This window comes from Ochlerotatus camptorhynchus, unplaced genomic scaffold (assembly GCF_037179485.1).
Source record: "Ochlerotatus camptorhynchus isolate MF236.1 unplaced genomic scaffold, CSIRO-AGI_Acam_v1.1 ptg000182l, whole genome shotgun sequence".
Taxonomy (NCBI): Eukaryota; Metazoa; Arthropoda; class Insecta; order Diptera; family Culicidae; genus Ochlerotatus; species Ochlerotatus camptorhynchus.
Window position 1 is genome coordinate 2,540,127 of NW_027040672.1, and position 288,358 is coordinate 2,828,484.

General features: G+C 37.2%; 17 protein-coding genes across 17 annotated transcripts; 7 read left to right on the forward strand and 10 right to left on the reverse strand.

Annotated features, from left to right (window-relative positions):
* The first annotated feature begins 5,776 nt into the window (after window positions 1-5,776).
* Window positions 5,777-28,503, forward strand: Swip-1 (EF-hand domain-containing protein D2 homolog Swip-1). Its single transcript, XM_065222960.1, has 4 exons — window positions 5,777-6,518; window positions 27,049-27,213; window positions 27,282-27,443; window positions 27,528-28,503. The coding sequence occupies exons 1-4, from the start codon at window positions 6,349-6,351 to the stop codon at window positions 27,613-27,615; spliced, it is 585 nt and encodes a 194-aa protein (XP_065079032.1). The 5' UTR covers window positions 5,777-6,348; the 3' UTR covers window positions 27,616-28,503.
* Window positions 28,504-32,191: 3,688 nt separating this feature from the next.
* LOC135702028 (zinc finger protein 724) lies at window positions 32,192-110,323 on the reverse strand. The gene is made up of 6 exons (XM_065222996.1): window positions 110,313-110,323; window positions 34,580-34,674; window positions 34,383-34,520; window positions 32,598-34,327; window positions 32,419-32,537; window positions 32,192-32,356 (listed from the first exon to the last, which is right to left on the reverse strand). The coding sequence occupies exons 2-6, from the start codon at window positions 34,648-34,650 to the stop codon at window positions 32,207-32,209; spliced, it is 2,208 nt and encodes a 735-aa protein (XP_065079068.1). The 5' UTR covers window positions 34,651-34,674; window positions 110,313-110,323; the 3' UTR covers window positions 32,192-32,206.
* On the forward strand, window positions 36,125-37,334 carry LOC135701993 (histidine protein methyltransferase 1 homolog). Its single transcript, XM_065222937.1, has 4 exons — window positions 36,125-36,277; window positions 36,342-36,736; window positions 36,800-37,050; window positions 37,121-37,334. The coding sequence occupies exons 1-4, from the start codon at window positions 36,223-36,225 to the stop codon at window positions 37,281-37,283; spliced, it is 864 nt and encodes a 287-aa protein (XP_065079009.1). The 5' UTR covers window positions 36,125-36,222; the 3' UTR covers window positions 37,284-37,334.
* Window positions 43,174-45,238, forward strand: LOC135702037 (3-oxoacyl-[acyl-carrier-protein] reductase FabG-like). The gene is made up of 2 exons (XM_065223008.1): window positions 43,174-43,750; window positions 43,806-45,238. The coding sequence occupies exons 1-2, from the start codon at window positions 43,198-43,200 to the stop codon at window positions 44,021-44,023; spliced, it is 771 nt and encodes a 256-aa protein (XP_065079080.1). The 5' UTR covers window positions 43,174-43,197; the 3' UTR covers window positions 44,024-45,238.
* On the reverse strand, window positions 45,000-47,559 carry LOC135702039 (acidic leucine-rich nuclear phosphoprotein 32 family member B-like). The gene is made up of 3 exons (XM_065223011.1): window positions 47,295-47,559; window positions 46,115-46,265; window positions 45,000-46,017 (listed from the first exon to the last, which is right to left on the reverse strand). The coding sequence occupies exons 1-3, from the start codon at window positions 47,397-47,399 to the stop codon at window positions 45,959-45,961; spliced, it is 315 nt and encodes a 104-aa protein (XP_065079083.1). The 5' UTR covers window positions 47,400-47,559; the 3' UTR covers window positions 45,000-45,958.
* Window positions 64,021-75,105, forward strand: spz4 (Spaetzle domain-containing protein 4). The gene is made up of 3 exons (XM_065222938.1): window positions 64,021-64,664; window positions 71,543-72,621; window positions 74,673-75,105. The coding sequence occupies exons 1-3, from the start codon at window positions 64,626-64,628 to the stop codon at window positions 75,094-75,096; spliced, it is 1,542 nt and encodes a 513-aa protein (XP_065079010.1). The 5' UTR covers window positions 64,021-64,625; the 3' UTR covers window positions 75,097-75,105.
* On the reverse strand, window positions 81,439-90,328 carry Dlg5 (Discs large 5). The gene is made up of 9 exons (XM_065222961.1): window positions 90,190-90,328; window positions 89,690-89,733; window positions 89,533-89,635; window positions 82,871-86,760; window positions 82,590-82,809; window positions 82,293-82,528; window positions 82,009-82,229; window positions 81,665-81,884; window positions 81,439-81,596 (listed from the first exon to the last, which is right to left on the reverse strand). The coding sequence occupies exons 2-9, from the start codon at window positions 89,721-89,723 to the stop codon at window positions 81,490-81,492; spliced, it is 5,031 nt and encodes a 1,676-aa protein (XP_065079033.1). The 5' UTR covers window positions 89,724-89,733; window positions 90,190-90,328; the 3' UTR covers window positions 81,439-81,489.
* cpb (F-actin-capping protein subunit beta) lies at window positions 94,892-98,103 on the reverse strand. The gene is made up of 4 exons (XM_065223005.1): window positions 97,932-98,103; window positions 97,251-97,835; window positions 95,148-95,418; window positions 94,892-95,079 (listed from the first exon to the last, which is right to left on the reverse strand). The coding sequence occupies exons 1-3, from the start codon at window positions 97,932-97,934 to the stop codon at window positions 95,179-95,181; spliced, it is 828 nt and encodes a 275-aa protein (XP_065079077.1). The 5' UTR covers window positions 97,935-98,103; the 3' UTR covers window positions 94,892-95,079; window positions 95,148-95,178.
* A 1,528-nt stretch (window positions 110,324-111,851) lies between the features above and the next one.
* LOC135701995 (serine/threonine-protein kinase NIM1) lies at window positions 111,852-120,474 on the reverse strand. The gene is made up of 8 exons (XM_065222940.1): window positions 120,339-120,474; window positions 117,119-117,219; window positions 116,747-116,846; window positions 114,760-114,871; window positions 114,552-114,708; window positions 114,296-114,493; window positions 113,393-113,546; window positions 111,852-112,798 (listed from the first exon to the last, which is right to left on the reverse strand). Coding segments are annotated over exons 1-8 (1,734 nt in total). The 5' UTR covers window positions 120,340-120,474; the 3' UTR covers window positions 111,852-111,887.
* Window positions 120,475-123,070: 2,596 nt separating this feature from the next.
* Window positions 123,071-124,855, reverse strand: LOC135701996 (uncharacterized). Its single transcript, XM_065222941.1, has 3 exons — window positions 124,769-124,855; window positions 123,341-123,668; window positions 123,071-123,286 (listed from the first exon to the last, which is right to left on the reverse strand). Exons 2-3 carry the CDS (start codon window positions 123,659-123,661, stop codon window positions 123,131-123,133), a joined length of 477 nt encoding a protein of 158 aa, XP_065079013.1. The 5' UTR covers window positions 123,662-123,668; window positions 124,769-124,855; the 3' UTR covers window positions 123,071-123,130.
* A 5,044-nt stretch (window positions 124,856-129,899) lies between these two features.
* On the forward strand, window positions 129,900-173,009 carry LOC135702015 (muscle-specific protein 300 kDa-like). The gene is made up of 8 exons (XM_065222963.1): window positions 129,900-129,941; window positions 131,087-131,889; window positions 145,698-145,759; window positions 155,693-156,165; window positions 156,226-156,502; window positions 156,566-159,136; window positions 159,551-172,696; window positions 172,848-173,009. Exons 2-8 carry the CDS (start codon window positions 131,151-131,153, stop codon window positions 173,007-173,009), a joined length of 17,430 nt encoding a protein of 5,809 aa, XP_065079035.1. The 5' UTR covers window positions 129,900-129,941; window positions 131,087-131,150.
* A 9,232-nt stretch (window positions 173,010-182,241) lies between these two features.
* LOC135702010 (uncharacterized) lies at window positions 182,242-222,297 on the forward strand. The gene is made up of 17 exons (XM_065222957.1): window positions 182,242-182,547; window positions 183,031-183,179; window positions 183,745-184,555; window positions 184,634-184,792; window positions 184,856-185,068; window positions 185,129-185,386; window positions 186,544-202,659; window positions 206,170-206,277; window positions 206,336-206,497; window positions 206,775-212,852; window positions 213,025-213,585; window positions 214,980-217,912; window positions 218,058-218,093; window positions 218,283-218,915; window positions 218,980-219,115; window positions 221,847-221,896; window positions 222,018-222,297. Exons 3-17 carry the CDS (start codon window positions 184,076-184,078, stop codon window positions 222,250-222,252), a joined length of 28,158 nt encoding a protein of 9,385 aa, XP_065079029.1. The 5' UTR covers window positions 182,242-182,547; window positions 183,031-183,179; window positions 183,745-184,075; the 3' UTR covers window positions 222,253-222,297.
* A 92-nt stretch (window positions 222,298-222,389) lies between these two features.
* On the reverse strand, window positions 222,390-223,658 carry LOC135702033 (sulfotransferase 1B1-like). The gene is made up of 3 exons (XM_065223003.1): window positions 223,468-223,658; window positions 223,221-223,400; window positions 222,390-223,157 (listed from the first exon to the last, which is right to left on the reverse strand). The coding sequence occupies exons 1-3, from the start codon at window positions 223,617-223,619 to the stop codon at window positions 222,509-222,511; spliced, it is 981 nt and encodes a 326-aa protein (XP_065079075.1). The 5' UTR covers window positions 223,620-223,658; the 3' UTR covers window positions 222,390-222,508.
* Window positions 223,659-224,878: 1,220 nt separating this feature from the next.
* LOC135702011 (dynein axonemal heavy chain 2-like) lies at window positions 224,879-246,352 on the forward strand. Its single transcript, XM_065222958.1, has 27 exons — window positions 224,879-224,957; window positions 225,024-225,731; window positions 225,785-226,242; window positions 226,308-226,438; window positions 226,505-228,402; window positions 228,468-228,629; window positions 228,697-228,919; window positions 228,994-229,117; window positions 229,184-229,335; window positions 229,389-229,559; window positions 232,006-233,110; window positions 233,173-234,120; window positions 234,479-234,628; window positions 234,683-235,638; window positions 235,702-236,667; window positions 236,726-237,211; window positions 237,682-237,835; window positions 237,892-238,064; window positions 238,532-239,191; window positions 239,343-240,238; window positions 240,350-240,806; window positions 240,875-241,721; window positions 241,928-242,128; window positions 242,224-242,404; window positions 244,857-245,191; window positions 245,377-245,796; window positions 245,969-246,352. The coding sequence occupies exons 1-27, from the start codon at window positions 224,879-224,881 to the stop codon at window positions 246,350-246,352; spliced, it is 13,425 nt and encodes a 4,474-aa protein (XP_065079030.1).
* A 455-nt stretch (window positions 246,353-246,807) lies between these two features.
* On the reverse strand, window positions 246,808-269,538 carry LOC135702014 (uncharacterized protein DDB_G0283357-like). Its single transcript, XM_065222962.1, has 6 exons — window positions 268,196-269,538; window positions 255,812-256,376; window positions 247,862-247,922; window positions 247,588-247,805; window positions 247,239-247,513; window positions 246,808-247,108 (listed from the first exon to the last, which is right to left on the reverse strand). The coding sequence occupies exons 1-6, from the start codon at window positions 268,765-268,767 to the stop codon at window positions 246,991-246,993; spliced, it is 1,809 nt and encodes a 602-aa protein (XP_065079034.1). The 5' UTR covers window positions 268,768-269,538; the 3' UTR covers window positions 246,808-246,990.
* Window positions 269,539-280,754: 11,216 nt separating this feature from the next.
* On the reverse strand, window positions 280,755-283,252 carry LOC135701997 (ATPase family gene 2 protein homolog A-like). Its single transcript, XM_065222942.1, has 2 exons — window positions 282,823-283,252; window positions 280,755-282,764 (listed from the first exon to the last, which is right to left on the reverse strand). The coding sequence occupies exons 1-2, from the start codon at window positions 283,223-283,225 to the stop codon at window positions 280,807-280,809; spliced, it is 2,361 nt and encodes a 786-aa protein (XP_065079014.1). The 5' UTR covers window positions 283,226-283,252; the 3' UTR covers window positions 280,755-280,806.
* A 1,405-nt stretch (window positions 283,253-284,657) lies between these two features.
* LOC135701998 (zinc finger protein 813-like) lies at window positions 284,658-286,844 on the reverse strand. The gene is made up of 3 exons (XM_065222943.1): window positions 286,636-286,844; window positions 286,412-286,530; window positions 284,658-286,352 (listed from the first exon to the last, which is right to left on the reverse strand). Exons 1-3 carry the CDS (start codon window positions 286,765-286,767, stop codon window positions 284,858-284,860), a joined length of 1,746 nt encoding a protein of 581 aa, XP_065079015.1. The 5' UTR covers window positions 286,768-286,844; the 3' UTR covers window positions 284,658-284,857.
* Between the last annotated feature and the right edge of the window lie 1,514 nt (window positions 286,845-288,358).

A 288,358-nucleotide genomic window follows, 5' to 3' on the forward strand; every position in this document is an offset into this window, starting at 1 on the left:
GACTCTGCGGATTCATGGGTGCTTATGTGGCTTATTTGGTTCGATATCTTGCTTATAATCGATTAGATAAGATGCCCGAGGTAGGTAAGTTTCCTTGGTTGTGTGCGAGTTCATCAGTAGCTGGTTAACAGAGAGAGAGAAGAGCATTTGTATATTAGAAATCATTATCAATCCATGACCTTCTCTCGGACCCTCTGTTAAGTAAGCAGAAGCGGAAGCCACCAGTCTATCAAGCCTCGTCTGTCGGACACTTGACGTTACTTGAGTTAACTTTATAAACAAAAAATCGAAGCCTATAATACCGTGTAGTGTCCGTCCATCGCACATTTTTCGAGTGAATTCTTGCATCGTTAGTAAAATTAGTTTTCATCAATATATTTAGTATTATCTCGAGCAAATACTGATTTGATTTGAGAGATGTGCTCATGAACCTTTCTTCAGCTCAGCTGGCTGGCATTGCTAGTTCGCGGATCGTCTCTCCACTTACGTTACAGCTCCACCAGTATTTGAGCGACTGCCCTGCTGACGGCATCCCAGGAACCCTTCCTCTCGACATATTTTCTCGATGACATTCTCTGTGCTAAAGTGGACCTTACACGGTTGCTTTTATTGACAATAATTGTATTGTCAATACATTCTATATTGACGTCAATACATCGATATTGACAATATTTCTGTATTCACATCTGCTCTTGCGCTTTTAGAGCTGTTTTTTTTTTTATTTAATTACTGCTGTACGATCAATTTTGAGATACACTGTACATATCACAACGATCACAACTTTCCACAAAGATCAAACAATTTAGCAGTCTTCAACAAAATTGTTTTGTATAGTGTTCTCAATCTATACACTAAGTTTTTTCGACAAATCTCGGAAAAACAATTGCCGAGATAGGCAACCATCTTAGCAAACAGAAAGTTTGCCGGGGATCTCGGAAATCATATAATTAACGGTTGTCATATGTTGTCGACAATCTCAGTAAAAAAATAGATGATTGCTCGGCAAAAGAACCCCTACGGTAAAAATAATGAATCTCGAATTTTTTTTTTAATTGCTTGGGTAAGAAAAAGAAGAAGAAGAAGAAAATATTGTCTGGTGAAAAATATTTGCACAATAAGAAACACTGCAATGAGATTATCATTCTGAATATCTATTAAAAATCATAAAAATACATCACAGGAATATGAACAGGATTTGCATTTGGGGATCAAGCAGTCATAAAATACGATGTTCAAATTAAAATGCTTATACCGTATAGACTATTCCGTTTATTATAAATACACTTTGTTAGTAAATTAAATAAAACTAGGGTAAAGTTTTAGGCCATTTTATTTTCAAATTTTGTTTATTATCATGTTTTCTTTCACTCATTAATTCAATTTGCAGGATTTTATTGAGAGTTGCCGAGTTTTCTAACTTTTCCATTGACACTGCTCATTAGCGTTTGCACAGTACCTTCGCCTACAATTTTTACCACTTTAGACTAATATTTCTTGAATTTTTAAACTCTATCCGCTGGTTTAACATGTTTCCTAAGCTTTACCTTTGTCAAAGCCCGGAAATTTTTCTTTGGAGTGAGCTTAAGGGCAATTTGGCGGATTCATCTCTTTTGGCACATATGTGACTTTATGATTCGGTACCATTCTAGCGAATCCTTTGAATAGTGGCAGGAAGCAAGATCAGGCCAAAAGATTACAGGTTTGTCATGCTACCTGATGAAGGGTAGTAATCTGTTTTGCAGACATTCCTTCACGTAGACTTTGCCATTCATTGTGTCTGTCGTTATAAATGGTCGAGAAATATTTCCACGCTGGCATATCGCCTGCCAAACCATGACCTGCTTGCCGAATTTTTCGGTGTAAGTGGCTTTGACCGATTCAGGAACATCCTTTCCTTTGGGCGAAGTGTAGAACTGCTGTCCTGGCAGTTTTTCCCCATCATTGAGTCATACAGCTTCCGAGCTTTCGTCTTCACAAATGCTTTTTGCTTCGTTTTGGTTGCTTCTGCTTCCGTTGTGTTTCCAATCCCAATCTTTTCTTGGCCCGCATGACATTTGTTGCCGAATTACCGATCTTCTTCGTCACATCTCGCACTGATGCTGATGGATTCTGCTTAAAACGATCTCTTATCTTCCGGTCGGTTGCAGGGTCAACGGGGTCACGTTTTCTTCCACGCCTCAGAGAATCTTCAAAAGTGCACGATTCTTCATACTTCCGTAATGTGGTTTGTACTGCTCCAATGCTCACACCCTGCTCCTTAGCCAGTTTTCTTAACGAAAGTCCACTCACGGTACACCATTTGTGCACAATCCGTTATCTTTGTTCAGGAGTAAGGCCGACGGTTTTTCGTTAGTGTATTTATAATTATCGAAACCGTCTTTATGTCGCTGAAACTCTTCGACTCTAGCTCAGTAAATTCTCCAACAGCCAGTTACCTCGGCATTTACTTTTGCTGCTATCTCTGCAACATATATGTTTGATAGCTAAGATCTCAGCCAAATTCTAATTTGTTAGCTAAATCTCGGCAATTGTTTTACTGAATCTCAGCAAAATAAATTGCAGAACTACTCGGCTGGCTGTTGGAATTTCGGAATAAAAAAATTAAGTGTCTAAGTTCGAGATTTGGTGAAATTTTAACAATATGTATTTGTAATTTTGGTAAGCAAATGGATTTGATCGTTCCGTTTCCCATACACAAATTAAAATTCTCACGCAAATCTAGATTATAACCAAATTCATTAAAATTTTGCACAGTTGTTGGGAACCTCAATATGCATTGAAAGAGCAGTGTGGAACAGGGGGTTGTGTCCCATTCCTGGGCCACTTGGCCATCGACTCTCTGTTACCATTTCCCGTATTCCTCTGGTTATGGCACTCGCTATCATCCGCCAGGTGATGCCGATAAGGATCGTTTCGGCGATAACGACAGCATTAATCAGGTCTAATTTGGTGTGAAATCTGAAATAAGCCGTCTTTAATTTAGCGAAGCTAACTGATTCCCTAAAGAGCCACGCAACGATCCGTTGCAGCAAAGTGACAGCTAAATTGTTTTCTAACTGTCAGATTTGCCGCAACCGATCTAATCCGGATGCATTGTGCGTGGCTCTTAAAAGTTTAAAAATTTAACTGAAATCTAGATTTGCTTATTAGCAAATATGTGTCCACCACTGGATCATTGTAGGAGAAATATGCGTCCTCGGCAGATAAGCAATCAGGTAGTTTAATAAAATATAAAATTTCAACTCACGTACGAATAATGGATCCGCATTTTTTTCCGTCCAACTACAAGAGAATACAATAGAGAACAAGTACAGTAGTCCTTCCATTTATGCGGTGGGTGGTACCGTCCACACACCACTCTTTAGCCAACTGAGCTGATTTTCTGAGCTAGTTTATGGTTGACACTAATCACATACAAGAAATAAGCGTAATTGGTTGAAAGACAGCCGAGAATCCGTGGTGAGTGGTACCGTCGTGGTCATAACTAGAGGGATTACTGAATATGAAAAAAAAATTCCTAGAGCAAAAATTGTATTTATCATTGTCAACAATCCTACCCTTGCAAATATCGTCATGACTCTGTCATGGACCATGATGGTATCATATCATACCTAGTTAACATAACCACCCAATCTTCTGTCAAGTGGGTGGAGAAAGCTCTTTGTTTTAGGATGAATAGCTACGCCTGAACTGGCTAACGACCTCTCACAAGGTCGTATCTTAGCGTGATATGCATCTATACACGTGACACCGAATGACCTTGAGTGAGCTTCTGGAGTGTGCAGTCTTCCGCAGCATCTGTTGACATTTTCATCTCTATTATTATTATTATTATTATTTTCACTGTATACCTATACACGAAACAAGTAAAGTTGCCTGCTCATGATGGAGTCCATGTATGTTTTTGGAGCCTTTACAAGATCGAGAATATGTAATAATAACAAAGCAGCAAAAGAACAGTCGGCAGGTGCAGAAGAATGGTTTCAAAATGACGTCGAACTGCCAGCTACAGAAAAAAGAGTATGAGCGAATCAAAAAATATGAGCGAGAGAAATAATTATTCTCTTTCCCTGTATAAAAAAAATGATGAAAACAAGAGAGAATGGAGGATATTTGCTGCTGCTGAGAAAGAGAATCAACTTCAACCCAAACTGTGAAAGAGCGAATGTCAATGAGCAAAGGACGCAACATGAACATAACCTTTTATAGAATAATGCACCTTCAAGTCATGTTTCAATTGAAGTTGCAGTTGCTTGCATTCAGCATATGCGCACGAGAAATCTGAACGATGACTAAAAATGCACTTGGTTTGAATGGCTACTTCAAAGAAAATAGAGTTTATATTAAATTTGAAAAATATTTAGATATCGAGACAATTTATTGAATTGGAAGTTTCTCAAATAAAGCTAATCTTAAACAGTAATGACTCGATTTTAAAAATTTTAACATAAGCGTCCTGATGAATGTGGGCGTCTTAGTGGAATACCTGTATAATGAGAGAAAGAGAGAGAAATAAGTATTAGTATTTTCCATTTATTCGTTACTCGTTTTGTTTTGCGTTATTCTAAATCTTTCTTATTTATCTTCAAGATATAATGAAAAAGCGCATGGACTTCGTAGAGAATTAAAAAAGATTTTCAAAAAGGGGGTTGAATCGGGTCATTACAGTATAACGCAAAGAATAAAAAATTCACGAAGATATTGCATAACATTAGCATTACGGAAACATTTAAAATTACGTCACATAATGGCAAACTCCAATAAAATTATACTGATACAGTTCGATCTCGATTTTGACATGCTTCCATTTTCACGTGCTAAAAGCAACAGTTCTCGTTTTTGACAACATAAAAACATGAATTTCTGAAAGTATTTCAAAATTACTTTTTTTAATAGCTATTCCTAATAAAATTTGTATGGTTATTTTGCTTAACGACGTGTTCAGCGTATCATCCAAACCAGTTGTGGAATGGTTCAATCACTTGGGCTATCGTTCGAGTATAGTATTATTATTGGGATGCTACTTTGATTAAATGGCTCATTTGGGGAGTACATGTCATAAATCATAATATCAAATACGTAATTTTTCCTCTCAATTTGGATCTTTAATTTTGAAAGATTTATCGATTTTTATACATCATCTGAAAGAGCTTCGTTTTCTGAGCACAACGATATTTTTTTGAAACCATAGATTTTCATCTCGATTCATAAATCAAGATTTAAAGCAAAATATTAACTTCACTGTTGACAGCTCGTTACCATACGAAGTCCTATCGAGGGGAGCAAAGATAGTGATTTTTGCTAATGTAACCGCACTTATTTAAAATAGTTTCAGTGTACCAAAATTTATGAAATTTTGGATTTCCGATCCATTTTTAATGCAAATTACGAATATGCAATTACCTTAATACCCAATGACAGATGAAGCTCTGTTGTGTTGTCAAAATCTCACTGAAATCTGAAATAAAAAAAATATTCTAATGTTTTTAATATCGCAATCAAAAAAAAAAAAATTTACCACGATCTTCAGTTAGAAATTAAGTCACGATTAAGTAGTAAGCTGGCTAAAATAAAAATAAATTTTACCATTTTGTCCATTGAAGAAGACCTTTACTGTGGTTCTCTCTCCATCCACTTCAAAGGCAACGCATGATATTTATAACTACTCTCTTCTCTGCTCAACAGTGCAGGAAACCTTCAAGTTCGGAGAGCACGCATGCATATCCGTCGAGTCGCGGAGAAGCCGTTAAAGAGACGGTGTCGTTTGAATTTTCAGTTTTACTTCTACTTTCAACAGAGACGGTAGCTCGGAACTGGTTCTCTTGTTTTTTTGCACCTTTATCATCTTAAAAACAGTGCTCATACTACCGCTCTTTACTAATTCTCACAAAAGCTCACGGGTCAGGCAATCAATAGTAGGCTAGAAAAAAAACACAGCCTCCCTTGTTCAAACGGTACAAGCTCAATAGTAATACGGCGTAGTAGTATTTAAATTTGCATACACGAGCGTGCAATCTCCCGGTGCTTACAAACAGGGGAAACAAGATAAAAAGTGCAACAATAATAAGTCAGCAAGGTTCATCCTCATCATCGTATGTGTCGAATGCAATTTAATTAAACTGCATTCATCTCCCCATAAGAGCGAAGAAGAACCGATTTGAATAAAATAATTGGGAAAATCCGAACAATAAGTGAGTGAAACCGTGATTGTGTTTACTGTGGGTATCGCAGTAGGCGTGTTTATCGTGTACTATCGGTTTCCATTCGGCTAGTGAAAAGGAGCCATAGAGTGGTTATTGATCTTCTAACAAAAGCGTAAAACAGAGCCCAGGGTAGCAACATTAAAAAATGTCAGCTGACGCAGAGCTCTTCTCGGTCCTGAACCGTCGTCAGCAAATCAACACCGCTCTGGAAAATGGAGAAGAGGTGAAACACACTTATCGTGTCGTCAACGTCTACACCGAGTTCCACGAGTTCTCGCGGAAGGAAATTAAGGACTATCAGGCGACGTTCTCCAAGTGAGTGCCTATAATTTTCCGTTTCATCTTTTCAGTTGCTTCACTTCCTGTCTCACCTCAACAGCCGTAGCCATACTTTTGTGAGAAATGACAGGATACGAGACACAGCTGGTCATGGTAGCTAGAAATGCTTTGGTTGTATCTTCTAGTGGACTGCTAAGGAAAGGCCAAATAATAGAGTATTGTGTTAATTTTTGGCCCTACCCAAGTAACGATGAAGCCCGCTAATTCACCAAATGAAATACAGCCTAAGTTGACAGCAGACAAAACTTTCGTACAAGAAGCCACGAAAAATGTAAAATTAATTAATATGGGGACCTTGCGTAATGGTTAGCGCTCAAGGCCACGAGTTCAAATCTCATCCCGGAGAAAATGACCAAAAATGTGTTGAGGTGACTGTAATAAAAACAAAACAATCATCATCATCATCATCATCATCAATCGTAAACGTTGAATTTTTTTTTCCATTTACACAATTGAATCTTGCTGAACTTCAAAGAAAAAATATAAAAACTGACAATGCGAATGTTCGGTCGCACCATCGCACCATGTCTTTATTTTTAAATAACTGAAACTTAAGGTAATTTCCTGTGTCTCTATAAACATAATTTTACTAATTAAATTCCGTGAAATGTTGAGATTATGTTCATCCCTGATGGTAAATTTATTGTGCATCGAACCAGTTGCATCTATTTCAGTAAGGGATACCTTATATTTCAGATTCCCTCACATCTCAAGACTGTTGAATTAAATTTTTATAATACTTTGGATTGCAAAAAAATGATTCCCTAATAGATCATAACAAATATTTAGAATCAATATATTTCATCGGTTTTAGTTATTGTACACACTTAATTTTTTTGCCGAATCTCGGCAATTTTTAACGAGATTTGCACACCCGAGTGGTCAGTAATCTGATTTATTGAGATCTCAGCAAAAGTGACGTTTGGTTGCTGAGTCTCGGAAAATGTTTTGCTGAATCTCAGCAAACAAACGACATGTTTGCTGAGATCTCAGTAAAACTGATTGTCGAACGCTCGGCTGTGCAAATCTGGCTGGCTGGCGAAAAAAAAACTAAGTTTGTAACATGGCAGCTGGTTCTATTGTTTTGACACGCAGTTTATACCCTATCAATCCACAAATCTGCTAATTGCCATTTATGCATTAATATTACATTCAGACTATACTAAACTAGACTAATAAATTTTACATACAGCATATGATATACAGATTTTGTCAGCCCCCTTTTTGAAAATCTTGTTCTACGAAATCCATGCACCTTTTCAGTGGAATTGTTGCACCAAAGTATACCCTAAGCGTCCATCTTGAAGCTGATGGAGGACGATTCGGAATTCCGGTTATGTGAAATTATTGAAAGATAAAAGTCTGATCAAAATCGGGTAATTACTGTATTACGTAATATCAGTCTGATCGTATAAGGTTGGATGCTTATATTAAGTTTGGAAATTCTATACGGCCGCTATTCGTACAACCCATGTAAAAAGGAATTCCACAGGACATGAGACTGTTGTGCGAATGAAGGCAGTTTATTAACCTTACATTGCGAAAAGGGCGATTAGCGGGCTTGTTGGTAACATGAGTAAATCAAATTTTTAAAGAGGAAGTGAAAAGTTAAAAGGATAAAAGGATTAACATTCTAATCTACACATTTATAAAGTGTACTGATTTGCAATTACTTATGCAGATAATACACATAAATATGAGCATCAAAATCCAACGTATTCAAATTTGAAAGCAACACTGACCCTAGTGGTTTTGGTTTAATTTGAACATCTCCTATTGTAATTGCACACTTAGAAAATATCATGCAAATGTAGGTATCCTGAGACTTGCATATATACACTCAATCTAGCTCGGTAAACTCTCCAAGAGCCTATTATCTCGGCATTTAGGTTAGCTGATATCTCTGCAAAATGGCTTTTTGTTAGCTGAGATCTCAAGAAAAAATCTAATGTATTAGCTGAGTGTTGGCAATCGTTTTACTGAATCTCAGCAAAATAAATTGCAGAATTACTTGGCTGTTCGAATCTTGTCAAAACAAATTAAGTGTGTACGAGCGTCAATTTTGACATAAAATTAAGCCATAACAGATGCGAAATTCAGCTCATTGAAACGAACATTTTTCGAATAACGAACTTTTCAGTCTCGCAGCACTTAATTCTCGCGCAACACGAGAAAAGGGCCTATCATTGTTGATTGATTCTCTTCATCGATTTTCTCTTTTGCGAATAACCCGACTGCAAATGAATTTTCCATTGAGTGTGTTGTTTCAGGCGCATGCTAACATCATCTTCTGTCGAACTGTCCTGCGAGCTTAGCGAGAAATTCGGTTATGTTGCCGTCGTAAACCAAAGAGAAAATCGATGAAGAGAATCGATCAACGAGGATAGGCAATTTTCAAATGTTACGCGAGAATTGTATATGACAAGTTTGTTTACGTCTCTTCCTTTATGTCAAAAAGAGAATCCGTCACGTGCATGGTGGGTATATAAATGGTGATACAGTTTTGTCACTAAATAGGCGAGGAGGTCGCGGGGGGGAAAAGTGCGGTTTTAAAGCAAATTGTAAACAAACTCGGTCGCTGTCCCATACAAAAATTCAACATGGCTGAATAATGAATTTGACACATTAGAACACCTATATGTAGTCACCTTGGTCACGTGTAATATTAATTATTTCTAAGTGTGTGGTCATTGCAAAGTGGTTAAGTATTTATTAAATTATCAATTAGGCATTCAATTGGTGACATACTTAACTAACACACATAAATTATTTATTTAGAATTAATAGCAATCTAATTTTAGAAGAACAAACAAACCATTAATCTCTGTACACCGTATTATGAAAAGTATTATGAAAATATAAGTGATTAGTTACCATTTCCACTAAAATTTTTTCACAAAAACGTAACTGGGACCGACTTACGGTGAGCGGCAGTTCATCTCTATGCCATTCATGTTTTTCATTACCCATCTTGATGAATCCAAGTAGGGTAGGTGTATCAGTTATCGTTATATATTCCTGTTATGGTATGTTTCAATTATGACCTATAGGAATTCCATTGGAACACACCATAATAGGAACGTATAGCCATAGCTGGTGCACCTACCCTATAGCCGCAGGATAAAATCAATCGACTTTGCCAAAGGTCACGTTTCTACGTACTATAGTCGTCGTCTGCGTCGGTCGGGAGGAGATTCGATGTGCCTCTTGCTTCCAGATCCTTCTTCACCTCTCTGCACCGTGTTTCGTTTCACAGTTGCGCTTACCATACAATCACATCAGGATCACATGCTAGCCATGTTTGTTTTGTACGAATGTGTTGGTGTGTAGGTGAGTAGGAAGAACAATAAAGTCTGAAAGATCGTGGTTTGCAGATTTGCAACGCTGGAAAACCTGTTTGCAGTGATTAATTTTCGAATCACTTCAGTACTGAGCCATCAATGCAGCCATGTGTCCCTACACAGCAGTGCAATCTGACTGAAGAGAATTTTTGAACCAACAATGCAAAGGAACCGGAAGTCGAAAAGATTGAGTGAAAAATATATTGTACCAATCGAATACCAAATTTGCCACAGTATATTCCATACAGAAGCTATGTGCATTCCCTTTTCTGAACAGGAAATGGAAAACAAAGCATAATTGATTACAATTCAAATTGTTTTTACATTGAGCAATCACTGGCCTGCTGCGACTTTTGCAACGCTTTGGCCTTAGCGTACTGCAATTCTCTACTGCGCTCACCGCAAGAGTTGATTCTATCGATTACGCCCTGCAGGGTTTCCCTTATGTGGTGTGGTTTATTGTGTCACGTTTTGGTCTCCTACCCGTCCAACGTCTAACGCATGCACATAGGCACATCGCTTCGCTTCTAATTCGATCGATACATAAAAACTGACCTTTCACCCAGCCATCGCGAGCCAGCTGATTTCATACCAAGAGCGCATCACAACCCACACGCCTACCCATGTCATGAATGAGCGTGAAGAAGGTCAACTAATCCGCTTCTCGTTGACCCAGAACAATGCAGAGCAAATCGATTTCGTATCCGGCGAATAACGCAATAACCGAAATGAAAACATAGGTATTCGAATTTGTATCGGAATGACGAGCAAATTCGTGCAATGGTTTCTTTTCGTTGTTTATGTTTGTTTATCGTTTAGAACGACCTTCGGATTGCGTGCTAAACTGGAATCACTCCACCATAAGAGTGCTTTGCTAGATTCCAAACTCGCGTACGTTCGCTCGGTTATGTGTGAGAAATCTAGGGTGAAGGTGAACCAATCCGACTGGCTTAGTTAAACCAAATCAGTCAATTGAGACGTAGCTACTGCTGGTGCTTATATCTAGTTGCCTTGCACTGGTAAGCTCGAAGCAATAATCTTAATCTGACTCGATTAATTTAATGAGCATCAAGGTTCTGAAAACAAGCAGGCAGCTGTTATCTTATGAAATCCAGAAATGATGAAGTGAGTTTGCTATGTTTATGCTGTTTTCATACTCCTACTTCATACTTGGGAAGGTGGATTAAATTTCATTTTCAATAATGTATAAAAGCATTCGCTTTAATTACTAGGTCACACTTGATTCGTACAAATACCATCGATACACTTCACGTTTTCATTTGTGTGCCATCGATGTTCCATTGACATTAACTAAAGCGTTCGCACAAATAAACAATCTCGATCCGTCAGCAGTGCATACATTTTTATACATAAGTGGCGCATTTGTTTTGCAGTCCATACGTTGGTAGTCACGAAGCCACCAAATGCTCACACGCAAAACAAAAAAAATTCTCACACCAAAACAGACTCACCTGTTCAATAGTTTTCCCACGTACCCACTCGAATGGCGATGATGGCTCCGATGATCGTCGCTTACTGCGATGAGCAGGAATTTTATGCAATCAATCGTCGACCGACTAACCCGCATGGCATCTCCTGCCTACCAGACCTTCTCGTTTGAACAGCCTTTTGCCTTTCTTTCACCAATCGACTGGCATCAACTGGAGCCGCTAAATATGAAGTGATTATGTATCAATTTGGCTCCATACCAAAATTGGCTGGCACCGTAGTTTAAGCGCGTAATCTATCAATTTCAGTAGCTCGTGGAGAGGACCTTATCGAACCTTAAGCATTTTTCGTGCTGTGAAGGTTTGAAGTGTTTCGTAATTAAGCATGTTTTCCATACAGAGACACAGCGAACGCAACAACGTAACATTCATAACCTCTCTCGATTGAAACCTAACCCCTCGAATGACAGGCCACCACAGAAAGCCGAGTTTGACGGTTGAATAATTGGAAAACAAAAACTATCTCCATCTTGGCTACTGATTAGGGAACAATGCGTGACACTTTTTGGAAGCAACAAAGCGGCTCCATACGGTTGCAACACAATGACCGTGCACAGCAGGCTGGGCATCGGACAAAGCAAGCGAAACAGGAAGAAAAACGTAGTTCACATATGGTACCAGCACGCATATGGTATCTAATCAACAATGCGGTTGGTCACCACGTCCGCAGCTTGTACTTAAGAGACCCAGAACTTGGTAATGCAGATGTAGATTTCCTGTATGCATTCAAAATTTTATTTTCTTGCTGCTTACATCAGCATGTTTACTGCATTTCGATTACCTACTGCGTATTAGAGTCAATGGACCTGTCACTGATACATGAAGAGAATACCAATATCATTGACATGTGCTTTCGAAGCAATATTTTTTGTTGCCAATAGATGCATCTCTTGGCACATCGAGTATGTCATGAATTTAAACATAAACACACAGACTGAAATTGTTGCAGTATGTAAGTATGTTCCCTTACTTGCTTTTCTGCACCATATTAATTTCTTACAGACTTACAGAAAGCTGCAGTAACCTACACCAAAAGTTAAAAAAAAGCAAGTACGGGAACGTACCTAGTGTGGTTGTAGATTTGCCGAGCGATAATTAGTGTTAAAACGATGCATTTGACTAGTTTAGTCAACTGAAAACAGGTGGTGGCTGGTTGAAACAGGGTTAGGTTCGCACGTAATCTCTCACGCGGTCATAGATGATTCCAGATAGACAGACGTAGCTTAAAATTGGAATATTCAGACACGCTGCTCTCTCGCACTGGAGATTGCATAAGGGCCCGTACGTTGCTGATGGCAACGGTTGTGGGGAAGTAACCCTGATACGTGCAGCGTCATGTATTACGACGAGGTTGACGAATGGATGATATATGAGCAAAACCTTGCAGGTTTTTCTGTCTCCCTGTAAGTCACGCGGTTTTAATAGCCCTTGACTGTGCCGGCCCGTAGTATCAGTTACCACTGCTAATTGGGCGACCCATTAGAAAAATATTGTTTTCCCTGCAGTCTATTTTTCAACCAACCACTTAACGTGATGTTGTGCGAATTGGAATTTATATGTGGCCACTAGTCGGACAAAAAAGAATCGACATACATCGGTTGCTTTTAATTAATTTGCGATCGGTTTTACGGCCGATGCTTGCTTGGTTAAATATGAAAATCACAAATTAACATTCAATCGCGCAGCAAACACGACGAGCACATTTGATGTGTCATTAATTCAGCTGACCTTGAAACAGTGTGTTATTTTTCGATGACGGGTATAAAGTGTGAAACGTACCGCCTTTGTACTAGTAATATTTACAATCTCAATGAACATTTCAAATGTTCCTTTCTGCTTTGATCGATTCTCTTCATCAATTTTCTCTTTCTATAATAACTCAGCCTGTCAGATTTTGTCAGCTCCTCCGCGCATCAGACTTTTATTTTTCGATAATTTCACATAACTATAATTTAAATCTTTCTCATTTATCTTCAAGATGGTTGTTAAAGGTATACTTTGGTGCAATAGAACCGCTGAAAAAGCGCAAGGAATGCGTAGAACATATGAAAAGATTAAAAAAGGGGCTGACAAAATCGGATAATTACTGTAGAACTATAGTATTTCCAGGGGGCGATCCACCTAGGCTGAATATTAGGGAGGGTCATCATAATTATTTAATCAAATGGAAAAAAAACAATATTTTTTTGACGTAGGACTACGTCTGTGATTTCTATATGGGCGTACACTTTGTGAAAACCGAAAATGGAACATGTAACAAAATTATGAAAGATTTTGAACGTTAATAACTCAGCTGCCCCTGGACGAATTTCAATAATTTTATCACCAATCGACTAGATATATTTCTACGCATCTGTTAAATTTAAGACTTTATCATTTTTCCAAAATATCATTATTGAAAATTGCACGAATGTGCATCTGTTGCTTTGATAATTAAAATTTCACAGATACACAGATTTCAAAGTTAAATTCCATCCGGTCTCACCAAACGGTGTTTATTCAATGGAGTGGTGGTGTTCTCCAGTACACAACAAAAGGCTCCCCGCAAGCAGCTAGCTACCAAGGCTGGCCTTAACCGCTGATCGGATTTTGGAACTCACCGTATGTGGTGTTGTCCGGTGGGCGCGACCACCATAAATTTGTAAAAGAGTATTTTTTTTTTGGATAATTGTCAAGGACATCAATCGGATGTCAGTTCCCATATCAAGATAGAGCTGGAATTAGGGCGTAACAACTTTTGTAAACAATAACTTCTTTCGATGATGTCTTGAAAGTCAAGGCTCGCTTACGCAAATCAACATCACCATCAGGTAGGGTAAGACTTCCTCTAGCCGACGGTAATGTTGGTTGGCGTAAGCATGCATTGAACTTCTAAAAATCATCGAGAGAAGTCATTGTTTACAAAAGCTGTTACGCCTAATTCCAACTCTATCTAGGTATGTTTAAATTTAATATACCATGTACTTTAAGGCAACATTGGGGGTGTGATTTCAAAAACCAAAGTCGGTCGCGGCATGAAAGTGAACTGATTTTGATCCAGAGATGATGAATTTTACTTCTTTATACGCCAATCGATAGGAATTTTGTCTACGAATCTGTTACAATTAAAACTTTATCATTTTTCAAAATGTCACTATCGAAAATTGCACGAATGTGCAACTGTTGCTATGATAATTAAAATTATCACCGATTGCCTGCGAAAAGCAATTTGCCTAACACAGATTTTAAAGTTTAATTCCATTCGATCTTACCAAAGGGTGTTTATTCAATCACCGCGTGGTGAGTGGTGGTGTTCTCCAGTACACAACGAAAGGCTACCTGCAATCAGCGAGCTGTAGCCTACACGAGCATCCATAGAAAGAGGAAGAAGCTGCACCACTATTGATCGGAATCAGTAGCTCTTCGTAAGTTGGTGTGGGCCATCTATATCAAGTGCGTCATACTAAAGAGTATAAACAGAGAGAACCCCGCTCAAATTCCTATTCCTACACAAAACACAAGCTCCTGCTGCAGTTAACAAATAAAATTTATTTGGGGACGATTCGTTGTAACCCGGCTTTCCGCATGCGTTTGAAATTTGTATAGAAAGTAGTATGGGAAAACTTGCTTTTTTTCATTTTCATGCCTAGGGAGCACAACTTTGCTTGAACCATGTAACTAAAGTATAGCCCAGGAAGTGCCTAACAACTTTGCCGAAGGATGTACGGTGCTATAATGTCTCTAAAAAAAGATATCGGTGTTTCAAATTAAATGCCAAAAATCACTTTTCCTGCCAACACCTGCCGCTGTACCAATGGAAGTCAGATTAAAAATTGCAATAATTTCGGAGTTTGCGGCAGTGTTGGCAGAAATCGTGATTTCGCGACATTTAATTCAAACCATAAATATTTGAAGTTATAAGTTTTTTTAGAGACAATCTAGCATCGTACATCCTTGTTTATGGTTAGTTGCATGGTTCTAGCGAAATTGTGGTCTCTAGGAATGAAAATGCAAAAAAGCAGGTTCTCCCATACTGATTTCCATACAAATTTCAAATGCATGCGGAAAGCCGAGCTACAACGAATTGTCCTCAAATTGTGCACAGTTGTTTGGGACCCCAAATTTAACCAAACAAAGGTTGTTGTCGCTTGATGAGGTCATGTTTGTGTTTTTCCATATAACGGTTAACGATGAACTACTGAATATATCCACTTTTTTTTTAATTTAAATTTTCTTGATTTGGATTTGAAAACAAAAGTATCCGTTCCGTAAAACAAACAATTTTGAGCGCAAAAAACACTATCTTTTACATGTATTAGTTTATCAGAATACTAAATGTTGGTATTTAGAAATATTTGATGATATTTTAAAACATATGTTGTCTTGCTTCTTCTTTTTCTTCGCATTTCAAGCACAAATCACATAACCAGTGGAAAATATCCATGTGAATTCCATATAACTTTCATGTGATCCCATAATTGGAAATTGCACTACTAAATCACATATATCACAAATCACAACATATCTATATGTTTTCTCATGTAGAGTTTCTTATGCTATGTGATATTCAGATAACAATCATTATTTTTGTTATTGGAAAAATATTATGTGAATAGAAACTAAGTGAAAACTTTTTTTAGTGTAGATGCACAAAACTATACGTGAGACCAGGGTTGCTTCCACTCACTTGCTATAAAAACTTTTTTTCGGAATTGTGCGGTCGTTGGATGTTGTAGTGATGATTGGTACTTGTGAGTTGCAGGAAGGGGTTGTAAACTAGGTGTTTGACACATGAGGCCTGTCATTATTTCTTTCAGTTCATCACAGTCGGCGATTTTACGATTCGTAAGCGCTCACTCTGAGTGAACGCTCACGAGTCGTGAATTCGCTGATTGTGACGCACTGAATGCGAGATTGACAGGTTTTATGTATCAAATACATGCTATCCTAGCCCTTCTTGTGTCTGGCAAGTACACAGTATTATTGTAGCATCCGGTGGTTCCATAATTTCGAGAAGCATTTTTTATAGCGAAGTGAGTGGAAGTAACCCTGCGTGAGACCTCGCGATGCCTTTTTAAGTAGTTGTGTTGTGATATCGCGATGCCTTTTTGTTTCTTCTTCTTCTTCATGTTTTTATAAATGGACGTTGGACTTAAGTGTTCGTGAGATTGTGCTTGGAGATCTTTTTGTCCAAGTTGGTGTGGCACAATTCTTTATGTTCTTATTATTATGTTTTGAGATTGGAATTGAGGATTTTGGCTTCATGTTTAATGCAGATACGAATATACAAATACCTCAATGATGAACCCAATTTTCGTCCGTTAAGTGTCTCTAAAAATGTAATTCTGCCAACAGTTTTTTTGATCCGTTATTCAAAACTATCAACGCCAACCAGGAAGAACAGTTTATATATAACGGCTAACAGCTCCAATGAACATTCAACTCATAAAACAATTTCTTCAAATCAGTATCATTTTCAATTCCACTGTCCAACGGCCATGTATGAATAAAATATTATCAAACGGTCATTCTGTTTCTATTATTTTATTGTTCACATGAAAACCATTCAACCATCCCAGCAGCTCCTGTTTACGCGGACAATACGATACAGCCGCCGCCGCCTTTGATTGCCGGAGTGATTGAAAGCAATTTGCTATGCTCAACCTGTTAGCGTTACGCGCGAGTGGAGGGCAATTCCTGTGTACGTATTTAATATGTGTGAATCATATCGGTACCTAAACGATGATGGTCAGAACACGACAAGAAGAGCACTACGAGGAGGAACTCGATAGCCTTTTGTGTGTTTTGTATGGTGGGTGACAAGGTTTGAAAAAGTGAAACACCTGAAAAACAATACATACTAGCGTGTGACGATTCTAAAACATCATCAAGAAAAAAAAGAAACAATAAATTCCGACAACAATCCGCCACGGATATGTGTGACCGTCAGGTAGACAGGGGCGGAAATGCTAACACTTTATACGCATTTTAATGGGAACGGCAAACGAACGACGAGACATGCCTGAGTGCCAAAATTGGTCACTGGTTTATTCGGTTCATTGCATAAGAGTAGACAAACTGGCTGACAAGTCGGTGGTGGCTAGCGGAAGAACACGTTAAACTTTGATCGTAAATACCTGCACAATATCATGCGGTAAACGACCATAGCAAGACTTTGAATGGGTCAGAAAAGTGAGCGGTTGAAATCGGTCATTAATGACTAATAATTGTACGATTTCATTTTGGAGTGCGATCCAATTTACTTCCACACTGATAAACCAGTCGATACCGAGAAATACGTGCCTACTATTCAAATATTTTGCAGGAAATTGAATTGAAAACTTCAAACACTACCAAAATGTTTGCTAAGCTGGCTGACTTTATCGATTTCATTTTTCCTCATTGCGCATGGAGCAATCTAAAAATAAAGATCCGTCCATCTGCGGGAGGGCAGTTTCGGACGGAATAGCATAAATCCAAACACAGCAAGCTTCCGCGTTGGGAGGTGTGTTGGGGGTGATTCAAATATGACGTCTATATGTTTATAGAGTGTTTTACTCCTCCCTCTTGTGCCACTCATGTTCACATACTTATTACAGGTAGTGACACAAATTACAACCCCCCCCCCCCCTCAAGAGTGGACGTCACTTTTGAATTACCCCTGGGCAGGCAAAGTTTCTACTTTGTTCACTCAAATGTTTGCGATATTATGCTATCGTTTTTTTAAGTAAGCTGATCATGTTTATGTTTCACTTTCGCCATCATTTCTTCAGTAAGCAGCCGTAGTCACACACGTCGCGCGGTTCACGATCACGGCATGCTTTACAATCCACGCAGTAGGCGGCATTCTGCTATCTTTGTACGCTACGCCACGCATGTAAACATAGCTGCTGCTGCGGTTCTTAGAAGAGCATGTCGGAGCTTCTGCGGCATGCGGTAATAATTCAGAGTTATTCGTATTATCGCACTGGATATGTTCACGGGTTATTGGCAAATCAAAGTTGGCTCCCGTGAAGAATAGAAGAACTATGAAAGTGCAACTTTGATTTGTCAATTCCGTGGTGGATTTTCCAGTTGGTTCATGACATCTTAAAAAAACGTTAAAAACGGGGATGATTAACATATTCGCACCACACAGTGCTCACACAATTTCTAATCGGGTCGTAATGATCTTTCTAAAATATTAAGTCATTCTGTTTGTTGGAAACTAGTGACGCATAGACATAAGACTGAAGCAAAATTTGAAATTTTCGCTCCACATTGCTTAAACGGTTACAAATTGGGTCCTGCTTAGCCTCCCAAAATTATAACTACTTTAGTAAGAAACTGATTTGGCACAAACCATTTAAACTTTATATACTAAAGGGTGATACGGTCAAAATTTGGTCAATATCAACTTGACGTATTTCTTTCAATTTTGCATTTAAAAAACCTGAACACCCCTCATTTTGAAGGTGTGTGTGTGTAGAATGTTGCTCCTATTTTGATTTTGGAATTCACTCTTCAGTTGTCAAAATGCCGTCCAAGCAAGAAGAGCAGCGTATCAAAATTTTGCTCGCGCATCGCGAAAATCCGAGCTACTCGCACGCAAAGTTGGCAAAATCGCTAAAAGTTGCCAAATCAACCGTTACAAATGTAATTAAAGTGTTTGGGGAACGTTTGTCGACAGCCAGGAAGTCTGGATCGGGGGGAAATCGAAAACCGGAAGCCGCTGAGACGACAAAGAGAGTTGCCGGTAGTTTCAAGCGAAACCCTAACCTCTCTCTCCGAGATGCCGCAAATAAGCTGGGTGTATCGTCTACAACCGTGCATCGAGCCAAAAAACGAGCCGGACTATTGACTTACAAGAAGGTAGTGACTCCAAATCGCGATGATAAACAAAATACGACGGCCAAAGCGCGATCCCGGAGGCTGTACACGACGATGCTGACGAAGTTTGACTGCGTGGTAATGGACGACGAAACCTACGTCAAAGCCGACTACAAGCAGCTTCCGGGACAGGAGTTTTATACGGCCAAAGGAAGGGGAAAGGTAGCAGATGTTTTCAAGCACTGTCAAAGTTCGCAAAGAAATATCTGGTTTGGCAAGCCATCTGTACCAAGAAATTTACGTGAAAGAGTGTTTGAATAAACGTCTGCTGCCTTTCCTGAAGAAACACGGTTGTTCCGTACTGTTTTGGCCGGATTTGGCATCTTGCCATTACGGTAAAAAGGCCATGGAGTGGTACGCCGCCAACAACGTGCAGGTGGTTCCCAAGGACAAGAACCCTCCCAACACGCCAGAGCTCCGCCCAATTGAGAAATACTGGGCTATTGTCAAGCGGAACCTAAAGAAGACCAAAAAAACTGCTAAGGGCGAGCAGCAGTTCAAGGCAAACTGGCTTTCTGCGGCGAAGAAGGTGGACAAGGTGGCTGTACAAAATCTGATGGCAGGGGTCAAGCGTAAGGCCCGGCAATTCGGATTTGGAAAAGCGGAAGCCTAACTGAATATTTTTGCTGAATTTTATACTAATTGAACTTGAAAAAGAAATTTAATTTGATTTTTTAAATAAACGATTTCACCGATTTACACGCGTTTTCCCTTGACCAAATTTTGACCGTATCACCCTTTATGTGAAAACTTATGTTTTTGTTCATATGCATCTACCAATTCTCCACAGCACTATGCTTTTAAAAATGATAGCAGTAATTGTAGAAAATTTTCCCAGCTACAACTCTGTTGAAAACCACTTTTCAATCAAATGTAAGGATCAAAAGTTATGAATGATTCAAGTCACTGATGTCTAATGATTATGCTCATTCAACTGTACAGCAGGCAAAATTTGTGTTTCTGGTGCGAAGAATAGAGCACAAATATCATGGCTACTATGTCACACTGCAGAATACAGTGTTGCCTACAGAACAGCTGCTCGATCATGCCATAAGATAATCATTCTCTTAAACAATTAATAACAATTTAATTTGATATTTGGCTGAAAAACGATATTCCCTAAAGTTGTAGCTTAGAAAATTTCCCGTAATAATAGTTAGAGAAATTTCCGAAAAAGAAATATGGAATATGGGTAGAAGACAATGAACAAAAAGTTTGGTTTTCCCATAGGAATTCTCTTTGAATTTATTGAAATTTGCTATGAACTCTTTTCTAAACTCTAAGCAGAGATCCCTAGGAATTTCCTCAGAAAATTCCAGATTTGACCAGGGCCCCTATTATCTATCACCTGACTGTCTAGAACACTAAATAAGTTGAGAGCACGCAAAAAGCTAATCATGCGATATGCAATAAGCTTGAAATGCGAAGAAGAAGAAGAAGAAGAAGAAGAAGACTGACAAGTGACTGCAGTGTTTTTAGCAATTTGAATGACGAGTTTTGTCAATGGTGCTGTTTGGTAAGAATATTTTAAAAACTGCCCATAAGTACAAATATTACTTACGTTCACTGCGATTTTTCCAATACAAAATTTTACTGAAAATTTGTTGACGGAGATCTCGAAAAAAAAAAATCTTCCTGTTTTGTGCTTTTTTAACTCTCCTTTGATAGGTGTAAATTATTAAAATTGAGAAAATACTGTACTAAAGTACAATTTGCTTTTTGATCGGATTTTCATAAAAATTGTTATTTTTTACCTTTTAGTCTTAACCAGCGAATAGAAAATGTCACAAGACGACAAAATGGCAAGCGATCAACGAGTCAAATGATAACGTATTGTAAGTAATGGTAAGGAATAATGCCATCTAAAATTTCACTCTCAATTCCTTCCACCTTGGACGATGTACTAATCTTAATTTCAATCCTTCTTCTTTTTAATTTCTGCCTGTGTTGAAATCAAAAGCAGAAAATAATAATTCCAACTGTAAATAATGAGCAGTATAAAAAGGTTGATTATCCGAAAGTGAAGATGGAGATTTTTGTAATCCATTGAAAATATCGACTGAAATGTAACTTGAGCGTTTATTCAAAATATTGGATCAGGTTAGGTTTTTTTTAGACTAGGGCTGGTTCACCATCGCATAATATTGGAATAGCTACTTGATTGTAATATTCCAGATTTGTGCAGAATTTATAAATATTTTTTTCGAATATGGGCTCTAAACGTTATTTAATTATTTTATATTAGCTCCAGTGCAAAGGAATTATTTTAAATAAGACATTAGCAAAAATCACCATCATAACACCCCTCGGTGGGACTTTGTATGGGAGCAATTTGTCAGTTTAGTGTCAAAAAACGAAGTTGATATATTGCTTTAAATCCTGATTTATAAATCGAGATGAAAGTCTATGGGATCGGTAAGCTATCATTGTGCTCAGAAAACGAAGCTCTTTCAGATTATGTATAATAAACGATTTATATTATTTCAAATTAATTTACGAGTAAATTATTAAATAGCCGTATTTGCTTTTGTAAGCAAAGATCCAAACATAATTTTAGCTCGCCCACACAAATTAACACCTACCCTACTTTTTTTCCTTGATTTGTTTTCCGTGCTGAGCACCAATGCTACCGACGCCAGAAAAGCAGCTCCCACACCTGGACCCTACCTATCGACCCATCAACTCATGAACCGGGGACCAACGGCTTTACTTCCCTTCCGAAGGAAAGCGTGATCAGAGATTTTTTTTTTTTTTTTTTTTAATTCTTTATTAAAGAGATTTTTAGCCTTAGGCTAGTTCATCTCTACGTGATCAGAGATGTTATGTCTTGGAACATCCCGGCGGCGCCGAATGGGATTGAACCCAAGCCTGCTGGGGTGAAAGTTAATCACGCTTACCACTACACCATCGGCGCTGCTACACCTACCCAACATGATGGTGGTATTAATTTTCGTTTATAATAGCAGATACGGCTATTTGAAAATTAACTCTTGAATTAATAAAAGTGTCCATGTTAATTTTCATTAATTAATTCAAATAACTATGACTATTCTTCTAGAATATTACGCCCCAACTGTCACTCAATACCTATCTTTGAGCACTTCCACAAATTGAGTTTTCTTATCATGAGGTTCGTTCAAATATCACGTAACGCAAAGTATTGGGTTTATGAATACCCCCCCCCCCCCCCCCACTACGTAGTATTTGAACAGACCCTTGTCATTTTTGCATTTATATATTATGTAGCAGATATAATGCACATCGTTGTACCTCTACGCTAAAAAAAGACAATAAATATTTCAACTCGATAAATACCTTAACCGAATCAGAAATAGAGTCATGCTATAGCGAACATTTACGCACAAGGCTAAATAAATAAAAAGAGGAGGAAGAAACATGCGCAATCCCAAATTTACAGCCTGTAGAATAATCAAAACATTAAACGTTTATAAGCAAACGTTTAGAATCATTGAAAAAATCCCTATGGCGAGTCACGTCACTTTTTTGTCACTTATCTAGCACTGGAGCGATTCAGGACGTCACTTTTTTATCACTTTTCTGGCACGATGAAAAAAAAAATGAAGTGACGTGACGGTGATAATAGACTTCCTGATTTCGAAGCGTTTGAGATCTGTGCATTTAAAATGTAATTAACTTCAGTAATACACACTGGATGCTATGTTTATCGGTGTACAAACGTCTTGACTTCCTTCATCAGCTGCTTCGTCATTCTCCGGGTGAGATAAAGCAAATGAAAATAAATGGCGTAATTTTATCTCCGAGTGCGCCTAAGTCACAATAAGATAGATTGTATTTCAGTTTTACTCTCATTATCATTGAATCGTAGCAAATATTTACTCACTGGCTTGGTAACATATTACGCGGGTGCTTGAACGCACCAAAAGTTCAAGAACTTGTATCCAATTTCGAAAAGATGGAAATTGTTTTGCGTTGCTTAGTAATAGAATACTCATTACATTACATCTGTACATGAAACCGAAATATGTATTTACAATACTCAAGTTACCGGTCGAGGTAAAACAACAAATCAAAACAACATGTTGCAGCTATAATCGGATACTCGTGCTCGTGCTGCAATAAATACGCTTAACCGTATTGGTAAATAAAATAATGTGCGAGATCGTACAGAACGTATACCGGGTAATCGAAGCAATCATTGCTGCTGCTTTTTACCACTGCCTTGGGCAAGCGCCTCTTAAGTAGGCCTTGCCGTGGAAGTGGCGGACAAACATTTTTGCACTTGCCTCGAGTTGCGTTTCAAGGGCTCCTAAGGTGAATTTGAGCCGAGAAAAGTTTCTACACCACCAAGAAGATGCTCAGCATTGCTCATTCAAAATCATGTTCTTATTAATTCTCGCGGCGGCAGAATGCACTTCAGGTTTTTGTATGCATGCAAATGAAGTCGACCCGAATATCAAAAGCAAAAGCCAACAAAGAGCAACATTTCGGCAATGATTAGAGCCTACGCCGTCTCTAATTAATAGACCAATAAAGCCAATGTGAGTTTTCATCTCTCACTTTTCCTTTCATTTTCGATGTTTCTCGCTTTCGTTTCACGATGCGGCATGTTATTAGACTTCTTTTTTCACATCATCACATTTGCTCCAGTCAGTCATCAGGTACCTACTACCGTATGAGCCAATGTCGATCGATGTTTTTTGCTACTACCGTCAGCCACTTTGTTACATCTTACATGTTTGAAACATTTGTTCAGTAGCTTTCATTTCTGTTAATTGAACTTACTAAGCCCAAATGACGCACGCTAATTGAGTATTCACTCACTCACTTGTATAAGAGCATCGTCCGCCTCATCCCCATAGAAGAACAGTGGAAAGAGTCTTCATAAGTAATGACTCCTCACCTTGAAAAGCCGATAGAAACGAAAGAAGAAAAAAATCCGCTCGCAGAGACCATCAGTTTTTTTTTTCGAAATTGAAGAATTGCCCGGTATCGGCGATTGGTGATAATAATCGCTTTACAACATTGACCGTGACTTTTCCCTCAAATAATCATGCCTTGTAATCGTGCGAAAGGAAAAGATATTTCCAATGGAAAATCGATCAAGAAGATACAAACAATTCCGAGAGCAGTTCTATTATGCAATGCATCATAATTATCGATTTCTTTCATTTCATCCATACCGGATTGATCATTTCATAACCATTGGGCAAACAAGCGTACCAAATGTCTAAATACAGAGCACCAGAATAACCCCGTTTCGAAGGAAGGAAAAGAGTGAGTAAAACCACTTATGTTGTAGCTTTCGATTTCATAAGCATGCCGATCGATTGCCACTGAAATTTATCAATTAGTATTTTACAACTTGCAATTACCACCTATTCATTGTTTACAAAAGCGAAGAGAGTGTAAAATTTGAATGTTGTTGTATTTATGTTGATTGTGATTGGTTCAATCAGAGTGAATTCGAAGTGATCAATGATCGATTTTAATTGATCACCCATAGGGAATTGATAATTGTTGATTCACAGACAAACAGACATAACTCTTGCGTGTTTTTCATCGAACATGTATTTAACGGACAGCCTAAATTTATCTTAGTTGGCAGTACCACCGCATATGACGTTTACACACTACCGCCATCTGTTAACCGTACTGCCCATGAAAGTGTGCTCAACAGTTTTTTTTTTCGTTGGTTTGTTTTCCGTCGATCTTGTTTTCCGTACTGAGTGCCAATGCTACCGACGCCAGGGTGGTAGCTCCCACACCTGGACCCTACCTATCAACCCATCAACTCTTGGACCGGGGACGAAGGAAGACGCCTCAGAAAATCCCGGCGGCGCACGGGGATTGAACCCAAGACCTTTGCGGTTGCTCAACAGATGGCTGTAGTGTTTTAGTAACGATGTTTTACAGTGGAAAATATTAAATGTGTTATGTCTGTTTGTCTGTGGTTGAGAGATTACGATCTGATTTCTCTCGCCTACTTCGTTCGGTTGATGTTTTTTTTTGACTGAGTTGTCAAAACAGCATATTGGAATTGAAATAAATTGCATAGAATGGTTTAAGATGGATCTAAAAACATTTAGATACCTTTTATCAAAATGATTAATTATTATTCGTAATCGCAATAATTGAATTAATCTGGAGCTAAATTACATGCCACACGTGCGTATCACTCGTGGAAAGCAGAAACATTGAATAACGTTTATTTTATCTGCTTCCAATAACACCGATCCGAGCTTGCGATTGATTTCCACATTCACGTTTGCGGTGGCTGAATCGTCTAGACTGAGTCACCGATTTGCGGTGTCTTGCAGAATGATGGAATAAGCAAATCCCCTCTCAAGCACAAACAACACACTGGCACCGGCACGAAAGTGAGATGACGCCTATTGCTATTACTCGAGAAAGCCCAACGCCATATCGCAATCAACTGCTTACTTCCCTGTAACAGCTTTGATAGGTGTCTGTTTGTCGTTTCTGCTGAATCTACTTTATGAGTCATACCCCACCTCAGTACAATATGCGTAATTGAACACAGTGCCATGCCTTCCCCCATTTGAATCATTATTATTCGTTCGTGTTGATAACAAAACTAGTTACTTCCTTTGTTATTATCCTCATTACAAGTTTAAATTTTAGTGCAAGTGCCTTTTGGGTGTAACGTCCTCACGCCCTACTATGGATAGGTATGTAGTCAGGAGAACGTTCCATTCGTCAATCGCATAATAGCTCTTTGTTCCCGGATGGTGGGATATATGCGTACCTACTGTGATCAGTAAAGTACACTTGAGCAAAAGGGGAGAGACTGGTTAACCGGTGGTTGTTTAAATTTGTAATTATGTTCGCGACACTGGTGGACAAGTAAATACTTACCCAGTCGTGGACAGGATGATTCATTCATCACACAGAAGCGATAGACGCTATCAGGAGAATAGCCGTCCATGAAATTCATCGGTGTCTGCGACCCTGTCGTGGAGACATTATGTTGATTGATGAGATGCAGTTCACATAATAGAGATGAGAGGGATATTATTCGAAGGGATGGTTGGTTTGTTTTATTTATTTAAGAGACTTTCAGCCGTAGGCTGGTTCATCTCTGTTTTCGAAAAAATGTTGTATTTTTTGTATTTTTCGAAGGGATCGTTTCTTTGTCAGAATTGTTTCCATCGTTTCTTGGTTGTCTTGCAATTAATTTTAAAAAGTATAATATTTATAAGGATGGTTGTTCACGCAGGTGGATGGGCGGTCTAAAATCTCCCAAAAACTGTCCACGTGGTTTCTGGAGCCCTGCATTCTATGGGAGGAAACTATAATTGTTTGCGCCTAAATCATTAATTTCAGGTAAACTGTGTCTCCGGGAAAGTTTTTCCATTTGGTTCACCGGCTCCGTCAAAACCAGGCACTTATTTTTTTCAATTTGGAAAGCGGCGTCATTTCAAAAGATTGCCAAGAGTGAAATTAACCCTCACTACGCCATTTATTTTTAGTATGGCATTTGATATCAAGCTAGTGTATATAACATGATAGGCGTCTGGGCAGACTTACTTTCGTGATTCATACAGTTTTGCATTATAATAGGAATGAACTAATATTCATAGAAGCCTTTTGCAAGCATTTAATATGCTGATGATAAAACAAGTAGCAGCAAAGATTATATCCAACCTTCCATTTACGGAAGTTTCACATCACTTAGCAGGCGACAAACACAAACGAATCCTCGTGTCACATCATCTAACCATGACTCAGACCCGCCTCCTTTGACTGTGTGATTAACTACCTACTATTTAATCCGTTGCCGTTCTTCTCTCTACCCGTTACCTTTAGATATGACGTCGGCAATGATGGCTACCTGGATCTAACCGAGCTGAAGATGATGATGGAGAAACTGGGTGCCCCACAGACCCACCTTGGCCTGAAGGGAATGATCGCAGAAGTCGATGAAGATAACGACGGCAAGATTTCCTTCCGAGAGTTCCTCCTCATTTACAGGTGAGTGCTAAACAGACGTGACTCATTCGTTATCCGATGAATGCAAAGGAAAAATATTACCCTTACAGAAAAGCACGTGCCGGCGAGCTGGAGTCCGACTCCGGGCTTGGCCAGTTGGCTCGCCTCACCGAGATCAACGTCGACGAGGTCGGCGTGAATGGGGCGAAGAACTTCTTCGAGGCCAAAATCGAGCAGCAATTGATGACGAATAAATTCCACGACGAAATCAGGTTAGCACCGAATGGGAATTAAATTTTCAATCACGTTTTGTAATATTGATTGTTTTTTTTCCCTTATGCTGTATTTGTTGACAGGCAAGAGCAAGAGGAAAAACGCCAAATGGAGGAGGAACGGGTTATCCGACGGCAGCAGTTCCAACAGCGAGCTGCCGTTTTCCAGTAGAAGGGGAACCACAAAATGCCAAAGTGTGTGCGTTCATATTGCTTCTTTCGCTAATTAGGAATTCATCCAACGTGAAATAACGTGGACGCTTGTTTCAGTATAAATATTTGTAAATCTGTAAATGTCATAGTTTTTAACGCCCTAGATTACGATGTCTTTTAGATGGAAAGATGTGTCATTTTATTTTAATGATGTTTTAATCAACACTTCGGTTCAAACAGTTTGCTACAAAGAAGAAATAATCAAAAAACGGTTATCATGTTCTCAAAGAAAATCAATGTGATAGAGAAGGAATCAAAGGAAATGGAAGTGAAAGAAGCCTTACGCAAAGAAAAGTAGTTAGTTAGAGGAAGGGAACAAAAATGGCCATATGAGCGCTTCTGCTCGATAGAACCGCTGTTACAAAACACAAAGTATCTCTTTGGAATTCCACTATTTTATCTTACTTTTAAGTTTAAAATTATTTGATTTCACTTGCTTGCAACCACTCAAAAACTTGCTTCGTCCATTTTAAAAACGAGTTTAAAAAAAACTAGCATATCTAATCTTACAGTTGCACGTATTACAAGAGAGGACAAGTGAGCAACATACTCAACCTAAAAAAGGGATATATTTTTGATATCGAAGGATTTGCAATGCAAGAGAGTGGAATAGGACTATTAACAGTTGTAGGTGTGCCAGCGATGTAGATGTGAGCGTGTTTTGCTAGTGAACCGAAGGGAACCATTTATAGGTGTGAGTAAGGTAAATGTGTATTAAGCTTAGGAAACAGAAAAAAATCTGTAGCGTTTAAGTTGTTTTATCGAAAAGTATGTAGCCGTGGCATAATTGTACCGCAAAGTTACAAATAAATGTTCGTTTCATAAATTGCACTTATAATGGAAATGAGCACTAATTTGAAGCGTGGTAGTAGAAAGAAGGCATGGGTTTGGGAAATCGATGGAACTTTACACTGCACATAAATGCATAACAGTCCGCGGTGACTGTTTTTGGCAAAAATTAATCGATTATTAACTACCTGACTTTTATCCGAAACAAAATACCACAACGTCCACAAGTTGATTGTTCCAGCCATAAGATACCATGATAGAAATAATAAATAAAATGCGTTTTTCTCGGCTTGCTATTTTTCTACATGGGACTAAGTTATACGTTTATGGGCAGCACATGACATGCTAAGACTAATCAGAGAGAGGGTCGCAATTTTTTTCTCACTTGTATGAAACATTTTTAAAAACGTACTCAGCAGCACAGAGTAATCGTGGCTTAAACAAATATATACAACTGAGACTCTAACATCAAAATATGTCAGTTAATGTGTTTATTTTTACAATGATCCCTTCCCCAAGAGATCCACACCTCAAAAAAAAAGTCTGATAATTTTAACTTAAAGTACAATAAATTGACTTTACTTTTTACTAACATTTGAAATTTCAAAAATACGTTGAACTTTCGCTGAGATATGACTATTTGAATTTGGGGTCAAATTAACCCCAAGATTAAGACAAGGGGACTTTAATTTCAAAATCATTAACGAATTTGTTGTTGTTGCTTGGTGTGCATTATGCTGGCCTCGTTTTTATTACTTTATTATCGTTATTTTTAGCCGTCGACTAGTTCATCACTTGATCCTGGTCTGATAATCTTTATTGGTGGCATTAAACTGATGAGAAATGCCAAAGTATCTCTGTTTCGCTTTGCTATTCGATAAACTTCGGTCGCTATCAAATCAAATTTGACTGTGTGAAATGTGCGATTTTCTTTTTCAATTAACAAAGCATTTTATCCTAGACTTGCTGAGATTTGTCATTGTCATTGAATTATTTCACGCGATATTGACAACATTATTTTTGACATCGTCACTGGAAGCATTTACACCCCACCCCGTTGGCGTATCTAAGAAGGTCATATGGTATGCTTTGCTATTCCAGGAGCAGCCTGGACCGGGATCGTGTTAATCGTATTATATGTTTGCATAGCGAATCTATGGTTGGCTAACAAAATAACTCGAAAAATTCTACATAAAGGCTACAGAGTTCTTAAGCCGTTAAACCAGTTTTTGAAAATTGATCGGATATCAACCCGATATCGATAAATGGAAATCCGATACGATACCGAAACCGATATTGAAACAAAACTACATATATCGCGATAACAATAAACCTATGTTTTGCATATCCCATCGGAGGAAGCTGTGAAAGTGCATCTAGAGCACTAAGTTGAGAGCCGGCAAAACGCTCGCTACAGAAGCGTAAAACACCTAGAATAAAAAGAAGGAAGCTTACCTTTCAGACAGTCCGCACAAACCTATCGTAATCTGCAATCCTGCATCTGGAATCCTTTACCGCTTTCAGCTCTTCCAGGACAGCCGGATCTCTGTGGCCGAAACTGTCGATGTTTGTTGTTCATCAATTCATCAGATGCTGCTCCTCTGCACTCAGCTTCGCGTATTCCAAGGTTCAAGTTCTCGTTCAATTCTCGCAAAGCGCGGCTTCACTCACTCCCCCAAGACAACAGCTTTCCATCTTCGTTCACGCAATTTACGAACCCTTCATCGATTCTGCGGTACAGATCCTTCAGCGAGTACCTCCTGCGCCTGCTTGCTTTCATTCCAACTCGGATAAGAAAGCCCGATCGTTGGTCATATCTAGATAGAGCTGGAATTAGGGCGTAACAGCTTTTGTAAACAATGACTTCTTTCGATGATTTCTAAACAGTTAAGGCTCACCAACGCAAATCAACAACACCATCGAGTAGAGGAAGACCCCCTACCAGACGGTTATGTAGGTTTGCGTGAGCGAGCCTTGAGTTCCTAGAAACCGACGATAGAAGTCATTGTTTAAAAAAGCTGTTACGCCCTAATTCCAGCTCTATCTAGATATCTAAAGATGGTCAAGTTCTCGTTTACACGAATGAGTTAACACCTGTTACCCTTTACGGCAAGTTGAGAGAAAATTTAACTTATTCTCGATATTCGCCTTTCCGTGATTACAATATACTGCCGTTCTACGCATATCTGTCCCATGTTCTAAAAGTAACATCTGAGAAAATCGCGAATAATGTTTCGAATAACTTCTACTTGTTGGAAGAAATATCAGTTAAAATAAGTTTGTGCAAATTACTACAGAAATTACCTTCAATGAACTTATAGCGAATTCGTTTATTAGTTCCAACCTGGATCGGGTATCAAGATTGGGTCTGCTTGTTTTCTGACAAACGTCAGTTTGCTCGTTTGTTTTTCACACTGACAAAAAGTTCGGTTGCGCACTGGGTTGGAACTGGTGTTAACCCCGATAATAAACGAATTCGCTATTAGTTAAACCTATTTTTATACGAAAACAATTCAGTGGGACTGTTATGCCGAGAAATTTGCTATGAAGAGTTTCTCTTGATCATATAAATCCTGTTTCGACCATTCGTGCACTAAAATCGGTTCGTCAATAAAAGATTCAGTAAAAAAAAATTTTGTGGGACGGTTATGCGTAGGATTTCAACATGGTACAATTTGAATTGATGTTGTTTTTAGATAAGCCCAAAACAAAAGTTAAGCCCAAAACAAACGCTGCTATTTTTCACCATATTTTCTGAACAAAACATGTGACTTTTAGTGCGGAATGTAAAATACAGGTAGTTTATATTCGATTCTAATGGATAACTCATTTCTGATAAAAATCCATATCTTTTTCCTTTATTTAACGTCGGTCTCTGTTCCGCAATCTAGTGCCAATCACCGACGGACATCGATTGCCATCCATTGACGGCAACCGAATGTGCAGGAAGACAGCTTCCAAAACCTGCGTAGGATATCGCACCCATTCATTCAACACACATGGGCCGGGACCAACGGCTTTACTTCCCTTCCGAAGGAAGACGTGACCAGAGATTTTTATGCCTCAGAAAAATCCCACCGACCTCGGCTGGGATTGAACCCAGACCCATTGGGGTGTTAGAAAGCAGTCACGCTTACCACTACACCACCGGCGCCGGCGATAAAAATCCATATGGAACTGATTTGCTTTTATGGACAATTTTCCCGACTTATTGCACTAAAATTGAATTAAACTTCCTGGTGCATTTGGAAAAAGTTACTCAGTGTTTCTAGACCAAAAATGACCCCAATGCACTAGGAAGGTAAAAAAAAAACGTGTTTAATTCCAAACACGAATCGCAGAGATAACCGTTCTTCTTCTTATTCGCATATCAAGCTTACTGCTTAGTGCATATTAGCTTATTACGTGTTCTAAATGCACTTCCACAGTTATTAATTGAGAGCTTTCGATGCCAATACCATGAATTTTAATATTGTGTGGCAAGCACAATGATACTCTTTGCCCAGGGAAGTCGAGAAAATTTCCAACCCGATAGATTCCCTCGACAGGACCGGGAATCGAACCCGCCGCCTCCGTTGCCAAATCATGTTTCTTCCTAATATGGAGATGAACCAGCCCAAGGCTGAAAGCCTCCCTAATAAAGATAAATTAATTAATTAATTAATTCTTCCTAATATACTCGAAAGGTCACCTTGGACAAGGATGTAATAGATATCACAGCCCGTAAAAAATAGACCATTATTAAGAAAATAATTATATTCTTATGCGAAATCCTTTAATTTCGAATGCCGACACCTCATCATGTCCGCCTTCAGGGCGAAGTCCCTCCGACACACCGAACACTGGTACGGTTTAATTTTCATGTGAAATGATTTTACGTGCTGGCCAAGACCGCCACTACGTTTGAAAACCTGTAAATGAGAAGAAATCACATTTTGTTAATTATAATTCACAGCCTGAGCCTGAAACAAACCTTAGGACACAGTGTACAGGAAAACTGTCTCGTATCAACATGCGTCAGTCGGTGCTGGGTAAGATTCATCTGCCCACCAAAGCGTTTGTCACATGTTTCACAGATGAATACTTTAATTCCTACGGGAGAAATTTAGAATCGTTATTTTAGAACTAACACAACGCAAGGCTACCATTTACCAGTGTGGATACTTTCATGAACTTTCAAGCTGTTGTACGTCTTGAACTGCTTATTGCACGTGGAGCAAACGTACAGTAATCGATCCAACGCAGCCACCACCTCAGGTGCCGTGTCGTCCCATTTCATTTCCTCTGCTTTGCCCTCATTTTTATTACTATTGCCAGCGCATTTCGCCAGCTGAAAGTGTTTCTTCAGATCAAGCAACTTATCGAATATCCGATGACAAATACCGCATTTGTGATTCCACTGATCAACCGGTCGATGACTGGCCATGTGCCTTTTCAAGTTGGACGATCTGGAATAGGTTCGTTCACACATTAAACAACTGTGGCGACGAACCTGACCGGCTTCCAGTTTCCTATTCGGTTGCACTCCTTTTCTGTAAGAATCAAGAGTTGCCCTAGCTTGCGCGGCCTTCAGAGACAGTTGTCTTCTTTGTTGAATTCGTTTCTGGCACAACGATAGATGCATCTGCAATCGAACCCAGGTGGGGAATTTCCTCGAGCAAAATATACAATTGAAAAGGTCAGTCTTTCTCATGCTGCATGAAAACATGCGATGTTTGATAAGTTTTAACCTGGTCGGAAATTTTCTATAACATTCCTGGCATGAATATTTCAACGTTGGAGGGCTTACTGAATTCGATTGCTGAGACGGAAGTTCTACGTGTATCACCTGTACGGTAACTGATTCCCCTAAGCTTATAGGTTCCACAGGCTCCGGCAAGTGTGGAAAAATCTCGTCCTTGTTGTCATCCGCTTGTATCGGAAGCTTGGAGTAGCTGTGTTCTTCCAAGGTGTTCAAACCGGATTGGAAATCTTGGTAATAGCTAGAATAGTCTTCGTAGTCCTCGTACGACTCAGCAGTATCTTCCGTTTTGAGGTTGATTAGCTGTGGAGCTGCTTGCTGTTGGAAACTGCAATTTGCCACCGAAGGTAACGTTATTTCATATGGTTGAACTTCTCTGATAGTGGCACTTGTGATGTCCACGATAGGCGGATACAAATTGACTATCTCTAAAATCTCGCAATTTTTCGATTCTCGAAATTGATTCGAGTACAGTCTTTCATGCGATGGGTTGTTGAATAGCAAAATTTTGTTTTTATCATTGGTGACATTAGGGTTCTTGATTATAAGAGTGCTCTCCGGAGCTTCTGGATGCACGTCTCTCACTTTAGTGCTGGAATCCACTGCTTCTTCCTTAATGTTCACCAATGGTTCTTGTTTTATTTTCAGCCTTGAAGGCTCTTCGGGTGCTTGGAACGTGTCTTGTTCTTGGTTACCTCTGCCACTGTACTTGAGTTCTAGATCACCTTGAGCCTTCACAACGTTATCAAAAAATGAGGAAAATCCATTGATCATCCGTAAACAGTGACCGCAAATTTTCGAAGGAAAGAAGGTAATTTCCAAATTTAAGAATGGAAGGCATTTTACGATGACTGCGGAATGTTCTCGGTAGTCAACCAGCAATCCTTGACACCATTTGCTAAAAACAATTCCGCACAATCGGCAGGTAATGTCCAAAAGATTGGGTTCTTCTCCTCCGTCGAGATCTTCCTGATCGGTGTCGAACTGATCAAAGGGTTCGTCTTGCAGAACCACTGCTTCTGCAATTGCACTTTTTATACATTCCTTAGCCTCATCGGACTTCGGTTGATCTATGAATGAAACAATTGGAGCTTGGTGCCTTACTCGAATCGATGGAATTGCTGTGTTGATTAGATTTTTCCTAAAAGTGATCGTACATTTAAAATCGTTTTAGGGAAATACTTCGAATGACAAACCTGTATACGCAATCCTTAAAATCGGTAGGCTTGAAATGCCGACTACATATGGCACTCCACTTGGTGGGCATCCATTCGGGACCCCGACTAGTAAACTGGATCCATTGTCCAAGTAGTTCTGGTTTCTTCAGCGGAAATCTAAGATCATAACAGAGCTGAAGGGAACTATTGCTTGTCCCGATTGAATAAACACTTACTTGTGGTATGATACATCCTCGGAATGAGCATACTTCAGCTCGCAATCTGGAATAGAACAGGAAGCTGGCATTTCAATCCAAAATACTTCCGAACACTTATTTAATGGAGATTATTTATTATCCCATCAGAGATAATATTTTTTTTTGTAATTTGTTGAACAGAAACTAAATTTGGCCGATGAGGCATGACGGGCATCAGCCTTACAGCGGCATTGAAAAAATCGTCAGAACCCGCTGCAAACAAAACATTTGCGCTGACGAGTATGTGGACACAGAAAAATAAAGCTCCCAAAATTTTAGTTCTTTTTATTAACGGTTCAGCTGAAAACCGTAATATCCGTAGTTACTTCTATGGTTATAACCTGAGTGGTGCAAAATCACTCGAAATGGTTGTCAAAAACAATCCGACATGGTTAAACATTGTTTATAATCCCTGCTAAACTTTAACTGAAATGGTTATGGAACTTCACATGAACGATAAAGTTTTAATCTTATTTATTATGGTTTTTATGAAGTGAACTTTACAAATAATGGGTTGTTAAATGTTCTCCATACATTTTCGGAAAGAGAAACTATATTTGAACCCAGGTTATAACCTTTTTACTAATGATTTGAGAACTATAATGGTTATGTTTATGGTAGTCGGTAAGGTCCATGGATGGTTTTGTATTATCGGTCAACTGGAATATATCTCACATTGGTAATCATTAATTTACAGGCAACTAATTATTTAAATATTCTACATAAAGATGATCGATCAGGCGTAGCTGACATCCTCTTCCGATTCAGTCAAAAACAACTGTTACTTTTCAAAGTACTGCTATGTAAAAAGTATAAGTGAATATTTATAGTTTTGGTCATAGCACATGATCAATACTTGTCCATAAAATATCTCTTGGTTACTATGTGTGCCTTCATGAATTTAATGTGAGTGAAGTAATGAATAACATTTAGTATAAGATAATGAGAAGTATAAGTCTATTCTTATGAACAAAATACACGGTAATCGCAAAAAACTCTTTTATGACTATAAAGTACACATTTTTGAATGAAAACGGGACTACCCACAAAATGAGTAAAATTTTACACATTTATGAGTAATTACTAGTACAAAAATGAATAAATTTTATGCATTTATGAGTACCAGATACTCATAAAATGTGTAAAAAATACACATATTTTAGGTGTAGTCCCGTTTTAGCCGAATATGCATACTTTATAGTCAAAATTGAGTCCTTTATAGTCATTTTTGCGTATTTTGCGGTTTCCGTGTAATGGATTTTCTTTGAGTGTTAACAACACTGCTGGCGAACCGCAATGATTACACTTACAGCGGCACTATTTTGTTTCATCAAGCCCTTCGCTCTGCATCCATCATGTTGTAAACAGGTGAGGCAATGTAGATTCATTGTCTCTTTTGTTCTCCCGTTGTTTAAATAGATGACGAATGTGTGATGTCAAACTCCATCAATCGTTCAAACAGCAAAGGAACGAAAGAGATGACAATTCAACTGGGCCTAACCTGTTTACATCTCAATGCATCGCGCCGCGTTTTCTTTCCTGAAAAGTAAACATCACTGTTCACTGATTAATTCGAGCCTTTGAATGCAAATCGCACGTGTTTGTTTATTACAGAAGTTAAAATGTTTAAATTTTCATTTAACGAAACTGTTGAATCCAGCGAGACGGACACTTCCGGTAAGCATAACCGACAATCTTTTTTTTTCATCATAAAATTGATCGTCCTTCAAACTATCATAAGCCGAAACTCGTACCGCCGAATACGAAAGCGAAGAAGTGATCCTCAGCGATGACCTAAAAGAAGGCATCATCCTCAATCCGGACAATTTGCATGTATTTGCGGCCAGTGAGGAAATTCTGGTTGAATATATAAATTGTGTATCCATACCGAAGGAGGAACTGGGGCTGGATATCCTGTCGGCAGAAATGGACCATTCGGACTTGATTGCAGGTCGCTACGAAGGAGGTCTCAAGGTGTGGGAGTGTACGTTCGATCTTGGAGAGCTGATGGTTGAGAAGGAACAGTATAAGAAATTGTTTCACGAAAGTACAGTTCTCGACTTGGGATGCGGTTCTGGGATACTCGGAATTTTGGCAATAAAACTGGGAGCATCGAAAGTGGTATTCCAAGATTACGTGAGTCTTACAAAATGTTAGAAAATTGTTATGATTGTATGTGGAGTATTGGACATTTTTCAGAATCGAGACGTTCTAGAGAAGGTCACAGTGAAAAATTACTCCTGCAATTGCCGGGGCAGCGAAACTGAAAGCGATGAGAAAACCACATCCGATGCGGAAGTTAAATTCTATTCAGGCGATTGGTCCAGCTTTATGGAGAAGGTTGAGCATCAATACGATGTGATACTGACTTCGGAAACCATATATAGCCCGGATAATTACGCAAAATTGATCAACTTGTTCAAAAACAAACTGAAACCTTGTGGAGTGGTGTATGTTGAATGATTGTTCAAAATTTGCCTGCAAATTAGAAATAATAATTTTGATTTGCTTTTGTTTTAGATTGCTGGCAGCGAAAACATACTATTTTGGCGTTGGAGGTAATTTACGGTTATTTGAGAAAGCACTGGAGGCGGATGGCTATTTTACATCGCAAAAAATTTGGGATTGTGAGAGCGGTGTGAAGCGAGAAATATTGGAAATAAAAATGAAGTCTTCCACATAGAATCGTATTTTTTATTGGTGTAGAGTAAAACTTATAGGCTAGGTATCCAACCTACAGATTAATAAATTACAAATTATGCAACGTTAAATCAGGCGGAAAATACTTGTAAATGTTATCAAGCATCTAATACAACAAAACCAACAAGAAACGGTTATGTGCTCAAGTTATTAACGAAACAGAAAGTCGACGAAGATAATCGATCAAGCCCACCTGTGACTATCTTGCACCAAGCGGATAATGACAGGTGTGCTGTAACTAACGCTCCGCTAGTGTCAGTGAGTTATTTGCCGTTAATGTTCATGAAAAGTTCACAATTTTGCCATAAATGGTGCCAACAAAAAAAGTTTAGCGATGGATTTGGACTTGTTTCATACGACCAGAAACCAGAAGGTGTTGTGGTGGTGCCTGTAGTAGATAGAGTTGAGTTAAAAATAAAATAAAATAAATGATTTAAAATAAAGACAAAACAAATAAACTAACCCTTCATTATTGAGAGAAAAAAAAAAATAGTAAATAAATGATACCCAGCGATAGACAAGTTTGCAAAAAGTCATTATGACTCGCGAACATTTCTCATGGATAACTAGATGTAATAGAAAAACGGTTACTAGTCAACCAATGAGGATCGCCTATAACGCGGGGGAACGAAAAACCGCGGGCACACGTATCATATAAAAGCGCGACCCGTGTCGCGCATTAGGCATTCATACAACTGATGTGAATAGAGTAGCATCCAATAGCAGCAATAACCGCGAGCAGTGCCGCGCATCAAATCAGCGAGAGGACGCCTTCCAGCAGCAGCAATAACCGCGAGTAGTGTCGCGCATCGAACAGAGAGAGAGAGAGAGAGCAAACGGCAGCAAGACCACGACCCGTTGCCGTGAAACGGAGCGGTGAACCATCGGTTGCGAGAGAGCGCCTTCCAGCAGTAACCGCGAGCAGTGTCGCGCATCGAATCAGCGAGAGGAGGCCTTCCAGCAGCAGCAGTAACCGCGAGTAGTACCGCGCAACGATCCAGCGTGTTCAACAAACAGCCTTTTTCAAGGCTAACAGTTGGTTTTGAATTTTCACATCGAATTCAAGTTGCACTCCGAGACGGTGTGGACAGGATCCAGCGTATCAGCAGTCACCATGGCCGAGATTGTCGACTGGCAAATTGAAAGCGTGCCCGGACACGACAGTGCCGTAGCATGGATTCATCCCTGCATTCACCAACACAATCATACGACCATGTTGCAGTGAGTCAGTCTTTGTCAAGCGCCATAACAAGAAAGTTTAATAAATATACGCGGTTAATATTAGTAATTAATTATCGCGTTTTATTCGTCACGTCCGTCGAAATCCCACATTGGTGACCCCGACGTGATATTGGTACCGATTCTCGAATCCTCGGAAAGGATTCCCCGTCGTGAAAAACGGTACTTATAGTGCAAACAGCGAAGAAAAACAAAATCGAGGACGCCATCTTCTATTTCTATAGAACGAAGATGACTGACCCAGTTCCTAACCTCACAAATACTACTGCCGCAGTTGCAGTTAAACTTCCTGAATTTTGGAAAAATGACCCAGCGATGTGGTTTGCGCAAGCTGAGGCGCAGTTTGTGCTTGCTGGAGTGGTTAGAGATGATACCAAGTACTACCACATCATTAGCAAGATTGATTAGAACGTCATTTGTCATGTTTCCGATTTGATTCAAAATCCTCCAGCGGAAGAAAAGTACAACAAGGTAAAAGCTCGTTTGATTTCCCGTTTTGAGCTTTCGTCGCAAGCAAAATTGGAACAACTCCTCAACGCTTGTGATCTCGGAGATATGCGTCCCACTCACATGCTTGCTCGTATGCAAGAACTCGGAGCTGGGTTGAACATCAACGTCGACGTGATGAAAATGTTGTTTCTGCAGAGGATGCCGGAAAGGATTCGACCAATTTTGTCAATAAGCGATGGAACTCTCTCGAAACTGGCAGAAATGGCAGATAAGATGATTGAAACGACTGGGACTGGCAGTAATGTTGCGTCGACAGCCGTATCCACGGGAAGTGAACTAACTACTCTGTACGAGCAAATTGCAAATTTGACAGCGGAAGTTCGCCGGCTTAAAACCGCTGGCCCAAGCAGGAGTCGGTCTTCATCTAGGGTTCGACGTGAACGAAGTTATGATCAGGAGGAACAGAATACAGTATGTTGGTACCATCGAAAATATGGCAGGAACGCTCGCCAGTGCCGTTCACCATGCGTATTCAGTGAACCAAAAAACTAGTGGGAGGTCCGTCTGACACGGCGAAGGTGGACGCTCCTTCTCAAAGTCGCCGTTTGCTCGTCTTCGATCGCTCTAGTAAGTGCCGATTCTTAATTGATACCGGCTCTGATGTTTCAATTATACCAGCCGCACGCCTGGATCGAATGAAGGGACCGACTTCGTTTGTTCTTCATGCAGCCAACGGTACAACAATCAAAACATACGAGACTCGCTTCGTCAACACTGACTTGGGTCTTCGTCGTCGGTTTTGCTGGAATTTCCTTGTGGCTGATGTCAGTGTTGCAATCATCGGTGCTGACTTCTTAGCATATTTCGGAATCATCGTGGATTTGAAGAATCGGCTTTTAATAGATGGTAAAACACTCTTAAAGTGTACCGGTGGGATGGCAATAGCGGCCATTCACAGCATTACAACCGTCGACTATGATCATCCCTATCGAGCTCTTCTCCTGGAATATCGGGAAATTACACTTCCGTCGACTATGCGTTCAGCGGTAAAAGAAAGGCAAGTGAAGCATCATATACTGACAAAAGGACCCTCTGTTGCAACAAAAGCGCGAAGATTGGCTCCGGATAAGTTAGAAGCAGCTAGAAAAGAGTTTCAGGTAATGTCCGAACTTGGATTATGTCGTCCATCTAGCAGCTGCTGGGCCAGTCCATTGCACTGCGTCCGCAAGAAAAACGGACAATGGCGCTTTGTTGGAGATTACCGGGCACTCAACAAAGTGACAGTGCCCGATAGATATCCTGTTCCCCATATTCATGATTTATTAAACGCATTTCAGGGTAAAACCATATTTTCGACAATCGATCTGGAATGTGCCTACCACCAAATCCCTGTGGCAGAAGAAGATATCTCCAAGACCGCCGTAATAACTCCGTTTGGGCTATTTGAGTTCGTCACGATGCAGAACGGTTTATGTAACGCCAGCCAAACATTTCAACGCTACATGCATCAAATATTCGGCGATTTGAACTTCGTTGTCATATTCATCGATGACATATGTATTGCTTCGACTAATCCTGAAGAACATAGAGAACACGTTGAAATAGTGGAATTTCTTGGTTACAACGTAAATAAGGACGGAATACTCCCTCTGCCAAACCGTGTGAAGGCTATCCGTGAATATGAACTTCCAGTTACTGTGAAGCAGTTACGCAGATTTCTTGCCTTGGTAAATGGTTATAAACGGTTCATTCGGCAAGCTACTGATCAGCAAGCAGAGCTGCGTAAGTTAATACCTACCTGGAAACAAGAAAAACGATAATCGGAAATTACAGTGGACCGAGGGAGCGAAACAAGCTTTCGAGAATTGCAAAGCTTCTCTATCGGATGCAACTTTACTTCACTATCCGGATTCGTCAAAGCCCTTGGGATTGATGATCGACGCTTCGAGCACAGCAGCTGGAGCAGTGCTGCAACAGTTAGTGCACGGTACGTGGAGACCACTAGGATTCTACTCTGAAAAGTTTTCTGCAGCTCAACAAAAGTACTCCACATTCGGTCGAGAGCTCACAGCCATGAAAATGGCTGTAAGGTATTTCCGTCACATCGTGGAAGGCCGCAAGTTCACCATCTATACGGATCACAATCCGTTAACGAACGGTTAATATTAGTAATCAATTATCGCGTTTTATTCGTCACGTCCGTCGAAATCCCACAGTGTACGCTGGTCACAAATGCCTTGCAAAATTAATTTCCTACGCAAGTGATGTAAAGTTCGTGAATAAACACGAGGAGTATTGATTATAGCAAAACATGCCATATACAATCGTCATAGCTCATTTTAGTAAATAACTAACACTTTTTCCTTTTACTAATCCATCTAGGGTTGTGGCGGCAGTGGTTGGCTTTCCTTTACTCGTACTCACACCGGACAATCTTGATTTTCGCACCGAAACCGTCGCCTCGCTTCACTGCTACAGAAGGGATTCACATTGGGTGAACAATGGATCCAATGGATCGCTCTTTTTGAGCTTTTTCATTACCTTTTATTATAGAATACTAACGTGAATTTTCAGTTAACTGATCGTAAATAGATAGTTTAATGCTATTAATCTCCCTATCAAAATGCAAACTTTCCCCATTTGAGAGCGCCCTCAATGCACATCTTCAGTGATAACACAATCATGAATTTTGATAGGAAGATTAAAAGCATTAAACTATCTATATTTTAAAAGGGGTAAACTGAAAATTCAACAAGATTTTACGTTTGCATTTTATTCATATTATATCATATTCATATTTCTAATATTTCACCATATTTATCTACAACAAATTTAGATAGTTTAGATTTTCGAAAATTTTCTCAGCTACAACTTTGCGCAAGATTATTTTTCAATTAAATGGAAGGAACAGAAGTTATTAATGTTTCAAGGCGCTAATGTCTTAAGATCGAGCTCAATCAACTGCTCAGCAGGCAACATCGCGTGGAGCAGAGCCCAAAAATCATAGCCACTATGTCACACCGCACAATACAGTGTTACTCACATGTCATAAGATTACTAATGTAATAAATAATTAATAACTAGGGGAAATGGATGTAATGTCGGCCTAAATGCTCCTAATTTGAGCACATACATAAATTTAGCAATCGACTAAATTTTCAATAACGACCAAATTAGTACCGTCCCAATGACGCGTTCATCTAGATAAAATTGATAAATAGCAGATTTTTAGTGATGGGCCCAATCTTAGATCCATAGGCCAACATTAGAGCCATTTCCTCAATTTTATTGTAGCTGGGACAATTTCATACAAGAACAGTTATCGAACTTTTTCTCATAGCAATAAGAAAAAAGGTAGAAGGCAGTGAATGAAAAGTTTGATTTTTCCATAGTAATTCCCATGCAAACTTTGTGACCTGTCCGGAGGCGAACCAGCCCAAGGCTGAAAACCTCCTTAATAAAGAAAACCTAACCTAACCTTTGTGACCTGTCAGTTTTTAACCAAACGAGTTCACATTTTGTGAGGTTAATCAGGACCCGATTTGGAACCGTTTAAGCACTGTGTAGCGAACATTTTAAATGATGCATGAGCCTAATGAACATGTTTAAAGCTGCATTTTGTTTATTTCTTATTCATTCTGGGTTATAAAACTCATAATGAGGAAAAAAAGAAACAAGGGTGCTTTACAGATCATTGCTGAGACCCAGAGTGGACGGCCGGCCCGCAGACCGCATGTTGGGCAGCGCTGCTATAAGACTTCATTTATCCTCTGACGATAATAGGTAAAGAAATGCCGAAGCCGTAATTTCCCTTATATGTTGCCAAATTCGGACCCTTACTGTATTGAATAGTTTATCAATTATTGATATTTAAAATCTGATGCAAAAATTCAAAAGCATGTTTTGTTTTCCCGGAAATATCGCTTTTCGAATCGAACATACATCGAATGCTCTTTAAGAATCGAATAAACATAGTATTGAAGAAGAAAGGCATCGTTGATTTACGGACTGACGTCTCACGTCATTTGAACTGCTCGAATAAAAAGTTATTCATTGGAATTGTCAATAGTGCAGTGACATTCTCACATTGACCCATCTCGGTAAGGTTTCACATCTCGACCACAGAAGTAAGTAATAGATTATCAATTTTTATAATTGAATTGAATTGCTAACAATTTCATCAGACGTTCTCTGTTTCCAATAAAATCATGGATTTTAAAAATAAAGTAGTATTGATTACTGGAGCATCATCTGGAATCGGAGAAGCAACGGCAAAGTATTTTGCCAATCTTGGTGCATTATTGGCTTTAACCGGACGAAATGTGGACAATCTAACCAAGGTTGGAGCGGAATGTGAAGCAATTTCAGGAGGAAAACCACTCTTACTGGTTGCTGACGTAATCAAACCAGAGGATAATAAGCGAGTCATTGATGAAATTATTGCCACACTTGGTAAACTAGATGTGCTGGTCAATAATGCAGGCATTATTGCAAATGGATCGATTGAGAATACGAGTCTGGAACAGTATGATGAGGTAATGAATACGAACGTAAAAGCTGTGTATCATCTGACAATGCTAGCTGTACCCCACTTGATTAAAAGTAAAGGGAACATTGTGAATTTGAGCAGTGTAGCTGGAAATAGGTCTTTTCCGGGGATTTTAGCTTATGGTATGTCCAAAGCAGCAATTGATCAATTCACGCGCTGTACGGCATTAGAGTTAGCGGAAAAACAGGTTCGGGTAAATGCTGTTAATCCAGGTTTGTTTGATAACATTGCTATAACAAATGGCCGCTAAGAATTGAATATTTACAGGAGTCATAATAACTGATATTCACAAGCGAGGAGGAATGGATGAAAAAACGTATGAAGCTTTTCTTGAGAAATGCAAACAGACCCATGCATTGGGACGTCCAGGTGTCCCGGAAGAAGTTGCGGCAACGATAGCGTTCCTAGCATCCGATGCTGCCAGTTTCATAACTGGAGTCACTTTGAATGTAGATGGCGGACGTCACGCTATGTGCCCACGATGATTATCTACTAAATGTTGATAGACCAAATTGATGTATTCTCAAGTGCCTACATGAAGCCCTGTTTCATTTCTCTACTAGATCGGAAAATGTATGTGTGCGTCATATTTTTTTCGGAGATAGCATTTATTTGTTTGTACGAGAAGAGCACATGTGACTCTAGGAGAATGTTCTGGTTTTTTTATATTGAGTAAAACTATGTTTATCATCAATATCCTGTCATCATCAAAAATCGAACAATGAATTTATGATAACTGCGATAATATATATATATGCAAGAATAAAACCAGTTTTCCTGAAATTTTTCACAGAATATCAATGAAATTCTTAAGTAGATTTTTAGCCACTAGCTAGTTCATCTCCAAAGACACACAGGAAACCTGTGAAAAATCACCGAACTGTTGAGGTTTTGGTGAAATTTCACAGAAATCTGTGAAATTTTTTAATGTGTGTAGAATTTCAAAATTATACTGTGTCACAAGATCGTGTGTGGCTAAACTTTACGAGGCTTAGGTTTTTTAAATAAATTATACTAGAAGAAAATCTTTTAAAACAAATCCTGGGAAATGTTACAAGATCCCACAATATGAAATTAAATGAAAAAAAAAGAATATTGGTAAACTTAAACTTATAAGAACATTGACTTTGTCGAAAAAAAAACTTGAGCATACCTGACAATGCAAATAATAAAATGAACTGGTTAAGATTTAGTTTGTTGATTCAGGAACCTTCTTAGAGCGTTAGGTTAAACTTTACTGAAGGGTTTACATAATCGTTCCTTAAAATGTTCGTAGAGTAGCCAGCATCGTGAACTGTATAGCAGTCGATAAAACTCCTGTTTGAATACTTGAAATTTGCATCATGGAACAAATAAAACAATATTTAAAAACATATTTTTTTTTATTTTGCAATACAATGTAGAATGCATACTATTGATGTTTTGTGTTGTATAATGATTCTTTTTGTAGATTCAAACCAATTAATTTGTGTAAGTTATTTTATTTTATTGTTATCTTCATCTTTGCATTGATTTCAACAAATCTTTTGCACGGACATACATACTTAAGATTAAAGTTGTAATTTTGAAGAGGGAGCTGACGAAATGCGTGTGGTTCATTTATGCTTAAGTTCCTTTTTTTGGTGATCTCGATGCAATTTTCCAATTCATATTTTGCAAACTTGGTACCGAATATTGTTGCATAATTATTCACTATAGATGGCCAAACATCTTTATCATTGCTATGAACAGTTTTTTCTTCCACGAGATAAGTCTTGTTTGGCTTGATCTATACTAAAAATTATAATACACATTATATATAATCGCGATTAAAAAATACAGGGCTAAAATAAATACAAATGCTCTTCAGTTTTCCACATAATAAATTAAGCACAATTGTTTTGAAGATTCCTAATTAGATTTTCTGTTGATATTCGAACTGAATGTTTTGATGAGCTTCTACATTCTACGAATATATGTTGAAGCTTATCAACGTGCATATGTATGCATTACAATGTACACGGTACACTTGCAATGAATTGTGCTCGAATAATTGCAACAATACTCATGATCACGATGGTAAATATAAAATGGAAGTCTGCATATTACAATCCACAATTCTTGACTGTATGCAAGGTTCGAACGCATCCAAGTTGCACATACAACTCTTTAATCGCAGTCACTCAAAACTGAAGCTTCTGTTGACTGTGTCTCTACGACCTAGGACCATGAAACAGAAATTTAATTTCAGCAAAATTATTCCTTCATGCGTATGATGTCTATGGTAGGATTTCCTTTGTTGATTTTAAAATATATACACAAACAAATTTTACAATGTTCATGGATGCATATACTTATTATTTGCATATTTAGTGCAAATCGAAATAATAAATCACCTATTCCTATTTTACTTAGTCTCACTCTTACATAGTATCTCATCATTACGCATCCTCATCCTCTTCTTCACCATCAACTTCATCGCCTTCTTCCTCTTCCTCATCTGTAAGCAAATAAAAGAACAACATTAGTATTACAAGTTGTAGATACGAGCAAGCTTAAATATGGCGGTAAAAATCAACCAAACGAATGAAACTAACCTTCAGCTTCTATATCTTCTTCTTCACCGTAGGGAAGGTCGTACTCTTCATCTTCTCCTTCCACTTCCTCACCCTCATCCTCAACGTCTTCTTCTTCTTCACCCGCGCCATTTTCGTCTTTCTTCACTTTTTTGGATTCTGTGGTCTTTTCCTGTGGATGAAAACAAGAGATAAAAACTGTTAAAGTACCGCGTCAAATTAGAATAGTCAAAATCTTATTGGTTATCACAATGTGCTCCAAGTAGAATGATTATTGAATTTAAGTTTGATTCCAATTTATGTAGGACAGTATCGTATAACACTCACACAGCTGAATACGTTTTAGGATGTAGTTGTGAGTTTCGGTGGCGTTATTCCACACAAACATAGAATAGGTTTTTCCGTTGAATATGAGCTTGTTACGCATACATGCTGACAAGAAGCCGGTGTTTTTGCTTCGTCTCCTTTTAACCTGTATAAACAGTTTGTCGAGATCGATGAAATTTCAAGCTGTGCGTCAGTTTTCAGCTTGGCGCTTTTCTCACGTGTGCTATATTTATTTGCTACTAGGTGTTGGTGTGTTCACGTATTGTTACAACACAACGACTACTGTGGATTGCCAATATCTATTCTAGCTCGTATGCTATGCAATTCCAATAGAAAATATATTAATAAAAAAAACGACGCCAAGCCAAAAACAAGCAAATAATTTGAAGACCTCATTGAACACTTATTATGTTAATTACTAATTCATTGGAGATTATGAATCTCTCTCAAGCTAACAGTCTCCTTGGGAGATATTTTTTTGTAAATTATTTTTATTCACTTTTCCGATACTACGATAGTGGAAAACGTGCTTGTGTCCGCCATATTCGAATATAATTTTTAATATTGATGATTATGAATACTTTAGAACTTTTCAGAACAAATTTATGTTAACTTTTGATTCTGGTATTATTCTATGGAAAAAATGCTACATGCACGCCGCGTGGTACTCATTCGGCAATGGCGGTGATTTGTTCTTCATTTTTCAATTCGGAGGGAAATGAACCATGAAAGACTTGTACCGGCCGGTGGTATCAAATTGTTTGAAATCCTTTTTTTTTACTTTGCCAACATTTTTTTCATACTACTTGGCTTCTCTTTTTACAGTTGAAGTATATTAAGGAATCAGTAACGCTATTACTGTAAAAGTACTTACATCGGCGGGCCGCTTGACTCCTTTAATTTCCTTGGTTTCCGCTTTTTCGTCAGCAGCGACAACTTTTTCGACCTCCACTTCACTCTTTTTGTTTTCTGAACTCATTTTGATTACACTTATTTACGTATAATTCGAACTAGTGAATTAAAATTTATATTTTTTTATACAATTTGGGGTAGCAACAATGCTATGTGACTATGTTTTGTTGTTTTCCGAGAGAGACGATGTGACTCCGACGAGCTCTGAAACACGACTGTGGTGCTGCTTTAGGACGGCGTACTGATCATAACATGACAAATGGTATGTTACAAGCGTTGCTTATATTCGCACGACAGGTAGAATTGTTATTTTACGCTTAATCGGTAGAAATTTAGTTGTAACAATATATGTAGTGCATACGATAAATAAAACGGCGTAGGTAAATCCATTCAAACACATTTTTCAATTAAAACATAAGAATTGTTTACCTAAAAAGAGGGATGCATGAGTAAACGAATGGGCAGATTTGTTTTGCTACCGTGAGTTGTTCCGAAGGAGTGAATACACTTCGTTTGGAAACGCGCCTTTTCAGTAGGCTGATGCATCACTGATGAGAATGAAGGCTCATAGACTCATTTGTAAGCATTAACAGATTAATTCTATAATATACCATAATTGTAATGTTATAACGGAAATTTTCAAAGTATGTACACCATGAAACAGATCGTTTGATTGATGTTTGGAATGCAAGTACGAATCTCTCAATAATGAAAATATTACAATTTTCGATTTGTTAAGTTTTATTGTATCGTTGATCTTAGATTCGTGTGCGAGTTTAATTTTTATGTTGAATAATTACTTTTAGTTATGTAAGTATAACGGCATTCATGCGGTGCGTTAGTAAACAGAAATTAAGTTTTTTATCTTCCTGTTTTCTGTTTTTGATTATGATCAATTACACAACCTTGTCAATGACAATAACCCTCTCAGGACGAACCATATGTTTCCATCTTTCTCGAGGTATGACTTGTTTTCAGTGAGGGGCCGACTCTACGAACTGTGCATACGATGCGATTAGATGATACAATTCAGAGTCATAGGTGTTGCATACATGCTGCATATTCCGACACTGTTCCAATGAGATGATTTCGAGTTGACGCGATTCCTATGTTAAGAATAGCTGCGGCGATTAGTTGCATCGTTTGTATATAGGGTAGGTGTTCCAGTAATAGTGGTGTGCCTATAGTTGCGGTATAGGGGTTGTGCCGGAATAAAGTGGGAAAACCGGATAAGGCTATTTTTCAACGGTAGCTCTCCTAAAAGACAGCAGATGTGAATATTTCAAACTTAAAATTAGTCCAAAAATGACGAAAAGCAATAAATTTCCCTTAAGATTCTGCTCTTTTGCACCAATAGTTGCGGTAATTTTCCTATAATAGTGGAATCCATAAGAACCAAATGCGTTCCACTATTATAGGAACCAACTACTGGAACATTGTTCCTATTAATGAAGGACGAGTTTCCAAGAAATGTTGATAATTTAATTACGATGCATTATTTTTCTAAAAAAAAAAATAGATTGAAAATTTTAGATTAACGTATAGAAACTGTTTGTACATCGTTTATACATTTTTTCATAAATAAATTGCCTTAGCTCCTCAACTACTGGCTCACCCACCCTAGGGCATTCAGGTACAGGGAAGAGCTGTGTGATGCTCGCGTGATGAGTAGGTAGATAGCAATAATATTGATGAACTGTATGGAAAGTACCTATACAAATAAGAAGGACGGTTAGATTGATTCAGATGCGTTAATTAAAAAAAAATGATTTTTCGTAGCTTGTGATTAGCATTACATTTCAGAGCAAACAAATAATTGAAATAAAAAAATTCCAGTTTTTAGGGCAAAATGGAGTCTTAAGAATGGAGTCACAGTGTGCGTTCCTAATTCGAAAAGTAATTCTTCTAGGAATATAACTCTTTTTGATAAAGTCGACACCAAAAAATACCTGCAGCTTTTTCATTATACGTTTTATCCGTATAGTTTATTCGGGAGAGATAAAGATTATGCGCCAAATAAAATTGAGAATTGCTTAAATTAATTATTTTTAAACAAATTACTCTTTAATTAATACTTGAAGTAAGCCTCAATCAATAAAATCTGCACAAAATGTAAATTTCAGTCTTCATTATTTCCTTGGATTTGTTTTCCGTCGATCTTGTTTTCCGTACTGAGTACCTATATTACTGACGCCATGGAAGCAGTTCCCACACCTTGACTCTACCTATCGACCCATCAAATCATGGACCGGGGACCAACGGCTTTACTTCCCTCACGCTTACCACTACATCACCGACGCCGCGTTTTCAGTCTTCTAAATTCTCTCGGAAATAAGTAAGAATTTTGAATATCGATTCATGGAATATATATTTACACTTATCAGGTCACAAAATAAGAACAAAATGCGCTGAGTAGCCTTGTCAAAATAAAATTGATTTTACAAGTGACAAATGTATAAATTTGAATATGGAGTAGCTCCAAGTTATAGGAATAGGAAATATCAAATTTATTGAAACATAAGTTAATGTTAGCCGGCGTCGGTTCAATGGGTCTGGGTTCAATCCCAGCCGAGGTCGGTGGGATTTTTCTGAGGCATAAAAATCTCTGGTTACGTCCGAGGGGAACAACTCTATCTACGTTGCAGGAAAGATTGTGTTTTGCTTTGGCTAGCTGCGTGCACGCTGAATAGATAGCAAGAAGATTAATGACGATTCTGCAGATTTCCTGCAAAAAGATGCAAGTAGATGCGAGAACTGAAAGAAGAGTTTTCGAAGATTGATTCGCTAAATTTTTTGAGCATCTAGTATTGAGATTTAGATGTGTCGCCCCCCTTCGGTTACGTCGTCCTTCGGAAGTGAAGTAAAGCCGTTGGTCCCGGCCCATGTGTGTTTGAATGGGTGCGATATCCTACAAACAAAAAAAAAAAAAAATAAAAAAATAATTTTGATATCACATCAAAGTGGATGCACTTCAATCGTGTCAAAAATATGGTGTATAATATTACTTGCCAAAAAGGACAAAATTATCATTAATAAGTGCATGAACTGACATTACGTTGCTTTTACTGCATTTGTTTATTTTCGTGGCATGAGATTTTACATTTTACATGAGATTTTCGATGAGTGCATCCTCTTGGATGTAATATTAAAATTTATTTTGTGCTGTGTACGCAGGTGTGGAAGGTGTCCTCCTGCACATTCGATTGCGGTTAATTGATGGCAATCGATGTCCGTCGGTGATTGGCACTAGATTGCGGAACAGAAACCGACGTTGAATAAAGTAATGAAGAAGAAGAAGACGACGACGAAGAAGACTAAGAAGAAGAAGAGGAAGAAGTTAATGCTTTCAAAAGTTATAAACATCAGACGAAACAATGACATAATAAATGATAGCGGCGCCGGTGGTGTAGTGGCAAGCATGATTGCCTCTCACCCTAGCAGGCCTGGGTTCAATCCCAGTCGGCGCCGCCGCGATGTTCTGAGGCAAAACATCTCTGATCACGTATAATTCGAAGTAAAGCCACAGACAAACAGACATAACTCTCGCAAGTTGTTCATCGAACAAGGTTTTAACGGTCAATTTAAAAGTATCGTAGTTGGTAGTACCGCCACCGGTAGCGCGCATAGTCAATTCCCTTGCATTTGACGTTTACACACTACCGCCATCTGTTCAGCGTACTACCCACCACAGTGTACTCATCAGATGGCGGTAATGTTTTAGCGACGATGATTTACAGTGAGAAATATTCAATGTGTTATGTCTGTTTGTCTGTGGTAAAGCCGTTGGTCCCGGTTCACGAGTTGATGGGACGATAGGTAGGGTCCAGATGTGGGAGCTGCCTCCCTGGTGTCGGTAGCATTGGTGCTCAGCACGGAAAACAAGATCGACAGAAAACAAGATCGACGCAAAAAAATGATGAAAAATCGTAAATATAGGGGAAATGGATGTAATGTTGGCCTAAATGCCCCTAATTTGGGCCCATACATAAATTCAGCAATCGACTAAATTTTCAATAGCGGCCAAAAATATCCATTAGTACTATCCCAATGACGCGTACATCTAGATAAAATTAATATATTAGCGATGGGCCCAATCTTAGATCCATAAGCCAACATTAGAGCCATTTCCCCTACTTTGTTTTTACTATTCGTTTATTTACGGAGTCGAAACTTTACGGAGCCGAGGTCTATCAAAATACAATAAATCATAGCATAGGCGTAGCCAGAGGGGGGCATTAGGGGTCAACTGCCCCTCTAAACCCAGCATAACAAAGGCTTTCGGTGAAATGGCGTTCGGTGAAATGGCATTCGGCCAAATTTTCCATAGAATTTTTTTCGCCCCTCCCTAGCCGAAACCTGGCTATGCCCTTGAATCATAGCTAAAATACATTATTTTTCTTTTTCTTATTTTCTATTTGCTCTAAATAGATGGCATCAATCCTCTTCTTGCTATCCTCGATCAATGCACACCGTTCTTCAGGATCGTCAATGTGCGAAAGATTTGGGATCGAATATGGGCGCTGCATATAGGAACAAATATCACCACTCACAGAGATCAGGCTGCTATCACTTTCGCTTGAGCCATTTGTGTTCAATTTTTTTATTTCATTGTTTGTGGTGTCCGAGTCGACTGATCGCTGGCGTTTCATTTCGGTTTTGTTTTGCTGTTGGTCTGCAATTGGTATCGATTTCGGGAGAGAGGGCCACTGTTTACTGTTGGCTGCGTTTGATTTGAGTTTGTAAGCGTTGTTGTTGTTCTTGTTGTTGTTGTTGTTCTTGTTCTTGTTCATGTTGCTAGTGTCGCTGTTAAGGTAGTTGCTGTTGGTGCTGCTACTGAGAGTAGTGTCTTCGTTTGCTGCTGCTGCTGCTGCTGCCGCCACCTCGGAGCAACGTTGCTTTGGGTGAGATTTGCGCTCACAATTGCGACATGTTTTCACTTGGTTTGGGTATGATACCAGTGTAATTTCGCCATCCACGGTGATGAATGACGGGATGGGAAGAATTTGTTTCATTTTTAAAACACGCACTCCATTGCTGAATCCTGGAAAATAACTCTTCCAAACCTCACTGCGAATTGCTATCACCTCTCCATACTGGCGCATATGGTCGATGATAGCCACATTCTCCATGTCATCTGGGAGATCATGCAAACGTACGTCGACAGTGCTGCTTTCGACATAAATTGGAATCGAGATCATTTTCCCCTCACACTCCATGAAATGCTTCAGGTGATGAGCTGAAGCGATCCTTTTTGCTACTTCGTTGCTTTGCATACCCAGGTATACAACGTTTTTCACATTGTGTGACTGGATATATTTCACCTATGACATATCAAGTTGCAGTTTACTTTCTAGAAATCGTTTGATTTCCGAAATACACGGCCGCTTAGACAGAATGGATGTATCCAAAACGACACAGTTTTCTCGCAAAGCCCGCATGGCTATGGGCAATAAAACTCACGCGCGTCACACAAAATAAATCCGAGAATGGTATTACACGTGTGATCGGTTAAGGAGATGGATAGCAAGTGAATTCACACAATTTGAAAATTCATCCAGGGTGGGCGTTGGCCAGATTTGGATTTATCAGATTTAATCCTAAATAGGACCTAGATTATATAATACTCTAGTAACCTCAAGTCCATGCCACAATGTTCATGGTGTGAAGAGCTTTGAGTGTGTTGGTTTATTTCCTTAGAATTCCGTTATAATTGCCAAGTACAGATGAAGTCTGCAAGTAGTAGACGAAATACGCGATCTGTCAAAAGATAAGACGGAATTTAAAGGAAATAAATCAACACACTCAAAGCTCTTCACACCATGAAACATTGTGACAGAGCACGGACTTGAGGTTACTAGAGTATTATATAATCTAGGTCCTATTTAGGATTATATCTGATAAATCCAAATCTGGCCAACGCCCACCCTGGATGAATTTTTAAATTGTGTGAAGTCTTAAAGGGACTTCGTTAAACACTCAAAGGGGTAAAATATCAAATTTGAGGTGAATTTGAAAGAAAGGGAGCTCGGAGTGTAGAGCGCATTGCCCACTGGACGATTCTGAATCCTGGCCAAGTGAGTGGGGTATGGGATTATTTGATTGAACTTCATTTCCAGTTTATATATAGATAAATTCAAACCATTGGCATTTGGTATTTGAGATAAGGCAGAGATAGGATGCGGAGGGCCCGCTTAGGGGGAGCATAACCCATGTTATGTTTTCCATTTATTAAATAGTTCAGATAGGCTAGATTCACATCGCCCAAGAATAAGGGGATTGACGATGATTTGACAAGTTTTATTTTGCATTTGCATATAATTGTAATTTTAATTTTGCTTTTGTAATTATAAGATAAATGTATGTCCACCGTGGTTTTCAATGTGATGAATATTATTATTAATTGTATATATTGTTGATATAATCATGCAATTGGGGACGAGTCCGGCGTAGTGGAAATCCGATAGAAAAAATATTTCGGGTTGGATTTTTTACGATTTCCCTGTGCATAGAACATCATTGTGCTTGCCACACAATATACCAGCTCATGCATTGGTGTTGGCATAGAAAGCTCTCAATTAATAATTATGGAAATTCTACAAGGACACTAAGTTGAGAGCAGACGAAAGTTCTGTAAAGAGCTTTATAACCAGGTAGAAATAAAAAAGAAAACATCGCACCCGATCTGCAATAAGCCTGCCTGTTTTCTAAGCTGTCTCATGCATAATCCTCGTCACTACTCTCGATCACGCTTCCCATTACGCAACAAATTTCACATCTTATAACTATTCTAATAAACGAAAACCATAAACGAACTATAACACGAATGGTGAATTTATTCCACAAGTAATCTGGATGATACCCCAAGTACGTTGTTAAGCAGGTATTATCGGTACTGTTGAAAACCGGAAAACCCCACACGCGACAATTGTTTTTAATCTTGTAGGGGAAATGGATGTAATGTCGGCCTAAATGCCCCTAATTTGGGCCCATACATAAATTCAGCAATAGCCGGCGCCGGTGGTAAGCGTGACTGCTTTCTCACCCCAATGGGTCTGGGTTCAATCCCAGCCGAGGTCGGTGGGATTTTTCTGAGGTATAAAAATCTCTGGTCACGTCCTTGTTGGTGTGATATCCTACACCGGTGCGGAAGCTGCCTTCCTGCACATTCGATTGCCGTCAATGGAGGGCAATCGATGTCCGTCGGTGATTGGCACTAGATTGCGGAACAGAGACCGACGTTAAATAAAGGATAGAATGAATAAATTCAGTAATCGACTAAATTTTCAATAGTGACCAAAAATATCCATTAGTACCGTCCCAATGACGCGTTCATCTAGATAAAATTAATAAATAGCATATTTTTAGCGATGGGCCCAATCTTAGATCCATTTCCCCTATGTACGTTAAACATAGTGTCGAACATAGTGCGCTGTAATCGCACAATGATGCACTATAATACCATAGAGGTAACTCTAAGACCACTGGGTCCCGAAGAAAATCATTATTATTTTTGGCTCACTCAGTACCAGAACAACGGTCCCAAGCAGTCCCAAGCTATTTCACTCACCCCTGCATGTTCTGCATGAATCCACATACCCCTGATGTTTTCTGTCAAACTTTCATAGCGAATCAAAACAAACATAGTGTAGTAATAGAATTTCAACTAGAATAGGGTACGTTAATCGTTTGCTTGGGACCAATAGGCTACTAAAGTGGTGAGCCAATTTAAAATCGTTCAAACAAATTAATAGGAAGATGGGAAGAGCGCGTAGGCCCGTCACCCCCTCACTTTTACTAGATATCAGTTTTAGTGTAACTAAATAAACACAGGTCATCTTCCTTTTAATTTGTTTGAACATTTCAAGACACATTCTAACTCGGAAAACGCCTAAAGGTATGTTTCACCTAATTAATCATCGCTGATCAACCAATGATTTTTTGTAATTTTCGATAACTTCTAGCGATTGGATCTGTTTAAAACGTTTCAGAAATTAAGTTTAATTATAACTTTAACTAACTCTTTGGTTATTTTGGTGCTACAAGAATTGTTGAAATGCTTAGTAATGTTTCGAAAATGACCAATTTCCCATACATTTTTGTATGGCGTCCTTATATTTATTTCCGAAGGAGAAAATCACATTTCCATTTATTTCCCCTGCGTACATGATGCAATTGGTTATTTCTATGGGTGATATTGTAGCATGATAATGTGGCTTCCAAAAATACATGGTTTAAAATTCCTCTGATTCTTATATTTGGTAGGCGCCATGCTTTTTTATGTGTCTTTATATTTATTTCCGGGAGTGTATTTCAGATGACACAGTGGTTCGTGCTGGGGCTCTTACGCGGAAGGACTGGGTTTAATTCTTCAAACAGCTCCAATTCTACTACTAATGCTGATTAATCAATACACATTAATACCTGCCTTTAGAAATAACTTTCATAAAAGTGCGAACTAAACATAGAATTGGTGTAGAGGAAAAAAACCTTTTTTAATTTATTTTCTAAAAGTTCCGTTCAAGTTCCTCCAGAAGCTGCTTAGAATGCTCTTCATTTATGATACCGGAAGTTTCAAGTTCTTATAACGACTTAAAAATGAGGCTGCTTAGAATTCTAAAGACCATCACCAACTAAGCTGCTTAAGCCACAAATAGCCTTTTATCAGAACTTTTGGTTACTTGGGTTGCCAATGGATTTTGTTTCTATGTAGCGTTCGTATAAGAAAATAGAAGAGTTGCCAGTCTTATTGATTTGTTGTCTTCGGTAAAATTGAATGTCGCGAGTGGGTTTTTCTGGTGTACAACTTGACTGGCAATATATGGGCTCATTGCGCTGCCCTGAGTGAGGAACCAGTGCCGGTCAAGCCACAGGAAGAGTAACTAAGATCAGAAAGTCTGTTATGCCTATTATGGGAGTGATTGAAATATTCCACAAATGGAATGGACGATACCCTGAAGCAAAATAACCATACAAAGTTTATTATGATGGGCTGTTTCCTACTCCAATGAAAAACGAAAAACAGAAAACTTCCTGCTACTTGAATTGGAACATAATATTTCTTCGACCCCTTGCTTGTTTTGACGTTGTGTGTCAGCAAAAAAAAAAATAGGTGGCTAAAATTAGATGAAACAAAAATCAACTATATTTCATAGCTTTCATAGTTGAAAATATTCGATGACCGAAAACATATGTTTACACCACAGACAAACAGACATAACACATTGAATATTTCTCAATGTAAAACATCGTCGCTAAATCATTACCGCCATCTGTTGAGTACACTGTGGTGGGCACTACGCTGTATGTAGTATGTAAACGTCAAACGCAAGGGAATTGACTATGCGCGCCACAGGTGGCGGTACTACCAACTACGATACTTTTGAATTGATCGTTAAATGCTTGTTCGATGAACAACTTGCGAGTGTTATGTTTGTTTGTCTGTGTTTCCACCTTTACACCGCTGATTGATTGATTGTCAAGTTTATCATTGTTTTTTTTTTGTTTTTAAATGTGTACAAAACTACTGTCAGAACTGTTTGTATTGATTCAACGCGGATAATGTTCAACAGGGACTGCATAAGCGAATGAAGACACATCGAAGAAGAATAAAAAGAAGCCAGATGTCGTGTCTTGTCTTAGGTCCACACGTAAAATTCATAAGAGAATAGCACGCAAACAAACCATATTATTCGATACGGCATCCTGAAATGATGTTAAAAATTAAAATCAAAAACGAAAAGAGCTGATGTTTTATGACATTATAAAAAAAGTCTTTTAGTTATAGTTGGGTAATTTGCACGTGGAGGCGAACCAGCCTAAGGCTGAAAGCCTCCTAAATAAAGCTAAATAATAATAATAATAATTTGCACGTGCTTCCTGTTACTTCGCGTTTTTACGTGATTGAAAACGTTTTTGAAGTAGGAATTGCTGAATAAACCTCTGAATGTAATTCATGAGCATTTCCATCCATCACTCATCAACAATTTATATTGGTAATATTATACTGTATAATAGAACTTTTCCTTTGAAATTCTATAATATTGCTCACTTTTTTCTAATTCCCTCCCCTTGGCTAGTTTTTGCACCTTGCTGTTGGTGGGCGGGCTTAATTTCATGCTTTATAGTGGATTGTTGGAGACGGTAGGTTTATGGCCGGCGTTGCTGGCTTATGCCGCGATATAATGGCGCCATGGGCAGGCAATGGGGATTACTAAGCTTCCCCTCTCTGATAAACCACTGCATGAGAGAACCAAAGATCTAGTCTAGCAGTGATAGTATCACACTTGTTACTCCTTTGATTGAGAGCGGCGTCGTAGTACGCTTACGTATAGCCACTGACGTTGGGTGCGATACTGGCGGGTTTTGCCGCAAATCACTCTTTTTTTTATTTATTTTTACACAGATATATTTATTTGGGTTTGCACGGGAATTATACTATTGAAATATTTCAAAAAAGTGCCCAACAGTGCTCCTTCTACTAGCGTGACAAACTTTAATTGTTGTTTTCATTGAAGCATTACTCAGGGAACAATGTTAAACGCCATTTTTCTACATGGTATTGTAACTAGTCTTATATGTGCTTTATTTTGATTTGGGATAAATGTTTGAACTATGGCTCGGGATTTCCACTGTGGCGTGCTTCTATTGTGACATATTCATACGTAATTTTGTGGGACGGCATAGTGGAAACTTGTGAGTGTAGTTGGAGCATATACCCTATATAATTTAAAAATCAGCTAGGAAATTATCTTCAAAGTGAAGCATTTTAGTCACTTGAAGGTGTCACCTGGGACGAACTAATATATAATAAATATAGGTCAAAGGCAAAAACAACTTGATACATATTAAATTTTAGATTACATACACAAGTGCAGGTCATTAATAAAGCATGGGTTATAATTGATTAGGTAGATTAGAGATTTCAATTATTTATCAAATTAGGCTAATGAGATATCATATCACAAGAAAATTTAGGCAGTCTAATAACATTAAGTAGATTAACAAAACAGTTAGGATGCGGTGGGTCCGCTTAGGGAGGCAACTAGCCTTTTCATATATTGTCTTTTTATTTTTGATGGTTGCTTTAAAATATCAATTTGGTATAAATGTGAAAGGATGAATGGGTGGGAGATGTTTTTTCGGTTTCTTTTCATTTTGCTGCACAAATCTAGTACTATGTGTCATTTCCTCAAAACCCCCCACCAGGCATGGAAAATCATTCACATTCATTTCATGCATTCATTTACATTCATTTACCTCTAACTTTTTTCATCAACAGCATTCCGCAAAATGATGTATGGAGCTTTAGTAGGTTTTGTTATTAGCTAAAACTTTTGCCCAAAACTCAAATCTCTATCTTTTATGCATCACGAGTTAGAGCGGGCAGAACTCGTTACTGTTTTTCAGTGAATGTAAAATACATTCACTGAAAAACAGTAGTGGATTCTGTTTACTCTGGTTCGTCAGGCATAAGAGATACGGATTTGAGTTCTTCAAAAAAGTTGTAGCTAATAACAAAACCTACAAAAGCTCCATACATCAATTTGCGGAATGCTGTTGATGAAAAAAGTTAGAGGCAAATGAATGTAAATGAATGCACGAAATGAATGCAAATGATTTTCCATGCCTGCCCCCCACCAATCCTTTCCCATGGCGTTCATGTGGTCCGCATAGACTATTCAGCCATTACCTTTCCTTTATCCTCGGCTTTGGATTGACTTGCGCTCCCATTGCCCCACCAAACGCTGCAAAATGAAAATGAAAATGAAATGAAATATTGCACAATTTTTCTAATTATTGCTCACCCATACAATATGCCTGAATGCATCTTGAAATGATTTTTTCACCAATAATAATTATGCAATGATTCTGTTAGTTGATTAAACGTAACTTTTTGGTAGGTATCAGTTATTTTATTGCTTATATTGAACCGGTTAATAATCTAAATAGAATATTCGCAGCAGCTGTATTATATGAAGCGTTGCATACCTTTAGGCGTTATCCCCATGGACAACAATCCAAGACTCCAAATATTTTTCTGTAAATTTTACATGATTGATAGATGTATTGCAATTGATCTTTGGATAAAATAATAACCAATATTCTCCTGGTCTGCAAACCAGCAATGGTCGATTTATTGAACCTTTATGTGATTTGATGTGACTTTATATCTACAGTTTCAGGTACCTTCCTTAGAAGTACCTCGACCATATCCGGGTGTGGCCAATGTGGCCCTGTCCGCATATATTTTTAAAAGTTTTCATATGATTGATGGGGTTTGTTCAAGTTAAACTCTGTTTACTTCCTTGGAATGCATCCGTGTGGAACAATGTTGTCCTGGATGCAAAATATAATCGTAGTTATCTGGTTCTATGATTATCATGTGCTGTGATCATCATCAAGTCAGATTCTGACCATTTAGAGTATCCTGACAACTGGGTTCTGGGCGCGTGATATAACCTTGTTCTGATTCTGCACGTTGTAGTTTAATTTTTATACCTGTGATCTTGACATTTTTACCTAGGGGATGAGTACTTAAGGGGAATGACTTCCCTCGACAAATTTCGTCACGGTTCACTGAAATGAACATGTTATTCACGAATCCAATGTTCCACTTCGGTTCCGGTTAAACTGGTCAACATTCAACCGCTCCACATAGTTCTCGATCCATGCTCTCCGGCTTCAAACGAGCTGCAATAATTCGCAATATTCACGGCCTCAGCCACAGATTGTCCAGCATTCGGGTTCCGGCTGCACTCATTGTTTTTTTTTGTACGGCTCTGCACACCAAAAAATTCTGAATTTTACTGGCGATGTAAACATCCATGCCTGCAAACATTCCTACATGTAAACTTCCTTTTCACGTAAACTAGCAGCCTGTAAGAAATGTTGCAAACAAAAGTGGACAGTTGCATACAATATATGGAATATTGCATGACATGTCTCATAAATTTACACGATCTATAATCTAAACTTGTATGATATATGACGCTCCATTTATGTGCATCATAGTAACAGAAATTTACACTCCTTTTTTTTAGCTGTGTGGTTCTGGGTCCATGCTCTCCGGTTTCAAAACTAGCTACAAGGTCTGGTAGAAATGCCAGTTATTGTATCATGTAACGAATATTGGTATATGTCTGGTCGAAGCCAGAGATACTGCGTCTCTAATGAACATCCACTTTTCTCGAGTCCTGGTCGCACTGTTCATCATTACAACCACTTCATATGGTTGCTGGTTCCATGCCATCCAGTTCTAAAACTAACTGCAAGAGTTCGCACCATCTACGCTCTCATCGCTGTTACCATCATTGAATAGCTTGTGCAATATTCGAGTCCCGGCTGCAGTCTTCAGCATTCCAAGAGCTCCTCATGATTTAGGATCCATGCCCTCCAGCTCCTAATCTCGCTACATGGTCCGGAAGAAATGCTAGTTCTTTATCAGGAAACGAATATTGGTATATGTCGGGCCGAAGCCTCAATGAAGTTAATCAATACTTCCAGTGCTTGCATCACCTACGTCTTCATCGTCGTCACCAGTATTAGACATAGCTTGTTTCATCTATATTTCTACGCATACATCACTGCCTCTGTTTGTGCATTGCAATAGATTATAAGTATTGAATTAGATTATAAGCTACCGTCGCACTTCCTTCATAGAGCGATCCAGCTCACTGGAAAGTGCAACTATTGTAAACTTCGTTCTAAAAGATTGAAGGTGTTATGCCTATCGAAGAAGAGGCTTGAAAGGAGCTTCATTCGAATGGGCTTTCCTTCACTAAAAAAAGACAGTATAAACAATGTTTATTCGATTGATAAATGTTCAAGAACATGGCGAAGAAATTATAACTATTTACACGAACCGCATTGACCTGAAAAAAAAATGAACGGTTTGCTTCCCAGTGCTTAACCTGTTCCAAACCGGGTTCTAAATAACCTCCCAAAACTTGACTTGCTTGGTATGAAACTAACTGTGCAGAAATCATTTGAAGTTTGTATGGGCATTACTATGCACAGCTAAAAAAAAGTAGTGTAAATTTCCGTTACTATGATGCACATAAATGGAGCGTCATATATCATACAAATTTAGATTATAGATCGTGTAAATTTATGAGACATGTCATGCAATATCCCATATATTGTATGCAACTGTCCACTTTTGTTTGCAACATTTCTTGCAAGTTGCTAATTTACGTGAAAAGGAAGTTTACATGTATGAATGTTTCCATGCATGGATGTTTACATCGCCAGTAACATTCAGATTTTTTTGGTGTGTGGGAAAAGAAAACTTTTTGTTCATATCTTTATTGTTACACCATATAATGTTATCGCGTGAAATTTTCTCAGCTACAACTTTGCTCAAGACCATTTTTCGATTAAATTTATGGAACAAAAGTTGTTATTGGTTTAAGATGCTGATGATGTCTAATGATCATGCTAAATCAATTCGACAGTGAGCATGCATAAGGGCCTATACGCGATGATCGATTCTCTTCGTCGATTTTCTCTTTTGTTAATAACTCGCTAGATTTAACGTTTCTCGATGCGTTTGCTGTTGCTTTTGATAGCCAATACAACCTGTTACTACTCTGCATTGAACAAATTCTAGAAAATTGTTTCGCCTAGCTGTAGCAATGCAAAGAGAAAATCGATGAAGAGAATCGATCATCGCGTATTCGCCCTTATGAATGCTCACTGTCGAATTGCTCAGTAGGCAACATTGGTTTTTCACGAGGGGGGCGACACATCTAAATCTCAAGTTTAGATGCTCCACAAATCTCACACTAGCGAATCAATCTTCGAAAAATCTTCTTTCATTTGTCGCATCTACTTGCATCACTCATCATCTTTTTGCAGGAAATCTTCAGAATCGTCATCAATCTTCTTTCTATCTACTCAGCGTGCGCGCAGCTAGCCACAGCAAAACACAATCTTTTTTGCATCGTAGATAGAGTCGTCCCCCTCGGTTTTTCAGGCGTATGAAATAGAGCACAAAAATCATGACTACTATGTCAAACTGCACAATGCAGTGTTGCTCAAAAGCAGCTGCTTGATCATGTCATCGATTCTTTGATCGATTCTCTTCATCTACTTTCTCTTGTGATAACCACTGCTATACAAACTAAATTTGAGCTGTTTTTACCACATAGTTTGATAAAGGAGGCTCTTATCGAGCGTCTAAATCCTCAAATACAACAGGGAAAGGTTTTGCAGCTGAGTTATTAACGAAAGAGAAAGTAGATGAAGAGAATCGATTAATGCAGATAGGAGCTTTTGAAATGTTTATCTAGAGTTAATAACTACCGTGCCGATTCAAATTTCGGACACTTAAACTCGAATTTCGGACACTTTTAAAAGTTGATTATCTCGGTCGAATATGATCCACATGTCTTGTAAATTTTAAATTTTTTTGACTAGTGCCCTCCACGATCATCTAACATTATTACTTTGTTTCTAACTGGATGTAATATTTAATTAAAAATGAAAGTGTCCGAAATTTGAATCGTCCGAAATTGGAATCGGAACGGTATTTCATTTGCCGCTTGACTGAACATCAGCAAATCTATAGCTCAGAAAATTTCCTATAAGAACATAAAGTTTGGATTTCCCATAATAATACCCATACAAACTTCAAATGGTTTGTGCAGTCAGTTTTTTAGCAAACAAATTCAAATTTTGGGAGGCTAATTGGGACCCGATTTGATATAAGCACTGGGGAGCAAATTATGCATCAGTCTAACGTACATACATATTCCGATCTGTTCGAACTGAGTCGATTTACACTTGACCCTCCGGGCTTCGAATCAAATGTTGGTATAGATACCCTTGTTTGTAAGAAGGGTATACAATGTGCAATGCTCGAATGCATTTATCTTTTAATACATAGCATCATTTTCAGCTCTGAAATAAAGGGAAAACTATTAACTACTGTTTAACGCTGAAATGAAAAAACTTGAAGTTATTTTTATACCTAGCTTGTTTTCAATCCACAATGGCATGTTTCAGGTTCCTTCTAGTCTCATGACACGTACTCACCGGAATAAGTTCCGACCGTATCTCCAAAACCAGTACACCAAATCATCTGAAGCTTGTGATGCAAAATTTTAACACACACATACATACATACATACATACATACATACATACATACATGTTCCGATCTCGTCGAACTGATTCGATTGACATTTAGCCCTCCGGGCCTTAGATCAAAAGTACCCTTATACTTATACATACCCTTGTTTGTATGAAGGGTATAAAATGTGCAAGATCCAAATGCATTTATCTTTTATGACAAGGCAAGTTATCGTTTCCAGCCCTAGAAATAAAAGAAAAACTATTAATTACTGTTTAAAGCTAAACATGAAAGAACTTGAAGTTGTTTTTATACCTAGCAAACACATGAGTTCACTTTTGAACACCACGAATATTTTCCAAAAAATATTATGTGTGAGTACGTAAGGGAAAATTTCTCTTGTAAATATTTGATAGATTATTCAGGTGTTTTCACTTTTCAACCATATCATATGAACACGCACGCCAAACAACGATTACGTTCGCAAAGTGCAACGAGCAGCGATCAACTCGGTGGATTGACGGCAAAGCGAGAGCGCTACTACTGACCTACTAAATAAACTTCTCCAGTATATCGTCTTTTCTCCCGTCTCTCATGGTTTCAAGTCGTCAGTACCAGCATCATGTCTTGTACAACAGTTAATTTTGAACGTTCAAGACGACTGTATCGAAGTGCTACCATTTGCTGTCAATACAAGTAATATTGGCAAAATGTTGACAGATTTACTGTTTTGAATATCGTAAAACAGTGTCAGTGTAGTTTAATATTTAAAACAATATATTAACAATTATTTTAACAAAACTTGAAGAAACATTTTAAGTGAGACTAAGTCTAATTTACTGTAACATATATGCACGTGTTTTTTTATATTGTGTTGGTTCGTGCAATATGAAAACGCTGATTCGAGTAGTTTATTGAGCAACGTTTGCGCTGCAAAGGTGTGAATAGAAAGCAAGATTATGTGAGATGTTTAAAATACGAAATGAAATGAAAAGGAGAAAGTCGAAAGTGTGCATCTTCATAATCAACTGTCTCGAATGGAAGTTGCAGTAGCTTTTAATTTTATTACAAACAATGTCAGTGATATTTTACTTCTAGATTTGCCGTTCTAGAAAATTGAATTGTGTCGTCTATTAGTGTTGGAAAGTTTGAGTAACAAAGCCTGAAATGTACACATTTTGGGGAAAGCAGATACACTTTTTCATTCTATGATTGTGATTAATGACCAAGGATATGAACCAACAAAAACGAGTTGAATTGGTGAGTAATGATTTTCTACGTTTTTAACTTGTTCTAGTCAACAAATATAGATACAAGTATCATACATTTGCACACATTGGTTTATTGAAAAATCGTTTAAGAAGTCATGCAGCAGGTTTGTTAGAAAACACCTGCTTATCTTGATGGATTTCTGAGTAGCAAAGTATTGCCAGTTTTGAACCATCATATCAAAACTTCATATTTAGCTAAGTAAACATTGTCTTAAATTCTCTTGGTAAATCAGTTTTAGCACAGAGCCTTCTTGCAGTAACTTGGTATTTTTGAATGCGTCCTTTGAATATTATTTTTCATACTGACGTACTTCAAGCTTTAATTCGTTTCGAAGATTCTTACTGATCTGAATTCAATTTGAAATAGTATAATTATGACCAATTAAAATATTGGATTTTTTGAAAAGTGCGCACCACGTGATTCTAGGACCATTTTCACCAGTGAATTTCAACACCAACTGATGGATCGATTGGACTTTACCTTCTTCGGTTTTCATGAAACTTTCCATAATTGCTTGCTTGAACAATCATTTAAATTTATGCTGGATCTCGACCATATTGTTATACTTTTCTTGTGTTCGTGGAATATTATAAACATAGTTGTGTTACGTAATAAACTTCTATGTACAGCTGACCCCCTTCAGTGCTATGCAATATTTGAACTGGCCCTTAGTGGGAATGTTAAGCTCAAAACCATACGTAGTGATTTCTGTACACCCAACATTTTTTTACGTATGTACATTTTCCCTGTTTTCTTTTTCTGTTGTGAATTTAAAAAATTTCTGTAGGTACCATATTGTTCTACGATTTTTTGACACCAGTTGCATCAAGCTTGGTTTCATTTGAACATCGAAAAAAGCATTAAAAAAGGGTTGGGTGTATACAATAGTGTATAAACCTGTTTTCGGAAAGTATGATTATTATTAGGTAATTTGTTTTGGTAGATGTTAAGACTTTAAAGGATAGTAACATAACATAATAAAAAAAACATAAAATGATGTACACCATTTTTTTCATGAACAGTTTCAACCAAAATTGATTGATTCAACTTATTCAAAGCTTTTTTTCACAGCAGTATCGTATCGTATCGCAGTATTTTGGTTAAATGTCCAAAAAGTTATAAACGATTTTCATATGGCTAAAATCAAAAGTCTAAGGAGTCCCTTGAGAATACATAAGAACTGATCTCAGTAATTTGCACGGTCACAAATGTCAGCATAACATTATCTTCCGTCTGGGTGAAACTTTTTAGCAACTTGTCCGAAGAGATTTCGAAAAAAAAAACAGGAGGGTCAAGTGTGCTTGTTTCCTCTAGAGACTTAGAGGATCAATATGAAGGCAGTAATAACACAATGTAATGTCACAGGCGATTTCTTTGATTGTTTGGTGTAATTTTTCATTTGCTGGAAACAAGTTTATAAATGTGACAATGAGTGCCCTTTGTACCACCACTCATCACTTTAATAAGTACATAGCAAACAATATGTATCAATCAATGTTATTCTTGATGTGTTGAACACCATTTACTAAAAGTGGATACAATATTATATTACTGAACGGCGCCGGTGGTGTAGTGGTAAGCGTGATTACCTCTCACGCTCTCACCCCAGCAGGCCTGGGTTCAATCCCGGTCGGCGCCGCCGGGATGTTCTGAGGCATAACATCTCTGATCACGCCTTCCTTCGGATGGGAAGTAAAGCCGTTGGTCCCCGGTTCATGAGTTGATGGGTCGATAGGTAGGGTCCAGGTGTGGGAGCTGCCTTCTTGGCACGTCGGTAGCATTGGTGCTCAGCACGGAAAACAAGATCGACGGAAAAAACAAACCAAAGGAAAAAAAAAAAAATATTATATTACATTCATTCAAATTATTTGTTCACAAATACTGTGTACATCATACAGCGTTATACTACACAACAAGCGGAATGACCAATCAACTGTTTGTTTGTCGGCATAAAACTTTTATCATTAAAAGTGTGTTTAAGGTAAACTTTAGTGTAATTCCACTGAAAAAGCGCATGGGTTTCGTAGAAAATTAGAAAAGATTTTCAAAAGGGGGCTGACAAAACCGGATCATTACTATATATGGCTCCAGTGGGATGCCTTGGTCCCCTTATCATTCTCAAGAGCTGACATCTACTAAATCGACCTGAAAAAAAAACTGGCATCATCGATAAGGGGCTGTTTATAAACTACGTAGACAGCTTAGGGGGGGGGGGGGGTTGGCAATTATCCACGGCCCTTACAAATTTTAAAAATTTTGTATGGACAATTGTCTACGCAGTGGGAGGGGGGGTCAAGAATAAAAAAAAACTGTCTACTTAGTTAATGAACAGCCCCTAAGTTTTAAATGTAGTGGCTTGCTTAACGCTTCAGTGGCGCCACCATGACAAATGCAAGCGCATTCCTAACTAAAATCTTATTGATGAAGAAAGTGATTGTGAGAGTTATGTCTGTTTGTCTGTGGTAATATTTTGTTTATAATGATAAGCTTATTATTGTTTCTTTCAAGGGCTGATTCTAATGATTCGTGGGGTGACTCAGAGATGTGCCTTGTTATATTTACCTAACCAAAGGTTCCAACAGATATAGGCATGCTACGATGTGTGGTTTTAGGTAGCATGCTAAAGAGTCTCGAGTATCCGTTTCCTTGATAACGATTAAGCAATGTTGATGGATTATGTTTAAGTATTTCTAAACTTTTTGTTACGTTTGTTTTCCAAGGTGAAGATACACTTCACAGGATATTTATATTATCCTTTGTCAAATTGTGCCCCTTTGTAAAGAAATATGTTCTGCAACCATGGATTTAAAGTCATAATGAAGTCCTTTATCCATATCTTTGTTAGCCTTTTTTACCTCTGCGATGTGTTCTTTAGACCTTGTTTTCAAAGTCCTTTTCGCCTGACTAATGTAGATATTATTGCAATCTGGACAAGAGATTTTGTAGACACCGGCTTTTCCAAAGACATTTATTGAATCTTTTGTTGATCCTAACAGCGACTTCAGATGATTTGTCCTTCTGATGAATACTACACACTAATCCAGTCAGTAAGGTTTTACTGGGTTTTTGAATTGCGGAACAGTTCGGTAAAAATTTAAAAATCTTTTGAAAATTCAATAATGATAAAATTTATTCCAAACTTGTGCAGATTTAGCCCATTTAATGATGGAAAATAAAATTTGTCAATTTCATCGATTCCTTACGGATAACGGTCATTTGAATTTTTACCGACTTTTCCAGCAATTCATAAACCCAGTAAAAAAATACTGACTCCTGTAAAATAATCTAAGTGTGTAAATCTAGGCTAAAACTTCTAAACTTCGAACTCAATGTAATGTTTGTTGAAATTCATCTGACAATAGCAAAATGAGGAGGTGCGACGAGGCGAGCAAGCGATAAATACTTATCCCCGGAAGTTATTCCTAAAATGGTAGTCCCGCAGGGATAGCAGACCTCAGGTCTACCACCTACTGTCTCCGGAATTTATAAATTGTTACTTAAACCAACATAACTTTGTGTCACTCAATTTTTCATATTTATCACACGTGTTGTCACAAATTCAAGGAACCCGTCCCCCTTCAAGAATATAGGTACGTGACTATGAATTGACCCTACAATTTAATAAAATTTTGATATTTGGCGCAGGAACATTTTTTACAGACCTTTAAATTTAATGAAAGTAACCAAAATAAGACGAGCCTCGTTAGCTTAGTGGTTACCGTTTTTGCTTACTTAGCAGAATGTCGGGTGAAAGGTCGGGAGTTCAATCCCAGGCCCGTTCCCTTTCCCCTTACTTGCAATTTTTTTATTATGCCTTATTCTTGCCCGCTAGATTTAAATAAAAACAGTATGCTGCTACTGATAGCATCACTTACCGCCACAGTAACACAACTTCCTTCCCATGGCAATTGTGGAACAGCAGAGGTAAACTCGGTCTCTATAGTAACAACGAACTAATCATCCTTCCCCTCCCGAAAAAACCGGGAAGACGTGGCCGGCGTCGGTACTGATCTATAAATACAATGAATCAGTGACCTTATACATTGAAGATGGAAATCTTATCCCAAGCTCCATATATGGAGTTCTATGTGCAATTTACGGTCAGTAACGGAGTAGCAACGACGGCGTACACTGTTTTAAAAAAAAATAATTCCCGATTCCCTTTCGAATGGTATGCAAACATTAAGGTTTTTTTGCAGGAATTTTTTGAGGTATCAATAAATCATCCAAGAATTTGAAAAATATCTTTTATTATTAAACTGATCGAGCCCCCAGTTAACAAGGGATTTTTTATCTGTATAACTAGAGCTATCGAATAAGTACGAAATAAATGGTGTTTAAGAACCTCGAACAAAAAGTGGCTGGTTTCAGCGAGAATAGCTCAAACTGTATAATTTAACTATAGTTTACATTTTTAAGGTGATACTCTAAGGAAGCCTTAGCGTGAAACTTTAAAGGCACAAATGTCAGCTTTCACAAAACATACAAATTTGAAATTGCTACCCCTTGTTTGCTGTGCTACTAAAAACAGAGAGTAGCAATTTCAAATTTGTATGTTTTGTGGAAGCTGACATTTGTGCTTTTGAAGTTTCACGCTAAGGCTTCCTTAGAGTATCACCTTAATAAGCTTTCAGCTGTACAGTATTTAAATTAACTTTTATTTATGAAACATTTCGGGTGGTTTTTTATGTTTTCACTGTTTTTTACTATGCCATTCTCGTACACTTGGATGTGTTTTCGGTTGTAATATAACTTATATATTTTTATTTTTATATAACTATAATCGACTTAGCTCGAAGAGATCGAAAAATGTCTGTTCGGGATCGGAAAAATGAAATTTATTCTTAAGTTTTTTGTAAGAGAATGGAACTTAGAACCACTACTGTTTATGATGTTTACGGTTTACATTGATCTCATAAAAAGTTATTCTTGAAAACCCGATTTTTTAGGAGTCGCCGCTTATACATATTAAAAACATGTATAAATCAAGAACAACTTTTAAAAATAAAAATTGCTTTCTTTAGAGCTGTTTCATGGCATAATTGTGTGTTATGGGCAATCATTCACATTTTCACAAAAAAAAATCGGTCATTTGGTCCTTGGTTTTTTTTTCAAAATGTCTATCATTTTTGAATAAATTGTAGGACGAAAACGTCACTTCTGATTGAATTAAATTAAATTAATTCGATTCAATTTATTGCAAAATGTCGAAGACGCCATTTTGAAAAAAATCCAAAATGGCGGAATTTTTCCAAAAATGTGAATGAATGCCAATAACACACAATTATGTTAAATTTGATACAAATCGGAAAAGGTCGAGTCGAAAAAAGTTGCTTCCAATGAGTTGTTCTACAATTTTGTCGAGCATTGTTGTGCTCCATCTCGAATATCTTAAAAGTGGATATTTAGAACTCATTGACGTAGGAACCACTCTTAAAATACTTACTTAATTATTAGAGCCAGAGTGGTAGAAAAACTCATTTGAAGCAACTTTGCAACACGGATCAATTTTCTATCTCTAATTATTCACGATTTATACATGTTATAATATGTGATGTAGGGTGACAACTAAACAAACGGGTTTTCAAGAGTAATTTTTCATATACCAATTTCTCGTAAACAATATGTTCTAGACACTTTTTCAAAATATTTTACCGCACTGTTTTGCCCAAGCAACTAGATGGTGGCCCTTATTACGGATTTTTTTTTATTTACACGGCAATCACTTCACTGGGAGTGAAAAGTGGTCACTTCACTTCGTTTTCACCGTGAAGTGACACCCGTAATAAGGGTAAAAAAATCGGTTTTTCAACAGTTACCAAAATTACCAACAAAAAGAGATGCCGGCCCTTATTACGGGTGTCACTTCACGGTGAAAACGAAGTGAAGTGACCACTTTTCACTCACGGTGAAGTGATTGCCGTGTAAATCAAGTGAGTGATAAGTTGTCACTTCACCGTGAAGTGGCATCCGTAATAAGGGCCTTTAGGTACTTATGGAGCATTCATTAGGTATGTCACGTTCCAAGGATTGAGATGCTCCCTTATTAAAAATCAGTCCATTTCACTGGTATCAGTTTGTCCAACATTACACTGGTTTATTGCATATAAAAATATTTACACTGAGGCAAATAAACTTAAGAATTTCATACGCTTGACTTATGAACGACACACATGAATTTCATAAGCGAAACTTATAAATGATTTTCGTCTAACATGAGCTAGCTCTTATACGTCTTTAACCATTGCATTTTCCCAAGCGTTGAAAGACGACTGGTCAACACACGGACTTCGTAATCTCAACGTCCATGGTGCGGTTAAATGCGGTTAAATGTGATATACCGATTCCTTGTGACTAAATTTCATAAGTGGTTCTTATGGAATTCTTGCGTTATTTTGCCTCAGTGTAGACATCTTCAACTGTATGGACTATCCTAATGTCTTGCACATAAACAAGATTGGCCAACATAAATGACAAAAACTTTCCCGAAGACACTAATGATTTAGGCACAAACATTTTATTCTACCTAAATACGCTTTCTGAACCATTCCACACCTCTGTCGAACAAAGCTTTTCAAATTTTTTCACACGCGTGGAAAATCGTGACAGCTCAAGGGCTCAACCAAACCCAACTGAGCCTACTGCTATTTATACATAGGGTAGAGCACTACATCATCAAAAGGGACCCATTTCCGTCACGAGTTAAATTAAGACTAATGTAAAATATATTCTACGAGGATGATGAATTACCGATTTAAGGTTGGTGTGCCGAAGCGAAGTGATGTATGACGAAGTAGTGCCGCACCCTTGTATTGAAAATACACTGCTATCAAGACATTAATTTATTATTTTTATTAAATTTATAGGGCATTTTTCACCCACTTATTCTGGTGACGCTGATTCCAGTACTGACAACAAATGGGTTTGGATACGATTCTGCTACATCGTGCGACCCAAATGCATCACGGAAAGGGCGAGCGGCGCATCTGCTTCAAGCCATTCCTTGTGATCTCAGCGTTCAGGCTTACTGTAATCTACCAGGATCGGCATACCCTTGGCATGCTGTTCGTCGATTTGTGCATGAAAATCAAGGGCTTATGCGCAGGATGTATGGTGATGTCAGACACATATCTGTGTTGAAAGCAGAGATAGATAATAATGAAATTGACATGGATGATATACACCGCACTGCCGAAAAATATTCCCGCATGAATGCCGGAAAGAAAGTGAAACTTTTACATTCTCCATACCATGAATATGGTCGTGAGAAAAGTAATGATATTATTACAGAGCCTCATTTTAGACCAACGCAAAAGACTACCACAGTTAAACCAGATAAAAAATTTTCGGAAACAACAATATCTCCACTATCAACAACATCAACAGCAACAACAACAACAACAACAACAACAACGACAACAACAGAAAGTGCCAAATTCGTTCCAGTCAAAACTACTAGCAAACCATCATTTTTAAATGTGACATTGGATAATATTAACACAGATGCAACAGAAGCTTCGGTCAAGCAAAACAAAAGTAAAATAACGATGAATACCGTCAATGGGAGTTCAATCGATATTGAAAAATTATCAACTATTGCAATCCTAGAAACAAACGAAACCTTACTGGGAAATGTGTCAATGAAGGAATCAAGTAAAGGAGTGAATAAAGTTTCAAATCTTACAACTTATGCAGAATCCAACGATACTACTGTGAACGACGACAGCGTGGTTGAAACTTCTACAGCTAAATCAAAAGTAGATGTGACTACCGAAGGAATAGTTGATTCTTCAAAAGAGAATATGATTATTACCGCTTCCGAACAGGTGAACATGACGACAAAAGAAAATGTAAAAAATACGAAAAATACATCAAAACCGATGGAAAGTCAACTTTTTCAAGACGTTGCACAAAAAGAGCAGCCTCTAGCAGGAGTTAAGGGAGTGTAAGTCAAATATCGTAATTAAAAACATAACACATTATTTAACTTCGTTGGGCCTTGGAATGATTTTACCCAGTTTTTTTTTTTTAAATCATGGTGAATGTTTTCGGCAAAGCTGAGTTTCCCATAAGCGCAGTTTTAAGCTTTTAAGCAGAGCAGTATGGTGACCGACAAGATATACGTTAGGATGGGCAGCCCTACTTTTGCTCAATAAAACAGGTGAAATTATCCTTAATAAGTAAAAAAAATCTCCTTAAAATAGATCGGGTTGCTCCTTAAATGATTGATCTAAATACGTTAAAAATCTTAAAATGCTCAGTAAATATTTAAAGTACGCTCCCTAAAATAGAGAAAACTGTACATTAAGTATTTGAAAATGCTCCTTAGTACGCACCGCTTTGCACCATTTTGACGTGTAATTGTACCATATATCATCGGAAAAGCTGCTGTAGAAAGATTAATAAGAACCATGAAATCAGCTGAAATGTTCAGTAAATCATTGTGTGCATTTGTGCAAAAATGCTGAACATTTCAGCTGATTTCATGGTACTTATTAACCTTTCTACAGCAGCTTTTCCGATTATATATGGTACAATTACACTTCAAAATGGTGCAAAGCGGTGCATACTAAGGAGCATTTTCAAATGTTTAATGTACAGTTTTCTCTATTTTAAGGAGCGTACTTTAAATATTTACTGAGCATTTTAAGATTTTTAACGTATTTTGATCAATCATTTAAGGAGCAACCCGACCTATTTTAAGGAGATTTTTTTTACTTAATAAGGAACATCGTCATTGTTTAATGATTCATTTACCTTTTTACCGTTAGGATGGGTTTAATTTGGTTCAGTAAACTGACTACAATAAAATAACTTCGTGAAGATGAAGTTATGGAATTGGGTTGTTACTGGAATGGTCAAAACAGCAAATAAAAAAGTACCTATATCTTTCATTTCATTCTAGGGGATGAATACTTGAGGTTATTTGATTGACTGCTGAAGACTGCACATTAGACTGATGCAAAATTTTAAATTTTTGTTCCACAGTGCTCAAACGATTTAACTTCTTCTTCTTCTTTTTCGCATTTTTAAGCTTATTGCTTAGCGCATATTAGCTTATTGCGTGCTCTCAACTTAGTGTTCTTAATGCATTTCCACAGTTATCAATTGAGAGCTTTCCAATTACCAATGCATGAATTTGTATATTGTGTGGCAAGCACAATGTCAAACGATTTAAAATTGTGTCCTAATAATTGTTCTAAAAATTGAACACATTTGGAAAGAAACTGACTCGGTACAAACCATTTGATGTTTTTATGGAACTTACTAGGGGAAAACCATTTTTTTTTATTCATAACTATCTAATAATTCACTATACCACTCTAAAGATATAGATTTTATCATCAGAACCAAGGTTGAAATAATTAGATGCCATGATCAAATTTTGAATTGGTAGGATACAAGAAGAGGTTGCAAAGAATGTGTTTGACATATTAAACCTGTTTATTTCACTTCATGAGAGTCACAACCAGCGATTTTTCACAAACTCACTCACTCACTCACTCACTCACTCAGCGATCAGCAAATCGCTGATTGTGACTCATAGAAAGCAAAATTTACAGGTTCTATGTTTCCAACGCATACTTTGTAACCTCTTCTTGTAAGTTACAAGTAAAACATGCCATCATACCATCTTTTGGTTTTATTATTCCGAAAAACATTATTTTAGCTGAAATGAGTCTTTGCAACCTTGATCAGAACAATAGGGGAAAGGCTAGAAGACAATGGACAAAAAGTTAGGTTTTCCCATAGTATATCCCGAATATACTTCAAATCGTTTGTGCCAAGTCAGTGTCATTCCAAATGAGTTCAAATTTTGATAGACTGACCAGAACCCAATTTGGAATCGTTTGAGCACGAACGAAAATTTCAAATTTTGCATCAGTCTACTGCACGATTACGTAAATAATTAAAACATAAGTTATTATACAAAACTTTACTATGTCTTACAATATTGTATATTGTATATTGTTTTTTGCTCGTTTTGTATTGCAGGAACGCATGTCCAGTGAAGGAAGAAGTCGTAGCCCCGTTTTGGGCCAACAACACCAGAGGAGAAGTGCTGGCTTTATTGAACCTTTATCCATTTGAACAGTACGTACACTGGGAGAAATGTGCGTTTGAGTTCAAGCAGATGTACTGCCGAGAAGGATGTCGTTGTGAACAGCAGTACAGACTCCATCGTCTACTAGCGTACGATCCACATAATGAATGTAGAGGCATATTCTCTGACTGGTTTAGATTTCCTTCATGTTGTATATGCAAGTGTTACGACATTCCATTTGATTTTCGAGTAACATCTAGAAGTCCGCGAACGATAGTCAAAGAGTCCATTCAAATTGTAGAAGATGAATTACAAAACGCAATATATGATCATGCCGCTGATGAATGGTATCGACCAAAAAATGACGTTACTTGACCTCTGTCATATAATATAAATGCCAACCCGTGGGCAATAATATATATTAATCAATAAAAATATTGTAAAACAGTGTTGAAAACTCGTATAGGAAAGAAAATTGTCCATGTTATAGAATAATCCGATGGACGTAGTTTCCAAAATCAACCACAGTTGTCAGCCTTTGAGACAATTTCTTCGATAGAATCTCGAATAAAGAGCTTTTGTAGTGGGTTCAGTAATTTCCATTTAATAAATTTTTGTTCTTTATTGAAAAGGCTTTCTGGTTCTATTTTTAATTCCGTTATAGTTGATACGAGTACTTCGTATACTACTTGTAGACTTCATCAGAAGTAAGTACTCAAAGCACTTTGTCCAGAAGTACTGCGCTCTTTAAAGTCAAACTATTCAGGTTTATGTAAACCATGTTATAACACTATGTGGACTTGCAATAAATACCAATTCTGACTGTTGTTTTTTTTATATGTACAGGGTGATTGAGAAAAAATCTGTCACTTTTAAAATTAGTCAGAACGATTGAACGCTTTCATGAATTTTTGATATCGGTATATTCAAGATATACTAAATATACTTCAACTTAGCTTACTTTAATTCAAATCTCTCTCCCTTTGCCTTAATTGTCACGAAAATGAACCACCGTTGGCACGCACGCTTTAATTCCAGCACTTTTTAAGTCCAGGCGATACGTCTAAGCTCTGATACTGAACGTATTTTCCTTTGTACCTCTATAATAATGCGAAAAATAAATGTTTCATTCTTTCGAAGAGATTTCAGTTTCTAAAAGATAACACACGATTTTATACAGATTTATAATATGCTCCATTTTCACGTCCATGGCTGCTTGAAATATCAAACGAATCAAATTTCAAATCCTACAAGCTGATATTTGTACACACTTTAAAATAAAAATACTTGATCAAATACCCATTTTATTTCCTGAGAATTGCATATTTGTGAAATCGGTGACAGTTATTCAGCCATTCCAAGGCAAAATGATATAGTGGTTTTCAGAATTTAAAAAAAAATAGGAAATCTTGCTCCTAATTGCAAAATACTAGACCCGTATTTTTTTTATTTTGTCATTAGGGTGTCCATTTTCATGTTAAAGTGGTCCAAATATTTGTTTTTCCAAAAAAGACTTTTTCCAAATTTCATAACTTTTGAACCACTTTATTTTTTTTGAGTTATATTTTTTGAAGATATAAAGTTTTTGTGTTTTTGCTCAATACTCCTATGTGACTAGACTAGCATGCGTCTCCATTGATACATAGCTAACATAATCACATAATCTATACCTATTTTATAGTCACATAGGAGTATTGAGCGAAAACCCAAAACATGATGACTTAAAAAAACACATAGTTGATTATGTTGTGTAAAAAAGCCTAAATTTTTCATAGAAATATATAATTACGTCTTCTGTAAACAAACTATGAGAAACATAAAAAAAAAATAAATACAATCAATGTTTTTCAATTTAAAATCTCTAGTTTTTAAGCATTATATTTTAGTATTTTTAATTACCTTTCATTTGATTTTTTGATCTTTAAAATCGGCTCAGTGTTTAAAAGTTATGAATTAAAAAACAAAGTTTTTTTTGGATCACCCTTACATGGAAATGGTTACCCTAATGACAAAAATAAAAAATATAGGTCTAATATTCTGCGTTAAGGAACACATCTACCAATTTTTACGAAATTCTTCTATGGAATGGCTGATTCTGAATCACCCTGTAAGAAAATTTGAATTAGTTTTTGCCAAAGTTACAAACAGTCTAGGTGTGTAAGTGCAAGGTAGCTGGCATTTATTTGCTATATGGTGGAGGCGAACCAGCCCAAGGCTGAAAGCCTCCCTAATAAAGATAAATAATAATAATAATAATATTTGCTATATTTTTTTTAGCGGAATTTTGAAATCAACCTATTTGATATAATGATATTTTCTGCTAATAAATTACAAGAAGAGATTGTAATACACACTACATTTTTTTCGCCGAACCTCGGCAAAACAATTGCCGAGATGGGCACCACCTCGGGAAACAGCAGATTTGTTGTGGATCTCCGAGAGGCGATCAACTTCTTAAATCAGCTGAATTTAGAAAATACACAAAAAAAATACGTAAATGCGTACACGATGAAACCTAATAAAATACCTAATACAAATACTCAAAAATATCTCGAAAATACTTTGTTCACGAAAAATACGTTTCATAATAAATTTAATACACTTTAATACAAAAATACACAAAACTTAAAAATACATAAATACGCCTTTTCAAGTCGGGTAGATGAATCGAAAATACTCAAGTTGACAGCCCCTCGTGGATCTCGGCAATCATGTTTTTTCTTCCCTTTGCTTGCGGCGTGCTGGCGTTCCGCATCCTGGATGAAAAGTGCTTGTCAAGGGAATGGTTACTCCGCACAGTGTGCGAACAACAGATATGGGCACAGCTTGGCACACTCAGTGGCACTAAGACCAGAAGGTCCCGAAGAAAAGTGCTCAAAATTTTGGCTCAGCTCTGGTACTATCTTCGGTTCCAAGCTAATCGATGCACCCCTCGAAACGTAGGAAAATCCACGAACCCCTCATCTTATCTGTCAAACTTTCATAGCGAATCAATACAAACATAGTGTAGTACTAGAATTTCGACTAGAATGCGATACCATAGAGGTAACTCTGGGCCGTATGAATAAAAAGAGTTTGCTTTACTTTCCCGTGCTTTTCTTACGGGGAAAGTAAAGTAAACGCTTTTATTCATACGACCCTCTAAGACTAGAAGGTCCCGAAGAAACGTGATCAACTTTTTGGCTCAGCTCTGGTACTGTCTTCGGTCCCAAGCTAATCGATTCACCCCTCGAAACATAGGAAAATCCACTAACCCCTCATTTTATCTGTCAAACTTTCATAGCGAATCAAAACAAACATTGTGTAGTACTAGAATTTCGACTAGAATGGGGTACGTTAATCGTTTGCTTGGGACCAATAGGCTAGTCAAGTAGTGAGCCAATTTAAAATCGTTAGTTTCCACCGGTTGGTGGCACTGTTTGGTTAGAAATTTGCATCATATTTAATATTTCTGGCAGCACTGTACTACAATTTGATAATCATAGTTGTTAACACAATCCAATTTTTGGAAACTACACCCGTTACTTTCCGTCATAAATTTCTTAAAACACATAGCCAGCGCCTGTCCGAAGCCGTACATCATTTCGCGCGAGACTCTGCTTTCACACATTCGGACCACCATACCAAATCCAGGACAATCGCTACTGTGCTGAAAATTAACAACATCGCATTGATAACAACACCCCTTTCAATCAGTCCCATATTCCAAACATAAATTTCGGAAGGTCAATGGCCAAACCAAAACATTGGCGCAGCCAGAATTGCCTTCCAACTGAAGCTGCTCGTCGTGATTCTGAGCTGTTATTGTTCGTCTGATTGTTTCCTCCAACGGCGGTTGCTGCTGCTGCTACTCCGGCCATTCCATCGTACAGCATAGAAAGTTGCAACGGTGCAACAACGTTTCGCAAATCTAGAAAAAAGTCATCCCGCTCCTTAAGGTCCGTGTCTCGGTTCGTGTAGGTACTCCTACACAGAAACAAAATCCATTGACAAAAATACCGCAGACAAACAGACATAAACATTGAATATTTCTCACTGTAAAACATCGTCGCTAAAACATTACCGCCATCTGTTGAGTACACTGTGGTGGGTAGTACGCTGAACAGATGGCGGTAGCTTGTTAACGTCAAACGCAAGGGAATCGACTATGCGCGCCTCAGGCGGCGGTACTACCATAGAGGTAACTCTAAGACTAGTAGGTCCCGAAGAAACGTGCTCAACTTTTTGGCTCAGCTCTGGTACTATCTTCGGTCCCAAGCTAATCGATTCACCCCTCGAAACATAGGAAAATCCAATAACCCCTCATTTTATCTGTCAAACTTTCATAGCGAATCAAAACAAACATAGTGTAGTACTAGAATTCCGACTAGAATGGGATACGTTAATCGTTTGCTTGGGACCAATAGGCTAGTCAAGTAGCGAGCCAATTTCAAATCGATAGTTTCGTATTGATTGTTGGTACTACCCACTACAATACTTTTAAATTGACCGTTAAATGCATGTTCGATGAACAACTTGCGAGAGTTATGTCTGTATGTCTGTGAAGATACTATATTGATGGTTTAAATTAAATAATCCCACCAATAGATTTTTGCAGAAATGAAATTCATTTAATTTTACTATTTTTCTATCAAAACTACTATGCCGTTTGAGTAAGCATAGTTGTTTTGACAGAATGGTATTAAATTTCATTATGTGTATAGTCAACTATACTGAAATCATGGTAGATTTAACGGTATTAAGCGTAGTTTTACTGAAAATAAGTGTTTTCTGCAAAATAGTATTCCTAACTATTATCTTTGTTTCAGTGTAGTAAATATTATTCTCGATGTCAGCGAGTAAAACAACACATTCGAGCTGTCAAAATACCGGGTTGCGAAACATCTAATTATTCACAAACAAAGTTAACTCGATGACTGGTCTGTCGGCCGAGCTGCGGCACACTTGAGGCACACTGAGGAAAAAATTGGCGCAAAATGCGTATGTAGAGTGATCACCCCTTGGTGCTTGTACAATGTTGTCGTCGTCGTGTTTATGCGTTGAAGTTGTGTTTCGGAAATGCAATCGAAGTGTGCAGTGGCCGCTATTAGACGTCGTTGTGGTTGTCGGTTCTGATACCGGCGTTTGTCGCGAGTTGATTTGGCCGGTGAGGTGGCACTGCGTCTTACAGACTGTGTACTGGCGAACTGAAGCCTGAGCCTGAGCAGATATAGTGCGAGTTTCGTGGTTGTTGGCGGTTTACGTTGCTGTGTGAGGAACGAAAGGCAAGAGTGCTGTTTTTAACACCGGTTGAAGAAGTAGCGGCAGCATATCTATGGAAGCTCTTCGAAATCATCGTGATGTCATCTGTTCCTTTGCAACATTTCCGGTGAGATCTTTCCATTATTTTTCTCTTAACTTTCATTTAATTATTATATGAAACATTATGCTGGGTTAGGGTGGGTGGATTCAACCAACCCGTTTTTGGCCCTTCATATAATGCAATGGCAGGTTGAGTACAATTAGAGGTTATTAAGGCTGTGTTCCATTTGATGAATTTTCACTTAAATTTGACCAGACAGACCAGGAATCAATTTTGAAAAATACCTTTTTTGAAAATCGGATGATCAACAACAGAGGGATTTTCGAACATTATAATTTATTTTCGGAGTGTCAAATGTAAGTGAAAATTCGCCAAACGGAACACAGCCTAAACTTGATCAAGTGAGGATAGTTCACAGTCTACCGACAGTTGTCTTGCCACAGCGAGTGGTAGTGTTTGTCATATGAAGCCCGTCAATTTTGTATTTAGAGAGTCACAAACAGATAATTAGTAATGGCACGGTATTACATGGTATTACCAAACCGGAGGTCAAGAAAATTTTTCGGGTTGAACATTTTCACGATTTCCCAGGGCATAGAAAACTTCTGAATTTATAACTGTGCAAGTGCTTCACAAATAGCAAATTTGTTTATTATCTGGGTTGGGACCAGTTTTTTTTCAAGCGTTATTTATTGTTGAGGGAGTATCTCGTTACTTATTGTTACGTAGAAGAGATCACGCTACACTATCTAGTTGACCACTCAGTGCCACATGTAGTTTTCAACTGAACTGCCCATCGCATAATTTCTTATAGGTCTAGTTCATCTGACCAACTTTACTGATGATAGAAACCTTCTATGCTACTCGAACAGTCAGGTTATGCCTTTGTGATAACAAAGGCATTATATCGAAGAATTTCCATTTAGTGAAATATCTACATGCCCAAAATCGTGACTTCTAAATTTATAAGAAGGGTCAGTTCTCACAATAGGTAGATAAACTCAAGTATGAAACGTAAGTAATAAGTAGCATGTATAAAACGTACATTAGGCAATAAAACAATACATTTCCATTTTTAAGAATATATTGCTTCTTTTTGGATATTCTGGATACACATTACAGTCAAATTAGCACAATTCCAGTCGTGCATTCATTTATGTATAACTGATTATTACTTATATCTACGATTCATTCTTCGGTAGTGCTGCTTAAAGAACTTCTGAATTGGGTGTATATGTGTAGTACAAAACTAAAGGACAGAAATTCCACGAACGATATTCGTAGCAAACTATATATGTTTAAAAAATCTTTAAAAACAAAAAAAAGGTTTCTTCCAAACAAACAAACAAGGGATAAGTAACAACAGGAAAAATTAGTTGAAAAGTATATAAAACAAAAGAAAACAACAGTTGAGAGAATTTCTTTAAATATCTTTTTAAATACTGATTATATTCACGGAAATAATTCTAAAGCATTGATGCAACTGGTACCCATAAGATTTTTTTTTGCTCACTGTCCACAGCAGCCTTTATCTGCGTACACATATGGGCGATATTCACTCCAGAAATAACAACTGAAATATACAGAGAAAAAAAAAAACAGTTAAATGAAAGAACTCATCGTTATTGATCTACCACGTACCTGATATATACTGTCGATAATCTGATTCTAACTTCAACGCATGTTCATACATTTCCTTGGCTGCCTTAGCTGAGATTTTGTCAGTAGAATAGCGAGAATCTTTAATTTCTTTAATCTGCTTCGATGACTTGAATCGTAATAACAAAACAATCGGATATATCTGATTTCGTTGCAACCGATCAACTGCCGAAATGCATACGTCCAGAATGTAATGGTGTTGCTAGAAATGAAAATTCGATACTGACATTAGTTGGAGAACTCCTGTGAAATTGCTGTCACAAAAGCAAGTGAGCCACAATTATGTTGAATAAATCAATTGAAAATCGTTAATAAAATGAATATACCTTATTATCAAGTATTGATTGGATTGTGGTGTACTCGAAAACGCTGCCTCTTCTTCGGTAATCCGCAATAGCATTATTTTGGATTCCACTCTCCATATCCTCTTTCGTGCAGCGCATTTGACTTAACTGTGATCGGTGGAAATGCTCGGGAAAATCTATACAAAGCTTTTCAATAACGCATTCTGACAATGGACCCACAATCAGCACTGGACGATACTTATCTAAGAACATTATCAAGCGTTATTAAAAGAGATACAGAAAATGCAAAAAACATTTGTACTTACATTCCAGTCTCTCTACTCGTTGATAGCTGGTAAAGCCGTCATCGTTGATGGATCCCGAATCTATATATAAACTGAGATGAGTGTTGCTAAAACTAGCCAACTCTTTCGAATCTCTTGAAGAGCTTCTTTGTGGTTTAATTCTTTTAAAGAACGAACGCCTTGCTGAAGTGGAACCCCGTCGAGTTGTTGTTTCAACATCTTGCAAATCACCAAGCAATCGCAACTCCTCTTCAACCCTAAGATTACAATTTATTTGGATTATTAATTGTTATAGCTTCCAACTTTTCTCTTACATACTTGAGCTTGTTTGGAATTATTCCACACTGCAGCTTATGACCGTACTCGTCTAGCTTCCAAGCACGCCATCTTCCTGGCACACCACCAAACATGGTATTATCTACATACAGTACTTCATCCTTGTTGAAAGACAATTCCGAATCTCCCAGATCACAGTTTCTATCGAAACCTACTCTTATGTATAATGCATCGCCGGGTTTATCCTTTATTAGGTTGAATTCTACAAAAACAAACATAATTTATTGCACCGTTCATGATCAATGCAGATGTTGAAATCTTACTTTGCATATTATAAAGAATAAGTACAGCTACATTATCGGCAGGTTTAGCTATTTCCAATGCTGCATGTTCGGCAGTGGATCTTCTCAAATCCGTTCCATTGAACTCCAATATCTGATCCCCTACTCGTAGTCCAGCGTTATCAGCGATTGAATCTTTTTGTACACCGTGAACAAAAATTCCGTTCGCATTTCCACCGACAAGACTTATTCCAAGATTGGAGCTCTTTCTTGTTTCTATGAATATTAATCTCGGCTGTTCTTTGTAATGATTGCTTTGAGATGAACTTACTAATTGTGATGGGTGGCTATCATTGTTTGATATTGCTTTTGGCGCAATCGTAGATATGGAGCTAACCGTATTCGTGTTGACTGGAGACATTATGGACCTTCCAATAGTGCGAGGTGAATTTTGCGGTGTTGGTGAACTTGAGTGAACGATATTATCGTCACTTGTAGTAAGATTGTTATAAACCTCTGGATTGTACAAAACTAGCATCGTTATTGAGTTGCCACATTGGCGAAGAACATGTGCGGCTAGCTCATATGTAGCTTTCCTTAAATTAATTCCACATACCTCTAGCAGCTGGTCACCAATATGGAGTCCTACCTTACTAGCAAGGCTGTTCTCACCCACGTTAGAGACGAACACTCCACCTCCATTGCCGCGGCAAAATATTTTAATACCAAGTGACATTTCACTTTTATCGATGTGGACATACCGCAGTTCGCCAATATTAGGTTTGCCCCGTACGTTATAGTCTTGCAACGAAGTTCGTTTGTTTGAGGTTGATATGCGACCTGGCTCTAATACTTGTACTTGAAACGTTGGAATGGGTGATGCTCGCTCGGAACTGCAGTAATCAATTGATCCGTTGCTGATTTTTATTCCACTTCCACGACTGGTGACACTCTGGTTCGAAGGAATTCGGTATCCTTGATGTACTTTATTCCGAGGAAAGGTTCCCCCTTCATAACTATGTCCTATTAATCCGGAAGGAACTTCTTCTTTTGAAGACTGAATTTGACTGTACCGATTGAATGGATAATCGATAGACGATCCATGAGAATGATGCGAAGTTGGTGGTAAATTTGTAAATTCTGCAGATGGTGCCATATTGCCAGAGGGCCGCATAGCAGCTAATGGATGGGAGCATGCATTTGGTTGAAACGGTAAAATTGTTGAATATCCTGATGAGTTATACCCCATGGGAAAGTTTATACCACTGGTCCCAGTTGTAGGAGCAGTCCTGTTCGACGAAGATGAGTTGCTAGCATTACTGATTGACTGCTTTCGTGAGTGAGAATGAGGTAGTGTATGCGTATGACCCGCCATAGTCAGTGATACATTCTCAATATCAATACTATCGGTGTCGCTGGAATATTTGGACAAATGCTTTGAGATTTTAGTTGACATGTAGCAGTCCAGTGGATCTTTTAAGGGCGTCTTATTGTTGAACGTATAGCTGGTTGGACTTTTGGAAGGCAGTATTGTAGAATCAATCGAATTATTGCTTTTCCTAGGCATGAAATCAGTCGAATTTAGATGTTGTGTATGCTGGTGTTGCAACTGTTGTTTGTTGAGCGATGAAAGATTTAAACTATGTCGGTTAATATTGATTATATGACTATTATTGTGAGTATCATAGGTCGATGCTCTTGAATGTGACGATTTGCTAGGCTTTGAAACATTAAAGTCATATCCATATTTCGATGATTGCAGCATTCGGCTTGTGTCATGATTGCCGACAGGGTTGGAATTTCGTTTCTTGACACCAACGGGAACGTTAATAGCTTGCCCACTTGGCATGGACTGAGGTGATTTAGGGTTACACTCATTCGTTGGTAACACGACATTGAAATAGTTACTGTTATCTGTTTTATCCAATGGAATACTCAGCTTTGGACGATCTCTTTTTGGCCGATGTAAAACCGTACCAACGTGATTGTCGTTTGTATGAACTGTCATTGTGACTCGTGGCCAGGTTCCCCGGGGAACTTCTTGTGTGTCTTTTGATTTTCTTCTAGATTTTTTATCGCGGGATTTTGCAAACATTGGGACACTGGTTTCTTGGTCATCACTGTCAAGAACCGAGTCAAGGGCAGCGATTGCATCGTTTTCCTGACAATCTTTATGATTACTTATGCTCATTTTATCTTTCAGCTTTTGCAACATCCCTGTTAATTTCGATGCAGACTTGGACGACGAAGGTGTACTTGCTATTATAGAATTTGGAGTACTTGCTGTAGTTGGAATACTGAAGGGCATTGCAGATGGTAGAAAATGGTTATTATTATCCAAGTCCAAACTAAGTCGGTTTACGGTATCTCTGTGAGCGGTTTCCAAGCTTTCCATAAGATTTTCTGTTTGTGTGCAACTAGTTGTACTGTGTAAAAGTTTAGTTTTTGAGGCGAAAAATCTCATATCAAACGAAAAGTCTATCAGATCTTTTGCAACTATCAGACTTAGACAATTGTTTCGCATGTCATTGATTATTGTATTAATTTCGTTGACATTCTTCATTCTATTGGTAGGTTTCCCGTTGATTGAAATGATTCGATCACCGGCACACAATCTGCCATCACTCGCCGCTAGCGAATTAGATTCAATTTTGGAGATGTATATTCCTGTTTCTAAATGCAGTCCATGGTTTTTGTTTCCATTTACAAAATTAACTTGGATTGGAAGAAGTCGTTTCACTGGTCGCTTTATTGTCATTATGCATGCTGGAAGGCTGCACTTTATAGCTTTAAATAATTTTCTTTTCGAAAATTGTACACAGTCAATACCGTTAATTTGATATATAATATCATTCGGCATTAATCGTCCGGAAAACAAAGAGTCATGCTCAATAGACACCACGTATGGTCCTGTTATGCGAGTGCCAACGTTATTATCATTATACTCTTCGATATTCTCTCTGATCGTTAGTCCCCAGTCCGAAACATTGTCTTCGAGTAACGATGAATCAATTTCAATAACCTTCGTTTCATACTGCTGAAGTGTATCCAGATCGTATATTGAATCCAAACTGAATGCACTGTAATGTGGATTTCTGCAAGTATCTTCCAAGGAATCGTTGCACAACTCGCCAGTTGCATTGCTGTTGTTATTTAAGTTATCTTTCAACATGGTTTGCGATTCCAGTCGCTCCGTGAGTTGTTCTATTTCTTTATACGCCTCATCTTTGTCTCTTATAGCTGCTAACAGTTTTGACGTGGCCGTATCTCGCTCTTTCCGGATTTCATCGCAAAGATTACGAACGCTGTCCCTTTCCTGAACTATTTTCTCTCTTTCAGAAATCGCCCAATCCCTACGGCCTTTTGCAATTTCAGTTTCCTGAACAGCTTTCACTATTTCAGCTTTTGCTTTATCCAAAGCTTTCTTCAACCTTTCAATTTCTCTGCTAGCCGATTCCAAATTTTCCGAAACGATATCAAACTTGTCTTTACTTTCGGTGCGCTCGCGTTTCCAGGTATTCTCATTAGTGTGGAATTCGCTTCTATTTTTTATGATTTCAATTTTTTCTTGCAGGGCTGCGCAATCTTTTAACGATTCGTCACGGCATCGTAGAGCAGTTTGTAACTCACGTTCCAGGCATTCATTTTTGTCGTAGAGTTTTTGATTTTCCTTAAGAACAGTGCCTCGTTCAGATAGCACGGTTTCCACTTCAAGCTCTGTCGCTTTCAACAGTTCTTTGAATTTATTGCGTTCTTTTTTCAACTCCTCACATAGTTTAATACAGTGGGTAGGATCATTCACGAATTCATCGTAGCGCAAACGCAGATTGTCATATTTTTGCTTCAGCATATTGTACTCATGATATGTGTTGAAGAAATCTCCTTTACCGGATTCCAATTCTTTTTTAATAAGCTGATAGTCTCTTTCCAACCTGAAAATGAAATAATTGATTTGAAGTAGAATTCATCTGGGCATCTGTGGATCAATGAATGAATAATGTAAAAAAAGTTGAAATTTGCGCTCATCTATCTTCTTAACACTGATTTACAAATTTGGGATATTTGGTTGAATATCAGGATCTATATGTATTTAAGGAATTATGATAAGATTCTGAGAGGTCAATCCTAAGGTGTTCTAATTCACCTTGTATGGGCACCGGCAAGCAAGGAATGCGTCCCCCATAGCAAAGTGGCTCAATAGGCTTTGTAAAACACGTTGAGTGCCTAAAAATTTGCCGATAAATTTTTGTGATTAGGAGTTTTTCTTGCCGTTCTTTCAATCCACAATTTTATGACACAATAATAGTTCGGATAAGCTCCGTTAAGCTTATTGTTGCATTAATTGACTCAGGAGGCTCATGAGGGTTATAGCTAGAAAGCGATTTCTTAGATGTTTTTTATGTCTGTCCTTGTTCCATCGACATTTTCGACTTCAACAAATTCTTGACCCCAACTTAGAGATTGTGGTTGCTTCTATAGCCATATCACATAAAACATGCAAAAATTATCAATTGTTCACCTCAAGGGTTGTATTTTGTTCAGAGACCAACTTTTCGAGTAGTACCAAAATGTCCTTTCACTAAAAGGGGTCTAACTCAGCCAAAACTCGACCGATTAAACTGATTGACATCTCGGGCGTAGACTTTCACTTTTCTTAAGCGAACCTCACACGTATCAATATATTGATGAATTGATGTCAATATATAGTTTATTGACAATACGAATATTGTCAATGACAGCAAACGTGTAGGGTCCATTTTAAACATATTGGTCTTGGTTCCTTGTAAGCCGAAATCCATCCAAGGTCAAAATGACGCATCTTCAAAAAATCTCCAGGACGCTCCAGCCAGTAACCGTAGCCGTTGGAATAGGCGATATCGAGTTTGAAAGGAATTTCGGTTAGAATTGCATGACAATTCCAAGCACATGACAAAATAAATCTAATTGGGTTCTGAGAATTGTTTTATTATGCCATTATAAATAAAACGAGGCCAGATTTTACGCAATGGTTAAAATTCATAACTATTTTCTGTATATAGTTTCAAACGAATTTTGAGGAGCATTTGAAGAAACAAGAATCACAAAAAAAGGAATTAAATCTGAAGATAATTTCAAACAAATGGTGCGAAGACTTCCAATGAGAAATTCGGAGGGAATTGAAATTAACATTGTATAGACATTCTGAGGATAATTACAAACAATTTTCAGGAATTCTTTGAAGAAAACTCAGGAAATGATGAGGAGAATTTCAAGGCAATCCTGAGTTGAGTTCCAAGATAATCCTGAAGGAGGCAATACACTTGACGCAGGTCCAAACTTGACGCATTTTTGTACTAGGTCCGCACGCAGCAACTATTTCACGAAATAGCTCCCAATAGTCAACCACTAGTGTTTTATTAACACTTAATCTTTAAATTCGTTTTGCGTATAAATATGAGTGAAAGAAAAATTGCATCAGTTGTCCAATCTAATCTGCCTTAATAAAGCATTTAAGAAGTTGTTTGATCAGTTTTTATGGTTTTCGTGTTAAAAACAAATTTTTATATTAATGTGTTTTTATACTAATGTTATACTAATATACTTATTAAAAATCAAATTTTATTTAACACATTCAACTGTTTTATACACCAACTAACTCGTCAGTAGAGGTTAGTAGATAAGTGGTGCACCGACAAATCGGCCTATTTTTTAGTCGATGTCGTCGATGTCCTAATTGGGGTGCATCTGCCGATTTTATCAGCATCTACGGCGATGCAACAATTTCGTCATCATACCGACGCGAACTGACTAAATCTTAGGGAAAATTGGGGGGATTTTTGTGTTGGGTGCGTTCCCAAATCACCGGCAGCAGGAAAGCTGTCACAAATTTTCTAGGTAGTAACATCTTGGATACTTTCAAGCATGAAATTCGCTTCTCTATATTTTCTGCCTCGCAAAGGGAAGCAGTTTTGTTATTGTGTTTTCTGGTAGCTGATATTCTACTTTGCAAGAAAATTGCGATGGGGACGCCAAATAAGTGCGCAGAGCATTTTATTCGGCCGCATGATTCCCGCACATCCATACCGGAAAAATATATCGTGCCTGCGGGGTTCTATATTAATTTTTGTTAGAATCGCATAATGCGATTATTCAATAAGAAGCACAATATTTATGCTCCAGAAAATGCGAAGTGACGTCAGAGCAAAGACTTTCTGACCTTAACAAGTTATAATAGTCAAAACAAGCCATCAGTATAGCTTTGTAATGCTATGTTCAGACTGAAGAGTTTTTATAACATATTATAAGGTTATATTGGTGCCATTTTCCTCATTATAAACTGTTATAACTCCGTAGTCGAAACATAGCATAAAATTTAGCATAAGTGAATATTTTAATAATTTTTAGAGGTAATTTTTTTGATATCTCTTTTCTTATAAGTAAAACAGAACTACGATCCCATGATTTCAGAATGCACGTTATATTGGTGCTTGTTACATTATTTTTTTTTTAATCTTTATTTGAGAGATTTTTAGCCGAAGACAGACTAGTTCATCTCTATATGTTACATTAATTTAATTGTTCGATTAATGCATACTAATTAAATTACTAAATATTCATTTTAATTGAAGTTGCACATCCAGAAGAAAAAAAAACACAAGAGATGATTTATCGAATCGTAAGCAGATTGAAGTTTCTCTTTTAGAGATGGGCATTTCAACACATACCTTTCTTTTTCATTGGATACAGTTTTAAGCTGTGATATGACGTCTCGATATTTTTCCTTTAAATATTCGATTTGAATCATATGGTCATAGTCAGCTACAGTTCCTGAAATAATATCGGAATTAGTTGAGGGAACGTCAATTATTACAGCTGACCTACCTCCTTCATCACTATTATTTTCGCTGGATGCCATATTGGTTTAGCTGGAAAAATTGAATTTTATATTTTTGTTTTGCATTCACTTGTGATTAATCTATTCGCTAAATGCTTAACAGCTGATTAAAATCTTTAATATATTCCATAAAACATATAAAATGTGTAATGTAGATGTTTTGATCAATTCTGTAACCAAAGCTAGACTCCCAGTGATGACGAAATCAGATGTGATACACGTTACAAATAATACGGACAACTGTATAATATACACAAATGAATCACTTGTTCCGACATTCCGAATGCATTGTATTTTTATAACAAACATCAAAAACATTGAATGAACAAAACTATCATACGCAAAAAAACTACAAATAGTTACTTTGGTGAGAGCAAAGATGAAGGTAATTCGTCATCAATAATTTTAGTGCATATCACGCTTAAAGTACACAGGTGATTTCACGTCCAATTCTAAAATAAATCATCACTCCACAACTTGAACTTACATGTGTAAATTTCTAGTGAATGCTCAAATTTGTCAGATATTTCCGAAAATAGTCAAATTATTACAAAAAATTCTCTTAGGAGCGATATTGTAAATCAGTGTAAATGTATTTATATATGCATATTTTCGACACCACGTTTGACAGCTGTGCAGTGCTGCCAAAACATCAACATTATTTACACGATAAATGTCAACATTCCACGACTATTGCAAAGGTCCAATCTGCTCGATCGATTATCTTCATCGATTTTCATTGTGGAGAACCAAATTCAATTCTTTCTATCAATAGGCATCGTCAATGATGTTTTAATAATACCAAAAAAATAACTTTAAGTCATTACTTACAACTTGAACATAAACAATTTATCGTTCGACACCCTATGACTTTGTTATAAAAATGATCGATGATTGTTTTTCTTTATCATTATTTTTAAAACTTTATTAAAGAGATTTTTAGCCTTAGGCTAGTTCATCTCTAATTTTTCTTTATCAGTTTTTGTTTGTCTTGTCTCCTCATCTCGATAATAGTATCATCGTCGAGATCATCGTCGTCCGGCGGCCGCCACAGCCGATCGAATTACAGACGAAGTTGAATCTATTACTGCACTACCATTCATATAGTGGCGAGTAGAAATAATCCTCAGAGGAAGATGAGGGGAGAGATTGTTTTGAGCCAAATGAAATGTCAAAATCTGAGCCACTCGAACATTCCCATTAGATTTCTTATTCCTACTAGATCATACACGGATAGAAATCTCCTTATACCTTTTGGCAAATTTCTATTGCTGATTATTGACAAAATGTATAACTCAACTAATAAGCAGACGCCTTGTAAGATTTAGTGACAAGCAATGTATTAGGTATAGGAAATAAAGCAATGTCAGAAGATTTCTCGATGAACATTTCAAATGGTCCTATCTGCTTTGATTGATTCTCTTCATCGACTTTCTCTTTTCAACTGCTATGCAATGTGTTTGCAACAACACTGCTATGCAAACAGATTTCGCGCTAATTCTACCACATAGTTTGATAAAGGAGGTTCTTATCTAGCGTCCAAAACGTCAAATACAACAGGAAAAGGTTTTGCAGCTGAGTTATTGACGAAAGAGAAAGTCGATGAAGAGAATCGATCAAAGCAGATAGGACCATTTGAAATGTTCATCGAGATTTATTCATTCTATGTGATGATTGATAGATTCCATTGGATTTCCACTATGACTGCGATATGGAATGATTTCTATCGTAATTTCACATACTTAGTACATGATATTCCCATAGAGGTAACTCTAAGACCAGAAGGTCCCGAAGAAACGAGCTCAACTTTTTGGCTCAGATTCACCCCTTGAAACATAAGAAAATCCATTAACCCCTCATATTATCTGCCAAACTGTCATAGCGAATCAAAACAAACATAGTGTAGTACTGGAATTTATACTAGAATGGGATACGTTAATCGATTTGCTTGGGACCAATAGGCTAATCAAGTAGTGAGCCAATTTAAAATCGTTAGTTTCGTATTGATTGTTGATATTCCTTTCCTTTGAACGTGGTTAGCAATAGGCAAGATGTAAATGAATAAATAAATGAATTTACAAAAATATTGTACATAAAGATGTATATGAATATTGTCTGATATATTTTATGGTGAAAACTGTTGATATGTCATGGGTGGAAACAGACATTTAGAAACTAATGGAAATTCATTTAAATTTGCACTATAATATAATCCAGTAAAATATACCTGTTTTCGTGATGATATGGCTCACTAAAAGATATACATATCTATAAGATAATTTATATATTTTATTGGAGTTGCTTTTAACGATTTTTACCGTTTGTTATTATGTCTAGCTTGTAAACAGACATGTAGAAACTATTGGAAGTTAAATGATCTTATTATTCCATAATTTCTTAAAACATTTTTTTAGTCAAAATGAATGGAAGGCACCCTGGTTTTTGGGATGAATATCGCTCCCAATGAAAATACATATTATATAATTGTTCTGCATCATTTTCCACGATGTTATACTAAATTCATTTCAGTTAATTTTTATAATTTGACTGATTTTCATTTATCATATGACGATCATATAAAAACTATCAACTTATCAGCATTGTAAATGTATCAGATATTTATATAGTGTTTACCTGACACATTTTCAATCATAGCGGATTTTCTTATAGCGCAAATTTATTAGGCTTCCACATAACAGGAATAGGGGAAATAGATGTAATGTTGGCCTAAATGCCCCCAATTTGGGCCCATACATAAATTCAGCAATCGAATAAAATTTTCAATAGCAACAAAAAATATCCATTAGTACCGTCCCAATGACGCATTCATCTAGATAAAATTGATAAATAGCAGATTTTTAGCGATGGGCCCAACCTTAGATCCATAGGCCAACACTAGAGCCATTTCCCCTATGTCATATGCGGTTGGGAGTGACCATCCATTCTTAATGTACAAGTTCAGTGACTCTATATTTTAAGAACAATAACGGCATTGGCCACGCTCCTGTAATCAGGTTGGGTTAGTATTGCCCCTTATATCACATTACCAGCGACGATTTTTCATGCTTATTGTGAAACTATATGAAACTATTAAAATGGAATGGTGTCCCGGGTCAAGCATACCTAATATTTTACCGATACATTTTTTGCATCACATTATTATTATTATTTAGCTTTATTAGGGAGGCTTTCAGCCTTGGGCTGGTTCGCCTCCAAATTTTTTTTTTTTTTGCATCACAACCATCGATAGGCCAAAAATAAACCTGAATTAATCCACCTGTGGTGAGATCATGTAATATAATAAATGTAATCTGTGGGGGCGACCCCGGCGTAGTGGTTAACATCCATACCTCTCACGCCAAAGTCACGAGTTCAAATCTCACCCCGAACAAGTCACAAATGACCCAAGAGTGTTAAAGTAACCATAATAAAAAAAAAATTAATTTGATGTATCGCATGATGGATTTTGACCCTGGTCAGATACTAGCCACTTCCCCGGAGGTATCCGGAACATATCCGAATGACTTCCTTCGAACTGGTTTTTTGAATTCTCGTGTGAATTGAGGTATCGCATGCAGGAATTTAGCTAAGGTTAGAAACTGACTACTTCCCCGGGGGTAGCCGGAACATATCCGGATTCGACCAATATGGTCCTGTTTGATTATAATGAAGCGTTCCTTTAATTTGGCGGTTGTTGCATCCATTTCGATTCAGTGGTTGTCGAAAAATACGACTTAGTTCACAAAATCCGTGTTTTCGGACCTTGTTCCGGCCACGTCTCCGGAATCAGATGACCGATTCCAAAAATTTCGTTCTATGGGACCATGATACCTTCCATTCGATGGTTGTTGCGTCAGATTTAGGTTGTTCGGTGCAGTGGTTGCCGAGAAACACGAGTCACAATATCAGGGGAAACATGTCAGAAGGGTCTAACTCGAAACGTAAACAATGACTTGGATCGTCGGTTTCTTACGAATGACAACATACCCACTCAAACTAACTAAATCATCTGACAGAGAAATGTTTTTTTCTATGAGCTAGTGTAGTCAGATTTCGTGGGTGTGTGATCATTCAAGAGAAATCGACGTTCAAAGTCATTGTTCACGTTTCGCGTTATACCCTTCTGACATGTTTCCCCTGATATGTTGTGACACTCGTACAATCATGCACACATACAGACATTTTTCGATCTCGTCAAGCTGAAACGAATGATATATGAGACTCGGGCTTCCGGGCCTAGGATGGAAAGTCGGGTTTCCAAGCGATACGTCCTTCTTGGACGGGTAAAAACTGCAACAGAAAAATTCGTAGACGCATTATTGCCGGAAGTCGTGCTTACTACGAACCCCACAAGATCTTGTGGGTAAACTGCACCCCTGACGCACCGTAGCCCCATTCTTAAAAAAAAACCAAAGTTTTTCTCTCTTTTTAAACGTTTAAAGGTTATAGGTATCTTCAAAGACGTTACTTAAGTGGTTATTCCGCATCTTTTAAAATATATACCTACCTACATAGGAGGTCTTCAAACTTTAACAGCAAATTTCTCGACTTTGATCATTTTGAGTAAATGTGAGTAACCCAAATTTACTCGCTGCATATATATTACTCTGAGTACAGCTGTCTTGCCTCTAGGTTCCTTTAGTGTAACCAGTGTAACACAACACGTGTTTCTCCCAAACAATTGCATCAAATTAAAGGTATAAACCATCACATATTCGGGTTAGTAAGTGTCTTAATAAACCAGAACGTAACAAAACCATCCTGCTACTACTCAAACCACTTGAGAATTCAAAAACAATACCATTGACGGTCACAGTTAGGGTTGATGCATATATTATGTCACGCTCTAACAAGGGGCAAGCAATGCATTAGGTCTAGGAAAAACGTGACGAAAGGGGGAGTGGTAAATTTTTCCTAGATTTAGCGTGACATAATTAATGCATGGACCCAGTAGCAAGGATCATAAACTCAAACAACAACATGAAAGTTTCTTTGGCAAAAAAATCAGCAATGATAAATTCGAGGCAATAAAATAATATATTTGTTGATTTTCTAGAAACAAAATGATACATAAAAGCTATTTATGCAACCAAAAAAAAAATCAGGGTAGTTATAGCAATACAGAAGTGATGTCCTCACTTGTTTATCTGTTGTGTAAGACTTTGAAATAGATTGAAAATAACCTGAAGTTTTCTCTATACTTAACACCATTAAAATATTGTTTATTCGCTATCCTTAGAATTACAAACATCGCCATTTGCTTTCATGTGTAGATATTATTCCTATCCATTCGAAATAAGAGAGTTCCACGATCATTTCGCCTTTGCATCAAGCGAACAACAGCACAGCAACAGCATCAAAATATATAATTTCAGCGCTGGAAATGATAACTTTATATTTATATTGAACTCAGAGTAAGTTGTAACAATAGGAAAGATTACGTACCATGACGATGATTTCAGTTGGCATTGATATTTTAATTTTCTCCTTTACCAGTTCGTCGAAGTAGTGCAGCTGCAAGTTCTTTTTTCAAAGAAGCTTGTTGGTTTGCGTCAGCCAACGATTGAATGCTTCTCAATCCATTGACTATGTCTTTAGTCTTGCCAAAGTATATCTCATTCAAAGTATTGCGAATTTTATTCTCCATATCCTCCACGATACGGCCAATATTAGCAATATGCGGACTGGTTTCGCTGACCGGTGCATCCTGTTCAACCTAAAACGAAGCATTTTTTTTAATTTGTCACTTATAAAGGTTTGGAATGATTTTTGTCGAAAATTGGTGGTGATCTTCTTGCTCCTTTCGAAACAAGATTGTCTAAACGATTAAACATAATTTATCTAAAGAAATATTTGAAATGTGAGTGGCAATATAACCGTCGATAACGTCAGCGTTAACATCTGCAATGGTGAACGTTTACAATGCAAGTTAACGCAGACGTTATCGACGGCTATCCAGTGTTACAACCCTGAACTAAAAAGGTAAAAGACAACTCCAGGTTTTTACAGGTACTGTAAACTGAGCGGATGTTGATCAAAACGAATTAAAAAACCTCAGTATTGAAAAATTATGAAAATTTTTAGATCTGGAAAATGTTTTGAAATATCCGACATTGAAAGTTCAACAACGTCTCACACATACAACAAATATCCAAAATCTGAGTCTTAGAAGCAACTTCGAAATTGCGAACTAATTTTTCAGCAAGAAACAAAAGTCTTTGAAAACGTGATCAAATACCTACACATGTTTGAAGTTCTTTGTGCAAAAATTATTTTTAGTAGCAAAATTAGAGGAAGCATCTTTTAAAGCAGAAAGTATAATTCAACTAAACGTGTAACTAGCTATACTAAAAAACTAATCTTTATGATAATATTTTGATTAATTATATACGCTGTCAGTCATCCCTCAATTAGTCAGCTAGTAATAATTATTAGGGGAGAGTTTTTCTAAGAGTTCAGAAAATGTTGAGAAGAATTTAAAAGTGATCGAATTCTCAGGATGGTTTCAAAGGAATTCTAAGGAGAATTTAATGAAAATGTGTAGGGGATCCCAAAATAAATGCCAAGAAGAGTTTTCTGCTAGTTTTAAGAAGAGAGTCATGATAATCATGAGCAGTATCGAGGAGGCGAACCAGCCCCAGGCTGAAAGCCTCCCTAATAAAGATAAATCAATCAATCAATGAGCAGTATTTCATGCTAATCTTTATTTTAAATCGTAAACTGGGATCAGAAGTTTTGATCGACCATGTATAGAAAAATACGCTACGAGTCTAAAATTGGTGAAAAATATGCTCCGTCATTTATGGATGGTTCCCAAGAACTTATTATTATGAAAAAACATGAAAACTACATGAAGTCAGTTTGCCCCTTATGCAAAGTAAAAGCAGATCAATCTTATCCTGAGCAGAGGTAAAGTTACAATTCTGCTTTTTGATTCCTCATTTTATTTGCAAATTTAGCAAAATATGCAATCTTCATTACTTAAATCATACTTCAATTGATTTTAACTAGAAAAAATCACCTATAAGCTCGGATAATTCAAATATTTACATGGGAAACGTACTTCATAACATGACATTTTCCCATATGGGACTGATATGCGATTATAGACAGAAGACTTTGATAGTTCATAATTTTCTCACTAAGTGATACTTTCAAAATAACCTAGCTCACCATGCCCAAATTTCTGAATGTGGTGTCTGGCCTTCTACAATGAGACTATTATAATATAGGAAATAAACAAAACGTAGCCTAAATCCTTTTTATCGAACATAGATAGACATTTAAAGAAATTAGTTCGTCCAGATTGAGCAGGCTGGACCTAGATCAAGGGAAAAAAAAATCAGTCCATACCATATAAAAGTGCATTTTTCCTGCATAGAAGAATTCCATGTACCGGAAGCGATAATACGCGGGGGAAAATTATTGACTTCACTCCCTTATGGTAAACATATGTTATAAAGGCAAACTTCCAACAAAGATGATGCATATTGGGCTAATGGTTTGCGATGAGTCTAAGGAATATGTCACAAATCTATTGTATCGTACCTGTCTAGTCAAACTGCCTCCCAAGTTAATGGTTCCAGATGCTTGCTTATGTGTCTGCAGCCATAACATCGCAGTGGAAGTAAGCTTATAGTGTGCTGTTCTTCCAGAACTCTTTTCCTGCACCTCAACTACGTGGATTGAATCCCAGCATCCTTTGGTCTTTTGATTTCCTTCTCCGGCTTTCTTTATAAGGATCACTCCGGCAAATCCATGGTCCAAGTCCCAAAGGTATGCAGAAGAAACACCACCTTCGTAATACATTTCGCGATATTGGTCAAATGCGTGGTTTGCCTCAATTTCTAGCTTCCGAAGGCGTTCCGAAGGCATAGAACCGTCTTCTAGTGGTGGATCATAAGTATTTGACCATGGAGACCGATATGAGTCACCATCCCGGTTGTAATCGCAGAGCAAGTAATCTTTTCCCGTTTCCTTATCTTTAGCTATTTTCAAAGGCTGATCGACAGATGTCAATAAATCTTCACATAAAGCTGGAGCTAAGTCGATCAAATCAATTAAATTTTTTTCGATCTGCTGAGGGGGAAGCCGTCTCATCAAATCTAATGCACAATCCATTTGCTGTTCCGTCTGAAAAAAAATATTACATTAGAAGATTTGGGCGTGACAATTTTGAACAAAGTTTGCTTCCAAAGTTCATTATATAGAGCTGCTATTAAATCTTACCATTTTTATATGTTCCTTTAGAAAAGCTTATCACAGAAAAGAATTAAACGCAATTGAGCAAACTATTAAATCGTATGCACTTGAAAGTAAGTGAAAATAGGAAATATTTTTTACGAGTACATTAAAATGAAGACTTTACGTGACAAATCGTATGATAGGGCTACCATCAAACTGCAGTTTCCTATTTTGACGTTTGACATATTCACGGCCGAAAAGAACTTATTGAACATTAATAAAATTTACTCATTTTCGAATAAAAAGTACACGTTATCCTAAAACAATCCAAAAATTGGTAGAAATGTGCCCAGCATATGCTAATAAAATTGGTATGGTTATTTGGCTTCACGACGTGTTCGGAGCATCATCCAAACCATTTGTGGAACAGTTCTATGATTTGGCTTATCGTTCGTTTATGATAATTTAGTAAAGTAATAGTACCCAAAAATAGGTCGGTTACCTCAGAGACGAAGCACCCAACAAACTTTGGTACCAGAATAAGAGCTTGTTTAGGCAGACATATGCTTCTGTAGCTTATTCAGCCTTAAATCAGCACAAATTGTTTGTTGGGTAGTGTCTTCGAGGGAATCCTACCAACCGGTGGAAACTAACGATTTTTAAATTGGCTCACTACTTGACTACCCTATTGGTCCCAAGCAAATCAAATCACATGCCCTATTCTAGTCGAAATTCTAGTACTACACTTTGTTTGTTTTGATTGATGAGTTTGACAGATAAAATGAAGGGTTCTTGGATTTTCCTATGTTTCGAGGGGTGCATCGATTAGCTTGGGACCGAAGAGAGTACCTGAGAAGCTGAGTCAAAAAGTTGAGCACGTTTCTTCGGGACCTTCTGGTCCTGGCTCAGCATTACTCAACCATCACGACGAGCATCACGACAAAATGATCCTTTTCAGGACCACCATAGATGTTAATGAGTATTTTCTGGACATTTGTCAAGTTCATCAATCGGATGTCAGTTGGTTAAATCTAACATACCATATGGTTAAATCTAACATATCATGTATTTTTATGGCAACATTGGGGGTGAAATTTCAAAAACCAAGGTCGATCACTACATGAAAGTGGTCTGATTTTGAATCAGAGATAAGAGATGAACTAGCCTATGGCTAAAAATCTCTATAATAAAGTAAAAAAAAAAAAAAAAAAAAAGAATCAGAGATGATGGATTTTAATTCTTAATACGTAAATCGATAGAAAATTTTTCTGCGAACCTGTTAAACCAAGACTATCATTTTTTTAATTGTCACTATTTAAAATTGCACGAATGTGCAACTGTTGTTATGATAATTAAAATTATCACCGATTGCCTGCGAAAAGCAATTTCCCTAACACAGATTTCAAAATTGAATTCCATCAAGTCTCACCGAACGGTGTTTATTCAATCACCGTGTGCGGTGGGTGAGTGGTGGTTTTCTTCAGTGAGATGAGAATTTTGGAAAGCTTGGAAAGAATTATATAAGGAATTTAACAAAAGACCAGCAAAGGGTTATTTTTTTTTTAATTTTAATAAGTGATTTTCAGCCGTGGGCGTGTTCATCACTGGGCAGTTCCATTAACTTCAAGTAAATTTCAGGAACTTTAATGTACTTCTGAGAACCTAAAAAAATATCCGAAAACTTCAGCAAAGTTCCGAGAGCATCAATAAATAAGCAGATCATCAAGAGAATGCGGAATCAGTTTAAGGAAATTTCCGTAATTTTCAGACTTTAGCAAAGGTTTGAGAACTTCAAGGTAGTTTCATTAGTTTCAGACAACTGCAAAAACTTTTAAGATGTTCCGAGACCTTCAGGGTAGTTCAAACAATCCCTGAGAAGTTTAGATGAATTAAGGGCACATTTTAATAACTTTAGAGAAGTTAAGAGTATTTTGGGAAAGATCAGTTAACTTTAAAGCAGTAATTTCGGAGATGTTCCAAAAACTGATAAATTACATGATTTTCAAGAAAGTTCCTTAAATTCCAGGATGATTTCAGGGACTTTAGGCGATTTCCAAAAACTTCAGGGAAGTACAGAGAAATTCAGGTTAAGAGATGAACTAGCTGTCGTGACCGGACCGAGGTTTCCAGCCTCGGTCACGGCTACACGAATCTCGACTGATCTGCTTCCAGTACTGCTGCTGCTCTTGCTGCTGATGCTCCTGCTGCTGCTGCTGCTGCTACTGCTGCTGTTTGGTCTCCGTTGCTTCCAAAGTTAGTTACAAGAATGACCTCTACGAGCTTAGGTAGCTCGTTTTTATACCTCCGTGCTGTGTCAGAATTTCCCCTCACTAAGCATGAGATTTTGTTCGCATCTCTCTATTATCACTTCTGCCACGCTCCACTCTAATTTAGTTTAACTCAAATTGAGTGTTTCATTACTTGACTCACCTCTCAAGTTTTTATTTATTTCATTATTATTATTCCACACCAACTCTATCTACCACATCCTTCCCCTCCTGTACTCTTGAGTACACATACATCCTATTTTATTATTATTATTATTATCATTATTGTTATAGAATTCATCATTTCCACTACAATATTGACATCAGTTTCAACTTTCATTATCTTCAATATTATCAGCCATAACTATTACTTTCAAAATTGTCACCTGCTTCAGCATTATAAAATACATCGTCATTAATTTCAATATTATCATTAATTTCAAAAACGCCATAAACTTCAACATGAAAACGGACTTCAGCAAAGAGATCAAATTCAACATCACCATGTACATCAACATTTCCAATCACTTCAAGCTTGCAAGAATTAACATCTTCAACATTGCCTGCAAACTCAACTTAACTGACAAGTTATTACTGTTATCATCAGTATTACTATCGCTTTACAAAATATGTCATTAAGTTAATCACTGATATCAATTTCAACAATGTCGTAAACATATCAGTGTTTACCATAAATTTCAGTTGCCTCATCAAACTCAACATTATCATTAACTGCATCATTGCTGTCGTCTGCAACAAAAAAAATCAGTGTCAACATTTCCATGAATGTCAACATGCGCATAAATTTCAACATTAACTGAAAAAATAAAAACGTCATCTTAAAAACGCATCTTATTCATCATTATCATCAACTTCAACATTGCATCTGACTCCAAATTCGTACTCACTTTCAACATTATCTTTAACTTCATTAAATGTAATATTATAATCAACTTACATATCCTCGATATCCCATTAACTTCAACATTACTATCAACTTCTATTATGTAATCAATCTCAACATCACAGTACAGTCCAAAATTGCGTTTCATTACCAATCGGCTTCAACACTGATTTTTTTTAAATATATAGCAAATTGGAACTTTGACAGCTGTGATAGAAATCTGCGATAGCCACCGGATGGAAATGATTCATAAGATCCGCACATTCACTTCAATCTTACTTCATTTGCATTAACCAATGACACTCTATCGTCAAATACAATTAAATTTTCAAAATTACAACAAACTTACAATCATTACCGTACACTTCAATATTGCCTACATCTTAAAATCATTATCAAATTCGATGTTACCATCAGGTCCCGCATTGGTACCAATACCAATATGTATTGTTAAACCACAACTACCATAACTACCTTAACTTAGATTTCATCAATACTTCACCTTTGCCAAAAATTTCAACTTAATCATCAACTTGTCTTTTACCATCATCTTCAATATTGCTTTTATAACTATAACAACCTGTGTTGAATACTGCATGGGAACCAGCAAATCCTGATTAGCAATTTCCCGTTTTCCAGCTTCTCTTGCTTTCGGAATTTTGGAAATTGTCCCGGTTTTGCGATATACCTACATTCAAACCAAATGCGATTGAGCCAAAGAGACCACTAGGTTAAATGAGTAATAACTAAGACAGAATAATTTGTTTTACAATCTTGAACCTGGTTCTGCGCTCGAAGTCAACTTGTCTCTTGAATACAGATATCTAACGAACCAACTAACTACCGAAGTCTTCAACACCCGCCTAAGAAAATCCTCTCAAAACTTTAGAGGCTTTTACTTGATTGATCTCAAACATCTTCTTGTAAAGAACGTCCCTTCGCAGAGAACTTATCAGAATCTTTCAAAAATTAATCTGAGATTCTCCTTGGGAGTACCTTGAAAAAATGTTTATAACAAATTAGAAGTTCTCTGCAGAATACTCAAAAAAAAACATGGAATTCGACGAAGTTCCATACTTTCTCCAAAAATTTACTGAAATTCCTATTTTTTTTTATTTCTCATTAATTCTCCTTAGAATTCCCATGCAATTCATACTTGCAAGTTCCACAAATCCATTGAAAGTTTACCCTCAAAACTCGATTCCCTTAGTATCCCTTCGGATCCTGGATCCTTCACAATCGCCATGAAAGCTTCCACAGAGCAACCTAAAAAATTGCTCTGATATCACACTTCTTTCTGAAATACCGTGGAGTTATCTCTAGAATTCTTTCTAAAATTTACCTTACATTACTTTGAAAAAATAAATCTAAAATCTCTTAACAGCTCTTAGACAGCTTGTATCCTGAAAATTAAGTCCAGTGATTTTTTTTTATGGTCCAAAATCTTTTTTTTTTACCAACATAAAATAACATCAATTAATTATAAACGTATTTGTTTGTTTCTTCTCCCGGCACACTCCACTGTTCCTCCGTCAGGGAGCCTAGCGGGAACATTCCGTTTTTGTTTCCGTCCTCCGGCCATTTCGCCAGCGTACTGGATATGCTCCTACTCCACCATCCCTCCGGGGAGCTTCCTTTTTTTCTATCTGCCGGCCTAATCCACTGCCCCATCAGGGGACACCCCTATATTTTTCTTTCGTCTTGCGGCCTGCTCCACTGGCCATTCTGCCAGGGAGCCTACCAGATACCCTACCGTCCTTCTAACGGTGAGCTTCTTCTTTTCTTTTTTTTTCTTATCTCTCGGCCTACTCCACTGCCCTTCCGTCAGGGAGCCTACCTGAAATGTTTTTATTTTGTCTTCCGGCCTACTCCACTGGCCATTCTGCCAGGGAGCCTACCAGAGACATTTCTCCTCTACCGACCGTCTAACGGTGAGCTTCTTCTTTTCTTTTTTTCTTATCTCCCGGCCTACTCCACTGCCCTTCCGTCAGGGAGCCTACCGGGGATATTTGTTTTGTTGTCTTCCGGCCTACTCCACTGACCGTTCTGCCAGGGAGCCTACCGGTGACATTTCCTCATCGCTCGTGCAGGGTGGTCTATATTCATGTATTTTTTTTTTCATTCTCAGCCTACTCCGCCAGGGAGCCTACTGCAAACAATCATTACTGCTCCGCCCTTCCGTCGGAGAGTAAATTATTTCATTACACTTTACTTACATCGACACTGATTGATCTACCGACTGCGCCATTGTCGTGACCGGACCGAGGTTTCCAGCCTCGGTCACGGCTACACGAATCTCGACTGATCTGCTTCCAGTACTGCTGCTGCTCTTGCTGCTGATGCTCCTGCTGCTGCTGCTGCTGCTACTGCTGCTGTTTGGTCTCCGTTGCTTCCAAAGTTAGTTACAAGAATGACCTCTACGAGTTTAAAGTTTTAGTTAGTTTAAATGATCTTTATTTTAGTTTAACTTGGACGATTACCATATAAATTTTTACTAAGTGATTTAATTACTTTCTTCATCTTTAGGTATGGGCAAAATTCAAAATTTGTTTTACAGAATTAGTCCTAGACTTAGTACACGGTCGACCACCTTGGTGGGATTGGTTTGTTTTGTTTTTAGAATTTGAAGAGAAACTACTTAATACTACTATTTACAGCTTAAAACTAACCTACTCTACTATATACACTTAACCTACTATGTACAAATTGCTTATTAAAGCATGTTCAGAAAGATTGCATTTTTGAATAAATTTAGTTGTCATATCATCAATTTTGGAATCTACTTTGGGAATTTCTGCCTCTTGATGGAGGTCTGCTATTCTTGTGTCGAATGGACGATCTAGGATCATCCTCAACACTCTATTCTGTGCAACCTGGATTTTGTTCCTGTGGGTCTGAGCGCACGATTCCCACACCGGGGCGGCATAGAAGATCGCGGGGGCTATGATCTGTTTGTAAACAGCCAGTTTGTTTTGCCTTGAGAGGCGGGATCTGCGGCAAATGAGCGGATACAAACACCTAACCAAGGCGGAGCACTTAACTAGGGTTTTCTCTATGTGCGAGCGGAACAGGAGCTTCTCATCGAACAACATCCCGAGATAAGTAACATCAGTGGACCACTCGACCCTTGTACCATCCATTATTACGGTACAGGAGGGAGACGGTTTAAGTTTTAATGATTGTCTGTGAAGGAACATGATCGCTTGGGTTTTCGAGGCGTTGATTTTGATTTTCCACGTGGTGGCATAATCAGTAAAGGTGTCAAGGCATCGTTGGAGCTTGTTCGTAATTTCACGAGGCATCCTACCCTTGACGGCTATCGCGGTGTCATCTGCAAACAGAAAGAACACGCAACCGTCTCCTAGAGGAGGGATGTCCGACGTGTAGATGCTGTAAAGCAGTGGTCCCAGCAGACTCCCTTGCGGAACACCTGCTGGGATCGGAAATTGTCCCGAAAGGGAACTATTCAACGACACCCTGAACGACCTTTGCTGGAGATAGTTACGGGTGATTTTCACAAGGTATGGTGGAAAGTTGGAGTTACAAAGCTTGTATATAAGTCCGTCGTGCCAGACATTGTCAAACGCCTTTTCGACGTCTAACAAGGCCATGGCTGTGGACTTGGATACAGCTTTGTTACTCCGGATGTTATTCATCACCCGCACTAGCTGATGATTGGTGGAATGCCCCTTACGGAACCCGAACTGTTCCGGAAGAAGAATGTCATGTTCCTCCACAAACTTGTTTAGTCGGCTGAGGATCAATTTTTCGAACAGCTTGCTCAGCGCTGAGAGCAGGCTAATCGGTCTGTAGCTTGACGGTAGTGAAGGGTCTTTCCCAGGTTTGCGGATCGGGATGATTTTTGCCACCTTCCAGATGCTTGGAAAGTAGTGCAGCTCCAAGCATCTGTTGAGGATGGCAGCCAGCAGCGAGTGCACCCTCGCGCTGAGATTTTTCAACTCTAGGTTGAATATTCCGTCAAACCCGGGAGCCTTCATGTTCGTACTGTGTTTCAGCGCTGAGCAAATTTGTTCCTCTGTAATCCGTTCTTCTGGAGGGACGGCACAAGGGGAGGCATCTAACGTCTGGACGCACTGCACAACCTGGTTCTCGAGTGGACTTGGGATTGTAGAGCCAAGCAAATGCGACTGGGCAATGTGCTCCCCAATTGCATTGGCCTTCTCTTCGTTGGTGATAAGCCGTTCGTCATTGACTCTAAGTGGTGGAATGGGCTTGGGGTGAGACTTCAGCACCTTGGCAACCTTCCAGAATGGTCTGGAACGGTCGTCCAGGTTCTGAACGAGCCGCCCGAAACTCTCGTTCCGGATTGAGACCATTCTGGAAGCGATCTGCCGATTCAGATCGACCATTTCGTATTTACGCTGCAGATCCCCAGTCCGCTGAAACTGGCGTCTACGAACATTTCTGAGCCGAATCAAGAGTTTGGTGTGGGAATCAATTGCTTGAAACTTACCCCTCACAGGAACTCGTCGAACGCACTCTTCGTCAGCCACGGATATGGCTTGATGGAGACCCTCCAGGGCCCGGTCGATGTCATCAACTGTGTCGAGCGGTGTGTTGTCGTCGATGTGGCGGTCGACCACGCGTCGAAAGTGGACCCAGTTGACTCGATGGTAGTCCTTCCGCTGGCACGGTGCAGGGGCCACGTTGTAGCCCAGCTCGGTCAGCACCGGTTGGTGGTCCGAACTCAGGTCGTTGACGGCAACCGGCTTGGCTAATCTGGTGTTTGCCAAGAACAGGTCCAGCGTCGATGGGTTGCCCGTCGGTGATGTGAAGGTTGGTTCGTCCGGAAACCAGACGGAATAGAGACCATGCTGGGAATGGTCGAATAGCAGGCGGCCGTTCTGGTTCTGCTGGTAGTTCCGCCAGGCCTCGTGCCGGGCGTTCAGGTCCCCTCCGATTACAAAGCGGGCATTGGTGTGGGTTATGATGGCAAGGTCGTTCTTGAACTGCTGTGCTGTACCATTGCTAACGGTACATTGCCGGGGGCAGTAGACAACGATGAACCGGACGTTTCCGGTCGATGTTTCCACCTCAACGCCGACGGCCTCGATGATGGAAGTGCGGTAGTGGGGTAGGGTGCAGTACTTGATGCCTTTCTTGATGATGACCGCGACACCGCCCCCCCTGGAGCTGGTGCGATCAAGCCGGACAATGCTGTGGTCGGGCAGCCAGAAGCTGTCACCGGTCTTGAGGTGGGTCTCGGTGAGAAGGCCCACGTCGATGTCGTGCTTGCGGAGGAAGTCTGCAAGCTCAATGTTTTTCGCCCCTACGGAGCGAGCGTTCCAGTTGGCGATCTTTATGGGTTCACGGTCCATAATTAGCGACGAAGGAGATGATAGCTTGGAGCTGTTGTGTTCTTGTTGCGCAGGTGCGCTTGATGATGATGGCCTGGGCCAACAGTGTGACGATCTCATCCGTTGACAGCGGAGAATCGTCTGTAGCTTCACCGGTTGTGCCGGCCAATTCCGGAGCAGGGGGATCCGTCGATGGCCCGGAGGCTTGACCGGGTACTGCAGCGGCAGCCAACTGGGCAGCAGCCAACTGTTGGTTGAGCGGGAGCGGCGGCAGCACTGGAATTGGCCGTGATTGGACCGGTGATAACGGAGGAAAGTTCTGCGCGTTGTTTTCTGGAACCTTCTTGCGACCGGGCTGGCTGTTGGACGAGGCCTTCTTCCGGATCTCGGCGTATTCGGCCCGCTTCGGACAGGCCTTACTCGTGGCCTTGTGGGCGGCACCGCAGTTGGCGCATGTGGGAGTGGCTTCCTCGATGCTGTCGCAGTTGTCGATCTTGTGGTTTTTGCCGCATTTGATGCAGCGGCTGGCCATGCGGCAATTCCTGGTGCCGTGCCCGAACAATAGGCAGTTCGAGCACTGAGTGACGCCACGGTGGGTGGGTTTATACCGCTCCCACTTCACTACGATGTGGAACAGTGTGCGTGTCGTCTGGAGATCCTTCACGGTTGTGGAGTTCTTCTCCAGATGGACCAGGTAGAGCTGGTCACGATACTTGATGGCCTTGCTGCGGGTCATCTTGTGGACTTCGACCGGCTTGAGGCCGTTCGCCTTAATCTCGTCCATTAAGGTGGTGGTATCCATGTCGTGGAGCCCGCGCAGCACCACTTTCAGCGGCTTGGTGGCCTCGATGTCGTGGGAGAAGTACTCCAGCTTCATTCTGTCCAAGAGGGTCTGAACTGCGTTGAAGTGTTTTTCGGCCGGGACCATCAGTTTGTAGCCTTCCGTGCACCGTTGAATGGTGCAGCGAAGGCCCTGCTTAATGTAGAAATCCAGCTGCTCCCATAGCCCGGGAGGGAAGCCCTTCACATAGAAGGGTGGCAACTTAACTTTTTTCGGCACCGTCTCAGGGTCCGACTGCGGCTGCGCTCCGTTCTGCAGGGCGGAGAACGGATTGTTGCTCAGCAGCTTTTTTGCTGCTGATACGGTGGCGCTGCTGTCTTCAGGTCTGGGTCGTTTAGTTCCGGGAGGCCCCGGCTGCGGGTCCGCAACGCCTGTCGGGATGGGCAATGGGGTTTTCTTCTGCTTCTTCTGGGCTGGCTCGGTGGTCGCGCCGTCTCCTGGGAGAGTCTGTTTTCCCGGTAAACCGGCACTCGCGTTACCGCGCGATTTCTTACCCATGGCTGGGTCAGCGAGAGCGTCACTACACAACGCGGAGCTAATTCGACTTGCGAACGAACGTGACCTCTACGAGCTTAGGTAGCTCGTTTTTATACCTCCGTGCTGTGTCAGAATTTCCCCTCACTAAGCATGAGATTTTGTTCGCATCTCTCTATTATCACTTCTGCCACGCTCCACTCTAATTTAGTTTAACTCAAATTGAGTGTTTCATTACTTGACTCACCTCTCAAGTTTTTATTTATTTCATTATTATTATTCCACACCAACTCTATCTACCACACTAGCCTATGGCTAAAAATCTCTATAATAAAGAATTAAAAAAAAAAAGAGAAATTCAGGGAAGTTAAAAGTATATTTTCAACAACTTCGGCGCTGCTCCGATTTTTTTGGAAAGTCTATTCTTTCACGATAGTTTATTATTATGAAATATGCTATTGATGGTTTTCTATAAGTTCAGGCCAGTTCCATGAATTTCAATAAAATTTCTCAGATTTCAGGAAAATTAACCTTATGATAATTGGGTTCTTTAATTTTGAAAAATGTATCGGTTTTTATACATCATCTTAAAGAGCTTCGTTTTCTGAGTACACTGGAGTCGCTTTTTACGCGGTTTTTTTTACACGGTTTTTTTACGCGGTTTTTTTTACGCGGATTTCGGATTTTACGCGGTTTTTTTTTACGCGGATTCCGGAATCTACGCGGTTTTTTTTACGCGGATTTTGGTTTTTTTTAAGCGGATTTCAGAATTGACGCGGTATATCGCTTATTACGCGGTTTTTTCTTACACGGTCTTTTTATGCGGTTTTTTTTTACGTGGATTTCGGAATTTACGCGGTTTTTTCTACGCGGATTTCGGAATTTACGCGGTTTTTTTACGCGGTTTTTTTTTACGCGGGACGTATCACCCGCGTAAAAAGCGACTCCAGTGTACTGCGATATTTTTTACGAACCCACACACTTTCATCTTGATTTTTAAATCAAGATTTAAAGCAAACTAATAACTTCACTGTTTGACACTAAACTAACAAACTGACAGCTCGCTCCCATACAAAGTGACACCGAGGGGCGCTAATAAGGTGATTTTTTGCAAATGTAATCGTACTTATTTAAAATAGTTCCAGTGTACCAAAATTGATGAAATTTTGGGTTTGAGTTCCATTTTTAATGCAAATTACGAATATGCATTTACCTCAATACCCTTAAAGAACCCAATTTCAAATGAAGTTCCCGCATAAACAATAACCATAAGAAGCGCCTAACCACCAATTCGGGATATCATCCCAACTTTATGTGGGATGGTCGTACCATCTATGATATCGTTAGAGTATGGTACCCGTTTATTAGGGTTCAAAGAACTCCGAGTTTATATACATTCAGGGCAGTTCCATGAATTTCAATAAAATTAATAATTTCAGGAAAATTAACCTTAGAGAAATCCTGATAATTTCACCGAAGTCCAAAGAACTCCAAAGCAATTAAGAAAACTTCAGGAAAGATTAGGGAAGCACTCAGAAGTCCAACGAACTTCAGAGAAGTTTAGGGAATTCCAGTAAAATTACGGGAGCTACAGAGAAATTCCGAGAATTCCAGATGAATAACGGGAACGAATTAATGAAACTAAAGATTAATGAATATTAGGAAAATCGTTGCAACTTGACAAAAATCCGAGAACATCTAGTAAATTTTGGAAACTTCAAGAAAATCCAAACTTATTTTAACATATACGCCTTTTTAGTAGAAACTAGAAATACTCAGAGGGAGAGATAGGCGGAGAAAACAAAATACAATTCGGCAGCAGGGATTTGTTCCTAAATTATCTTGCAACACTTGCTAGAAGCTAGTATTTCAAATGACTTGTATTTTTTATTCGTTGTACGTGCAAAATAATAATTGATTGCATCGCAATATTTTGCACATCTCTTGGTGCCATTCATTAACCGACGAGGATCAATTAACCAATAGAGTTAGAATATTGTTTTTGATTCCAAAAACTAGTTGAATTTGAGAAGCACACAAAACATAAAGGTAATTGTATTTCTGTTCGATTGCAATACTCTCAAATTTATTCTAGTAAGAATAAGAAATCATCGGAAAAATTCTAATAGGAATGTTCGATTGGCTCAGATTTTGACAGTTCATTTGGTTCAAAACATTCTCTCCGCCCATCTCTCCCTCTGAGTATTTCTAGTAGAAACTAAACGATCGATTCAACGTCTAGTGGTAAATAGGAGAACGTCAAAATGAGTGTTTTGAGCAGAAATTTTTGCCGTGAGGCATAGGAAGCGGAACACTTTTTTTTTACCCCGTACAGACTATGGCAGAGGTAACTCTAAGACCACTGGGTCCCGAAGAAAATCATTATTATTTTTGGCTCACTCAGTACCAGAACAACGGTCCCAAGCAGTCCCAAGCAATTTCACTCACCCCTGCATGTTCTGCATGAATCCACACACCCCTGATGTTATCTGTCAAACTTTCATAGCGAATCAAAACAAACATAGTGTAGTAATAGAATTTCAACTAGAATAGGGTACGTTAATCGTTTGCTTAGGACCAATAGGCTACTAAAGTGGTGAGCCAATTTAAAATCGTTCACACTTAGATTATTTTACCGAAATCTCAACAGCTGAATGTTCGGTAAACAATTTTACAGTTTTCCTGTAATTTTTTACAGATATCTGTGAAAAATTCACAGATATTTGTGAAACGTTACAGGAAATCTGCGAAACTGTTTACCGAACGTTCAGCTGTTGAGATTTCGGTAAAATTTTACAGATTTCTGTAAAAATTTCTAAGTGTGTTAGTTTCGTATTGATTGTTGCTATGGCTTATATCATGTAATATAGGCTGCCTTGCAATGAGCACTCATACATCTAGTTTTCACTGGAAATCCTATGTATGAATGCTCATTGCAAGACAGCCTATATTACATGCTATAAGCCATAGTCTGTACGGGGTATTACTTTTCCTGATGAATTGATTCATCTGAAATGCTCCAAAACTTGATTTACAGTTGAAAATTTTAATTCTGTATCGTTTTTGCAAGGATCCTGCAAGTGTCCAAGAATATTCTTAGCACGACTGGATGGACCAAATCGGCTGAAATTTGTTGTGAAGACTTTCAAGATGTATCCCGTGTATTCAAGATGTGCATGACGGACTTTGAAATTACTTAAAAAAAAAAACAAAAATAAAAAACTGACGATTTTTAATGTGAAAAAACATAAATATATTTTCATCTTTTTTTTTTAATCCACTTTTCAAAAATCGGCCTTTGCACACGGAACCTGTTTAACGACTCTTCACCTCAAAAATGAGCCAATTTGGTCAAAGCAGTGATGAGATATCGTGAGACCCGTTTTTCAAACCACTAACTTCAATTAACAATACCTCAGCAATTTTGTCACCAAATGTCTTCATATTTATTTTGTTTACGGTTGAACATGTATATTTTGATGCCCTAAAAACAAGTTAAAAAAAAAATTAAGTTAAATGTGTGTTTTTGCCGACTTACTTATATGTATCCCCTTAAGGAAAATTTTGGGAAATTATTTTCCCCATGCTGAAACAGTATCAAAATATAACAAGTGGAACGATTTTTTTTTTAAATCATGACACTTTTGTTGCTATACATATTAGTTAGTACAGTATTACTGTATTTAAAATGTTTCGGATATTTGGATGCAAGGATTGAAGTATGACAAATGTTCAAGAAAAGTTTTATTTAAATAGAAGTGTAAGGAACAACAATATCGATATTTTCTATAGTGTGGCACAGTTCAAAGTGTTCACAAACGTCTTCATATTTATTTTGCTTACGGTTGAACATGTATATTTTGATGCCCTAAAAACAAGTTCAAAAAAAAAAGTTAAATGTGTGTTTTTGCCGACTTACTTATATGTATCCCCTTAAGGGAAATTCCGTTATTCCGTTGTATTACGTCAGGAAAATTTTGGGAAATTATTTTCCCCATGCTGAAACAGTATCAAAATATAACAAGTGGAACGATTTTTTTTAAATCATGACACTTTTGTGGCTATACATATTAGTTAGTACAGTATTACTGTATTTGACATGTTTCGGATATTTGGATGCAATGATTGAAGTATGACAAATGTTCAAGAAACGGTTTATTTAAATAAAAGTGTAAGGAACAACAATATCGATATTTTCTATAGTATGGCACAGTTCAAAGTGTTTGCATACCGGATTCTAGTTTTTTGATTTCTGTTCTTCTCATTATTTGCCGGGTGCTTACTAAAACGAATATTTTGTCTAGAGCCTCCATGGTATTCATTATTGGATATGCTATTGATGGCTTGTTCTTTTTGTAAACGATTTACCGTTATTCGATAAATTCCTATGATATCACTCCGTGGCCCGTTTCCTACGGATTTCTCTACCATTTCGGACGATATACCTAGTTTCCCCATAACCTTACGTGCTTCCAATTCTAATAGATGCATGTGACCGTTGATGGTTGGATGCATTACATGTCTTCCATGTTCATCTTCAATTATTTGTTGTAAATGGTCTCTGAAATCTAGTTTCTTTATATTTGTGTTTGTTTCATCATTATTATTCGAGTTTGAGATTTCTACTGGACTTATTCTTTTTTTCACGACTTTACTTAACGAAAACCTACGAATTTTGCTAGATGTAGTATTCTTACTATCACAATTTTGTTTCGCGGTATTGGAATCTAATTCTTTGATTTGAGTATCTTCTGCGATTATAGGATATAAAAAGCTCTCTTCTAAAACACTATTTGCGCGTTTAGTGCTACATTTGATAGTGTGTATCGTTGGTATGTTTGTTTCAGATTGGTTGGCAGCTACAGTGTTTCTATGATTAAATGACTGTGGTGGATTATATTGTCGACGTTGGCCTCTAGTGGAAAACAACGAAAACAAATTTCTACGTCGATTAGGAACTTCACTAATATCACTATCTTGGCTATTCGTGGTGGAGTCTTTTCTATGAGTGTTTTTGATGGTAGTTGCTTGTGCGTGCTCAAACCATTGACATTTCAATAGCTGTTCAATTGTGGGTCGTCGGGATGGCGAGTGTACTAGTATGCGTTCTGAAGAATAGGTAGAATAAGATAAAAAAAATCATAAGTTACTGGGAAAAAGTTGCAATTGAAATAGAACATTCAAAAGAAGCAAAAGTTTTAGCATTAAAATACCTTTCAAATAATCCATAAATAACTAGATTGAAACAAATCTTGGCAGCAATTTACTTTGCGGTGCGTTAAAAATTCTATACCAATTTTTTTCTTCGTAACATTTCATATTACAAAAAGCCGTTGTCATCGTATGTAAAATGGCAAGAGGAATAAAATGATGACTGCATTTTGCAATCTGAAATGAACCCTTGGGAAAAAAAAACTGTAGATGATTTTTTGGAAAACGCACCAAAGTAAATGCACTTGAGGAAGATAAATATTTTCTACAATGTTAAAAGACTGCCAAAAAGAAATCACTAAAAAAAACTAGTTGGATTATTTTTCCCATTGATTATTTGTTGCTTTTGAACTTGCAGATTATTAGCAAATTTTTAGGAGTCGTATATATTTAAAATATTCTTATTCTGCACCTTTTTTTGTTTTTTATATTAAAACTATAAAAATTATTATAATACCTAATAATGGAAAATAAATAATTTGAATACTTACGTATTACCCTGCAGCACGGTAAACTTATGGATGTAGATATATCAAATTCACCTTTTAACACCGATGTTCTCAAAAGTGGAACTGTTGAGGCTTTGAATGGCATCTTTGCTTGAAGCATAAAATATAATAATATTCCTAATGCCCAAATGTCGACCTGAAAAATATGTTCAATTTATGTAACATTTGTTTTATTTAAGAGTGAGTGAATTTTGGGTTAAAGCTGATGGATTCTATCCTAGGTTACATTTTGGCTCTATCACATATATTATAGTCTTACTTAACGCTGCCTATTAGGCTTTTTGATGTTTAATCGATGCACACTACTGCAGCTACTGCACTGTCTAATTCGAAGAAGTGCGAGCCAGATGCAAGCAAATTAGTAGGAAATCAATTAATTCATTGATCACCGTGTGCTAGATAGAGAAAGATGATCAAACGTCAAAAAGCTCTATAAACAACGTAGACAGTTTTTTATTAAATTTTAGAACCCTTATCTCTCAAGGTCCACCCACATTAGATCCGTTTGCGTTGCGTTCACGTAAATTTGACAGTTAGACAATAAGTTTAGCTGTCACTTTGCCACAACGCGTCCGATCCGGATCTAATGTGCGGATCTGCCTACGTAACGAAACACTCATGCCGGTAAGCTCCAACTCGGATTAACTTTTTATACTGCCCCTGTTTGGATGATCTGCAAAGTGTTTGCTTAGCGTCGTGTTAATCTGAGGATAATACCGATTGGAGCTTACCACCATCAATGAAATCATGGTACCTACTAAAAAATGTATCAGATATAGATACCAATCATGGCCTAATGCATTTTAGTTGAGCAAACTGGTCCCATTCCGTATATGGGATAGTACCATAGCTGATGCACATCTGCTAAACTATGCCTTTACTTACAGGACCACCTATATAGTGATCATCACTAAATAATTCTGGTGCTGCATATGGTGGAGATCCGCAGAACGTATCTAGATGTTGCCACGGACCATTAATTAGTTGAGTACTAAATCCAAAATCTGCCAATTTTATTCTCTCATCGCTTATCATTAGCACATTTTCCGCTTTAATGTCACGATGAACGTAGCCCAAGCTATGCTGAAAAATAAAATAAGATAAAGTGATGATTCTAAAATATTAGAAAGATACTGATTACCAGGTATTTCACTGCCATTAATAGTTGATAAAATATTAATGCTGCATGGTATTCTTCTAAGGGGCCTACTTCAGCAATTCTATTATACAACTCGCCACCTTGAACCCATTCACTAACGAGGTGAATTTTTCCTAAAGTTTCTATGACTTCAAATAGCCTAAAATTAGTGTAATGTAAGCACTGACTGTGAATGTTAATGAATTCTAACCTCAAAATGAAAGGATGAAATACTGCTTCAAGTGTAGTAACTTCTCTGGAAAGCATTCGGAGCGCCTTAGCATCTAAGCGACTAGTGTCAACAACTTTAATTGCTACTTTATCTGGAATCAAATCGAATACATAAACAGAGCATGTAAATTCTATTATATTTCACAATTAATTCGAATAAAGCCTAGGGATTCTTCAAAGTTGCACGATAAGAAACATATTTTAGATCACAACACTTGCATGTGCAGAGCCAAGCAACCAAAAGTTCCACATTCAACGATAAAATGCACTTTCAACTTCCATAAAGTTCAAATAAAGTTTCGACAGAACTTTCTGGTTACTTTAGAAGCTATAGAATGCACACGAGGAACTTTAGGCTCCTAAAAGTTCTGATGCGTAAGTAAGTTCCAAAAGCACCCCTAGGCACTTCTTAGGAACTTCAGGCAAGGATGAAAACTTGGCCATAACAAAATAACGTCGGTCTCTGTTCCGCAATCTAGTGCCAATCACCGACGGACATCGATTGCCATCTATTGACGGCAATCGAATGTGCAGGAAGGCAGCTTCCACCACCTGCGTAGGATATCGCACCCATTCAACACACATGGGCCAGGACCAACGGCTTTACTTCCCTTCCGAAGGAAGACGTGACCAGAGATTTTTATGCCTCAGAAAAATCCCACCGACCTCGACTGGGATTGAACCCAGACCCATCGGGGTGTTAGAAAGCAGTCACGCTTACCACTACACCACCGGCGCCGGCATGGCACTGCGCCACAAGTGTATTGGAATACTATGCGGGTAAACACCAATTTAAAATTCATCAAGGTGTTGTGTTTCGTATTCAAATCAGTCAGCTGGCACTGAAAAGTCCAACAGTGGGTGGGACAACAGCTCACTCTAATATTTCTCAGATGACGTAGCGGTTCTTCTGGGGCTCTCACATAGAATGACTGAGTTTAATTCTTCAAACAGCTCTAATATTTCTACTAATGCTGATAAATCAAACAATACACGTTCATACCTGCTTTCAGAAATAACTTTCATAAAGATCTGACTTGTAGAATTAACTTCATAAAAGTGCGAACTATAATTTAAGAGAAGTTATTAAGTAAGTTTCAAGAAAATTCTTATATTTTGGGAAGAGTTCCAACGGATTTCTGAGCAGAGCTTTTCTCAAATAAAATGTTGAAAATATATTCAAAGCTTTTAGATGATTAAGAGCGGAATAAGCTATTTTTAGTTGAAGATGCATATGTTTGCTTGATTAAGCTCAAACTCTTATTCAACGTCAATTTTTATTGGAATATGTGAAGGTTTTTCCCAGTCTCCTGTAGAATTCTCGGTTTTTGCCCGGTTTTCCTGGCTTTTTTTTTAATTCCAGGCTTCTGTTTTTTTTCTCAGTTTACTGGCCACCCTGGTAATCGCGTATCGTCGACAGATATGTTATTGCATCTAAAATGTTCATGTTTTCGTTCGAACCGTTCGAGCCATATCAAAACGAAAACAAGAAGAATCGAGTAAACTTGGAGTGAAAAGCAAGGCCACGTGAAATTTTTGAGAAAAACTTAAAAATTGTTTAGCCACCGACATGCACATTGTAGACGCAGGGGCCTCAGATAGCCTAGTCATATGCGGTACGGTATTACCACCAAGCCGGAGGCACCATAGGAAATCTTTCGGGTATTAAATTTTCTCGACTTCCCTAGTTGGAGTATCATTGTGCTCGCCACACAATTTACATTAATAACTGTGGCAGTGTTTCAAAGAACACTAAGTTGAGAGGATAAGCGATAAAGAGCATGTGAAATTAAATGATTACTAAGCATTTGTCACAGTCCTTTGTTCTACAAGCAATGTGTAAATACAATCAATACAAACATAAGTCTATCGCTATATATTGCACTAAATACGGGATATAATAAAGTGTGTAACTAAAACTTCGTATCAATGCAAACCGCTCAACATGAAGTGCTCCATGATTTTACCTTTGGTTAGTTGATGCACAGCCAGCTTAACACGTGAGAAGTTTCCTCGACCAATATCACCGCAAAATCTATAGAAGCCGATCCTACGCCCAAGAGCAACCTGGATGAAAAAGAAGTGAGTAACTTAATTAACAGTAACCCGGAAATTTGTTGGGAGTTGGATGGGATTCTTGTCTTAGTGTTAAGTGTTAAGTCTGTACAACCTTTGATTGAAGACGGTATAAATTGTCTTTTATAAGAGTTCATTGACCCCGTGGTCAATTTTTAAGAAATTTTAGACCCCCGTCGACAATCGTCCACACTTGGTATGCGAACAGCCCTTCACATAAATAGTTAACTGCATCTATATGTTTTATACTTCTTATACATTACCTCTTGGGAGCACCGTGGATCACTTTGTAAAGCAGCTGTGTATCGCTGATAGATAGGAGTTTTTGGTCGTCCATCTCCTTGAATTATTAAATCTCGTTCCACTAAAAAGAAGTATCATTTATTAGTTTAAAAAAGTTTTAAACAATAATCGCTATATTCAATAAAAACGCGTTAAGTATTATTATGAAAGTTCCATACAAGCGTTAAGTAGACTTCATATGATCCGTGATGAACATCATCAAATCAAATGTTTCCATAAACTGCACGATCACAATATTTCTACTGAAAAACTCAGTACTGCTCGATTGGTTCCTATTCGTGTCGCTTTTTGACAGCTTCTTGAAATTCTATCAACCAGACTATGATTATAGGAACTATGCCAGTTCAAGCTGGGTGGACAAATATTCAAAATATTCAATAATCTACTTTTTTAATTCTCGTTTCATATATTGTCCAAAGTCCCCAAGTAACCGCCAAGCCCGTTAGTAGCCCGATTAGGGTCGTTTTTACAATATAAGGCTGATATACGGCAGTAAATTTTTACATTAGCCTTATATATTGTACTTTTCACATTAGAGGGCTTGATGGTGACTTGGGTAGCTCGTTCAATGAAAAAAAGTCGACGGAAAAAAGTCAGAGTTTAGAGGTAGGTATCTTTCTTTTACGTTGCAGAAACAGCTAGCTGCAGAGACCGGCAGGTAATCACAGTTTGTGATATGTAAGTATCAACAACGTTTTGATCTTCTGTCTGATAGTGCGTGCTCCTGCTGAGCTTGCGGGCAATCAGTTTAATAGAATCGAAAAACAATCGATCCCGTATCAACGATACTCAGTAAACGTCCAAGTTGTACCCAGGTCCCAGGGGTATGGTTGCGTAATCAACCAAACGCTATTAGGTAAGTTTTGTTTTTGTTCGTTTTTATGGTGCTTCTTCATTGATATTTATGGCGGAAGACTACCCCTGTTAGTTACTAATTGAAATTATTAAGTATTACGAAACAATCACAGAAGTAATGAATATAAATAATGTACAACTGTCACGACAAATTAACTTTAAATTTCGCTTTGATATACATTACCTTTATTTTAGGATGGAGATCATCATGCGATTTAAAGTATACTCAATTACTACATAGCAGGAAAGTTCATATAACCGATATAATATTTATTTCGGATTGCAAAGTTGTTGTAGATGACACATACATCTTGGTTTGAAATTTGGAAAAGGATTTTCCATCATACAAATAAACGTAATATTCTCTACATAAAATCATAAAATCTATTTCACTTACTAATCCTCAGCGAGTTAACTGAAAATTTGTACAAAAGCTCGGTTTGATATAAACAGTTAATTTTGTTTGACAAATCTTGGCTATTTTTGCCGAGATTTACATAGCCGAGCTCCCAGCAATCATTTTTTACTGATATCTAAGTAAAAGTGATGTTTGGTTGCTGAGTCCTCGAAATTTTTTCACTGGATCTCAGTAAAATGCAAATCTTGGCAAATTTGTACTAATGCTTCCTATACTGTTTTCCATAAAGTACCAAGCATTTATCATCCCTAAAGAACGATCTAGTGAAACCATTAATTGAATAAAGCGTTCGATGATTTTTTTTAGATAGGAAAGAAGACAAAAACGGAATGGTACTGTGCACCGTTCGAAAAATTCATGTAAATTTCTGCGAGATATAGCCCACATAAAATTAACGTTAGATTTGGCATAAATTTACGCGATATTTCGTGTAAATTTAAGTGCAATATCGCATAAATTAGCAATATTGTATGCAAGCTTGTAATCGATTTCGCTGTTTATGCCAAGTATAGCTCAAAATTAAACGAACGGAGATTTTACGCGATTGTTAAAATTCAGAATTTTATTTCTGTGTACAAGAAACATTAAAACTAAATATCCTAATACATAATCTGTATAATTATAAAGTAAACATTGAATTTGTTCTTATTTTGTTTATTGATTGTACAAATATTTTTATTGATTGTACAAATATTTTTGATTCCATCTATAATTTTTACCGCAATTTTTATGATTTTATGTACGACAATGAGGATATTTTTTCCATTGATCTTTAATAAATAGCATTTTTTAAAGAACTTTAAGATATGGTGGGGTAATACGCATCACGGGGTTATATGACCAAAAGCAAATATATATCGTTAGGAAAAACATTATTATCGAGAAATAAGGCCGATATTACCCCGTCACCTCTATAACATCCAGTTCCTTTATCTAAAACTGCTCTATCTTCTTGCACGTTATCAATTGCTATTTTTCGACTTATATTCGCTATCGTGATCAGACCCATTCTAATTAATTATAGTCGCAATTTACTGGAGAGACCAGAGACTTATGTCCCTTGAGTAAAGTTTCGATGAATATATCCTTAGTGGATATTTCACACGAGAACTTTAATGGTAGCCATTGTATTTTGTCATACCATATACCATAAGATATATTTTATTGTTCAATCAATAGGCGGGAATGTATTTACTTCATAATACTAGCTAAGATTTATTTAACACAATTAGGTATTTGAAAAGTCTTCCGACGACCACATTACAGAATCTGCTCATACAGTGACTTCTTACAGAATCGCATATATTTTTTAATGTAATACTGTAAGAGAATTTTACATTCCTTGGTAGGGTGTGCTGGTAATTATGCATGAAATAGCATGCTCTAAATAACCTACATTGAAACTTACACGTGTGACAAGCTTAGAAAGCTATCTGTTTCTCTAAAACATTCACATTCTTCTTCCATTGAACATCGAGAACCATACTTTGACGCTTCGATAAAACTGGGAAACAATTCAATGATTATCCCAAATGTTAAATCTGTGTCACTTGAAATTGATCGCAATTTTAATACTGAGTCTATTTTTACTTTCACAGGTACCGCCATCGATTAGTACTCTTGACTTCTTAGCATTTGCTTGGACTTTTCAGCATTGGACTTTTATCAATAATTTAAGGGTTTTAACGCACCAAAAATACACTAAACTAATGTTCACTGTTTTGATAAAATCAAAATAAACCAAATTTGTAGCATTGTCATTGCAATCATTGATAGAAACTTAGAACTTATTTTAACTACCGAATAAAAACTATTCCATCATGCAACCGAAGCTTGTTTTGATGTTAAAATTGCAATCATAAAAACCTGGAAAGTATTCATAATAATGATTTGATTATAATATTTACTTAATGTGACATATATAAACTCATCATCACTATCACTATCATCACTATCACATTGAAAATTGGAACTTCAATTACTACATAAAAAAAAATGTGGACAGAAATAAACAACCTTTTCTTTGCTTCTGTGAGAGCGGTTCTCTCTCACCAGAAGCAGTGGAGCAACTGAGCACTGCCATCGTATAGAATCTTGGTGGTAGGAAAATGGCTCAAATTTTTTAAACTCAGTGGTGCCAGACTTGTTTTAGCGTATTTGATAATGCTTGTTCAAAGTGTAGGAAATAGTTCTGCTATAACTTTCCCGTTTTTTTGCAGATGTGAAGCAATGTAGCGGAAAGTTTTTTAAACAATTTTCTGTATAGTATTTCTCTATTTCTCAGCTGTACTTCAACCGATTGAGCTGATTTTTTCTACGTGATTATAATATATAATTGACACCAATCACAAACAATCAGCTCTTTAAACAAAGATGAATAGCCTGATAGGCTAATCAATTAAAATGATAAAACAATGTAAAATCATAGTTAACAGAAATAAACGTGATTTTACTACTAATAAAACTATCAGCTCAATTGGTTGGAGGACAGCCGAGAAAATGCGATGGTTGGAATGTACCACTCGGGGGATTTCTGTAGCTAGTAGGTATGAAATTTGGAAAAATCGGTGAAACAAACAGTGAAACATTTTTATTCTCAGTAAGCGATGCGTTTCACACTGGATTTTCGCCATCAAAGCATGTGGCTTATTATAGCTGCAGGTACGCTAGTGCTTGTCAGTGAAAATGCTTTTCATTCTGGGTCCGAAGTTCGGAAAATAGATCCTGGCATATGCATTTTAGCACTATAAAAGTCTGTTATCCAAAACTGTTCCCGAGTAAAGTCTGAGATCAAACTGAAAACTCAATTTGATGTGCATGTTTCATGTTGATAACAAAACGACTATTCAATTTGATGTTCTACAAAGGCTAAAAAATCCGCAGCAACGTATTCAAGAGCGAGTAGAAGTAAAGCAAAATGAAAACAAATTTTTTTTATCAAGGGTGTCAATCGAACTGAACTGAAATCAAATTGTGATTTTATGTTCTGTCCATGCTGATGATTTGAACATAAAACATTTGTAAGTGCAGGTTGGGAAAATTATTTTCTATGAATAAAATGTAAAACAGTAGTCCGGAGGCGAACCAGCCCCAAACTGAAAACCTCTTCAATAAAGAAACCTTACCTTACCTTAAAATAGCAGTGAAAACATCCAAATCTTTTGAAGATGTCAAAATTTGAAGTCCACGAAAACAAGTGGTGCTCAAATATGGTTGTATTGTAATTTAAGCATTTAAATTAATTAAAAGTAGGTCCTAGTGACGGTGCATAAGAGGTGTCAATAGTTTAATGCCTTATTAATCTTCACCTCGAAGACTGATAGGATAGGATTATGAACCATAGTAGACGGTACGATTTATTGGAAGACGATCAAACAAATAAATAAATAAATAAAATGAAGCCCTATTTATGCTATACATCCGTATATCAAACAGTTACTTAATGCATATGAAGCACTACATGCTAAATTAGAGCTGATATAATTTAAAAAAATGTGAAATAGCGGGCCTCGGTAGTGCGGTAGTCTTTTACTCGTTACTGGTAATGCTTACTTAGGGCTGGTATAAGAAACAGCAAAATATTATCGCTTCCATTTGCAAAATTTGTCTCTCTTTTTTATTGTTAAGGATTGAGCTGTTTGAGTAAAAATAAACGGTACCAAAAACAACTAACGAAACAATTGAAACAAAATAGGTTATTATTATTTTTTTTGTGTGCGATCAAGTACGTCACCAGTTTGATTCATATTATCAAGTTGTCAGAATCCAAGTTTTAACGAGGTTTTAAAGCATTCTACAAATCTAAACCATGGTCTACAGAACCCTAATAAATGCATAACTGTTACTTGGATCTGCCGTCAAATTTGAATTTTTTTGCCATGACAACGATAAACAATGTGCCTTGTGATGAAATAGGTTTGTTGTCAGGCACACATTCAACCATAAATTTATTCTATTTTGTAATACTTTCAACATTTGTATCTGTCTTGAATCGCTAACAAATTGACTGCAACAAAAAGAGGCTTGTTGATCATTTAGGATTCACTTTAATAAAAAAAATGGCAACCAGATATTAAATTTTAACATCGTTCGGTCAATTCTTCGATACTCGGGACAATAGTATTGACATTATTTGACAATTCTCAATTCTCATGACATTATTTGACAATCGTGACTTTTTTACTATCGAAAAAGATACATGAAGAAACGATACCTACTGCCGTCATGATTACCTGAGATTTGTTAAATAATGTAAATATTATTGCTCTGTGAACAGACGAATTAGAATCATAGTTAAAGCGATATTTGAGATATGCAAACTGCTTCTACAAACTTCAAACCATTTGCGGTACCTCTAAACCTTCATCGATCTTTACCATTTTTTGCACAGACTGTCATTTTGGGGTTATGAATCAAATTGAACACTCGCCTATAATTGATAATTTTTATTAGCCTTGCAAGTTATGCTAATTTACATCACATGTAAATTTACGAAGGTTTCGGCATTGGATTCATCATTAACGGAGATAATTAAAGAGGTTATGAAAAGAAGAAACATTTCAATAACCATGTAATTTTATACAGTATTTACCTAGGTCAAAAAATGTCAGCTTATTAGTGTCACACAAAATATTCAACCACCATCAAAAGCATTTAAATTGTATGCTTGTTTATTTGTTTATATTGTATCACATTGATATTAGTCGCTTAAATCTGTATTTTTGCTTGGGTGAAAATGTTGTCGCTGGCGAATACGTTGCAACAACTCCTCTTTCCAGCGGTCTTCTGGAATTCCTACAGCCCATTCCGGAACCGAAGAGTTGGGTAGCTTAAATCCAGCCATTACATTGAGAATCTAAAATATAATAATGTTGTGAAGGATATAACTTAAATATATTTTTCCACTAACTTGTTCTGCTTTTGCTGGATCTAACTCTATATTAAGCTCATCGGGCCTTGGTGCGTTCCATACATCCACATTTAGAAACACAGGATTCGAGTTATTTCCCCGATGTGTTGGTGTAGTTACTTGAGAGTCGTTTTGATCATCACTTTCAACCAGCGTATCGTTATTATCTCCTAAATTTAGTGGTTGATATCCCATATATTCGTTTTCGTCATTGAACTCATTTTCGCTATCATCAGTTGTAACATCCGCATTGATGATAGTGTCCTCTTCCATTCGAAATTCATCTCCATCATTTTGTTCAGGTAAGTCAGGAAGACCCATTGGAACCCTGTAGAGAATTGAAGAAATTGCAATCATGTTAGTTCTCCGTGCTATTTTTCAACCATGAAATTAAACCCAAAAAAAAAAAGACAAACACGTTCAGCTCTGCTCCCCAGCTGGTTCATGTAGAAGAAGCCCTGACATATTACTCATACAATATATTGTGAGGATATGAGTGCTATTTTGCGAAATAATAGAACGAACAAGTGAATAGCCATGGAAACGAAAGATTCTCGTTGTTTACTACAAACTTCGTTTCCAATGTAAAAAGAGACCTTTTTATTCATTTGAATAACTTACACTTCTTCGGTACCTTTTTTGTAGCTAACCGTGATAAATTGCTTTGAATTAGATAAATGAATTACAGATTACCCAAAACTACAGCGGAATATTCATCATATTCAATGAATAGAAAATGGAAATCTATATCAGAAAGCAGATATCAGTTTACCATGAAAGTAGGTAAATACAGAATAGATTTTTAGGTAATGTACATACATTTCGAATATTTTGCAGTGTCCCCTGAAGTGCGAGGTTTCAAGTTTATTAAATGCAGCTCCCCGTATACATTATATAAAAGTCTCTCAGCCAAAGCTTAATACACATTTACTAAAGGCTTTGAATATAGATGCAAAACAGTCAGATTCACTAGCAGTGCATGTTCCTGCCAATACTCACAAATACGGCTTGAACTGTATCAACAATTTAGAGGCCCCAAACCATATTGTTAATACAAATGATGTTGGATTTTCGAGGCTTGTTGATCCATATTTAAGTACTACAACAATAGATTATCGTCCAATGCAGTTTTTAAAATATGATAACATTACTTTTTGGAACTGGGATTCACATAAGCACATATCGCTTCCCAAGTATCAACAATCATCAAGAGCTGCACTACCACCTATCAAAAAGGTTCCATACAGATTATATTCATCTGAGATGGCTTCTCAGTACTAACAACATGACGCACTGTCACTGATGTTGAAAATTTATAATTTCTAAACAGTGGCACACTAAACACAATGTAGCAATAAAATAGATGCAAACAATATTGCCATCATTGCAGTTTACTTAAATATCACATTTCTGTTAACGATGGCTTACTTATATATTCACAAATGAAATATTCCCGCAGCTGTTTTATCGAATGGAATGACACAAAACTTTATGAGTCAAAACATTAAACAACACATTCTCCTCAGTGCTGTCAAAATCTGTAAGTGTTTCTAAATGGGCGTATGACATTGCAGTCGTTACACTCAAAACTAATATCTATGCAAACTTTGGTTGATGCTGAGGTCTAATTAGAAGATTAAGGCTGTGTTCCAATTGGATAATTTTTACTTGGATTTGACCAATCATTCATTTTTAGATAACCCTGCTATCCCAGCGTATCAACTTACTTCTCACAGACAAGCACTTAAATTTTGTCAATCGATCAAAAACAGAGAAGTTGTCGACCATATTAAAAACATTTCGAAGCGTTTTATTTCAGTGTGTTTTTAATCGTAGTGGTTTTTTTTTTTTTAATTCTTTATTTAAGAGATTGTGGTAGTATCCCTTAGAACCTTGCTAATCCCGATCGAGCACTTGGTTCCAGAGATATGACCAAAGAAGTGAAAATTATTCCAACTATATTTATGTATAGGGCTTTGCACGAGAAAGCAATGTGTCACCATTGATATGAGTACTCAGTACTGACATATTTGATACATGTATAGGGAAGTTGGGAAGCGGAGCAAATTTCCAATACGACAAGATGCTCAAAGAGACGGAGAATGTAGCCGTGAATCTTCTTCAGTATTTTGTGTGCAACTCTTTTTTACGGGCAGTGCTACAAAATTTCGATCATGCATGACATTGAAAAGACAGCTTTCGTCACTCACAAAATCTATACATGATTTTCATCGGATACCATGGCAATTGTCGATGACGAACATGTGAAGTTTTTGTTATTAGCTTAATTTGTAACGATATTTTTTTATTTTAATTATTCAGAATTCACTATTCAAAATTCACGATGTTTCACGATATTTAGCGATATTCTTAGTCTATTTTGTATATATGTTTTTAGCAATACTATTCTCGCAGAAACAAATATTTTATTCGCAACAAAAGTTTGCATTATTTAAACAAAAAAAAAACGGTGTTATTTACCGGCTCATAATTCATTATTCTTGAACCCTCAAAAGTTGTGTAATCGTTTTAACAATTTTTTTTTTTGATATTTTTAAGAAAACATCTTTCGAAGCGGTTCAAGTAAAATTAGTATCATCATTATTATTTACAACACATTATTTTCGTAAGACATATTTATTTATTTTCATTATTATTTCACATTTAGTATATACTAGTGGAAATGTTGACTTCGGCAATACCTTAACCTATTATTGTCAGGGGGATAAACAACGAGCTCAATTTTGGCATGTGGATACATTGTATTTCAAGGCATCTATTGACCAAATTTGAGTGCTCTAAGACTTTGTTTACCCTCTGACGATAATAGGTTAAGGTATTGCCGAAGCTGACATTTCCCCTATACAATTTATATATTACATATTCTTTTATACATGGGATCCCCAACAAACAATTTAAGCTGCAGGAGTTGGATATGGATGGGTAGTGATAAACCACAAGGAAGGAAAATGGAGGAAATAAGGAGCGAATTGAAAATGGATTGGAAAACGTGGGCAGACTGAAAACTAGGATAGTCGACCATTGCTCATAAGTAATCCGGCGTACGTGTGTACGTGTTCAGGTAACTATTTCGTAGAAACTGCGACATTGGCTGTGGTTAATACCACAATTTGTCCTTCAGGATCTTTTTTGATTCTCGTTTATAAATTATGATAGTTTCCTCGGACAAAGTCCAAATCATTAAGGAGGAATTACCCTCCTCGGTGTGGCCAATACGGTCTCGTCCGTGATCCACCGATCTCGTCAATGAAGGAGGATGCCGTTGACCCAGTATCGCTGTATTACCTGGTTGCGAACCACCATTGCAACACGCCAACCCAAGCCCAAGATCCGCCTTTTCAACACCGATCAAGTTGTCAGTCGCCATCACGACGAAACAATCGAAGCCACGGAAGCCGGTCAACCAACAACGCCGATCACCAAGCAACCACCATCCGCGAGCGCTCGCCGTCATGCAACAACAACACCACCGGTACGTACCAAAGCAGCAGAAACCACACAATACACCCCGCAATAACCCAATAAACTTTGAATACACCCAATAGTTCAGTTTCTTAACAAATATTTTGACATTTGCAACCCACACGTTTGAACTTTCCATTTAATTATTTCATGTTGAATAAATTAACAATTCCACGTTCCACGTGCCCCTCCAAATTATCCAGTAGCATGCCGGCCATGTGACTCAGTTCAGGGGTCTCGTGCTACTGAGCTAGTTATCCGGGAGTCTTGGTCGAGTCGGAGTAAGTCTCTTCTAGTCTCAATCTTTTGCATATAATTCAAACGAATCTTTTTCTTATAGCCGGTTTGAAAAGTGTGATCTGTGAAAAACATTACGATGACAAATTCCTTGATTCTTCGGATCGTTTTGGAAGCTGCGAAGTGATTTTTCTTAATGGTTCAGATGAGAAGAGCACAGGTGGTTCGACTATAGACTACATTCGGGAGTCGGGAGCTGTATGATGAAGACGAAGCGTCTGGCGGAGGAAAACAGACATAAGCGAAAGGGCTACCGAAGATAATCATGATGGAGTGAATCTAGCGAATCAACGGAACCGAACTCGGTTCTTTTTAAGGAGTTGTGATATATGTTCAATATTTTATATACTATTTGTATATTAGTATAAATTAAATTGATTTTTACATAGCACGTATGTCCACTAGGGTGGGTCACGTTTATATGGTGGATTAGAATACCCTGCTCCCCACTGTTTTTTTTTTAAATCTGTATTGATAATTGATATTTATATTGAGATATTGAGATCTGTAATTTTGTCACTACATACAATTGCAGGTAGATGTAGAACAGTAGAGATTTTTAATTTTCTTGATCAAGGCTATCACTGTTGACCAACTATCACTGACAGACCACAGTTACTAATAGGTGTCTTGCTACAAGTGGTAGTTCTATGTCCAGTCACATCCATAGACAGCTCCAGCATTGCTTATTTCAAAATCGTTGCTAATCATAAAATCTAATATCTAATGACCATGCGTTTTCCGCAACCCACGATTCATCTGGTAACTGGCAGCAATGCTGATCCCTCAATTAGCCATCATTAGCCCTGTGCCAACATCATACAAATTCTGAATTACAGTCCACTCTGCATTTATACATGTTCTATCTCTTGATATTTCTCCCTATCTCGATGATTTTGGCAGTCCATTCAGATTCCCATACAACATTCCTTGATTTGTTTTCCGTACTGAGTACCAAAGCTACGGACGCCAGGAAGGCAGCTCCCACAGATGGACCCTACCTATCGACCCCACCTCCAGAGTTAACTGTATTCGGAAACAAATTACTCGCCATATATCGATGGAAAAATCTACTCGCCATATTTCGATGGAAAAATTCAGCTCAATCAAAGGAACTCCCTTAGCTCAGCAAGCAACACCATGCTGGAGGCGGCTGGGTTCAATCCCCGGTTTGGCCAAGGAATTTTTCGGGTTGAACAATTTCTCGACTTATTAGACTTACGATAACTATACTAATTCCAAAATGATGGAGGCTTAGAAAGCTCTCAGTTAACAATTGTGGAAGTGATCAAAAACACTAAGTTGAGGGCCGGCCTAATGATCCAGTGGAAACGTATTAAAGCCTGTTCGGAGATGAACCAGCCTGCGGCTGAAAATCTCCTAAATAGAGATAATAATAATAATAATAATAAACGTATTAAAGCCAAATAAGAGGAAAAAGAAGAAGAAGACTCAATTTTATGTCAAAATTGACACTCGTATATGTCAGTCTCAGAGCACCTACATTTATATGTATTTTTCAAAGCATATGTCTTGCAAACTTGCCAGATTGAAATCCAAAGAATTTCACAATTTGGCTAACTCTTGAGTCAGAAGGTGCTGAACAAATCACAAATCATTGGATCATCTTAAATCGTTTCTACAAAAAGTTACTAAATATCGCTGAAGAACTTACGACCATCGTTGATAATTTTCCGAAGCGTTTAAATAGATGCTTTTCAGCTCACAGTGCATATGAACAATCATAATGTTTGAACTAGCCAAAGGCTAAAAATCTCCTTAATAAAGAACTAAAAAAAAAAAAAAAAAAAAATCATAATGTTTTATGTGCATTCATATGGCTAAACTATGTGGAATCCTAAATTGATAAAAATACACGACCTTCAATTAGTTCCGATAATTCTCTATTTGTTTCAAATTGTTGTTTTAGTATGCTTAATTAACAACAAGAATCTGTATTTACTTTGTTGATAAACTGAGTCTTTGTATTTAAAACACCTATAAGATGCTTTAAAACAGTAAGTTGTTTTTTCGTGTTTCACTTTGAGCCTCGCGCGCGTGCTACGGACTGGTTTGGACTGAATTTAATTATTGATGAAAAAATTTGAACTTTGAGGCCTATTTGGAATGAATTAGTAGTAAGTTTGCTAGTTGAATGTTGGGGATTCCTTGAAAATCCTGACATAGCTGAAAATTATGATAGCATCAGATTGCGAGATTACTAGTGTAGATGGATGCTTTGTTGGTTATTTATGAGCTCTTGAACGCTACAATATTTGAGGTGGACCACAAGTTGAGCAACCAGGATAACGCCTAAGCTTTCCACATTTATATCGCTGTGAAGCAACTGTAAACTGTAGAGGGACAATTTATATCTATATCTGTATCACCAGTTCGTTTTTGTTTGATAATCTGGTTAAGATGCCATACTTAATTATCTTAAAGATAAATCATCCAGGAGTAGGGGTAAGAGATCGGGCCATCATCATCGTCATCATCATTATAAAATATCACTGCCAAATTGTAAAAAAAATCACATTTTAAGATCCAGGGGCGTTCATTCATTTCGGTACAGTCCATAAAAATAAATATAACTTTCTCCAAGTATGTCACACAAAAAACGTAATCAACATTACACAAGTGAAAATATACATAAATCATGTTTGAACAACAAAAATAACGACTGAGAACATTTGTGCATGCGCGCGCAACATTCTACACATACGCAAAGAAGCGTTACCGCATGATCTCTGGTCAGGCCGATCACAAACGCCAGTCAGTTTTGCGATCTCGTCGGGTAAAGTCAAATTCAAGCTAGATAGTAAGTACTAGAACGCCGAATTCTAAAAATAAAAAGTGTGTGCTATTTGAAGAATATAGTGTATTTGGTCATCATTGAGCTGGAAAAGCCAGCATTGATTTCGGGAAAAGTGTTGCGAATACTGTTGATGAGCATTGGGAACACACTTTGAAAATAATCTCTTTGTGCACATGTGAAAAAGTAATCTGAAGAAAAAAGCCGTATTGAAAATGGTGAAATCGTGATGTGTGAAGTTCGAGGTTATGTAATGAAATGAAATATAAATGGTGAAAAATTCGAAATTTAATTGATCATGATTTAGTTAGAAAAAATGTAATGAAAAGCCATGGTTTTAAGTAATTGAGATTTGATTGTGTATTTTAACTATGGCAGTTGATAAAGAGTCAAGTTAATAAAGAAAGGCGCCACATCAATGAGTGCAGTTGTGATAATAAATAGCATGGCACCACGTTCAACCACAATGTGAAGCAAAACGAATAATTTTCAAAAAATATCACAAGGTGACAAAGTCGTCAGACGTTAAACTTAGCTTTATTCTGCTATTCAACCCAAAAATAGAAAGAATAACACGAGAAAATATTAGGGTATTTTTGTCACTCGACGCAAAAAGGTGGTTCATTTGCATTATGTTCGGTTCGGAGCATATTCGAAGAAAAGTGCTTTAGTTATCTTGGGAAGGTGTTAGCAAGTGCCATCGCATTTTGAAGCAAAAAAAAAAAGTTAATTATTGTAGAAAACATTGCCTTGGGGAAGAAATATTTTCATCTTAAATTGTAACATGTGGATAAGGTGAATGATGTCATGGCAATAAAAAGATTAATTGGCGCACAGTTGAAATTTAAATTAAAGGATAACAGTCCTGCGGTGATTTATTATAGTGAATTGAAGTATTTTATTCAGTGCGTGATGTGTCTTGCAGCTTACAAAATGAAGAGTTGATAGCAAAGAAACCAGAGTGAATGACGTAGTTGCGAACGGCGAAACGTTCTATTTTTAACAACTTTCAACACAAATATACTTTTCCAGATTTGTGTCAGAACGTATAAATAACTCTTCGAATAAATGACGTCACTCGTCAATTTATATATATAAACAGCGCGTGAAACACAAATCACAGATACTTCTTTTTTTGAAATTTGTTGCAGCTAAGAAATGAGTGAAATGTTCACGGTGGACGAATAGCAACCAATAGAAGTTTAACTATCAAGTATGTCTGGTCCACCAAATATTAACAACGGCGCTTCAGGAGGTAGTGGTCGGGGATGGCTTCGTACACCACCGCCAACTTATTTTCGATCACCATCACCTTGGGTACCTCCTGGATCAGCACCTGCCACGAGACAACAGCCTCCGTCGACAACCGGTGGCTTTGAACCACAGGCTTTTGCACGGTACAATGCATCGCCTACATACCTACCTCAACCTGTCTATAGATATGAATCTGTAGAGACTAGTGAAACTCAAAACCAAAGAGCGACAAGTATCAGATGCACCAATGGTGCTTTGCAAAATGAGACACAGAATCAGAATCTGCACAGCGTTCGAACAACTCCAATACCGGAACGTCACATCAATGAGACGAGTTCTATTACTCAACAAACACAGTTGAGGAATACCTCTTATACACACCAATATTCCGGCTCGATACCATCTGCAGTCAAAAATGTAATGCTACCACCGCAACGGATGTATTCTGCGACACCAACTCATCAACTGGAATCCAACTTCCAACGACCGCAATCAAGAGGACAGCCTGTTCGCTACCCTACACCGTCTTTTTCATACCAATCTATCTCCGACAATTCATACAGCAATCAACCGCAATACGTAATCTATGATTGTACTGGAGAAGCTGGCCCATCAACCGCTGAAATCATAGCGAACCAGTCTCAAGATTACGTAGATGAAAAATTGGCAGAATATCAAGCTACAATACATTTATTGCAAGGTAGGTAAATTTAATCAACTGTATATAAATTAACGTATGGTCACAGACAAACAGACGTAACTCTTTGAAAAACTTGTTCTTGAAAACATAGTATCTCAAAACATATATTTAACCTCAGTAGCGACATCTCTCTGGCTTCTCGCGGAAAACAAGCTTGCTCGCTAACTCGTAAACAATATTGCATAAAAGTTCTATAGAATATATAGAAACGTCAAAGTGATTCGATGCCAGCGCTGCGGCGAGTAGTTCGCGGAACTGATAATATTCAAATCAATTCAAAACAATGCATGAACGAAGATACACAATGAAGAGTTACGTCTGGTTGTCTGTGGTATGGTATAAGTAACACTATTGAACCATTATGTGAATAAGGGTTACGTTGAAACTCCTTTAAAACATACATACTTACCTTTTACCTATCATAAAATTGAGTAATGCAAAAATACGAAACAATAAATTTTCACAGTACATTTCTAGAGCAACATGTAAAAAAGGCGTTCAAGGATTAAGACACATTCATGCAAACTATCTACAGCATCTGGTAGAGGAAGTTTTTGGATTCTATTGGATGGTGAAGTTAGATATGCATGGGTGTATTGTGATTCGTGTGAAATCGACGTTTATACAAAGTAATTGTTTCCATTATCATACCTTTTTCACAGTTTCTAGTTTTTTGACCGGGGCAAACACCCATAATTAATATGTTTATATCTTAGATCATATTTTTTGCGTATAGCAAAAAAAAAACAAAAAAAGCAACTGTCTGAAATACCTTGCCACAGTAAAAAAATCTTCAAAAGACGTATTTGTAATTTGCTCAACAATTTTCTTAGAATGAGCCAGACATTTCTTCAGATATTTTAAAATAGTTAGGAAACTTAAAAAAAATATTCAAAAAAATTGAAGATATCGTGTTTTTTAAGCAAAATTTATGCAAACTGTGTTTTTTAAACATTATTTGATGATAAAAAATATAATATGTAAATCTGCCCGTAAGTGAAGACGTGGTTAATATGCCAGAAACAAAATTCTGAGTAAAAAATGATTTAAATTATTTAAGCGAACCACCAATTGAATGTTGAAAACATCGTGTATAAAGCCATAATAATTTATGGAAGTGCCAATGGAAGCTATGTCGAGTACTTTACTATGTCGTTGTTTTTTTTTTCGTTAATTTATTTGATAAGGCTCAACCGAATTAACTTTAAAGAGGATTCTTGTTCACTATACAATACATCTTAAAACTATAGTCAAAAGGTACAACACAATAAACATATTATCTTCCGCTATCCAATAAGTCTCCTCCACCAGAACGGGAGCCGCTTCCAGTGGTTTCATTGTATGGCAGATTCACCAATGAGGGTCAGAGCGCTTCCATTGCAGCAATGGACGCAAAACATGGTCATCACTCACACACTCATCACGAAACGGTTGCTTTCCAAAGTCGACGACGCATCGACCGAAAGAACTGCTGATGAAGAACAATGAGGAGGACCACACAATGGTTGCTGCCGAGTAAACAGACGATCGCGTGACACACATTGAGAGTGGTTTGCTTCTGTCGACAGCCGAGATAACACTGGCTATGTCGTTGTGATTAATATATTCGAGGAATTTGCTCCCAAAAATTGAATATTAGACAATATTTCATTAATATGGCATATTTTTTCGATTTTTCTATCCGCAACCCTCAAAATTCCGTTTTTCTGCAATCTTTTACTGTAAGGTCATGGATACAAATCATACCTACCACGTGATGCTGTTTTTGGCGATTTGACATAAGTGGCATAATAGCCATTTCTTTGTTTATGAGCAGAAATATTGTTCGTGTGACGGTTATTTTCGGTTAACTGACTAATCGTTGGATCAGGTTTTTTGACATAAGAACGGTCAATATCAAATTATATCTCACGTAAGAAAATGTAAACCCCCCTTGACTCCGTTGTTAGCACATGTAAAAATGTTGATACCCCCCTAATTTGGCCTAATGTTTTTCGACTTAATTCCCCATCCCTAACCAAACCAAGCCAATAGCAAACGAAACACTCGTTATTGTAATTACTCAATCTTCTTTAAAATCCCTCCGTGTAGACAACCGTCCACACACATTTTTTGAATTTTGAATAGACACTTGACACTCGGCACTGAGTCCCTTCCCCCTTGAGTGTCTACGTGGTTTATGATCATCCCCAAAGGTATCTCACAAACAAAAAAAAATACATTACTTTGCAAGAAAAAAACTGACAGATGTCGCCCCGCCCCGCCGGTATGGAGATTTTCGAAAAATCGGTAATTTTTCTTCAAAAATTGCTTCTTGCGGTACATTTTGTACATTTTAATAATAGCCATATAATTCAGAAATAACGTGTCGAAAAAATTGCACCAGTATTGATATTTTATATTAAAAATGAATTTCGCATTACATTTTTAAGTCGATTTTCCATACGACCGAATGCGGTTCGCCCTCTGCTGGTGAGTACTATCAGAAGCAGCATGAAACACCTAATCAATCTTGTTTAATTTATTGAAATACTTAAGTAACTGTGGTAACACAGTAACAAACAGCAATAAATACACTTAGATTTCGATTTTGGCATCACGTACAGTGTATCTCAATATTGATCGTACAGCAGTACTTAAATTTTAGAAAAACGGCTTTAAAAGGCAGCTGACTCAGTATACGTTTATCAAATATTGGCTCAGTATTGAGCATATTTGGTTGAGTTAATAAAAAGTTAGAACAAATTATAAGGTAAACGCCTTTTTCATTAAAAACATTATTTTCTTAAAATAAAATGAGGATGAGTTGAATATTTTTATTCTACAAACAACTTTGTATTCATTCCTTTATTTAACGTCGGTCTCTGTTCCATAATCTAGTGCCAATCACCGACGGACATCGATTGTTATCCATTGACGGCAATCGAATGTGCAGGAAGGCAGCTTCCACGGCTGCATAGGATATCGCACCCATTCAAACACACATGGGCCGGGACCAACGACTTCAATTTCCCTCCGAAGGAAGACGTGACCAGTAATTTTTATGCCTCAGAATTTGGGATTTTTGAGGGGATTAATCATGAAACTCATATCTCCAACAATGGAACAGGTCTTGTCCATCAACTTTGCTCAAGACATCATTATTTTAAATGCATGTTTTCATGGTACTATCAATTAAGAGCGTTGAAATAGAGTTTTATACCCAGGCTTGCTTCCACTCATTTGCAATAAAAAATTGTTTTCTGGAATAATGAAATCATAAGATGATATAATGATATGTTGTATTTGCAAGTAACAAGAAGCAGGTGAAAAGTGTGTGTTTGACTCATAAAACCTGTCAATTTCGCTTTCAGAGCGTCACAATCAGCGATCTTATGATTCGTGACCGTTCATTCAGAGTGAGCGCTCACGAATCGTAAAATCGCTGTTTGTGACGCACTGAAAGCAATATTGACAGATTTTATGTGTCAAATACATACTTCACGACCCCTTCTTTTAACCTTCAATTACTAATAACCATTATAACATCTAATGATTTCATAATTCCGAAAAACAATTTTTTATAGCAAGTGAGTGGTGATTACACATATGTGCTTTGGTTACATCCGGCCATGATCCGGGTACCCCTGGGGATGTGACCAGTTCATGACTATGACCAAAACCCATCATGCGACACATCAAATTACCTCAGAATTTAGAAATAAGACCAACGGCAGCCATACCGAGTGCTTAGGATCACATTGGTCATATCCGATCATGTTCCGGGACCCCCGAGGAAGTGGCAATAGATTCATTCAGTGCACTTCTTTTGTTTTTGAGAAGAATGTATGTATATTTTCATATAATGCGTAGCATTTGAACTAAATTATCTATCGTATGATAGATTCGTTCACGTCGAAATCATTGATATAGGATTTGATGTTTCTGGTCGGATATGGGTGCTTGGTAGAGTGATGCAAAATTTGAAATTTTCGCTCCACAATACTTAAACGATTTCAAATCGGATCCTGACTAACCTCTCAAAATTTGAACCCATTTGGTGAGAAACTGAGATGGCACAAACGATTTGAAGTTTGTATGGGAATTGCTATGGTAAAACCATGATTTTTGTTCATGTCTATCTAATAATTCACCATATCGGTCTGCTTCAAAAACTTTCAACTGTACTTGTTGGAAATTTTTGATTAAATGCAAGGATCGAAAGTTATCAATGGTTCAATGCGCTGATGTCTTATGATCATGCTCAATCAACTGCTCAGCAGGCAACATTGGTGTTTCTGGGGCGTTGAATAGGACACAAAAATCATGGCTACTATGTCACGCTGCAAAATACAGTGTTGCCTACAGAGCAGCTGGTTGATCATGTCATAAGTTTACCAATCTCTTAAATAATTAATAACTTTTTCCTGTCTCGTTTTACTTAGAAACAATCTTTAGCAAAGCTGAGAAAATTTTCTATAAGAATGGCTATCGAACTGTTCCGCAGCTCAATATGGAAAAAAGACTAGAAGGCAATGAACAAAAAGTTGAGATTTCCCATAGTAATTTACATGTATACTTCAAATGGCTTGTGCGAAGTCTGTTTCTAACCAAATGAGTTGTAACTTTGGGAGGCTAATCACGACCCGATTTGAAACCATTTAAGCACTGTGGAGCGAAAAAGTCAAATTTTGCATCAGTCTACTGCTTGGTCGATAGGTCGGAAATGGGTTCTTACGCCAAAGTAGTTCCCTACCCTAGCTACTATCTGCTATTTCTAGGTAAATGACGCTTCTTTTGCAAGAATTTATCCGGCTTTCAACTTAGTGTCTCTTAAATAAAGTTTAAAAAAAAAATTCAACTTAGTGTTCTTGAAGTACATCCACAGTTACTAATTGAGCCTGTTACATGCCTGAATTTGTATATTGGTTGGCAACAAATCAAGATTTGGGGATGATTTCCAACATGCCCGCAGACCATTACTTCATCTTCTCGGATAGTCTCAGTTCGATCGAGGCTATTCGGTCGATGAAACAAGGTAGGCACTCATCTTATTTACTTTCAAAGGTAAGGGTGCAGATGAGTGTGCTGGTACATTGCTCAATCCCAGGCAATGAGAAGGCGGACTCTCTCGCAAAGGTGGGCGCGCAGGAAGGCGAATTTTATGACAGGCAAATTTCACACGATGAATTTTACCATTTAGTGCGTCAGAGTACCCTTTCGAGTTGGCAAACCGATTGGGAGAATGGAAATCTTGGACGGTGGTTACATTCAATTATTCAATTATTCCAATTATTCGTGACTTCATTCGCGTGATGAGTAGACTTATTTCCAACCACTACTCGCTAGATGCTCATCTCAATAGAATAAACCTCGTGGACAGCAACATCTTTCGGTGTGGAAACGGTTACGATGACATCGATCACGCAGTTTGGCAATGTACGGATAATGACGACTTTTGAATACCAGAGAGCGACTTTTGAATACCCTCGAGGCCCAAGGAAGACAACCCTATGTTCCTATCAGATACATGTTGGGAACTCGCGATATCTGCTATATGCAGTCGGTTTATGAGTTTCTTCAAATGTCTAGTATAAGAATTTAATTCCTTTGTCTTTTGTTTCTCTTTAATAGTTTTTGTTTGTCTTGTCCCCCCGTCTCGATGAGTCTCATCGTCGCCCACTGGTCACCATAGCCGGTCGAACTCCAGACGAAACTAGAACCGCACTACCATTCATACTGGCGACATCGCTCTGATGAGACAACGAAACCTTACCCCCAAGCTCTTCCCCTGATCCTATCCTTCGACAATGTACCTCTCTAACCTCGAGTAAGCCGCGAGTATTCGGCCCAACTCCTACTAGACATAGAATTAAGTGAACTTTTGTTACAAACAAAGAACAATGAACTATCGGCTCCGTAAAGCTAACGCAATTGAGCCTTCCAAATAAACGAACTAGTTGAAAAAACAAATCCTAATCACAACCAAATTCGTTCAAATTTGGCATTCGAGAGCAATAAAGAGCAGGAACTTTCCATATGAACTTGACCCACCCATGTGGAGTGTCGTAACGATTTCCAATTTGTTTGGAAGTTTCTCGTCGATGGCGATGCGCTGGTCGGTCAACAACTTTTCGCTTTTTACATTCTTTACTATACTGGGTGTTACATTAAGAAATAGAAAATAAGACACGTTATGAAAATGGGGGTGTTTTCATACGCTTATTTCTCCAAATATGTCATGCATCATGTCGTTCGACGGGGAATTTCTCCAGCAATGTGTTGGCATATCGTACAAATAGTGAAAAAAAAATAAACAACTTAGACATTTAACGAAAATCGGAAGCATCACATTTTCCCATCCATTTGCTTAGACCACAAGGTATCTGTCCTAACAGAGACATCAAATAGTTGGTACCAAGTTGGTTTCTGTGATTGGGAATGTGGAAAAGTTTTGATCTGAGTCTTCGCCGCGTTGATACATATCTTCTACTCAGACAGGACATCCAAGCCTCTGTAAAAAAAAAACTTTGAAACATCCTGGGGGCTGAAAGTTTCCTTAATAAAGAAACAACGACAACATCAAAGCCTTTCTGGAGTTTGGTAGTAAGAGCTCTGATGACTCTTTCCATATAGACGATGGATGTGTCATCTGCAAACAGAGACAAAGTTCCACCATCAGGGAGAGCAGGAATGTCGGAGGTGAACAGGTTGAACAGGATGGGATCAAGGATACTTATTTGTGGAACGCCAATGTTGAAGGCATCAGAGACATAATTTTGGATGATCTTCAAGAAGAAAATTGGAAGACCAAATCGTTGTACACGAGATCATCACGCCAGACATTATCGAACTCTCCATAGAAGATGTTTTAGAGACAGCCTTGTTCCGTCTGAGAATATTTGTTACTGGAGTCAGTTGATGAACAGTTGACTGACCTTTTTTAAAACCAAACTGCTCGTCAAGTAATATATTAACAAACCTTGAAATTACAGGCCTTCTTTCTGCCCTTACTGTTCATATCGATTCTATTTTGTAAGTAGCTTGTTAAAACAATTGTCTGAAAAGTAATAAAAGTAACAAACTTGTCTAAATTTATTGATGAGGGTTTTAGTAGAATAATTGTATATCTTCCTTTTAATTCTACTTCTATTGTGTTATTTTCACTTTCACTATTTAATTTTCACTGATTCCCTTTCGCTATTTACGTTCACTATTCCTTTTAAAAATATACTATACGTTCTACATGCAAACTTCTTCAGTGTCTAACGGGTGTTCAATAAAAAATTAGAATTTTTTTCAGTGAAATAGCTAGTAAAAAAATGTTTTTTTTTTCAACGAATTCAGTATTTTTTATTAAAAACATAATGTTTATTCTTCAAAAAAACGTCAATAAATATTGGAGAAGGGGCCCTGGTCAGCCGTACGACGCAACTTAGTCGCGATGCTCTCACAAGAGCGCTGGACGGCACTGAAATCATTCTCATTTTTTATTGAACACCCGTTAGTCATAGTCTATGATTAGACACTGAAGAAGTTTGCAAGTAGTAAACGAAATACGTATCTGTTATAGTTTTTTTTTTAAAGTGATAGTGAAAGTAAATAGCGAAAGTGAATTAGTGAAAGTGAAAGTGATACAATAGTAGTAGAATTAAAAGGAAGATCAACGTAATAAGGTATAACAAACTTGTCTTGATTACAGATCTTAGTAACAGCATTACACATTGACAGCATTAGTGCCTAATCATTCTTTTTAACTCTGCAGCAATACATTTGACGTATACCAGATAAAACAACAAGCAGCCACAGGACCACCATTTAAAAAAAATATAGAATTAAAATTACATTACTTTGACTATATGTTTAGTATTACTTCTGCGTGAAGTCAACAATTAACATAGTTGAAGATGCTAATTTCAAATAACAGACTAAAGTGGTAATTTTTATACGATAGATGAGGAGATGAAAGTATAGAATTGATATTTCCGTTTAGAGTACGGCAGTGTGAAAATTGCATATAGCAGTAGAAAGCGAGCTAGACAACTTTTAGGAAGGTACAAATCAGTTTTATCATCTCTCTTTACCAAACTCCCCTTTTGGAGAGGGATGGTGAGGGGTGTCCCTCCATAACAAAATCGAACTGGTTTCAGTTACAGATATAAATTCCCTCTAGAGTTTACAGTTGCTTCACAGCGATATAAATGTGGAAAAGCTCAGGCTTCCAAAGAGGTGGAGGTGGTTCGCCTTTTTGTCCACCTAAAATATTCATAAGTATTACAAGCAATCAAGAGTTAATGAACAATCAACAAAGCATCCTATTACACTAGCAACCCCGCAATCTGATGCTATCATAATTTTCAGCAATGTTAGGAATGCTCACGAACGCCCAACATTTGCCAGAAAACTTACTACTAACTCAAGGTATCTCCCAAATAAGCTTCAAAATTGCATTGTTTTTATCAAATGTTAAATTCAGTCCTCTATATCCGTAATACGCGCGCGAGGCTGACGCGAAAAGAGAAAGACGATTAAACGTCGAAAAGGTCATACATTTACACGATCTCTAATGTAAATTTGTATGATATATGACGCTTCATTTATGTGCATCGTAAATTTACACAACTTTTTTTTAGCTTTGTAGATGATTCGGAAACTTCATTTAAAATATAAGGGCCTTTCATAAATAATTAGACAATTTAAATGGAATCGGGGCTAATTACAAATTACGTCCCCACGGTAACTGAAAAAAAAACACGAGTGCTGACCCGGTTTATTCTGCCTCTACAGTTATTTAGCTCTAATTCTTTGCACCTATAGCTACGATAGTGTTTCTGTAATAGTAACTGTAATTAGTAACTACCGCAACTATAGGATCTTAATTTGAGTCAATGACACATAAGTTTTAAATTAATACAAATAAACCGAAATTCTATAATTTTCTATCATCATTGATCATAATTGATATGTTCATTTATAATTTGCCAAAAATATTTTACAAACTGAACAATATTTGCTCAAACAATATGAACTAATTTCCTATTTTGGGTCTTGAACTGAACTAGGAGATTCTAGAAAAAAACATGATATTTATTTACGGAATTAAGCACCCTAATGTGACATGTATACTTACTTCTCGCTAATTTGTTATACCTGATACATTACCGATCGCCAAATCGAATGAGTAATATCTAAAAATACATTTCACTTAGGTGTGAATGAGTACAAACAAATACTAAAAATAAACAAGTGTCTAGCGATAAATCTAGGTCAAATCATCAAACTAGTTTGGTTCTATTTCTATGAATGAAATGGATTGTAAACAAAACATACTATTACAACGCCTAAACGTCATATTGGAAGCTCTCTCATTTCTCTCTTTCTACCTATAGTTGAAGGTCGTCAAGTTCCTATCTTAAACAGTGTTAGTGAACATTCGGCGATTCCGGTTGATTGTGTTTACGTCTACCTACTTGTGTTTATGTTTGTCACATGTTATGCACCAGCTACATAAAACAGACGCATGCGCAAGGTGTGCTTAATTGAATGCTATAAACGAAACGTGAACGTAATGTTTTCAGTTGTAAAGAACACCAAATTTACTGCAATGATCCTCAATTTGAGAGTGCATTTGTAATACAGACTACCACTGCTGTGCGAATGAAAGAGTAATTAAAACGTCAATTATTATGATGACACACTACAATGATAATATTGTGATAATTTCATTGAAATTTTAGGACTTTCATGGTTCACTAAATGTTATTATCTTACATGAACAACTGGTGTTAATAAATTAACAAGTTCAATTTAAAAATGGATTGGTTAATATATGACAGATTTTTTTATAAACTGGATGCAACACACTTGTTGGTATAAACGAGCATATATACAACCGTATACTTTCAGACAAACTTGCTCACTCACAACCTCGCTGATACTGAATGTTCAGTTCTGTGTTGGCATTCAATAGTGCTTCACGCGTCGTTATTCCGCGAGTAAACTGAAACCTGTTGCTGCTACATATAATGCGTCGTTGTTGAAGATTTGTTTTCTGTAGAGCATGATGTCATAGCTCTCACGTTATTGATTTTATACAGTGTAGTAATGAACTAAGGCAGCCGATAAATACATTTATGAAATGAAAAGGTCGTACTTGTCGTGTAGAGTGATTTACAAAAGTGAAGCTTAACGGATTCAGATGCTACCAATATCGTTTTTTCATCGTTAGCAATTCGAGACATGTGATCGGAATTCATTTCAAAGCACAGAGTGCGACAAGCATTCCATATGAATTAGCATATACCAGTGAAACGAAGACGGGTTTGCATATGAAATGAATTGATAATTCGGCAGCATTATCAGCGCAAGGTCTTTTCGCATAACCCGGCATAACTCGCTAAAATGAGCTCAGAAGCCGGTTCTAGTGACCATGACGCAAAGCGTCGTAAAATATCTCAAAGCGTTATTTTGAGAAAAACAACTAAAGAAACAAAAAATCAGAATGAAGACGATAAAGACGCTACGAATGTAACCTACCATTATGAAGAAAATGTTCAACATTATGAGGAAACATTTGTTCGTGAAAATGTTGGATACCGGCAATCTAAGAATGTCGGCAGTATCGAACAAACCAATAGTTCCTGGTATGATGCTTATCGTGCTCGTGTAGTTAAACATTTAGGAGATGCTAACCGGCATTATGGAACATCTGAATATGATGTTCACATTTTGGAAAAACGAGGTAAGCGAAGGCCCTCATCTATTATGCATCAAAGATTCATCAGTATTGAAAGATTTAATATATTGCAAATTGTCAAAAATGTAGAGTATATTTTATTTTGCTTTGCGCGATGATTATATCTAAAGAAGATTGATGAAGAATTTGTAGATTTCCTACATAACGATGAAGCGCGATGTGAGAAGATGGATATATGTAGATGCGTGAAATGTAAACCGATTTTTCGTAGATTGATTGGCTTGCGTGAGATTTTTCTAGCATCTTAGAATTGAGATTCAAATGTGTCGCCTCCGATGTCCGTAGTTCGTTTTGTCGAAGGTCATTTCACCGATTTCAATTATGACCTCTTCTATGAATCATTGAGTTGATGATGTTCAAAATATGAAAAAAATATGAAAGTTAAACCCCGCAAGCTCTCAATCAATAAGTGGAAGTACTTGAAAGAACACAAGTTGGGGTAGGCGTAAACTAGTGTAAGAGCGTCAAATCCGGGAAGAAAAAGAATGTATGTAGTAGCTACACATGGATAAAATCACAGTCTCGTAAATTGGCAAAAGATTGCATTTCCAACCAACTCTAAAAGTGGTGTGTTTTGGAACTACGTGCTATTTACGTGTAGAATTGACGTGAGGGTTATTTTGAGTGCTGAAAAATCTTGTAGAGAGCTGCTGAGCAGATCTGTTTGTTTTTTGTAAAGCGAATTCGTGATTCTTCGATTATTTGTGTTGGGGGCCGCTGATAGCCTAGCTTGAAAGGCACGGTATTACCAAGCCGGAGGCAGTGGGTGCGATCTTCCAGGATGGACATTTTATCGACTTCCCTGGGCATAGAGTATCATTGTGCTTGCCACAGAATATTCAAATTCATGCATTAGTTAGAACACTTAGTTGAGAACCATAAAAACGGTCGCTACAGAAGCGCAAAAAACCTTTAAGATGAATAAGTCGTTACTAGGAAATACATATATGTAAACTGCAATTTCTGAATACATGTGCGAATCTGCTAAAAAATATCACGTTTGAGATTATCATTTTCATGGTACCAAAAAATAATTCCAACCCAAAACTCATGAAAACCAGTCATGCTCATTAGGGTGAGTCAACTTTAAATCCTCGTGTTCCCATTGATTTTTTGATCTGTATTGAGGTCTAAAACAAATGTACAAATTTCAAACGAATTTAATTATGATCTGGATTTTCGAGAGAGCTTTAAAGTTTAGACCAATGCTTATTAATGAAATAAACTCTAATTAATCCACCTAAAATTTACCCATAAGCGTTGATCAATTTATTATGTTACGCTCTATAGGGGGAAGGAGTGGCTATAAATTTCTGTGATAGGCATAGATAGATGATAGATAGGCAGGAAAAACGTGTCGAAACGGGGTTTTAAAATTTTCCTCAATTTCCCGTGACATAATTAATCCGTGGCCATAAGAAACAGCTTTTAGGATGAAACCGTCTTTAATAAAGAAACAAGCAAACATTCGTAGTCCGCAGCCCCAATTTAAGATTGCATATAACACCAAAAAAAAAAGATTAATCTTTTTTGCATGTTTGAATTCACGACTTGATTGTTGATTGTTGTTGTTGATGAGAACTTCTATTATGCAATCTGGCGAGTTCAAAAGTTTGGGCAATTAAAATCCTATCGCCTGTTTTTAAGCCTCAATTACATTTATTTTTTTAGCTCATACGATCGCCAAGAGACAGGACAATTGCTTCGAACTTCTACCCAAAAGAAAATGCTCTGAGATTACCATATTTGGGGCGATCAATTTATTATGCCCCTTCCGCCCTTTCGTGACGTTTTTCCTATACCTAATGCATTGCTTGTCACAAAATCATAAACCCCCTCCCCCTTAGAGCGTGACATAATATGTGCGTTCACTTGCGCAGTTTTTAGAAAATTCTTTTAGAAAATCATGTATTTTTTTAATGTCATGTGACATATATATGTCTCTGTACTCCAAGAATAATAGCATTAACCTGGAAAAGATTGGATTGATCAGTACTATCGAGCAAAAATGATAAAAGTATTATTTTGAACGATTGTGTTGTACACTTTCCGGGGGTATCTAGAGTTCACGTTTTTGTTCATATCTCCGAATTTCGGGATTAAATTAAATAGTGTTCAATGGGCGTCAGAAACACACAAAATGGAATTTGTTTTACTCAAATCGGTTCAGACATCGCCGAGAAATCGAGTGAGTTACACACACACTAAATTTCACACACTTATGTCATGAGTCATGAGCAAAACTAGCCTAAGGCTAAAAATCCCAAAAATGAAATTAAAAAACACTTCCATTGGTATATGACACTTGATCCTCCGGGTCTCGGATCCAAAATGCATATAACCGATCCAAGACATGTTTTGATGTAACACGGCAACTGTCCCAGGCTACAGGTTCCCCCGGGACATCCGTATGATCTCAAAACGGCCAATATGAATCCAGAATCTTCAGAACTTGTTGAATGAAAAGAAAATTTAAATATATCATCATAGGAGATCATATTTAGTGTTTAGAATCGCACTCGCCACACTCAGACTCGTTGTCGTGACCAGAACCTGACAAACGACGCAATATGAGCATTAAAAACGGAAATATTGGCAAAAACTTTATGCTAAATGACGCTGCTAATTATTCCTATTTATGCGCCTTGGGCTACTTGCCATATTTGAAACTTGTTAATCATCACCAACCCCCATCCTTTTCATTCTTTACAATGTAAGAGAGCGAAACAGAAAGGTGGGTTAAAAGTTCAAAATCTCCCTTATTATCCATGATTTACCGGTCCTGCGTATGGTAGTAATTCTGTGTGCAATGCTATGTAGCAATGTAGGTTTCGATTTATTTTGTTTCCATGACATTGTTTGCACAGGAATTACCATCGTTGACTCCCACGATCAATGTTAGTTCGAAATAAGACATACCGTTGAATAGTTCTGGAGTACGTTTCTGTCCGTCTTATGGATTGGAGTTACATAACAAACATCAAAAGGTTTCAATTTGTACATGTACGACGCTAGAAATCAATATCTGTCATATTTTCTTAAACTAAAATTTTACTTTTCTTCCATTTTACAGATGAACAAGAACGCGTACAAAAGAAAACTTTCGTTAACTGGATAAACTCTTTTCTTTCCAAGGTATGTTGGTTCACATTTAATCGATAAATTATAAAGCAAATAAAAAATTTCATTATCTAATAACTCATATTGATAAAAAAAATACAATTTTATCAAATTAACTCACTGGTAAACCTAGTACTCAAATTATTTTTCAATTTTGGTACTGATTTTACATTAATGTATTTTTTTCATGGGCTCCCATGAACGATCGATTTTCCATCACCATGACTAAGGGATTGTTTGCGTAAATGGTGATGTGGAAAATTATTGGACGTCCATAAGACAGTACAGGTATCGGTAGATTTTTTATGATGCAGATTGTGCTTGAGTGCATTGAATGCTATTGAGTCTAGATCTAGCCACTAGCCACTAATCCAACAAACAATGAGATGTTGCAAGATCAATTCGTCTGATTAAACACTTAATGATTGCAGTGGCAGTTTATCAGCTGCGCAATCAATTCAAAATTAAATGATTACAATGTATTGAAATGCCTGATATTGACTGCACAGCAGATAAATTCCCGTTAGTACCTGGGTACAGTTTAAACATAATAATCAGCCCTAATGAGTCGTATGCCTGCACTATATAGCCGATAGGTGAATGAACACTATGAGCAGTTAATGCCCCTAATGTCAGCCTAAATGTCCCTAATATTGGTCCCATACATAAAATTCGAAGGAAAGAACGTTTTGACATTTTTTTTACTAGCAACCTAAAATATCCATTTGTATTGTCAAGATGACGCATTGTTCTAAGAAAAAAATAAGAATAGGAGATTTTTATCGATGGGCTTAATCTTCATTTCATTTTCATTCATTTCATCTTCATTTCTGCTATTTGATTTTTTTTGTATATTCAATAAAATCGTGATTTCGACATGATACTAAGGCCTTTCTAGAAAATGCTATGTAGAGGAAATGGCCCTAATGTGGGCCTGTGGATCTAAGATTGGGCTTATCGCTAAAAATCTGCTATTTACCAATTTTATCTAGATGAACGCGTCATTGGGACGGTACTAATGGATATATTTGGTCTCTTTTGAAAATTTAGTCGATTGCTGATGAATTTATGTATGGGCCCAAATTAGGGGAATTTAGGTCGACATTACATCCAAAGATTTTTTTCGCCTCAGGAAAATCTCAACAACCTCGGCTGGACTCACTGTTCATTCTAGGATTTTCTTGGTGCTGTAGTTTGTTAGGGTAAATTATGGCTTCGGCACCCATTGACTGTTTTCGGCAATCGAAATTGAAACATTAATTTCACTGTATTTTCCCATCAAAACTCTTCACTGAATGTATTCAACCGATTCCTTACTCTTTCAGCTTCAATCTTATTACTATTTTACGACTGAGCAATCCTGTTATGCCAGATTTTTCTTTAAATGAAATATACACACTACAAAATACGGCTGATTTCGAGTTGCCGATAATAGAACAGCTGGTTAACACGTAGTTCAAATGGAAATGGTGCCGAAGAAAAAGAGACTGCCGGCAATAGTCACACTCACCTGAGAAGTTTGGAGCGTTGTAAAAACGTGTTCAACCCGTTTTGATCAATTCTGTCGATTGGAATTGATAGAACAGCAAGCAGCAGATAAATGTCAATAAACAAACCCGTCATATGCGTGTGTGACGCTGAGAAATTGTCAATAGAAGTCCGGATGCTGCTTAGATTGACGAGAATACGTAAATTCCCCTAGTTACATTCTCGGTTCTGGATGTATGCTGGATTGATTGATTTGAATTCTTTATTATAGAGACTCTCAGGCATTTGCTGGTTCGTCTCTGTGTATGCTGGATCTTAATCAATGCAGGGTATATTTTCGTGTTCCGTGTTTTTATTTTGTTGGTAAGATACACTTCGTGGTACCTGGTACAGTCCTTGGCCTGTCATGAATGCTACCAAAAGTGATCTTTACTTAAAATATCCCGCACGCAGCCTCCCAGGCTGATCTGGTGGTACAGGTACAGAGGACTTTCTGTTCACACATGTTAATCTGTCAGGTGGCCCGAGCAATTGGTATAGCCCGAGAGTAGAAGTCGCACGTGTTCTCGAAAGCGTCCTTATTAGTCCTATTAACGGGCTTGATGGTTACTTGGGCATGTTTCGTGTTACGTTTTCACCATTTTGTGTTTTTAGGGGCTGTAGGTGTGGTGAACGTCATTGTAGTTTTTGTTTCGTGTCGCGTTGTCGAATTATCTTAAGATTCTTAGTGTGGAATTATTTGTTGCCTTCTCGATTCCTGTTGTATCTGTGTCGGCATAAATGGTGGATATTGCTGGATTTGTTTTCGTGTTCAATGTATCTTTCATGTTCATTCCTTAATATGAAAGCTAGTAGAACTTGCTGGTCTCTCCAGTTTTTGAAATCTGCCCGTTTGCCTTTAGGTGCCTATTCGTAAGAATGTTCGTTTTTCGCATTCCAAGCCCACCATGAGCATTTGACCCAATTATTTACTACACGTAGAGGAATCTCATCCCTACCTAGTACCTACTGCCCGACCGTCGGGTCTTCCCGTTCATTACCAGTGATGTCACGTTGTATGCTTTGTGTTTTGCATTGCGACATAGTTGATTGCATAGATCTGTTGAGCACGCTGGCTGAATCGGATACGATGGCTTTTCGAGAGGGACCTGATTTACTGATGGCCGACCCAAATTCCCCGATCCTCACTTTGCCTCTACCGTTCTAGAAAATTACCGGGTAATCTCGAAGTTTTTTACCACTTACAATTGTGTGTTGCAATTAATTTAGCTGAAATTCAGTAAAACATTTTGATTGAGTGTGTAGTCGTTGACTCGATGTACAGTTAGAGTGGCCCGAAATCGATCCTGGAATTAAGAGATGAACTAGCCTATGGCTAAAAATCTCTATAATAAAGAAGAAAAAAAAAAAAAAAAAGATCCTGGAATTTCAAACCCATCGTCTATCACCAGTTCGAGTGTGGTGAAGTGTGGTCCAAATCCTGACAAAATTCTGTCAAGCTGTCGATCGTCTAGGATTTTTTTTAAATCTTTATTTTAGAGATTTCTAGCCTAAGGCTAGTTTATCTCTAATCGTCTAGGAGGTTGTCGGCTCACAGAAGATGAGCCGTAAAATTGCAACAAGACAGAGGTCTTCTTTGAATATTACGTAGTGTAAATTTCTGTTCAATATGATGCACATAAATGGAGCGTCACATATCATATACGTTTACATTATATATCATGTAAAGTTATGACACATTTCATGCAATGTAGAAATATTGTATACAAAAGCCCATCTTTGTAAACAACATTGTTTGCAAGTTACTCGGTTGCGTGAAATGAAATACAAGTCTACGTGAATGAATGTTTACATCACAATTAAAATTCAGAATTTTTATCTGTGTATGCTTGCAGCACTTGAGTTTTTGGGTAGGTTAGATACACACGTTTTGCACAAACAATGCGTCTAATGTAATTTTACTAAATTGTTGCTGTGAGTAAACCTCCTGCAACGAGAACGGTCGGCTGACGATCGACGGTGTTTCCTGGTTAGGGATGGCTAACGGCTATAGTTTCCATGAGGTTGACATCGAAACAAATTCTGAATTCTACTGGTGATATAAACATCCATGCATGTAAACTTCCTTTTCATGTAAACTAACTATTTGTAAGGAATGTTGCTAACAAAGATGGATGGTTGCATACAATATTTGGAATATTTCAATAAATGTCTTACAAATTTACACAATCTATAAAGTAAACATGAATGATATATAACGCTCCATTTGCAAGTATCATGTAGTTTGACAATTTTAAATTCTCAAAACTCGATGAATTTGGAATCAAACTAATTCCATACAAAGGATTCTCTTACAGAATTTTGATGAGTTTTCAGTCCATTCGCAGCTAGAACGATTTTTTCGGAGGAGTTCCACCGGTGGGACAAAAGTATGGGGTAAATAAAAAATAACTAAACATACTTATTGGGCTACTTACGATATCATTTGAAAAAGATAAATCGAAGTCAAACAGATATCTGTAGGTTTTGTGACTGTGAGACAGAGTCCTCTCAACATTTGCTCTGCGAGTGTTCAGCACTAATCGTGCGCAGAAGACAATACTTCAACAAAATCATACTAAGTCCTTCTAAGATTTGATTAAAAAATCCCAAAATGGTGGTTGAATTCATTCTAAGAATCATACCAGATTGGGGTACTCCGCATTATCAGGCAACAACGGCAGTTAAAGGGTGATACGGTCAAAATTTGGTCAAGGGAAAACGCGTGTAAATCGGTGAAATCGTTTATTTAAAAAATCAAATTAAATTTCTTTTTCAAGTTCAATTAGTATAAAATTCAGGAAAAATATTCCGTTAGGCTTCCGCTTTTCCAAATCCGAATTGCCGGGCCTTACGCTTGACCCCTGCTATCAGATTTTGTACAGCCACCTTGTCCACCTTATTCGCCGCAGAAAGCCAGTTTGCCTTGAACTGCTGCTCACCCTTAGCAGTTTTTTTGGTCTTCTTTAGGTTCCGCTTGACAATAGCCCAGTATTTCTCAATTGGGCGGAGCTCTGGCGTGTTGGGAGGGTTCTTGTCCTTGGGAACCACCTGCACGTTGTTGGCGGCGTATCACTCCATGGCCTTTTTACCGTAATGGCAAGATGCCAAATCCGGCCAAAACAGTACGGAACAACCGTGTTTCTTCAGGAAAGGCAGCAGACGTTTATTCAAACACTCTTTCACGTAAATTTCTTGGTTGACAGTCCCGGAAGCTATGAAAATGCTGCTTTTCAAGCCACAGGTACAGATGGCTTGCCAAACCAGATATTTCTTTGCGAACTTTGACAGTTTCATGTGCTTGAAAACATCTGCTACCTTTCCCCTTCCTTTTGCCGTATAAAACTCCTGTCCCGGAAGCTGCTTGTAGTCGGCTTTGACGTAGGTTTCGTCGTCCATTACCACGCAGTCAAACTTCGTCAGCATCGTCGTGTACAGCCTCCGGGATCGCGCTTTGGCCGTCGTATTTTGTTTATCATCGCGATTTGGAGTCACTACCTTCTTGTAAGTCGATAGTCCGGCTCGTTTTTTGGCTCGATGCACGGTTGTAGACGATACACCCAGCTTATTTGCGGCATCTCGGAGAGAGAGGTTAGGGTTTCGCTTGAAACTACCGGCAACTCTCTTTGTCGTCTCAGCGGCTTCCGGTTTTCGATTTCCCCCCGATCCAGACTTCCTGGCTGTCGACAAACACTTTAATTACATTTGTAACGGTTGATTTGGCAACTTTTAGCGATTTTGCCAACTTTGCGTGCGATTAGCTCGGATTTTCGCGATGCGCGAGCAAAATTTTGATACGCTGCTCTTCTTGGTTGGACGGCATTTTGACAACTGAAGAGTGAATTCCAAAATCAAAATAGGAGCAACATTCTACACACACACACCTTCAAAATGAGGGGTGTTCAGGTTTTTTAAATGCAAAATTGAAAGAAATACGTCAAGTTGATATTGACCAAATTTTGACCGTATCACCCTTTACCCTAAATGGTAACTCGTCGTCGTGAACAGATGCGCTACTAAACAGGGGTATACCACAATAGATCAGCTTAATGGTCGCAGTGGTTCAAATCCCAACAAAAACAAAAAAAAAATGGGGTAAAAGTTCACTTACTGGCCACTGCAAAATCTTTAAACACCCTGTGATGGTGTGAAGGGCATTAAAAAACCACATGTGTCCATATATTGTGAGAAGTTCTCAAATTTTTGCCCCGTTGATTGCCCTATAGGCACTATAGGCAATTCCAGCTTCCTAATGATATATCAAATGACTTATACTCCAAAAATCATCTTCAAGAAAAACGAAATCAAGCCCTGAAAAAATTAACCCTTCACTATTGAATTTTTCTTGTTGTACGCCCTTCAACCTGGAGTATATTTCATGATGGCAGAAAAGTTCCAATTTATGTCAAAAGTTGTCAATTATCCATATTTTCAATGGAATTTGGTTGTGAGGATAAGTAGTGTTGCTGATAAATGCTTTAGTGATTGGTTGTTTAGCTTCCGATACGAGTTTGAGTTGTTCAATTTAAGTTAATTCTCAATATTTAAAATCTACTGGATCACTTTTGATTTAAATACACCTCGAAACATAAATAGCTGTTCAGCTAATGTGTGTCATTGCACTTCAAGAGAAAGACATTTAAATAAGGGCTTGCTTGAAAACAACGCTCATACTTCATATACAGATTCAGCCATCAATCAAACTCAATACCATACCGATAAGCAGCTCTTTGGAGCATCGTTCATACTTATTAATATAAAACACTTATGTTATGTCAAATTGACTTTTTATTAATCTACGCAGTTAAAAAAGTAATGTTAATTTCTGTCACTATGATGCACATAAATGGAGCGTCTTAAGTTTTCGATATAGATCGTGTAAGTTTATGAGACATTTCATGAAATATTCCAAATATTGTTAGCAACATTTATTGCAAGTTGGTGGTTACAAATATTTACATTACCATTAAAATTAAGATTATTTTTCTGAATATCTTAAAATAAATAGATTAAACCAGTACTCTCCCAATTAAGCTACAATATTTTCGCAGCGTTTAGCCACGCTTCTTGATACACCTAGCGGCGTCAGCGGTGTAGTGGTAAGCGTTTTTTTTTTTGATTATAGTCACTTTAACACTCTTGGGTCATTCGTGACTTGTCCGGGGGTGAGATTTGAACTCGTGACTTTGGCGTGAGAGGAATGGATGTTAACCACTACGCCGGGGTCGCCCCGTGGTAAGCGTGATTACCTCTCACCCCAAAGGGCGCCGATGTGATTTTCTGTTACATAAAATCTCTTCCCTTCGGAAGGGGGAAGTAACACCGTTGGTGCCCGGTTCATGAGTCCAGGTGTGGGAGCTGCCTCTCTGGCATCGATAGCATTGGTATTCAGGAAAACAAGATCGACGGAAAGCAAATCAAGCAAAAAAAAAGGAAGATAAAGGGTGATACGGTCAAAATTTGGTCAAGGGAAAACGCGTGTAAATCGGTGAAATCGTTTATTTAAAAAATCAAATTAAATTTCTTTTTCAAGTTCAATTAGTATAAAATTCAGGAAAAATATTCCGTTAGGCTTCGGCTTTTCCAAATTCGAATTGCCGGGCCTTACGCTTGACCCCTGCCATCAGATTTTGTACAGCCACCTTGTCCACCTTCTTCGCCGCAGAAAGCCAGTTTACCTTGAACTGCTGCTCGCCCTTAGCAGTTTTTTTGGTCTTCTTTAGGTTCCGCTTGACAATAGCCCAGTATTTCTCAATTGGGCGGAGCTCTGGCGTGTTGGGAGGGTTTTTGTCCTTGGGAACCACCTGCACGTTGTTGGCGGCGTACCACTCCATGGCCTTTTTACTGTAATGGCAAGATGCCAAATCCGGCCAAAACAGTACGGAACAACCGTGTTTCTTCAGGAAAGGCAGCACCGTTTATTCAAACACTCTTTCACGTAAATTTCTTGGTTGACAGTCCCGAAAGCTATGAAAATGCTGCTTTTCAAGCCACAGGTACAGATGGCTTGCCAAACCAGATATTTCTTTGCGAACTTTGACAGTTTCATGTGCTTGAAAACATCTGCTACCTTTCCCCTTCCTTTTGCCGTATAAAACTCCTGTCCCGGAAGCTGCTTGTAGTCGGCTTTGACGTAGGTTTCGTCGTCCATTACCACGCAGTCAAACTTCGTCAGCATCGTCGTGTACAGCCTCCGGGATCGCGCTTTGGCCGTCGTATTTTGTTTATCATCGCGATTTGGAGTCACTACCTTCTTGTAAGTCGATAGTCCGGCTCGTTTTTTGGCTCGATGCACGGTTGTAGACGATACACCCAGCTTATTTGCGGCATCTCGGAGAGAGAGGTTAGGGTTTCGCTTGAAACTACCGGCAACTCTCTTTGTCGTCTCAGCGGCTTCCGGTTTTCGATTTCCCCCCGATCCAGACTTCCTGGCTGTCAAACACTTTAATTACATTTGTAACGGTTGATTTGGCAACTTTTAGCGATTTTGCCAACTTTGCGTGCGATTAGCTCGGATTTTCGCGATGCGCGAGCAACACGAAATGTAATTTCATAGACCACTGATAAAACATAATTTTAGAGTTGTTTTTTTTTTGTTTAAGCAAACTCAACAGAAAGTGTTTTGGCTGGTTTTGTTAATTTTTAATAGAGCAGTTACAGGAAATGCTCTGCCTTTTTGAACTACCCCTCCCAACATACCAACTCGAAAATATTGGAAACTCCGAAGTTATTTCAGTCAGTAACTTTACTTTAATGTATATAGATGAGAAGGGATACAGTAAGCCACCCCCATTCAACTACGCCTATTAAATTGAGCAAATATTTTTGAATAACACATCTGAACATACCAATTTGACAAGATGAGAAACACCGAAATTATTCCAGTTTGAAGCTTTACTTCCATTGATATTAGTGAGGGGACAGGGGTATAGTAAGCCCCCCTCTTTAACTACGCTTATGAGCCTGACCAATTATTTTTTTTGAATAATGTCTGTTTTTTTTATGTTTATATGTTTTCATATGAATATACCAACTGAGAGAAATACGGAAGTTATTTCAGATTGAAACATTACTTCCATTTATATGAGTAAGAGGGGCGGGGAGTAAGCCCCCTTCCTTCTCCAACTTCGCATATGATATAGGTCTATAGTTTTAGAATAGATCCATATGAACATACCAAACATTTTATCGATTTCCGAAAGTATTTCAGTTTGGAATCTTACTTTCATTGGAACACCGGCAGTGTATTATAATATTTATATTGATTAGTTTGTCATCACTATTAACGATTTACCTTACATTTTCGGTGATTTTTACAGTAGAAATGCCCATTCAATAAGAGGCTTAACAGTTCTTTCATAGAGGTAAGTTCCTTCCATTCATTTTGGCTAAAAAAATGTTTTATGAAATTATGGAATAATAAGATATTATAATAATATTTTGTTTGTGTAAGCAACAAGAAAAGATTGTGGAGTTTATGTTTGACACATAATATCAGCCAATGTTGCTGCATGAGAGTCGCAATAAGCGATTTTGACATTTATCTCACCCACTCTTCGCTGTTCACTCTTCGCGAAGAGGCGATCAGAAAATCACTCATTGTGGCTCTGTCAAAGCTAAATTTGCAGGTTTTATGTGTCAAACACAAGCTTTAAAATCTTTTCTTGTTACTTACACATACAAAATACCATCATAATATCTTATTATTCCATAATTTCCTAAAACATTGTTTTAGTCAAAATGAATGGAAGGCACCCTGAAGGTAACTCTAAGACTAGTAGGTCCCAAAGAAACGTGCTCAACTTTTTGGCTCAGCTCTGGTACTTATTTTCGGTCCCAAGCTAATCGATTCACCCCTCGAAACAAAGGAAAATCCACTAACCCCTCATTTTATCAGGCAAACTTTCATAGCGAATCGAAACAAACATTGTGTAGTACTAGAATTTTAACTAGAATGGGGTACGTTAATCGATTTGCTTGGGACCAATAGGCTAGTCAAGTAGTGAGCCAATTTAAAACCGGTTGGTTCTTCTGCGCCCGCAATGTCACTTGTTCTATATAGTTATTATTCTAAACATCATATTAATAACAGAACGGATACCTAACTGTCATCACATCTATAGACTTCACTGACGTTTGTGAAATCCACAAGTATTAGTGCAGAACTTGGGGTAAATTATACGTATTAGTGCAAGAAAACCTTTGAATTCACCTAAAGTTCTGCACTAATAGACTTCTCTGCATGGGCGTAGTTAGGTTTTGAGCTAGGGCGGGGCGAAACAAAATTTATTATGGAAAATTTTGCCGAATGCCATTTCCTCGAAAGTCTTGGGGGGCAGAACAATTGCAGCTTCCAGTGGGAATTGCTTAATTAATTGCTAACATTGTTTTTTTTTTTTTATTCTGTAACTGTATTTTCAGCGAAATCCACCTCTAAAAATTCTTGATCTTATTCATGATCTAAAAGATGGAACTAAACTATTGGCCTTACTGGAAGTGCTTTCGGGTCAACGGTTGCCCATGGAAAAAGGAAAAATACTACGAAGGCCACATTATTTGAGTAACGTAAACACGGCTCTACAATTTTTAACAAGCAAAAGAATAAAACTAGTGAATATCAATCCATCGGATATCGTGGACGGACGACCGGCTGTAGTACTGGGTTTAATATGGACAATAATTTTGTACTTCCAAATAGAAGAAAACAGCCGTATCTTGTATTACTTGAACGATAATCTCAGTGGATCCGTCAGCAGTTTGGACAGCAGTTCAGCATCATGTATACCGAGTCCAAGTAAACCTTTGCTTCAGGAATCAGGTGCAGCATCACAAGAGATGCTCAAGCAAGGCCCTAAGAAAACCCTCCTAGGCTGGGTGAATAATGCACTTCCAAAGTAGGTTATGAACTTGGTTTTGCATGTTACTAGTATTAATTGCTCATTCAAATCTTTCAGACATTCAGGGCTAGAGATACGAGATTTTGGCGCAAGCTGGAGAGATGGATATGCGTTTTTAACCCTTATTGATTCCATCAAAACAAACGTTATTAACGTTGCAGAAATGAAGAGACTTAACAATCGTCACCGCTTGGATACAGCATTCAATGTAGCTGAGTCCGAACTTGGTATCGCAAGACTATTGGACGCTGAAGACGTAGACGTGAATAGTCCTGATGAAAAAAGTATTATGACCTATGTTGCACAATTTTTACACAAATATCCAGATGTGAAGGTAAAATAAATTTTTCACACGTAATTCGTATTCGTATTCGTCTAATATTTTTTATGTTTTCAGAATATCAACTCCAAAAGTGAAAGTGAACGAGAACTGTATGACTTACTAAATTGGCTGCACACCACAGTGCGGCACTATGACAGTTTTAATGGGAATTATCCTAACAACTACGAGATGTATGAAAAAGTACACCATGAAAAAATGGAAAAACTGAATACCTACAAAAAAGTTAAAAATATCCACGCTGCAAAATTAACTCCTGAGGTTCAAGATCTGAATGACTACTGGCAACGATTTGAAAAACACCTGCAGCAGTGGTTGTGGTTCTTGGATTGCAACCTTCCAGATCAGTTTGGTGCCATTGGTTTATGGTTAAGCAATGGAGAAAAACTTCTGAATGACAGTGATATTCCCAACAACATGAACGAAGAAACTGCTTCTCTCATAAGTAAAAAATTGGAAGCACACAAACAGTTCTTTGCGGCTTATTTTGAAGTGTTTGAAACATTTAATGATTTGAAAATGACCAATCTGGCCAAGAGAGTTCCCGCGAATCAGCTTGAAAACTTAGAAAAGAGACTAGTGGACATTGAAATTCACGCACGGCAGCGAAGGATAAAACTGAAATATCTCGAACATAAGTGCTGTCTCATTGCATTCCTTAATCTATTGGAAAACAAGATCAATTGTGTCAAATATAGCAATGAAGAAATCGTTAAACAGTCTCTTGAGCAACTCAAGAATTTTGTAAGAAGGAACCAAATAATGCAAGAATTTGAAAAGGCCCTCGTTGATATGCGGCAGGTTATCGAGGAATATAAAGTGGACGGTAATATTTCAAAGAAGGAAGTGTATAGTATTGACTCTTTTCTTCGAGAAATTGAAGATCGTTGGAAGAATGTATCATCGCGATTAATATGTACCGAGACTATGTTAGAAGATGTTCTTTCTCATTGGCAACGCTGGAAGAATCTTGCGGAAGATTTAGAAACATGGATTGTTGCCGCACATGATGCCCTCAAAGCAACGGAAGATGAAAAGATTGAATTTTTCCAAAATTTGACAGTTTACAAGGATAAATATGCTATGCTGACCGAAACATTCAACATCTTGAAATCAACATGTGATTATGACACATCGATCAAAATTGAGAACAGATACAAGCAAATATCACAACATTGGGATCAAATATTCCAGCATTCAAAACAATACCTTCATGTTGGAGATGTTCTACAACACAGACAAAAATTCAAAACAGACGCCGCTCGTCTTAGTGAATGGATACAAAAAGCAGAAGCAATACTGTCCCGAAACAATTTGAAAGATACCACAGAAATTAAACAATCAGAAGCTGATATAAAACAGATAGCATGTGAAATTGAATCCAAGGAGGAACTGTTCAAATCCATCAGCAGAAGCTTCCAAGCTTTGATTAAAGAATATTCGAGAGATGAAGTCGACAAGATGATGAACTTAATGAAAAGAGAAAAAGAGGCGTTGGTTTGCATAAGAGCACAGATTCCTGTCAAGCTTCATCTTTTCCATCAGCTTCTAACGCAACAGGAAGCACTGGAATCTGGACAAAAAGAAATCACAGACTGGCTAGATGAAGCAGAGAATCTTCTCATATCTTATGCTTTTACCAATGAAAGTCAGCATACAACAGCCAATCTCGCCAGACACAAAACCTTTTTCAACCGTACATTATACTACAAGTCAATGTTGGAAAGCAAAAATAACGTTTTCCAAAATCTTCTAAAGTTAACGAATGTAGACAAAAGTATCAATATAAATGATACTTCTGGTAAAATGAAACAACTTAATGAGCGCTTTGCGTATGTAATAAACAACGCAAATGATTGGGAGTTCAAGCTTCATGAAAATCTGAAAGTATGGGAGAAATTCACCAATAGTCTATCAAAAGTTGAAAATTTCCTTCGACAAGCAGAATCATGGCAAAATGCCACAGTGCCGCTGGAAAAGCAAACTGATGTCATAGCGCAACTTGACTTCTTCAATAATGCAGATCAGTCTATCATTGGTGATCTGGAAGCAAATACCGAAGAGCTTCTCAAATATCTGCCACCGAACGAGCAACGCATTATGATATCTAAGGTGGAATCCATTCAAAAGCAATGGAGTGGAGTTATATCGAATGTCCCCCAACATCTTATGAAACTTGAATTCAGATTGAATGAAATTATTTTCTACAATCACGTTAATCAGATTGAAAAAGAATTAAACACCGAAGAACAAGCATTCAATTGTAATGAGAATTTTGAAACAATTGTACAACGAAATGAAGCATTTTTCAAAACAAATGACCTTCAAAGCGTCGAAAAGGTATTGGCTTGCTTGGAAAGGATTAGTTATGTGCACATGGAGCAATTTGCAAATGATCGTGCATTGTGCCAACAGTATCAGATGGCGAATGATACATGGATTGGCATTTGTAAACGAATTGAAAATGTTAAAAACATTTTACATAAAATTCCTGCTCAATGGGATGCATACCATAGCAAGTTCATAGAAATGAATCAATGGATGGATCGCGTTGATCAATCATTAAAACAGATTATGGTTGAGAAGGAAACAATGGAGCAATTTGAACAGGAGAAAACAACTTTCCAGGTAAGCATCATTTGTAATACAACCTAGCAGCTCTAATACTATGATCTACTAACTAATATTCAATGGGATCTTTTTTTTTTTTTACTTTCAATCGCATTCTCCAGTTGAGGGAAATAATGGTAAAAAACTTAGCACTGAATAGTAAATGTATAATGAAGAACTTTCGGCTGCATTGAGCAGTGAGCTTATAGCCAATAGATATCCATAGATAAAGAGGGCGAAATATAAGCTTAACTGAAAAATTCATAAAAAAAATACCGTTTAGGTTAATTAACGCGAGTTGACAGTTTATATCTCATAAGCTTTCCTTTCCAAAAGAAGAATCCAACGCTTAATATGATGACGCATGAACAGCATGAATTACTTTAATCCAAAAGATCCGTCTGAAGTTGTATCTCTATTTCTAATTCACAGAATATCTGTTTCGAAGCGGATGCAAGAAGAGAGGACATGAAATGGTTGGTGAAAACGTTGGATTTCCTGTTGAGTCACACGAATGAAGACCAAGCAGCTATTGAACAAGACAAAATCGAAAGATTGATTACCCGCTATAAAACACTTATTCCAACAATCGAAACAACAATGGTAAAAACTGAAATATTCGCCAAATGCTATACATACCGACATGAAGCGGAGGAAATATGCAATTTGCTAAACCGAATCAAAATGCAAAGCCTAAATGCTCCGACTCCGGATAGTTATCGCAACGTTAATACTATGATTGAAGAGCAAAACGTTTCTCTGAAAGAACTAGATAATCAAAGAGGACACATAATGAAAATGTTACAAAAAGGTAAAGACTTAAGTAAAAATGTTAACGCCCCAGCTTTTGTCAATCAAAAGACAAGAATCTTAGAAACCTGTTGGAACGACACGTATAATGAAGCAGCCGAAAAACTGAAAGGGTTAAAGGCAGTGCATAAAACATGGAACGACTATAATGAGCAGAGGGGCAACATTGAATCATTATTGAATAACGCCGAAATGGAGTTAAGATCCATCACTCCCCTCCAAACGGATCCAACTAGCGTTACTCAAGATCTTGAGACGAAGAAACAGCTCGCATTAAACTTGAAGCAAGCATCATCCAAGTCTCTGATGCAATTGAATGATCTGTGCCGTGAATTGGGCTCATGCATTCATCCAACTGCGAAACAAGTCTTAGAAAAAGAAACAACTGGAATTGAAAAAAGAATCTACAATACGGTTAACTTTGTTGAAAAACGAATAGACTACCTTACAGACTATAATGATAAATGGAACGAATACAAACAACGGCTTGATAATTTGAAAAATTGGGCAGGAAATGTGTATCCTAAAATGATAACAGCTATAAAACAGCCACACATCACTCCAACCGATAGGCTACAAAAAACAAAACAGCTGGAAAACGTGCTTAGTGAAAAAATGAAAACATTGGACATTTTGAATGCAAGTGCCTCCGACTTAGCATCTAAGGAAGGTAACTTGACCGAGATGAAACGACTTAAAACTGAAGCACAGCGCCTACAGGCAACGTTCACCGAACTGAACAATGCCCTTGGTGCTGAGAAGGCACAAGTCAATCAAGATGTTGAAAGATGGGATCAATACAACCACGAGATTGACAAAATCAAGGCTTGGATTGGGGGTATTGATATGCCAATTGATTCACAACAAAACAAGATTTGTACGCTGGAAGATGCTAAGCTACTTCAAGCTAAATTAAATGATCTTTGCGGACAGTGTAACGAAAAATTCACGGATTTGCAAAATGTGATGCAGATGTGTAAAAATATCAAGTATGGAATCAAACCCTCAGATGAGATAGATAAATGCTATGACATTCTGACAGATATCCGTGAAAATGCACAACATTTGAAAGGAAAGATGGACAAACTTGTTCTAAATCTGTCTACCATGGATGTCGAATTGGCTAAGCTTGGTTCCTTTATCAATGATGCCCATGGTAAACTAAACCATTATTCGGCTATCAAACTGGAACATTTGCCAATCGACAAACTAGAAGAGAAAATAAAAATGCTAAGGTTATTTAACAATGAAATTTCCGAGCATCAGGCAAAACTTATTTCTCTTGTCCACGTTTTTGATCAAATAACTAATGGTATTTCAGAAGAAGGCATAAATTTACTGAAACGTAAATTACAGCAACCAAAAGATCAACTATCGAAACTAAGCGATAATGTGCGTGGCATGATTAATGAACATTATCAGCACATTGTAGTCCAGCAGAATTTCAATGCAAAAATAACCGACTTTAGCAATTGGATGGATCAGATTACCGCTAGCATCACTGAATTAGAAGATACTTTGCTAGACGAGACTGATCTTGCATTGCAAAACGTGCAATATTTGCTGCAACAGCATGCTGGTAAACGAGATGTTTTCAATGAGATATACTCCCAAATAAAAGATGACAGCCTTAGCCCTGCTGCTGCTGGTGATCGTTCTGTCATGGACGAAACATATTCATCGTTGGCAAGTAATTATCAAAACATTGAGTCCACCTTGCAGGAATACAAAGATTACCTGCAAAAATGGTCAGCATTTTTAAACTGGTACCACGGAATCAAAGATCAAATTCAACATATGAATGACAATGTCGTAAGATATGATGTGGTAGAAGAAGCAGACCTTAAAGATACTCTGAGCAAAGTTGAAAATTTTGCACAGGCTATCAATAATTGGAAACAAAATATGATTGCTCTTGAACACCAACCTCGTGTTAAATTCCACGATAAGAAGGGAAACAAAGTTAATGCAGTAAAAATGCTGGCTGATTTGGAAAACAGACTTGATAAAATTAGATCTAACTGTGACTCAAAAATAAATGAAATTAATGATGTCAAACAGAGGGTCGCCATTTTCCAAGAGACACAAAGACAGATAATAGCAAATTTGAACTCAATCTCTGATAAACTAAAGACGATTGTCAAGAATTCAAGATTAAGTAATATTGATGATTCGTTGGAAGAGCTTTCTTCTTTGAATGAACAACTCAGTAAAGAATGTTCAACGAAGGCACAGGCTCATTACGAAGGGTCCTTGTTGATGAAGCAGGAAGAAATTCCCATGATTAGCATTCAAGAACCTCTTGCTGTGCTTGATAAAGAGCTTGACAATATCCAATCGGAAATTGAAGAAACTCTGGAAAATTTTGTAAATGTGCGAGATCACTATAACGATTTCAACAGATATAACATGGTATTCAACAGTGAGCTCAAGAATATCGTATCTACTAACAAAGCAACTGCCACAGAATTTAACGATAAGCAATCGCTAATCGATCAGCTAGACGTTTTGAAAAAGTCATCAGAATCAATGAAGAAAGTAAAGAAAAATGCAGACGCAGTTTCTAATAAAGGAAATGATATCGTTAAACTATTCCGCAATTATAACCCACAGGACTGCGAGAATCTTCTTGACATAATAAGGCAAAACAATGAAGCATTTAAAATCAATTTAGAAAAACTGATTGACAACAGCAATGCATTAAATCAAAAATTAGCGCTTTATAAACAGATTGAAGATTTAAGCCATGACATAATTTCATGGCTTGAAGTAACTCAAGATCAGTTCAACCGCGTGCTGGAAAATCCTTGTGAAATGGAGCATAGAATTACATGCTACAGAAACGAGCTACCAGCTCAACTAGTATGTAATGAAAATTTTATTAGTCTTCTATCCGAATTCAAACGAGTAAATAATAATTCGGTGCCTCATGATCTTGCAGTAATGGAAAACAAAATTAAAAGCATGTTTTCCGAGCTTCAGGCTCACTTTGACAGAATAAGTAACAAAATGAACGAATACATTGGGGAAGAACGTAGCTTGAAAGAGCGAATCAAATTGGTCATTGAAAAATTGTACAACATTCGCGAAGAAATCATGAACTGCGACGATGTTACATTGGATTCAAATAAGCAGCTTCGAAACCTGGACAGGTTGAAAAAGCTACGAATGGATGTAAACTCAGTGGGTGCGGAGATCACTGATTTGAAAAATCACTTTGTCAGTATCGAGACGAAATATGAATCCATTAAAGAAAGCACTACCTCTAGAGAATTGCAAAACTTGGAACAACGTTTTGGAATGGTACTAAACAATCTCAACGAAGTGGAGGGCAAATTGAATAAGGCTGTTGAGAAAACGTTCAAAGACAAGGTATTGAGTCTCAACCGAATTGTTTCATCGCAAATAGAAAAACTTAAATGGTGCTATCCAGAAACTAACAGTGATAAATACAATTTGGAAATAAAAAAGTCCACTTTGTGCGATATAGAACAATCCATTACCGAGTATGATGCATTGTTAGTCAATGTTTCGGACTTCTTGAACTCTCTAGGTGGAGTCATCACTCAACCGAAACTTGATCACTTTAAAGAGGAGAAAGATGACGTTGAAAACGGTTTTAAGCACCTGAAATCGGAATGTAGTAAAGTGAAGTCTACATTGAATTCGAACATCGCTTTATGGACAGAATATGAAAAAGTGTCCGGAGATATAGTCAAATGGCTAAAAGAGGTAGAAATCAAACACAAAATGGAAACAGTACTGTTGATAGATTTGAACACACTAGGTGATAAAATCGAAGAAACGAAAGGCACTTACAAAGCCTTAACTGATTTTGAGCCTAATTTGAGAAAGCTTCATGATATTGCAAATAACATCAATAAACTGAATCCAGATTCGAGAGCATTGGTGCTTGTGCAACAGTTACAAACACGATTCAATACCTTTGAAAAATATTTTTCGCTTCTATTACACAGATTATCAGATGTAGATTCTAAGAATGAACAATTCAAAAATCAATTGAAAGAAGCATTTGAGTGGATTGAAAATACGAAAGCACATCAAATGCGCTTCAGTAAAGTGTCAGACAAAGATTACGACGAGCTGAAGAATTGTCGCAGTCAAATTGTGGCGCATGAACAATTAGTGAATGACGCATGTTCTTTGGGGGAGAATTTATACGCCGAAGTAAACCCGGAGTGTCGTGAGACAATTAGGATGGAGGTCTTATCGTTGAGAAATGCGTATCACGGTCTTTTAGATGGATGCAATACAGTTCTTAAGGAAATGGAAGCAAACATCATAAATAAAAAGACAATCGATGAAAGCTATTGTCAGCTTCTAAAGTGGCTGATTGATCTGGAAAATAAGCTAAAAACTTTACCTGCCTTCTACGCCACCTTACAACTTAAAAAAGGTGCATTATTTGAATGCAAGGCTATGATCAAAGACGCAAATTATCATAAAAGTAGTGTTGAGCAGTTATTAAAACGATCCACTGCATTATACAGCACAGATAGTTTAGCGAATATTGATGAAACATGTGAAAAATACAGTACACTCATAAACGATCTTTCGAAAAAGTTCGATATATACGAGAAATGCGTGAAAGACCACGAACATTACAACAATGTACTGGAGAAGTCAAGAGATTGGCTGTTGAAACTTCAATCGCAAACCAACGAAGTTTTCAACAATGAGAATGATCTGAATAAATGCAAAATTGAAGAATATCTCATGATCCTTGATAATACCCTTTCCGAGGAAGAGATCGTTCTAGATTGCGTTAATGATTGTTATAATCAGTTCACCGTTGTCATGGGACAAACTGACGAAGTTGGGCATTCTGATCTTCTCAAAACATTTGAAGAAAACAAACGCAATTGGATACAGTTTTTCGAAAATTGTAGAATGAATCGGTCTAAATTGGCAAATATGATGAATCAAATCGAAAACGCAAATCACAATCTCGACGAATGTCTGGCCAAGCTGGGTGACACCAAAAACAAAATAAAAGATGTCTCGTGTCAGATGCCAATTGGTACAAAACAAGATATTATCACTGACTTGGTGGGGATCAAGAAGGATATTGAAAATCAAGGCGTACGAATAAGCAACATAATAGAAGAATGCCAAGGGTTGAAGGCAAATAATGATATTTCTGCTAAGATGTATCACGTGCAAAATGAATACCGTAGCGTTATGAATTTGTGTGCTGATGCAATTAACAAAGCAGAAGCTGCTATTCATGATCAATCTGATTTTAACAAGTCATATGATGAATTCCAAGCCATATTGACGAATAATTTGGAATCACTTGAACAACTGGAACAATTAGTGGGTGATTTGAATGTATTACAAAACCGACAAATACGCCTAAAAGAGATAGCATATAAGAGACTTGACGATGGAAATACCTTGGAAGAATTGATCGCCAGGGGTGAAAAATTGTATGCTCAAACATCACCAGACAGTCGAGAACAAATCCGTCAAAGATTGTCCGATTTGCGTCAACTGTGGGATAAATTCTCTGATCAATTGGAAATGGTATCTCAGAAAGTCGACCAATGTATTCTCCAACTTGGCGAATTCAATTTACAACAAGAACAGCTTTCCAAATGGTTGAAGGATATCGAAGCGTCAATGAAGATCACTGCTGAACTGAAATCAAACATTCAGGATAAGCGTTCCCAATATCAAAATCATAAACTTATGCATCAAGAAATTCTCGCACAAAATACACTGCTTGACTCAGTATGTACTAAAGCACAACAATTGTTATCATTGACTAACGATCAGCACCTTGAAACATATTTAATATCCATTAAGGATACTTACAAAAATATTGTTCTGAAATCGAACGAACTTTTGGATAGCCTGAACAATTGTGTTAATGCCCACAATAATTACACAACTAGCTATGGTAAACTAAAAAATTGGATCACCGAGGAAAAGGATAAAGTCATGGCATGTGATGACGAGGGCGGTGAGAAACAAGAAATAATAAAACGAATTGAAACATTGAACAATTTGAAACTGTCCAGATCGAAGGGCGATGAATTGTTGAATCAACTGCTTCAACACCATAATATAAACAAGCAAAGTACAGCTCCTCAAGGAATTGCCCAAGCGGAAGAAGAGATGAATACATTACGGTCTGACTTGAATAGCCTTTACGAGTATATAGATGAAACAGTAGAATGTCAAAAAAGATGCCTAACAAGCTGGACACAATTTGACCAAGAATTAGATACCCTTACAAAGTGGTGCAGGTCAATGGAAACAATATTCCGTGAGCAGCAATTATATGATACACTGGAGAAGAAACAGAACCAGCTGCAGTTGTATCGTACCAACTTGGAACATATAAATGAAAAACAGAAGGATGTGGACGTTTTTGTTACCACTGCCCAAGCGTTATTCAGCAAAACAGGTGTCGAAAAAGTCAAGTTCTATATAAACCAACTCATAAACCGTCATCAGCTTCTGCTGGTATTAAGCAAAGAAGTGGTGAATCGGGCACAAAATATCGTCAATGATCATATAGGCTACGACGAAAGGTTAATAGAATGTAGTACACGTTTGACAAACATTGAAAATAATTTGGAGAAAGCAGTGGCAGATAAAATAACAGCAATCAATCAATCCATGTTGCAAAACATAGACATTGAGAAGGAAAAGATAGAGAATTACATACCAAGTCTTATCACGGCCAGTGAAAAAGTGTTGACAGAAACTAGTTCTAACGGGCGTGAGAAAATACGGGAAGATATAAGAGAGATTAAAGATCGCTTTGACAAAATCATCATTGCGGTAAACAATCTGAAAAAGCAGTTTGACGTAAGGTCTGTACAATGGTCTTCATATCAAGACATTGTGCAGCAAATATTGTCCTGGCTTGATGTTACAGAAAAGAAAATAGACACAAGCGAATCCCAAAGCTGGAATTCCACGCAAGAAATACGTTCTAAGCTTTTCAAATACAAAGCTTTGATGCAGGAAATCATGAGTCAGAAACGAATGATTGACTCATTGAACGAAAAAACGACACAAGTTTTAAACAATCGAGACGAAAATATTACTGCGAAAGTACAGTCTATCAATGAGCGATATGAACTATTGAAAAAATCCTCTGCTGATATTGTGTCAAATCTAGAACAATCCTTATTATTACTCAACAAATTCAATGAGCTTCAAAAAGCGCATATTGACGAACAAGAAGAATTGCTTAATGATCTAAAGCAGCTATCTGATATTTCTGGAAGCAAAAAATCTATCCAGGACAAGTTACAGAAAGTTGATGATTTGCAACACATTCTACCCGAAAAAATGAATAAATTGAGAGATCTGAGCAAATTGATATCAGATAACAGTGACCTTATATCCTACGGTGCAAAAATGAATATGGAGCAAGATTTAGTAAAAGTTCAGCACGAATTTGAAAAGCTAAACAATTCGATTAATGATACCAAAATTGAGCTGGAAAAACGCATTCAGCTATGGGATGCATATCAAATGGAATTGGATGACATCAATCGATTCCTGACAGGAATTGAAGATTCTATGCGAGGTTATGGCCTGAAAAATACTCTGATTGAAAAACAGGAACAACATGATATCTACCAAGCCTTGAATGGAAAACTCAAACACAAGCATTTGTCTTTAGATGCCCTGCTTGACAAATCATCCGAGCTACTTCAAAGCAGTGGAGATGCAAAAATATCCTTCAATATGCAGCAGATTAAGTCTCGAATGCAGTCTGTTGAAAATACCATAAAAGAAATTTCGAAGAAATGCGAACAAGCATTTGAGGAACATAAAACATACAAAGGCAAATATGACGAATGTATTGCAGTACTGGACCAAATTAAGGAGACGTTTGTGAACTGTAAGACCAATCAGCAGCAAAGTCTGGAGAATGTTATTCAAACTATGAAGAAGTTATTAGCCGAGCAAAACTCTGTTAGCGTGCAGTGTAGCTCTGTGTCAGATATGGGAGAAAGACTCTACACTTCAACAGCCATGAAAGGACAGCAAGCGCTTCGAACTGAGATTCAAGAATTGTTATTACGATTTGAACGCTTGTTTGATGAAATCAGTTCTTTCTTAAAAACATGCGAAGCCAAATCCACTAAACTTTCAGGTTTCAATGAGAAGCTTGCTCAAATTCAACAATGGTTAAATGGCATCGATTCAAATTTTTCTGGCGAAATGGTCTTGAAACCAACCCTTGATGAGAAAATTTCCCAGCATCAAGCATATCAAGACATGATGAATGACATAAAAAATCATAAGCCTGAACTGAACAACATACAGGATCTGCTCAATAACCTTAAAGAAGAGGATGTGAGCATAGATCTTGTTTACAGCGAGGTCAATAAGACATACAATGAATATTTTGATAGATGTCAAGGTTTTGTGGTTGCTTACGAAAAAATCGTAAACAACCATCGTCAATATTGCAAGGCGGTATTGGAAACTTCAGATTTCATTGACGCAAATCACAATACAATTGAACTTTGGGGTGAGACTGATCTTGACCAAGTGTCGTTGCTTACGAATCTGGATCGATTGAACGAGTTGAAGAAATCTATCATATCGGAAAACAATCGAATTGAGCAGATACGAACTATCGGGGAAATGACCATTCCTGATACTAGTGACGACGGAAAGACTAATATCAGATCGCAAATAGATATTTCTCAACAGGATTGGGAGGGGCTTTTAGTAGCTATTGATAGCACAATTGAAAAAATTCAATCCAAAGTATCGGAATGGAATGATTATGAAAAAATGCGTTCAGATTGTATGAATTGGATCCGTAACGTGGATTCAAAGATACACTCAGTTGATTTGAAAGCTACCCTCAACGAAAAGAAAGCGACGTTAGATTATCTGAAAAGCTTACAGGGTGAGGTGAAAGCTAAGGAGTTAGAAATTGATAATTTTACCGAAAAGGCGCAACAACTTTATAGGGGGTATCTTAGCAGTAGGAATTCACAAATATCGGAATTGGCTATAAAGTATCAACAAACAGCAAATCGCGTAAAAGAACTTTCCACAAGGTGGCAGCAATACGTTATCAACCATCAAGAATTGGAAACCCAGATTTCCAATTGTAAGCAATGGTTGAATGGGGTAAGAGAAAAATTGAATTACTGTACTGACCAAAGTACTACTTCCGAAAAAGAACTACAGAGCAAATTGAAGCTTATTCAGGAGCTCATAGTTAATAAGGACGAAGGAAGCTCAAAGATTCAGCTTATAATGGATCTGGCACAGCAAGTTCTTGCCTGTACTACTTCGGCTGGCCACGAGACAATTAATCGATCTGTAGCGGCTTTACAAGAGGATTGGTCTGTTTTGACACTGAAAATGATAGATGTGAAAACTAATTTGGATGAAGCTATCAACCAATGGTCAGGATTTTTAGACCAAGTAAATGATTTGCGGAAGAATATTGAATGGATGGAAAATGAATTCAAAGGGTACTCAGAATTTCAACCGACAATGGCGGAAAAACGTGCTCAATTGGACAGAATTAAAAATTGTGAAGAAAAAATTCGTATTGAACGCATTGAAATTGAACCATTAAAACAGAACGCAGCAGAAATGTGTCAACAAACTCAAGCTGCATGCACGGCGCAACAGATCCTTGGAAAGTTTGATTACATGGCTGACCAGATCAGTAAACTACTCACTGAAAGAGAAGACCAATATCGGGATCATCGATTGTACAAAGAAGCATATGACGATTTGTTTAATTGGATAAGTAGAGCTCGTGAAAAGTTACCATGTATAAAACAGCAATCGTTAAGTGACAAGTTATCAATAGACAACGCAATCGCTCCTTTGGATTCTCTCATGAACAAAAAAGCCCAAGGAGAACTCTTAGTGGAACATTTAGTTCACACTGGTGAAGTAGTTATGGCATCAACGTCTGCTAAAGGTAAAGAACTGATCAAGAGTGACATAAATGGGTTGAAAAACAATTTTGAAAACCTATTCAAGGAGATTGCTGATCAAAAGCGTAATCTTGAAAAAACTATCTCGATGCTTCGGGAATATAAAGACGAGTATGAACGTCTTTCGGAATGGCTGCAGCAAATTGATATAATTGTTAAAAATAACAAACTGACCATGTCCTCCAATTTACAAGAAAAAGATAAACAAGTCAAAGATATGCGAGAATTGATCGACAGATTAGGCAAAGGGCAAACAGAAATGGATAAATTCAACGCATTTGCCGCTCCACTTTTACAATCCCATTTAGATTCCTATATTGGAAACCAGTTAAGACATCTTAATTCTCGGTACCAGGTGCAAGTAAATATTGCTAAAGATGTCCAGAAGAAAGTAGAATCAAACTATGAACTTCATAGAGATTATAATGATTATCTACGGAAAGCAAACGCTTGGATTGAAAATGCTAAGGACATTGTTAGGTACTCAACAGATAATGTAGAACAAGTTAGTAAGGAAAACTTGGAAAAACGGTTGGAAAAAGTTGTCGAGTTAATTCAACAACGTGATCAGGGACAAAATCTAGTGAACAACACAATCAACACTGGAGAAAAAGTGGTAAAATGTACGAAATCCGATGGAAGAGAAGTAATCAACAACGAACTCAAAGAAATACAAAACAGTTGGGACCGTCTTGTGAAAAAAATGTCCACCGCTAAAGTTCATTTGGAAACCAGCTTACTTCAGTGGGCAGACTATAGCTCCAGCTACAATCATCTCACGCAGTGGATGCAGGATCGGGAATCAAAACTACAGAGAGTCAGTGAGCAAAAGGTTGTAAGATTCAAGACAAGTGCGCCTTCTAGTCTCAGCAGTGGTTTGAATGAGAGGAGAGCTAATTTACGCCAAGCCAACGACATTGTTCAAGACATAGTTTCCTTTGAACCAATGATTCAGTCGGTTGCCAATAAAGCGTCGGGTCTTCATCAAACATCTCCAGCTTCTGAAATTTCACACAAGTATGAAAATCTAAGCAAACAAGCCAAGGAAGTTTTTGCTAAGCAAAAAGAAACTGTTGAACTTCATCAAGCCTTTATCGACTCGAGTAATGAATTTGCTGCCTGGATACGTAATGCCAAGGAAAATCTAAACAAATGCACCGATTACAAAGGTGATAAGGATTCTTTGGTTTCGAAAATGACGCAGCTTAAGATTCTTGAGAGTGACGCCCCCGTTGGACAGAAGAAACTCGAGAAAGCTCTTGAGCAAGCTGAGATAGCATGTCGAATAGTCGATGCGGAAGAATGTGAAGCTATAGAAAAGGAGGTCGCTATTCTTCAAGAGGAATTTGACAACTATTGTCTAGCTTTGAAAAAAATTGGAGCGGCTCTGGAAAATGGTATTGTTCGTTGGACTGAATACGACGACCAGTATAAAATTGCTCAGAAATGGTTGGACAAAATTGAGCAGGAAATTCAATCATATAATAAAATGCAAAATAGTCTTGAAGAGAAAAAATGTGTGTTGGAAGAGTTCCAGGAAAAACTGCAAACCTTATTCGATTGGCAACGCGAACTCGATACCTTGAACATGAAAGCTCAAGTCCTGCTAGAGATTTGTGCTGATACGCGAGTTAGTAACGGAGTTACTCAGCTAACCACCAAATATAACGTTCTGTTATCAATTGCCAAGGAAACAATGCGAAGACTAGAGCAACACTATCAAGAACATCAGCAACACAATACGCTATACGGTGAATGCCAGGATTGGCTGGACAGATTGCGTGAAAGGTTGAATGAGTGTGATGCAACTCCACAAACTATAACCGAAACACAGTCCAAACTCAATATCATAAAAGGAATCCGACAAAGCCTTGAGCAAGGTCAGAATAAATTGCGATATCTCTTTGAACTCAAGGAGAAGATTGTTCTCAGTACTGAAACCAACGGTGCTTCAAAAATTGCCGAAGATACAGATAACATCAAAACTGACTATGAGTCTCTAATGTTGGATATCAATGAAAATCGTCAAAAGCTATTAAATCATTTGGCACAACTTGAAGACATAGGAAAACTTTCAAAAATCCTCTCCGAATGGGTTGAAGAGGTTCAAGGCAAACTTGAAGACAGTTCAGTACTCACTGAACTATCTGACAGGCGGGTTGCTTTGGAAAAGTACCGTGCTATCCAACGTGAAACTGGAAACTATAACGAGATAGCAGACAAAATCAAAGAAAAACTCACTGGAAATAGTAGCATCGGAAGCGAAAAACACAACCAACTACTTAAAGATCATGAAGATTTGGTTTCAAAAATTGCCATTGAAATTGAAAACTTGGAAAATCAAGTCAATAACTATGAGAAATTCAAACAGGGGCTTCAAGAGTTATATGAGTGGATGAAAACTGCTCGCTTGAGAACAGAAAAACTCACAGATTATCATGGCGATAAGGAGCACATTGTGGAACAAATCAATAAAATAAAAGACATACAGTTGTCATTCTCCGAAGGAAAAATTTTGCTTGAAAATGCACAGGACCTTGGAAGTAAGCTACTTCAGATTGTAGGTCAAGAAGGTCAAGATTCTATCAAGCAAGAACTTCTACAAGCCAATACAGACTGGGAAGATATTGAAGCTTTGTCAAGAACAGTCGATCAAGAGTTGACTGATGTACTTTCTTCCTGGGAAAGTTTCTTGGAAAAATCTGACGACATCAACTCATTCATCTTGGACCACGAAAGCAAAATATCATCATTCAATGCTGAAAACACCGCAGAACAGGAAAATAATCTCAAACAACTTAAGGTAACTATCAACTGTTAATTTTCACTGAAACGGAAAGTAACTAACCTACGCATGTATCATTTTTTTTCCTTTTTCCACCTTTTATGGTACATCGCGAATTGATCAAATCCATCTAATTTGTAAAATCGTATCCTGCACATCACAATACTAGCAAATCTTCAATTTAATTGTGAGCAAGAAAAATTCCATTGAGGAATTGAATGATATCTGCGAAGCATTAATGGAAAAATGTGCATGCTCTATGGTTCGAGACCGCACCGTTGAACTTCAAAAAAATTATTCGACACTTCTAGTGAATTTGCAAGGTAAGTAGTTTACCCAGTCAAATTTTCTGTTTAATGTATGCAGATCTTCTTTATGCTTGACCGATATCTAAATCCGTCATTTCTATTTTACAGGATTAATTTCGAAATTGGAGAAGAATGTTGTAAGCCATACGGAATTTATTTATTACAAAGATGAACTGCAAAAGTGGATTGATGAAGCAAAACGAGCAATCAATGACTCGCAATATATGACATCCGACGACATAGTGAATACCAAAAAGAAGATCTATAGCATACAAGCTCTTTCAAACACCGTTCCTCAAGGTCAAAAATTGTTTGAAATGTTACAAGATTCCTTCACAAAATCATCGTACCTGTATTCGGAGGATAAGCAAACAGATATGTTCCAAACAATATCCGAGCAACGCGATGAGCTTGATGCCATTGTCATGAATATAAGTGCTACCTTGAACAACTTAAATTCTAAATATAATCGCTTGGAACTGTACGAAGAACTGAAGAAACGGATCGCAGATTGGTTGAATGCCACTGAAGGTGCATTTGAAACATTACCGGAAACACACGGAGAAATGGGTGAACTTAAAATGCTACTAGAGAGGGTTAAGCACATCCTTACGGAAGTAACATTTAAGCAATCTGATCTAGATAGCATCCAACAAGAAGCTGCCAATCTGTTTGACTCGAGTAAATGTGCTACAGAAAGCGATAAAATTTTAAATATGCAAAAAAGAAACACCAAGTTGAAGGAAAAATGCATGTATCTAATCCAAAATTTGGAAATGGAACTTCAGGATCAAATGACATATTATCAAAATTTACAAGAAATAGAAAAGTGGTTACTTCAAATTTCCTTCCAACTTATGGCACATAATTCCTTGTACATCCATAACCGTGAACAAACATTGGAACAAATTGAACAGCACGAGAAGCTTCTGAATGAAATCCAACGTTATCAAGTGAATATTGATGATTTTAATGTCAAAGCACAAAATCAAATAGAACGATATGTGGTGCATTCACCAGAAATCAAAAAAAGAATAGAAAATCAGATGAAAAACATTCAGGAAAGCTACGATTCCCTGCTGAACACATCGGTGCAAATTAAAAATCGTCTACATGATTCGTTACACAAATTCCAAGAGTACGAGGATACGCTTGATGATATCAAAAGAAATCTTGATGAGCTTGAGCCCGAAGTTGAAGAAAAGAAGAAGATCAGAGCAGTAGATTATGGTGGAGTTAAAACGCAGCTTGAATGCGCCCAAAACTATCACAACAAACTGCAAGTTGAAAAAAGTAGATTAGTTCATGCTGTGCAGGCTTGTGAAGCAGCAACTGCAAGCATCAGTCGACCAAGTTCACCCATCGATAGTGCCCATCAAGTAATTCCTGAGAAGGAGCTAATGGTGCGTGCACGTTTGGAAGATCTTATTGATGAGGTAAGTCGTTTAGAAAATATCACTCCTCTTAATGTTAAAATAACGACTCATATTTTCTTTCTATTCCAAATAGGTCCAATCATGGATAGCAGATCTTATATCAGCCGTCAATGATTGTGAACGACAACATAAACACCGAGTTGAATTGGAGCAATGGATTGAAAAACAAACAGCAATAATTAACGAATGGTCATCTAAACCGTCCAAGTTCCGATCGGAGGCAGCAGAACAAGAACTGAAGCAAATGAATGAATTATTAAGAAACATCATTATAAAGAAAGATGAAATACTCGAAAAAGACGACCATACACTGGTCGATAAGCTGGATGATCTTGCAATACGTCTCAAACAAGTAATCGACAGTAAATCTGGCAGTCAGTCAAGTATTGATAGATACAAAAAAAGCTATGAAGATACACAGCATTGGTTGGATGCAATGATCAACCAAATCAACAATCTTGAGAAGGGAAGCGGTTTGAACTGCAAACAGAGACTTGATAAAGTCGCAAATATTCAAAAGATACTCGAAGACGATTGCGACACAATGGAAAACTATAAGAAACAAGCTATGCATGTTATTGATCTTGTCAGCAACTTGGATGCACAACAAGTGACTGAACAAATGAAATCGATTGACCGAAGATACAATGATATAAGCAAAAGATTGAACAGAAAGTTTGAAATGATTGATTCTACAAATAAAGAGTTCACGAAGATAGTTGCTGAAGTTGACTCGGTTCGGCAATGGTTAAGTGCAAAGAATGAGTTCATGAATGTACCATACACGCTAGGCTTTGACACAAAATCAGTTGAAGCACAACAGCAGCTATTCAAAAGCTTACTGAAGGAAACGGAGAATAGACAGTCATTTATGGACACTGTTGGAAAAAGGTATTCAAACATTCAAAATGATTTAGAACCAGCTGAAAAGCAACTATTGGAAACAGATATTAAGAAACTTTGCAAAGAACTTAACTCGCTTCATAACAGCATTCGTCAAGAAATCGAGAAAATCTCGGATGATATCCTTTGCCGTAGAAATATGCAAAACAACTTTGAAATGACACGTACGTGGATAAAAACCAAGTTGAATGATATCAACAAAATTTCTGACCAACTTCCACTATTAGCGTCGAACGTACTCTCTGAGATTAACCTATGCAAGCGACATGATCTAACAATTCGGGAGTTCGAAGAAAACGCATTCAAGGATGTTATCAAGCAAGTAAATGAAATCATGAAAGAATGTAATGAAGAAGGACAAGCAAAGTTGTCAAATGATGTTGAGAGTATCAAGAATAAATTGAGGGATTTGATTGAAACTTGTGCAAGGAAAATTGCATTCATGGAACGAGAACATCTAAAACGTGTTGAATTCGAGCGTAGAAAGGAAACAATCAATACTTGGTTAACTGAAGCTGAACCAATTGCATCGTTGAACGTCAGAATCTCCAGCTTGGACATTCTCAAGGATCAACTTAATAGATTGACTAAGACATTCGATGAATGTAAAGCTATGAAGCTTTGTTTGAAAGAGCTCGATGAATATAAAAATGCCATTACCCCTACATTGAACGAAGTTGACAAAAATAATATCACTGTTCAAATAAGAACAGCGCATGAGAAATGGAATACCCTCCATAGCATATTAGCAAGCAAACTAGAAAAACTAAATAGCCATATTGAAGAGTACGAACATGCGTTAGACAAAATAAAAAGATGTGAAGAATTTTTGGTTAAAGTACAAAACCAGATACGTGACATGAACAAACCAGTTGCCAGTAAAATTGAGTGCATACAAGATTTTCTAATGGCATACGAAACAATTCTGGGTGATTTGAAAGAGAGACGTCTTGACTTGAATACAATACTCCTGACCAATATACCACAACTGCGCGAGAATTCATCCAAACTGGAAGAAATGATTATGACGATTGAAGAGCAATTGAGAAGACTAAAATCAATGCTGAACATGAGAGAACAATTCATTGGTGCTGTCAACGAAGTCGTCAAAGCAATAGCAAAAATCAACTCCGAATTTAACGAAGTTGATAATTTCTCACCAGAAATTGATGAGCGGTTAAGAAAGTACGACAGCATATTACACCACATCGAAAGTTGTAATGTAATGCTTGTCTCTACGTCGGATAAAGGACGCTTGATAGCAAACGAAGGGACAGACCTCGATCGCCATAATATAATGGATCAACTACATTCTCTGCAAACTCAGATGGATTCCATCAAGCGGAATGTGATTATAGAACAAGACAAATACCAGAAGCAACGCATCTACCACAATACACTTTTCAAGGAATATTCTACGTTGATAGATTGGTTCCGCCAAAATAATGACATTATCGAATCTCGTCCATTGTACAGTGAAAGTCTGAAGGATTCAGCTGATCTCATAGCCTCTCATGAGAAATTGAATATCCAGGCACGAGCCAAACTTAATCAACTTGAGGATCTTAAAAACAAAATACAATCTGACCCCAAATTACCAACACATCTCCAAACAAAAATTTATGAAGCTCAGCAGTACCAAAATACTGTTCCAAATGAACTGGACAGCCGTGAAACGTACCTTCAACAAAATCATCGCTACCGATGTGCCTATCACGAAAGTCTTAACCAAATTGATAAGTGGCTCAATGTGTCCGAAAAGCGTCTAGAAAAAACTCATGCTTTTAAGTTTGATATCAGTTCGGTGAATCAAGATTTACTGGAGCTGGAAAAGATTGTGGAAACCGAGGCAACGATAAGAAATTTGTTATTCCACGGAATTCAGGAGCAAGCGGATTTATTCTGGAGCACACTCACAGAGAATGATCAGGAAAAATGTTTATCACAACTCCAATTGTATAAGACACGTCTCGCTGAGGTTTCAAATAATATCGCAATTCATCAAAACGACGTACTGTTAAACAAGAATCTACTGGAACAATACAAAACACAGCATGGAAAAGTGGTTTCCTGTCTTCGTAAGAATAAACTTGACGAATCTCTGATGAATCTACCTTCCCTTACGGCACGCATAGATCACGTCAAAATGCTATCACAAACGTTGCGAGTAAGTATTTTTTTAAATCGTTTTCTATTCGTAATGTTAACTATTCGAACACCACTCTGAAAATGAAGCCGACACTTTCTTTCCAAATTATGTATCTCGGGTTTTGTTGATCCGTTTTCTAAAATACCGTTTAAAAGGTTATTTCTTCACATATTGCAAACGCTACCTATGTTTGCCAAACCGCCGTGAATTCCATCTTTGACAGTCTTAAGGGGAAACATACCGCTCCGAAAAAATAGAGTTTCGATTTTTATAAAATTATTGGGAAATTTTTTTAAAAAATCTAAAAAAATCACATTTTTTCGTGTTTTTTAATAAAAATTCACGTGCAAAAATATTTTTTTTTTTGTAATTTATCATGGCATACAGTTGGACTCAAAAAACCACTAAACATCAACTTTTCGGTTTTGCTGAGAGTCCAATATTTTTTCATGATGAGATAGAAAAACTATTTTTGCATGTAAATTTTTTCAAGAATCTAAGGAAGAAACTGATTTTCTTGGATTTTTGATAATTTTTCTAATGTTTTTAGAGAAATAAAAACGTGCCGAAAATATTTTTTTTTTATTTTGAGTGCGGTAATCTTCCCCTTAAGTATGCACCGTTAGAATTAATACAACGATCCATTAAAAAAAATGGAAAATACTCCATTAATATGATCCATATTTTTTGTACATTTTAGCACACAATTGTAGATTGCTAAAGAATGAGCAGCTTCAACGAATTACCCATAAACATATTTTAAATGACCCATAAAACGTTCAACATCGAACCGTAAACTAAAGAAATTGATCCAAATCAAGTTTGCTCACTAAAAAATATAGGTATGATCCATAAATTGGACACATATCTTTCATGTTTTTGACACTAAGTTTTTAATGTTGATGCATAAACCTTGGAAAATTGTTCCTTTACTACGGAGCTACTCTGACTTACGGTCCTGCCCAAATTTTTTGACGAAGGACTACGTCTTAGTGGACTATACTGTTTAACGAAATTGTGTTATGGATGGATTTAAATTCTCTTCACACCCTTTGAGTGAGAATTGATGTAAGATTTGTTTGATAGGGGAAATGGATGTAATTTCGGACTAAATGCCTCTATTTTGGGCCCATACATAAAATCAGTAATTGAATAAATTTTCAATAGCGATCAAAATATCCATTAGTACCGTCCCAATGACGCGTTCATCTAGATAACATTGATAAATAGCAGATTTTTAGCGATGGGCCCAATCCTAGATCTATAGGCCAGCATTAGAGCCATTTTCCCTATAAAGAATATAGTAATTTATTATTAGTAAACTATTGAACATTAATGAAACTTTTAGGCCGCAATCAACCAATCACGTGCTCGCTTGCTATAAATATCGAGAGAACAGAGAGAGACGACCGATTTGAGTTTATGGTTTGAGTAGCTCAAAATAATAGGATAGGAATCATATCGGTTCTTATAGGAAATTTAACGCATTATCCAAATCTGCAATAATATTTAGGGGTTAATTTATTTTATCACTTATAGTACAACAATTATAAACAAATAGGCAAAATACGTTGTGACATCATGTAAAATATGTCATCTATCTCAAATTCTTAGTAATATTCCGGTTTCCAAATTTATAATATTTAAATAATCTCTTGAACCCATTTTCTACCCAATTTTTGAATTAAATTGAGTTTTAGTGAGTTGTAAAAAGGCTCACGTTAGCCCACACCGTCACGCCGCAGCCTCCATTTGTAAATGGCGTAACGCAGCAACGCTGCCGAAGCTGACGATAAACAACATATCACGCAACCGCAAAAAAAATCGATCCATGCACTGAATATCGAGGCTTTACGGTATATGACCGTGAGTTTTCTAATTCTTTGTTTTTTCTAATGTTTTTACTTCAGGATTCAAAACATTTCAAATTGTTTTTTTTTCTATGAAGGAAGACCAACATAAGTCAAAATTTTTACTAAGTAAAATATATCGAAATTATATAGCCCTAGAAACAAAAAAAAACTACCCCTGTCTGTGATAAAAAAGTAGAATATTTGGAAAATGAAGATTTTTTTAATAATAAAATACTATTTATTCTTTTACTAGGTATATACAGAACAAACATTCATGCATTTTCAAATAAACTAGCAACTTGCAAGAAATGTTGCTTACAAACTTGCATGAAATATATGGAATATTTCATTATATGTCTCTTAAATTTACACGATCTATAATGTAAACTAGTGTGATGACGCTCCATTAATTTACATCATAGTAACGGAAATTTACACTACTGTTTTTAATTGTGTAGGTCATGTCGGGTAAAGACCTACTAAAAAACTATGATTATTAAATGAGAAATAATTGAAAAACAGACTTAATATTAAATGACGTCAATCGAAAATTAACTTATTTTTACGTTTCACAAGACGCACATAAAAGAAGCGGGATATAATTGCAACTTTCCTTCATTAACCTCACAATATTACTTTTTGACAAATTATTTGAATGCCTTATCAAAATTTTGCGAGCTTTTTTTTTACGGTGTAAAATGACACGAACGAACGCTGGCCCAACGCAAGCGTAAACTTCAACGCTGTCATGATCGTGAGCGGTTCCTTAATGTGAAGTGAGGTAACAATCGTATGAAAAATGATGTTAAATTGTAACGCTTGTCATGTGACTTCCGAAAACATAGATTTAATACTAAACATGTTCAGTTGCATACAAATCATAACCATTTTGAGTGTGCTATTTAAGACTGCACTACAAGATGTACTGTCGACAACGCTATACATATGTTTAAAAAAGACATACGAATGGATTGTCCGGAAAGCGACAGAAGCATCGAAGCATGTTTATTTAATCAAATATTTGACACCTTTGATGCCAAGCTTATACAGTGCCTTCCCGTTTTTGGCAACACGACCTCATCAAAAAATTCTTTTTTCAAATTTATGCTCGAGCATTCTGGAGAATTTCCCATGGAATTCCAAGTAGGTGGGATCCTTAAAGAGGGGTCTAGTGATATCACAAATGGAATTAAGTGTTGGATTGATTTGCAAGAAAATGAAGAAAACAAAAATTATGTGTTGCCAAAAACCGGAAGGCACTGTACTGCGTATGCGTTTGAAAATGAATTCAGTCGTTCCAAATCTACTGTTTGTATTAACTTTTATTTTAAGTCTACTGAATTCAAGCGCTGTGAAATGAGCCATATGTAAACAATAACAATGAACGTCGAGTTTCACGGTCATTCAGGTAAATCGACATAAGCATCTGGTAAACGATATTTACTTTACCAGATGCTACTATCGATTTGCCTGAATGAGCTTTATTCCACGAATCATCGACGTTTAAAGTCATTGTTCACATTTGGTTTATTGGATCTGTTCACATGTTATGCAAGAATTTGCCTACACCAAATTGCGGATTTGGTTAAATCTGTAATGTAGATCGCTTTTCCTATAGCCATTAGACGGGACATTCCGTGGGCAGCTGAAAATACGTTTCATTATAATTTTACATGTCACTAAACTTGAACGACTAAAATTAGAATTTTGCTTCGATTTACGTAATGTAAAAATACTAACCGACATAATTGTGGTCATCTCTTACATGTGTCAGTCTTAGGAGAGTTAAACTTACATGATGTTTTCGAAGTGTGTATGGTCAAGTGACTTTCCTACTGTTTTCACAAAATTTTGTCTTCCATGTCTCCGTCCATGATTTGTTTATCAAAAAGTGCTGCCTGAAAAAATAAGATTGAAATCCCCTGAACCAAAAGAACGGATACGAGAGACTTCGTTTATTTCAAACCAACCTTATTCAAAATTTAACTCGTAATTTACATTTATTTTTTAACAAATTTCTTGAATGATTTCTTTTAATTTCAATTCCAAGGTGACACAGGAGGATCACACCTACATAGTGTTGTCATGGGCACTCATTATGACCATGGTCGTATTTTAAAATGGTTGGTTCCATAATTTACCAGTGTTACCAGAGGGTTTGTGTATTCTTGAAACTTGTTATTGCATAATTCAAATTGAGAATATATAAAGCCAAAATTAAAAAAAAGGCTGAGAACGGAATAGAAAAAAAAACAAATCAATAGATTATGCAAGGTGCAAATCAGTAGATTATGTAATGTTTTTTTTTAACATCAAATAACGTATATATGCACGTAATAAAAATCCACTATCAGTGCTAGACTAGTCATAACGTACGGCCGGAGATGAACCAGTGTCTGGCTGAAAATCTTATTAATAAAGACAACCAACCATGACGTATGGCTCCTCTAAAGCAAGATCAAACCATGCAACGTCACTATTCCACTGTATGAAGGGCTGGAGGTGTGGACCTTTAAGCAGAGACACTTAGACGAAATCCACGGCAGGGAAATCTAACCTCCTTCGGACAAAACGTTCTTAGGATTATTTTTTTGAACATCATATAACGTTATACAAAAGCCACAAAACACGTGATGAATTGAAAAATCACGTTGATATACTTTATATATGCAACCGGCATCAATGACTAAACGATCTATAGTATCTTACAACGGTGAAGAGAGAGAAAAGAGGGAGCAAAAATACACGGAAGATCTGAAGTTCACTGGCAAATATTTCCTAAAAATACCACATTCGTTCTTTCGACTCCTAGAGGATAACACGAACCGAATTTTTCTGTGCGCTTTCGCTCGCTATTGCAAGCATATCATACAATTATAATAATTATTATTAATATTACTTTTATTATTTTCAGGCGAACCAACACGAACTGGATGCTCTTAATGATATATCTAGTCACATTATCGAAAAAGCCCACCAGATTGAGAGTGATAAAATTAATAAGGAAAGTATCGAACTAAACGCCAGTTGGACTAGTGAGACAAGTCTTTTGGAAAATCTACACGAAAATTTGATTCAATTGCGGGAACAGTGGGTTCAATTGGAAGATATTCTCCAAGAGCTGGAAACAAAGTCGAATAATTTGCTGGAGAAGGACAAGAATTTGGATTTAACCGTGCAATCGAAAGAGAATCTGTTGTCTAAGAATCTATTAGTCCAGGTATGTACAAATTGGCTCAAACGAACATGCGAATAAAAATAAAGGTTGACGACATTGTTGAAACTAGACACTGACATCATCAACTGTCGATGACCGTATAGGTCATCTCGTCCATAACGTTGCGCTGAAATCGTTTTCTTATGCAAATGTGCTCACGATGATGTCACGGTCCATACACATGCATATATTCAAGACGAACGAACAGCTATGATGTCAGTTAACGATATCTGCTGATCTTCCGAGTTAAAATTTTGATTTAAATCCAAGCAGCGTTCAGCGAAAAATGACCAAAACAAGAAAACACGTTGCCACTACCACGCAAAACAAACAAAACTCAACGAAAAGCAGAGAGCGTATAAATATGTATGACTTCATTCTGAGAAGATTTCAATCTGCTTGCTTTGAGTTTTGCTTGTTGCTCATGAAACTATTTCTGGTCTGGCAAAACGTCTGACATGATATGAATGTGTCTCTTCTTTTCAGAATTTGTTAGATGACAAATCCGTCCTTGGTCAGTTGAACGGAAAAGCTAATTCATTAGCTAAAACTTTGATCGAAGCTCTAAGGGAACAACAACTGTCACCGCATACATTGGAGGAAAAATTAAACCATTTGAATCAAATCGACTCTAGGTGAGTATTTCTGTTCGAATTCGCTAACCGGCAAAAGAACGTGATTAACATTGAGCACGACGGCGCTTGAAAAAAGCGCATAAGTTCATTCGCTCATTATTCACTATCTCAGCCATTCTCCTCTCTCGGTTTACGTTAATTCATTCGTGTTGGGCAATGATGCTGAGAAATCCTGTACTCAGCTTTAGTCGCCGTCTAGACATACAGTATTACAGTACAAAGATAGAGAATTCTTTACTAAAGACAAATTAAGCGCCATATAATATCGCCTTAAAAACCAACTTGTGTTTCCTGATCGACCGCGAGTCTAATTTGTGCATTTATAGCATCCGCAAAGCCACGGTTTATTGGCAATAAACACTGACGGAGTCGAGGTCGGGGTGTCGCCGCATTAAAAACAACTGACGTCATCGGTTAAATTTAAAATTTCGCTGGCCGTGAAATATTGCTCATCTCTCATCGTCATTCACAATCTACAGTGGGTTATTAGGGCGCATCCGTTCGATAATTCAAGATAGTCATATAACCAGCGTGCTATTTTTATTTTATCCATTTCTTTTTGTAGGTTGGCTGAAAATTTGAAAATAAAACAACGACACATAAGACAGAAAATAGAAGACTTGCAGCATTTCTCCGAGCAAATTTCAACCCTTACTGCATCTGCTCAAGCGTTGTTGGCAAATCTTAAGGAAATAAATCCTTTTGATGAACGGTTATTCCAAACAGAAAAGAAGCTACTATCGTGCAAATCAAAGGCAAATGAGTACTCAGATCAAGCAATTCAAATTTCTAAGCACATAGACGACAAGTATTTAGCTACTCAGGAGTTCATTCCTGTTGATTTAGAGGAGAAAAGAAAAGCATTGGAAGCATTGCTTGCCAACATTTCTGACACCATGGAAGAATACAACTGCAAATACCGAAAAGCCAAGGAAGTCCGAACAGACTACTTTGTAGTGTATGATAAAATCAAAACCTGGATAGAAAATGCAGAACTGACCATGAGTAATCACAACATCGATCCCAGTGAATTAAAGACAAAACTAGTCCAACTAATACACGATTGTAAGGATGTACGGCTAGCGTATGAACAACTAGTGTACAATGGTAGTGAAATAATCAAAAACTGTTCGGACAGCAATGATCAGAGAGCGATGCAAGCTGATGTGGATCAAATATCCTTTGAACTCACAAAAACAATTCAGCTTGTTGAGGAAAAGAACCAGACGGTTGACCAAATTCTCGGAAACTGGGCTAATTTCATGAGAGTTTATCAACTGGTTGTCGACTGGTCAGTTAAACTGCGCACACTTTTGAATCGAAAACTGCAACTCAATTCACTCCAAGAAGCCCAATTAGCTCGCCAAGATTATGCGGTAAGTTGTTTACATGCTAGCTGAATAAATTTCGTCAACAATCGCTTAATTTTTTTCTCCCTCCTTTCCATACTAAAGAGCGCAGTATCTAGTCTGACTGATGTATCGCAAAACTTAAGCGAAATGAATCACGAATTCGATAAAATAAACGAAGTATGTTCGACCGGATATTTGAAAAATAAATTACACGAAGCCGAGACACTCAAAATCGACATCGAAACCGTCCTATTCGAAAGGGTAAGACAATGATCAAATTTTATATGACAAAATCATAATGTCTTTGTTTATTTGGGTTTGCAGAATTTGTTCCTACATGAAACTACAGAAGAGTGGCAGCAGTTTGAGCACAAAATAAAGAGTGTAAGAGAATGGATACAAGGCGGTTACCATTCTCTAAACTCTCCAGAACTGAAAAATAAACCATTACGTGATCAACTGAGAATTCTTGAACAAATGCTTGCTGACATTTCGGCACAAAAAATCAAAGTCAATATGTCACTTGAGAAATTACAGGTATTTAACGACAGCAGTTTACCTAGTTCAACTAACATCCATTCTGTTTCGAACCAACAGGTCCATTTCCATTCGGAAGTCGTATACTCCGATAACCCTAACATAGTGCATAGTGGACGTACTGTTATTGAAGATCTCGATAAGCTTAACAGAGATGTGTTCCAAACCACGCAAAACTTGGACAAAGCGTTAGTACAAATCGACGAGTGTCAAAGTGAAATGCAAACAATACGGCAACGTATTGTGCAAGAAGAGCAGCAGCTTCGGAATATTTTATCACCACTACATCAGTCATGCGATAGTGATAAGAATGAACAGGTAAGTGACTTTGTGCATCATTCTTTTTTTCAATACGACGCAATTTACCACACTTCAATTTTGCTACACGTTTTCGAGAACCAGTACAAATCTGTTTCCAAACACTCTAATGAGCCAGAAATTAAATACATAGCATTTTTATTCCTTTCCTAATTGCCGCGACTCCCTCGGTACTATGCAAACTTGGTGGCTCATTATTACTTTTTTGAAAATTGAAGCTTATGTTACTCTTGACCGGAATCTATCGTTGGATGACAGTTTGATTTTTGAAATTTACCGTCTAATTTCATTGGGGTAACCTTCAACACCATGAAATGGAATAAACGTTTTAACATCACAGTTCTACCTTTGCTATGGAGCCATTTGATACAAAATATAAAAGCATTTTTGTCACTACATTCCATTCTAATCATAATTATATTCAATGCATTCAACTTAAGGGATACAATAAATTGCATCTGTAGTAAACAACACAATAAACAATTCTTATTTGTTTGGAATACGGATCGTTAAACCTATTCGTTCATTATGCACGGTTAGCACGCATCTAAATGTCACGGATTATTATTCATTACATTTCATTTTCTTCGGATCAGGTTGAGAGTTATATGTGTCTTAAATATAATTTTGTCTTCTTTTTATTTCTATACATTGTGCTCCTTTATCCTACTAACATTCTATCCAAATCTAATATTTCATCAACTCTACATCAACTGCTCAATGCATATATGGCCTGCAATTTTACTATAAACAACTTTGCATTTCTCCTGCTTGTCGGCTACATATAACACTGACTGTCTGCATCACAAATTGACATCGGTACATGGGACTCAACTATTCAGGAATGCCGTGAACGTATTCGAGCTTTGCAATCACATCTCAATCAGATAAATACCAAAATCAAACTGCTGCTACAACGGGGCGAGCCTCAGGAATGATAGTTATCAATAAATATCCACCAAATCAATCAATTTTATCGATATCGTGATTTTCAAAATCAATTTTTTAAATACGTGTTTTGCCAGCATAATTGTAATATTTTATTAGATTAATCAGAATATAGATTTTTTTTTCGAAACAATACTATTACGTGCTTTATTCATCCACAATTCTATCCATAAAAATTTCGATCAATAAATTGCAAATTCCATCATCAGGAACTTCCGATAACCTGGACGCATGGTATTGATGAAACTGCTCAACAACATGAGATCTATGACCCAATGGTGCATCAGAATATAACACGCCAAACAGAGTTCGGAATTCCACATCAATTTTTAATGTCGACGCACACAATGTCAACAGAAAATAACAGTGCAAATGTATCTTCCTACGAGTCTTCAAACATGAAGCCAAACGTAATATCGGTTTGGAACAATTCAGAACGTACGTATGCTGAAGTAGTTGCGGGCCTACAGAGACAACGAAACGCTCAAATTCAACGCAATGCTATTGAACTCCGTTCTCACAAAAATCTATCTGTCAGTCAAACGACCGATGCTTCCGATAAAACTGAAACAGCCATCAACTATGAGCGCATGGAACTATATGATGACCCTAACATACAGAGTGTACCACGTGAGCCACTACGAGGCAAGAAGGACAAATCAACTATTGACATTAAAAGAAAATCTAAACCTAAACAAACAGCTGTTCATTCATCATCTATCAAAAAGAGTAACAACATTGAGAAAACGGGAAACTTCATTCTCACCGAAGCAGCAAATACAGCAAAGCCTGATAATCACAACATTGTTGAAATGCCTCAGATTATTGGGAACACAAAAGGCATTACAACCGAGTATAAAACGGACAGGGATCCAACTATCAAAAAGGAGTCTGCTGGAAAAACATACGCAGATGTGCTTAAGGATTTAGCTTCCAGAAAGCAGAGTGCATCCTACAATTTGCCACAGTTTGACTCATCGATTGGCGTTCTACAAACTACCATCTCCAGTACAATACCACCGAGCTTAAATGTTGCAATCGCTGAGCGTGACAAACAATCCGATAAGACAGATCAAGTGCTACCTTCGTCGCAACGTAAACGCAAACCTAAGGATTATTTCAAACCTCCTCAGTCTTTAACTGGTCGAAAGAAAGTTAATACTAAATTTCAATCAACTCAGGGTCATGCTCATGATGACACTAGATCCAGTGTAAAAACAGAAAGTCTGAACATTAGAAATGAATCGGTAGATTTGCATTTTACTCAATATGCGACCACCTCCAAACCAGCAGAAAGTGAAAGCAAAACGTTCATGTCCGAGATAGAATTTACCGACGAGCTTAAGCTTATCAGTGCAGATAAAAATTGTGAATCAGAAGACAACATTAGGTCAGCAAATCTTAGTCATGATGTTATATCACCCGGCATTACTGAATCAAGTGACGTAATTGCACGCAAAAAGATAAAGAAAAGAAAAACAAAGAAGAACACTGTAGCTGATCATTATGGTGAAAACTTGCCTGAACCCACTGCGAGTAATATTCAGAATGTTCAACCAACAGTGGACGCGAATTCCATTATTTTCAAGTCTGAACCGAAATCGCTAAAGATCGAAACAGCGAGTTGTACTTCCGAAACAATACCAGAAGCTCAAGAAAAATCAACCAACGCTTCTACAATGGTTACCACTGTTGAAATTATTGCCAACTCAGAATTAGAAAATCAAAAGAAGCCCGATCAAAAACGGAAAATGATGAAGGTTGAGAAAATCAGGAAATCAAATTCATCAAAAGTATCCGCTATGTTACAATTACAAAGTGCCGAATTTGAGCAAGAACTAAATGAAAGTAGAAGAAACGATTTTCCTATTTCACAACGTATAGATGATTGTTCAACTGTAGCAGAAGCTACTGCGGAAAATATAACTGATGGATTCAAAAGTAGTCTTGTTTTCGACGAATATGACTTTTTAAATACGGCTAATAGTTCATCATCGATCACAACTGATTATGAAAATGAAACATCATTATCAGAAAAAGAACCACCGAGTGACATGGATACTGTTAGCTCAGGAAAAGTGGACAGTAAATCCGAGATTAGTGAAACAATATCGTCACTACTACTAGTATCTAACAATAGAGTGCAAAAAACACCTGGTGAATCTGCTGTAAATGGAAATGAACAAGATGACACATCAAAGATTGAAATTTCATGTGCAAATTGGCGTGATAAACGTCAAAAAATTTCGATGATTACACATGAAGAGTATCATTTACAACCAATCTCATACATGAAGTTTGACTTACCAACCATTACGGCTGAAAGAATTACTAAAAGCGACATTAACAGCCAAATTCAAGATCAATTTAATGTTGAACATATTTTCCAAGAAGCACCAGATATGCAAATTGAAGAAGCTGTTTGCTTGGAGCCTTCGCACAAAGATGAAGTGTTTGTTGCAACAGAGGTATCCGTACTTGATTCCGTTACTGATACATCTGTTCAATCCAAATCGACAGCAGTGCTTGTTAAACAATCATCAACTTCAGAACCAAGAAATGAATTGGATACATCGTTCAATAGTGAAGTAGAATGTTTTATGGCTTCAGGTGATACTGGAACTCATTTTTCAACAACTACTTCCAATGTTATCTATAAAACAACCACTATCCTATATGAATCTTCATCTGAACAACAAGTTATTGATGAACACTATACACAACCAGTGATATTTGAACAACGATCAAACGAGATGGAAAAACATCAAAAAGATTTCACTTTGAACGAAGAATCCAATCAGCGAACGGAAGTCGTATTTCAAACATCTAATGAAATAATAGAAAGCTGCTCTTCAATGGCTTTGGAACACGCTTCAAGTGCCGACACTGATGAAGAGAAAACTCTCAGAATCATGAGAGAAGAGTCATTCAACCAGAATGCAAATAATCAGCAAGACTTAACGACTCCAGTGAAATTGGTTGAAGGCAATGAAAATGAACTGAATATCGCAGAAAACGTGACATCCATCAAAGAAATCAAGCTAAAAAGCACTGCAACAGTCAGTTCCCTGTCAGAAAAAACAGCTTTCACAAAGCAAGATCACATTTTAGAAACAAGAAATGTAGAAGACAATGTTGACATGCAAACAGATGCTGTACCAAAAGTGGAGGATAACATCGAGGAAGAGTTTGGTTCACTGGATAAATTAATTCCAAAAGATTATGTTGAAGTATTGTCTAACAATCAATCTGCAATCAAAAAGGAAACAAATGTGGAACAATCAGTTACAGAAGAAGAAAATATTCTAATTCAAATAAGAGAAGAGTCATTCAAACAGGACGATTCAATTGAACTTGCTGAAAAAAACCAGAATAATGATCAAAACACGGCATCATCTAAAGAAATGATAATTATACCCACCACATTAGAGGTACGTAGTGAGCAGGTTTGCACGGATGAAGTCATGCCTATGACAGAAACAACAGAAACAAGTAATGATGAAAAGAAAATAGATACTGTACCAACAATGAAGGATAACATCGAAGAACAGATCAACTCACAAGATGGACAAGATTATATTGAAGCAGGGCCAAGCGATCAATTTGAAATCAATGAAGAGAATATTCTAATTCAAATGAGAGAAGAGTCATTCAAACAGGATGAATCTACAAATAATCTGGAAGACACAGATATATCGAACGTTGCAAATTTAATCCAAGCTGTCAAAAGCAAGGATAAATATCAGAACGACGAAGAAAGCGTAGTATCAATAGTAGACACCAAAATAATAAGCACTGCATCAGAGGAAAGTATTGGGCAAGTTAGCATGGGCGAAGTCGTTTCATTGACAGAAACAGTAGCTGTTACAAAGCAAGATCAGTGTTTGGATGCTAGTGAAGCAATAAGTAATGTTGAAAAGGGAAAAATGCAGGAGAACATCGAAAAAGAATCACAGGATGGATTCATCCAGAAAGATGGCATCGAAGAATTGTCAAGAGATCCAGCAATAATCCATGAAGAAAATGTTTTAATTAAATCTGTACCAGATGAGGAGGACATCCTGGTTCAGATAAGAGGAGAGTCATTTGAATATGAACAGTCAGCTTATAATGCGGATGATACTAAAATATTGGAAAACATTGCACATTCTGTCAAACTGATTGATAACAAACAAAATGAACAAAAAGTCGCAGAAAACGTCACATCACTTATAGAAAACAAAATAATAAGCACTAAATTAGAGGAAAGTATGGACCAAGCTAACACGCATGGCATCATCCTTACGTCAGAAGCAGCTGATTTTACTCCAGATCAATATTTGGAGGTACACGATTCTTTATGCAACGTCGAAACAGATGCTGTACCAAGCATAGAGGATAATATTGGAAAAGAACATGGCTCACAAGATGGATTGATTCCGAAAGATGATATCAAAGCAATCTCAAGCGATCATCGTACAATAAACGAGGGAAACATAGTGACTCAAACTGTAACAAATGAAGAGCAAATACTAATTCAAATGATAGAAGAGTCATTCAAAAAGGATGTTTCTACAGATAACCAGAAATATGCTGCAATGTTGGAAAACGTTGATAGCATGGAAAATGAACAGAAAACTGAAGATAACGTAACATCATTGGTAGAAAACAAAATAATAAGCACTGCAACAGTGGAACAGGCTAGCGTAGAAGAAGTCATTCTTAGATCAGAAACAGCAACTGTTACAAAGCCAGATCAATGTTGGGACGAAAGTGATACGTTGAGTAAGGTTGCAAAAGAATCCGAGGTTGTACCTAAAATAGAGCATAACATCAAAGAAGAGAATTATTCACAAGATGAGTTGATCCCTAAAGACAAAACCGAAGGATTGTCAAGCGATCAACCTGTAATCATCGACGAACAAATTTTAATTAAATCGATACCAGGTGAAGAGGACATCCTAGGTCAGATGAGAGAAGAGTCAATCAAAGAGGGAAGGTCTACAAGTAATGATGATGATACTGAAATATTGGAAAACATTGCAGATCCAGTTGAACTAGATGATAAGACAGGAAATTATCAGACTATGGCAGACAACGCGACATCATTTACTGAAAACAAAACAACTATCACTGAATTTGAAGAATGTACGCAAGCAAGTACGAATGTAATAATTTCTAGGATAGAAACAGCGAGTTCTATGAGGTCAGAAGAAATAATGAGCATTACATTAAAGGAATGCGTTGGGCAAGTAAGCATGAAAGATACTATCGGAGATGGTTTTGATTCACAAGATGCGCTCATCCCTAAAGATGATATCAAAGCATTGTCAACTGATCAACCTGTGATCATTGAGAAACATATTTTAATTCAATCCGCACCAGACGAAGAGGATATTTTAATTCAGATCAGAGAACAGTCGTACGAACAGGAAAAATCTGCAAATAACCAGAAAGATATTGAAATATTGGAAAACATAGCAGAGTCAGTTGAACTTGTTGATAAGACAGGAAATGATCACAAGCTCACAGACATCGTGACGCCATTTAAAAAAATCGAAATTACAAGCAATACACTCGAGGAATGCATTGCACAGGCTAACATGGACGACGTAATTCCTAAGACAGAAACAGAAGCTATTACAAAGTCAGATCACATTACAGAAACAATTACGGAACGTAATGTTGCAAAGAATACAGATTTTGTACTGAAAATGGAGGAAAACATTGAACTAGCGACAGGTGATGAATGTATACCCAAAGATTATATTGCGGCATTACCAAGTGATCAATTAACTGTAATATCAGAAGAAATTACTCTAGTTCAAATTAGAGAAGAGTCATTCAAGCATGAAGAATTTTCAAATAATCTGGCAGTCTCTGAAATATTGGCTAACGTTCCAGATTCAATCGGACTTGTTGAAAGGATGGATCAGAAGATTACAGACAATGAGACAACATACACAGAAGAACGCTCTGAGCAGGTTAGCACGGACGATGTCCTTTCTAGGATAGAAACAGCAACGAATACAAAGGTATATCAATCGTCGGACGTAAGTAATACGTTAAGAAATGTCGAAAAGGAATCAGAGGATGTACCAAAAATAAAGGATATCATCGGTAAAGTGCATGGTTTACAAGAAGATGGATTCATCCCGAAAGATAACAGCGAAACATTGCCAAGTGATCAACTAGCAACCATTGAGGAACATGTTCCAATTCAATCTGTTCCTGAGGAAGAGGACATTTTGGTTCAGATGAGAGAACAGTCATTCAAACAGGAAAGATCTATAAACAATGAGGACGACATTGGAATATTGGTTGATGCTCATCAAAAACCTTCTAGCGAAAAACCTTCTGATGACGAAGCAAAACAACGTTATTTAGCTAAAAAAGCCCAAAGAAAAGATAAACAAGTGTTGAAAGAATGCCGTGGTACAAAACCTGATACAAGTGAAGCATTGAATTCTCCAGAAGAAGTTAAGAATGCTTCAGAAATTGTGGCGCAAAACAGTTCAATTGATGTATGGAAATCTGGGCCATTATATTCCGAAGTAGTTACAGGAAATTTAGGTCGAAAGCACAAAACTAGTAATGAGTATAATCTTTCAAGTAATCAGGTTGACGATGAACCATTGGAAAACCCTGCAGATCAAGTTGATATTGTTGATAACACAGGAAACAATGTGACATCATTTACAGAAATCAAAATAATAACCACTACATTAGAACAACGTATTGAGCAGGCTAGCATGGACGAAGTCATTCTCAGTAGGCCAGAAACAACAATTTTCACAAAACCAGCTCAATGTTCGGATGAAACTGATAAGTTGAGTACTACTGAAAAGGGAGCAGACGCCGTACCAAAAATGAACGATAACGTCAGAGAAGAGCATGATCCACAAGATGGATTTATCGATAAATATGGCATCCAATTGTTAAGCGATCAACCTGTGGTTATTGAGGAAAATATATCAATTCCACCTGTATCAGACGAGGAGGAAATCTTGATTAAGATGAGCGAAGATTCATTTAAACAAGAAACGCCTCAAAATAATGTGGAAGACATTTATATATTGGATAAGGTTGCAGATCCAGTTCAACTTGCCGATAACAAAGAAAAAGAACAGAATCTAACTGGCACGGCAACATTTACAGAACACAAAATGATGAGCATCACACTAGCGGAATGTGTTGAGCAGGCTAGCACAGACAAATTCGATAAATCTTCAGGAAAAACAGCTTTGATACATCAAGATCAAAGTTCGGACGTACACGATGCGTTAAGTCATGTTGGAAAGAAAACAGACAATGTACCAAAAATGGAGGAAAACATCACAGACCTCACTTCACTGGATACATCCATTCCTGAAGATGATTTTGAAACATTGCCAAGCGATCAACCCATAGCCAATGAGGAAATAATGTCAACTGAATCTGTAATAGAAGAAGAAAACATTCTAAGTCAGATGCGAGAAGAATCATTCAAACAGGATGAAACTATAAACAACCAGGAAGCTACTGAAATGCAAGAAAACGTGGCCAAGCTTGGTGATGACATTGATCAAGAACAGGGTATCGAAGACAGTGCAACATCATTTACAGATATCAATATATTAAGCACATCATCAGAAACATGTATTGGGCAGCCTAGCATGGTCGAACTTAGCCCCAGATCAGTACCAGCAGATTTAACAAAGGTAGATCAAAGTTTATATGCAAGTGATAATTTGGATAATGTTGCAACGGAAACAAATGCTGTACCAAAAATTGAGGATAACATTAAAGCATTATCAAGCATCAAGCCTGTTATCAAAGACGACAATATTTTAGCTCAATCTGTACCAGCCGAAGAGGACATCTTGACTGAGATGAGAGAAGATTCATTCAAACAGGAAAGGTCGTCAAATAATCTGGAAAATACTGAAACATTGGAAAACGTTGGACAACCATTACGGACAAACCTTATCAATAACGATGATAATGAACAGAATCTAGTTGACGTAGCATCACTCACAGAACACAACATGGTTAGCACTACATTAGATGATTGTATTGTGCAGCCTAGCATCGATGAATTTGTTCCCCGCTTAGAAAAGACAGCTTTAACCAAGCAAGATCTAAGGAAACCGGAGGATAAAATGCAAGATGCAAAATGCAGTATTGCACAAGCAAACGATATCAATGTTGCTCCTGCTGGTAATAGTTACAAGAACGAGAAACAATTACTCCATGAGTACTGGAAATATCATGATGCTGAAATGTTGCATAACACATATAAAACATCCATTGATGCCAGCAAAGACGTCATCATGCATCTGGCACATATGAAAGATGTACCTGTAGAGGATACAAAACAGTCAGCATCACCACATATGGATGAACCATCGGAAGTAACAACAACAGAGAATGTAACTCTTGTATTCCAAGTGGAAAGGATTGAGAGCGAACATGGTTTATTGAAATCGGAAAATGTACAACTAAATGAGCAGTTTGAACAAATCATTAAAAATACCTCAGCCATTGAAAGGAAAAACACGTTGGCTTCTACTGTTGATGTACTTGTTGAGAAAGTGAACCGCGCAGATAGTTGTAAACATGAAGAAAGGACACCTTATGATTACTGGAAATATCATGATGCTGAAATGCTCTACTACACGCATTGTAGTCACAAGTCTTCTTGGACCGATATCACGGAAAAAGACAGTTTGATACCTGTTGGCAAGCTCACCAAAAATATGGAATTTGATGAAATGTCCGAGCGGCAAACAATAACCATTACTGAAAGAGAATCGACTAAAACTGATTTAGACGTACACATTGATTCAGTGCATGCATCCAAAAAAATCACCCAAAAACAAGAAACGCACCACGTACATTCTGCAGATGCAACCGAATTAACTTCTGCTTCTACTATTGATACACAAGGGGATCGTGTGGCTAGTTATGAATATGAGAACCAATTCCCTCATGACTATTGGAAATATCATGATGTGGAAAAGTTGCATATCAAACAAAAAACATTAAATAATATCGAAAACTCACACCTACCATTGCTCGAATCAAAGACTTTGACCGACATCAAGCAAAAAGATGTTGAAAATCAATCCACCATTGTAGAGACTGACTACTTGTCGCTTTTAAGTACCTGTGATTCTAGAAGTTCTGTATCCGATAGTAAGTTCTCAAATGACATACAATTGGATGAAATAGCAGCTCTTAATAGAACAGAAAGATCGCAAAATGATTTAGATGAAAGCATTGCCCCAAGGCCAGCAGCCAGAGATGCATCAACATATGTGGGAGAAGTGACTCAGCTCGTTGTTAATGAAGAAATTCTATTGAAATCGGAAAATGATCATCCAAACGAACAAAAGTTGCAGTGGGTTACCGATAACACTAACAATGACATTATCGAACGTATGGACAGTTATAAATACGAAAAACAAGTAGTCCATGACTACAGTAAATATCATGATGCTGAGCTACTATTCAATACACACAAAACATTGATAGATGCCGAAAGCACTCATCACCCATTGTACGAATCAAAACCTTTGACCAGTATCGTGCAAAAAGATAGCGAACATAAATCTTCAGAAGATAACGTCAAATCCTTACATCATTCTACTGAGTCTGATCTTTGCCTAACATCAGAATATGAAACCGAAATGATAATGACTTTACAAACTATTGCTAACGACAGTTTCCACTACTATCCTGAAATGATAGAAGCAGAGAAAAAATATTATGAATTGAAAAGTAAAACAGATACGGAAATATTCACAACAGAAAATAAGCAAAATGATGCTGATGCTTCATTGCAAGTGCACAACATAGGAGTAGGGTATAGTTCACAAGATAATTTAATTCCGGAAGATGACATTCAGGATATCGTTGGAAGAGAACATGGCCCGCAAGATCAATTCACCCCGAAAGATAACATGGAAATATTGTCAAGCGATCAACCTGTAACCATTGAGGAACATATTTTAATTCAATCTGTACCAGATGAAGAGGACATTTTAATTCAGATGAGAGAAGAGTCATTCAAACAGGAGAAGTCTTTGAATATTAAGGATTATACTAAAATATTGGTGGAAGAGAATACTCCAAGTCAAATGACAGAAGAGTCATTCAAACAGGATGAACCTACAAGTAATCTGGAAGACACTCACATGTTGACAACCGTTGCAGATTCTATCGAAGTTGTTAAAAACAAGCAAGGTGAACAAAATCTCACAGACATGGATGAAGTCATTCTTACGACAGACACATCAGTTGTTACAAAACCAGAGCAATGTTCGGATGCAAGCAATACGTTGAGTAATGTTGTGCAGGAAAATGATGCCATACCAAAACTGGAGGATAGTATCGGAACTGACCATGGCTCACAGGATGAATTCATCTCTAAAGATAACGTGGAAATATTGTCAAGCGATCAACCTGTATCCATTGACGAACATATTATACTTCAATCGGTACCAGATGAAGAGGAAATTTTAATTCAGATGAGAGAAGAGTCATTTAAACAGGAAAGCTCTCTAAATATCGAGGATAAAACTGAAATATTGGTGCAAGAGAATACTCCAAGTCAAAATACAGAAGATTCATTCAAACAAGATGAACCTACAATTATTCTAGGAGACACTAACATGTTGACAAACGTTGCAGATTCTGTCGAAGTTGTTGAAAACAAGGAAGGTGAACCGAATATCGCAGACATCGAGACATCATTTACAGAAACCAAAATAATAAGCGCAGACATTTTAATTCAGATGAGAGAAGAGTCATTCAAACAGGAGAAGTCTTTACATATTGAGGATTATACTGAAATATTGGTGCAAGAGAATACTCCAAATCAAATGACAGAAGAGTCATTCAAACAGGATGAATCTAAAATCAATCTGGAAGACACTCACATGTTGACAAACGTTGCAGATTCTATCGAAGTTGTTGAAAACAAGGAAGTTAAACAAAATTTCACAGACATGGATGAAGTCATTCTTACAACAGACACACCAGCTGTTACAAAACCAGAGCTATGTTCGGACGCAAGCGATACGTTGAGTAATGTTGCACAGGAAACAAACAAAGATAACATGGAAATATTGTCAAGCGATCAACCTGTGTCCATTGAAGAACATATTTTAATTCAATCTGTACCAGATGAAGAGGACATTTTAATTCAGATGAGAGAAGAGTCATTCAAACAGGAGAAGTCTTTAAATATTGAGCATTATACTGAAATATTGGTGGAAGAGAATACTCCAAGTCAAATGACAGAAGAGTCATTCAAACAGGATGAACTTACAATTAATCTGGAAGACACGCACATGTTGACAAACGTTGCAGATTCTATCGAAGTTGTTAAAAACAAGGAAGGTGAACCGAATATCGCAGACGTTGAGACATCATTTACAGAAACCAAAATAATAAGTGCAGACATTTTAATTCAGATGAGAGAAGAGTCATTCAAACAGGAGAAGTCTTTACATATTGAGGATTATAATGAAATATTGGTGGAAGAGAATACTCCAAGTCAAATGACAGAAGAGTCATTCAAACAGGATGAATCTAAAATTAATCTGGAAGACACGCACATGTTGACAAACGTTGCAGATTCTATCGAACTTGTTAAAAACAAGGAAGGTGAACAAAATCTCACAGACATGGATGAAGTCATTCTTACGACAGACACACCAGCTGTTACAAAACCAGAGCAATGTTCGGATGCAAGCGAAACGTTGAGTAATGTTGTGCTGGAAACTGATGCCATACTAAAACTGGAGGATAGTATCGGAAGTGACCTTGGCTCACAGGATGAATTCATCTCTAAAGATAACGTGGAAATATTGTCAAGTGTTCAACCTGTAACCATTGAGGAACATGTTATAATTCAATCAGTACCAGATGAAGAGGACATTTTAATTCAGATGAGAGAAGAGTCATTCAAACAGGAAAGGTCTCTAAATATCGAGGATCAAACTGAAATATTGGTGGAAGAGAATACTCCAAGTCAAATGACAGAAGAGTCATTCAAACAGGATGAACCTAAAATTAATTTGGAAGACACGCACATGTTGACAACCGTTGCAGATTCTATCGAAGTTGTTGAAAACAAGGAAGGTCAACCGAATCTCGCAGACATGGATGAAGTCATTTTTACAACAGACACACCAGCTGTTACAAAACCAGAGCTATGTTCGGACGCAAGTGATACGTTGAGTAATGTTGTACAGGAAACAAAAGTGGAGGATAACATCGGAAGCGAGCATGGTCCGCAAGATCAATTCATCCCGAAAGATAACACATTGTCTAGCGATCAATCTGTAACCATTGAGGAACATATTATAATTCAATCAGTACCAGATGAAGAGGACATTTTGATTCAGATGAGAGAAGATTCATTCAAACAAGAAAGGTCTCTAAATATCGAGGATCAAACTGAAATATTGGTGGAAGAGAATACTCCAAGTCAAAATACAGAAGATTCATTCAAACAGGATGAACCTACAATTAATCTGGAAGACACTCACATGTTGACAAACGTTGCAGATTCTATCGAAGTTGTTGAAAACAAGCAAGGTGAACAAAATCTCACAGACATAGATGAAGTCATTCTTACGACAGACACACCAGCTGTTACAAAACCAGATATATGTTCGGACTCAAGCGATACGTTGAGTAATGTTGTGCAGGAAACTGATGCCATACCAAAACTGGAGGATAGTATCGGAAGTGACCATGGCTCACAAGATGAATTCATCTCTAAAGATAACGTGGAAATATTGTCAAGCGATCAACCTGTAACCATTGAGGAACATATTATAATTCAATCGGTACCAAATGAAGAGGACATTTTAATTCAGATGAGAGAAGAGTCATTCAAACAGGAAAGGTCTCTATATATCGAGGATCAAACTGAAATATTGGTGGAAGAGAATACTCCAAGTCAAAATACAGAAGATTCATTCAAACAGGATGAACCTACAATTAATCTGGAAGACACTCACAACGTTGCAGATTCTATCGAAGTTGTTGAAAACAAGGAAGGTGAACAAAGTCTCACAGACATGGATGCAGTCATTCCTAAGACAGAAACACCAGCTGTTACAAAACTAGATCTATGTTTGGACGCAAGCGATACGTCGAGTAATGTTGTAGAAGTAACTGATGCTGTACCAAAAGTGGAGGATATTGTTGGAAGAGAGCATGGTCCGCAAGATCAATTCATCCCGAAAGATAACATGGAAATATTGCCAAGCAATCAACCTGTAACCATTGAGGAACATATTTTAATTCAATCTGTACCAGATGAAGAGGAAATTTTAATTCAGATGAGAGAAGAGTCATTCAAACCGGAGACGTCTTTAAATATTGAGGATTATACTGAAATATTGGTGGAAGAGAATACTCCAAGTCAAAATACAGAAGATTCATTCAAACAGGATGAACCTACAATTAATCTGGAAGACATTCACATGTTGACAAACGTTCCAGATTCTATCGAAGTTGTTGAAAACAAGGAAGGTGAACAAAATCTCACAGACATGGATGAAGTAATTCTTACGACAGACACACCAGCTGTTACAAAACCAGATCTATGTTCGGATGCAAGCGATACATTGAGTAATGTTGTGCAGGAAACTGATGCCATACCAAAACTGGAGGATAGTATCGGAAGTGACCATGGTTCACAGGATGAATTCATCTCTAAAGATAACATGGAAATATTGTCAAGTGATCAACCTGTAACCATTGAGGAACATATTATAATTCAATCGGTACCAAATGAAGAGGACATTTTAATTCAGATGAGAGAAGAGTCATTCAAACAGGAAAGGTCTCTATATATCGAGGATCAAACTGAAATATTGGTGGAAGAGAATACTCCAAGTCAAAATACAGAAGATTCATTCAAACAGGATGAACCTACAATTAATCTGGAAGACACTCACAACGTTGCAGATTCTATCGAAGTTGTTAAAAACAAGGAAGGTGAACAAAGTCTCACAGACATGGATGCAGTCATTCCTAAGACAGAAACACCAGCTGTTACAAAACTAGATCTATGTTTGGACGCAAGCGATACGTCGAGTAATGTTGTAGAAGTAACTGATGCTGTACCAAAAGTGGAGGATATTGTTGGAAGAGAGCATGGTCCGCAAGATCAATTCATCCCGAAAGATAACATGGAAATATTGCCAAGCAATCAACCTGTAACCATTGAGGAACATATTTTAATTCAATCTGTACCAGATGAAGAGGAAATTTTAATTCAGATGAGAGAAGAGTCATTCAAACCGGAGACGTCTTTAAATATTGAGGATTATACTGAAATATTGGTGGAAGAGAATACTCCAAGTCAAAATACAGAAGAGTCATTCAAACAGGATGATACTACAATTAATCTAGAAAGCACTCACATGTTCACAAACGTTGCAGATTCTGTCGAAGTTGTTGAAAACAAGGAAGGTGAACAAAATCTCACAGACAACGAGACGTCATTTACAGAAACCAAAATAACAAGCGCTGCATTAGAGGAATCCATTGGACAAGAAAACATGGACGAAGTCGTTCCTAAGACCGAAGCAGAAGCTGTTACAAAACCAGATGCATGCTTAGATGCTAGTGATACATTAAGTAATGATGAAAAGGAATCAGATGCTGAACCAAAAATGGAGGATTACATCAGAGATGAGCATGATTCACAAGATCGATGCATCCCGAACGATAACATCGAAGCATTGCAAAGCGATCAACCGGTATCCATTGAGGAACATACTTTAATTCAATCCGTACCAGATGAAGAGGAAATTTTAGTTCAGATGAGAGGAGAGTCATTCGAACATGAGAGGTCTTCAAATATTCAGGATGATACTTTTGTATTGATAGAGGCTCGTGAAAAATCTTCTAGCGAAAACCCTTCTGACGACGAAGCGAAACAACGTTACTTAGCTAAAAAAGCTCAAAGAAAAGATAAACAATTGTTGAAAGAAGGTCGTGATACAAACTTTGATATAAGCGAAGCAATAAATTCACCAGAAGTTGCAAAGAATGTTTCAAATATTGTGGCACACAGTAGCTCAATTGATGTATGGAAATCAGGACCATTATATTCCGAAGTAGTAGCAGGAAATTTAGGTCAAAAACGTGATGAGCATAATCTTATAGAAGAAAGTGAATACATGCTTAGAGGAAATGCCTCTCCCCAAATAGATCCTATGGAACCTCAACGGACACATACTAATGTTCGTGAAATCACGGAAAGCAGTATTAAAGTACCGCTAAACATAGATCTGAATCAAAAAGTAAATCAAGGCATTCAAATTACAGAATCAAATCAAACTGTAAATGATGTCAAAAATTTGCAGACTGATAACAATGACCTACAGATATTACCTATACAAATCGAAAGTACTACAACTAAACCAGAAGAAATAGAGACATCATCTCAAGGAATAGTCATCGTAGGCTCTAAATCAATAACAGAAACAAACAATGAACCACATCATGAGCAGCCAGCATGTCAACCCCAACAGATATCAGCTGCAAGTAATGAAAACGTTACAAGTCATTTTAGTATTGAAACATGCTCGGTTGAAAATTACACGGTAGTAACCGAAATAACATACACATCGTCAGTAATCGATGTGCAAGAGCCTGAAATCAATACTGAAACAACAACAATAACATCAATATCGATACAGGGTGATAAAGTTAAAGAGTTGGAACAATTGACTCCAAGCTCTTCAACTGCAAATCTATCGGCTCTCACAGGGGAAGAATTTACCGATTATTCTTCAAAGCCGACCGAAGAAGGCACTCGCACTCATGTTAAGCTTTCAATGACTCAGGACAATTTGTTGGACGATACACTTATTAATGACAGACCAGAACATTTGTCCCGTGCAGAAGAGGATGAACCATTTTCAGATCCTGAATTAACACTTGAGTCCCAACAACTTGGAAAACCTATTTGGGAAGATAAACATACCCATGATGATGCTGAAATAGAATACCTAAAGTCGTTGCAAGCTGTTCAAAGTCACGAAAAACCTGAAGAAGACAGTCCCACGCTCGCAAATCCCACAACTAACCTACAACTACATACAGTCGCAGTAGACGACGCAGAATCAATTCAGCTAGCGCAGGCAACTAACGAAACACTAATAAATGTGCCCCATCCGCCTTTGCAACAAAACCTTCACGTTACCATCAAAAGCTCCGATCCTTCAATTTCTCCCACACTTCCGATCAACCAAAATACGCTAGGTTCAACGTGCAACGTAAATCTAAGTAGTTCTAAAGAAAATGTGGCTGATTGCACAATAAGTAAACAGGTGACGTTAGATTTGATGTTTGTTATCTCATTCAATGTTATCATCTAACCATAACGCTAATCATATTTAAAAACGATAAATTTCAGATTATTAATATAAGTGCTTAGTCAAGAAAAGTACACCTAATTATCTGAAGTTTATCAATTACATAAGATAACAACATTGCAATGCATGCTATAATCTATTTGTAATTAACCAAGTATAAAGCTATCTTTCATTTGTCTACTCATTATTCACACAAAACAAAAAATTAAAATACGTCAACAAGTATTTAACTAATTTTCTAGTTTATGCCAAACAACTACATGAACATCAATGCACTTTACACGACAAAATGGAGGCGAACCAGCCCCAGGCTGAAAGCCTCCCTAATAAAGATAAATTAATTAATTTACACGACAAACATAGAGTACAAACATGTTTGAAATACTGTCTCACTCCAGGCAAATATTCAGTTCTTATGAATGCAAGAAGCTTGAACCCGGGAGATAACCAGCACTATCGTTGCTCCAATAGCCCATTTCAAGAACGAAGCTATTTTCACACACGATACATTACATTATCAATACGTTATCGATGCCAATATACACCATTGATAAAGTGCTAAAGTACTGCTGTTGCAGTAGCAGCAGGGAAATACTTGATTGACGCGTATTCAGTAAGTTTCTAAATGATCGTCTCAATCTCAAGGAACGAAAAGACAAATTGACTTAATCCTTTAAATATGTCGAACCTCTTAACGGAATCCCTTTATGAAGAGCTTTGAGTGGGTGGGTTTACTTCCTTAAAATTGCTTATCTTTTGACAGATACGCGTATTTTGTCTACTACTTGCAGACTTCATCAGTGCCAAGTACTCAACACCACATAAACTTAGCTGAGAAGAAAGAACGGAAACGACGCAGCAAAACAAAAACACGTCATTTTCCTTGTCTCACTTCAGGCAAATATTTTATGAATAAGTGAAAAAATTGGTTATATGTTTTACGTAGCTGATAAAACTTAAACATAAATACAATGTTAAATTAGGGGTTCTGATAAATATGTAATGCAAGTATAGGTACATTTCATTAAATTGTCCATTTTTTTTCAATTTAATGTTCATTGAGCACTGCTACAGTCGCTAATTGAGGCCTAAGCCAATTATACATTCGTATGTAATTGGAAAGCACAATGATACCGTATGCCTAGGGATGTCAATCTGTGATATCTTCGACCGGCCTCGACCACTCCCCTTCCAGCATTGTTTGTCTTCAGTTTGTTGACCAGTAGCCTGGGAAGTTTCTTTCATAATATTGTATTGCATTTATTTTAAAGATTTATTGTTATGTTCTAGAAATTCATTATCAGAACCGTAACTTTTGTAACGGAACTGTGTGTTTTTGTTTCAAAAAATCATTTCCTCTAAAACCTTCAGGCTAAACACGTATACCTAAATCGAAAATCAACAATTTCCTCAAACATGCTCTTTGTATTACATATACAATTCAGTTTCCACTGTCTGGCAGCAGTATTATGGCAAAAAGCTTCAATCTAGGCCCTAGAAGTTGCTACGACAAGACAAATAATAAAAATCTTAGGCAATGCAAAGCAACTGTACATTTTGTATCTGATTTTGTAGTATAAAAGATCTAATATAACGTTCCAATCGTGGAAGATTTTGACAAACCTACTCTGCCTGCAGCTGTTGAGCATTGTTTTAATTGCCTTTACGTTTGTTCACCTAGTAGAAAGCATAAACAATGAAACTGAGCAATTCTCACTGAAACTGACCCACCAATTTTTCGAGCTACTAAAATTTTGGAAGATTTAATTAAAAACTCTTGCATTAACTCCTAATGTTTGCATTCCATTCGAAAGGGAAGCGTCTGGCCTTTTATTTTGCATGTTTGGGTGGTTTTTTTTTTCAAAGAAATTAGCTTTTGAAAGCGTTTTCTTTGCTTTTGTTTCCATACAAAAAGTTGAATGCTTCATTATATTTAACATGTATCTTATAGGGAAAAGTCTTAACTTTCAAATGGTATGCTTAGTTTACAAATTGTTGGGAAAAAAAATCCTAGATGGTAACTAAATTCAATATGACCGCCAAAAATTCTTAATATGCTAAATGAAAGCGCTGGCGTTAGTGGCGCCGGTGGTATAATGGTTAGAGTCGCTGCTTTTCATCCCAAAGGGCCTGGTTTCAATCCTAGTCGGCACCATCGGGATTTTCGGAGGCATAAAATCTTTGATCACGCCTTCCTTTGGAAAGGAAGTAAAACCGTTGGTCCCCGGTCCATGAGTTGATGGGTCGATAGAGCCCCTGGCGTCAGTAGCATTGATGTTCAGTACGGAAAACAGATCGCCGGAAAACAAATCAAAGGAAAAAAAGCGCTGACGTTTGCCTTTCGAATGGAATGCAAACATTTGGGCTTTTTTCATTAGTTTATAGAGATTTACTAATTTTATCAAATAATTTGCAAAAAATATCTTTTCTTAAACTATTCGAGCCCCTAGTTATAGGGGGTCCATCGTTTCAAAATAATGTAGAACGATTGTTCTATGCTCATAATAAGAGCTATCGAATAAGTACAAAGAAATTGTGTTCAACTGCAAACATCGATGTTGAGGTTATAAAATTATATTACGAGTATTAACTGCTAATTCTGCTAAATCAATTGAACGATGATGTACGTTTTTTGAAAAAGCTTATTCAATAAAAGAAGATAGACCAAATTTTTCAACTGGATTTTGAATCGATTTATTAAGTCTTCTTTCAATTAGTAGAAACTTACAATCAAAGCTCATAATGATTTTCCTAAAATGTACCATTAGTCGAACTGAATATCCAAGACCATTGGACACACCAGGGCAGAATCCGGGTGTTTCCAGAGACAAGGGCAGAACCTGGCTTGGGTCAAAATGCATCATTTGAAACGTCAAATCATAAGCATGTCATGTTGACCTCATTCAGACTTGTTTTGAATGCCGCAGAATTCAAGAACAAGATCAGAGGCGATAACATTGAGTGCCGAGGACCTCATCATGAATACAGTTACATCAGTGGATTCTAGGAACAGAGGCAAACAGAAACTTTTTGTTGTTTGCGTTGTGAAATAACTAACCAATGAACGTATATTAAATACACCTTAAAATAACCCATTATTCCATGTTAATGAATATTTGACACTTTTAACACTCATACTTTAATACCAATTTACTTATTTATCAACTATTGAAGACCAACAACTTCATCACATATATTTAAAAAAAATCATGATTCATTTAAATTGGTACCCTTTTATGAGTTTTATAGTTTATTAGACGTTCTTGAGTAGAGAAAGCAAATCTCATAATGTATAATTGTGATGTTTGTATGAACACGTCAAAAGTGTGAAATATTCTAATTTTTGCGTTCTCGGCATAATTGATCAACTTTTATTAGCAATTTTTTGTCATGCATGTTTTGTTAAATATCGTTTATTTAGCGGCAAATGTACTTATCGATATTTTATCTTCCAACGCCAAACAGACACTTACCGAAAGTGTGGAAAATATTTTGGAATCGCTGCTCGGTGAGGAATTAAAGATGAATAATCTCCCGTATGATAACATAAACGATTTAATCAAGGGACTACAGGTTAGTTTTAAAGAGGACTATGGAGAAATGGGTGAAATATAAAATGTTTATCTTACAGGTGCTAATCGAAAAGCTGGCTGATTACAAGCAGCAAAACTATGCTATATCAATGAGCCTCCCACCGAATGCTGACGAAAAGGTTAGAGAATCTGTTCGGATGATTGATGATCGAATAGATTTTCTACGTCAACGAGCACATCATGGATTAGAAAAGATACAGGTAACCGAAAATTACTGTTTTTTACTTTTAATTATGCAACATTTACACATAGATTTTCCTGATTAAACCAGTTCACGATGCTAAAGAACCATTGTATATAACGAAGTTAATGACGTCTATTACGTAACCATCAAAATTAGTTAAATTTAAATCAACAACTAAAAATATTTCCATGAAGTTATCAGTTTGTTCACGATTTAATTAAATCTTCATCATAGTCTTAAAGCATCGAAAATAACCAATAGAAACTAATTATCAATATCGTTTACTTTTTCAGCAATCACTTAAACTAAGAGAGCAACGCAAATCAGAAATACGTGCCTATTCCAACCTGTTAGAAGAAATTGACCATTGGGTGTCTACGACGTCAATTCAACTTACTGATATTGACGAAAGTGCATCGAAAAATAGCCTCGAAGAAGTTCTGCAACAAAATCAGAAGCTATTGGCTGAACTGCGCGAAAAGGAGCATCAGTCGAAGACCATTTACGAGTCAACAGAAAATTACCTTATGTACGCAGACATATGTGATAAATCAAATGCTCTGAGAGAACAGTTCGCAATTCTCATCAGAACAATTCGTGAAAAAGCTTTAATTCTTGAAGATAACATACAGCGCATCAAGCAACTAACAGAACCTATCGCTATGTTAAAGGTAGATAGTGAAATGCAAACTAGTCCACTAGTTTCAATGGATCCTATGGACAGCGTTACAACTCAACTTCAAGAAGCGTCATCACAAACTCACATTGAAAGGTCCACAGACAACTTGATCATTATCCAGTCCATATCAGAAGGCCACGAAACTGTTCATATATCAAATGCTCGTAATGCTCCTTCCATTATTCCAGAAGAAGAAGAAGAAGATATAATAGTGGAAGCTAAATATACGCAATCCAAATCTGGTGAATCTAACAAATCATCGGAGCTATTGCTGAGAAATATACCTACTTCTACATTTGAAACAACTTTCGTAGAACCAGACGACAGTTCCATGGAAATTATAGTTGGTAAAGATGGATCGAAGAAAATCACTCTAAAAAAAGTTGTTCAGCCGGTCCAATCCATTGAACCATCCGATATGACTGAAGCATTGATTACTGCAACACTTGCACCAGATGCACAAGCACACATTTTGACAGACACTGAAACAAGAGATGATTTAACCTTCATGGACAAGACAATGGAACCTCAAAAGGTAGTTGAAAGTATATTGGATGATATCCAGAATGAACTAGTCAGTGTCATGGAACAACATGATGTAGAACCTTTGGGAAGACAAACTCAAGATGCTCAGGTATTAGAATCGGTTGCACAAAATGTAGATTTGATTGCTTCTGAAGTTGATTCACCAACTAGTACTATACAAAGCACGCCGCTTATCAAAGAGTCTAAAACTAATCTTATAGAACCTCAATGTTCCTCTACAGCAGCATTGACCGATGATACTCTAATAGGAATAACTGATGTGTGGCCTCCATTAGAAGATACAGGTAAAGTACCCTTAACTAGAACCCATGCATTGCCATCTAAGGTAGCAGCTCCTCTACAAGAAACATATGAAAACCCAGAAGAAATATGGCCAACCAATATGAACACCGGATCGGAATACGCCATAAAACCAATAATTGAAGATGTTCATTCAGTAGAATATCCTTTATCTGAAAGAGAACAAATGGTCGAAGAATCAACAGATGTCAACAAGGGCGATATTACCTACCGCGACATTCCACAACCTGCAACTGTGTTGCTTATTGAAACAAACGTGAATTCAAGTAAAAAAGACGAAAATAGTCTTGTTAAAACTAGCGATGCCACAATGGCTTCAGATATTCCTATTGAAGTTACCATATTATCAGAACAAATCCCTCCAGAACCTCCAAAAAGTGATAATGATCAACCCCGGGAAGATCGGTTTGATGACCAACTAAGCGCCTACCTACAAAAACAAGATGTTGTCCCAGATTCCACAGCAGAGGACCGAAGAAAGGATATTGAAACTGAGCCTTTATTGATAAAGCCCGAAGAAGCGGCCACTGAGAAGAAACTTGAAGTACAGATTTTGTCTACAAAAGAAGACCAGGGAGCTGTCAAACTGAGTATGAATCTCGACCCTGCTGATGCTGCTAAAAACATTAAAGTAAGTTTTGTTGAGCTTGAATCAAAACCGAAAGGAGATGATGCTATCAAAGAAGCTCAACAGATAGAAATAGACATCCTTCCAGTATCTGAAGAGCTTTTCCTAGCCGAGAAAGTTCCAGGTCTTAGTGATGTAGATTTTGATAAAGGTTACGAAGCGGATAAAACTACTATTGAAGGAGAATCGGAAAATGATGACCTTTCCAAAAAGAAGAAGCGGAAGAAGAAGAAGTCAAAACAACAGGACTCAGATCCACGGGTAGCAAAATCCACCGAAGGAATGGCTGCTGTAGAACTTCAACAGGATATTCCAATATTAGAAACATGTGAAAGCATAGAAGAGGATCAGGACTTTGAAACTAACCCGATTCATGTGATTGAAGAAAGTGTATTAGGTCCAGATGAGCAGTTAACGTTATCAATACAACAGCAGATTGTCGTTCCAACAGAAATTCTGGAAGCTGTATATGTAGAAGATGCTCACCAACAAACAACGCCTGTTCCAAAAGATTTCCTTGAAGACGAAGCTGACCGTGAAATAGCACGAATCACCTCGGAGATTCTGCTGGTTCCACTAAACTTTGAACAAAAATCGATGCAAACATCTCCTGAACAAGAGGTAGTTAAAAAATCTCAGCAAACTTCACCCATCGTAACGCAGTCTGTAGTTTACGAGTTCAAAGAAGTTCAGACTACTGTTGATTTATTAGAAAATGAAACACAAACGGTAGATATCGTAAGCAAACATCGCGAAGAAAAGGATATTCAAACAGATTCGTTCGAAACACAAGCAACGGAAGAAAGTCAACCTAAGGTGGATGTTTCCGATTCTGCAAATCAAACAGTAGTTGTAACCACAGCTGAATCCGAGATGCAAACAGTTGATGATGTAAAACAATTAGTTGAACCGATAGTTGTCAAAATCATCGACAAGGCAATAGGAGAAGGAATTGATTTGAAACTGAGACAAGAACAGACTCAAACAAGTCCAGTTGAGTTTGCTCAATCGAATATCACTGTCTCACTAGCTTCACCCGATACTCACAGTGAAGCCGTTCAAACTCTTGCAACCGATGTAACAGACGCGCAAACTGCAACTGAAGGAAATAATGAAGACAGAGGATCATCCCCAGTTGTACAATATGCTCCAACAGAAGTCGAAACACAAACTAGCCCAATTCACATATCTAATGTTTCACTTGAATGTACCGTCACACAGGAAAGTCAACCAAAGCCCGATCAACAATCTGCTCCAGAAGTTCACAGTGCTAATACACAAACAAGTCAAGTTGAGACAACAGAAGCGCATGCTCAAACAATACCTGCGGTAGATAAAGCGGAAACAGTTGTAGAAAGTACGCAAACGGTTGCCATTGAACAATCATCCGCACCAGATCAAAGGGAAAAGAAGAAGAAATCAAAGAAAGGAAAGAAAACCAAAACTATTCCCATTGAGTTGGAAGTGCAAACAGAACTGCATATTCCGGATAGTGCTGGTGTGATTGAACCAATAACATTAACAAGGACGGTCATGGAAGAAAGAAGCATCGATGCACATAATTCTCTTAATGTTCAAATTCAACTAGAACTTGAGCATCCAAAGCAAACGACAACATATAGTGCCATCAAAACGGAAATTCCTGGAGATAAATCGTGGAGTATCAGCTTAACCGACTACTTCTCAATAATCAGAGCACACAAAAGTTTTGCTGAGAATAAGGTAGTACCGTGGAATGAGATGGCTGTTATGCTTCCGAAAATATATTCTATAACAACAACCAGCGAATCCGTTCAAGGTCCTGGATTTTCTTACAAATCCTTAATCACCGATGATTTCCCACTTGACCTCGATAGCTCAATTTCTCTTTTAGAAGGAAATCGTCATAATACAGAATTGCAGCAGCAAATTCTTTTCGACGTGCTCGAAACAACAAGCAAACAAGTGGAAGATATTGCTGTAGGATTACACCACCTACCACAACTTAATGAAACAGATCGCGTTGGGCTATGTAATGTGTATAAAATAAGGTTGCAATACATGTCAGACACAATCCCACGCTTTGTCAATTACGCGATAGAAAATAATATTACTCCCAAGCAAGATATTACTGCGTGTTTAGAACAAACAAGAAACAGCATCGAGGAGTTGGAGACAACCATCGCATCAAAAGAAGAAGAAACACGCATCAATGATAACATAAGACACCAGTTTTCAGGCACGCTTTTACAGATCAATAGCCAATTACAAGAAATCGACGAAAAACTCAATTCCATTATCCCCGACCTTTCACTTTCCGTACACGACAAGCTGGCTAGTCTAGATAATGTTGAAGATCGCATTATAGAGTGCTTGAGAAATATATCATTGATATTTGAACAAGTTAGCAATCTCAAGGATAACGCCAATGAAATGTATTTGGAAGATGATCTACTAAGGGCTGATCAGATTGCAAGGAAAATTCAACAGACGGTCATCATAGAGAGAAATAAACTACATCAACTAAATGGATTAGCTGAAGAATACGAACAAACACTTCTGGAGTTCGAAGACATCGCATCTGCCGCTGCAGATTTCATAGATAACGAAATTTCTACCAACAGCTTGCAAGAGCTTCAAGAGGAAATGCAACGGTATCGTAAATTCTTCGTCAACCTCAGCCATTGCAAGATGATTCTAGAATCGCTGGAATCTAACTTGGATCCAATAACTCGTATGAAGCATGCCAAACTACATTCAGCATTGTACAACAAAACAAGCAACATTTTGGAGCGAGCAGTAGACAGAGCCGCCCGATTAGCGCAAGCAGCTTCCAAATGGACAGTCCTTGAGAAAGACATGCGTGATGAGGCTCAATGGCTACAAGTTGCTCAACAACGCATTCCGGATCTACGAAATGTGTCATCCGAAGATTTTGAACAATATATTAAATTATATGAGTCGTTGAACCAAGATATTTTCTGCCATCATACGAAAATGATGCAACACAACGAAATTGCTAAGAAAATGCAAGAACTCATATGTGCTCCAGTATTGGAAAAGGACAGTAGTGAAGCTTTGACAGTGGTTATGCAATTGAAAGAAGAGGTATCACTTTATCTCAACAAACTGCGAAAATTCAAAAACCACTGGAATAGATATAATATCTGTGCCGATAAGCTGCACGAATGGATTTGTGAAGCCTATAAAAATTTGGGCTCAATCACCATTCCGGAAAATCTTGCTGAAACTCCAGTTGAGGATATGCGCAAATTTTGGGAAGTCAAAGCTCAATACGAAGTCATGAACAATAAAGTATACGGAAAAGCTTGTGATTCGCTGGATCATGCTTTAGCCACCATCAACATATCTGATGAAGAGCTGCATCGTCAACTGCATGGACAAATGTTAGAAAACTGGCTTGCTGTCTCTACAAAGATATCTAACATTCAGAAGCAAGTTTACGAATCCATCAAAACTAATTCTACGTCCCCCAATGATAAAATAACGTTCATTGAGCAAGAGCTGTATGATATCAACATAATTTTCAACAGCATAAAAGGAGTTCTCAAGTCCCCAGAAGACCTATACTTGTATTTGGAAAAAATGCAAATGTTGAAGACACGCATTCATTTGATTGATAATGAGCTAGGGCAGATTGCATTGGCATCAGAATTTGACGTGGAAAAAATCACTGAAATATTCGAGATCTCTCGAAATCTGTCTCACCAAATCGATGAGGAACATGAAGCTGCTGAAACTTTCTATAAACGCCTGGAAAACATAGAAAATGGTATCAAAGAGCAAGAAAAACGTTTCATTGATATCACTAGGATATTAGATGAATGTGCAACAAAAGTCAATGGAAGAAGACCAGATGTTGGAAAATCACTGGAAGATTGTAAACTATGTCAATCTGATCTAAGTGATTGTTGGAACGAGATGATGAAACTAAGACAAATGCTTCACACTTTGCCGATGAATTTGAAGGTGACTGTGTCACCACAGCAAACAGAGAGAGATTTATCCATACTGCAAAACATTCATAGTGACCTTGAACGGAAATGTGAGAATAACATGACTCTCTTGAGGAATCGTCTGTCCCTATGGAATAAATTCCATTGCCAGATGGAAATTATCCAAAATCATACTCAAGAAACAGAATTCATGATGGAATTGCTGCAACTGCAAGAAACTGCTGACTATCAGCGCTTGTTGAAAGCTACTGAACGGCTTGATGTAAGTTGCAAAGGTTTTTTTTTCTGAACTACCAGGATGAACAAACAATCTGCTTTGCTATTTATTTTGAATGTAAAATCAGAACTACACTTTCTATCAAGTACATCCTGATGGTTAAGAAATAGGACAAACTTCTAATTTACATAATAATCCAACCATTTTCCTTTTGTAGGCCCTGCTCATTGAGATTGAAAACAGAAAACATACAATTGATGACTTGCAAGATATTGCTCAACCATTAATTGAAACGTCGGAAGCTAGTGTTTCGTTGGAAATTCAGGAAACAGTCCAGAAAATTTCTGTTGTATGGCAGAGCACCCGAGAAAGCTTGCAAGATCTATGTCATCGATATGAAAAGGCAGTTAAGCTTTGGGAACTGTACAATGGAATCAGTGAAAGTGTAAGAGATTGTGTTTCCAGTGAGTTTTCGGATTTCAACGCGCTGAAAAATATCGATAATTTGCAACAGCTGGCAAGCTATCAAGATTTGGTAGCCGGGAAGAGGAAAGACTTGGATAAGCTGAAACAATTCATTGATGACATAAATGGACAAGTTGGTTTCAATGTAGGTAACACTATGTTGTCCGAGATTGAGGAGTTTGCGAAAAAGTTGGAAGATATTGAAGAAGGTATTGTATCGCAATTGAACGATGCAACCTTACGTAAATCGGAGAAAACGCTAAAACAAACAACGTACCAAACTTCAAATAAAATAGTCGAACAGCTACAACAGGTAAGAGATTACTCTACGATAAGAAATTATTTTCTTTTGTTTAACTGGTACCCCTACAGAGGTGCCCAATGGGATTCCGCAGGGGTACCAGTTAAACAAAAACTAAATATGTGCGCCGTTTAGTTGAGGTTATAGCTATTGAAACTAACGGGGTCGTTAGACTTTTGTCTTTCGTGCATCAGACTTTTATCTTTCAATAATTTCACATAATTCCAAATCGTTCTCATTGATCTTCAAGATTAAGGCAAACTTTTATGCAATAAGACCTCTTAAAACTTGATGGGTTTCATAGAACATTAGTAAAGATTTTCAAAAAGGGGGCTGACAAAATCGGGTCTGTAAATAGAACGTTCAGCAAAACGAATCAAAATCATTATGGCCATTTGCACTCGAGAGCACCCTATTATAAACACCTGGTTCTGCCAACGGACCATGTCCAGGGTGCTAGCATAGCTCTTGCGGATCAGAGGCACAATGCCAAGTCTAAAGATTTATTTTGGTTGTGTTGTTCTGATAGGTAGCACAATAGAAGCCGAGTCTGATGGTAGAACAAGACTGATTTATTAATCCAAAAAGAATTAATTAAATACTTAAATATAAAAATGTTGTACATTATTACATTGTTATATTATTACAATTATTACATTACATTATTACAATTACATTCACTGAAAAACAGTGGTGAGTTCTGTTCGCTCTGGTTCTTCGTGCATAAGAGATACAGATTTGAGTTATTGACAAAAGTTGTAGCTAATGTCAAACTATACAAAAGTTACAAATATAATTATACGGAATTCTGTTGTTCAAACAAGTTAGAGGCAAATTTTCCATGCCTGCTCAGAACCAGCAGAGTGACATAAAGGATCGCCTTGATCCCAAAGTAATGCACGATGCACTCTTACGGCATACAGTTAAAAGTGTTGAATTAATTGATTCCATCGGAGTTGTCAATGCAGTTTATGTTATTTGTTTTACTGTAAGCAGGCAGACAGCCTTTCCAGATTGAGTAACAATTGTGGATGAACATTTTGAGCTTTATGAATTGGATTGATTAATGAAAATAGGGAACAACTGGGTATAAGTACGGTCATATTTTAGGGTATTAATAAAACTGGAGCGTGATCTATTAGTTTGCAAATAATTTAATCAAATTAATGCACCTCAGTAAATATAAAGAAGTACCCTGATGAATGTGGGCGTCTTAGCGGAATACCTGTATAAAGAGAGAGAGAGAGAAAGATTCGTCTACAATGTGCAGACTTCTTCAGTGTCTTGTACTAATACTCGATAAAGAAGTACACAAAAGACTGTGTATAATCGATTATTGATAAAATTATTTGTTTCATAAATCATAATCATAAACATATTTTTTTTCCTTTTTCTTTATTTTCCAGAGCATTCAAAGTCAACTCCCAGATTCCGAGCTTGGCGATCAAATTGTGAATCTTCAGAAATATTTGATAAGTCTTAGCGCTACAGAATCTCGTTTGAAGAAAATTGCACTTGATAAAGCAAGCACCGGTGCCGTCACTAATACGCAAATGGATTTCAAAAATTTGCATTCTTTGTCATATTCTTTACTGCAAGATACGTTCCAACAACACCAAGATGTGCTTCAACGAATAGTACTGCAAACTGATGATGCCTGCTTACTACAATATTGGCAAAATTATCTACAACAGGTCGAAATATTCCTAGCCGAAGAAGTACCCTGTGAAGAAACGAAGCTACAACAATATCGAGATCAATATACTCTAATGAGGTATCTAGTTCGACAGTGGAAAATCACAATTATGAAAAAGTCTCAAATCGAAACCAGTCTAGAAGACACCTACAATGTCTTAAATCACCAACACAAAAACTGCATTGAGAAAATCGATGAGAAGATTTTTGAAATTGAAGAAAAATTGCAACATTGGCAAAAATACAATTCAGCGAAAAATGCATTGCAAGATGCAGTCACGAGCATTGAGGCTGAGAAACATACTCTTCAATTGGAGTACATCAACTTAAAAGAGTTGTCAAAATTGATTTCCAAAGTAGACCGATTGCAAAAACGTTTCCCTGAACTTGAAACGGATCTCTCCAATATGAACCAAGAGATGACGCAACTAATATCGTATCCCGTTGACGATCATACCAGTATAGCTATAAAAAATGATCACGGTAGGATAACACAGCAAATCTCGAAGCTAAAAGATAATGTTACAACATGGAGAAAATTCCTAACAGGTGTACTGGAGTTGTACAACAACTTTGACTCTCAGTGCAACCAGATTCAATTTAACCTAAACGAGCTGGGGCAATGCTTGGAAAGCTTCAACTGTGACAATCCAGAGACATCTCAACATCATTTAAATATGCTAAAGAATGAACAGCTACGATTGGAATGTATCAAAGAGGAATTGCTAAAAATAAATGTTGCCAAAGAAGAGCTGCAATATTGTATTAGCACATTTGACGCAAAACTCAACAACAAACGTATATACGCTCTATGGCAGCTTTTTGAAAAACTTGAGCAAACTATTTCAGTCCTAGTAAAACAAATGCAAGATAGAATACAAAACCGGAAGTTGTTCCAAAAACAATATAATTTGCTGATGGAATGGATCATGGAGTTCGAAAAACGAATGAACGATTCCAACAAATATCAAATGTGCGAAGAGGACACAACTTTCATCAAGTCTGTGGAAGATATGCTTTTGCAAGAAGTATCTTGCAAAGAATCAGAAATAGCCTGGATTAACGTGATTGGAAATGATTTGGCCGAAAACTTACCAGCTGGTGAAGAACGTACGGAAGTGATATCCAAGTTGAAGCACTTGAATGATACTTGGGCCAAACTTTTGCGCCAATGCCAAGACCGCACTCAGAAGATATCTGAAGTTAACGCGACAACTATATCGTTGCAGCAGCGGATAAATGACGCTAGAGCATGGATGACAAAAATCGAGTGTAAACTGAAACAACCATTCATATTTGAGAACGTTGAGAAAAATTGTTTGGATAGGCTTCTAGATGATTATGAAAAATTACAGCGATCGATTGAAGGGAACAGTGTAAACATAGCAGAGATTCTCAATTTGTGCGAAATGCTGTTCACAGACGTTGAGTCTTGGAATGTACATATTGACCGTAAACTTATCAACCATGAAGTGAAGCATTTAGAAATGAGATGGAAGAATATCTGCATGAATACTAGCAGAAGAAAGCAGGACATGTTGTCAATCTGGAGCATGTTAGTAGAAATACAACAAATAGTCGAGTCACATCACGATTGGCTTATTCAGACCAACAAATACTTGGAAGAATTCGATGATCAGCGAGAAGTGCTGGATGACGTATCCCTTTGCAATACATTGCAAGAGCTTACTACTAAACATACTGATATGATTGCACAAGAGCCGATTCAACACATCCTTAGAAGATTGTATATTTCAATTAATAAACACGATCGTATTGAACGGGCCAACATGCACAATATCACAGTGACAGCAAAGCAAATGCTATTAATTTGGGAAAAGCTCATATGGAAATTCAAAGTCATCAGATCACGTACCGAAGAACTGAGAAACCTTTACTTGACATTTAATAGTGAATACGAAAACATCATTGTGGCTTTAACGCAAATTGATGTTCAAGTCACCAACATTAAACACCTACAAGAGACTACAACTGAAGAGACACCGGAAACCAAATTGAAGCACCTACGTGAATTGCACAATGAACTACGATTTGTCATCAATCTTTTTGACATGCAAGATGAAGTTGGCAGTTCACTGGTACGATCATTACCCGTGAACAGTACAATGTCACTGAAAGTACAACAACAAATATTAGAATATCATCAACTTGCCAACAGCATAAAGGACTCTTTGGATGCTTTGGTAAATCAAACTAACGAAGAATCAGGAAAGCATAAAGTTCAACAACATTTCAAAACTGACGCTGGAAAAGATTACGCTGAGCGAGATTACGCTGTACAAGTAGACACGCTGCCTGCTTTATCCATTACTGCTAAAGATGCGTACCAGTATCAATTGAAAACAGCTCTTACGGAAACAGAATCAAACCTAGCAGCACTAAATACCTCGATTGCAGAAATAAATGCTAGTAATTTCATGAAATCTACACAAACAGTATCAAGAGCATCGTCAGCCTGTGAGTCCTCCATCGAATTGATCAAGCATCTTAACATGATTTTAATATCGGAATGCCACTGTGATGATGAAGATGCAATGAGTAATTTAGTAAAAGACGAATGTGATAAATATACATTATATCAATCAGAATGGCACACAAAACAGCAAAAATTGGAAGAAATGAGGTAAGCTTTCAAACATTTTCCAATACTGTACTAAAAAGTTTCTAACTATTGCAATCTGCTCTGCAAACATTTTACTTCTGCTGATTAACAATCATCACGCTTTAGCTAATTCTCTTTCATTCGCTTTCCATCTTTTCTTGTTCAGGTCGTTTCCTATATCTTATAACTTCATATGTATGCAGTAAGTGTTTCACGTTTTGCTTTTAATATTTTCATAATTTCAAAGTGGGGTGAATTTTTTATTTCGATCACAGTAATTGTCAGTGCATTTAGTGAAGTTCGTATGGACGATTCTGTTCGATCGAAATTTATAATTGCACGCCTTTTTTTCCTCTTCCACGTATCCGCTAATATTCTGCTAATATTTCAGCAACGAAGATTACTTAACATGCCCTCTATGCACAAATCGAAATTGGCAACAAATCGATAACGATCTTTGGCGGCTCGAACAGTGGCTATCAATGGCTGAAACAACTCAAAAGTCACAGCATACACAGCCACCAAACGATATTGATACTCTGGAAGATTTCATTCAAGATCACCGCGAGTTTTTGCTGGATTTGGATAGTCATAAAAGCATAATAAAGTCGTTGAATATAGTTGGAGAGCACCTAGCCACCCACACACTAGACACTGAAAAGGCCATCAAATTGAGAGAACGCCTGCAAAGTAATAACCAACGATGGGATAAGGTGTGCAATCAAGCATCACATTGGCAAGCACAGCTCCATAGATCTTTGATGGAAAACAAAGAATTTCACCGAACAGTCACTGAGCTATGCATCTGGTTAGAGCAAACAGAGAACAAGATCAAATCATCAGAGCCTATCGACTTAACTACCGATAAGAAAATAATTGAAAGGAAATACAAGATTTTCAAGGAACTCAGGAATGATTTAGTGCGATGCGAACCACGTGTAGTGAGTTTACAAGAAACAACATCACAGTTAACAAAATATTTGGATGAACATAAATCGCAAAAGTTTGATGAAATATATGCCAAGTAAGATTTTGAATTGAATAAACCCACCTTCAAGTATTACAATCAGATTAATTTCCATTGAAAGGTTGACCGATCTGAGGCTACGATTCCACTCGATACGAAGGTTGGTAGAGATGTACACAATAAAAATTGCAGCAGCAATAGATATCGACCGACCGCTCGACACGAATGCTTCGTCATCAGCAACCAGCTCAGAAAAGGTATGTTATTATTTCCGTGTTACAGTACTTATCTTCAGCACCCTTTAGTGTGATTTTGTATTTGAACCAACGTAGGAAATAATGTTAAAAATAAGTATTAAAGTCCGTTCAGACTATGGCTAATATCATGTAATATGGGCTATCTTGACATCAAAAGTCATACAAATGATTTCCGGTGAAAATTTGCCATTTGCCTATATTACATGATATCAGCTATAGTTTGAACGTACTATTAGAGTAACAGACATGCCAAAGAAGAACCCTCCACATCATAACTCAAGTCTGGTACGCAGCTGGAAAGAAAACGGTCAAGGGTTTTATCAAATATGTATATCATATTAACAATATGATCCATTCATGACTTCTCCACACATTGCAATGGAGACCTTATTGCTTAACGTACCATATACACACTTAGATTATTTTACAGGAGTCAGTATTATTTAACTGGTTACTACTACTGGGTGAATTACTGAAAAAGTCGGTGAAAATTCAAAGATTCCGTAAGAAATCAATGAAATGATTTTTTTATATTTTCAATCATTAAATGAAGTCTACTAACACCTAAGTCTGTACAAGTTCGGAATAAATTTTCTCATTTTTAAATTTTCTTTAAACTTTTACCGAACAGTTCCGCAATTAAAAAACTCAGTAAAACCTTATTAACTGGATTAGTGTGTAGCGTAGGAAAAGGTCAGCAACAATCGAGGGGCGCAAATTAAGCAATTTTTTTTCAAAAATAATAGTAAAATAATTTTCATTAACTGCATTTTGTATATTACATGAAAATTTGTCTTACGTGTCACTGTTGTCATAAAATAACATAATATGCTTTTCATTTAAAATATTATTATATACACGGGTTTTCGAATTAAAAGTTAAACTTTCTAGCTCGACTTTTCAGAACCGAATGCCTGTCTGGTGTATTCTCTTATTTACTCGAGCCCTTCAGCTACCCGGTTCGATCGTCTGAGTGACGATCGTTAAACGACTACAAATGTCATTGGAAATATTGCAGAGCGCGGTAGGGGTGCGCAAGTAAATCACCACAAATATTATACAAATTTTTATTTGGTTTACCCCTCGTAAAGATAAAAAAAAAAAATACATTAGTAGCCTTTTTGGTCACAGAGCCGCTTTCATTGCTAAAAATTCGGTTCGCAAGCTTAACGAAAGAGTGGATCATATTGTTAATATAATATATTTGATTTTATTGTGAATAATTCCTATATGTAAATTTGGGCTGGTCCATCTCCGGAATGTGACACATTTATTATTACCTGGGTGATGAGGAGATGGACCATTTTCGATCTGTCAAGCTGAACCAATATTTTACTCGAAACGAATACAAGTATTGCAGTGCATAAATTACAAAATATTCAAGTTCACCTCGAATAATTTCTATTTATGAAGGCATGAACCTAGAGAAAATGTGAGCCAAGCATCAAAATAATTTCTCTAAAAAGGTTCAAATGTCTTCTCTTCCATCAATGTACAAACGGGAAAAAACACTTTGGGAGTCACGCGAGCTTTATGTTAAATGCAGTTTGTCAGCGCTTGCTGCAAACTGATGGCGATGAATCGATTATTTCAACGCTGTCAACACTGAAAAAATATCACTCCGCATCACCCAGATTATAACCTAGTGGTGACTTTGACAGACATGATTGTATCTCGGAGACGAGCCAGCCAACGGCTGAAAGTCTCCTTAATAAAGATATAAAAAAAAAGACATGATTGTAGTACCATTGAGGTAACTAAGCGTTATACTCCTTTAATCTAGTGTGTACGTCGCTTGTGGTGCAAGCAAACTACACGGTTTGTAAAAGTACAGAAGTGCCAAATTTTATGTTGGTAACGAAGTTTCTGGTAGATAATGTCATCAATAAGGCTTAAAACAAGGATTTTCTTGGCTGTCCTTCAACCAATTATGCTGATTTTGTGTATGTTATTAGTGTCAATCAACTCAATTGGTTGAAGGAAAGCCGAGAAATACCGTAAATGCGTGGACGGTACCATTCACTGTATATATGGAAGGATCACTGTATAATCCAAAACGGACTAAAATTTGCGTCGATTTTCTAGCAGATCTTCCCCGGAAAAGTATAAAAAAATTTACTCACTTTGTGAGTATATCAACTTTACGCAAAATGTAGTCGTAGTCAACTCAATTTCGAGTCGATCTGATCGGCGGTGTAGAATCGAATGTTGTTGTAGATAATATAAGGAAAATCGTCAAAAATAATAATATCTAAGGAGATGAATCTTGAATCCAATGCGATGAATCGTCCGTGTATCATATAGCTTCCGAGTCTCTCGTTTTATGGGTGCGGTTTGTTTTAGACTTCATTACAGTGTCTTCTACTTGCGACCGTTTTCTGCCTTGAAATGTTAAGAGTTAGTATCCGATGTTCCGAAACGAATGAATGGCAAAAACATTACCATTATTTGTAAAACATGATTCAAATGAAAATCCAGTATTTGAATCGCCAAAACGGTGTTAGCATAGAAAGCTTTCCATTAACAACAAGCAACAAGCATTGGAGACCTAGTCAGTAATGGTTTTATTTATATTTAAGCGTAATAAAATAAAATAGACATAAAATTAAGTAACTTGAAATGTTATGTTCCTTCATACACGTTGAATTTATAATTTATATATGTAGTATTAAAGCCTCTTACTTTAATTATGTTTTTTAATAATTTTTTTCTTCTTTTCTTTTTTATGTAGAATCGAGAGGGTAGCGGATCGTTCTCACACGTAGCAACATATGAAGCAAAGTAATTATCTAGATAATATTTTTCGCTAAGCACTTTTTTCATTCAAATTCATCGCCAACTTCATTATAAATCAGATACTTTGACATGTGAAATATAACTAACTTCACAATCTTATTTACAGTACTCAAGGCGAGAGCGAAGAGGATCACATAAATACGACAGTATTGACCAGAAGTTATCGATTTTTGGGCCGGGTGCTACGAGCGTCCCTTCCTATTCAGGCAATGCTATTGCTTCTACTAGGTGTTGCTACTCTCATGCCCCATGGTGAAGATTACTCATGCTCGCTGACTAATAACTTTGCGAGAAGCCTTGAACCAATGCTTCGTTACCCGAATGGTCCACCACCAATCTGAGCTAATGAAGATCAACGAGCGCAGCAGACTCATACCAATGTGCAATATGCTATAGCTTCAGTACCCAGTGAAGTTTATTAACTATAGAAACTCGTCACTCTTCTAGTATTATTATTAATAATAAAATAAAATAGTAATTAAAACCAGTTGCCTTCAGTTGTTACATTTTTATAACATACATTACATCTTGTATTTAGGCTCATACAAGCTATTTTACGTAAACAGCTTATAAAATATATGTGAGAAATATAAATTTTCACTCAAAAAATAAACTTAGATGCTTTTTATCTTTCACTGATGTTTTAGTCCACTCATCAAGATCTCGATTCAATTCGGATGTTAATTCACTTTTCCAACTGTCCACCTGTCCTCTTCGAATAAATCTATCATCTGGCTCTTTATCTATCCATGTAGCATCAGTTTCGTCTTCATAATTGCAAGATACATTGTTTTTCATTGAACCGAACGATAAATGTTGACACAGTCCCTCCAACTGTGTATTACTATAATAATGTCCAAAAAATGAACAAACTTTTTCAGCTACTTTTTTAAGATCAAACTTCATATCTTCATATCTCAAATGCAAAATATTTTCACAACCTTTTAATGAGTGGTAGCCAATCACGTGACTATGTATTGGCGAATAAAATTGTAAATCTTTCATAAACGATCTGACAAACTGCTCCTTCGTTCCACGGTAGAAGTAATTTTTGGAGTGATGATAATACGAAACAGCTACAGATTTCACATTTCGGTGAACGTAAACCGTTTTCGGAAGAACGTCCCAATATTGCTTCGGTAACATTGACACGGGTAAATGTGTTTTAATGAACCTTGGAGATGTCATACTTTCCACTTTCTGAAAAGAACTTCTTCCGTCGGGTAAATCGTGTATCAAGCTGATGCTAAAAAAGTAAATGATTATTGTGTTGTTTCGTCAATACTTATCCATCTACTGCAAAACATACTCTAAAAATGGAAATCGCTTTCTCAGATGTTGAGTCTTGGCAGCATCGTAGTTAAGACCGTTGCATATCAGCCACACCATTTCTTGGCACCACGTTGTACCACTTTTTGGATAAGATGCAACCCAAACATCATCGTGTTTTACCTCAAAATTGGTTAATTCACTTTCAAAGTTTTTAAACCTGTAGATTTTAAGTATTAATTAGATATTGTATTATCTTTATAGATAATTTAACAATACATATTAACCTTCGGGTGAAACAATAAGCTGGTGGTTTCCAATGGTCGATTGGAACATTTTCTAAAGATCGTTTCCTCACTAGTATATAGTCGAGCTCTTCATTTTGGATATGATTTTCCAAAAAATCTGGATCGCCTATTTCGATGTACTCGTACGACATGATTGCTACCTATTCTGATGAAAGCAACTAGCAAACTGATTGTGATAGAATAAAGAAGCAGACAATAGCTTATCAAACGTGAACTGAAACTGTCGACTAATTTATTTGTAATCTCTAAACAAATGCTGTGCTTGTATTTGAGAGCGGCACTTTATTATATTCTGTTTATTTGCGTCTACATGTACTGACGATCCCATACGAATGTTATTCTGATCAGAAGAAATATTACAAACTGTAAAGGCATTGTAAAAAAAATTCTAAAACATTATTTAGTAACATATTTCATGGAACTAACCTGAATGATAACCTGTACTGAACACAATATGGCTACCAGTTGGAACATAGTAGTAGTTCTCCAGATTAACGGATGCAAACATCCGTTTTGATTGACGATATTTTCTCTGTGATGCGACAATTCCAGTAAACTTGTATTAGTAAATATCTCCGGTAAAACAATGTCGCATAGCAATGATTGCGCGCAGCAGCTGGATGGAACGAGAGTCCTATTTGCCCGTTTCACACTATAGGGGATATTTATTCTGTACATGGTTGAACATTTTGTGTGCAGTATTAATTAAGTACCTGACAAAATAACGTTCCTCGACAGAACTTCGCCAAACAATGTTTTGCCAATCTTTGTATCCGGTCACACCACAGCAAGAATGGGAATGTTGAATCTTATTCCATACTACGTTCCAATGCATATCCAAATTGTATCGCTCGATACCACTCAAAAGCGAATTAACAGAGTAGTCCTCAACCTCGGTCATTAATTGTAAACTAAATACAGCTTTCACAGCATGAATAAGGCAAGTCTCCGTAGCAAAGCACAACCAACATTTAAACAAAAATGCTAAATATGGGTCGTAGGGAAGTCTAACAGCATTGTGGATTAAATACACTCCGAACACGTGAACCAAAATATTGTGAAGCCCGAAAAGTTGAAACAAATAAATAATAATACTGATTTGCTCGCTCTCAATGATGTCATCAACGGTACGCAAATGAGCTTTGATAAAATCTTCTAGTACAACTATTGAGCATTCGACTGAGATTTGAATGATATGGAACGAAACACTGCACAAAATAACGAACATTGTTCGATCCATCACGGAACAATAATTTAATGTCACACTACATTATACAAAAACCCTAGCAACCTAGCAGCCCTGACAACGGTTTTCGATAGGTTACTGTTATTTTTCCAATCAATTCACTTCAAACAATCTTACCAAGTGTTCACACATATCGATTCCACGATGGCGGATAATGCAGGACGCGATCCAGTGCCGGATAATATCAGCGAGTTGTCTAGCTTTTCGGATTCTAGTGATGAAGGTTAGTGTGCCATAAATTAACGTTAGATCAAATCCAGCATATTTTACTCTTTGAAAAAAAAAACAGGAAAGAAGGTAGTAGAAGTAGTGGAAGTAGCCGAGGAAGAAGCAGATAAACCGGCATATAGCGATGAAGATTTTGAAACGCTCCTAGGATTCTTCCGTAATATGATCTATCTTTTTGACTACGACGAAAACGATTTCAATGACGAAGTGGCGGAAGTTATCAAACTGTGGCTGACCGATGTCGATAACCCTTTGCTATTCATTTTCTACGATGGGGACCTGCTTTCCGCTTCGCTTACCTTTCCGACGTGTGCTTTCAATGACATCATGTACTTCATGCGAGAACCCGATCAACTTTTCAATGTAATCGAACGATTCCACGATGATCTAATGTTTGGAACATTACACAACGATATTGAAGGATCATTACTGGTACTGCTAGAACAGGTGTATGGACCACTTATTCTATCTAATACTGAGTGGTCGGAAAACGTGAAAGCCCATGTAGTAGCAGGATACAATACATTCATGACCTATTTAACCGATATTCATTACAAGTTGTCCGGCTTTACTCTTCTCTATGTACCCCGTGAGGGCTCAAATATGGAAGTTCAAGAAGTTGTCCTTAATCGAACACTAATCAAGCGCCTAGAAGCGGTGGTAATCGATTGGACCAGTCAAATTCGATCTACCATCAACGACACACAACATTTCGTTCCCAATGACCTTATCTGTCCGTCAGATGAGTACAGCTTTTGGTTATACCGTCGTATGTCAACCAATGTCCAAGTTCTACAATTTTCTAAGTCCTATTAATTCCAGACGAAATACTATCTGCGATTCAGAGTCAATTCAGAAGTGCCAACATACAACACATCTTGAAAATTCTGGACCTGTCCCAGTCGCTTTACACCAAACCTTTACGAGAAGTTTTGGACGATCTTATGAAAGAAATTGAAATGGCTGAATCCAACATTCCTTTCCTGAAGCTGCTGGTTGATCCATGTTTCGCCATTCGCTCTCTAGACAATGAGGATGACCTTTGTTCGCAGCTCATATATGTTATGAACATTATCCGTTTCATAGGATTAGACTCATCTCACCTTCGTCAAGATGAGTCCATCACAAAGCTGTTCCTATACTTAAGCAACGAAATTGTTTCCTGTTGCATGCAAAGCATCGATATTGATAAGATTCTTTCTGGATCTCCCGATTATGGCATAGACATTTGTAACATCAAAATTAACTGTTGTGAATCGTACAAAATTATCTACGAGGAGGTAAGTTAGTAACTAATTTTGATTATGACAAAAATATCAGATGTTTTCCTTGTCCGGTTTATTAGATGCTCGAACATTTCAAGCGTGACTTCACGTGGAAATTAGATTATGCTGGTATTTTCAATAGAGTCGACTCCTTCATGCAAAGACTGTATGATACATTGGATATCTGCAACGCGATGAAAATATTTGGAAAGTGAGAATTTGACCTTAATCAGCAACTCGAAAACAGCATAGGGTTAACATTATTTTTCTTTTGCAGAAACAGCGGTAGTAGCTCTTATAAAAATTATCAGTTCTCATGCAACAATGCGGCAATGTATGAAGATAAGTGCAATCAGGTACAAGAAATCTTCACAGCAGGCATTGAAAGAATCCAGTCAGTATCGGGATCGATCCTGGATATCAACAACAAAGAATGGTACAACTATATTGCGAATTTTCGTGAAATGTTGAAAAATCTTGACGACATCGTTGAAAACTTACTATCAAACGTTTTTCTTGTGGCCGAAAATTTGGAGGAGAAAATCAATGTGCTCATAACTCTGCTTAATTTTTACAAAAGAGAAAACATCAAAGAAAGCTATATGAGGAAAATTTCGGAAATTTGGCATACTTTTAAAGAAGAGCTTACCACACTTTCAAAAACTGTTTCATCCGGGATAAACCATTACCCAACATTATTTCCCCGAAAGTCGGGACAATATGCATTGCTTAAAATTAAATTCGAACGAATTTGTCGCCTCAACGATTTATTAGAACGCTGTCGATTTTTGCCTCAATACAGCGAAAGTGATGACATTCTCACACTGTTTGAATCATGCGAAAAGCAAGTGAAGATAGCACTCAAAACATATAACGACAGCTGGATCAAATCAATAAGCCCTGATCTTGGTGCGTGGTACCATAGGAATCTCATCTGCCGCAGTCAAGTGCGTCCTGGTTTATTAGAATGCCACATTGAAAGACGCATGCTTGTGATATTTGAAGAATCTTATTATTTTAAAGTATCAGGAGCCACGGTACCGAGTTTTATCGATATGGAAAAAAATGATAACGTAAAATTAACATTCGACAATGTGATCCGAATCATTTTATACTTCAACAACGTGGTGTCATCTATCTCTGACAAAGAGCGCTTGTTTTTCAAACCTTTGATTCAACAAACTGAGAGGAAACTAGAACCACTGCGAGGAAAGCTTACATGGGAGGAAGATCTCAGTGAGTTTATTGACAATTTCGTCGTCAACGTCAAGGAGCTGTTGGATGTAATTCAAGTGTACAAGAAAGAAAACATCAAGATTGCTCACTGGATGGAAAGTATATACAATTTGCTTCTGTTCAAACTGAAGCATGAACATGCCCAGCAACTAGTTGATTTCACGAATGACATAAAAACGCAGAAAAAAGCATCAATTTCGGAGTTGGTTCGAGTCTATTCAGAGACAAGTAAGCACATTTTCTGTATTTATGAGAATCTAGGATCAAACCTCAGAAGAATGGGAGACAGCTGGGCACAGTATGTCCAAAAAATCGACCATCTTTTGAAAGCTGCCGTGTTTAATTCTTCACTGAACACACTGGATAACATTCGCACAACTTTGCAAAGGGAGTCAACTCCAATCTTGAGCATTGAATTAATGTTGAACAAACAAGGTATAGCATACCAACCTCCACTGGAATCAATTGAGACGGCATTAAAACGTTTGCCCACTGAAGTCACATCTATTATAAAATTCATTCCTAGCATGTGTCAGCGGTTCCAAATTGATTCTGATTTCAATCTTTACGACGAATTCCTACAAGATAGTAGATTTCAACAAGTTGAAACCAACATCCATGGAGAAATTTCCAACTCTTTGGAGGAACTTCATACCTTCAGAGAGAAGTGGAATGTGTTTCGTCCGTTTTGGAGCATCAATCGACAAGTTTTCATTGAAAAGTTCAAGCTATCAAATATGACTTCAGAAGCATTCCAGAAGAATATTGAAAAATTTGAGGAACTTCTAAATCAACTAACTACACAGCAAGATTCAACAATTTGCAAATGCGTGGAAGTAGATGCTTTGAAGCTTAAATATGCCATTACTAATCATATTAATGACTGGCAAGTGAAGTACATTGAATATTTGAAGTGTGTATCATACGGGCGTATAATTGGTAAGATATATCATGTATACTCGAAAGATGTGCTATCTAAACTTCGGTATGTTCTATCTATAAAGAGTTTCATAATAAATTAAACCACAACATGGATGCTCTGAGTGTCGAGCCAGTAGAAGTTAAGGATCTGAAAGTGCTTGAGGAAACCTATCAAAGCTGCTTCGACAACATACCAGATTCAATAGACGAGATTCAGACTATTATAAAGTACTTCAATGTATTGGGTAAAGAAACATCTATAAAAATAAGCAATGCATTCTATGTTCCAGTTTCTTCATTTATTTTTTTCAGAAGCGTGTGTGCAAGATTTGCTTCCGGAGGCATACAACCTGCGACGAAACATTCATCAAAATTGGCAGCGGTACACGGAATATTTGAACATAGTAAAGGAGCAAATAGAAAATTACCAAAATCAGTTTAAGCTATCAATGGCAAATAATGCAGCGGACCTTAAAGTCAATGCACTAGAAATGCTGAAAATGCTGGACGAAGAAATGCCTACCAGTGAAGAGATGTAATAAGTCATAAATTATTATATTCATAGCTTACACAACAAAAACATTCATCATTATCGTTGTTCATTGACAGCATGCCGGAAGAGGCATTTTCTGTAATCGAGCATCTAATCCATAGGTTGGAGCAACTGGAAGCTCAAGAAAAAGACATTAAAGAAAAGCTTGCGTTACTTGGTGTTGAATATCATTCACTGGATGTAAGTGAAAATATCACTGATATGGTAACCGTTGATTTTCAAATGTATTAATTATTTATCTTAAAGGTTATTGTCGACATTCGACGGAAATTAGAAGGCATGAAGCTTATTTGGCAATTTGTGAAACAATGGCAAGATACCAAGCAACTTGTATTTAGCGAGCAATACGGTACAATGAAGATTGAAGAAATTGAAAACAAAATAGGCTTCATCGATTGGTTCGCACAGTCGTTTTACATTCCATCCAAAGTACTAACTCAACATTTTACAGCCATTTTCTGAATTTAAACGATACGCTGACTCAAGATATGGAATACCCTATTTTCAAAGCAGTAAAATTGGAAGTACAAAACTTTCACATAACATTTTCAATGATGGTACACATGAGATCATCACATATGAAGGAACGTCACTGGAGAGCAGTGGAGGAAATGACTAATCTGTAAGATTCAAACACTACATACTTTCTGACATTTTAGTTCAAGTTAAGACTTTTTAGTTTTAGTAGGACTCTTATTGGATTTGAATCCGAACGGACATTTGGGTCCATTGCGTTGATTGTTGAGAACTTGTTGTCATTTTACGATGCAAAATCAACATCCGCAACTTGATTCTATCTAACGAAATTGTTAAACTAGTGTGTTACACATTTGAGAGGTTACACGTTACACATTTGGGAGGTGACAAATTTGAATTATTCGCTAATAAATATAAATACTTTTCAAATTTTCTATAAAAAATACTTGAAAAAGGTACACATGATAATTTTATCACTGTTTTCTTTAAATAAACATTTTTCCCAAACCCAGTCGTCATAATCGAGTACCACTTGGTTGCACATCATTTTGCTTGAACCTGAAAAGTTATAAAGCAGCACTGCTGTCGTGTCTCTGCTTATTTCTGCTTCGGACGGCGTGGCAAGTACTCTACCGTCGTGCAGAAACATTTTCCTCGCATAGGATGGCTTGTCAACCAGCGATGGGGTGAAAGGAGACTCACCTCTTCAACGAGCTGTTTTTGCATTAAGCTATCTGCCCCTACCCAATTTTATCTGATCCCACTGGCGGTTTTCCATATTTATCTCGCTCTCATTTGTGAAGAGTCGATCGAATGATATCGGGAAGGTGTGGGATGAGCTTTAAGTTAAGAACGATGTCGTATCGAAGCTCATTTTTGCATCGTACAACGTAGTGGAGATTGAACAATCGGTCCTTCCTTTGACCACAATTTTTTACATTTTCAGTGAGACAATATTATTTCCCTCTTCGATCCCGTTCAAATATTACGAAACGCGAAAAATGTTATTTTTATAAAACACACAATCACAACCACAAAATAATCTCGTACTTCTGAATTGCGGTCGTACTTTGGACACAACCCTTAATTTTTTTTTGTTGATATCTTTGTGGTAAGCTGTTACACCATATTTTTCAAGAACATAAATTGATAGCTAAGCTTGAGTACAGTTTTCTTAGCTGCAACGTTACTGAAGATCATTTTTCGATCATCAAAAGTTATTAATGGTTCAAGACGATGATGTCTTATGGTCATGCTCAATGAACTGCTCAGCAGGCAACATTGGTGTGTATGGCACGTGAAATAGAGCACAAATATCATGACTACTACACATCAAAAACTTTGTAAATTTACACTTGGCACATTGCTGTATTTTCTGTTTATAAATATATATATATATTTGCATTAAACTTTACGTTCATGTGTGTGCATAGGAATCAAAAGTTCAATTAAATTTAATTTAATTAATTTACAAACAACGATATAAAATTAATACAGTGTGCCTACAAATCAGCTACTTGATCATGGCAGAATACTTAATTTCTTAAATACTTAATCACTATTAAATTTGCGTTTATATTATAAAAAAAGGAAGGTTACTACTACAACAGCTTCTGAACTTCACTTTGAGTAATATAGAAAAGGATTTCACAATTCAGATAATTTCAAATAGTATTAGCTTTAACCATGCATACATTAATGTATCAAAACATGGATGAACACCAGGGGAGGACCTGGATAAGAGATGAACTAGCCTATGGCTAAAAATCTCTTAAATAAAGAGCCAAAAAAATTAGGACCTGGATATAACCATCCATGATGGTCTAGAGTCAAGCTGACGAGTGCACCGGGAAGGACAGTATGTGCATATGCCTGGGGGTTGCTCTCTAGATATGCCAGCTTAATGGAAGGCATTGAACAATTACAATTAAAATTACAAGCTTGAATTAGTAGGAAGTTTCCTGGCTAGGGTTCCTTGAAAATCTTGACATTGCTGAAAATTATGATAGCATCAGATTGTAGGGTTCTTTGTGTGAAAGGATGCGTTGTTGATTATAAAGTGAATGCCTTAGATTTTTAACATTTATATCGCCGTGAAGCAACTGTAAACTGTAGAGCGAATTTATATCAGTAACTGTAACCAGTTCGATTATGTTTGCTAATGTGGTTAAGATGTCATACTTCATTATCTTAAAGATAAATCGTCTAGCTTAAACCCTTTTAGAGACAAGAGGTATTACCACCATCATTATCATTAATATTACTTGTTTTCCAAAAAATAAAATCTGGACTACTTTTCTAATTTATTTTTCAAACACTTATAAATTAAAATCGATTAGGCCTGACACCTATTCATTCACTGAATTGAGCAGACACTTAGTGCACTGAATCTCCGACCCATATTTATGACTGTTTCAAACAAGTGCGTCATTAAACATTCAAAGTCATTTAGGTCATTCAGATAGAAGAAGAAGAAAATCCTCCTCAAAAGATCCTTTATCAGGCTGGGAATCGAACCCGTGTCCATCAGCATTACATTGCATCACATTGAAAAAGACGACAATATATTTACATAAAATTAACTTTTCTAGCGATTTCAAGTATATTGAAATAATATCTTTTGAAGAAATGATTGATCGAGAACTTTACCGCTACGAAGAAATGTTAAGTAAGTTGTGTTATGCAGCTCAAAAGGAGTTTGAAATTGAAGTGGAGCTTGCTACGGTAGAAAATGCGGCACTATCGATCAGATTCAATGTACAACGATCATCAAAAGATACATTTAAGATTACGAGTACGGAAAAATGTTTCTTGAACTTAAAAACAAACATCACTGTGATCGATCGCTTGCTACAGTCACCTTATAGAAAGCCATTTCAAGAAAAAATCAACTGCTGGGAGACGAACCTAAATTTTTTGAAAGACCTGCTTGAAGCACTTATATTAATCGAAACGCAATGTAAGCCACTATACGAAATTTTCAAGACAACAGAAACTTCCCAATATCTCAACGATTTTAATCAAACGTTCAAGATGTGTTACGAAAAATGGTCAAATCTACTTGAATTTATAACAAGAGCAAGCTTACTAAACGACATGTGTCCTCAAGCACAAGCGCATCTGCAAAACGTTGAAATATTGCGAAAGAAATTTGATGAGCTGGCACAAAATCTTCAACAACTGTTGGAAAATCAAAGAAATCTTTGTTTTCGTCTATATTTGGTTCCCGACGTTCTGTTGATCAAATTGATTGCTTTTCCGACTAATGTTGAATACATCCAGCAAATATTATTTTATACGTTTGAGAACATCAGATATGCCAACATCAGACAACTTGATCTGCCCCGAAAATACAAGAGTTGGGAAATCGATGGCATTCAAACTGTAGAAGGAGAGAACATAACTTTCAATAAACCAATAATTGTAGAAGCGGTACAAGATCCCATTGGTGTCATAAGAGAAATAGAAAAATCAATATTCGCAGTGTTGAAGGTTTCCTTACACAAATGTCTGCTTCAGTTGAAACAAAACTACTTCAAGCGTATAGAACATGGATGGTTTCGCCGTTGGACATATCAAGCATTACTCAAAAGTACACATATTGAAAATACCTTGCATATAAGAAACGCTTTGGTTCAAACTAACTTATTGGGGAAATTCAAACCGCTCAAAATGCTGCGAACAATGCATAACAAGGTAAGTCTATACGATCGATATTCTACGTAATGTCCTATAGAATTGCCCCTTTTTTAAAACAGCTGTTGAACGAGTGGATGACTTCAAAGCTTAGTACGATCAACTCAGTAGAAGTTGTGTTGGCTGAAAAAAAGTACGAAAGTTTGCTCATAGCTGAAATTAATACGAGAGATGTTATTGAAAACCTGATCAAAGCAAAAGTGTCCAGTATATCCGATTTTGAATGGACATCACAGATTCGGTCATACTGGAATGACGAAACAAAGAGTTGCTCAGTAGTTCAGTTGGCCAGCGTGTTTCCGTATGGTTATGAATGTAAGACATGTGATGAACCAATCTTAGTTACTCCACACTCAAACCGGATGCTGATGACAGTAACAAATATTGTGAAATCGAAATATGTTCCATATCTGATTGAATACTATAGAGACAGTGGTTTTCAACTTCTCAAACAACTGGCAATGGAGATTGCTACATTATTTGTTACTCTCAGTTGTGACTCCGGCTGGGAGATTTCTGATGTAACCAGATGCATTAATGGTATTAGGAAGCTGCAAGCATGGATTTGTTTCAAGAACATAGATACATTATCTTCCCAAGTTCGAAGTGCATTAAATGCAGTTATACGAGAAGCATTTGTGGAAAAATCGAAACAGACAGTATTAGACTTGAAGAATACGAAACCATTAACTCAGTTTCATATATTTGCAACAATCAACAGTCGTGTCGACCCATTACCAGAAATCGAACGTTCTATTATGAGACCTATTTATTCAACATTACCGGACCAAATAATTTTCATACAAAACTTGCTCTGCTGTTATGGCTTCAAACAATATCTAAAGCTAGGATATTTGATAAAGTGTTTTCTAGAGTACATACAAGTACTCATTTCATCTCAGTATTACTTATGGACACCCAACAGAATACAAAATGCAATACGACGAACCAAAAATATAATTCGCAAGGAAAAATATACGGAAACCGAAATCGTAGCTATCGCACTGAAGGTGATATATGTACTTACATTGAAGAAAAAGTCAAGTCTCTTTTACTCGACGAACTTCATTCATTATTATCAATTCGATGTTTACCCTTTAGATTCTCCAGAAATTTTACTATCGTACATAATTTATGATAATTCAAAACCAAAATTAAGCTAGTTCCTTGAATTGGGGTCAAAATTAAAACTTGACGAAAACTACTACTAAAAAAGCGATCTGACCTTATAAATTTAAAAACTGTTTTAGAACCATTAAAATGTAAAACTCCTCAACTCAGCCGTTTCTTGATCATCGTGTAAGGGCGACTTGACTGCATACAAAATGCATGGTTTGAACAAAGTTTATCTTTATCGTTTCAATTCAGAATGAATTTATTTCAAGCTTAACGGAGAGCCAGGAGCATTGTTTTACAAACTGCATAAATTCCATATTTTCCTATGAAAGACGCAACGATGAAGCTGAAGCGAATCTGGCTGAGAATATCCTAGCAGCTTTACGGTCCTTAAATCTAGTGGTAACTACAACAAGTATTTCCAGGATTATTGATATTAAAATTGTTCATTCATAGCACTCAAACTACTCAGAGGTTAAAGTAAAGGAAATACTTTCTGCCTTGGAGATCAACCGGCAGCTGATTATTACCGGTGAAGTTTGCAGTGGGAAAACACACCTTATCAGTTTAGCAATGCAAATACTTTCAAACAAAGGCACATGTTTCAAGCGGTACTATGTAAATCCTATGACACTCACTATGCCACACGATAGAAAGTCATGGGACAAGGAAGCATTCGACCAAATTTTAACAGCTATTCTAGAATCAACAACTCATAAACAAAAATGTATCATATTAGATAGCCTCCTGGACGAATCGTGGCTGGCAAGCATTGCATTTGATCAGAATTGTATCAGAAGTGACTCCCTGAAGGTTTTCTGTGAACCAAAAGATGTCAACATAATTATTGAAACGGTCGACTTACAATTTGCTACACCTGCATCGTTAGCGAGCTACACAATTATCCACGTCGATAACAAAAATGTAACATGGAGGCAAATAATAAGCATTTGGTTGGAAACTAAGATATGGAATGAAATTCGCATCAAGGATGAATTGCAGTGCTTGACGGAAAGCTATTTGGAAATATTTTTGAACTTCAAAAATAAGAACTGCTCCCAGACTCTTCCACATACCAACGCATCTATTATTCACACATTTTGTGAATTATTCCAAAATATATTCTCCACGTGGAGTGAAGAAAAAATTCTCAAAGATGAATTGAATCTAATGGATGCTATCAGAAAATTATTTTTCTTCTGCTCCGTATGGTCTGTTGGAGGAATGATGAATGAAACGGAGCGGCTGAAATATGACGTTTTATTGCGAGAACAAGTTTCAGACAGTACAGCAAGCTTTCCGCTAAAGGGTAATGTCTTCCAATACTTTATATTAATCACCAATACTACATCGAGCTGGATACCGTGGAATGATCATTACGTAAAACATTCAAACAAAAATGTAGCTTCAAGGTAAAAACAAATGAAACTGATTTCTGAGTTCTTCATTATCAATGCCATATTTGTTTTTTACAGCAATTTTGTATACACATCGGAGAATATGCCTTACCATTTTGTTTCGTCGATATTAATGAAGAGCCACAAACCGTTGTTGATAACTAGCAACACAACAGTAGGAAAAAGCGCACTAATTCAAAATATTCTAACAAATACAAATGGAGATGAACAAAATGTTTGTTATAGTAACTTTACGGACCAGACATCAGTTCATTCCTTAAGGCGTATTCTGGCACACCATTCCATAAAAATATCGCAAGAAATTTTGTATCCCAAAGAACGGAAAAACCTAGTATGGTTCATCGACGATTTACATAACGTTGCTGATCTGCAAACAGTGGACGCATGTGAATTTTTAAGGCATTTAATTGAACATCGATCATGGCATGAACACAATCATCCACAATGTCTCAAGCAAACTTCAATTGTTGCAGCTATGAGGAATAGGATTTCATTGCATCAATGCGGAACATCTTTTGCACGGCTTCTTAACCAATTCCATATAATAAATCATGAGAACTATAACGACGAAAATGCTGCATCAATATTTAACAGAAAAATTAAGTCCATCACACAGATTGATGTTACAAGAACAATTTTAAGCTCACTACCGTCAGCAACCATAGATTTGATTAGAAAACTGTCAGCACGCTTGCCACCTACACCAGTAAAGCCAAGATATCAATTTTCTTTGAAAACCATCTCTAGAATTTTGGAAAAGTGTTGCTTATTGAGTCAAAAAACAAACTTGGCTGATTCAAGTAATTTTCTCAGGCTGTGGATACATGAATGTTACCGAGAAACATGGGATCTGCTTGATAAAACGGATTACAAAATATTCTACGATGTTTTCAACGACACAATTTCAAGGTTTTTCGATGCAACTCTACATGGATTGTGTCCAGGAAATGAAAGCCCTATTTTTTGCGATATATTGTGTCAAGACTCATCGTATCAGGATGTAACTGATGTCAATATTTTAGCGTAATTTGATATTTAAAGCACCACCAAAGTGCACTGTCTAATGTGTGTTTAATTTCAGGCAACATATAGAAACTACTGTAGATCCCAACTCCTCTCTGATTGTCCATCATGAAGCCGTAAAACATGCATCCAAAGTATTGAGAATCCTAAAAACTGCTGCTGCTCACATAGTTTTAGTGGGTACTATAGGCAGCGGTCGTGAAACGATTTGCCAGATAGCGGCATGTGCCTCGAAAAATACTACAATACAAATGCTTGACATGCAACCAGATGACGACGAAGAAGTTGTGGATTCTAAAGTGTTCAATCTATTCGAATGCTGCAAGACAAACCCGACGATGTGCGTTGTAAGGATTGATCAATACAACGCAATAAACATCCACCTGATGGATATTCTGAACAGCATTATTGTGAATGACACCGTTGCAGGCTACTACCCATGCTCTAGGAACAGTTGTATCACTTTGGAGGAGAGCTCATGGAATCAAATTAAATTAAATTTACACATTGTACTGATAGTGCCTATGGAAAAATATCAGTACTGGTAAGCATGTTGCATTATATTCTCCTATTAATAAGAGATGAACTAGCCAACGGCTAAAAGTAAAGTTTAAAAAAAAATCTCCTATTAATGTCCAATGCTTCATAATTGTCTTAAAGTGATATGATAAATGAAAAAAATGGGTGCTGGTTTTCAGATTGACCAGTTCCAAAATCAGATGTATACTGTACCAAGATGTAATTACTAACTCGAAAAATACTATATGCAATTTACGATATGACAAATTGTGTAAGGTTATGAAATAACATATTTTAAGCCCTTGAAGCTAGCGACATTTTAGGTCCAGAATGCATCTCGGAAACCCATGGAAGGAATAATGTTTTGTAAATTCTATTCCAAACAATTAATGTACATATATAGTGCAATTCATTGGATCATTCGAAATTAGATAAAAAAAAAAACCCAATAAATTTACGTACGGCAAGAAAAAATAATTTGTTGTAATTTTACAGGAAAATATACAATACCTATTCTTCGATGCTGTCTAAAACCACAACAAACTGCGTCCATTCAATGTCGGAGAAAAGTTTAAGTGAGATCTCAGGATGCTTTCTATTAAAAAATGTTGTATTCGATGTTCCTTTACTTGATAAATCTAAATCGCATGTAAGTAAGTTTAGCAGCAAATAATTTATATATATATAGCGCATATTTTGTTCTAGCATCAACGAAAACGGGAGAGCTTGATACAAAGCACCGAAGAGCGAATGCATATTGCTGTATCTGATGCAGTATCAAGAATTCATTCGGCAGTAGCCTACGAGTTGAGAAACTCAACTGAAAATTTAAAAGCGCTGGATTGTTGGTATTTTGAGCTTCTTCATACCATCAAAAGGCAAGTAAAATATCAAAACTATCAAACTTCACTCATTGTGTCAAAGTCGTACATATTGAATGACCGAAATTTTACCCTCGCTGCATCTGTTGATTCTCTATGTTATAACAAGTGATCTGGTAACCGCTGGCGGTCTATCATGTTCATGCTCAAATACACTAAACTCTCCCTTAAACACTGGCTAGAATGAGCAGTTATAACATGTTATAAGCATATTTTGATTAAATTTTTCATGTTGGTAATTATTATAACATGTTATAAGTCTGTAGTCTGAACAAGGTATTTCTCGATTTCTCCTAAACTCTATTGAAATATAGGCTACTTCGTCCTTTTTCAGATACAAATTTCCCAAATATACTCCCTAACTCTTTGGCTCCTTCAATATCGAGTTTGGTGGGGGGGGGGGGGGTTACTTTTACTATGTATTCACAATATCACAAGACCTGTTTTCTATTACTGAATTACAGATTTTTTTACTCAAAACGAGAATGCTTATCCAATATCTACAATAAATATCACAATGGTATACATCAAATCCAAGAAGCAACGCACAATGTTGCAAAACTTAAGATAGACCTGGAGAAACAACAAGAGCAAATAGCTTTATATCAACACGAACTTGACGAATTCATTGACAATATTCAAGTCCAAACTGCAAATGCTGACCTACAAAATCAAGAAGTGGCCATCAAGCGGGAAACAATTGGTGCGGAAGAAATAATATGCAAAGAACTAGCAACTATTGCTGAAGCTGATTTAGAAAAGGCAATGCCAGCATTGAACGCTGCGATCGCCGCACTTGATTCATTAAATAAGAAAGATATGAATGAGATCAAGTCTTACAGTCGACCGCCAGTGAAAGTGGAGCTGGTATTGAATGCAGTCATGATTCTATTAGGAAAGGAGCCAACATGGGTAGAAGCCAAACGCCAATTGGGAGAACAGAAATTTTTAGATATTTTGCGAAACTTTGATAAAAACAACATGGGTGAAAAAACGCTCAAAACAATTGGTGGTTATGTGCGGAATCCTGACCTCGAGCCAAATAAAATAGGAATGGTTTCAAAAGCAGCCAAATCTCTCATGTTGTGGGTGCGAGCTATAGAGAACTACGGAAAAGTTTACAAGTGAGTTTTTACAGTTCTTAATCTTTACACCCTATCAGTAGCAAATTTTAACAAAAGATTTTTATAATAAAAGTCTCCTTTGTAAATTTCCATGGGTTTGGTGACAACGAAAAAAAAAACACTTATTGTGTTTTGTTATTGAATTTTCTAGATACGTAGGACCGAAAATTAGAAAAATGGAAGACGCCAAAACATCGTTGCGTGAAAAACAACTGTCATTACGTGAAGCAGAACTAAAACTCATTGAACTAGCAGAACAGCTATCGGCACTCAGAACTGAATATGAAAACAAAATGAAATGTAAATTTGAACTTGAAGATGCTGCACGAATTATGATTTTGAAGTTAGAACGTTCTCAAGCACTAGTTGACGGACTGAGTGGTGAAAAAATAAGATGGACAAACACAGCTCAAGACCTAAAAACAAAATATTCTCACCTTATTGGAGACACATTAATGGCAGCTGCATCCCTTGTGTACTTTGGAACGTTACCATGCACTGCGAGAGAATCGCTCAGAAGTCAATGGAAAGTCGATCTTGAAGCTTTGGAGCTAACATTTACGGATAATTTTTCAACATTTGCCTTTTTCTACTCTACCGATGATTTGCAAACATGGCAATCCCTTGGACTACCCGATGACGAGTTAACAGTAGAAAACGCATCAATACTTCTCAACAGTAATGTTCGAGTTCCATTAGTTGTTGACCCACAAGGAGAAATTCAACGCTGGATTATAAAGTTACGCGGAATGACAAAATCTGTTCGTTACAATCTTGACGAAGATATTACACAGCATCAAATTGAAGCTGATGTTTATGAACAAAAACATCTTCTTGTACACAGTGTGCAGGAAACAAATTTGCATCACTTTGATCAATTGGAAAAAATATACCGAAAATCACTGCAGAAACTAGATAGGAGTCAATGGAGCTATTCTCTCATCGGAACAACTTCTGAAAATGTTCCATATATTGGTAAATTGAAGAAAACCGCAAACATGATCAACTTTATTCTTGGAAAATCTGGATTGGAAGTCAAACTTCTAGGTAAATATCAACTATATACACACTCAAAACTTAATCTATTCTACTCATACTCAAAACTTAACCAATTTACTAAAATCGAAATGTCATAAAATACATCTTAATATATTTAAGCAACCGTTATTGAGCATGAGAACCCTTTCTTGGAAGATCGTAAGGCATTACTAATTGAAACAATCACATCAAGCAAAGCAACGTTAGCAAAATTGGAGGATAATATCTTGCGAATATTGAATGAAAGTCAAGTACCTTTGATAGACAATGAAGAACTAATTGAATCATTGGAGTCCTCTAAACAGACAGCAGAAAGTGTAAAAATAGTTTTAGAGCATGCTGCATCAACAAAATATGACATTGAAATTTCCCGTGAAACGTATAGCCCGTGTGCTGCAAGAGCTTCCTTATTATTTTTCGTACTTGAAGACCTTAAGTGCATGGATCCAACGTATCGGTTTTCACTTGACTGGTACATTGCCTTGTTTCATGAATCTTTAGAAAAAAGCGGAAAAACTCAGAACATAGAAGAACGCAAGGTGAAAATCATTGATCATCATACATTCAATGTTTCTCGGTAATTATCATATGAAATATAGAATTTCCATTGTGTATGAATTAATAATTTTATTGCATTGCTTTAAGGAATGTTTGCTTAGCGCTGAGTTTTCCAGATCAGGTCATTTTTACTTTCTATCTATGTGTACGACTTTTGTATGATGCTGAGACAATGAGCGTGAGAGCATTCAACTTTTTCGTACATGGAGCTGACAAAATTGATCGACATGAGCAAACAGAAAATCCTAGTCCAGACTGGATAAATTCCGACCAATGGGATAATCTCACTGAACTGGATAAACTTCCAGGCTTCCGTGGAATCACACAATCATTTGAAGAACACAACGATGCCTGGAAATTATGGTGTTCATCACCACATCCAGAAAATGAAAGCCTTCCGGAAAATTGGGAACGTAATCTTACCCTTTTTCAAAAATACACATTGGTTCGTAGTGTAAGACTCGATAGGCTGGAACCATGCATGAAGAATTTTGTTGCAAATAATCTTGGAAAGGAATTTCTTGATTTTAACCGAAGCACTTTAAATGACATATTAGAAAAATCAACGCCAGCCATACCCATAATGCTGATTTCAAGTGACAATTACAACCCGTTACAAGAGGTTCACAATTTTTCGAAGTTTTATAAGAAAAAGTCCCACAAAATCGTTCAATATGTGAACATGAGTACAGAACCTATGGAAAGTGTGGTGAAACATTTGAAAAAATGTATACAAACTGAAAAATGGCTTTACGTTGATGAATGTCAAAAATCAAAATCATGGTTGTCGCAATTTGATCACATTCTACAGTACCTATGCACAGTTAACCCAGAATCTAAGTTCCGCCTATGGATGCACGTGAACAAAGAAGAGAAGCATTTCCCGGTACACATACTACAAAATTGCTTAAAATATATGTGTAATCCACCAGCGGTGAGTCAATATTGAAATACATTTATTTTTCATATTTATTTTCCAGTAAACTTAGTTCCATCTATTAATTGATCGGACCTGCAATCATATCATTATCACCTTTTGACCTTTAGTTTGAGTTTTAAAATAAATTAGCCTTGATTTATTAGCCAAAATTTATAGCTTGTCATTTTTTGTGCTAAAATATGCGTGTTAATATTCTTAAGGGCATCAAGTACAATATGAAATCGATGTTAGAACAAATTGGAGAAGAACAATTTAGAAAAATAGAAAAATCCAGGTTTCATTTGCAACATAAGAAGTTGATGTTTACACTGGCATTCTTCCACTCGCTTCTGATTGAGAGAAATAAATATCAAAGTTTAGGATGGAATAAGCCATACCAATTCAATATAATGGATTTTAAGGTAAGTTTACCATGTGTTTATCAAACAAGCATTTTATATAACGTATATTGATTGTATGTACTTACCTACCAAATGTTTTGCTCTGTCGTTTTCAGCTTTCCGAACGATTAATTACTTATTGCTTAGAAGAGTTGATGGAATCAAAATACAAAACTAATTTGCAAACTCAAGACACCAACCGCATGCGTCATTATGAAGTAGGACAACAAAGCCGTCCTGAAGACTCCATGCTGTGGCGTTTTATGAAAAATGCTGTGCTAGAAGTTGGATATGGCTGTAAGTCATTACAAATTTAAACCTTACTTTTTCCCTTTCAATATCCTCCTATTCTTCCACTAGCAGGCTCAGTATTTGGGCTGTCTAGCATGGTTCAGATACCTATCTGAAACATGTTGGACAGCCTACATACTGAGCCTGTTAGTGGAAGAATATGGTATACTATACGGTCTTGTATAAAATATATTTACTTAATAGGTTCTCACCCAAGTTGCACACGATCCAAAATACGTACGAAAATCGTGCTATCACATAATTGGTTTTGCATGATCTGTCATTTAAATAGACAGGAAGCTCGACGTAATGATTATCAGCAAATAATCTCACATTTACGTGTTTTACTGAATGTCGGCAATGCTAAAAATACTAATACTTTATTCCAGCAAAAAGTTATTTTACTGAACCCATTTCAGCAAATTGTTTTGTTGAAATTCAAAATCGTTATTTGGTCTGTAGCACAGGTGAACCACAACTTTTCGTTGCGTTTCATGTTTGTCGATCTATCATAAAATAGTCAATACTTATTTAAGCTCCTTCGTGCGCTCATTAGCCTCGTCCATATGTATTCTTGAGGATTCGCAAATGCACGAGTAGCATAGAGGAAGATAGGAATACTTGATCCTCCTTTTGTTTTTTTTTATTCAACATCTGCTAGGGGAAAGGTTCCTATAGTTGCGGTACGTTAGAAGCGTTAGGTTCTGATAGTTTAGCATGGAGACTCAATACACAACTATAGGAGCAACAAGACTAGTAATGTGTACAATCAATCATCTTTTTTTTCCTTGATTTGTTTTTCTGTCGATTGTTTTCCGTACTGAGTACCAATGCTACCGACGCCAGGGAGGCATCTCCCACATCTGGTGGACCCTACCTATCGACCTATCAACTCATGGACCGAAGACCAACGGTTTTACTTCCCTTCCGAAGGAAGGCATGATCAGAGATGTTATGCCTTAGAAAATCCCGGCGACGCCGACTTGGATTGAACCCAGGTCCTTTGACGTGCGAGGCAATCATGCTTATCACTACACTACCGGCGCCGCTTAAATCAATCTTGACAGGCTCAATACAGACTTGAAGGTCCATAGTAGTTGATTAAATTTATTGTAGGTGTACACTCAAAAAATTTATCACATATCTAATGGATGAAATCCATGTGATTTTCACATAGCTTTCCTGTGATCACATAGCAGCAAATCCCACCACAAAATTACATGAATATTATGAGGTCCATGAAATTCATATGAAAAATCATATAAAATTAATGTGATCGCATAAATGTTATGTTAAATTCAGATGAATTCCATTAATTTTGATTATGGATGAAAATCATGTGCGTTTCCAATGGAAGCTACATGAAAACTATTTTCGGTGTAGTTTAAAGCAGGCCTGCCCAACTTTTTTAAACTTGATTTTTTTAAATGGCTGTATCTTTGATCGATAAACATGTTTCAAGATGTATTTCGTTTATTTCTCATTCATTCTGGGCTAACATTCATAACGATGAATAAAATTGGGCTACAATGATATAATTGCTGAGATCCGAAGAGCACGTTCGACAGCGCTAGTTTAAAGCGTTCTTCAGAAATTTGGAAAAACAGACCAAAGATCCCCAACATGGAGAGACATGATCCGTTATTTTATCAAATAGTTTGATGTCTAGTATTTAAATAGATAAGTGTTTTTTTGTCATATCAATTGTATCTTATTATTTTTTTTTCACGGGATAAAATAAAGGAACTGAATCAATCCTCCAACGGTGAGAATTTGGTATGGTTATGATTCAAGTCTCCTGAAAATAGTTAAAATAAAGACTAGTTATTGCTCATAGGGGAAATGGATATAATGTCGGCCTAATTGCCCCATATTTGGGCCCATACATAATTTCTGCAATCGACTAAATATCAATTAGTACCGTCCCAATGACGCGTTCATCTAGATAAAATTGATAAATAGCAAATTTTTAGCGATAAGCCCAATCTTAGATCCATAGGCCAACATTAGAGCCTTCTCCCCTATGTAAACAAAACTGCATTTCCAGAACAACATGTGAAAAGGGCATACCAGCTTTTTGTAAACAAACCTTCTTATGCCCTTTTCTCGCCACCCATATGACACCAACGCAAAACTTTAACATCACCGGGTAGGGGACACTTTCCCCTTCTCGATGATATTGCTGGTTTGCGTGGGCGACCCTCGGTTGGTGAGAAAAGGGCCTACAAAGGTTTGTTTACAAAAAGCTTGTATCCCTTTTCACATGTTGTTCTGGATTTGTCAAATGCATTTCTGATATTTTCTTAATGGAATAATCAATAGCTAGTGCAGAATGCATAAAATGTTCAACGCATCGTCATAGAAATAAGCTGGGGAAACAAATCTCGCCTGGGATCAAGTGTCCTCTCCCTCCTCTATATATTATCCCGAGCTTGTTTTAATCCAATCTCTTTTCTAGCACAAATTACAAACACGTGGGACCAACGGATATTTAATACATACTCCACTGATATTTTCCGCCAAGAATTGATAGCAACGTCTCAATGTTCATTTGTATCCGATGATCAAGCGTATAAACTACCTCGAGATGGAAATTTTACATCTTACATAAACTTCATAACGAACCAACTGCCTCAAGAAGATAGCATTAAGGTGCTTGGGCAAAACGAAAATGCAAACATCAAATATTTGGAATCACGGTCGGCTTATGTTCTGCAGATGCTCCATCAGGTACAGCTTCATGCGGAAGCAACACTGTACGATCAGCAGCGCGGCATAATGGATTATGAGAAGGTACGCCTGTTTTATTATTAAGATCTCCTGTATTCAAATATAGAGCTGTATATTGACACACGAAATCTGTATAAAAGGTGAACTCGCCTCCGTATGATATGCTTTGGGAAGAAAGAAGAAAAAACTGTGCAAACATACCTATATCTAAATAATCCAAATTTTAACACCATCCTTTCCATTTACAGGCAAAGAAAATGGTAATGGAACTGCTAAAGAAACTTCCTGTTTGTTTAGACTACGATAATGCTGCAAGAATTGTGAGTGCAAACAAAACACCTGTTAATGAATGCCTGTTGCTGGAAATAGTCCAATACAATGAGATTATTGAGTTAGTCAGGGAAAACCTTGAACAACTTATGTCTATGATATCCGGAGAAAACAGCCTCAGTCAAGTGTTCCTGGAAATTTTGCTAGATATTAAACGAAACAAGGTACCTCAAGCTTGGATTAAATATCTGACAGATAAACACCTCTCAGACTGGGCAATTGACATGAAAAATCGGATCGAACATATTCGAAAATGGTCTGAATCTGGACAACTTTTAACGGAAATAACATTAGGAAATCTACTGAAGCCCACATTATTCCTGCACAGTTTCATAATGGTTTGGCACAAAAATTACTTACTCTCTCACAATAGCAACATACTTACATGTATTCCATAATAACTGGTTTTTGATATTATGGATTAGTCTGATTGTGTTTCAAATTGTGAGAGTGTATGTATAACAAAAATCAACCAAATGAATCATATATTGAAGATGGAATTTCTTACAGATGCATGCGGAAATCTATAGCATTCCGTTGACCGAACTCACGTGGGATATAACAGTGCTCTCCACAACAAAACCGATGCTTCATATGGCACCTGCAGAGGGTTTCATAGCACGAGGATTATATCTTTACAACGGTGGATGGAATCTGCAAGACCAATGTCTCAAACTGCCGCAAATTTTAAAAATTGCCAATCCCATGCCTCCTATTTTGTTCAAACCAACTCGTAAAAAGGATTCAAATGACAAATCGTCTTTTAGCTGCCCATGCTTTTACAACTGTCAGAAGTCAGATGATTCGTTCATAATGACAATAGAACTCAATTCTGGAGACATCGAAAGGGAAACATGTATTAAGATGAACACTTGTTTATTATTAAATTTATAACCTGAATTCGGAAGCCCAAGAAGAATAGTTAACCATCCAACATTATTTAAACGCACATCGAAAAAGAGAATACAGATACATCAACAAACTATCTCCGCCGCATAGTTTAGTTTGAATCATGAAATTGACAGAATAAAAATCAGCTCATTACTTGATATCGATCAGCAATAGTGTTTCTTGATGCATCTTTATTTATTTTCCGATATTAGACCCATGGAAAATTCAAAATAATATATTGTCACTACAAATTTACTAAGTTGAGTTTTTTTTTTATTGAAAATGTATATTCAACCTTACGATATAATACTATGTGTCTTAACTGACTAGCATAATGTTTTATAACTAGATACTTACAATGTAAAGTTTGTCAAATTCAATAGCGATTTAATAAGATATTTACAATGTTCTTTTATATGACCAATTCTACTGCAAATAAATACATTTTATTATAATAAAATATTAATTTATAACCAATGTTTACACAGTCTTGATATGCCTCCATGCCACCATGTTTGCGCCTTTAAAAATATAACATAGGATACTAATGTTAGAAAAATATTCGATACACAACTCCAGTCCTATACAAACAAATCCATCGACACTGGTAACTGTAACATTAATTTTGGCTTAATTTATTATCAGTACCCTCTAAAAGCAATACTCAATTTTTCTTCTCTCGTAGGGCACTTGCCTTTCGCTTTATTGTATTGACCATACTCGCACACTGGCTCTATGCAACGTCCATCTTTGATACACCTGAAAATAGAATTACTTATTATTAACTTAGATTGTAGCCTCTTCAATGTGACAGGTATGGTTTTTAAACTCTTACACTTATCCCCAAATGCTATGATTCTATTGAGAAGTCATAGGCATTGTAACATACCTTCTATTTTCCATAGAAAAGTGCTCCAAACCCCGCTTGAATTGATCGCACTGCGTATCACTGGAAGAACAATCGCAAATGCAGCGGTTCTCATCATCAATTACACGTTGAAATAGTGATGGACAAGTACAAACTGGGACAGGCAGCATTGGCGATGATGTTGACGTACCAGGCACTCTCCAATGAGGTGAATCATGGCGACTAAAACACGCACATTCAGTGTGATTGATAAAACTCAGTCTTTCAATTGATGGCCTTGATCCAACTGTTTGAACCTGAAAATAGTATGAATTGAAAACCAAACTTACGGATTCAGTTAACAATACTTCTGATTGGACAAAATACTCACGAAAAAATATAGCTCTACCGTAGAATTTTTGGATGCAGCACAGGTCTGCGTCGGTAGGCAACATCCAACATCATCACCACATCGATGAAGGATTGTGCAATGAGGAGTATACTGCTTTGATGGATCATTGGATGCTAAAATCATTTTCGGTTTTGGAATGAAACAGGAGCCCTCTCGTCGGATTTTGGCTGCATGGAACGACGCCAATCGCGAACCATCTATAAAAGAAACATCAATTAATTTTGTAGAGATCGAATGTCAACAGCTTTATCACCTGTTTTGTGTGATTCTTTTTTGGCTGGTTTTTCTTCGGCCGTTGATTCAGATGCATCATTCTAAAATAAAAATAAATAAATTAATAAATATAAAAGCCTGTGCAATCAAAAATCAGAATATTTTATAAATTCTTCACAGCAGAAAGCTTATCTGATTCTGATTCAAATATGCAGACGTGTCAATTATAGTATGATTTGACACATTCTAGAGGAATAGATTGCTGGCAAATTATTGCAAATTCAGAGAAAGTCAGCATTGTATTTGACAACCGCAGAATGCTGTTATTGAGAGCTTTCCATGCCATGCATTAGGAATTTGTATATTGTATGGTAATACTCTATCTATGCCCAGGGAAGTCATGAAAATTTCCAACCCGAAAGATTTCATCGACCAGGCCGGGAATCGAACCCGTCACCTCCACCAGCTTGGTATAGTGTGCCTTTACTGACAAGGTTATCAGAGGCCCCATAACCAAGATTCTCAGTAGCAAATTAAGGGAAACACTCAACAATTTTGAAAATATGTGAATAAAACAAATAAAACGTAAAACCACCATTAGAGAAAAAAAAGTAATTAATAAACTTTAACTACAGACTGATTATGTCGTGGCAGAAAAATTAAAATCCCTTGTTTCAAGTATATGAATAATTTAAATTTAAATATTTAAAGATCAGTTCGCTTGCAGATGTCTCAGTGTCGATCACGCTGTCGACAATTAATATATGTACTCGACACAAGCTATTTTTTAGAGCTGCCTGTAGTTCGGTCTCATTTCTCGTTGCCATTGAAAACAAAAATGTGTGCTGTAGAAATTAAGAATAGGGGAAATGGCTCTAATGTTGGCCTATGGATCTAAGATTGGGCCCATCGGTAAAAACCTGCTATTTATCAATTTCATCTACATGAACGCGTCATTGGGACGGTACAAATGGATATTTTTGGTCGAAATTTAGTCGATTGCTGAATTTATGCATGGGCCCAAATTAGGGGCATTAAGGCCGACATTACATCCCCTACTATCGAAATCCACTTTCGAAATGGAAGTGCGAAACCCACCATGGGCGAAATTGTCAATCCGGATCCCTTTAAGATGGAAGCAACTTACCAGCAATTGTGGAGGAGAAAGTACTTTTTTAAGTTCAAGTCAGAAGAGTCGATGCTGCATACATTGACGTTCAACTCGAAAATTTAATTTTCCACGCGGGGGACTCTATCATCGATGCAAGAAAGTTTCGTTTTACTGTGCTGAGCTGCGCGCACGCTTGAGTAGATAGATAGAAGATTAATTAAGATTTTGAAGATTTCCTGCAGAAAGATGTATCGCGATGCAAGTAGATATGAAAAATGAAAGTAGATTTTTCGTAGACTGATTTGCTAGCATGAGATTTAGATGTAGCGCACCCCCTGATTTTCCACTATGTTAGAATAGGAAATGGTGGGCACGACATAACGGAGAAGCTACATAAAATTTGTCTACCAGAAAAAAAATAGAAGAACTCATGATTTGTTATTACATTACGGTTGTTACATTCAATTGTAATTATATTCAATGTTACTTGGCTCCATAGAGTGTTCAATATAGTTGAACCTTAATTAAAATTTCATCTACAATATTGTGGAAAATCCAGCTTAACACCACTCAAACTCTATAAATAGTGGTCAATTTGACAAATTTGGGAAAACATTCAACTCTCCCTAACTCGATATTGAAGGGACAATCGAGTTAGGGAGGATATCAAGTTACGGAGGTATATTTGAGTAAAATGTACGGGAAAAGTGGTTGAAGTAGCCTAGATTTCTATCGAGTTCGAGAAAGATCGAGTAAGGGATAGTTTACTGTATATACTAATACAAAAATGTTTTTGCATCTGTATGATTATCAGATTAGTTTTTCAGCTGCTTTATACAACAAGTCGTAAAAGTCGCACAATAACCACACGTGGTTTCGTTTCTTTGAAAATTAAGTTATTTTTCAATACCACAGGCACTTAAACAGTTACTGCAGAAAAATGCATGAATCCTCCCAGCTATATCATGCTGTACAGAATAAGTGTACAATCAGGAAACGTTTCATTCCAAATAACACCTTTCTAATAATGCTCCAAGCTACTTCAAGCCTTCAGATCAATAAAAAGCTGAAATAGCAATATATCCTGTTGTTAGGCACTACCTCCAGTAAAAACGGCCTTTTATTACTAGCCTGCCTAAGGAACCGAGTTAACTCACGATTGACAGAAACGAGGTGAGGCAAGATTATACCCATTAAGTGGTGTGCCACGAAAAGAATGCGGGATACGCTCAACAAACAACGAAAGCTACTCTACGCAAGCATCGCGTATTCAAGGGATGCATCTTTGCAATCACTTCTTGCGTTCGAGAGCAATGCATGGATAAATGTTACGTGGCAAAAGGAAATCTTTCCTTTTCGCCAGCGTCGCAGTTGTCATATACCAATTGGATTTATTAAAAGCAATTGACGGTTATTGAAGCATGCAAAATTCATATCGATGATTGAAGCCAATCGATCAAACAGATCGGGCAAGCAATCTCTACAAATTCCTTCCTTACCATGCAAACTATTTCATCTTCCATGAAAACAAAGAAGCCAGCTGCCAATCATTATCAGTAAAATTATTTAACTTGGCAATGGAGTTAGAGTACACAGTTGAAAATAAAAATAAAATTGAGAAATGCGCTCTCTCAATAATATAAGTTTACTCTACGGCTGAAAGTTTCTTTAATAAAGAAATCAATCAATTGAGTTTACACTAGAAGCACGTTGATCGAAGAGGCCTCTAAGATAAAAGTCCACCGCTCAAAATCTCATTAATATAGAACTCAAACTAATTTATGGGTTCATATTTTAATTATGTCCCGCTAAATTGAGGAAATACCCTCCCCCACCCTTTCTTTCGGCACGTTTTTCTTCCTATACCTAATGCATTGCTTGTCATAAAATCATACACCCCAGAGCGTGACATAAAATATGCACCACCCCTAATGTCCGTCTTATTTAGAGTGCAACCCATTGTATTTAAGAATGTTAGTACAACCAAAAAGTGATCGTCGAAAAAAAACCTTTCAAAAAAGTGCTTCAGCATTCCTCATAATGATTTATGAATACTACTGTCGTCGGAAAATCATGTCATTGGGATAAGACAGAGTGAACTATATTGCAAATATAAGATATTTAATCTAATCAGAATATATTTACATGTATAAACAAAATTGTAAACGACCTTGCAATGCAATTTACTTTGATGCACTTTCGAAAAAGGCAAACCCAGTTTCGGCACATCATTTGAGATTGCTAAAAGCTCGCGTCATTTTGCTTGAATAGTAAAATGAATGTAGTGACGAAAACTCTTTGCAACTTGAAATTATGCGTCGAAAAAAAAAATGGGTCCAAAAATGCATTAAAGTACGTTGCACCTTAACATATTCTGTATTCTTCATTCTTCATATTCAGCTTTCGTAAGGTAGGGGAAATGGATGTAATGTCAGCCTAAATGCCCTTAATTTGGGCCCATACATAAATTCAGCAATCAAGTCAATTTTCAATAGCACCCAAAAATATCAATTCGTACCGTCCCAATGACGCGTTCATCTAGATAAAATTAAAAAATAGCAGATTTTTAGCGATGGGCCCAATCTTAGATCCATAGGCCGACATTAGAGCCATTTCCGCTACTTCTGACATTTTCTGGCTTCCTTTGTAAGAAAACGTACGAAAATTTATATTATACGTTATACGTTATACGTTAAAATTTATTTATACGTAATAAGTGCATGGTCTCTAAAAAGAATGGAAGCTAGCTACTATTTTTCGCTTTTGTTTTGGTATTACAAAACGATTGCAAAACGTTTCATACCGTTGGGTAGACTAGAGTTCTCTGTTAAAAAATGTTGTGAATGTTTATAAATTTGCGATCGATCGGTGATTGTTTCTTTTTTATCGCGTTTAATCCTATTCGCAATTTGTTAAGAACATTATAACATTTGCAGTTTGCAATATAATTAATTTTAAAGGTTAGTTTTGTCATAAGGGAGATATCTTACTATCCAGAAAGTCAACTTAATGGGATTTTATTAATTGTAATAAGTCTATACTAGAGATAGTCTAAAATCAGAACAATGATTTCGAAAATTAACGGTAAATATCTTATGTTATCAGTTTTATATTTTTGATAAATTCACATAGCTGTTGTCCTTTGCTGTCGATTGTTGCCGTTACTGTGAAACTTTGAGGCACATTACAGCCGAAGCTTGTATGTAGACTAGAGTGATACAAAATTTGAAATTTTCGCTCCACAATACTTAAACGATTCCAAATCGGATCCTGACTAGCCCCTAACCCATTTGGTGAGAGACTGAGATGGCACCAACCATTTGAAGTTTGTATGGGAATTACCATGGTAAAACCAAGATTTTTGTTCATGTCTATATAATAATTCAGTATATCGGTCTGCTTCAAAAGCTTTCAACTGTACTTGTAGGAAATTTTCCCAGCAACAACTTTGCTCAAGACCACTTTTTTTTATTAAATGCAAGGATCGAAAGTTATCAATGGTTCAATGCGCTGATGTCTTATGATCATGCTCAATCAACTGCTCAGCAGGCAACATTGGTGTTTCTGGGGCGTTGAATAGGCCACAAAAATCATGGCTACTATGTCACACTGCAAAATACAGTGTTGCGTACAGAGCAGCTGCTTGATCATGTCATAAGTTTACAAATCTCTTAAATAATTAATAACATTTTCCTGTCTCGTTTTACATAGAAACAATCTTCAGCAAAGTTGTAGCTGAGAAAATTTTCTATAAGAATGGCTATCGAACTGTTTTGCAGCTCAACATGGAAAAAGTCTAGATGGCAATGAACAAAAAGTTGAGATTTCCCATAGTAATTTACATGTAAACTTCGAATGGCTTGTGCGAAGTCTGTTTCTAACCAAATGAGTTGTAACTTTGGGAGACTAATCAGGACCCGATTTGAAACCATTTACGCACTGTGGAGCGAAAAAGTCAAATTTTGCATCAGTCTAATGTAGACGTTGTGGGAGCTTAGTTAGATATTTGGAAACACGAAAATGTAGTATGACTGTCAGCATTTAGTATTCCCAACTTCTACTAGGTGTTTTTCTTCCAACCGAACTTTCTTCAAAGATTTTTTGGTCGATTAAAGTATGGTGTTAGACGACCAACGCAAAGAGTTGTATCAAATGCGACCGACCCGACACAGCGGACAACTAATAGGGGTTAGGGGATAGGGGTTCAGAAACCTCTCATAAACTATCAACGTAGTTTATGAACAGTCCCTTAACCGTAATGTGTGTCATTTGAATAACACGGTTAAAAGCAAAAATTCCACACGCACATAAAGGTTAATCAAAAGATTCTAGACACCTTATTTATAAAAAATCAGTTTGGGACTCGAACAGTTAACTTTTTTTCAAAATTCGGTTCTCTTTACTACCCAGTATCATATCATATCAACAATAATGTTCAATCATGACCCTATATTACTAGTTTATTTAGTCATACTTTCACTTCCTGTTCTCCGTGTGTAATTTGAGCATGTCTTCAATTATCGGCTCTGTTTCATCAATGTCCAATGACAAGGCAAGTTTTTCAGCATAACAAAATATTCTTCTCCCTTTCTCCCATAATACTGGTACCAAGATTAACTCATGCAATCAATATACTTGTACAAACAATCAACCTATTAATGTTGCATTTATTAATGAGAGAGATTGTTCAGGCCTGCGGCAAATTTTTGATGGGAAGTATCAGTGTATCATGATAAACATCATATTTTCCATACGCTAAAGCCAACCGAACGGCTAAAACGAAAACAAAACTCAAGTCAAGAGGTCGATTTCGTTGTGCCTTGCCCTTGCATCATTATATTCACATGGGCCTTGGTGAGGCCCGTCAAGCTAATCCACCTAGTGGCATAACGAAATTCAAATACACATTCTGACACAGCTGACGTTGATTTTGAATACATTGGAGATGTGGTGCCTAATGAAATAATATTTACATTGGCTTTAGTTGTAAATCATAATTAGTTAACTCTTCGAAACTCAAACCTATTTTTGCAGTTTGAAACCTATTTTTGCAAGTTTGAAATTATTATGTTTTAACTGTTCAAGTCCTATGGTGAGGATGGATTGCTCTTTGAAGCATCGACCATTTCTTTTTATTAGGGGTGATACTATAATTATGTCTATAATGTTATCAAATTGAGGAAAAATTTCCCTTTCGTCACGTTTTTCCTATACCTAATGCATTGCATGTCACAAAATCTTACACCCCCTCCCCCTAAGAAGCTTAAAAATAATATTTAAAGGTAAAGGCGCAGCTTTAAAGCAAGACTATGCTGGAGACGGCTGGGATTGAGTCCCGGTCCAGTCTAGGATTTTTTCGTGTTGGAAAATTTCTCGACATCCCTGGGCATACAGTATGATTTTGTTTGCCACACAATTTCTACTAATGAAAAATGGTAAAGGCTTAGAAAGCTCTCAACTAACAACTGTGGAAGTGCTCAAAGAATGTGAAGGGTTGGCACCAAAGTGTGCCTTTTGTGAATATTCAGTGAAAACACGGAGTGTGGCGAACAGTGCTGAATTGTTCAAATTTGATCGGGAGAATATAGCATTAATTTATCTATGTTAAGATGGATTAACAGCCCATTCAATTGCGCCTAACTTTGCCATTCTATGTTAAAAAGTAATGAACGATGCACCAAAGAGCGATCTCTTCCTGGTGACAAGCTTAGTTGATCATAAAGCATGTTTAGGATGGCAATAATTTTTTAAAGAAACCCCCTATTCTTGTAAAAGAGTCTTTGCTTAAGTCATCCGTAACTTTAGGTAAAAGTGCAACTAGAAAAAAAAATGAAAAAACGATCATTTTTGCAAAAAACAAAAAGTTTTTCAAATTTGAAGCTTGACTCTACGTATAAATGCTTTAAATTTATTTGGGTTGCGGAACGATTAGTTATGTTTTATATTACCCCTAAGAGCTGCCACTAGCAATTAGACATTTTGGTACCAATTTCTTCAAACGATACCTCAAAGTCCTATTTCGCTGAAATTATATTATTTGCTCAAATTTGGGTTACTGGATCTGAATTTGAAATCAAATTTATTCTAAATAATTTCGAATCATCAAAACGACTTCATATGCAAACCTATACTAACTTAATAGTCTACAATTTTGACACTGCATACGTCTTCAGGAAACCTAAATGAAGTACAAATGCTTAATGTTGAATACAGGTATACCTCGATATAAGGTAGCTGTCACTTTTGGCTTCCATTGTCGATATCTATAAATTGACAATTCAATCATATAAATCATGCTGCCGATGTTGTTATTCTTTTGCTTGATTGAATGATCGATTGCGAGAAAACGGCAATGGAAGTCAAAAATGACAGTTAAATTATATCGAGGTATACCTGCATAAAAACAAACTTGACCAATTCAATCCCACAATGAAACTTCTATTTGCAATCACATTTAATTTTTAACACATAAAAAACGTACAATATAAAAACTTAATGCAAACAGGATCCAATTTCGAAAACACATTTTATTTTACTTTTTAGTTTTCCACAAAATTAAAAAGTTCAACTTCTGATTTCCTTATCACGTCCAAAGTTTCACAATTGACCGGAAATATGCGAAAAAAAAATTAAAAAGAGCTTAAGATTATAACGCAGAGAATAAGAAATTTGAAGACATTAGAGACGTCTTCCCAAAATCAAAACCGGACAGTGTGCACACCTCTAAAGCATTTGCCAGGTTTTAGAGGTGTTTTGTGCGTTTGATTGAAAAATATTCAGGTTGCTTAGAAAAACTTCCCCTCCAATTAACAACTCAATAAAGAGTGAGCCCAAACTGTCCCGATAAATTTATCACATAATTCAATACTACATACTCACTTTATTATTTTCTTGTTTCTCTCCATACCCACTGCCGTGCTGCCGGGAATTTCCATGGTTGTTTGTGTTTTGCGATGACGCTTTACTGCTTTTTGAGATCTCGGATTCATGAAAGATTGGACTTGCAGTTGTGCTATATCCAGCATCACCTTGTGCTTCAACATTATCAACATCATCATCGTCATCCTCATCATCGTCTTCTTCCTCGTCTTCATAGTCGTAGTAGAAATCTTCGGATTCCTCTCCCGTTGGCTCGTTTTTACACTTTTTACCACTGCACTTTCCTTTCCCTGTTGAAAGGGACTTGATCAATCGACTTGAGTCTTTTTGCTGATGATCCTTATAATAGGGTGAATGAGATTTATAGCTGTTGAGCAATTCTTCAAAATAAGTTTTGCTGTATGGAGTGGAACCAGCCTTCTTGAAATTATTTAAATTATTGCTATTTATAATACTCTTAGCTGACGATTTTTCTGTAGCAACTCCAGGCGTAGAAAAATACTCGAATGAATTAGCTGCTTGATGATCGATGTGCACCATGTTTTGATGAATGCTATCGGATGAACTGTAAATTAAAAAAGAAAAAGAATTACTCGCTAAAGCGATAGTCGGAAATATTACACATCAAAGAAATTGCGACTGTGATGCAAACATGCACGGGTGCACATGGCTTACGGGTCAAATTTCAGAACATAATCAGTTTTACACATGACTACATCGTACTTGTTATTAATCATCATTTGTTATAAATCATGGATGTGAATGATGCACGTTTAATGAGAAATTTATTTATTTAATCATTCTTCTTCCTCTTGGCTATTACGTTCGAACTGGACCTAAGCGTCTGCACTCAACTTTGTTCTTTAAGCTTCTTGCACGTACCATTTTTGCATTTTACACATTTCCATGAAATCCCCGAACGGACCAAAAACAATTTCCACAAATATTTTTCTTGAGTGTCACTGTGACGCAATAGAGCTGTGGAATACATGCAACATTTATCTCAAAAAGCTACAATCCAAACTGTGCCATAAATAATGCGAAATGTCCAATTAATAGTATCCACATGAAACACTTCGTTCATTTTATTATCTCCCAGCAAAAGGAAACATTTTTTTCAGCGGAGATGCACAAGTAGTAGCTCGGCGTAATTAGGTCATACTTTAAAATAAACCACAGCACTTACGCACGTTCGCTCCACGAACTAGCGACACAATTTTCAAACTGTTCTAATCTAATTCACTTTTGCTACTATAAATATTCGCCAGTAGTAGTGTAGAAGCGTCAGTTTCACAAGTGCTTCCGAAATGTAAGCACAACGTGGATTATACCCATGAGCATTTTCTTAGAAAATTACAGATCACGTAAGTACTTTCTGAAATGAGGCACAGCATAGCATTTGCACAATTTATTTACAAAATAAATGTATACAAACACAATATTTACAAAATTTATAATATTTCAGTTCTATACTACAGGCACAGTACAGTCAATTCATTACATAGACCATAATGTGTATTTCTCAATCAATGCGAGCATTTGTTTTAATAATTACCATGTATTTATTAGCAATCATGTGCGATAATAGGTATAAGCAACTGCTGGTTTCAACCACAATGATTCGATGCTCTTTTCGCTATTAACAAACGCCACTGAGCTATCAACTACCAAAACTCAAACAAGGTACACCTCTGTTCAACATAGTAGAAGCATTTGTACTTATACCAGGTAGGCTACGATAGTAACATGAGTCGAGTCGTATCATTCATACAGTCAAGTCGTGTATTAGATATTAATTAAGTTTACACATTTTAGACGTTCAAAACGTATCTGTTGAGAATATATAATTTCTACCTTTATACTGCTTTATACATTGTACGTAAAGAACGCACAGTGGGGTGACAGTGGACATTATTTTAATAAATAGCTATTCCATATTTCACACCATAGTAGACTCTTGCGCTATAAACAATCTCGTAGAAGTTGTTTCGATCAGGTCAGGGCCAATTTTACCATTATATATAATATAGCGCTATATTTACAATAAAATATTATATCGACACAGGGACTACTCGTGAAAGAACTTTGAAAATAGTACTTAGCTAATTAATCCAATTTTCATATCCAGCAGATCTCATTAATAATCACATGTTGAGATAAGGATCAGATAAGTAGTTTCTCAGCATTTGCAATGTTTTGTTATTTCAACAAATCCCATAATTACGTAATTTTCTCGGAAATTAGACAAATGTTCAACATACGTCTCTAAGTTGATTTTCCAAAATCAGCCATAAGATCTTTGCAAGTTATCTATAAATTGCACCAATAAGGCCTGTACACTGAAGCAAAATTTCACATAATCGCCATTGGTGAAATCCTTTAAATTTTATTGGATATCGAACGAAGATATCAAATAAAAGTATCGTGTCATTTTCGTTCCGTGTTGTCTTATCATGTTAGGCCATGGATTGACTCGCATGGCTACGAATAAGACACTCAAGGCACCTGAAGTTGACCCAAAATTTCTGAAATCGATAGAAGCAGAAGAGGCGTTTGATTCTAATGAACTCTAAAACGGTCATTGCAAAGTTAGCCTATAAGACCTCAAGAGTTTACAAATAATATCTGAGACGATTATTCATAGTCCCAGTGGACTTATCCCGTAAACTAGCCGGATATGATTCAAAAGGCTCCTGGATTTAGCTTTAAGCTACTATACAATATTTAGAGTTGCATCAATAGACATCCCGTAGTAATGTAGGCCCTTTTCACATGTTGCGCGAGATCTCCTCTTAAGTTGACCCAAAAAGATTTATTAACACCCGGCATTGCTCAGGAAAATTTGATACGTAAATATGTTAACTCACTTCTCATTTACTTCTTACGCATTCTCTTCTCACGTTCTGGTGAATCATTCAATTTCGGGAGAACAGTCCTTAATGCACCCTGGCGTAAAATAGTCTCCTGGCGTAAAATAGTCTCCTGGCGTAAAATTAAGTATTTTCCCCTCAATTCCCGGGTTCAGCCCAAAAACCCAAATTTGAGTAAATTGCATACAGTAATTTTCATTTAAAACTAGCAAAAGAAAATACTTACTCTTAAGTATATTCTACCCAAAATAAAGTATAATTCACGTAAATTTGGGAATATGCAATTTACTAAAAAGTAACTAATTATGCTAACTCTCGTTCCTTTTTTGACAACAATAACGAGTGCAAGTGAGAGGCTCAACTCAAAATTAAGTGAAAAGAACTCACATTTTGGATAGTATTTTTTCTCCATGTATATTAGATTATAAAGAAGATAGAAAGAAGATTATCCATAAAGCTCCTAGATTTACTCAACTAACATTTTAAGCTTATAAGTCATCATTTCCAGCGATGTGGTGTAAAGTAACTGAAAAAAGATACAGATACTCTACAGCAGAAGCTAGCAAAATACTTTTGGAGAGCGTTTACTAAACTCTATCCCAGGTCTATGAGTTGATGGGTCGATATGTAGGGTTCAAGTGTGAGAGCTGCCAGGGAATACAAGATCGACGGAAAACAAATCAAAGAAAAAAAAAAGGAGCGCTGCATATATATATATACTCATTTGATGGCTTCTACACAACCTACCACTATTGCTGATTAACATAAACATCAAAAGTGCTTTTTCGACAACTTAACAACTTGTCCTGTACTCAGCTAATAAGCTGTGTTAACACTACTTTGAAAGCATTTTTACAGTCAACTTGATAAAACAGAGAAAAAATGTTATATTCCATTTAATAATAAGTCAACTAGGTTTATTTTTAAACTTATGCAGTTTTACAGCTTTTACAAAACTGAACTAACTATTCGAGAAAAATAACTCATGTGCACTATTAGAAAACCTCTACTCAGCGATATTGTTGTAGAAGGTTTACGTCAGTTCAAAGTGTTGGCGTAGCGAAGATGGTAGTGTCAAGGTTTGCCAATGCGGTCGTCTTGACTTCGAGTCCAGGTTCCAGTGCAGGGTAATAATTTGATGGTGTGCTTATAACTGATTCTCAGCAAAATAAAGTCAATAAATTCCTTTAACAAAAACAAAAAGTAAACAATATTTAACCCTGCTTCAAGATAACGCTTAGTAGTGATTATTGGATAATCGTGAAAAGGTTGAATAAGCGCCTTTTAAGTTCAGACACAACTAAACAGCAGAATAACAGCTGTATAGAAGCGCAAATGGATATGCAATAAGAACTTGTCACAACTGTCCCAACAGCCATAAGTTGCTGACTAAGTTCGCCAGATTTGCTTGTATAGAGATTGAGTAAAGATTAATTCATATCGTATAGCATTTGAATACAGCTTAAGGCTGTATATAAAGTGTTCACATTGTGAAAATTGTTAGTTGGGTAAGGCACATGGAATTTACTCGAAAAGCCATATCAACCCTTTTAGAGATATATGAAAATTAAATCTGAGTCCACCCGAAACATACCACGCGACTATACGCAGTCATGAAACTCAAAAAAGTTAACAAAAAACTATATTTTCCATGCTAGCATTTGAGTAAGATGTCATAACTTCAATCACAAAGAATGCCGTAAAACAGTTTTCAGTGGCTAACACATATCCTCTGAAATGCTATTATTTTGACTTGCACTGTATAAATATAGAGCGCGAAAACGTATCCTGTATAAATGAAATGTGTTTGGCTGGTTACATTTACAACGAACGAATTCTTATCACAGTCCATAGCTGCTGCTTATACAATTTGACTATTGACTTTAACGACAATTACATACCGTACATCCCTAATGATTATTTTCTCATGTACAAATGACGAAATAAAATAAAGTGATTGATAATGTTATTAAATACAGCTTTATTTATTAAGCGCTGCTTTGGCTTGGTGAAACACACGGTCTACAAATAACAATATTTTGTAAACATTGTCGTTTGTCTGAATCATGCTTTTTCTCAATTCTCTCTACATTTGTCTCGGGGTCAAAAAGCAAGCGCTGTCTACTACTGCTCAGTCCTGGCTGATTTGCCTAGTCGCGCAAAAATATTCGCAGATACCTCCTACTGTCGGCTCATAAAGCATTGGTCGCAACTGGTCTGCTCTGTCTCTTTTTTTATATTTGCATTTTATAGGTTGTTTTAGTTGCACTCGTCTGTTCACTGAATATCCCCTTTCAACTTGCAGCTTCAATGCAGTAATGGACTGTGAGAAAAAGTCGGTGCTAATTTTTCAAATCGGACTATTATCGTGGTTGGATGGAAAGGAATTTGAGGCTGTCCGTGCCACTGAAACGATCCCGCGTAAATGAAGGAATGCTCTATGCATAAGTTGCCTCCACTGTCTTAGACAGGTGTACTAATTTGATAATAAAAACCATCATAGCAAACCGCATCACAGTGGGATTGAAATAGGGAAAACTGGTTTAAGGTGGCAAAAGGTGGCAATTTAATGATGACAAAATTAGGATTTTTGCCGTCACAAAGTGCAACATATCATTATAAATGCCATATTAGAGTAGAATTTTAGTAAATAGTGCACCATGCTCCGAAATGACTCCCGATCCTTTTCTTTTTTTCGAACGGGTTTGAGCAAAAAATGTAATGTTTCTATCAAATATGACCTCTAATAGCTGTTTATACAACAGTTACAGAAAATCAAGATACTAACCAAATTCGACTGTTGGGACCTCAATATAGATCGAAAGAGGAGCGGAGAGCAGGGGGTTCGGCCATTTAAACTTGACCCTAGTGAACAGTGTTAAATGAATTAAGTTCAAAATGCAGTTACTATTTTCGACCGTGAACTGGCCAAAATAAATGCTTTGATAGTCGCCTGGCTATCTGATCAGAAAGATATAACATTAACGATTACATTTTAGTGAAGACTGCTGCAGCCTCAGCTCACGAGAGTAAACATCAGTCTGCCAGCACAAAAAAACATCTGTAGGCCAATATTGGTCACACAAAAGTTGTATAAATCCATTTTATACACGTAGATGATGGTTCCCAGGTTTTCCCAATGGTTATTCTGCACTGTCCAAAGGTCTGACTCTGAACTCAATGTGCTCAGGATGACTCCCAAGACTGCTCACATTAATGTCAGAGCCAAAAAGACGAAAAGGGAATATGCCAGAAAGGTTCATCTTTTCAGTAAATAAGTCAATAGATGTTTTGTTGAAGAGCGTTCTGCATTAGATCAAATGAAGTACTTAAGCGCATACCAACTATCAGAATGAGATAGTCGTCAGCAAAATGATAGGTAGGAAAGTCGTTGTCGTTGAATTCTTTTAGCACTGTATCCGCATCGAGAATTCACAAAAGTGGTGACCAGACTCCTCCTTGAGGGCATCAATGGACACTCAATTTTAAATTTCTGCTTGGCGTAGAATCGAGAACAGATTTCGGTTCTTTAGCATCTGGTAAATCCAATTGGTAATAATAAAGGTTGAACACGAAAATATCCGGACACATTAAAAACGCTGCCATTAGGCAATTTTTTTGGTTTTTTTTTCAAAATTCACTGAATCAAGTTAAGAGTGTATAGAATCACAGTAGGCATTGATTGTCAGGATAGGTTCATTTGTTTACTTCACCAGAGCAAGCACGTCGCGATTCGGTCTGGCACGCTCGAAACGAAAAATCGACGAAACGTACTGCCTGGCAGTTGTCGATCAAATTCCTGGGCAGGAATTGTATACCTCGGTTGACCGAAAGAGTGCCCCGGGAAAAATATAAAATCAAATAAGTCGAAATTCCCCAAAAACTTCCTTGTATGGCAAGCAATCTGCAGTTGTGGGTTGAAAAGCGATTTCAAGTGGAAAAGGAATTTGGTAGCCAAACAAGTAGGAACAGGGCTCGTGCAAAAGAAGAAAAGTTCGAGCAATGGCCTGTAAGAAGAAAGACTGAAACACTGGTTTTACAATAAACATAATACCTAATGTATAGCTGTTACATTGAACTATGAAAAATAATACGCAATTTTAAACTCCCTAAAAAAAACTCCACAGCAAGAATGCTTTTCCGATATCACATAGGGTTTCGCAACATTTTTTTAATTTTGTTTAAAAGAAAACTGTGCAACACGACTAGAAAGTTTTACTATAGTTATTTAACTTTCTAATGGTATCCTTAGTTAAAGGCTTCAAGATACTTTTGCCCTAATACGTTACGATTCTTAGGTACCACTTACTTTATGAGGCTCTACTTAGGGTAGTGTAGACGTGTATAAAATAAGCAAATGGTCCTTCCACAGCAAAAATGTCACATTCTTAGATTGGCAGCCAAAATCGTGAACAATTAACAATGTGACGCTGATCACGTTCTTGCAGTCAGATGGGAGTGGGTAAGGAATATTAGAGCGAACTACATATGTTGTTTTGGGGTTCGTGTTTACTTCTACGTCCCACAGTGTGGGACAGTGCTGCAAAATCTCGACCAAACACGGCGATATATAGAATTTTCAATTCTGCTTTGGTCACTCATTTTAGCTAACAGTCATCGTCAAGGCAAACCATGTCAATGGTCAGTGACAATGCTGTCAGTGACAATGCTGTCAGTGACGAACATGTTCAGATTTTTTTTTTATTATTTAACTTTGTAAAGAAATTAAATGAAATTAAATAACTTAAGCAAAACAATTACATGGAGCCGTTAAAGTGAACAAGCATCTACGTCCTGAACTGCTTGGATAACAATAATGTGACACAGAATGCACGAAATTAAACGTTTTGTAGCTAGGTGAATCTTTGCAATTGATGAAAAAATTAATGAGATTTTGACAAATCTAGATAGAGCTGGAATTAGGGCGTAACAGTTTTTGTAAACTTGGTGATTTCTATGAATTCAAGGCACGCCTACACAAACCAACATATTCATGGGAAATCTTTTTTATTGTCGATTTGCCAGGGAGAGTCATTACTTTCAAGAAATCATCGAGAGAAGTCATTGTTTACAAAAGCTGTTACGCCCTAATTCCAGCTCTATCTAGAAATTTGAGGATCAAATTTATCAGTGACTACGTGATAAACAATTTTGTCAATATCGTGCGAAAGTCTGTTAATGACAATGACAAATCTCAGCACTAGTGCGGGATGCCGGACAAAAATAAAAACTGGTGCTTTTTCCCATTTAGACCCATAGGTGTAATGGGGAAAGTTGTAAGTGGTGATGAACACTACTATTTGCATAAATGACGTATGTTGTATAAGTAATCGCAAAAGTATCCCAACGGCCATTCTCTGTAAAATGGTGGAAAACGATGGTGTTTTTGAGGAAGTTGTTCATGGTGATCAGGATAGTAATACATGAGTTATACGTAATCACTCATGTGACTTAAACGCCAACATACTTAGAATCAAAAATCATCGTATTAATTTTATTACAAGCTAAACATACTAAGATTTTGTTTTCGTGTTCGGTAAATTTTACCGAAATCATAACAGCTGAACGTTCGGCAAAACTTTAACTTTCATTTTAAAGGCTATTGAATTTGAAAATAATTTCAAAACATATTCAACCTTGTTTAAATGATCAAATCTTGTCATTTTAGTGGAGATTCAGTTTCAAAGTAGCTGAAAAGCAATTGAATTGAATTGCATAAATTTTACCAAACAGTTCAGCTGTTCAGATTTCGGTAAAAATTACCGAAGTCGGCGATAATTTTTAAGTGTATATGTTCTACAATTGCAATTGAAATATACCTTAAGGCGTACTGAGTGAATTTTGTTTTTGTTTTTATAGAAGATAAACCACTTATTGAAAATACGTCTGTTTATGCAGCGGATTATTAAAAATCTCACAAAGTTGCAAAAAGTTGCAGCTACATTGTGTGCGGACACTTCTAAAAACAACTTTGCGCATGTTTTAGGGTGGAACTCGGAGGAACTTTTTTATGAATCGATCATCAAATTTTGAAGATTAATTTCTATGCATTTGCACTTGAATTTTCAACGTTCCAATTACCACCATATATGATCAAAACACCTGAAATGCGCTCTGGAAGTATACTTTTCTTACCTTCATTGATATTCACGATTTTACTTGAATTTATTTCTCGTAGTATTAATGTTTTGGTAGTATGTTGAAGATCAGTGAAAAATCAAGAAATTCTACTAGATACTTGCTACACTTGTTACAGTAGCTACGATGCATTCAAAAGTTTACATTGGTAAGTTTGTAGATGACTTCTGTTATGTAAACAAGTACAGAAGGCATCTGCAACCGTATCTGAAAAGTCAGTATACCTGGGAAAAAAATACTAAAAATCGATTTTTGCCCATAGGTCAACGCACTGTGCGTCCCCAAAAAGATCACAAGAGGAGATAATTAGTTAGGGTTCGTCGAATAAGGATTCATGTTGATAGCTGATGTGATCATAGTGTTGATTCAATAGATTGTTTTCCGAAATCCACACGGATAATAATTGCGATCGTTTAAAGCCTAATAAGTCAATCATGTGTCCTTATCAACTCAGGAATGCAAACAAACCTGTAGCGTGCCCCGAAAAAAAAATTGTTTTAAAAAGATAACTTGCTCACTCCCAGGTGCAATAAAAATGAAAACAATTTTACAATTCAACAGAACATTGCACATTGGGTCCTCATACTACAATCCTTAACATGTTCCAAAGCATGGATATTATTGCATTACGAGAACGGAAGGAAACGAGATTTTCATATAAAATTTTAAATCAGAAGTTACCGAAATCAACCTTTTCCTTTTAAGCAGATATTATCCTTGATTCTCCTTGAATAATAGGTCTGATTCATCATGTTTTTGTTCATTTGAGATTAGGCTGATTATCTATACCACTTACAACATACGTGCTTAAGCCCACGTAAACAACATCGTAGAGTTTAGCTACATATACGACAATTGCTTTGAATGCTAAGATTAAATCATAAATACACAGACAAACGGACGTAACTCTCAATCGTCGTCACGCATTTAGCGTTCAATTCAAATATTATTAGTTTCTCAAATCCCCCATCGGATCACTTTGACGTTTATTTACATTCTATCTAACTTGTATGCAACTTTGTTTAAGTATTGGCAAGCAAGCTTTTTTCCACGAATAACTCATGAGATGTCGTTAGTGAGTATCGTATCAGAAATATTCAGGAAAATTAATTAATGTGCTACGTCTGTTTGTCTGTGCTTGAAGCATTAAGTTGAATTCTTAGAACTAACTATACCTACGCCTAGATCATCAGTTATAAACAATGTATCCTAATTAGGAAGCATCATTCATCTTATGCATACGGCTGCTAATTAGATGCTGAAATAGAATTGAAAAGAAAACGTTCCATGTTTATTTGACACCATTTAACCTTGCAAGTCAACAACTTTATCTTTGCGTAAGACGGAAAGATAACGTGCTTTGGTGTATCATTGCTCGTTAAATTACGCTTCATTTCCTCTCTCAAAGCATATGCATCTGGCGTGTTGTTTTATATCATACTAGTAATGGCTTCATTGTGGTTAGCATATGAATCATAATTAATATCAATAACACTATAAGCTGCCTAAATACATGTATCTAGAGGAAGATCTCATGCATGTTGCATAAGTGTTTCGTTCCAGTTGCGTTAGGTTTGCGTTTGAGTAGGCAGAATATAATTTCGTGTTGTGTTTTGTTTGCCTTATTCCGAACAATACTAAATCTAATCTAATCGTAAAGTTTTAAACATTTCTAGATCTACTCTCAGCCTATGCCGGCATTTTGGATTTATTTTGATGCTTGCCAATGAATCAATTCGAATCTTGCTATACGGATAAATAATTAGAATTTGAAAGGTACACTCGTACATGAGCATCGTACCAGCATCATACTTTGCGCAGTTCCTAATGATTTTCTTGATTTGATCGAGATATTAAATTAAAAAAAGAGATTTTAAATTAAAATTCCAAAATTCCAAAATTATTAAGTTTGCTGAGTTAGAAATAGTGGTTGTAACTCCGTATATTATTTTATTGGTGCGTCCCTTAGCTCGCTCGGTAAAGGTGCAGCTATGAAGCAAGGCCATGCTGGAGGCGGCGGATTGGATTCTCGGTGGTGGGTTAGAACATTTCTCGATTTTCTTGTGCAAAAAATATAATTGGCACACAATATATACGAATACTACATTTTCAATTAACAACTGAAGAAGTGCTCGAATTAAGTATCAGGTCATTAGACCGAAATACGTTAGGCCGAAATTGAAATCCCTTTAAAAAATAAACATGAGTAGTTCTTCGAAAATTTGGGTACACCAGGATTTCATATTATTTATTTTCTATGTTTTATTATTTTGGAGTTTTTTTTTTTCTTTTAAAGTGAGCAGTTTTTTTTGAATAAATTGTTCTCTTGATTTTTTGCACTTTGATTTGTTTTCATAATTTATTCCTAGAATTTATTTTTTTAAACATGAGCAGGCTGTCAATTGTGGCATTCCAGGTTTTTATTTTATTTGTTATACCATGCATTATTTTCTAGGAAATTTTCCTTCTTTTAAAACCAGTTCCTTCGAATGAAATTATTCTTATGATTTTTAGCAATTTGAGTTTTTTTTTCATGATTTATTCTTAGGAGCGTTTATGAGTATGTTTCCTTCTCATGTTTAAATGAGTAGTTATTTCAAATGGCAGTGGGCGGAAGTGGCAAATGAGCAAGAGCACTGGTTGAGCAGAAGTGTAGCGAACCCCACACGTATCAATATATTGACGAGAAGGGAATTGTTGTCAATAATATTGATGATGTGAATACAGAATTATTGTCAATACCGATTCATTGACGTCAATATAAAATGTATTAACAATACGATTATTGTCAATAAAAGCAAACGTGTAGGGTCCACTTTAGTGGGGTAGGAGCACCAGAAGTTCCGGTTCGGTGGGAGTACCAGTCAGCTGCGACTACCAGTGGAGTGGGAACGGCACTAGAGCGAGAGTGACCACTATTTCACACTATCCCCTGGCATCCTCTAGGAGCCACCTGTGCTAATAACCAAATAAGCCAAACGTACTTCGGCATAATGACCCAGCAACCTCGAATAACACTAAGTTTAGAGCAGGTGTTAATGTCCCAATTGGGACGTAATAGCTTAGGAATATGAAGATAGTTCAATATCATGCGTGACTGGCGCAAACATTTAAAGGCTTAAAAAACAATATATGAACTAAGTTTACGAGAGTACTGAGGTTTAAAACTGACTGGACATACCAGAAATTAAACAGAATGATTGAGCGATTTCAGTGCACCTTGTAATACAATTGAAAATTTCATTACATTTGTGCACAACAAACAAAGTTGGGTCTATTGTCTGGAGATAATAAATTAGCCAGAAAATGTGCATTGCATACAAATTAATGACTTATGACTAATGAGAGATGTTTTAAAACATGAAAAAATATATACCTTAAATTACTACGGCTTAGCTTCGTCGTCTCGATTCCGCCCGTCCTAGATAGCATGAATGACGAATTATCGGGTGAGTTAAGACGACTCTTGCCACGGTTTTGATGTCCCAACATATTCCTGTTGGAGTGATGATGCATTCTTGAGTGATGACCGCGTGGTCGGTGATGACTTGTATATACATGGTTGTCCATTCTAGAGTTCACAGCTCTCAAACTGCTTTTGTATGCACGAAGTGCTTGCTGCGCTTGAGTAATGTGTCGATTTTTAACATAATGATGTTCGTGGCGCACGTGGTGTGTCTTTGGCATTATGGACGCATGTCGGCGACGATGGTTTTTTGCACTATAACTTTCGAGATCGACAGAACTCGGTGTCAAATCCAATGGAGCTGAAGTTACACCCGCCGGTGGCGACAGAAATGACTCATCGATGTCATAATAATTAATGTCACTGTCACTAATGCTCCTACTAGCCCGAACCGAACCGGCACACATTTTCGCTTTCAAAAATAAATACAGAAGTATGAAATAAAACGTGAAAATCTTCGTCGCGCCTATTGATGATCTCATTATAGAACACTTGCTTCAAAAGCGTATTGCTACACATTGAAATTTATTCCACTTTGCTGAAGAATGGCATTTGTTTTATCAGATGATAAATTTTCATTCCTTCAGGCTTCTCAAATAACACCTCTCTCTAAAGCCGATTTCTTCAATTCCTTTGTCGATCACAGTCAGCAGACACTGCACACTTTATTTTTACTTTTCCTAGTTATTCGATTCTTTTCTTCAGACCTCTCATGTGAATCCCCATCCGTCGATCAACTTGTCTGTGTTCCGTAAATGCGCTGTGTGAATGATATAAAACAATCATTCTTCAATAATATTCGGTTTTCTAATTATTTATTTTCCTTTCACACACTTTTCTCCAATCACATGCCGTTGTTATTTGATCTTGTGAAATCTAATTTGAACTCTTTTCCCATTTCTTCCTTTTTCTTCCTTTAGATTCCTTTTTGAACTAATCATTACGTGTCTCAATTTCTAGACATCGCAAGTCGATTGCTCCACTCCACTTACTACTCCCAGCAAGACTGCACACTCACAACAACCGAATGTCGAAGATCCACACTTTTCGTGAAGGTAACGAATAAAAAATGACACACGACCAGTTGCGAAGTGAGTAAAATTATTTTTTTTTATTTCGAAAAAAAAATATGCGAACGAAAAACCAACACAAAACGCAGACGCTCGAACACGATGTTTACTGCCTGATAGACAACGCTAGACTGAGAGAAGCAACGTGGTTTACTCTGAGTCATGTTCGCGCCACTGGCATGAATGAATATACAGCTTGATCTATCTCCCGAGCCAGGCAGGACCTGTGACGCAAAACAAGAGAAGAGATATTTGTAGAAAAGAGCAGCAGACTTTAATTCAAATCTCTTTGGGGGGAACCCGTTAATCATTTTATGACGATTAATCAATCATCACTACACATCGCAACAAAACTGGTTGTTGATATTTTCGGATTCTGTTAAAACAAACTTACAACCATGCAATTATCCAATCATCTGCCGATCGCTGAAACTCAATGTTCAGACATCGGTATTACAATGTTCACAGTTAATACCCATACTTTACACACGCTACTTACTCTCGCGTAAAACGTGCACGCGACGAGTTTTACATGCGGACGATTCATCAACCCAAGGAGACGTCCGATCATTTAGATGTTCGTTGCAATAAATCGCCAGCGTCGACTCCTGCAATTTTCTCTTTGGTTGCAGGATGAACAATTCTCCCGCTCTCCCAGAATCCTTCCCGCGGAGATCTCGCAGTGGTCGCACAACGACTTCGAGGAAATGTGTAAAAAGCGGCATGAACCGTCCATGAAAGAAAACTGAAAACAAACTCGAATAAATACCGTGTAGCGAAAGCATTATTTCATTAAAGGGTAAAGGCACCTCATACGAACCACTTTCCGCAATAATTCCAATTAACACTCCGAACACGATCCCTGCGGTTAAATGTGTAACGGCAAATTGACAATGTTGGAAACATCATTACTCAGCCATTTATCAATTGAAAAAAATATATAATTCGTTAGTTTTGCAGCAAATAATGCCAAAAGGAACAATGAAAAACGTTAATATATAAACGAACCATGCAACTCATCGGTGCATTTTGTGCAGCTGAATTTCGCAAAGCAAAACTAATAGGCAAATAATCTCACACATGAGATTTGAGTTTTCTCGAACACTAGCACAGTTGAATGAAAATTGCGATGAAATCTTGTGAGAACATGTAGCTTGAAACAACAATACATTAATCTAAATATGTCATGAATAGTTAGCCACACGAATAAGTCGTTAATCTACAACTGAAATCACACGCGAATACATCATTAGTCACTTAGAACAGAACATTAATCGGACATCGACAGCTATCGGTCATCTGCTATCCGATTGACCCAACAAAGCATACACAACATCTTAACCTTAAACGAAGAGAGATGCGAAGGCCAAGAAGTTCAGTTCACATTTGCTTTAATTTTTAAAATGCACATGAGTGGCACGTAAAAGCCTTAAGGGCACAAAAAAAAACGAACGGCACAAAAAAAAACAGGAAAAAATTCTCATCATAAAATCAACCTTTCGCAGACGACCGACACCGAAACATAACACAGCCTCCAGTTGAGACTATTGGGAGTGCATTGACGTAGTCCAAGCACGTTATACGAGTGAACAACTCGATGCCAACATTTCATTGGGGAGAAACTGCTTTTGTAAACAATTATTTCAACTGCCGATTTCTTGCAAATAAAAACTCACTCCTGCAAACTAACAACACCAGCTGGTAGAGGAAACAGGAAATATTCTTCTAAATTATGGTATACTTAATTTACATGTGTGAGCTGTTATTCACGAGAAATCGACGGCTAAAGTTTACAAAAGTAGTATCGCTCTTTTGAAATGTTGATGAACAACTATTGCTGCGCTTCTGTGCTCCTTCGGTTATGAGGGAAAAAGGAATAAAAAAGAATGGAACATAATCATGAATGAATAAGAATGGAATGCAATGTTCGTGATGTTGAGGAAACAAAATTTATCGAAATTCGTTACACCAAACATAACCGGAACAAATACGTTTTGTGGGAACAAGCATTTACCTCTTTTGGACGCCACATTCGGAGAGGCTTTACGTCATATTTTGAGTGGAACATTTAGATTATGCTGTAATGGACCGAATATCGGACGGTTCGTTTCTAATAAATTTAGTCTAAACTTTGCAATATAATAAATATTTATATAGGGGACGATAGGGGAAGACTGCTGTTAACGACTTGTAGAAAAGTGAACTAACGATTATTGTCTAATTATTTAGTTGAACACATTTTAGGTCATCCGTAACTAGTCCGGGGGAGATTTGAACTTCAGTCTTTTAACGTGAGAAGCATCTTTCCTTTATTTAACGTTGGTCTCTGTTCCACAATCTAGTGCCAATCACCGACGGACATCGATTGCCATCCATTGACGGCAATCGAATGTGCAGGAAGGCAGCTTCCACACCTGCATAGGATATCGCACCCATTCAAACACACCTGGGCCGGGACCAACGGCTTTACTTCCCTTCCGAAGGAAGACGTGACCAGAGATTTTTATGCCTCAGAAAAATCCCACCGACCTCGGCTGGGATTGCACCCAGAACCATTGGGGTGAGAAAGCAGTCACGCTTACCACTACACCACCGGCGCCGGCGTGAGAAGCATGGATGTTAACCATTTACGCCAGCCCCGTATTCAGTTAAATATTATGAATGCAAAATCAGTAATCAAATTGATTTCATTGATGGCAGCATTAGTTTTCCGTTTGATTCAACAGTGTAAAATTTTGCTCTCATTTTTGATGTGTTAACCGTTAAGTCAACCAAAATTAGATCAACTGGAGTATTCAAATTATGTTACATCATAACAGCAAATTTTTATCTCAATTTAATTCCAGCTTTGCTCGGGTTATACCTCAAGGTTGCTACTGAATGCTGTAAATAACAAAAACTCGTTCCTCTTCAGGCTTATTCTAAAACATTTGTAAATGTTATAATAATGATTTCAGAATACGGGGTCCCGGGGGATCCACTGAATGATCATTGATCACCGTAAAAGTGGACAATTCTTGAAACTAGGTTCTGGTTTTATATGAAAGTTTCTGTTTCTTACAATGATGGTAAGAAGATCAAGGCCTTTTTTTTTAATTATTTCACTATGCGGCGGGACACTAGCGATAATTAAAAAAATTACCTGTTATGTGAAATACCACCCATTTAGGAAGTAACGCCTTTTTTTTTGCTAACTGCTTATTTCACAATTTTCTCACTTCACCGCGATATAGCACATACTGAAAGTTTTTCATATATATCATGCTAGTACATACTGAAAGTTTTGAAAAAACTTTCAGTATGTGCCATATCTCGAAACCCTGACCATCTAGAAAGTGGCCGTCTTTGGCAAAGTTGATCAGGTGACTAAGGCTTTCCTCGCCGTGTAGTGTGTAGTGGGAAAATTGTGAAGTAATCTGTCTCCCATCCAATCACCTGAACAAATCTCTTAGAACGAGGACAACAATGTCTTAGATCTTCTTAATAAAAAAGATTTTCAGCCTCGGGCAACTTCGTAGACGATCATGAAGTCTACATGCACACTAGCGTCGCGTAGTAGAGAGTTCTGAACTAATCTGCTCGCAATTAAAAAGATCTTAGTATGTTGAACAACTTTCCCGAACCGGAAACTTCCTGTATAGTTAAGATCTCAGGATATATTTTATACAGGAAATTGACTTACACATTGGCGTATAGTGAGAAATTTCCGAATAACTATTCTCTAACCAATCGACCACTGTGGAACTTTTCCGAAGACAGTGACTGTCTATAATGACAGGATCATATGATATTCCATGTGGCCGTCTTACCCGCATGATTTTTTCATGCATTATTTTGTGATAAAATATTATCAAATGAAAAGCAAATTTCCTGAAAATCAATCTAAAGGGGCTGTTCATAAAGTACGTAGAATGTTTTTTGGGATTCAAGACCCCCCTTACCCTGCAACAATAGTCCATATATAAAAATTAAATTTGTATGGACCGAAGACATTCTTCAACAAGCCACCATGCCTACCAGCGCTTATGTGAAATTTTGAGCATAGTGGGAAGTGTCTGAATTTTGAGCTTTTGCTATATAAGTATACATACCTATAGTTACTATATTTATGAAGTCTGGCGATAGAATCAGCTTTTGCGAGCAAAACATCGGAAACTCTTTTCTCGTGACTCAAGGCTCGCCTACGCAAATTAACACCATCATCGGATTGGGGAAAGTTTCCCCTACCCACTGATGCTGTTAATTTGCGTACGCTTGACGAGGAAAGAACTATTAAAGTTTTTATTATAAAAGTTCATAGTACCTTTTCCATTGTTGGTCTACAATATACTGAATTGGTTCCGCTTTTTTTTCGGTTTGCACTTTCCGGAGTATTTTGGAAACAACGATCATTTGTGACAGCTGTCAAACCTTGCCGCTACCGTTCTGCTTCTGTATACATTGCGTTTGGGCCTTTAGAATCATTGCTGCCAAAATATAAGCTTGTTTAAGCAGTTTTAACAGAGTAGTAAACAAATAATCGTTTTTCAATACTTTTGGAAAAATCGAAGCTTGCCAGAGTATATCTTACATGAGCATGAGCATTATTGACCACCCACGATTACTACCCTGTCATTTTCAGATCACCTGCAATTACAAAGAGAACCAACAGATGGTGATTGGCACTAACATTCATCCTCAATGTGTAAAAACTGGTGATCTCATACTTTATAATGGGCAATACCAGCGCTGGCCGCTCCAAGTACAGGTCAATCATGAAAAGGGTAAGAACGTGTTACTCAAAATTACAAAAAGAAAAAATACTTTGTATATTTTTCCACTAAAGACTTTTCTCAACAACTTTGTCTCATACGACATTTCGATCAGAAGTGACGTGTTCGTGCTTCAAATGATTGAAAATGTTAAAGATGGCAGATTTTGTACAAAAAGATGAATAAATAATTGCCTATAACAAACAACTATGCAAAGTTGGACCTGCTCATATTACAGCACCACGTCGATTCGAGTGATCGAATTGTTGTTATTATCATTCAGATCCGGTGACAACAACGACGATAACAGTCCGCAAAATATGATGAGTGAGCGACTTGACATTAAAACTCTTTAATGCGAAGGAGCCTGGAATTTCAAAAATGGTCACCCCATGCTCCTCATATTATAGCAAAAATGAAAATTATATGGAAGACAATTTAAGCATATCTAATTATTGTTAGAATCGGCTGGAGGAAAATATGCACGGAATGATGGTATTTCACCAAATGAGAGCCAACCTAGCAGTTCTGGATGAAAATCCATTGAATTTTTTTTTTGAAAAGTCCATGAACAATTTCTGATGGTCATATAACTCCACTGGCGCGTTTTACATCATTTTCCCGTAAGTATTCGCAAGGCTGATATCATTTTTCAACAACTCAACAGGCTTGATCATTTCCTCACAGACAACATATTTTATTGTAATCCCGTCCTAAGCGTATCAACAACATCGCGGTAGCATAACCATTTAGCTTGAGCACCTAATCCCGATGTACATTACGACTGAAGCGAATTGGAATTTACGATCGCTACTTCGCATCGTTCTTCTACGACAATTATTTATTTACGACTTCACCGGGTCAGCTCTTTGGTTCCTTGCTTCGCAGATGATACATAAAAGAAGCATCGAAGAAAGGCGAACCAACCGTAGCGTTTGTCGCGCCCAAGAAATTGAAAGATGCAAAACCTCACAAGTCGTTTATTGATTCTTGGGATTTTCAAAATGACTCAACTGAACTGCACACAATGAACAACAGCACCACGAAAGAAAAAAAAAACAACCGCGTGACTAGAATGCACTTTCAAACGGGAAATTGCAGATTTATCGGATGCCAGTGAATGTGTGTCCACAAGAGGTGCCCCTTCTTCTTGACATTGAACAACACAAAAGCGTATAGCTACATGTTGAACTTGTCAGGAGTACAGACAATATTTGCTCAATGTTTGACTTTATTTGTTGTAAACTATTTTTTTGCATTCAGAGTTCGATGTCGAAGTCGAAGACTAGGCTTCTTTATGTCTTAGAATCGTTTGCGAAAGCATTTAGTGTCGGTTATACGTAGTACCTGATTTTGTAGTTAAAATAATAAACCTCAGTGTATTGTAGCAACATTCCTACGTCATTTGTAAATTATAAACGACATTCACATCAAACTTCCTTCAAAGTGAGATCAATAAAACTCGTTGGGAAACAACTCGTAAAGACATTGACGAACGAGGGTAATTCTTTTGATGGATGCTTGATTTTGATACTGTTTGGATCATAAATGTTAATGGCATAAATCTAATTATCAATAGCACATAGAACATTACCGCATGGTTTACGAGTTAGGCCTGAGGCATACTGCACAGTTGCTAAGCACAGCGTTACTAATGGCGAGAAAATCATCATCGAACACTTAGCGTAAACATTGTGTTAATATGCAGCAGTGCAACATCACGTCGCCAGACTGGACCATCGATCGAATGCATTTGGTCTGCATCGTGGAAAGAGGAACGGATTTTGCAACACTCACAATTTTTCCTTGGCCCCTCTGGATACCCTTTGGGAACAGTCAGTGATTCGAACTTGGATACCATTCTTTACGAATCCGAACGATATTAATATCGTATGGCAATGGCAATACATGAGGAACGCGTAAACAACGGGATACACCCCTTACTCTGTGCTGCAATATGCTAATACCCGCCCATCCAAAATGCCATGCAGCTGTAACATATTTATGAAAATGTGTGAGAAATGGAAAGGAATGTTTTATTCACTGTAAACAAATTTGCACGCCTCCGTGCACGTTTCATTGTGATGAAAGTTGCATTGTGATTGATAGTTCGTATTAAGTTTACGCTAAAAATTCATTGTTCAACGGGTAAACTGTGGTCTGGTACCAAATAAAATATGTTGTAGTTGATTCTGGTTCCATTTTTTTTTTTAAATTTGGAATTCAAAACCTTTTAATTTTTCCACAAGAACTGTTGAAACCTTACTCGCGACGTTTTGTACAACCCCTTTTTGACGTAGGGGTACACTTTGTGAAAACCGAAAATGGAACACGTAACGAAATTATGAAAGATTTTGAACGTTAATAACTCAGCTCCACCTGGACTAATTTCAATAATTTTATCACCAATTGATCAGAAATATTTTAGCAATGCTTCCGACTTTTGATTTTCCTAGAAACTATTGAAAAAGTGGTCAATGTCAAACACTGTTCAAAAACGTCGAAGTAACTAACAAATCCACCAATTACGTACATCCATACGCTGCTTCCCCAACACAGTCATCAGAGTGTTGTTAGTAGATGAATTAAGTCGAAGTGGCATTGCCTCCGATCTTCGGGCGTGTGCGAATAGAGAGGATGCAATTGCGTAACATTTTGCACACTCATCGCCATATTTAGAATCACACGCCCCCAACGACCACACAAAATGCTCTCCAGAGTTGTAATCTTATAACCAAACTTGGAAGCGGTGGTGCAAGTGATTTTGATCGATGCTTTTCATCGACTTTCTATTTCGTTAATAACTAGACGGCAAACACATTCATAGATACGTTTGTTGTTCTGGATGATAGAAGAGCATAGCAGAAATAGTGCGAAATATGTTAGTGAAGCCATGGCCATCAAAAGAGGAAATCGATTAAGAGAATTGACTTTCACCCCTCTGCTTCTAAGCCCCTTAATTCAGTCGTCATTAAAGCAATGAAAACTAGCATTGCACCGCTTTTGGTTCTTGAGTTACATTTTCTGGTTGCAATTCTACTGTTCGACATTTTCGACGGACCACCAAAAACATGAAATTACACTATTTTCTAGAGGTGCCTAAAAGTCCAATTATTCGATTAACGATTAATCGTAAAGATTTTTCCAGCTATTCGATTAAATATTTATCGAATTTTCAATTATTCGAGCGTGTAACCGACATCCCTTCTTATTTCTACTCGTTTGATTAACCGTCTTTTTGTTACAGGCTAAGATTTACCAACTTGTTGAGAGAAGGAGTTTAACGAGAAAAACTATAAAGGGGAGGAGCTTTAGCTGGGTAGACACTGGTATTCTGCGGCCTTCCAACCTTTCGCAGACACCAGTTCAACCCCTGCCCAGCAGCAGACGGGCCGAGACTCTTGCGAGTGCCCAACCGTTGAACCGAAGAATATGGGATTGTCCAGTCCGACTAGCCTTAGGCTAGTTCATCTCTAAAAAAAGATCACTTGAAAGTAATGAAAACCGTTTACTTCAATCTGTAGTGTGATAAATAAAATAGAATGTCGGTTTATTATTGTACACAAATTACAGCAGTATGCTGCAGCATGGCAAGTGAAAAATATCTAATGTCAAAACAGTTAACAGTGGAAGTTAAATTGCAATTTTTGTCAAAATTTCAAAGTTGCATAAAATGAAAAAAAGTAGTCTTCGGCATAATGTTCCTTATACTGTTCTAGACATTTCGTTCAAACATAGTATTCGCGTAGATTTCATAGATTGAGAGATACAAATCAGAAAAGAGGCCGTTATAGCTCAAATTTGCAAGACAACAGAGCCAATAAAAGTTTCAATTAGATTGATAGAACATAGTTGCATTGCTTTTCAATGACGACCGATGACTGTTTGATTGATAGATGATTTTTTTTTAGAAATATGAATCCTCAGTAGACGTGTTTTTTTTTATCAAAGACAAGTGTCACTCGAGCCATTCAACCAGCTCCCACACCTGGACCCTACTTATCGACCTATCAGCTCATATACCGGGGACCAACGGCTTTACATCCCCTCGGCGCCAAGAAACTGATTTGGCACAAACCATTTGAATTATATGGGATAACCAAATGTTTTGTTCATATTTATCTAACAATTAACCATATCGCTCTGGGTTAAAAAATGATAGCGGTGCTTGTAAAAGATTTTCTCAACTACTACTTTGTTGAAGACCACTTTTCGATTAAATTAAAGGAACAAAAGTTATTAATGATTCAAGTCACTGATGTCTTATGATTATGCTTAGCAGGCAACATTCTTATTTTTGGCGCGTAGAATAAAGAACAAAAATCATGGCTACAATGTCACACTGTAGAATACCGTGTTGCCCACATAACAGCTGCTTGATCATGCCATAAGATTATCAATCTCTTAAACAATTAATAACGATTTCAATTGATATTTTGATGACAAACGATCTTCTGAAAAGTTTTAGCTAAGAGAATTTCCCATGAGAATTGCTGTAGAAATTTTTAATAGTGCAAAAGACTAGAAGACAATGATCAAAAAATATGGTTTTCTCATAGTAATTAGTGTGTGGCCAACCCATCTCCACTTATGTTGTCGAATTTGGGTTGATATCAGCTTCTGATTACATGGAGCTCAGCATTCGAGTTGTGAAGCCACCTGGCACGAATTATATACCGCAGGCATCGGTTCGTGAAGACCTGACGCTTTTAAAGGTTCTCCGCTGATACACACCACATCACTGGCGTAAAACAACACAGATTTCACGTTTGAATTAATAATTTGGTTTTTGGTGGGTTAACTTGTTAAGTTAGATCTCCGTACATTTCGTATATGTACTCCCATAAGCAGCACTGGTCTTCTTGATTCGTGCACCTTGGTCCCGCCGTCTGAAGCTATCTGGCTGCAAAGATAAGAAACAATCAACTTTCTCCACTGCTTGCCCCACTACCGTGAAGTTGGAAGTGTTGTCCATGTTGACTTCCAACCAGAGCTGGTAAATATCACGGCCGTCATGTGACAATGAGAAAACAGATCCTCTCACTATCACGAGACGGAACTACCTATCATTAGCTTTCTTGTCATTTTCCAATGCTCAAGCACTCATGAGAATAATTCTTATGCGGTTTGTACATCTACATTTCTTATTGATTTAGATTAATTCAAGCAAGTAACCGTATGTAATCGGTAGAGTGATTATATTATTACGATTTTCTCGGTACAAGTAACTTTAAAACAGTGACAGAAATATCTCTGTAAATATCGCGTGAGATCTTTCATTGAAAATGACATTTAGCAGCTCTGCTCCAACGATTTGGTCTTTATGACGTTGATGGTGAGACCCGCTTCAGAGGAGCTTTTGGTTAGATCGTTGAGCTTACTCTGCATATCAGAAAGCCGTAATAATAAAAGAAGATCAAAAGTTAGCCCTCGTGTCGAAAGCAAGAACTATCGACATGATAATGGTTTCAAAATTCCTTCACGGTGAGGTATGGAAGAGAATTTTAAAAATGCTTGTATTTTATTAACTAAGCATTTTAATTAAACTTGGTTGTCACTACCGGAAAAAAAAAACTTCAAGGGCTATCCGGTATAAACCCCCACCCCCTAAAAGCGTGAAGTATCCTGATGAATGTGGGCGTCTTAGAATACCTGTATAATGAGAGAGAGAAGGATTAGTAATTTCCATTTAATTCCACTACCTTATTTGCTTATCCTTGACAGATACGCGTATTTCGTCTACAATGTGCAGACTTCTTCAGAGTCTTGTACTAAGTCGAGTATTAGTACAAGACACTGAAAAAGTCTGCACATTGTAGACGAAATACGCGTATCTGTCAAGGATAAGCAAATAAGGTAGTGGAATTAAATGGAAATTACTAATCCTGAAGTAATTTATTATCGTTCCCATACTCGATAAACTATCTCCTCTCAAATATCATGTCAGGTGATATATTTTTATTATTTGAACCATATTAAAACTTTTTTCACAATGTTCGAGACTCTTTGCCTCACTCCCTAATTAAAATAACCATAAGGGACCATCCATAAATGACCTTTCATTGACCAATTTTAGACCCCCTCCCCCTCTTGTAGCGTATTTTTCTATACCTAATGCATGGCCAGTCACAACTTCTGAATATTCCCCCCCCCCACCCCTCAAATGCTACGTCATGTATGCATGTTTTCTTAAAGACCTTAACGGCGTTTTCGCGGTATCATCCAAACCAGTTGTAGGTTAGTGTAAATTTACCTTTACATTTCTGGTTGTAACGAAATAAGATTGCAGCCAATCCACCTGATTTTATTTTTAAGCCAGCTAGAAACCTGTACCATTCGAATGGAGGCAAGGGCATGTTAAAAAACTACGACTACTTTCCCCTGTGTGAACCATCACTGCACTATTCCACTAGGTGGGTAAGAAGGATAAAACAAAAGTGCATGCTTAAAGCATATGTTCACACCTTCACCACGTTTGTATAAACGAAGGTAAGCATCATTCGAGTAAGGATTTTGTTTTCATTGTGTGGTCCAGAAGTCCAGATTAGTGGCTAAAAAGAATTTGTACTTTTCTTTCTGATATCATGTAGCGCAAACAGCAGAACAGCATACAAGGAGAAGTGAATCAATTAACACAGCAGCAATATATTTCAATTTATAGTCGTTTATATTTTTTCTCATATCATTTCGCAATTAATCTTCAATGTTGCTGTTGCTTTAGATAATTGTCATAAAGCTGCAATAATTCCGCACTAGTACGAGGCTTCACAACAAGAAAGGCATGATCAAAGTATTTCTGCGATATTTCCGTAGAATCGAATGAGTCCTCCAATGCTTTCAACACCGCTTCCTGGCAGATGGCTTCGATTTCCGAACCAGAATATCCCTCAGAGCGTGCAACCAAATTGTCAATATCCACATCCGTTGCTACCGGAATTTTTGAAAGCTTAATTTTGAATATTTCTTTCCGCGTTTCGTGATCCGGCAGTCTGACGTAAATGATTCGATCAAGCCTTCCAGGTCGCATAAGAGCTTTATCGATTAGATCTGGTCTGTTTGTAGCAGCAATGATTTTAACGTTCTTTAAAACGCTCACTCCGTCAATTTCAGTCAATATTTGAGCTAATACTCGCTCTTTCACTGAGCTCCCAGACTCTGCCGATCTTTCACCGCCGATTGCATCTATTTCATCAAAGAATATTATGGACGGTGCCACCTGTCGTGCTTTGCGAAACAGTTCGCGCACGGCTCGTTCAGATTCACCAACCCACATGGAAAAAAGCTCGGAACCCTTAATGGACAGAAAATTCAATTTGCTTTCGGTAGCAATAGCCTTTGCTATCATTGTTTTCGAACAACCCGGTGGGCCAAACATCAGCAACCCTCGTGGTGCAGTAATGCCTAGACGAGCAAAGATCTCTGGACGGTGAATTGGCCAATCGATGATCTGGCGCAATTGAAGTTTTAAATCATGTTGTCCACCTATGTCGCTCCAGTGCACGTTAGGACATTCAATCATTATTTCTCGCATTGCACTGGCTTTCACATACTGTAAAGCTGTTTCCATGTTAGTATAGCTGATCAGTGAATCTGTTTCTTGCGTTGCTCGACCAACTAAGCTAACCAAATCTGCGCCAATGTACCCATGAGTTACGAGAGAGAGTTTCTTTATGTCCTCAACCTGTAGACAGTGTTTGTAGGACAATAGAATCTTCGATAATATTTCTTCACGAGCCTGTGCATCGGGAACAGGAAGTTCAAACTCGTAATCCATCCGGCCTCCTCTTCTCATGTATGGATTAATATTATCAGGATTGTCGGTGGTTCCTAGCACGAGAATTCTGCCAGCTTTTGGGGAACTATGCAAGCTGTCCATCAGATTGACAAGAAAGTTAGAAATCCGTTTGATTATATCAGAAGAATCTCCCTTTGGGCATATATTATGAATCTCTTCGATAATAACAATGGTTGGACTGGGATAGTTGATGAACGCTTTGTCAAATATCTTTTTAATGTTACCTTCAGTTTCTCCGTAAAACTTACTGAATATTTCCGAGCAATCGACTTTAATTGCAAGACACTGAAAATATTCTGCAAGTGAGTTGACGAGCAGAGTTTTTCCAGATCCAGAAACGCCATACAACAGAATTCCTCGACTGATGGGTGCATGAGCTGCTTTAGTTTGACCTAACGCTATTTCAGCTATTTCCTTAATTTCTCGGATGGTTGCTCCCAAACCACCAATGTTATCGAGGTTGAACACCGATTTTGTTAAAACATGTGGTCCACCAGTATCGTTACTGCATATGGAAATCTTAGTATCACGATCGATTTTGAAATACCTGCATTCCAGGGATAAGTTTTTGAATTCACAGTCCAGATCGCGATTCTCATTCCTCAGCAGGATCTTAACAATTTTGAAGGAGAATCCTTTGTTACAAAGTCTGAGAAACAATAAATTTTGGTTCGATAAAATACGTCCTTGGTGCTGTCTACGGATTAACTGCATGAAGGTCTGCCCATTCTTATGGATTTCATCGGTTGTAGTTAGCTTTTCTCCACTCAGTGCTACAGTCAATTCATCAACGTTTGCAACCTTTAGTTTAAATGGCTTTATACAAACACATACATTGGTTTGTGCCGAAATTGGCACTTCATCTGAAAATAGCGATTCAGTTATCATATTGAAATCAATTGATTATTTGTATGAATTTACCAATGTGAGCACTTAGAACACGTGAGCCATGCTTCTCGTCAATCGGCCAAGCACACCTAACAAATTTAAGAGCATGCGAGGTGTTAAGACATCTTAGATTAACTTCGACTAAATCTCCTAGGACGAGTTCCAGTTTATTCATCACAGCGCTGCTCAATAAGACCAATCCATTCAACTGGACATCGCTCATTTCCTTGAGCTCTTCAGCTGTACCTGTTAGCTGGCTACATTCAAAGCGGGTGCTATGAAACTCATTCGTCTCTGTTATGTATCCTGTTAGAACATCCAAATTCTTACAGTCCACCTGATGCTTGGCCAGTTCCGCTGTCAGTGTCCACGCCCTACATTGCTCACACTTCCACCAGATGGATTTGTGATCTTTTTTCGCTGATTTGGGAGGCATTATACTCTTTAATTTAACACCACACAACTTTTCAAAAGTGCTTCCACGCACGTGAAATTAAATTTGTTTTGGTTTTCGTTGTTTTGTTTACATTCTAGCATTGCATTCGCAACCAAGCGCGCTCTGAACGTCAGCCAACAAACAACACTGATATTGCATACAATTTTACAGTGCTTCTCTCATTTTAGCACTCCTTAAAGTTTTTGGAAGCAACCGCCCTCAAAGCCTGGCCAAGTAAATCTGGATGCAGGTTTTAATGTACCACCGCATCCCTAGTTAGGGCCAGACAGCATTTTTCTTCTTCTTTATTTACAAAGCATTCAGCCATAGGCCCTAGTTAAAACCTGGGACGTTAAAACATGTTATAGATATATATTGATGACATTTCCCTAATAAAAAAAAATACAGTATCCGAACGATAACTGAAATGATAGAACTATTCCACAAATGGTTTGCATAATACCCTGAAGCAAAATAACCATACAAATTTTACATATTTATATTAATTCAAGACCAAAAATTGAAATGGCCTCAACTCCATTTTGTAAACAAACCTTTCTCGCCTCTTCATCTCCGAGACATATTCTGATTGAATGGCAAAATTAACAGACTGTTTCGATGTTCCATCAACAAGAAGGATATGCACCCACGCATTTTAAGAATTCAGATTATATTTCAAGTAGGGGAAATGTATGTAATGTCGGCCGAAGTGTCCCTAATTTGGGCCCATACATTAATTCAGCAATCAACTAAATTTTCAATAGCAACCAAAAATATCCATTAGTACCGTTCCAATGACGCGTTCATCTAGATAAAATGGATCAATAGCATATTTTTAGCGATGGGCCCAATGTTAGATCCATAGGCCAACATTAGAGCCATTTCCCCTATTATTTACCTTATAGAACAATTTATGCAAAAATGATGAATGTCTATAATAAATACTGTGAATGATGAAATGTAACACTACATTGATTGACGAAATAAATAAATATTATAAAAGGTTCGATTGCGGATCGCAGTAATTTTAAGTTAGAAACTAGGTAGAAGTAAAAGTAAGTGGAACACAAAACGGCGTCAGTGCGATTTGAATTACACAAAATAAGTGAAACACATGGGTACGCTATTACCAAGCCGGAGGCGGGCGGGTTTTATTCTCGGTGGGTGCAAGTGCAAAGTTGAGACCCGGCAAAACGCTCACTACAGAAGCGTGAAAGCCTAGAAGATGTGGAACACAAAACGTCGTCAGTGGGATTTGAATTGCACAATTGGAAGTAGAATGCATTGCTGTTTAATTTACTTGCGGTGTGATATATCAATAATGTGTATACCTATGTATTACGAAATAAGAATTACATTTTATTTTAAACGAAAATGAAAGCATTGAATTTCATTCGTAGAATTACTTAAATACTACTTAATCCAGTGAAGATGAAGCTTATCAAAATGGTTTCTTTAATATGATAGTCAAATCTATCCATTCATAGTCATTCAAGTATTATGGACGTGAAGAAGATTTTGAAAGATCGTTAGATAAACGACAGATTGGTTCAAAATTGTTTGTCTGTATTTTAATGAGCTTCAAATGAATTGAAAAAAATTGTGTACATAATAGGTATTTGTTGATCGCTTTTAAGACTTGTGAGGTCTTTGATGAACTTTCATGTGTGCAGTCAACGATGTCAATTGGCCAAATGATGAATCACATTTGTCGCATTTGTATGGTCGCGATTTCAAATGAACGGTCACCAAATGTAGCCTCAACGTCTTCCTGGTTGCAAACGATTTTCCACAATCTTTACAATCATTTTTCAAGTGCGTTTGTCGATGTCGTTGGTACGTATCGCTAGTTTGAAATACTTCTCCACATTCTGGACAAACCCGTTCCTTTATTGGCATTTTGCTTAATTTGTCATGTTTATCAATATGACGATCTTTCTCACTTTGCGTAAGGAAGAATACATTTTTATTCGCTTCCTGGCACAATTCGCAAGAAAGCATTGGAACATTTTCCTCAGGATGCTTCTCTACAAGATGCCGACAAAGGAATTTTTCCCATGAGTAAACTGCAGGACAGAAATTGCATTTTAATTCCCGCTCACATACAGTTATTTCAGTTCCCATGTCCGTCAACTGCGGCCGACCTATTTGATTTATTCCTGCTTTTTGGTGAGCGCGCATGTGAGTTTGGAGGGTGTATTTTGTTTTGAATCGCTTTTCGTCTCCACATATTTCACAACTAAACGGTCGTTCATCACTATGCTTCGCGATCTTATGAGAATGAAGGGCATTTGATTGATTGAAAGATGCGTCACATTCGTTGCATTTGAATGGTTTCTCAGCAGTATGAATGCGTTCATGTCTGTATAGCCCTGATCTTGAAGTTGCTGAAAAGGGGCACTGTTTGCATTTGTACAAAATTGCCTTCGTATGTATGTTCTCATGCAATCTCAAATGAGTTCCTCTGGAAAATGATTTGCCGCAATAGGTGCATATGAAGTTCTTTTCTAGGATTTCGACAATCCTTTCGTGTACCGTCTTTATGTGAGCTTGTAGCTTGTAGTTGGACGAAAATTCTCGTACGATATTGTTCTTTTTGCACTCTTCGCAAGGAATTCGTTTGCCTTTCCTGAAGTGGACCCTTCTCAAATGCATATTCAAATAACGTACCGTTGATACGGGTAACTGACATAAATTACATACTTGTCCCGTAGATCCAACATGTGTAGAAATATGATTATCCAGTGCCTCTGCAGTACCAAACTCTGTTGCACAAATATAGCACTTGGAATCTACTTTGTTGCCCACCTTCTTGGGAGTTGTTTTTTTACGTTGTTTGATTGGAGCTTTATATGAGTGTTCACTTTCACTTTGGGATTCAGAAGAATTCCTTTCCATCGAAGCTCTATCGTAATCAAAATTTGGTTCTACTTCAATAAACTCATACTTGTTGATAAAGTTATAATTGGAAATAGTATCGTCATCTTCAAGACTTGCGGAAACACTAGGTTCTGGATCAAGTTGCTGATTGTCCATCTGATGCAGCTCAGTGTCTTCATTCGCATGGCTTCGGCTTTGTTTTGGCACCTCCTCAACTAAATCATCTTCTTGTTTGACAATCAAGGATCTATAAACAGAAGGCAGGTTTATAACGTAAATTTCCAAGTTGAATATAGGAAGACTTACGCATAATATTGTTTAATCTCAAAATCCACTCTTCTAACCCGCTTACGGATCTTATCGACGGCGCGGATCTGATCGTTGCATCTATTGCAAACTTTCGATATGATTTCGCCATCCGAAACCTTTAGGAATACAATAAGTTTATTAAGTTAATGAGTTAACTCATCAAAAACAATGTATAATTGACAGAGTACATTAGTTTCTAAATTAGAATTACAAATTCTTACCAGTATCTGGAAACATTCAAAAATCATACGCTGTAGGTTACGATCATCAGCTATCGTGAAATGACCATCTTCATCCAATAGAACATCGGCGAGGTTTTTTAAGCAGAGTCTGCAGCACTCCACTAAACTCATGATATTAAAATTTTAGGAAACTTTATTAATTTGATAGCGATTTAACATGTTCTAAGAACTCGAATTCAAAGCGTTGAATTTCTCACCCAAAGTCTTGCCAAAAGTATTAAAAACAACAATATTCTGTCAAATTCCGAGCTAACTTGGCGTACAATAATAATGCACGCTATTTCAAAACTCCCCAAATTTGGGTATAATCCACCCAGATCCGTCAAAACTGAACCTACCCAAAAATGGGAACTGTGTAGGGAGTGACAAGTTGACAATAAATGAACAACATTGACATTAAATGAACAACATTGACATCAATCCGATCGACGTTGTCAATTTGTCAACTTGTCACTCCCAACACAGTTCACATTTTTGGGTAGGTTCAGTTTTGACGGATCTGGGTGGATTCTACCCAAATTTGGGTAGTTATGAATCTCCACCAGCGTCACCAGCATGTTCTAAGGCATAACATCTCTGATCACACCTTCCGTCGGGAAGTAAAGCCGTTGGTCCCCGGTTGAGTTGATGCGTCGATTGGTAGGGAGCTGCCTTCCTGGCACGTCGGTAGCATTGGTGCTCAGTACGGAAAACAAATCTCGCGTCACTTTTCAATAGGTCGATCGATTCTTTTCATCGACACTCTCTTTCGAAAATAACTCGGCTTCACAAATGTTTCCTAGATTGTTGCTTCTTCCATCGAAAATATCCGGCCGTAGCGATTTAAAGTTGATCAAGGTTGATCAAAATAATGTGTACCCCTGCTTCCAGTTTGATTACATGAACATTTTGTGTGATCGTTGGTTCTGAATATGGGCAAACAGGCAGATGAATTCTATTCCTACTCTTTACTGTAATAAGCTTGGTGGCCCTGAAAACAGCCGTTTTGTTTATAAAGTTGGTGATGATTTAACCTCCGAAACCAAACAGAGTGCGTCTCTGTCACTTCAAAACGTAGATGACATCCATGGCCACTTACGCTTGGCGTGTTTAGTGTAGGTGACAGCATCACGGATCTCATTTTTCAGGAACACCTTCAGCACACCCTAATAAACTGGTACCATACACTAACGATATCATAGATGATTCGACCATACCACATAAAGTTGGGATGATATCCCGTATTGGTGGTTAGGCGCTTATTATGGTTATTGTTTATGCGGGCACCTCGTAAATCAGACCGGAGATACGTCAGACACCGCCACGGCGAGCCAGACGACAAAATATTACGGAATTCCATCCTCCCTATTCGCACGCGCCCGAGGATCGGAGGCGAATGCCACTTCGACTTGTTTCGTCTACTTACTACTCTCTGACAACTGTGCTGTGGAAGCAGCATATGCATGTAGGTAATTGGTGGATTTGTTAGTTAATTCGACGCTTTTGGACAATGCTGGACATTTACCAGTTAGTTCCTTGATGAAAATCAACATTCAGAATCATTGTTATCGTTGCGTAGCCATATTTCTTATCGATTGGTGATAAAATTATTGAAATTGGACCAGGGGCAGCTGAGTTATTAACGTTCAAAATCTTTCTTAATTTGTTACATGTGTACCCCCATATAGAAATCAAAGACGTAGTCCTACGTCAAAAGTGAATA

Excerpts from the sequence above, each read along its gene's own strand:
- LOC135701995 (XM_065222940.1), bottom strand. Across the intron at positions 114,709-114,759 it reads TTTCATCCTTTCATTTTGAG|GCTATTTGAAGTCATAGAAA; the intron begins GTTAGAATTCAT and ends CACTAATTTTAG. Across the intron at positions 114,494-114,551 it reads TAATGGCAGTGAAATACCTG|CATAGCTTGGGCTACGTTCA; the intron begins GTAATCAGTATC and ends TTTATTTTTCAG.
- LOC135702037 (XM_065223008.1), top strand. The coding sequence starts at position 43,198 with ATGGATTTTAAAAATAAAGTAGTATTGATTACTGGAGCATCATCTGGA. Across the intron at positions 43,751-43,805 it reads GGTAAATGCTGTTAATCCAG|GAGTCATAATAACTGATATT; the intron begins GTTTGTTTGATA and ends GAATATTTACAG.
- spz4 (XM_065222938.1), top strand. The coding sequence starts at position 64,626 with ATGACCAAGGATATGAACCAACAAAAACGAGTTGAATTG. Across the intron at positions 64,665-71,542 it reads AACAAAAACGAGTTGAATTG|GGCATTTTTCACCCACTTAT; the intron begins GTGAGTAATGAT and ends TTAAATTTATAG. Across the intron at positions 72,622-74,672 it reads CTAGCAGGAGTTAAGGGAGT|GAACGCATGTCCAGTGAAGG; the intron begins GTAAGTCAAATA and ends TTTGTATTGCAG.
- LOC135702011 (XM_065222958.1), top strand. The coding sequence starts at position 224,879 with ATGGCGGATAATGCAGGACGCGATCCAGTGCCGGATAATATCAGCGAG. Across the intron at positions 225,732-225,784 it reads CAGCTTTTGGTTATACCGTC|ACGAAATACTATCTGCGATT; the intron begins GTATGTCAACCA and ends TATTAATTCCAG. Across the intron at positions 234,121-234,478 it reads TCGTAGCTATCGCACTGAAG|AATGAATTTATTTCAAGCTT; the intron begins GTGATATATGTA and ends GTTTCAATTCAG.
- LOC135702028 (XM_065222996.1), bottom strand. The coding sequence starts at position 34,650 with ATGCCAGCTTCCTGTTCTATTCCAGATTGCGAGCTGAAGTATGCTCAT. Across the intron at positions 34,328-34,382 it reads TTTAAGGATTGCGTATACAG|GAAAAATCTAATCAACACAG; the intron begins GTTTGTCATTCG and ends GATCACTTTTAG. Across the intron at positions 32,357-32,418 it reads CCTGTACACTGTGTCCTAAG|GTTTTCAAACGTAGTGGCGG; the intron begins GTTTGTTTCAGG and ends TCTCATTTACAG.
- LOC135702039 (XM_065223011.1), bottom strand. The coding sequence starts at position 47,399 with ATGAGTTCAGAAAACAAAAAGAGTGAAGTGGAGGTCGAAAAAGTTGTC. Across the intron at positions 46,266-47,294 it reads GAGTCAAGCGGCCCGCCGAT|GAAAAGACCACAGAATCCAA; the intron begins GTAAGTACTTTT and ends TTTCATCCACAG. Across the intron at positions 46,018-46,114 it reads AGAAGATATAGAAGCTGAAG|ATGAGGAAGAGGAAGAAGGC; the intron begins GTTAGTTTCATT and ends ATTTGCTTACAG.
- cpb (XM_065223005.1), bottom strand. Across the intron at positions 95,419-97,250 it reads GAGGCAGTTTGACTAGACAG|GTTGAACAGGATGCACCGGT; the intron begins GTACGATACAAT and ends GCTTCGTTTTAG.
- LOC135702033 (XM_065223003.1), bottom strand. The coding sequence starts at position 223,619 with ATGTCGTACGAGTACATCGAAATAGGCGATCCAGATTTTTTGGAAAAT. Across the intron at positions 223,401-223,467 it reads GCTTATTGTTTCACCCGAAG|GTTTAAAAACTTTGAAAGTG; the intron begins GTTAATATGTAT and ends TAAAATCTACAG. Across the intron at positions 223,158-223,220 it reads AAGCGATTTCCATTTTTAGA|CATCAGCTTGATACACGATT; the intron begins GTATGTTTTGCA and ends TTACTTTTTTAG.
- LOC135701993 (XM_065222937.1), top strand. The coding sequence starts at position 36,223 with ATGTTTAAATTTTCATTTAACGAAACTGTTGAATCCAGCGAGACGGAC. Across the intron at positions 36,278-36,341 it reads CAGCGAGACGGACACTTCCG|CCGAAACTCGTACCGCCGAA; the intron begins GTAAGCATAACC and ends AACTATCATAAG. Across the intron at positions 37,051-37,120 it reads CTGAAACCTTGTGGAGTGGT|ATTGCTGGCAGCGAAAACAT; the intron begins GTATGTTGAATG and ends CTTTTGTTTTAG.
- LOC135702015 (XM_065222963.1), top strand. The coding sequence starts at position 131,151 with ATGTCTGGTCCACCAAATATTAACAACGGCGCTTCAGGAGGTAGTGGT. Across the intron at positions 131,890-145,697 it reads TACAATACATTTATTGCAAG|ATGAACAAGAACGCGTACAA; the intron begins GTAGGTAAATTT and ends TCCATTTTACAG. Across the intron at positions 172,697-172,847 it reads ATAATCTCAAACAACTTAAG|CAAATCTTCAATTTAATTGT; the intron begins GTAACTATCAAC and ends TCACAATACTAG.
- LOC135702014 (XM_065222962.1), bottom strand. The coding sequence starts at position 268,767 with ATGAGATCATCAATAGGCGCGACGAAGATTTTCACGTTTTATTTCATA. Across the intron at positions 256,377-268,195 it reads CTAAGCCGTAGTAATTTAAG|TTCATCCGATAGCATTCATC; the intron begins GTATATATTTTT and ends TTTAATTTACAG. Across the intron at positions 247,806-247,861 it reads AAAAGAATCACACAAAACAG|ATGGTTCGCGATTGGCGTCG; the intron begins GTGATAAAGCTG and ends TTTCTTTTATAG.
- Dlg5 (XM_065222961.1), bottom strand. The coding sequence starts at position 89,723 with ATGGCATCCAGCGAAAATAATAGTGATGAAGGAG. Across the intron at positions 82,230-82,292 it reads ACGAGTAGAGAGACTGGAAT|ATAAGTATCGTCCAGTGCTG; the intron begins GTAAGTACAAAT and ends TAATGTTCTTAG. Across the intron at positions 81,885-82,008 it reads AATCAATACTTGATAATAAG|CAACACCATTACATTCTGGA; the intron begins GTATATTCATTT and ends TTTCATTTCTAG.
- LOC135701997 (XM_065222942.1), bottom strand. The coding sequence starts at position 283,225 with ATGCCTCCCAAATCAGCGAAAAAAGATCACAAATCCATCTGGTGGAAG. Across the intron at positions 282,765-282,822 it reads TGTTCTAAGTGCTCACATTG|ATGAAGTGCCAATTTCGGCA; the intron begins GTAAATTCATAC and ends CGCTATTTTCAG.
- LOC135701996 (XM_065222941.1), bottom strand. The coding sequence starts at position 123,661 with ATGGGTCTTCCTGACTTACCTGAACAAAATGATGGAGATGAATTTCGA. Across the intron at positions 123,287-123,340 it reads ATCCAGCAAAAGCAGAACAA|ATTCTCAATGTAATGGCTGG; the intron begins GTTAGTGGAAAA and ends ATTATATTTTAG.
- LOC135701998 (XM_065222943.1), bottom strand. The coding sequence starts at position 286,767 with ATGAGTTTAGTGGAGTGCTGCAGACTCTGCTTAAAAAACCTCGCCGAT. Across the intron at positions 286,531-286,635 it reads TTGAATGTTTCCAGATACTG|GTTTCGGATGGCGAAATCAT; the intron begins GTAAGAATTTGT and ends GTATTCCTAAAG. Across the intron at positions 286,353-286,411 it reads GAGATTAAACAATATTATGC|ATCCTTGATTGTCAAACAAG; the intron begins GTAAGTCTTCCT and ends TTCTGTTTATAG.
- LOC135702010 (XM_065222957.1), top strand. The coding sequence starts at position 184,076 with ATGGAAGAATACAACTGCAAATACCGAAAAGCCAAGGAAGTCCGAACA. Across the intron at positions 218,094-218,282 it reads TATAACTTCATATGTATGCA|CAACGAAGATTACTTAACAT; the intron begins GTAAGTGTTTCA and ends CTAATATTTCAG. Across the intron at positions 219,116-221,846 it reads CAGCAACCAGCTCAGAAAAG|AATCGAGAGGGTAGCGGATC; the intron begins GTATGTTATTAT and ends TTTTTTATGTAG.
- Swip-1 (XM_065222960.1), top strand. The coding sequence starts at position 6,349 with ATGTCAGCTGACGCAGAGCTCTTCTCGGTCCTGAACCGTCGTCAGCAA. Across the intron at positions 6,519-27,048 it reads TATCAGGCGACGTTCTCCAA|ATATGACGTCGGCAATGATG; the intron begins GTGAGTGCCTAT and ends CGTTACCTTTAG. Across the intron at positions 27,444-27,527 it reads AAATTCCACGACGAAATCAG|GCAAGAGCAAGAGGAAAAAC; the intron begins GTTAGCACCGAA and ends ATTTGTTGACAG.